Here is a 288,358-nt window from a genome sequence, read left to right as displayed (position 1 = left end):
CTACCTCTCCTCTCTTCATCTACTCTGTCTCATCTCTCTCCTGGACTGTGCTCTCTCTCTCTTTCTCCCTCTCTCTCTACTTCTTATCCCCCTCTCTTTCTGACTGTACTCCCTCTCTCTCTTCCTCTCTCATTCCCTCCCTCTCTCTGTCCTTGTCAGTAATGAGTGCTTGCACAGTGGGCTGTACCGAGGAGCTTGCCCTCCCTTCATGAAAATGAGATTTCTTTACTGTTTCTATTGCTTTATCACAGTGGGGCGTAGACAAGCTGGCTATTGGGGTTATTTCCATAAAAGTAGGCTACAGTAGATTTTCATTGACCTTTCTGCATGTTGATTTTCAATTCTGAGACCTGTACTTGGTGTGCAGGCTTTTGTTGCAGCCGAGAATTAACTCCAGCTGATATCCCCAATAAAGGGTTTGGTGATGATCTATTATCAGCTTCTCTAGTTGTGTTAGTGGGCTATGAACAATGTGCATATCATAGGTCTCCAGAAGGTTCGGGCAGGAAGAGAAAGATGTGGGAGGAGCAGAGAAAAATAAGTAGTAAGAGAGATATAGAGAGAGAGAAACAAAAACACAAGAATAACTCTATGGAACAGACAAGGTCTCTGTGTCGCTTCCTCCACCACAGTAGATCAGGGTTAGTAATCACCTCTGGGCGAGTGGTGAGGAGCACACACACACATATAAATCCACTAGTGGGCCTGGCTGTTGGCTGATTAAACGAGTCTGAGATTAATGGGTTTTACCCATGCAGCCGACTGTCCTCCCTATAGCTGTGACTGTGAGTTACAGTTGTGTTTGTTCGCTTATATGGAGCTGTAAACATTCTGTCTGTGTGGTAGGTAGCTGTTACCATTCTGTCTGTGTGGTAGGTAGCTGTTACCATTCTGTCTGTGTGGTAGGTAGCTGTTACCATTCTGTCTGTGTGGTAGGTAGCTGTTACCATTCTGTCTGTGTGGTAGGTAGCTGTTACCATTCTGTCTGTGTGGTAGGTAGCTGTTACCATTCTGTATGTGTGGTAGGTAGCTGTTACCATTCTGTCTGTGTGGTAGGTAGCTGTTACCATTCTGTCTGTGTGGTAGGTAGCTGTTACCATTCTGTCTGTGTGGTAGGTAGCTGTTACCATTCTGTCTGTGTGGTAGGTAGCTGTTACCATTCTGTCTGTGTGGTAGGTAGCTGTTACCATTCTGTCTGTGTGGTAGGTAGCTGTTACCATTCTGTCTGTGTGGTAGGTAGCTGTTACCATTATGTCTGTGTGGTAGGTAGCTGTTACCATTCTGCCTGTGTGGTAGGTAGCTGTTACCATTCTGTCTGTGTGGTAGGTAGCTGTTACCATTCTGTCTGTGTGGTAGGTAGCTGTTACCATTCTGTCAGTGTGGTAGAGTGTCTCTTTAGCTGCTGTGCTGGGAAAGTGGATTAATTAAGCGGAACAACTGACAAAACATTATGAGTCACTTTTAATTTGTTTCATTCCAATCTATCTCCTAAATGGTCAGGATTAAAATACAAATTGCTTTAAATCTATTGTCTTCAGTGAATCTGTCTGAAAGTGATTTGGTTTTGTGGTCAGTCGTTGGTGTTGGAGTTTGACTTGTACAGTACAACAGGGTACTCAATCAGTTTAGACTATCCTCAGGAAACATATACAACATCATTCAGTGATGTCGTTCCAGTCACCAGACATCCTCTGATGACCTATCACAACATGCAACAGGGTTGTTCATCAGCAGCTGACCTGTGGTAACACTACGATGTGTTGTTTAAATCAGTCACCAGCAGCTGACCTGTGGTAACACTACGATGTGTTGTTTAAATCAGTCACCAGCAGCTGACCTGTGGTAACACTACATTGTGTTGTCTAAATCAGTCACCAGCAGCTGACCTGTGGTAACACTACATTGTGTTGTTTAAATCATCAGTCATCAGCAGCTGACCTGTAGTAACACTACGTTGTGTTGTTTAAATCAGTCAGCAGCAGCTGACCTGTGGTAACACTACATTGTGTTGTTTAAATCAGTCATCAGCAGCTGACCTGTAGTAACACTACGTTGTGTTGCTTAAATCATCAGTCATCAGCAGCTGACCTGTGGTAACACTACATTGTGTTGTTTAAATCAGTCATCAGCAGCTGACCTGAGGTAACACTACGTTGTGTTGTTTAAATCATCAGTCATCAGCAGCTGACCTGTGGTAACACTACATTGTGTTGTTTAAATCAGTCATCAGCAGCTGACCTGTAGTAACACTACGTTGTGTTGTTTAAATGATCAGTCACCAGCAGCTGACCTGTGGTAACACTACATTGTGTTGTCTAAATCAGTCACCAGCAGCTGACCTGTGGTAACACTACATTGTGTTGTTTAAATCATCAGTAATCAGCAGCTGACCTGAGGTAACACTACGTTGTGTTGCTTAAATCATCAGTCATCAGCAGCTGACCTGAGGTAACACTACGTTGTGTTGTTTAAATCATCAGTCATCAGCAGCTGACCTGTGGTAACACTACATTGTGTTGTCTAAATCAGTCACCAGCAGCTGACCTGTGGTAACACTACATTGTGTTGTTTAAATCATCAGTAATCAGCAGCTGACCTGAGGTAACACTATGTTGTGTTGCTTAAATCATCAGTCATCAGCAGCTGACCTGAGGTAACACTACGTTGTGTTGTTTAAATCATCAGTCATCAGCAGCTGACCTGTGGTAACACTACATTGTGTTGTCTAAATCAGTCACCAGCAGCTGACCTGTGGTAAAACTACATTGTGTTGTTTAAATCATCAGTAATCAGCAGCTGACCTGAGGTAACACTACGTTGTGTTGCTTAAATCATCAGTCATCAGCAGCTGACCTGTGGTAACACTACGTTGTGTTGTTTAAATCATCAGTCATCAGCAGCTGACCTGTAGTAACACTACATTGTGTTGTCTAAATCAGTCACCAGCAGCTGACCTGTGGTAACACTACGTTGTGTTGTTTAAATCATCAGTAATCAGCAGCTGACCTGTGGTAACACTACATTGTGTTGTTTAAATCAGTCATCAGCAGCTGACCTGAGGTAACACTACGTTGTGTTGTTTAAATCATCAGTCATCAGCAGCTGACCTGTGGTAACACTACATTGTGTTGTCTAAATCATCAGTAATCAGCAGCTGACCTGAGGTAACACTACGTTGTGTTGCTTAAATCATCAGTCATCAGCAGCTGACCTGAGGTAACACTACGTTGTGTTGCTTAAATCATCAATAATCAGCAGCTGACCTGAGGTAACACTACGTTGTGTTGCTTAAATCATCAGTCATCAGCAGCTGACCTGTGGTAACACTACATTGTGTTGTTTAAATCAGTCATCAGCAGCTGACATGTGGTAACACTACATTGTGTTGTCTAAATCAGTCACCAGCAGGTGACCTGTGGTAACACTACATTGTGTTGTTTAAATCAGTCATCAGCAGCTGACCTGTGGTAACACTACATTGTGTTGTTTAAATCATCAGTAATCAGCAGCTGACCTGAGGTAACACTATGTTGTGTTGTTTAAATCATCAGTAATCAGCAGCTGACCTGTGGTATCACTACATTGTGTTGTCTAAATCAGTCACCAGCAGCTGACCTGTGGTAACACTACATTGTGTTGTTTAAATCATCAGTAATCAGCAGCTGACCTGAGGTAACACTACGTTGTGTTGTTTAAATCATCAGTAATCAGCAGCTGACCTGAGGTAACACTATGTTGTGTTGCTTAAATCATCAGTCATCAGCAGCTGACCTGAGGTAACACTACGTTGTGTTGTTTAAATCATCAGTCATCAGCAGCTGACCTGTGGTAACACTACATTGTGTTGTCTAAATCAGTCACCAGCAGCTGACCTGTGGTAACACTACATTGTGTTGTTTAAATCATCAGTAATCAGCAGCTGACCTGAGGTAACACTATGTTGTGTTGCTTAAATCATCAGTCATCAGCAGCTGACCTGAGGTAACACTACGTTGTGTTGTTTAAATCATCAGTCATCAGCAGCTGACCTGTGGTAACACTACATTGTGTTGTCTAAATCAGTCACCAGCAGCTGACCTGTGGTAAAACTACATTGTGTTGTTTAAATCATCAGTAATCAGCAGCTGACCTGAGGTAACACTACGTTGTGTTGCTTAAATCATCAGTCATCAGCAGCTGACCTGTGGTAACACTACGTTGTGTTGTTTAAATCATCAGTCATCAGCAGCTGACCTGTAGTAACACTACATTGTGTTGTCTAAATCAGTCACCAGCAGCTGACCTGTGGTAACACTACGTTGTGTTGTTTAAATCATCAGTAATCAGCAGCTGACCTGTGGTAACACTACATTGTGTTGTTTAAATCAGTCATCAGCAGCTGACCTGTGGTAACACTATGTTGTGTTGTTTAAATCATCAGTCATCAGCAGCTGACCTGAGGTAACACTACGTTGTGTTGTTTAAATCATCAGTCATCAGCAGCTGACCTGTGGTAACACTACATTGTGTTGTCTAAATCATCAGTAATCAGCAGCTGACCTGAGGTAACACTACGTTGTGTTGCTTAAATCATCAGTCATCAGCAGCTGACCTGAGGTAACACTACGTTGTGTTGCTTAAATCATCAATAATCAGCAGCTGACCTGAGGTAACACTACGTTGTGTTGCTTAAATCATCAGTCATCAGCAGCTGACCTGTGGTAACACTACATTGTGTTGTTTAAATCAGTCATCAGCAGCTGACCTGTGGTAACACTACATTGTGTTGTCTAAATCAGTCACCAGCAGGTGACCTGTGGTAACACTACATTGTGTTGTTTAAATCAGTCATCAGCAGCTGACCTGTGGTAACACTACATTGTGTTGTTTAAATCATCAGTAATCAGCAGCTGACCTGAGGTAACACTATGTTGTGTTGTTTAAATCATCAGTAATCAGCAGCTGACCTGTGGTATCACTACATTGTGTTGTCTAAATCAGTCACCAGCAGCTGACCTGTGGTAACACTACATTGTGTTGTTTAAATCATCAGTAATCAGCAGCTGACCTGAGGTAACACTACGTTGTGTTGCTTAAATCATCAGTCATCAGCAGCTGACCTGTGGTAACACTACGTTGTGTTGTTTAAATCATCAGTCATCAGCAGCTGACCTGTAGTAACACTACATTGTGTTGTCTAAATCAGTCACCAGCAGCTGACCTGTGGTAACACTACATTGTGTTGTTTAAATCATCAGTAATCAGCAGCTGACCTGAGGTAACACTATGTTGTGTTGCTTAAATCATCAGTCATCAGCAGCTGACCTGAGGTAATACTACGTTGTGTTGTTTAAATCATCAGTCATCAGCAGCTGACCTGTGTCAACACTACATTGTGTTGTTTAAATCAGTCATCAGCAGCTGACCTGTGGTAACACTACATTGTGTTGTTTAAATCATCAGTAATCAGCAGCTGACCTGAGGTAACACTACGTTGTGTTGCTTAAATCATCAGTCATCAGCAGCTGACCTGTGGTAACACTACGTTGTGTTGTTTAAATCATCAGTCATCAGCAGCTGACCTGTAGTAACACTACATTGTGTTGTCTAAATCAGTCACCAGCAGCTGACCTGTGGTAACACTACGTTGTGTTGTTTAAATCATCAGTCATCAGCAGCTGACCTGTGGTAACACTACATTGTGTTGTTTAAATCAGTCATCAGCAGCTGACCTGTGGTAACACTACATTGTGTTGTCTAAATCATCAGTAATCAGCAGCTGACCTGAGGTAACACTACGTTGTGTTGCTTAAATCATCAGTAATCAGCAGTTGACCTGTGGTATCACTACATTGTGTTGTCTAAATCAGTCACCAGCAGCTGACCTGTGGTAACACTACATTGTGTTGTCTAAATCAGTCACCAGCAGCTGACCTGTGGTAACACTACATTGTGTTGTTTAAATCATCAGTAATCAGCAGCTGACCTGAGGTAACACTACGTTGTGTTGCTTAAATCATCAGTCATCAGCAGCTGACCTGTGGTAACACTACGTTGTGTTGTTTAAATCATCAGTCATCAGCAGCTGACCTGTAGTAACACTACATTGTGTTGTCTAAATCAGTCACCAGCAGCTGACCTGTGGTAACACTACGTTGTGTTGTTTAAATCATCAGTAATCAGCAGCTGACCTGTGGTAACACTATGTTGTGTTGTTTAAATCATCAGTAATTAGCAGCTGACCTGTGGTATCACTACATTGTGTTGTCTAAATCAGTCACCAGCAGCTGACCTGTGGTAACACTACATTGTGTTGTTTAAATCATCAGTAATCAGCAGCTGACCTGAGGTAACACTATGTTGTGTTGCTTAAATCATCAGTCATCAGCAGCTGACCTGAGGTAACACTACGTTGTGTTGTTTAAATCATCAGTCATCAGCAGCTGACCTGTGGTAACACTACATTGTGTTGTTTAAATCAGTCATCAGCAGCTGACCTGTGGTAACACTACATTGTGTTGTTTAAATCATCAGTAATCAGCAGCTGACCTGAGGTAACACTACGTTGTGTTGCTTAAATCATCAGTCATCAGCAGCTGGCCTGAGGTAACACTACGTTGTGTTGTTTAAATCATCAGTCATCAGCAGCAGACCTGTGGTAACACTACATTGTGTTGTTTAAATCATCAGTAATCAGCAGCTGACCTGAGGTAACACTATGTTGTGTTGTTTAAATCATCAGTAATCAGCAGCTGACCTGTGGTATCACTACATTGTCTTGTCTAAATCAGTCACCAGCAGCTGACCTGTGGTAACACTACATTGTGTTGTTTAAATCATCAGTAATCAGCAGCTGACCTGAGGTAACACTACGTTGTGTTGCTTAAATCATCAGTAATCAGCAGCTGACCTGTGGTATCACTACATTGTGTTGTCTAAATCAGTCACCAGCAGCTGACCTGTGGTATCACTACATTGTGTTGTCTAAATCAGTCACCAGCAGCTGACCTGTGGTAACACTACATTGTGTTGTTTAAATCATCAGTAATCAGCAGCTGACCTGAGGTAACACTATGTTGTGTTGCTTAAATCATCAGTCATCAGCAGCTGACCTGAGGTAACACTACGTTGTGTTTTTTAAATCATCAGTCATCAGCAGCTGACCTGTAGTAACACTACATTGTGTTGTCTAAATCAGTCACCAGCAGCTGACCTGTGGTAACACTACATTGTGTTGTTTAAATCATCAGTAATCAGCAGCTGACCTGAGGTAACACTATGTTGTGTTGCTTAAATCATCAGTCATCAGCAGCTGACCTGAGGTAACACTACGTTGTGTTGTTTAAATCATCAGTCATCAGCAGCTGACCTGTAGTAACACTACATTGTGTTGTCTAAATCAGTCACCAGCAGCTGACCTGTGGTAACACTACATTGTGTTGTTTAAATCATCAGTAATCAGCAGCTGACCTGAGGTAACACTATGTTGTGTTGCTTAAATCATCAGTCATCAGCAGCTGACCTGAGGTAACACTACGTTGTGTTGTTTAAATCATCAGTCATCAGCAGCTGACCTGTGGTAACACTACATTGTGTTGTTTAAATCAGTCATCAGCAGCTGACCTGTGGTAACACTACATTGTGTTGTTTAAATCATCAGTAATCAGCAGCTGACCTGAGGTAACACTACGTTGTGTTGCTTAAATCATCAGTCATCAGCAGCTGACCTGTGGTAACACTACGTTGTGTTGTTTAAATCATCAGTCATCAGCAGCTGACCTGTAGTAACACTACATTGTGTTGTCTAAATCAGTCACCAGCAGCTGACCTGTGGTAACACTACGTTGTGTTGTTTAAATCATCAGTCATCAGCAGCTGACCTGTGGTAACACTACATTGTGTTGTTTAAATCAGTCATCAGCAGCTGACCTGTGGTAACACTATGTTGTGTTGTTTAAATCATCAGTCATCAGCAGCTGACCTGAGGTAACACTACGTTGTGTTGTTTAAATCATCAGTCATCAGCAGCTGACCTGTGGTGACACTACATTGTGTTGTCTAAATCATCAGTAATCAGCAGCTGACCTGAGGTAACACTACGTTGTGTTGCTTAAATCATCAGTAATCAGCAGCTGACCTGTGGTATCACTACATTGTGTTGTCTAAATCAGTCACCAGCAGCTGACCTGTGGTATCACTACATTGTGTTGTCTAAATCAGTCACCAGCAGCTGACCTGTGGTAACACTACATTGTGTTGTTTAAATCATCAGTAATCAGCAGCTGACCTGAGGTAACACTATGTTGTGTTGCTTAAATCATCAGTCATCAGCAGCTGACCTGAGGTAACACTACGTTGTGTTGTTTAAATCATCAGTCATCAGCAGCTGACCTGTGGTAACACTACATTGTGTTGTTTAAATCAGTCATCAGCAGCTGACCTGTGGTAACACTACATTGTGTTGTTTAAATCATCAGTAATCAGCAGCTGACCTGAGGTAACACTACGTTGTGTTGCTTAAATCATCAGTCATCAGCAGCTGGCCTGAGGTAACACTACGTTGTGTTGTTTAAATCATCAGTCATCAGCAGCTGACCTGTGGTAACACTACATTGTGTTGTTTAAATCATCAGTAATCAGCAGCTGACCTGAGGTAACACTATGTTGTGTTGTTTAAATCATCAGTAATCAGCAGCTGACCTGTGGTATCACTACATTGTCTTGTCTAAATCAGTCACCAGCAGCTGACCTGTGGTAACACTACATTGTGTTGTTTAAATCATCAGTAATCAGCAGCTGACCTGAGGTAACACTACGTTGTGTTGCTTAAATCATCAGTAATCAGCAGCTGACCTGTGGTATCACTACATTGTGTTGTCTAAATCAGTCACCAGCAGCTGACCTGTGGTATCACTACATTGTGTTGTCTAAATCAGTCACCAGCAGCTGACCTGTGGTAACACTACATTGTGTTGTTTAAATCATCAGTAATCAGCAGCTGACCTGAGGTAACACTATGTTGTGTTGCTTAAATCATCAGTCATCAGCAGCTGACCTGAGGTAACACTACGTTGTGTTGTTTAAATCATCAGTCATCAGCAGCTGACCTGTAGTAACACTACATTGTGTTGTCTAAATCAGTCACCAGCAGCTGACCTGTGGTAACACTACATTGTGTTGTTTAAATCATCAGTAATCAGCAGCTGACCTGAGGTAACACTATGTTGTGTTGCTTAAATCATCAGTCATCAGCAGCTGACCTGAGGTAACACTACGTTGTGTTGTTTAAATCATCAGTCATCAGCAGCTGACCTGTGGTAACACTACATTGTGTTGTTTAAATCAGTCATCAGCAGCTGACCTGTGGTAACACTACATTGTGTTGTTTAAATCATCAGTAATCAGCAGCTGACCTGAGGTAACACTACGTTGTGTTGCTTAAATCATCAGTCATCAGCAGCTGACCTGTGGTAACACTACGTTGTGTTGTTTAAATCATCAGTCATCAGCAGCTGACCTGTAGTAACACTACATTGTGTTGTCTAAATCAGTCACCAGCAGCTGACCTGTGGTAACACTACGTTGTGTTGTTTAAATCATCAGTCATCAGCAGCTGACCTGTGGTAACACTACATTGTGTTGTTTAAATCAGTCATCAGCAGCTGACCTGTGGTAACACTATGTTGTGTTGTTTAAATCATCAGTCATCAGCAGCTGACCTGAGGTAACACTACGTTGTGTTGTTTAAATCATCAGTCATCAGCAGCTGACCTGTGGTAACACTACATTGTGTTGTCTAAATCATCAGTAATCAGCAGCTGACCTGAGGTAACACTACGTTGTGTTGCTTAAATCATCAGTAATCAGCAGCTGACCTGTGGTATCACTACATTGTGTTGTCTAAATCAGTCACCAGCAGCTGACCTGTGGTATCACTACATTGTGTTGTCTAAATCAGTCACCAGCAGCTGACCTGTGGTAACACTACATTGTGTTGTTTAAATCATCAGTAATCAGCAGCTGACCTGAGGTAACACTATGTTGTGTTGCTTAAATCATCAGTCATCAGCAGCTGACCTGAGGTAACACTACGTTGTGTTTTTTAAATCATCAGTCATCAGCAGCTGACCTGTGGTAACACTACATTGTGTTGTTTAAATCAGTCATCAGCAGCTGACCTGTGGTAACACTACATTGTGTTGTTTAAATCATCAGTAATCAGCAGCTGACCTGAGGTAACACTACGTTGTGTTGCTTAAATCATCAGTCATCAGCAGCTGACCTGTGGTAACACTACGTTGTGTTGTTTAAATCATCAGTCATCAGCAGCTGACCTGTAGTAACACTACATTGTGTTGTCTAAATCAGTCACCAGCAGCTGACCTGTGGTAACACTACGTTGTGTTGTTTAAATCATCAGTAATCAGCAGCTGACCTGTAGTAACACTACATTGTGTTGTCTAAATCAGTCACCAGCAGCTGACCTGTGGTAACACTACATTGTGTTGTTTAAATCATCAGTAATCAGCAGCTGACCTGAGGTAACACTATGTTGTGTTGCTTAAATCATCAGTCATCAGCAGCTGACCTGAGGTAACACTACGTTGTGTTGTTTAAATCATCAGTCATCAGCAGCTGACCTGTGGTAACACTACATTGTGTTGTTTAAATCAGTCATCAGCAGCTGACCTGTGGTAACACTACATTGTGTTGTTTAAATCATCAGTAATCAGCAGCTGACCTGAGGTAACACTACGTTGTGTTGCTTAAATCATCAGTCATCAGCAGCTGACCTGTGGTAACACTACGTTGTGTTGTTTAAATCATCAGTCATCAGCAGCTGACCTGTAGTAACACTACATTGTGTTGTCTAAATCAGTCACCAGCAGCTGACCTGCGGTAACACTACGTTGTGTTGTTTAAATCATCAGTAATCAGCAGCTGACCTGTAGTAACACTACATTGTGTTGTCTAAATCAGTCACCAGCAGCTGACCTGTGGTAACACTACGTTGTGTTGTTTAAATCATCAGTCATCAGCAGCTGACCTGAGGTAACACTACGTTGTGTTGTTTAAATCATCAGTCATCAGCAGCTGACCTGTGGTAACACTACATTGTGTTGTTTAAATCAGTCATCAGCAGCTGACCTGTGGTAACACTACATTGTGTTGTTTAAATCATCAGTAATCAGCAGCTGACCTGAGGTAACACTACGTTGTGTTGCTTAAATCATCAGTCATCAGCAGCTGACCTGTGGTAACACTACATTGTGTTGTTTAAATCATCAGTAATCAGCAGCTGACCTGAGGTAACACTACGTTGTGTTGCTTAAATCATCAGTCATCAGCAGCTGACCTGTGGTAACACTACGTTGTGTTGTTTAAATCATCAGTCATCAGCAGCTGACCTGTAGTAACACTACATTGTGTTGTCTAAATCAGTCACCAGCAGCTGACCTGTGGTAACACTACGTTGTGTTGTTTAAATCATCAGTAATCAGCAGCTGACCTGTAGTAACACTACATTGTGTTGTCTAAATCAGTCACCAGCAGCTGACCTGTGGTAACACTACGTTGTGTTGTTTAAATCATCAGTCATCAGCAGCTGACCTGTGGTAACACTACATTGTGTTGTTTAAATCAGTCATCAGCAGCTGACCTGTGGTAACACTATGTTCAAATCAAATCAAATCAAATCAAATTTATTTATATAGCCCTTCGTACATCAGCTGATATCTCAAAGTGCTGTACAGAAACCCAGCCTAAAACCCCAAACAGCAAACAATGCAGGTGTAAAAGCACGGTGGCTAGGAAAAACTCCCTAGAAAGGCCAAAACCTAGGAAGAAACCTAGAGAGGAACCAGGCTATGTGGGGTGGCCAGTCCCCTTCTGGCTGTGCCGGGTAGAGATTATAACAGAACATGACCAAGATGTTCAAATGTTCATAAATGACCAGCATGGTCGAATAATAATAAGGCAGAACAGTTGAAACTGGAGCAGCAGCACAGTCAGGTGGACTGGGGACAGCAAGGAGTCATCATGTCAGGTAGTCCTGGGGCACGGTCCTAGGGCTCAGGTCCTCCGAGAGAGAGAGAAAGAAAGAGAGAATTAGAGAGAGCATATGTGGGGTGGCCAGTCCTCTTCTGGCTGTGCCGGGTGGAGATTATAACAGAACGTGGCCAAGATGTTCAAATGTTCATAAATGACCAGCATGGTTGAATAATATGTTGTGTTGTTTAAATCATCAGTCATCAGCAGCTGACCTGAGGTAACACTACGTTGTGTTGTTTAAATCATCAGTCATCAGCAGCTGACCTGTGGTAACACTACATTGTGTTGTCTAAATCATCAGTAATCAGCAGCTGACCTGAGGTAACACTACGTTGTGTTGCTTAAATCATCAGTAATCAGCTGCTGACCTGTGGTATCACTACATTGTGTTGTCTAAATCAGTCACCAGCAGCTGACCTGTGGTAACACTACATTGTGTTGTCTAAATCAGTCACCAGCAGCTGACCTGTGGTAACACTACATTGTGTTGTTTAAATCATCAGTAATCAGCAGCTGACCTGAGGTAACACTACGTTGTGTTGCTTAAATCATCAGTCATCAGCAGCTGACCTGTGGTAACACTACGCTGTGTTGTTTAAATCATCAGTCATCAGCAGCTGACCTGTAGTAACACTACATTGTGTTGTCTAAATCAGTCACCAGCAGCTGACCTGTGGTAACACTACGTTGTGTTGTTTAAATCATCAGTAATCAGCAGCTGACCTGTGGTAACACTATGTTGTGTTGTTTAAATCATCAGTAATTAGCAGCTGACCTGTGGTATCACTACATTGTGTTGTCTAAATCAGTCACCAGCAGCTGACCTGTGGTAACACTACATTGTGTTGTTTAAATCATCAGTAATCAGCAGCTGACCTGAGGTAACACTACGTTGTGTTGCTTAAATCATCAGTCATCAGCAGCTGACCTGTGGTAACACTACGTTGTGTTGTCTAAATCAGTCACCAGCAGCTGACCTGTGGTAACACTACATTGTGTTGTTTAAATCATCAGTAATCAGCAGCTGACCTGAGGTAACACTATGTTGTGTTGCTTAAATCATCAGTCATCAGCAGCTGACCTGAGGTAACACTACGTTGTGTTGTTTAAATCCTCAGTCATCAGCAGCTGACCTGTGGTAACACTACATTGTGTTGTTTAAATCAGTCATCAGCAGCTGACCTGTGGTAACACTACATTGTGTTGTTTAAATCATCAGTAATCAGCAGCTGACCTGAGGTAACACTACGTTGTGTTGCTTAAATCATCAGTCATCAGCAGCTGACCTGTGGTAACACTACGTTGTGTTGTTTAAATCATCAGTCATCAGCAGCTGACCTGTAGTAACACTACATTGTGTTGTCTAAATCAGTCACCAGCAGCTGACCTGTGGTAACACTACGTTGTGTTGTTTAAATCATCAGTAATCAGCAGCTGACCTGTGGTAACACTACATTGTGTTGTTTAAATCAGTCATCAGCAGCTGACCTGTGGTAACACTATGTTGTGTTGTTTAAATCATCAGTCATCAGCAGCTGACCTGAGTTAACACTACGTTGTGTTGTTTAAATCATCAGTCATCAGCAGCTGACCTGTGGTAACACTACATTGTGTTGTCTAAATCATCAGTAATCAGCAGCTGACCTGAGGTAACACTACGTTGTGTTGCTTAAATCATCAGTAATCAGCAGCTGACCTGTGGTATCACTACATTGTGTTGTCTAAATCAGTCACCAGCAGCTGACCTGTGGTAACACTACATTGTGTTGTCTAAATCAGTCACCAGCAGCTGACCTGTGGTAACACTACATTGTGTTGTTTAAATCATCAGTAATCAGCAGCTGACCTGAGGTAACACTACGTTGTGTTGCTTAAATCATCAGTCATCAGCAGCTGACCTGTGGTAACACTACGTTGTGTTGTTTAAATCATCAGTCATCAGCAGCTGACCTGTAGTAACACTACATTGTGTTGTCTAAATCAGTCACCAGCAGCTGACCTGTGGTAACACTACGTTGTGTTGTTTAAATCATCAGTAATCAGCAGCTGACCTGTGGTAACACTACATTGTGTTGTTTAAATCAGTCATCAGCAGCTGACCTGTGGTAACACTATGTTGTGTTGTTTAAATCATCAGTCATCAGCAGCTGACCTGAGGTAACACTACGTTGTGTTGTTTAAATCATCAGTCATCAGCAGCTGACCTGTGGTAACACTACATTGTGTTGTCTAAATCATCAGTAATCAGCAGCTGACCTGAGGTAACACTACGTTGTGTTGCTTAAATCATCAGTCATCAGCAGCTGACCTGTGGTAACACTACATTGTGTTGTTTAAATCAGTCATCAGCAGCTGGCCTGTGGTAACACTATGTTGTGTTGTTTAAATCATCAGTCATCAGCAGCTGACCTGAGGTAACACTACGTTGTGTTGTTTAAATCATCAGTCATCAGCAGCTGACCTGTGGTAACACTACATTGTGTTGTCTAAATCATCAGTCATCAGCAGCTGACCTGTGGTAACACTACATTGTGTTGTTTAAATCATCAGTAATCAGCAGCTGACCTGAGGTAACACTACGTTGTGTTGCTTAAATCATCAGTCATCAGCAGCTGACCTGTGGTAACACTACGTTGTGTTGTTTAAATCATCAGTCATAAGCAGCTGACCTGTAGTAACACTACATTGTGTTGTCTAAATCAGTCACCAGCAGCTGACCTGTGGTAACACTACGTTGTGTTGTTTAAATCATCAGTAATCAGCAGCTGACCTGTAGTAACACTACATTGTGTTGTCTAAATCAGTCACCAGCAGCTGACCTGTGGTAACACTACGTTGTGTTGTTTAAATCATCAGTCATCAGCAGCTGACCTGTGGTAACACTACATTGTGTTGTTTAAATCAGTCATCAGCAGCTGACCTGTGGTAACACTATGTTGTGTTGTCTAAATCAGTCACCAGCAGCTGACCTGTGGTAACACTACATTGTGTTGTTTAAATCATCAGTAATCAGCAGCTGACCTGAGGTAACACTACGTTGTGTTGCTTAAATCATCAGTCATCAGCAGCTGACCTGTGGTAACACTACGTTGTGTTGTTTAAATCATCAGTCATCAGCAGCTGACCTGTAGTAACACTACATTGTGTTGTCTAAATCAGTCACCAGCAGCTGACCTGTGGTAACACTACGTTGTGTTGTTTAAATCATCAGTAATCAGCAGCTGACCTGTGGTAACACTACATTGTGTTGTTTAAATCAGTCATCAGCAGCTGACCTGTGGTAACACTATGTTGTGTTGTTTAAATCATCAGTCATCAGCAGCTGACCTGAGGTAACACTACGTTGTGTTGTTTAAATCATCAGTCATCAGCAGCTGACCTGTGGTAACACTACATTGTGTTGTCTAAATCATCAGTAATCAGCAGCTGACCTGAGGTAACACTACGTTGTGTTGCTTAAATCATCAGTCATCAGCAGCTGACCTGTGGTAACACTACATTGTGTTGTTTAAATCAGTCATCAGCAGCTGGCCTGTGGTAACACTATGTTGTGTTGTTTAAATCATCAGTCATCAGCAGCTGACCTGAGGTAACACTACGTTGTGTTGTTTAAATCATCAGTCATCAGCAGCTGACCTGTGGTAACACTACATTGTGTTGTCTAAATCATCAGTCATCAGCAGCTGACCTGTGGTAACACTACATTGTGTTGTTTAAATCATCAGTAATCAGCAGCTGACCTGAGGTTACACTACGTTGTGTTGCTTAAATCATCAGTCATCAGCAGCTGACCTGTGGTAACACTACGTTGTGTTGTTTAAATCATCAGTCATCAGCAGCTGACCTGTAGTAACACTACATTGTGTTGTCTAAATCAGTCACCAGCAGCTGACCTGTGGTAACACTACGTTGTGTTGTTTAAATCATCAGTAATCAGCAGCTGACCTGTAGTAACACTACATTGTGTTGTCTAAATCAGTCACCAGCAGCTGACCTGTGGTAACACTACGTTGTGTTGTTTAAATCATCAGTCATCAGCAGCTGACCTGTGGTAACACTACATTGTGTTGTTTAAATCAGTCATCAGCAGCTGACCTGTGGTAACACTATGTTGTGTTGTTTAAATCATCAGTCATCAGCAGCTGACCTGAGGTAACACTACGTTGTGTTGTTTAAATCATCAGTCATCAGCAGCTGACCTGTGGTAACACTACATTGTGTTGTCTAAATCATCAGTAATCAGCAGCTGACCTGAGGTAACACTACGTTGTGTTGCTTAAATCATCAGTAATCAGCAGCTGACCTGTGGTATCACTACATTGTGTTGTCTAAATCAGTCACCAGCAGCTGACCTGTGGTAACACTACATTGTGTTGTCTAAATCAGTCACCAGCAGCTGACCTGTGGTAACACTACATTGTGTTGTTTAAATCATCAGTAATCAGCAGCTGACCTGAGGTAACACTACGTTGTGTTGCTTAAATCATCAGTCATCAGCAGCTGACCTGTGGTAACACTACGCTGTGTTGTTTAAATCATCAGTCATCAGCAGCTGACCTGTAGTAACACTACATTGTGTTGTCTAAATCAGTCACCAGCAGCTGACCTGTGGTAACACTACGTTGTGTTGTTTAAATCATCAGTAATCAGCAGCTGACCTGTGGTAACACTATGTTGTGTTGTTTAAATCATCAGTAATTAGCAGCTGACCTGTGGTATCACTACATTGTGTTGTCTAAATCAGTCACCAGCAGCTGACCTGTGGTAACACTACATTGTGTTGTTTAAATCATCAGTAATCAGCAGCTGACCTGAGGTAACACTACGTTGTGTTGCTTAAATCATCAGTCATCAGCAGCTGACCTGTGGTATCACTACATTGTGTTGTCTAAATCAGTCACCAGCAGCTGACCTGTGGTAACACTACATTGTGTTGTCTAAATCAGTCACCAGCAGCTGACCTGTGGTAACACTACATTGTGTTGTTTAAATCATCAGTAATCAGCAGCTGACCTGAGGTAACACTACGTTGTGTTGCTTAAATCATCAGTCATCAGCAGCTGACCTGTGGTAACACTACGCTGTGTTGTTTAAATCATCAGTCATCAGCAGCTGACCTGTAGTAACACTACATTGTGTTGTCTAAATCAGTCACCAGCAGCTGACCTGTGGTAACACTACGTTGTGTTGTTTAAATCATCAGTAATCAGCAGCTGACCTGTGGTAACACTATGTTGTGTTGTTTAAATCATCAGTAATTAGCAGCTGACCTGTGGTATCACTACATTGTGTTGTCTAAATCAGTCACCAGCAGCTGACCTGTGGTAACACTACATTGTGTTGTTTAAATCATCAGTAATCAGCAGCTGACCTGAGGTAACACTACGTTGTGTTGCTTAAATCATCAGTCATCAGCAGCTGACCTGTGGTAACACTACGTTGTGTTGTCTAAATCAGTCACCAGCAGCTGACCTGTGGTAACACTACATTGTGTTGTTTAAATCATCAGTAATCAGCAGCTGACCTGAGGTAACACTACGTTGTGTTGCTTAAATCATCAGTCATCAGCAGCTGACCTGTGGTAACACTACGCTGTGTTGTTTAAATCATCAGTCATCAGCAGCTGACCTGTGGTAACACTATGTTGTGTTGTTTAAATCATCAGTAATTAGCAGCTGACCTGTGGTATCACTACATTGTGTTGTCTAAATCAGTCACCAGCAGCTGACCTGTGGTAACACTACATTGTGTTGTTTAAATCATCAGTAATCAGCAGCTGACCTGAGGTAACACTACGTTGTGTTGCTTAAATCATCAGTCATCAGCAGCTGACCTGTGGTAACACTACGTTGTGTTGTCTAAATCAGTCACCAGCAGCTGACCTGTGGTAACACTACATTGTGTTGTTTAAATCATCAGTAATCAGCAGCTGACCTGAGGTAACACTATGTTGTGTTGCTTAAATCATCAGTCATCAGCAGCTGACCTGAGGTAACACTACGTTGTGTTGTTTAAATCATCAGTCATCAGCAGCTGACCTGTGGTAACACTACATTGTGTTGTTTAAATCAGTCATCAGCAGCTGACCTGTGGTAACACTACATTGTGTTGTTTAAATCATCAGTAATCAGCAGCTGACCTGAGGTAACACTACGTTGTGTTGCTTAAATCATCAGTCATCAGCAGCTGACCTGTGGTAACACTACGTTGTGTTGTTTAAATCATCAGTCATCAGCAGCTGACCTGTAGTAACACTACATTGTGTTGTCTAAATCAGTCACCAGCAGCTGACCTGTGGTAACACTACGTTGTGTTGTTTAAATCATCAGTAATCAGCAGCTGACCTGTGGTAACACTACATTGTGTTGTTTAAATCAGTCATCAGCAGCTGACCTGTGGTAACACTATGTTGTGTTGTTTAAATCATCAGTCATCAGCAGCTGACCTGAGGTAACACTACGTTGTGTTGTTTAAATCATCAGTCATCAGCAGCTGACCTGTGGTAACACTACATTGTGTTGTCTAAATCATCAGTAATCAGCAGCTGACCTGAGGTAACACTACGTTGTGTTGCTTAAATCATCAGTAATCAGCAGCTGACCTGTGGTATCACTACATTGTGTTGTCAAAATCAGTCACCAGCAGCTGACCTGTGGTAACACTACATTGTGTTGTCTAAATCAGTCACCAGCAGCTGACCTGTGGTAACACTACATTGTGTTGTTTAAATCATCAGTAATCAGCAGCTGACCTGAGGTAACACTATGTTGTGTTGTTTAAATCATCAGTAATCAGCAGCTGACCTGTGGTATCACTACATTGTGTTGTCTAAATCAGTCACCAGCAGCTGACCTGTGGTAACACTACATTGTGTTGTTTAAATCATCAGTAATCAGCAGCTGACCTGAGGTAACACTACGTTGTGTTGCTTAAATCATCAGTCATCAGCAGCTGACCTGTGGTAACACTACGTTGTGTTGTTTAAATCATCAGTCATCAGCAGCTGACCTGTAGTAACACTACATTGTGTTGTCTAAATCAGTCACCAGCAGCTGACCTGTGGTAACACTACATTGTGTTTTTTAAATCATCAGTAATCAGCAGCTGACCTGAGGTAACACTACGTTGTGTTGCTTAAATCATCAGTCATCAGCAGCTGACCTGTGGTAACACTACGTTGTGTTGTTTAAATCATCAGTCATCAGCAGCTGACCTGTAGTAACACTACATTGTGTTGTCTAAATCAGTCACCAGCAGCTGACCTGTGGTAACACTACGTTGGGTTGTTTAAATCATCAGTAATCAGCAGCTGACCTGTGGTAACACTAAATTGTGTTGTTTAAATCAGTCATCAGCAGCTGACCTGTGGTAACACTATGTTGTGTTGTTTAAATCATCAGTCATCAGCAGCTGACCTGAGGTAACACTACGTTGTGTTGTTTAAATCATCAGTCATCAGCAGCTGACCTGTGGTAACACTACATTGTGTTGTCTAAATCATCAGTAATCAGCAGCTGACCTGAGGTAACACTACGTTGTGTTGCTTAAATCATCAGTCATCAGCAGCTGACCTGTGGTAACACTACATTGTGTTGTTTAAATCAGTCATCAGTAGCTGGCCTGTGGTAACACTATGTTGTGTTGTTTAAATCATCAGTCATCAGCAGCTGACCTGTGGTAACACTACGCTGTGTTGTTTAAATCATCAGTCATCAGCAGCTGACCTGTAGTAACACTACATTGTGTTGTCTAAATCAGTCACCAGCAGCTGACCTGTGGTAACACTACGTTGTGTTGTTTAAATCATCAGTAGTCAGCAGCTGACCTGTGGTAACACTATGTTGTGTTGTTTAAATCATCAGTAATTAGCAGCTGACCTGTGGTATCACTACATTGTGTTGTCTAAATCAGTCACCAGCAGCTGACCTGTGGTAACACTACATTGTGTTGTTTAAATCATCAGTAATCAGCAGCTGACCTGAGGTAACACTACGTTGTGTTGCTTAAATCATCAGTCATCAGCAGCTGACCTGTGGTAACACTACGTTGTGTTGTCTAAATCAGTCACCAGCAGCTGACCTGTGGTAACACTACATTGTGTTGTTTAAATCATCAGTAATCAGCAGCTGACCTGAGGTAACACTATGTTGTGTTGCTTAAATCATCAGTCATCAGCAGCTGACCTGAGGTAACACTACGTTGTGTTGTTTAAATCATCAGTCATCAGCAGCTGACCTGTGGTAACACTACATTGTGTTGTTTAAATCAGTCATCAGCAGCTGACCTGTGGTAACACTACATTGTGTTGTTTAAATCATCAGTAATCAGCAGCTGACCTGAGGTAACACTACGTTGTGTTGCTTAAATCATCAGTCATCAGCAGCTGACCTGTGGTAACACTACGTTGTGTTGTTTAAATCATCAGTCATCAGCAGCTGACCTGTAGTAACACTACATTGTGTTGTCTAAATCAGTCACCAGCAGCTGACCTGTGGTAACACTACGTTGTGTTGTTTAAATCATCAGTAATCAGCAGCTGACCTGTGGTAACACTACATTGTGTTGTTTAAATCAGTCATCAGCAGCTGACCTGTGGTAACACTATGTTGTGTTGTTTAAATCATCAGTCATCAGCAGCTGACCTGAGGTAACACTACGTTGTGTTGTTTAAATCATCAGTCATCAGCAGCTGACCTGTGGTAACACTACATTGTGTTGTCTAAATCATCAGTAATCAGCAGCTGACCTGAGGTAACACTACGTTGTGTTGCTTAAATCATCAGTAATCAGCAGCTGACCTGTGGTATCACTACATTGTGTTGTCTAAATCAGTCACCAGCAGCTGACCTGTGGTAACACTACATTGTGTTGTCTAAATCAGTCACCAGCAGCTGACCTGTGGTAACACTACATTGTGTTGTTTAAATCATCAGTAATCAGCAGCTGACCTGAGGTAACACTACGTTGTGTTGCTTAAATCATCAGTCATCAGCAGCTGACCTGTGGTAACACTACGTTGTGTTGTTTAAATCATCAGTCATCAGCAGCTGACCTGTAGTAACACTACATTGTGTTGTCTAAATCAGTCACCAGCAGCTGACCTGTGGTAACACTACGTTGTGTTGTTTAAATCATCAGTAATCAGCAGCTGACCTGTGGTAACACTACATTGTGTTGTTTAAATCAGTCATCAGCAGCTGACCTGTGGTAACACTATGTTGTGTTGTTTAAATCATCAGTCATCAGCAGCTGACCTGTGGTAACACTACGTTGTGTTGTTTAAATCATCAGTAATCAGCAGCTGACCTGTGGTATCACTACATTGTGTTGTCTAAATCAGTCACCAGCAGCTGACCTGTGGTAACACTACATTGTGTTGTCTAAATCAGTCACCAGCAGCTGACCTGTGGTAACACTACATTGTGTTGTTTAAATCATCAGTAATCAGCAGCTGACCTGAGGTAACACTACGTTGTGTTGCTTAAATCATCAGTCATCAGCAGCTGACCTGTGGTAACACTACGTTGTGTTGTTTAAATCATCAGTCATCAGCAGCTGACCTGTAGTAACACTACATTGTGTTGTCTAAATCAGTCACCAGCAGCTGACCTGTGGTAACACTACGTTGTGTTGTTTAAATCATCAGTAATCAGCAGCTGACCTGTGGTAACACTAAATTGTGTTGTTTAAATCAGTCATCAGCAGCTGACCTGTGGTAACACTATGTTGTGTTGTTTAAATCATCAGTCATCAGCAGCTGACCTGAGGTAACACTACGTTGTGTTGTTTAAATCATCAGTCATCAGCAGCTGACCTGTGGTAACACTACATTGTGTTGTCTAAATCATCAGTAATCAGCAGCTGACCTGAGGTAACACTACGTTGTGTTGCTTAAATCATCAGTCATCAGCAGCTGACCTGTGGTAACACTACATTGTGTTGTTTAAATCAGTCATCAGCAGCTGGCCTGTGGTAACACTATGTTGTGTTGTTTAAATCATCAGTCATCAGCAGCTGACCTGAGGTAACACTACGTTGTGTTGTTTAAATCATCAGTCATCAGCAGCTGACCTGTGGTAACACTACATTGTGTTGTCTAAATCATCAGTAATCAGCAGCTGACCTGAGGTAACACTACGTTGTGTTGCTTAAATCATCAGTAATCAGCAGCTGACCTGTGGTATCACTACATTGTGTTGTCTAAATCAGTCACCAGCAGCTGACCTGTGGTAACACTACATTGTGTTGTCTAAATCAGTCACCAGCAGCTGACCTGTGGTAACACTACATTGTGTTGTTTAAATCATCAGTAATCAGCAGCTGACCTGAGGTAACACTACGTTGTGTTGCTTAAATCATCAGTCATCAGCAGCTGACCTGTGGTAACACTACGTTGTGTTGTTTAAATCATCAGTCATCAGCAGCTGACCTGTAGTAACACTACATTGTGTTGTCTAAATCAGTCACCAGCAGCTGACCTGTGGTAACACTACGTTGTGTTGTTTAAATCATCAGTAATCAGCAGCTGACCTGTGGTAACACTACATTGTGTTGTTTAAATCAGTCATCAGCAGCTGACCTGTGGTAACACTATGTTGTGTTGTTTAAATCATCAGTCATCAGCAGCTGACCTGTGGTAACACTACGTTGTGTTGTTTAAATCATCAGTAATCAGCAGCTGACCTGTGGTATCACTACATTGTGTTGTCTAAATCAGTCACCAGCAGCTGACCTGTGGTAACACTACATTGTGTTGTCTAAATCAGTCACCAGCAGCTGACCTGTGGTAACACTACATTGTGTTGTTTAAATCATCAGTAATCAGCAGCTGACCTGAGGTAACACTACGTTGTGTTGCTTAAATCATCAGTCATCAGCAGCTGACCTGTGGTAACACTACGTTGTGTTGTTTAAATCATCAGTCATCAGCAGCTGACCTGTAGTAACACTACATTGTGTTGTCTAAATCAGTCACCAGCAGCTGACCTGTGGTAACACTACGTTGTGTTGTTTAAATCATCAGTAATCAGCAGCTGACCTGTGGTAACACTAAATTGTGTTGTTTAAATCAGTCATCAGCAGCTGACCTGTGGTAACACTATGTTGTGTTGTTTAAATCATCAGTCATCAGCAGCTGACCTGAGGTAACACTACGTTGTGTTGTTTAAATCATCAGTCATCAGCAGCTGACCTGTGGTAACACTACATTGTGTTGTCTAAATCATCAGTAATCAGCAGCTGACCTGAGGTAACACTACGTTGTGTTGCTTAAATCATCAGTCATCAGCAGCTGACCTGTGGTAACACTACATTGTGTTGTTTAAATCAGTCATCAGCAGCTGGCCTGTGGTAACACTATGTTGTGTTGTTTAAATCATCAGTCATCAGCAGCTGACCTGAGGTAACACTACGTTGTGTTGTTTAAATCATCAGTCATCAGCAGCTGACCTGTGGTAACACTACATTGTGTTGTCTAAATCATCAGTAATCAGCAGCTGACCTGAGGTAACACTACGTTGTGTTGCTTAAATCATCAGTCATCAGCAGCTGACCTGTGGTAACACTACATTGTGTTGTTTAAATCAGTCATCAGCAGCTGACCTGTGGTAACACTACATTGTGTTGTCTAAATCAGTCACCAGCAGGTCACCTGTGGTAACACTACATTGTGTTGTTTAAATCATCAGTAATCAGCAGCTGACCTGAGGTAACACTACGTTGTGTTGCTTAAATCATCAGTCATCAGCAGCTGACCTGAGGTAACACTACGTTGTGTTGTTTAAATCATCAGTCATCAGCAGCTGACCTGTGGTAACACTACATTGTGTTGTTTAAATCATCAGTAATCAGCAGCTGACCTGAGGTAACACTATGTTGTGTTGTTTAAATCATCAGTAATCAGCAGCTGACCTGTGGTATCACTACATTGTGTTGTCTAAATCAGTCACCAGCAGCTGACCTGTGGTAACACTACATTGTGTTGTTTAAATCATCAGTAATCAGCAGCTGACCTGAGGTAACACTACGTTGTGTTGCTTAAATCATCAGTCATCAGCAGCTGACCTGTGGTAACACTACGTTGTGTTGTTTAAATCATCAGTCATCAGCAGCTGACCTGTAGTAACACTACATTGTGTTGTCTAAATCAGTCACCAGCAGCTGACCTGTGGTAACACTACATTGTGTTGTTTAAATCATCAGTAATCAGCAGCTGACCTGAGGTAACACTACGTTGTGTTGCTTAAATCATCAGTCATCAGCAGCTGACCTGTGGTAACACTACGTTGTGTTGTTTAAATCATCAGTCATCAGCAGCTGACCTGTAGTAACACTACATTGTGTTGTCTAAATCAGTCATCAGCAGCTGACCTGTGGTAACACTACGTTGTGTTGTTTAAATCATCAGTAATCAGCAGCTGACCTGTGGTAACACTACATTGTGTTGTTTAAATCAGTCATCAGCAGCTGACCTGTGGTAACACTATGTTGTGTTGTTTAAATCATCAGTCATCAGCAGCTGACCTGAGGTAACACTACGTTGTGTTGTTTAAATCATCAGTCATCAGCAGCTGACCTGTGGTAACACTACATTGTGTTGTCTAAATCATCAGTAATCAGCAGCTGACCTGAGGTAACACTACGTTGTGTTGCTTAAATCATCAGTCATCAGCAGCTGTCCTGTGGTAACACTACATTGTGTTGTTTAAATCAGTCATCAGCAGCTGGCCTGTGGTAACACTATGTTGTGTTGTTTAAATCATCAGTAATCAGCAGCTGACCTGTGGTATCACTACATTGTGTTGTCTAAATCAGTAATCAGCAGCTGACCTGAGGTAACACTACGTTGTGTTGCTTAAATCATCAGTCATCAGCAGCTGACCTGAGGTAACACTACGTTGTGTTGTTTAAATCATCAGTCATCAGCAGCTGACCTGTGGTAACACTACATTGTGTTGTTTAAATCATCAGTAATCAGCAGCTGACCTGAGGTAACACTACGTTGTGTTGCTTAAATCATCAGTCATCAGCAGCTGACCTGTGGTAACACTACGTTGTGTTGTTTAAATCATCAGTCATCAGCAGCTGACCTGAGGTAACACTACATTGTGTTGTCTAAATCAGTCACCAGCAGCTGACCTGTGGTAACACTACATTGTGTTGTTTAAATCATCAGTAATCAGCAGCTGACCTGAGGTAACACTACGTTGTGTTGTTTAAATCATCAGTCATCAGCAGCTGACCTGTAGTAACACTACATTGTGTTGTCTAAATCAGTCACCAGCAGCTGACCTGTGGTAACACTACGTTGTGTTGTTTAAATCATCAGTAATCAGCAGCTGACCTGTGGTATCACTACATTGTGTTGTCTAAATCAGTCACCAGCAGCTGAACTGTGGTAACACTACATTGTGTTGTTTAAATCATCAGTCATCAGCAGCTGACCTGTGGTAACACTACATTGTGTTGTCTAAATCATCAGTAATCAGCAGCTGACCTGAGGTAACACTACGTTGTGTTGCTTAAATCATCAGTCATCAGCAGCTGACCTGTGGTAACACTACGTTGTGTTGTTTAAATCATCAGTCATCAGCAGCTGACCTGTGGTAACACTACATTGTGTTGTTTAAATCAGTCATCAGCAGCTGACCTGTGGTAACACTACATTGTGTTGTTTAAATCATCAGTAATCAGCAGCTGACCTGAGGTAACACTACGTTGTGTTGCTTAAATCATCAGTCATCAGCAGCTGACCTGTGGTAACACTACATTGTGTTGTTTAAATCAGTCATCAGCAGCTGGCCTGTGGTAACACTATGTTGTGTTGTTTAAATCATCAGTCATCAGCAGCTGACCTGAGGTAACACTACGTTGTGTTGTTTAAATCATCAGTCATCAGCAGCTGACCTGTGGTAACACTACATTGTGTTGTCTAAATCATCAGTAATCAGCAGCTGACCTGAGGTAACACTACGTTGTGTTGCTTAAATCATCAGTCATCAGCAGCTGACCTGTGGTAACACTACATTGTGTTGTTTAAATCAGTCATCAGCAGCTGACCTGTGGTATCACTACATTGTGTTGTCTAAATCAGTCACCAGCAGCTGACCTGTGGTAACACTACATTGTGTTGTTTAAATCATCAGTAATCAGCAGCTGACCTGAGGTAACACTACGTTGTGTTGCTTAAATCATCAGTCATCAGCAGCTGACCTGTGGTAACACTACGTTGTGTTGTTTAAATCATCAGTCATCAGCAGCTGACCTGTGGTAACACTACATTGTGTTGTCTAAATCAGTCACCAGCAGCTGACCTGTGGTAACACTACATTGTCTTGTTTAAATCATCAGTAATCAGCAGCTGACCTGAGGTAACACTACGTTGTGTTGCTTAAATCATCAGTCATCAGCAGCTGACCTGTGGTAACACTACGTTGTGTTGTTTAAATCATCAGTCATCAGCAGCTGACCTGTAGTAACACTACATTGTGTTGTCTAAATCAGTCACCAGCAGCTGACCTGTGGTAACACTACGTTGTGTTGTTTAAATCATCAGTAATCAGCAGCTGACCTGTGGTAACACTACATTGTGTTGTTTAAATCAGTCATCAGCAGCTGACCTGTGGTAACACTATGTTGTGTTGTTTAAATCATCAGTCATCAGCAGCTGACCTGAGGTAACACTACGTTGTGTTGTTTAAATCATCAGTCATCAGCAGCTGACCTGTGGTAACACTACATTGTGTTGTCTAAATCATCAGTAATCAGCAGCTGACCTGAGGTAACACTACGTTGTGTTGCTTAAATCATCAGTCATCAGCAGCTGACCTGTGGTAACACTACATTGTGTTGTTTAAACCAGTCATCAGCAGCTGGCCTGTGGTAACACTATGTTGTGTTGTTTAAATCATCAGTCATCAGCAGCTGACCTGAGGTAACACTACGTTGTGTTGTTTAAATCATCAGTCATCAGCAGCTGACCTGTGGTAACACTACATTGTGTTGTCTAAATCATCAGTAATCAGCAGCTGACCTGAGGTAACACTACGTTGTGTTGTTTAAATCATCAGTCATCAGCAGCTGACCTGTGGTAACACTACATTGTGTTGTTTAAATCATCAGTAATCAGCAGCTGACCTGAGGTAACACTACGTTGTGTTGCTTAAATCATCAGTCATCAGCAGCTGACCTGTGGTAACACTACGTTGTGTTGTTTAAATCATCAGTCATCAGCAGCTGACCTGAGGTAACACTACATTGTGTTGTCTAAATCAGTCACCAGCAGCTGACCTGTGGTAACACTACATTGTGTTGTTTAAATCATCAGTAATCAGCAGCTGACCTGAGGTAACACTACGTTGTGTTGTTTAAATCATCAGTCATCAGCAGCTGACCTGTAGTAACACTACATTGTGTTGTCTAAATCAGTCACCAGCAGCTGACCTGTGGTAACACTACGTTGTGTTGTTTAAATCATCAGTAATCAGCAGCTGACCTGTGGTATCACTACATTGTGTTGTCTAAATCAGTCACCAGCAGCTGAACTGTGGTAACACTACATTGTGTTGTTTAAATCATCAGTCATCAGCAGCTGACCTGTGGTAACACTACATTGTGTTGTCTAAATCATCAGTAATCAGCAGCTGACCTGAGGTAACACTACGTTGTGTTGCTTAAATCATCAGTCATCAGCAGCTGACCTGTGGTAACACTACGTTGTGTTGTTTAAATCATCAGTCATCAGCAGCTGACCTGTGGTAACACTACATTGTGTTGTTTAAATCAGTCATCAGCAGCTGACCTGTGGTAACACTACATTGTGTTGTTTAAATCATCAGTAATCAGCAGCTGACCTGAGGTAACACTACGTTGTGTTGCTTAAATCATCAGTCATCAGCAGCTGACCTGTGGTAACACTACATTGTGTTGTTTAAATCAGTCATCAGCAGCTGGCCTGTGGTAACACTATGTTGTGTTGTTTAAATCATCAGTCATCAGCAGCTGACCTGAGGTAACACTACGTTGTGTTGTTTAAATCATCAGTCATCAGCAGCTGACCTGTGGTAACACTACATTGTGTTGTCTAAATCATCAGTAATCAGCAGCTGACCTGAGGTAACACTACGTTGTGTTGCTTAAATCATCAGTCATCAGCAGCTGACCTGTGGTAACACTACATTGTGTTGTTTAAATCAGTCATCAGCAGCTGACCTGTGGTATCACTACATTGTGTTGTCTAAATCAGTCACCAGCAGCTGACCTGTGGTAACACTACATTGTGTTGTTTAAATCATCAGTAATCAGCAGCTGACCTGAGGTAACACTACGTTGTGTTGCTTAAATCATCAGTCATCAGCAGCTGACCTGTGGTAACACTACGTTGTGTTGTTTAAATCATCAGTCATCAGCAGCTGACCTGTAGTAACACTACATTGTGTTGTCTAAATCAGTCACCAGCAGCTGACCTGTGGTAACACTACATTGTGTTGTTTAAATCATCAGTAATCAGCAGCTGACCTGAGGTAACACTACGTTGTGTTGCTTAAATCATCAGTCATCAGCAGCTGACCTGTGGTAACACTACGTTGTGTTGTTTAAATCATCAGTCATCAGCAGCTGACCTGTAGTAACACTACATTGTGTTGTCTAAATCAGTCACCAGCAGCTGACCTGTGGTAACACTACGTTGTGTTGTTTAAATCATCAGTAATCAGCAGCTGACCTGTGGTAACACTACATTGTGTTGTTTAAATCAGTCATCAGCAGCTGACCTGTGGTAACACTATGTTGTGTTGTTTAAATCATCAGTCATCAGCAGCTGACCTGAGGTAACACTACGTTGTGTTGTTTAAATCATCAGTCATCAGCAGCTGACCTGTGGTAACACTACATTGTGTTGTCTAAATCATCAGTAATCAGCAGCTGACCTGAGGTAACACTACGTTGTGTTGCTTAAATCATCAGTCATCAGCAGCTGACCTGTGGTAACACTACATTGTGTTGTTTAAACCAGTCATCAGCAGCTGGCCTGTGGTAACACTATGTTGTGTTGTTTAAATCATCAGTAATCAGCAGCTGACCTGTGGTATCACTACATTGTGTTGTCTAAATCAGTCACCAGCAGCTGAACTGTGGTAACACTACATTGTGTTGTTTAAATCATCAGTCATCAGCAGCTGACCTGTGGTAACACTACATTGTGTTGTTTAAATCAGTCATCAGCAGCTGACCTGTGGTAACACTACATTGTGTTGTCTAAATCAGTCACCAGCAGGTCACCTGTGGTAACACTACATTGTGTTGTTTAAATCATCAGTAATCAGCAGCTGACCTGAGGTAACACTACGTTGTGTTGCTTAAATCATCAGTCATCAGCAGCTGACCTGAGGTAACACTACGTTGTGTTGTTTAAATCATCAGTCATCAGCAGCTGACCTGTGGTAACACTACATTGTGTTGTTTAAATCATCAGTAATCAGCAGCTGACCTGAGGTAACACTATGTTGTGTTGTTTAAATCATCAGTAATCAGCAGCTGACCTGTGGTATCACTACATTGTGTTGTCTAAATCAGTCACCAGCAGCTGACCTGTGGTAACACTACATTGTGTTGTTTAAATCATCAGTCATCAGCAGCTGACCTGTGGTAACACTACATTGTGTTGTTTAAATCAGTCATCAGCAGCTGACCTGTGGTAACACTACATTGTGTTGTCTAAATCAGTCACCAGCAGGTCACCTGTGGTAACACTACATTGTGTTGTTTAAATCATCAGTAATCAGCAGCTGACCTGAGGTAACACTACGTTGTGTTGCTTAAATCATCAGTCATCAGCAGCTGACCTGAGGTAACACTACGTTGTGTTGTTTAAATCATCAGTCATCAGCAGCTGACCTGTGGTAACACTATGTTGTGTTGTTTAAATCATCAGTAATCAGCAGCTGACCTGTGGTATCACTACATTGTGTTGTCTAAATCAGTCACCAGCAGCTGACCTGTGGTAACACTACATTGTGTTGTTTAAATCATCAGTAATCAGCAGCTGACCTGAGGTAACACTACGTTGTGTTGCTTAAATCATCAGTCATCAGCAGCTGACCTGTGGTAACACTACGTTGTGTTGTTTAAATCATCAGTCATCAGCAGCTGACCTGAGGTAACACTACATTGTGTTGTCTAAATCAGTCACCAGCAGCTGACCTGTGGTAACACTACATTGTGTTGTTTAAATCATCAGTAATCAGCAGCTGACCTGAGGTAACACTACGTTGTGTTGTTTAAATCATCAGTCATCAGCAGCTGACCTGTAGTAACACTACATTGTGTTGTCTAAATCAGTCACCAGCAGCTGACCTGTGGTAGCACTACGTTGTGTTGTTTAAATCATCAGTAATCAGCAGCTGACCTGTGGTAACACTACATTGTGTTGTTTAAATCAGTCATCAGCAGCTGACCTGTGGTAACACTATGTTGTGTTGTTTAAATCATCGGTCATCAGCAGCTGACCTGAGGTAACACTACGTTGTGTTGTTTAAATCATCAGTCATCAGCAGCTGACCTGTGGTAACACTAAATTGTGTTGTCTAAATCATCAGTAATCAGCAGCTGACCTGAGGTAACACTACGTTGTGTTGCTTAAATCATCAGTCATCAGCAGCTGACCTGTGGTAACACTACATTGTGTTGTTTAAATCAGTCATCAGCAGCTGGCCTGTGGTAACACTATGTTGTGTTGTTTAAATCATCAGTAATCAGCAGCTGACCTGTGGTATCACTACGTTGTATTGTCTAAATCAGTCACCAGCAGCTGAACTGTGGTAACACTACATTGTGTTGTTTAAATCATCAGTCATCAGCAGCTGACCTGTGGTAACACTACATTGTGTTGTCTAAATCATCAGTAATCAGCAGCTGACCTGAGGTAACACTACGTTGTGTTGCTTAAATCATCAGTCATCAGCAGCTGACCTGTGGTAACACAACGTTGTGTTGTTTAAATCATCAGTCATCAGCAGCTGACCTGTGGTAACACTACATTGTGTTGTTTAAATCAGTCATCAGCAGCTGACCTGTGGTAACACTACATTGTGTTGTTTAAATCATCAGTAATCAGCAGCTGACCTGAGGTAACACTACGTTGTGTTGCTTAAATCATCAGTCATCAGCAGCTGACCTGTGGTAACACTACGTTGTGTTGTTTAAATCATCAGTCATCAGCAGCTGACCTGTAGTAACACTACATTGTGTTGTTTAAATCATCAGTAATCAGCAGCTGACCTGTGGTAACACTACAATGTGTTGTTTAAATCACTCATCAGCAGCTGACCTGTGGTAACACTATGTTGTGTTGTTTAAATCATCAGTCATCAGCAGCTGACCTGAGGTAACACTACGTTGTGTTGTTTAAATCATCAGTCATCAGCAGCTGACCTGTGGTGACACTACATTGTGTTGTCTAAATCATCAGTAATCAGCAGCTGACCTGAGGTAACACTACGTTGTGTTGCTTAAATCATCAGTCATCAGCAGCTGACCTGTGGTAACACTACATTGTGTTGTTTAAATCAGTCATCAGCAGCTGACCTGTGGTAACACTATGTTGTGTTGTTTAAATCATCAGTAATCAGCAGCTGACCTGTGGTATCACTACATTGTGTTGTCTAAATCAGTCACCAGCAGCTGACCTGTGGTAACACTACATTGTGTTGTCTAAATCAGTCACCAGCAGCTGAACTGTGGTAACACTACATTGTGTTGTTTAAATCATCAGTCATCAGCAGCTGACCTGTGGTAACACTACATTGTGTTGTCTAAATCATCAGTCATCAGCAGCTGACCTGAGGTAACACTACGTTGTGTTGCTTAAATCATCAGTCATCAGCAGCTGACCTGTGGTAACACTACATTGTGTTGTTTAAATCAGTCATCAGCAGATGACCTGTGGTAACACTATGTTGTGTTGTTTAAATCATCAGTAATCAGCAGCTGACCTGAGGTAACACTACGTTGTGTTGCTTAAATCATCAGTCATCAGCAGCTGACCTGAGGTAACACTACGTTGTGTTGTTTAAATCATCAGTCATCAGCAGCTGACCTGTGGTAACACTACATTGTGTTGTTTAAATCATCAGTAATCAGCAGCTGACCTGAGGTAACACTATGTTGTGTTGTTTAAATCATCAGTAATCAGCAGCTGACCTGTGGTATCACTACATTGTGTTGTCTAAATCAGTCACCAGCAGCTGACCTGTGGTAACACTACATTGTGTTGTTTAAATCATCAGTAATCAGCAGCTGACCTGAGGTAACACTACGTTGTGTTGCTTAAATCATCAGTCATCAGCAGCTGACCTGTGGTAACACTACGTTGTGTTGTTTAAATCATCAGTCATCAGCAGCTGACCTGAGGTAACACTACATTGTGTTGTCTAAATCAGTCACCAGCAGCTGACCTGTGGTAACACTACATTGTGTTGTTTAAATCATCAGTAATCAGCAGCTGACCTGAGGTAACACTACGTTGTGTTGTTTAAATCATCAGTCATCAGCAGCTGACCTGTAGTAACACTACATTGTGTTGTCTAAATCAGTCACCAGCAGCTGACCTGTGGTAGCACTACGTTGTGTTGTTTAAATCATCAGTAATCAGCAGCTGACCTGTGGTAACACTACATTGTGTTGTTTAAATCAGTCATCAGCAGCTGACCTGTGGTAACACTATGTTGTGTTGTTTAAATCATCGGTCATCAGCAGCTGACCTGAGGTAACACTACGTTGTGTTGTTTAAATCATCAGTCATCAGCAGCTGACCTGTGGTAACACTAAATTGTGTTGTCTAAATCATCAGTAATCAGCAGCTGACCTGAGGTAACACTACGTTGTGTTGCTTAAATCATCAGTCATCAGCAGCTGACCTGTGGTAACACTACATTGTGTTGTTTAAATCAGTCATCAGCAGCTGGCCTGTGGTAACACTATGTTGTGTTGTTTAAATCATCAGTAATCAGCAGCTGACCTGTGGTATCACTACGTTGTATTGTCTAAATCAGTCACCAGCAGCTGAACTGTGGTAACACTACATTGTGTTGTTTAAATCATCAGTCATCAGCAGCTGACCTGTGGTAACACTACATTGTGTTGTCTAAATCATCAGTAATCAGCAGCTGACCTGAGGTAACACTACGTTGTGTTGCTTAAATCATCAGTCATCAGCAGCTGACCTGTGGTAACACAACGTTGTGTTGTTTAAATCATCAGTCATCAGCAGCTGACCTGTGGTAACACTACATTGTGTTGTTTAAATCAGTCATCAGCAGCTGACCTGTGGTAACACTACATTGTGTTGTTTAAATCATCAGTAATCAGCAGCTGACCTGAGGTAACACTACGTTGTGTTGCTTAAATCATCAGTCATCAGCAGCTGACCTGTGGTAACACTACGTTGTGTTGTTTAAATCATCAGTCATCAGCAGCTGACCTGTAGTAACACTACATTGTGTTGTTTAAATCATCAGTAATCAGCAGCTGACCTGTGGTAACACTACATTGTGTTGTTTAAATCACTCATCAGCAGCTGACCTGTGGTAACACTATGTTGTGTTGTTTAAATCATCAGTCATCAGCAGCTGACCTGAGGTAACACTACGTTGTGTTGTTTAAATCATCAGTCATCAGCAGCTGACCTGTGGTGACACTACATTGTGTTGTCTAAATCATCAGTAATCAGCAGCTGACCTGAGGTAACACTACGTTGTGTTGCTTAAATCATCAGTCATCAGCAGCTGACCTGTGGTAACACTACATTGTGTTGTTTAAATCAGTCATCAGCAGCTGACCTGTGGTAACACTATGTTGTGTTGTTTAAATCATCAGTAATCAGCAGCTGACCTGTGGTATCACTACATTGTGTTGTCTAAATCAGTCACCAGCAGCTGACCTGTGGTAACACTACATTGTGTTGTCTAAATCAGTCACCAGCAGCTGAACTGTGGTAACACTACATTGTGTTGTTTAAATCATCAGTCATCAGCAGCTGACCTGTGGTAACACTACATTGTGTTGTCTAAATCATCAGTCATCAGCAGCTGACCTGAGGTAACACTACGTTGTGTTGCTTAAATCATCAGTCATCAGCAGCTGACCTGTGGTAACACTACATTGTGTTGTTTAAATCAGTCATCAGCAGATGACCTGTGGTAACACTATGTTGTGTTGTTTAAATCATCAGTAATCAGCAGCTGACCTGAGGTAACACTACGTTGTGTTGCTTAAATCATCAGTCATCAGCAGCTGACCTGAGGTAACACTACGTTGTGTTGTTTAAATCATCAGTCATCAGCAGCTGACCTGTGGTAACACTACATTGTGTTGTTTAAATCATCAGTAATCAGCAGCTGACCTGAGGTAACACTATGTTGTGTTGTTTAAATCATCAGTAATCAGCAGCTGACCTGTGGTATCACTACATTGTGTTGTCTAAATCAGTCACCAGCAGCTGACCTGTGGTAACACTACATTGTGTTGTTTAAATCATCAGTAATCAGCAGCTGACCTGAGGTAACACTACGTTGTGTTGCTTAAATCATCAGTCATCAGCAGCTGACCTGTGGTAACACTACGTTGTGTTGTTTAAATCATCAGTCATCAGCAGCTGACCTGAGGTAACACTACATTGTGTTGTCTAAATCAGTCACCAGCAGCTGACCTGTGGTAACACTACATTGTGTTGTTTAAATCATCAGTAATCAGCAGCTGACCTGAGGTAACACTACGTTGTGTTGTTTAAATCATCAGTCATCAGCAGCTGACCTGTAGTAACACTACATTGTGTTGTCTAAATCAGTCACCAGCAGCTGACCTGTGGTAGCACTACGTTGTGTTGTTTAAATCATCAGTAATCAGCAGCTGACCTGTGGTAACACTACATTGTGTTGTTTAAATCAGTCATCAGCAGCTGACCTGTGGTAACACTATGTTGTGTTGTTTAAATCATCGGTCATCAGCAGCTGACCTGAGGTAACACTACGTTGTGTTGTTTAAATCATCAGTCATCAGCAGCTGACCTGTGGTAACACTAAATTGTGTTGTCTAAATCATCAGTAATCAGCAGCTGACCTGAGGTAACACTACGTTGTGTTGCTTAAATCATCAGTCATCAGCAGCTGACCTGTGGTAACACTACATTGTGTTGTTTAAATCAGTCATCAGCAGCTGGCCTGTGGTAACACTATGTTGTGTTGTTTAAATCATCAGTAATCAGCAGCTGACCTGTGGTATCACTACGTTGTATTGTCTAAATCAGTCACCAGCAGCTGAACTGTGGTAACACTACATTGTGTTGTTTAAATCATCAGTCATCAGCAGCTGACCTGTGGTAACACTACATTGTGTTGTCTAGATCATCAGTAATCAGCAGCTGACCTGAGGTAACACTACGTTGTGTTGCTTAAATCATCAGTCATCAGCAGCTGACCTGTGGTAACACAACGTTGTGTTGTTTAAATCATCAGCAGCTGACCTGTGGTAACACTACATTGTGTTGTTTAAATCAGTCATCAGCAGCTGACCTGTGGTAACACTACATTGTGTTGTTTAAATCATCAGTAATCAGCAGCTGACCTGAGGTAACACTACGTTGTGTTGCTTAAATCATCAGTCATCAGCAGCTGACCTGTGGTAACACTACGTTGTGTTGTTTAAATCATCAGTCATCAGCAGCTGACCTGTAGTAACACTACATTGTGTTGTTTAAATCATCAGTAATCAGCAGCTGACCTGTGGTAACACTACATTGTGTTGTTTAAATCACTCATCAGCAGCTGACCTGTGGTAACACTATGTTGTGTTGTTTAAATCATCAGTCATCAGCAGCTGACCTGAGGTAACACTACGTTGTGTTGTTTAAATCATCAGTCATCAGCAGCTGACCTGTGGTGACACTACATTGTGTTGTCTAAATCATCAGTAATCAGCAGCTGACCTGAGGTAACACTACGTTGTGTTGCTTAAATCATCAGTCATCAGCAGCTGACCTGTGGTAACACTACATTGTGTTGTTTAAATCAGTCATCAGCAGCTGACCTGTGGTAACACTATGTTGTGTTGTTTAAATCATCAGTAATCAGCAGCTGACCTGTGGTATCACTACATTGTGTTGTCTAAATCAGTCACCAGCAGCTGACCTGTGGTAACACTACATTGTGTTGTCTAAATCAGTCACCAGCAGCTGAACTGTGGTAACACTACATTGTGTTGTTTAAATCATCAGTCATCAGCAGCTGACCTGTGGTAACACTACATTGTGTTGTCTAAATCATCAGTCATCAGCAGCTGACCTGAGGTAACACTACGTTGTGTTGCTTAAATCATCAGTCATCAGCAGCTGACCTGTGGTAACACTACATTGTGTTGTTTAAATCAGTCATCAGCAGATGACCTGTGGTAACACTATGTTGTGTTGTTTAAATCATCAGTAATCAGCAGCTGACCTGAGGTAACACTACGTTGTGTTGCTTAAATCATCAGTCATCAGCAGCTGACCTGAGGTAACACTACGTTGTGTTGTTTAAATCATCAGTCATCAGCAGCTGACCTGTGGTAACACTACATTGTGTTGTTTAAATCATCAGTAATCAGCAGCTGACCTGAGGTAACACTATGTTGTGTTGTTTAAATCATCAGTAATCAGCAGCTGACCTGTGGTAACACTACATTGTGTTGTCTAAATCATCAGTAATCAGCAGCTGACCTGATGTAACACTACGTTGTGTTGCTTAAATCATCAGTCATCAGCAGCTGACCTGTGGTAACACTACATTGTGTTGTTTAAATCAGTCATCAGCAGCTGACCTGTGGTAACACTATGTTGTGTTGTTTAAATCATCAGTAATCAGCAGCTGACCTGTGGTATCACTACATTGTGTTGTCTAAATCAGTCACCAGCAGCTGACCTGTGGTAACACTACATTGTGTTGTCTAAATCAGTCACCAGCAGCTGAACTGTGGTAACACTACATTGTGTTGTTTAAATCATCAGTCATCAGCAGCTGACCTGTGGTAACACTACATTGTGTTGTCTAAATCATCAGTAATCAGCAGCTGACCTGAGTTAACACTACGTTGTGTTGCTTAAATCATCAGTCATCAGCAGCTGACCTGTGGTAACACTACATTGTGTTGTCTAAATCATCAGTAATCAGCAGCTGACCTGATGTAACACTACGTTGTGTTGCTTAAATCATCAGTCATCAGCAGCTGACCTTTGGTAACACTACATTGTGTTGTTTAAATCAGTCATCAGCAGCTGACCTGTGGTAACACTATGTTGTGTTGTTTAAATCATCAGTAATCAGCAGCTGACCTGTGGTATCACTACATTGTGTTGTTTAAATCAGTCATCAGCAGATGACCTGTGGTAACACTATGTTGTGTTGTTTAAATCATCAGTAATCAGCAGCTGACCTGTGGTGTCACTACATTGTGTTGTCTAAATCAGTCACCAGCAGCTGACCTGTGGTAACACTACATTGTGTTGTCTAAATCAGTCACCAGCAGCTGACCTGTGGTAACACTACATTGTGTTGTTTAAATCATCAGTAATCAGCAGCTGACCTGAGGTAACACTACGTTGTGTTGCTTAAATCATCAGTCATCAGCAGCTGACCTGTGGTAACACTATGTTGTGTTGTTTAAATCATCAGTAATCAGCAGCTGACCTGTGGTATCACTACATTGTGTTGTCTAAATCAGTCACCAGCAGCTGACCTGTGGTAACACTACATTGTGTTGTCTAAATCAGTCACCAGCAGCTGACCTGTGGTAACACTACATTGTGTTGTTTAAATCATCAGTAATCAGCAGCTGACCTGAGGTAACACTACGTTGTGTTGTCTAAATCAGTCACCAGCAGCTGACCTGTGGTAACACTACATTGTGTTGTCTAAATCAGTCACCAGCAGCTGACCTGTGGTAACACTACGTTGTGTTGCTTAAATCATCAGTCATCAGCAGCTGACCTGAGGTAACACTATGTTGTGTTGTTTAAATCATCAGTAATCAGCAGCTGACCTGTGGTAACACTACATTGTGTTGCTTAAATCATCAGTCATCAGCAGCTGACCTGAGGTAACACTACGTTGTGTTGTTTAAATCATCAGTCATCAGCAGCTGACCTGTGGTAACACTACATTGTGTTGTCTAAATCAGTCACCAGCAGCTGACCTGTGGTAACACTACATTGTGTTGTTTAAATCATCAGTAATCAGCAGCTGACCTGAGGTAACACTACATTGTGTTGTTTAAATCAGTCATCAGCAGATGACCTGTGGTAACACTATGTTGTGTTGTTTAAATCATCAGTAATCAGCAGCTGACCTGTGGTATCACTACATTGTGTTGTCTAAATCAGTCACCAGCAGCTGACCTGTGGTAACACTACATTGTGTTGTCTAAATCAGTCACCAGCAGCTGACCTGTGGTAACACTACATTGTGTTGTCTAAATCAGTCACCAGCAGCTGACCTGTGGTAACACTACATTGTGTTGTTTAAATCATCAGTAATCAGCAGCTGACCTGAGGTAACACTACGTTGTGTTGCTTAAATCATCAGTCATCAGCAGCTGACCTGAGGTAACACTACGTTGTGTTGTTTAAATCATCAGTCATCAGCAGCTGACCTGTGGTAACACTACATTGTGTTGTTTAAATCATCAGTAATCAGCAGCTGACCTGAGGTAACACTATGTTGTGTTGTTTAAATCATCAGTAATCAGCAGCTGACCTGTGGTATCACTACATTGTGTTGTCTAAATCAGTCACCAGCAGCTGACCTGTGGTAACACTACATTGTGTTGTTTAAATCATCAGTCATCAGCAGCTGACCTGTGGTAACACTACATTGTGTTGTTTAAATCAGTCATCAGCAGCTGACCTGTGGTAACACTACATTGTGTTGTCTAAATCAGTCACCAGCAGGTCACCTGTGGTAACACTACATTGTGTTGTTTAAATCATCAGTAATCAGCAGCTGACCTGAGGTAACACTACGTTGTGTTGCTTAAATCATCAGTCATCAGCAGCTGACCTGAGGTAACACTACGTTGTGTTGTTTAAATCATCAGTCATCAGCAGCTGACCTGTGGTAACACTACATTGTGTTGTTTAAATCATCAGTAATCAGCAGCTGACCTGAGGTAACACTATGTTGTGTTGTTTAAATCATCAGTAATCAGCAGCTGACCTGTGGTATCACTACATTGTGTTGTCTAAATCAGTCACCAGCAGCTGACCTGTGGTAACACTACATTGTGTTGTTTAAATCATCAGTAATCAGCAGCTGACCTGAGGTAACACTACGTTGTGTTGCTTAAATCATCAGTCATCAGCAGCTGACCTGTGGTAACACTATGTTGTGTTGTTTAAATCATCAGTAATCAGCAGCTGACCTGTGGTATCACTACATTGTGTTGTCTAAATCAGTCACCAGCAGCTGTCCTGTGGTAACACTACATTGTGTTGTCTAAATCAGTCACCAGCAGCTGACCTGTGGTAACACTACATTGTGTTGTTTAAATCATCAGTAATCAGCAGCTGACCTGAGGTAACACTACGTTGTGTTGTCTAAATCAGTCACCAGCAGCTGACCTGTGGTAACACTACATTGTGTTGTCTAAATCAGTCACCAGCAGCTGACCTGTGGTAACACTACGTTGTGTTGCTTAAATCATCAGTCATCAGCAGCTGACCTGAGGTAACACTATGTTGTGTTGTTTAAATCATCAGTAATCAGCAGCTGACCTGTGGTAACACTACATTGTGTTGTTTAAATCATCAGTAATCAGCAGCTGACCTGAGGTAACACTATGTTGTGTTGCTTAAATCATCAGTCATCAGCAGCTGACCTGAGGTAACACTACGTTGTGTTGTTTAAATCATCAGTCATCAGCAGCTGACCTGTGGTAACACTACATTGTGTTGTCTAAATCAGTCACCAGCAGCTGACCTGTGGTAACACTACATTGTGTTGTTTAAATCATCAGTAATCAGCAGCTGACCTGAGGTAACACTACATTGTGTTGTTTAAATCAGTCATCAGCAGATGACCTGTGGTAACACTATGTTGTGTTGTTTAAATCATCAGTAATCAGCAGCTGACCTGTGGTATCACTACATTGTGTTGTCTAAATCAGTCACCAGCAGCTGACCTGTGGTAACACTACATTGTGTTGTCTAAATCAGTCACCAGCAGCTGACCTGTGGTAACACTACATTGTGTTGTCTAAATCAGTCACCAGCAGCTGACCTGTGGTAACACTACATTGTGTTGTTTAAATCATCAGTAATCAGCAGCTGACCTGAGGTAACACTACGTTGTGTTGCTTAAATCATCAGTCATCAGCAGCTGACCTGAGGTAACACTACGTTGTGTTGTTTAAATCATCAGTCATCAGCAGCTGACCTGTGGTAACACTACATTGTGTTGTTTAAATCATCAGTAATCAGCAGCTGACCTGAGGTAACACTATGTTGTGTTGTTTAAATCATCAGTAATCAGCAGCTGACCTGTGGTATCACTACATTGTGTTGTCTAAATCAGTCACCAGCAGCTGACCTGTGGTAACACTACATTGTGTTGTTTAAATCATCAGTCATCAGCAGCTGACCTGTGGTAACACTACATTGTGTTGTTTAAATCAGTCATCAGCAGCTGACCTGTGGTAACACTACATTGTGTTGTCTAAATCAGTCACCAGCAGGTCACCTGTGGTAACACTACATTGTGTTGTTTAAATCATCAGTAATCAGCAGCTGACCTGAGGTAACACTACGTTGTGTTGCTTAAATCATCAGTCATCAGCAGCTGACCTGAGGTAACACTACGTTGTGTTGTTTAAATCATCAGTCATCAGCAGCTGACCTGTGGTAACACTACATTGTGTTGTTTATATCATCAGTAATCAGCAGCTGACCTGAGGTAACACTATGTTGTGTTGTTTAAATCATCAGTAATCAGCAGCTGACCTGTGGTATCACTACATTGTGTTGTCTAAATCAGTCACCAGCAGCTGACCTGTGGTAACACTACATTGTGTTGTTTAAATCATCAGTAATCAGCAGCTGACCTGAGGTAACACTACGTTGTGTTGCTTAAATCATCAGTCATCAGCAGCTGACCTGTGGTAACACTACGTTGTGTTGTTTAAATCATCAGTCATCAGCAGCTGACCTGAGGTAACACTACATTGTGTTGTCTAAATCAGTCACCAGCAGCTGACCTGTGGTAACACTACATTGTGTTGTTTAAATCATCAGTAATCAGCAGCTGACCTGAGGTAACACTACGTTGTGTTGTTTAAATCATCAGTCATCAGCAGCTGACCTGTAGTAACACTACATTGTGTTGTCTAAATCAGTCACCAGCAGCTGACCTGTGGTAGCACTACGTTGTGTTGTTTAAATCATCAGTAATCAGCAGCTGACCTGTGGTAACACTACATTGTGTTGTTTAAATCAGTCATCAGCAGCTGACCTGTGGTAACACTATGTTGTGTTGTTTAAATCATCGGTCATCAGCAGCTGACCTGAGGTAACACTACGTTGTGTTGTTTAAATCATCAGTCATCAGCAGCTGACCTGTGGTAACACTAAATTGTGTTGTCTAAATCATCAGTAATCAGCAGCTGACCTGAGGTAACACTACGTTGTGTTGCTTAAATCATCAGTCATCAGCAGCTGACCTGTGGTAACACTACATTGTGTTGTCTAAATCAGTCACCAGCAGGTCACCTGTGGTAACACTACATTGTGTTGTTTAAATCATCAGTAATCAGCAGCTGACCTGAGGTAACACTACGTTGTGTTGCTTAAATCATCAGTCATCAGCAGCTGACCTGAGGTAACACTAAATTGTGTTGTCTAAATCATCAGTAATCAGCAGCTGACCTGAGGTAACACTACGTTGTGTTGCTTAAATCATCAGTCATCAGCAGCTGACCTGTGGTAACACTACATTGTGTTGTCTAAATCAGTCACCAGCAGGTCACCTGTGGTAACACTACATTGTGTTGTTTAAATCATCAGTAATCAGCAGCTGACCTGAGGTAACACTACGTTGTGTTGCTTAAATCATCAGTCATCAGCAGCTGACCTGAGGTAACACTACGTTGTGTTGTTTAAATCATCAGTCATCAGCAGCTGACCTGTGGTAACACTACATTGTGTTGTTTAAATCATCAGTAATCAGCAGCTGACCTGAGGTAACACTATGTTGTGTTGTTTAAATCATCAGTAATCAGCAGCTGACCTGTGGTATCACTACATTGTGTTGTCTAAATCAGTCACCAGCAGCTGACCTGTGGTAACACTACATTGTGTTGTTTAAATCATCAGTAATCAGCAGCTGACCTGAGGTAACACTACGTTGTGTTGCTTAAATCATCAGTCATCAGCAGCTGACCTGTGGTAACACTACATTGTGTTGTTTAAATCATCAGTCATCAACAGCTGACCTGAGGTAACACTACATTGTGTTGTCTAAATCAGTCACCAGCAGCTGACCTGTGGTAACACTACATTGTGTTGTTTAAATCATCAGTAATCAGCAGCTGACCTGAGGTAACACTACGTTGTGTTGTTTAAATCATCAGTCATCAGCAGCTGACCTGTAGTAACACTACATTGTGTTGTCTAAATCAGTCACCAGCAGCTGACCTGTGGTAGCACTACGTTGTGTTGTTTAAATCATCAGTAATCAGCAGCTGACCTGTGGTAACACTACATTGTGTTGTTTAAATCAGTCATCAGCAGCTGACCTGTGGTAACACTATGTTGTGTTGTTTAAATCATCGGTCATCAGCAGCTGACCTGAGGTAACACTACGTTGTGTTGTTTAAATCATCAGTCATCAGCAGCTGACCTGTGGTAACACTAAATTGTGTTGTCTAAATCATCAGTAATCAGCAGCTGACCTGAGGTAACACTACGTTGTGTTGCTTAAATCATCAGTCATCAGCAGCTGACCTGTGGTAACACTACATTGTGTTGTTTAAATCAGTCATCAGCAGCTGGCCTGTGGTAACACTATGTTGTGTTGTTTAAATCATCAGTAATCAGCAGCTGACCTGTGGTATCACTACGTTGTATTGTCTAAATCAGTCACCAGCAGCTGAACTGTGGTAACACTACATTGTGTTGTTTAAATCATCAGTCATCAGCAGCTGACCTGTGGTAACACTACATTGTGTTGTCTAAATCATCAGTAATCAGCAGCTGACCTGAGGTAACACTACGTTGTGTTGCTTAAATCATCAGTCATCAGCAGCTGACCTGTGGTAACACAACGTTGTGTTGTTTAAATCATCAGTCATCAGCAGCTGACCTGTGGAAACACTACATTGTGTTGTTTAAATCAGTCATCAGCAGCTGACCTGTGGTAACACTACATTGTGTTGTTTAAATCATCAGTAATCAGCAGCTGACCTGAGGTAACACTACGTTGTGTTGCTTAAATCATCAGTCATCAGCAGCTGACCTGTGGTAACACTACGTTGTGTTGTTTAAATCATCAGTCATCAGCAGCTGACCTGTAGTAACACTACATTGTGTTGTCTAAATCAGTCACCAGCAGCTGACCTGTGGTAACACTACGTTGTGTTGTTTAAATCATCAGTAATCAGCAGCTGACCTGTGGTAACACTACATTGTGTTGTTTAAATCACTCATCAGCAGCTGACCTGTGGTAACACTATGTTGTGTTGTTTAAATCATCAGTCATCAGCAGCTGACCTGAGGTAACACTACGTTGTGTTGTTTAAATCATCAGTCATCAGCAGCTGACCTGTGGTGACACTACATTGTGTTGTCTAAATCAGTCACCAGCAGCTGACCTGTGGTAACACTACGTTGTGTTGCTTAAATCATCAGTCATCAGCAGCTGACCTGAGGTAACACTATGTTGTGTTGTTTAAATCATCAGTAATCAGCAGCTGACCTGTGGTAACACTACATTGTGTTGTTTAAATCAACAGTAATCAGCAGCTGACCTGAGGTAACACTATGTTGTGTTGCTTAAATCATCAGTCATCAGCAGCTGACCTAAGGTAACACTACGTTGTGTTGTTTAAATCATCAGTCATCAGCAGCTGACCTGTGGTAACACTACATTGTGTTGTCTAAATCAGTCACCAGCAGCTGACCTGTGGTAACACTACATTGTGTTGTTTAAATCATCAGTAATCAGCAGCTGACCTGAGGTAACACTACATTGTGTTGTTTAAATCAGTCATCAGCAGATGACCTGTGGTAACACTATGTTGTGTTGTTTAAATCATCAGTAATCAGCAGCTGACCTGTGGTATCACTACATTGTGTTGTCTAAATCAGTCACCAGCAGCTGACCTGTGGTAACACTACATTGTGTTGTGTAAATCAGTCACCAGCAGCTGACCTGTGGTAACACTACATTGTGTTGTTTAAATCATCAGTAATCAGCAGCTGACCTGAGGTAACACTACGTTGTGTTGTTTAAATCATCAGTCATCAGCAGCTGACCTGAGGTAACACTACGTTGTGTTGTTTAAATCATCAGTCATCAGCAGCTGACCTGTGGTAACACTACATTGTGTTGTCTAAATCAGTCACCAGCAGCTGACCTGTGGTAACACTACGTTGTGTTGCTTAAATCATCAGTGATCAGCAGCTGACCTGTGATAACACTACATTGTGTTGTTTAAATACTCAGTAATCAGCAGCTGACCTGAGGTAACACTACGTTGTGTTGCTTAAATCATCAGTCATCAGCAGCTGACCTGAGGTAACACTACGTTGTGTTGTTTAAATCATCAGTCATCAGCAGCTGACCTGTGGTAACACTACATTGTGTTGTTTAAATCAGTCATCAGCAGCTGACCTGTGGTAACACTATGTTGTGTTGTTTAAATCATCAGTAATCAGCAGCTGACCTGTGGTATCACTACATTGTGTTGTCTAAATCAGTCACCAGCAGCTGACCTGTGGTAACACTACGTTGTGTTGTTTAAATCATCAGTGATCAGCAGCTGACCTGAGGTTACTGTACGTTGTGTTGGTTAAATCATCAGTGATCAGCAGCTGACCTGAGGTAACACTACGTTGTGTTGTCTAAATCATTCACCAGCAGCTGACCTGTGGTAACACTACGTTGTGTTGCTTAAATCATCAGTGATCAGCAGCTGACCTGTGGTAACACTACATTGTGTTGTTTAAATCATCAGTAATCAGCAGCTGACCTGAGGTAACACTACGTTGTGTTGCTTAAATCATCAGTCATCAGCAGCTGACCTGAGGTAACACTACGTTGTGTTGTCTAAATCAGTCACCAGCAGCTGACCTGTGGTAACATTACATTGTGATGTTTAAATCATCAGTCATCAGCAGCTGACCTGTGGTAACACTACATTGTGTTGTCTAAATCATCAGTAATCAGCAGCTGACCTGAGGTAACACTACGTTGTGTTGTTTAAATCATCAGTCATCAGCAGCTGACCTGTGGTAACACTACATTGTGTTGTCTAAATCAGTCACCAGCAGCTGACCTGTGGTAACACTACATTGTGTTGTTTAAATCATCAGTAATCAGCAGCTGACCTGTGGAAACACTACATTGTGTTGTTTAAATCAGTCATCAGCAGCTGACCTGTGGTAACACTACATTGTGTTGTTTAAATCATCAGTAATCAGCAGCTGACCTGAGGTAACACTACGTTGTGTTGCTTAAATCATCAGTCATCAGCAGCTGACCTGTGGTAACACTACGTTGTGTTGTTTAAATCATCAGTCATCAGCAGCTGACCTGTAGTAACACTACATTGTGTTGTCTAAATCAGTCACCAGCAGCTGACCTGTGGTAACACTACGTTGTGTTGTTTAAATCATCAGTAATCAGCAGCTGACCTGTGGTAACACTACATTGTGTTGTTTAAATCACTCATCAGCAGCTGACCTGTGGTAACACTATGTTGTGTTGTTTAAATCATCAGTCATCAGCAGCTGACCTGAGGTAACACTACGTTGTGTTGTTTAAATCATCAGTCATCAGCAGCTGACCTGTGGTGACACTACATTGTGTTGTCTAAATCAGTCACCAGCAGCTGACCTGTGGTAACACTACGTTGTGTTGCTTAAATCATCAGTCATCAGCAGCTGACCTGAGGTAACACTATGTTGTGTTGTTTAAATCATCAGTAATCAGCAGCTGACCTGTGGTAACACTACATTGTGTTGTTTAAATCAACAGTAATCAGCAGCTGACCTGAGGTAACACTATGTTGTGTTGCTTAAATCATCAGTCATCAGCAGCTGACCTAAGGTAACACTACGTTGTGTTGTTTAAATCATCAGTCATCAGCAGCTGACCTGTGGTAACACTACATTGTGTTGTCTAAATCAGTCACCAGCAGCTGACCTGTGGTAACACTACATTGTGTTGTTTAAATCATCAGTAATCAGCAGCTGACCTGAGGTAACACTACATTGTGTTGTTTAAATCAGTCATCAGCAGATGACCTGTGGTAACACTATGTTGTGTTGTTTAAATCATCAGTAATCAGCAGCTGACCTGTGGTATCACTACATTGTGTTGTCTAAATCAGTCACCAGCAGCTGACCTGTGGTAACACTACATTGTGTTGTGTAAATCAGTCACCAGCAGCTGACCTGTGGTAACACTACATTGTGTTGTTTAAATCATCAGTAATCAGCAGCTGACCTGAGGTAACACTACGTTGTGTTGTTTAAATCATCAGTCATCAGCAGCTGACCTGAGGTAACACTACGTTGTGTTGTTTAAATCATCAGTCATCAGCAGCTGACCTGTGGTAACACTACATTGTGTTGTCTAAATCAGTCACCAGCAGCTGACCTGTGGTAACACTACGTTGTGTTGCTTAAATCATCAGTGATCAGCAGCTGACCTGTGATAACACTACATTGTGTTGTTTAAATACTCAGTAATCAGCAGCTGACCTGAGGTAACACTACGTTGTGTTGCTTAAATCATCAGTCATCAGCAGCTGACCTGAGGTAACACTACGTTGTGTTGTTTAAATCATCAGTCATCAGCAGCTGACCTGTGGTAACACTACATTGTGTTGTTTAAATCAGTCATCAGCAGCTGACCTGTGGTAACACTATGTTGTGTTGTTTAAATCATCAGTAATCAGCAGCTGACCTGTGGTATCACTACATTGTGTTGTCTAAATCAGTCACCAGCAGCTGACCTGTGGTAACACTACGTTGTGTTGTTTAAATCATCAGTGATCAGCAGCTGACCTGAGGTTACTGTACGTTGTGTTGGTTAAATCATCAGTGATCAGCAGCTGACCTGAGGTAACACTACGTTGTGTTGTCTAAATCATTCACCAGCAGCTGACCTGTGGTAACACTACGTTGTGTTGCTTAAATCATCAGTGATCAGCAGCTGACCTGTGGTAACACTACATTGTGTTGTTTAAATCATCAGTAATCAGCAGCTGACCTGAGGTAACACTACGTTGTGTTGCTTAAATCATCAGTCATCAGCAGCTGACCTGAGGTAACACTACGTTGTGTTGTCTAAATCAGTCACCAGCAGCTGACCTGTGGTAACATTACATTGTGATGTTTAAATCATCAGTCATCAGCAGCTGACCTGTGGTAACACTACATTGTGTTGTCTAAATCATCAGTAATCAGCAGCTGACCTGAGGTAACACTACGTTGTGTTGTTTAAATCATCAGTCATCAGCAGCTGACCTGTGGTAACACTACATTGTGTTGTCTAAATCAGTCACCAGCAGCTGACCTGTGGTAACACTACGTTGTGTTGCTTAAATCATCAGTGATCAGCAGCTGACCTGTGGTAACACTACATTGTGTTGTTTAAATCATCAGTAATCAGCAGCTGACCTGAGGTAACACTACGTTGTGTTGCTTAAATCATCAGTCATTAGCAGCTGACCTGAGGTAACACTACGTTGTGTTGTCTAAATCAGTCACCAGCAGCTGACCTGTGGTAACACTACATTGTGATGTTTAAATCATCAGTCATCAGCAGCTGACCTGTGGTAACACTACATTATGTTGTCTAAATCATCAGTAATCAGCAGCTGACCTGAGGTAACACTACGTTGTGTTGCTTAAATCATCAGTCATCAGCAGCTGACCTGTGGTAACACTATGTTGTGTTGTTTAAATCATCAGTAATCAGCAGCTGACCTGTGGTATCAATACATTGTGTTGTCTAAATCTGTCACCAGCAGCTGACCTGTGGTAACACTACATTGTGTTGTTTAAATCATCAGTAATCAGCAGCTGACCTGAGGTAACACTACGTTGTGTTGCTTAAATCATCAGTCATCAGCAGCTGACCTGAGGTAACACTACATTGTGTTGTCTAAATCAGTCACCAGCAGCTGACCTGTGGTAACACTACATCGTGTTGTCTAAATCAGTCACCAGCAGCTGACCTGTGGTAACACTACGTTGTGTTGCTTAAATCATCAGTGATCAGCAGCTGACCTGAGGTAACACTACGTTGTGTTGTTTAAATCATCAGTCATCAGCAGCTGACCTGAGGTAACACTACGTTGTGTTGTTTAAATCATCAGTCATCAGCAGCTGACCTGTGGTAACACTACATTGTGTTGTCTAAATCAGTCACCAGCAGCTGACCTGTGGTAACACTACGTTGTGTTGCTTAAATCATCAGTGATCAGCAGCTGACCTGTGATAACACTACATTGTGTTGTTTAAATACTCAGTAATCAGCAGCTGACCTGAGGTAACACTACGTTGTGTTGCTTAAATCATCAGTCATCAGCAGCTGACCTGAGGTAACACTACGTTGTGTTGTTTAAATCATCAGTCATCAGCAGCTGACCTGTGGTAACACTACATTGTGTTGTTTAAATCAGTCATCAGCAGCTGACCTGTGGTAACACTATGTTGTGTTGTTTAAATCATCAGTAATCAGCAGCTGACCTGTGGTATCACTACATTGTGTTGTCTAAATCAGTCACCAGCAGCTGACCTGTGGTAACACTACGTTGTGTTGTTTAAATCATCAGTGATCAGCAGCTGACCTGAGGTTACTGTACGTTGTGTTGGTTAAATCATCAGTGATCAGCAGCTGACCTGAGGTAACACTACGTTGTGTTGTCTAAATCATTCACCAGCAGCTGACCTGTGGTAACACTACGTTGTGTTGCTTAAATCATCAGTGATCAGCAGCTGACCTGTGGTAACACTACATTGTGTTGTTTAAATCATCAGTAATCAGCAGCTGACCTGAGGTAACACTACGTTGTGTTGCTTAAATCATCAGTCATCAGCAGCTGACCTGAGGTAACACTACGTTGTGTTGTCTAAATCAGTCACCAGCAGCTGACCTGTGGTAACATTACATTGTGATGTTTAAATCATCAGTCATCAGCAGCTGACCTGTGGTAACACTACATTGTGTTGTCTAAATCATCAGTAATCAGCAGCTGACCTGAGGTAACACTACGTTGTGTTGTTTAAATCATCAGTCATCAGCAGCTGACCTGTGGTAACACTACATTGTGTTGTCTAAATCAGTCACCAGCAGCTGACCTGTGGTAACACTACGTTGTGTTGCTTAAATCATCAGTGATCAGCAGCTGACCTGTGGTAACACTACATTGTGTTGTTTAAATCATCAGTAATCAGCAGCTGACCTGAGGTAACACTACGTTGTGTTGCTTAAATCATCAGTCATTAGCAGCTGACCTGAGGTAACACTACGTTGTGTTGTCTAAATCAGTCACCAGCAGCTGACCTGTGGTAACACTACATTGTGATGTTTAAATCATCAGTCATCAGCAGCTGACCTGTGGTAACACTACATTATGTTGTCTAAATCATCAGTAATCAGCAGCTGACCTGAGGTAACACTACGTTGTGTTGCTTAAATCATCAGTCATCAGCAGCTGACCTGTGGTAACACTATGTTGTGTTGTTTAAATCATCAGTAATCAGCAGCTGACCTGTGGTATCAATACATTGTGTTGTCTAAATCTGTCACCAGCAGCTGACCTGTGGTAACACTACATTGTGTTGTTTAAATCATCAGTAATCAGCAGCTGACCTGAGGTAACACTACGTTGTGTTGCTTAAATCATCAGTCATCAGCAGCTGACCTGAGGTAACACTACATTGTGTTGTCTAAATCAGTCACCAGCAGCTGACCTGTGGTAACACTACATCGTGTTGTCTAAATCAGTCACCAGCAGCTGACCTGTGGTAACACTACGTTGTGTTGCTTAAATCATCAGTGATCAGCAGCTGACCTGTGGTAACAATACATTGTGTTGTTTAAATCATCAGTAATCAGCAGCTGACCTGAGGTAACACTACGTTGTGTTGCTTAAATCATCAGTCATCAGCAGCTGACCTGAGGTAACACTACGTTGTGTTGTTTAAATCATCAGTCATCAGCAGCTGACATGTGGTAACACTACATTGTGTTGTCTAAATCAGTCACCAGCAGCTGACCTGTGGTAACACTACGTTGTGTTGTTTAAATCATCAGTCATCAGCAGCTGACCTGTGGTAACACTACATTGTGTTGTTTAAATCAGTCACCAGCAGCTGACCTGTGGTAACACTACATTGTGTTGTCTAAATCAGTCACCAGCAGCTGACCTGTGGTAACACTACATTGTGATGTTTAAATCATCAGTCATCAGCAGCTGACCTGTGGTAACACTACATTGTGTTGTCTAAATCATCAGTCATCAGCAGCTGACCTGAGGTAACACTACGTTGTGTTGTCTAAATCAGTCACCAGCAGCTGACCTGTGGTAACATTACATTGTGATGTTTAAATCATCAGTCATCAGCAGCTGACCTGTGGTAACACTACATTGTGTTGTCTAAATCATCAGTAATCAGCAGCTGAACTGAGGTAACACTACGTTGTGTTGTTTAAATCATCAGTCATCAGCAGCTGACCTGTGGTAACACTACATTGTGTTGTCTAAATCAGTCACCAGCAGCTGACCTGTGGTAACACTACGTTGTGTTGCTTAAATCATCAGTGATCAGCAGCTGACCTGTGGTAACACTACATTGTGTTGTTTAAATCATCAGTAATCAGCAGCTGACCTGAGGTAACACTACGTTGTGTTGCTTAAATCATCAGTCATTAGCAGCTGACCTGAGGTAACACTACGTTGTGTTGTCTAAATCAGTCACCAGCAGCTGACCTGTGGTAACACTACATTGTGATGTTTAAATCATCAGTCATCAGCAGCTGACCTGTGGTAACACTACATTATGTTGTCTAAATCATCAGTAATCAGCAGCTGACCTGAGGTAACACTACGTTGTGTTGCTTAAATCATCAGTCATCAGCAGCTGACCTGTGGTAACACTATGTTGTGTTGTTTAAATCATCAGTAATCAGCAGCTGACCTGTGGTATCAATACATTGTGTTGTCTAAATCTGTCACCAGCAGCTGACCTGTGGTAACACTACATTGTGTTGTTTAAATCATCAGTAATCAGCAGCTGACCTGAGGTAACACTACGTTGTGTTGCTTAAATCATCAGTCATCAGCAGCTGACCTGAGGTAACACTACATTGTGTTGTCTAAATCAGTCACCAGCAGCTGACCTGTGGTAACACTACATCGTGTTGTCTAAATCAGTCACCAGCAGCTGACCTGTGGTAACACTACGTTGTGTTGCTTAAATCATCAGTGATCAGCAGCTGACCTGTGGTAACACTACATTGTGTTGTTTAAATCATCAGTAATCAGCAGCTGACCTGAGGTAACACTACGTTGTGTTGCTTAAATCATCAGTCATCAGCAGCTGACCTGAGGTAACACTACGTTGTGTTGTTTAAATCATCAGTCATCAGCAGCTGACCTGTGGTAACACTACATTGTGTTGTCTAAATCAGTCACCAGCAGCTGACCTGTGGTAACACTACATTGTGTTGCTTAAATCATCAGTGATCAGCAGCTGACCTGTGGTAACACTACGTTGTGTTGTTTAAATCATCAGTCATCAGCAGCTGACCTGAGGTAACACTACGTTGTGTTGTTTAAATCATCAGTGATCAGCAGCTGACCTGAGGTTACACTATGTTGTGTTGCTTAAATCATCAGTGATCAGCAGCTGACCTGTGGTAACACTACGTTGTGTTGTTTAAATCATCAGTCATCAGCAGCTGACCTGAGGTAACACTACATTGTGTTGTCTAAATCATCAGTGATCAGCAGCTGACCTGAGGTAACACTACGTTGTGTTGCTTAAATCATCAGTCATCAGCAGCTGACCTGTGGTAACACTACATTGTGTTGTCTAAATCAGTCACCAGCAGCTGACCTGTGGTAACACTACATTGTGTTGTCTAAATCAGTCACCAGCAGCTGACCTGTGGTTAAACTACGTTGTGTTGTTTAAATCATCAGTGATCAGCAGCTGACCTGAGGTTACACTACGTTGTGTTGCTTAAATCATCAGTGATCAGCAGCTGACCTGTGGTAACACTACGTTGTGTTGTTTAAATCATCAGTCATCAGCAGCTGACCTGAGGTAACACTACGTTGTGTTGTTTAAATCATCAGTCATCAGCAGCTGACCTGTAGTAACACTACGTTGTGTTGTTTAAATCATCAGTAATCAGCAGCTGATCTGTCGCAACACTACATTGTGTTGTTTAAATCATCAGTCATCAGCAGCTGAGCTGTGGTAACACCACATTGTGTTGTTTAAATCAGTCATCAGCAGCTGACCTGAGGTAACACTACGTTGTGTTGTTTAAATCATCAGTGATCAGCAGCTGACCTGTGGTAACACTATGTTGTGTTGTTTAAATCATCAGTCATCAGCAGCTGACCTGTGGTAACACTACGTTGTGTTGTTTAAATCATCAGTCATCAGCAGCTGACCTGTGGTAACACTACGTTGTGTTGTTTAAATCATCAGTAATCAGCAGCTGACCTGTGGTAACACTACATTGTGTTGTCTAAATCATTCACCAGCAGCTGACCTGAGGTAACACTACGTTGTGTTGCTTAAATCATCAGTCATCAGCAGCTGACCTGTGGTAACACTATATTGTGTTGTTTACATCAGTCATCAGCAGCTGACCTGTGGTAACACTATGTTGTGTTGTTTAAATCATCAGTAATCAGCAGCTGACCTGTGGTATCACTACATTGTGTTGTTTAAATCAGTCACCAGGAGCTGACCTGTGGTAACACTACATTGTGTTGTCTAAATCAGTCACCAGCAGCTGACCTGTGGTAACACTACATTGTGATGTTTAAATCATCAGTCATCAGCAGCTGACCTGTGGTAACACTACATTGTGTTGTCTAAATCATCAGTAATCAGCAGCTGACCTGAGGTAACACTATGTTGTGTTGCTTAAATCATCAGTCATCAGCAGCTGACCTGTGGTAACACTACATTGTGTTGTTTAAATCAGTCATCAGCAGCTGACCTGTCGTAACACTATGTTGTGTTGTTTAAATCATCAGTAATCAGCAGCTGACCTGTGGTATCACTACATTGTGTTGTCTAAATCAGTCACCAGCAGCTGACCTGTGGTAACACTACATCGTGTTGTCTAAATCAGTCACCAGCAGCTGACCTGTGGTAACACTACATTGTGTTGTTTAAATCATCAGTAATCAGCAGCTGACCTGAGGTAACACTACGTTGTGTTGCTTAAATCATCAGTCATCAGCAGCTGACCTGAGGTAACACTACGTTGTGTTGTTTAAATCATCAGTCATCAGCAGCTGACCTGTGGTAACACTACATTGTGTTGTCTAAATCAGTCACCAGCAGCTGACCTGTGGTAACACTACGTTGTGTTGCTTAAATCATCAGTGATCAGCAGCTGACCTGTGATAACACTACATTGTGTTGTTTAAATCATCAGTAATCAGCAGCTGACCTGAGGTAACACTACGTTGTGTTGCTTAAATCATCAGTCATCAGCAGCTGACCTGAGGTAACACTACGTTGTGTTGTTTAAATCATCAGTCATCAGCAGCTGACCTGTGGTAACACTACATTGTGTTGTTTAAATCAGTCATCAGCAGCTGACCTGTGGTAACACTATGTTGTGTTGTTTAAATCATCAGTAATCAGCAGCTGACCTGTGGTATCACTACATTGTGTTGTCTAAATCAGTCACCAGCAGCTGACCTGTGGTAACACTACGTTGTGTTGTTTAAATCATCAGTCATCAGCAGCTGACCTGTGGTAACACTACGTTGTGTTGCTTAAATCATCAGTCATCAGCAGCTGACCTGTGGTAACACTACATTGTGTTGTTTAAATCATCAGTGATCAGCAGCTGACCTGAGGTTACTGTACGTTGTGTTGGTTAAATCATCAGTGATCAGCAGCTGACCTGAGGTAACACTACGTTGTGTTGTTTAAATCATCAGTCATCAGCAGCTGACCTGTGGTAACACTACATTGTGTTGTCTAAATCAGTCACCAGCAGCTGACCTGTGGTAACACTATGTTGTGTTGCTTAAATCATCAGTGATCAGCAGCTGACCTGTGGTAACACTACATTGTGTTGTTTAAATCATCAGTAATCAGCAGCTGACCTGAGTTAACACTACGTTGTGTTGCTTAAATCATCAGTCATCAGCAGCTGACCTGAGGTAACACTACGTTGTGTTGTCTAAATCAGTCACCAGCAGCTGACCTGTGGTAACACTACATTGTGATGTTTAAATCATCAGTCATCAGCAGCTGACCTGTGGTAACACTACATTGTGTTGTCTAAATCATCAGTAATCAGCAGCTGACCTGAGGTAACACTACGTTGTGTTGCTTAAATCATCAGTCACCAGCAGCTGACCTGTGGTAACACTACATTGTGTTGTTTAAATCATCAGTAATCAGCAGCTGACCTGAGGTAACACTACGTTGTGTTGCTTAAATCATCAGTCATCAGCAGCTGACCTGAGGTAACACTACATTGTGTTGTCTAAATCAGTCACCAGCAGCTGACCTGTGGTAACACTACATCGTGTTGTCTAAATCAGTCACCAGCAGCTGACCTGTGGTAACACTACGTTGTGTTGCTTAAATCATCAGTGATCAGCAGCTGACCTGTGGTAACACTACATTGTGTTGTTTAAATCATCAGTAATCAGCAGCTGACCTGAGGTAACACTACGTTGTGTTGCTTAAATCATCAGTCATCAGCAGCTGACCTGAGGTAACACTACGTTGTGTTGTTTAAATCATCAGTCATCAGCAGCTGACCTGTGGTAACACTACATTGTGTTGTTTAAATCAGTCATCAGCAGCTGACCTGTGGTAACACTATGTTGTGTTGTTTAAATCATCAGTAATCAGCTGCTGACTTGTGGTAACACTACATTGTGTTGTCTAAATCAGTCACCAGCAGCTGACCTGTGGTAACACTACATTGTGTTGTCTAAATCAGTCACCAGCAGCTGACCTGTGGTTAAACTACGTTGTGTTGTTTAAATCATCAGTGATCAGCAGCTGACCTGAGGTTACACTACGTTGTGTTGCTTAAATCATCAGTGATCAGCAGCTGACCTGTGGTAACACTACGTTGTGTTGTTTAAATCATCAGTCATCAGCAGCTGACCTGAGGTAACACTACGTTGTGTTGTTTAAATCATCAGTCATCAGCAGCTGACCTGTAGTAACACTATGTTGTGTTGTTTAAATCATCAGTAATCAGCAGCTGATCTGTCGCAACACTACATTGTGTTGTTTAAATCATCAGTCATCAGCAGCTGACCTGTGGTAACACCACATTGTGTTGTTTAAATCAGTCATCAGCAGCTGACCTGTGGTAACACTACATTGTGTTGTTTAAATCAGTCATCAGCAGCTGACCTGAGGTAACACTACGTTGTGTTGTTTAAATCATCAGTGATCAGCAGCTGACCTGTGGTAACACTATGTTGTGTTGTTTAAATCATCAGTCATCAGCAGCTGACCTGTGGTAACACTACGTTGTGTTGTTTAAATCATCAGTGATCAGCAGCTGACCTGAGGTTACTGTACGTTGTGTTGGTTAAATCATCAGTGATCAGCAGCTGACCTGTGGTAACACTACGTTGTGTTGTTTAAATCATCAGTCATCAGCAGCTGACCTGTGGTAACACTACGTTGTGTTGTTTAAATCATCAGTAATCAGCAGCTGACCTGTGGTAACACTACATTGTGTTGTCTAAATCATTCACCAGCAGCTGACCTGAGGTAACACTACGTTGTGTTGCTTAAATCATCAGTCATCAGCAGCTGACCTGTGGTAACACTATATTGTGTTGTTTACATCAGTCATCAGCAGCTGACCTGTGGTAACACTATGTTGTGTTGTTTAAATCATCAGTAATCAGCAGCTGACCTGTGGTATCACTACATTGTGTTGTTTAAATCAGTCATCAGCAGCTGACCTGTGGTAACACCACATTGTGTTGTTTAAATCAGTCATCAGCAGCTGACCTGTGGTAACACTACATTGTGTTGTTTAAATCAGTCATCAGCAGCTGACCTGAGGTAACACTACGTTGTGTTGTTTAAATCATCAGTGATCAGCAGCTGACCTGTGGTAACACTATGTTGTGTTGTTTAAATCATCAGTCATCAGCAGCTGACCTGTGGTAACACTACGTTGTGTTGTTTAAATCATCAGTAATCAGCAGCTGACCTGTGGTAACACTACATTGTGTTGTCTAAATCATTCACCAGCAGCTGACCTGAGGTAACACTACGTTGTGTTGCTTAAATCATCAGTCATCAGCAGCTGACCTGTGGTAACACTATATTGTGTTGTTTACATCAGTCATCAGCAGCTGACCTGTGGTAACACTATGTTGTGTTGTTTAAATCATCAGTAATCAGCAGCTGACCTGTGGTATCACTACATTGTGTTGTTTAAATCAGTCACCAGCAGCTGACCTGTGGTAACACTACATTGTGTTGTCTAAATCAGTCACCAGCAGCTGACCTGTGGTAACACTACATTGTGATGTTTAAATCATCAGTCATCAGCAGCTGACCTGTGGTAACACTACATTGTGTTGTCTAAATCATCAGTAATCAGCAGCTGACCTGAGGTAACACTATGTTGTGTTGCTTAAATCATCAGTCATCAGCAGCTGACCTGTGGTAACACTACATTGTGTTGTTTAAATCAGTCATCAGCAGCTGACCTGTCGTAACACTATGTTGTGTTGTTTAAATCATCAGTAATCAGCAGCTGACCTGTGGTATCACTACATTGTGTTGTCTAAATCAGTCACCAGCAGCTGACCTGTGGTAACACTACATCGTGTTGTCTAAATCAGTCACCAGCAGCTGACCTGTGGTAACACTACATTGTGTTGTTTAAATCATCAGTAATCAGCAGCTGACCTGAGGTAACACTACGTTGTGTTGCTTAAATCATCAGTCACCAGCAGCTGACCTGAGGTAACACTACGTTGTGTTGTTTAAATCATCAGTCATCAGCAGCTGACCTGTGGTAACACTACATTGTGTTGTCTAAATCAGTCACCAGCAGCTGACCTGTGGTAACACTACATTGTGTTGCTTAAATCATCAGTGATCAGCAGCTGACCTGTGGTAACACTACGTTGTGTTGTTTAAATCATCAGTCATCAGCAGCTGACCTGAGGTAACACTACGTTGTGTTGTTTAAATCATCAGTGATCAGCAGCTGACCTGAGGTTACACTATGTTGTGTTGCTTAAATCATCAGTGATCAGCAGCTGACCTGTGGTAACACTACGTTGTGTTGTTTAAATCATCAGTCATCAGCAGCTGACCTGAGGTAACACTACATTGTGTTGTCTAAATCATCAGTGATCAGCAGCTGACCTGAGGTAACACTACGTTGTGTTGCTTAAATCATCAGTCATCAGCAGCTGACCTGTGGTAACACTACATTGTGTTGTCTAAATCAGTCACCAGCAGCTGACCTGTGGTAACACTACATTGTGTTGTCTAAATCAGTCACCAGCAGCTGACCTGTGGTTAAACTACGTTGTGTTGTTTAAATCATCAGTGATCAGCGGCTAACCTGTGGTAACACTACGTTGTGTTGTTTAAATCATCAGTCATCAGCAGCTGACCTGAGGTAACACTACGTTGTGTTGTTTAAATCATCAGTCATCAGCAGCTGACCTGTAGTAACACTACGTTGTGTTGTTTAAATCATCAGTAATCAGCAGCTGACCTGAGGTAACACTACGTTGTGTTGCTTAAATCATCAGTCACCAGCAGCTGACCTGAGGTAACACTACGTTGTGTTGTTTAAATCATCAGTCATCAGCAGCTGACCTGTGGTAACACTACATTGTGTTGTCTAAATCAGTCACCAGCAGCTGACCTGTGGTAACACTACATTGTGTTGCTTAAATCATCAGTGATCAGCAGCTGACCTGTGGTAACACTACGTTGTGTTGTTTAAATCATCAGTCATCAGCAGCTGACCTGAGGTAACACTACGTTGTGTTGTTTAAATCATCAGTGATCAGCAGCTGACCTGAGGTTACACTATGTTGTGTTGCTTAAATCATCAGTGATCAGCAGCTGACCTGTGGTAACACTACGTTGTGTTGTTTAAATCATCAGTCATCAGCAGCTGACCTGAGGTAACACTACATTGTGTTGTCTAAATCATCAGTGATCAGCAGCTGACCTGAGGTAACACTACGTTGTGTTGCTTAAATCATCAGTCATCAGCAGCTGACCTGTGGTAACACTACATTGTGTTGTCTAAATCAGTCACCAGCAGCTGACCTGTGGTAACACTACATTGTGTTGTCTAAATCAGTCACCAGCAGCTGACCTGTGGTTAAACTACGTTGTGTTGTTTAAATCATCAGTGATCAGCGGCTGACCTGTGGTAACACTACGTTGTGTTGTTTAAATCATCAGTCATCAGCAGCTGACCTGAGGTAACACTACGTTGTGTTGTTTAAATCATCAGTCATCAGCAGCTGACCTGTAGTAACACTACGTTGTGTTGTTTAAATCATCAGTAATCAGCAGCTGATCTGTCGCAACACTACATTGTGTTGTTTAAATCATCAGTCATCAGCAGCTGACCTGTGGTAACACCACATTGTGTTGTTTAAATCAGTCATCAGCAGCTGACCTGTGGTAACACTACATTGTGTTGTTTAAATCAGTTATCAGCAGCTGACCTGAGGTAACACTACGTTGTGTTGTTTAAATCATCAGTGATCAGCAGCTGACCTGTGGTAACACTATGTTGTGTTGTTTAAATCATCAGTCATCAGCAGCTGACCTGTGGTAACACTACGTTGTGTTGTTTAAATCATCAGTGATCAGCAGCTGACCTGAGGTTACTGTACGTTGTGTTGGTTAAATCATCAGTGATCAGCAGCTGACCTGTGGTAACACTACGTTGTGTTGTTTAAATCATCAGTCATCAGCAGCTGACCTGTGGTAACACTACGTTGTGTTGTTTAAATCATCAGTAATCAGCAGCTGACCTGTGGTAACACTACATTGTGTTGTCTAAATCATTCACCAGCAGCTGACCTGAGGTAACACTACGTTGTGTTGCTTAAATCATCAGTCATCAGCAGCTGACCTGTGGTAACACTATATTGTGTTGTTTACATCAGTCATCAGCAGCTGACCTGTGGTAACACTATGTTGTGTTGTTTAAATCATCAGTAATCAGCAGCTGACCTGTGGTATCACTACATTGTGTTGTTTAAATCAGTCACCAGCAGCTGACCTGTGGTAACACTACATTGTGTTGTCTAAATCAGTCACCAGCAGCTGACCTGTGGTAACACTACATTGTGATGTTTAAATCATCAGTCATCAGCAGCTGACCTGTGGTAACACTACATTGTGTTGTCTAAATCATCAGTAATCAGCAGCTGACCTGAGGTAACACTATGTTGTGTTGCTTAAATCATCAGTCATCAGCAGCTGACCTGTGGTAACACTACATTGTGTTGTTAAAATCAGTCATCAGCAGCTGACCTGTCGTAACACTATGTTGTGTTGTTTAAATCATCAGTAATCAGCAGCTGACCTGTGGTATCACTACATTGTGTTGTCTAAATCAGTCACCAGCAGCTGACCTGTGGTAACACTACATCGTGTTGTCTAAATCAGTCACCAGCAGCTGACCTGTGGTAACACTACATTGTGTTGTTTAAATCATCAGTAATCAGCAGCTGACCTGTAGTAACACTACGTTGTGTTGTTTAAATCATCAGTAATCAGCAGCTGATCTGTCGCAACACTACATTGTGTTGCTTAAATCATCAGTCATCAGCAGCTGACCTGAGGTAACACTACGTTGTGTTGTTTAAATCATCAGTCATCAGCAGCTGACCTGTGGTAACACTACATTGTGTTGTTTAAATCAGTCATCAGCAGCTGACCTGTGGTAACACTATGTTGTGTTGTTTAAATCATCAGTAATCAGCAGCTGACCTGTGGTATCACTACATTGTGTTGTCTAAATCAGTCACCAGCAGCTGACCTGTGGTTACACTACGTTGTGTTGTTTAAATCATCAGTCATCAGCAGCTGACCTGTGGTAACACTACGTTGTGTTGCTTAAATCATCAGTCATCAGCAGCTGACCTGTGGTAACACTACATTGTGTTGTTTAAATCATCAGTGATCAGCAGCTGACCTGAGGTTACTGTACGTTGTGTTGGTTAAATCATCAGTGATCAGCAGCTGACCTGAGGTAACACTACGTTGTGTTGTTTAAATCATCAGTCATCAGCAGCTGACCTGTGGTAACACTACATTGTGTTGTCTAAATCAGTCACCAGCAGCTGACCTGTGGTAACACTACGTTGTGTTGCTTAAATCATCAGTGATCAGCAGCTGACCTGTGGTAACACTACATTGTGTTGTTTAAATCATCAGTAATCAGCAGCTGACCTGAGTTAACACTACGCTGTGTTGCTTAAATCATCAGTCATCAGCAGCTGACCTGAGGTAACACTACGTTGTGTTGTCTAAATCAGTCACCAGCAGCTGACCTGTGGTAACACTACATTGTGATGTTTAAATCATCAGTCATCAGCAGCTGACCTGTGGTAACACTACATTGTGTTGTCTAAATCATCAGTAATCAGCAGCTGACCTGAGGTAACACTACGTTGTGTTGCTTAAATCATCAGTCATCAGCAGCTGACCTGTGGTAACACTATGTTGTGTTGTTTAAATCATCAGTAATCAGCAGCTGACCTGTGGTATCAATACATTGTGTTGTCTAAATCAGTCACCAGCAGCTGACCTGTGGTAACACTACATTGTGTTGTTTAAATCAGTCATCAGCAGCTGACCTGTGGTAACACTATGTTGTGTTGTTTAAATCATCAGTAATCAGCAGCTGACTTGTGGTATCACTACATTGTGTTGTCTAAATCAGTCACCAGCAGCTGACCTGTGGTAACACTACGTTGTGTTGTTTAAATCATCAGTCATCAGCAGCTGACCTGTGGTAACACTACGTTGTGTTGTTTAAATCATCAGTCATCAGCAGCTGACCTGAGGTTACACTATGTTGTGTTGCTTAAATCATCAGTGATCAGCAGCTGACCTGTGGTAACACTACGTTGTGTTGTTTAAATCATCAGTCATCAGCAGCTGACCTGAGGTAACACTACATTGTGTTGTCTAAATCATCAGTGATCAGCAGCTGACCTGAGGTAACACTACGTTGTGTTGCTTAAATCATCAGTCATCAGCAGCTGACCTGTGGTATCACTACATTGTGTTGTCTAAATCAGTCACCAGCAGCTGACCTGTGGTAACACTACATTGTGTTGTCTAAATCAGTCACCAGCAGCTGACCTGTGGTAAAACTACGTTGTGTTGTTTAAATCATCAGTGATCAGCAGCTGACCTGAGGTTACACTACGTTGTGTTGCTTAAATCATCAGTGATCAGCAGCTGACCTGTGGTAACACTACGTTGTGTTGTTTAAATCATCAGTAATCAGCAGCTGACCTGAGGTAACACTACGTTGTGTTGTTTAAATCATCAGTCATCAGCAGCTGACCTGTAGTAACACTACGTTGTGTTGTTTAAATCATCAGTAATCAGCAGCTGATCTGTCGCAACACTACATTGTGTTGTTTAAATCATCAGTCATCAGCAGCTGACCTGTGGTAACACCACATTGTGTTGTTTAAATCAGTCATCAGCAGCTGACCTGTGGTAACACTACATTGTGTTGTTTAAATCAGTCATCAGCAGCTGACCTGTGGTAACACTACATTGTGTTGTTTAAATCAGTCATCAGCAGCTGACCTGTGGTAACACTACATTGTGTTGTTTAAATCAGTCATCAGCAGCTGACCTGTGGTAACACTACATTGTGTTGTTTAAATCAGTCATCAGCAGCTGACCTGTGGTAACACTACATTGTGTTGTTTAAATCAGTCATCAGCAGCTGACCTGTGGTAACACTACATTGTGTTGTTTAAATCAGTCATCAGCAGCTGACCTGTGGTAACACTACATTGTGTTGTTTAAATCAGTCATCAGCAGCTGACCTGTGGTAACACTACATTGTGTTGTTTAAATCAGTCATCAGCAGGTCACCTGTGGTAACACTACATTGTGTTGTTTAAATCAGTCATCAGCAGCTGACCTGAGGTAACACTACGTTGTGTTGTTTAAATCATCAGTGATCAGCAGCTGACCTGTGGTAACACTATGTTGTGTTGTTTAAATCATCAGTCATCAGCAGCTGACCTGTGGTAACACTACATTGTGTTGTCTAAATCATCAGTGATCAGGAGCTGACCTGAGGTAACACTACGTTGTGTTGCTTAAATCATCAGTCATCAGCAGCTGACCTGTGGTATCACTACATTGTGTTGTCTAAATCAGTCACCAGCAGCTGACCTGTGGTAACACTACATTGTGTTGTCTAAATCAGTCACCAGCAGCTGACCTGTGGTAAAACTACGTTGTGTTGTTTAAATCATCAGTGATCAGCAGCTGACCTGAGGTTACACTACGTTGTGTTGCTTAAATCATCAGTGATCAGCAGCTGACCTGTGGTAACACTACGTTGTGTTGTTTAAATCATCAGTAATCAGCAGCTGACCTGAGGTAACACTACGTTGTGTTGTTTAAATCATCAGTCATCAGCAGCTGACCTGTAGTAACACTACGTTGTGTTGTTTAAATCATCAGTAATCAGCAGCTGATCTGTCGCAACACTACATTGTGTTGTTTAAATCATCAGTCATCAGCAGCTGACCTGTGGTAACACCACATTGTGTTGTTTAAATCAGTCATCAGCAGCTGACCTGTGGTAACACTACATTGTGTTGTTTAAATCAGTCATCAGCAGCTGACCTGTGGTAACACTACATTGTGTTGTTTAAATCAGTCATCAGCAGCTGACCTGTGGTAACACTACATTGTGTTGTTTAAATCAGTCATCAGCAGCTGACCTGTGGTAACACTACATTGTGTTGTTTAAATCAGTCATCAGCAGCTGACCTGTGGTAACACTACATTGTGTTGTTTAAATCAGTCATCAGCAGCTGACCTGTGGTAACACTACATTGTGTTGTTTAAATCAGTCATCAGCAGCTGACCTGTGGTAACACTACATTGTGTTGTTTAAATCAGTCATCAGCAGCTGACCTGTGGTAACACTACATTGTGTTGTTTAAATCAGTCATCAGCAGGTCACCTGTGGTAACACTACATTGTGTTGTTTAAATCAGTCATCAGCAGCTGACCTGAGGTAACACTACGTTGTGTTGTTTAAATCATCAGTGATCAGCAGCTGACCTGTGGTAACACTATGTTGTGTTGTTTAAATCATCAGTCATCAGCAGCTGACCTGTGGTAACACTACGTTGTGTTGTTTAAATCATCAGTGATCAGCAGCTGACCTGAGGTTACTGTACGTTGTGTTGGTTAAATCATCAGTGATCAGCAGCTGACCTGTGGTAACACTACGTTGTGTTGTTTAAATCATCAGTCATCAGCAGCTGACCTGTGGTAACACTACGTTGTGTTGTTTAAATCATCAGTAATCAGCAGCTGACCTGTGGTAACACTACATTGTGTTGTCTAAATCAGTCACCAGCAGCTGACCTGTGGTAACACTACATTGTGTTGCTTAAATCATCAGTCATCAGCAGCTGACCTGAGGTAACACTACGTTGTGTTGTTTAAATCATCAGTCATCAGCAGCTGACCTGTGGTAACACTACATTGTGTTGTCTAAATCATCAGTAATCAGCAGCTGACCTGAGGTAACACTACGTTGTGTTGCTTAAATCATCAGTCATCAGCAGCTGACCTGTGGTAACACTATATTGTGTTGTTTACATCAGTCATCAGCAGCTGACCTGTGGTAACACTATGTTGTGTTGTTTAAATCATCAGTAATCAGCAGCTGACCTGTGGTATCACTACATTTTGTTGTCTAAATCAGTCACCAGCAGCTGACCTGTGGTAACACTACATCGTGTTGTCTAAATCAGCCACCAGCAGCTGACCTGTGGTAACACTACGTTGTGTTGTTTAAATCATCAGTCATCAGCAGCTGACCTGTGGTAACACTACGTTGTGTTGCTTAAATCATCAGTCATCAGCAGCTGACCTGTGGTAACACTACATTGTGTTGTTTAAATCAGTCATCAGCAGCTGACCTGTGGTAACACTATGGTGTGTTGTTTAAATCATCAGTAATCAGCAGCTGACTTGTGGTATCACTACATTGTGTTGTCTAAATCAGTCACCAGCAGCTGACCTGTGGTAACACTACGTTGTGTTGTTTAAATCATCAGTCATCAGCAGCTGACCTGTGGTAACACTACGTTGTGTTGTTTAAATCATCAGTCATCAGCAGCTGACCTGTGGTAACACTACGTTGTGTTGTTTAAATCATCAGTGATCAGCAGCTGACCTGAGGTTACACTATGTTGTGTTGCTTAAATCATCAGTGATCAGCAGCTGACCTGTGGTAACACTACGTTGTGTTGTTTAAATCATCAGTCATCAGCAGCTGACCTGAGGTAACACTACATTGTGTTGTCTAAATCATCAGTGATCAGCAGCTGACCTGAGGTAACACTACGTTGTGTTGCTTAAATCATCAGTCATCAGCAGCTGACCTGTGGTATCACTACATTGTGTTGTCTAAATCAGTCACCAGCAGCTGACCTGTGGTAAAACTACGTTGTGTTGTTTAAATCATCAGTGATCAGCAGCTGACCTGAGGTTACACTACGTTGTGTTGCTTAAATCATCAGTGATCAGCAGCTGACCTGTGGTAACACTACGTTGTGTTGTTTAAATCATCAGTCATCAGCAGCTGACCTGAGGTAACACTACGTTGTGTTGTTTAAATCATCAGTCATCAGCAGCTGACCTGTAGTAACACTACGTTGTGTTGTTTAAATCATCAGTAATCAGCAGCTGATCTGTCGCAACACTACATTGTGTTGTTTAAATCATCAGTCATCAGCAGCTGACCTGTGGTAACACCACATTGTGTTGTTTAAATCAGTCATCAGCAGCTGACCTGTGGTAACACTACATTGTGTTGTTTAAATCAGTCATCAGCAGCTGACCTGTGGTAACACTACATTGTGTTGTTTAAATCAGTCATCAGCAGCTGACCTGTGGTAACACTACATTGTTTTGTTTAAATCAGTCATCAGCAGCTGACCTGTGGTAACACTACATTGTGTTGTTTAAATCAGTCATCAGCAGGTCACCTGTGGTAACACTACATTGTGTTGTTTAAATCAGTCATCAGCAGCTGACCTGAGGTAACACTACGTTGTGTTGTTTAAATCATCAGTGATCAGCAGCTGACCTGTGGTAACACTATGTTGTGTTGTTTAAATCATCAGTCATCAGCAGCTGACCTGTGGTAACACTACGTTGTGTTGTTTAAATCATCAGTGATCAGCAGCTGACCTGAGGTTACTGTACGTTGTGTTGGTTAAATCATCAGTGATCAGCAGCTGACCTGTGGTAACACTACGTTGTGTTGTTTAAATCATCAGTCATCAGCAGCTGACCTGTGGTAACACTACGTTGTGTTGTTTAAATCATCAGTAATCAGCAGCTGACCTGTGGTAACACTACATTGTGTTGTCTAAATCATTCAGCAGCAGCTGACCTGTGGTAACACTACATTGTGTTGTTTAAATCATCAGTAATCAGCAGCTGACCTGAGGTAACTCTACGTTGTGTTGCTTAAATCATCAGTCATCAGCAGCTGACCTGTGGTAACACTACATTGTGTTGTCTAAATCAGTCACCAGCAGCTGACCTGTGGTAACAGTACATTGTGTTGCTTAAATCATCAGTCATCAGCAGCTGACCTGAGGTAACACTACGTTGTGTTGTTTAAATCATCAGTCATCAGCAGCTGACCTGTGGTAACACTACATTGTGTTGTCTAAATCATCAGTAATCAGCAGCTGACCTGAGGTAACACTACGTTGTGTTGCTTAAATCATCAGTCATCAGCAGCTGACCTGTGGTAACACTATATTGTGTTGTTTACATCAGTCATCAGCAGCTGACCTGTGGTAACACTATGTTGTGTTGTTTAAATCATCAGTAATCAGCAGCTGACCTGTGGTATCACTACATTTTGTTGTCTAAATCAGTCACCAGCAGCTGACCTGTGGTAACACTACATCGTGTTGTCTAAATCAGCCACCAGCAGCTGACCTGTGGTAACACTACGTTGTGTTGTTTAAATCATCAGTCATCAGCAGCTGACCTGTGGTAACACTACGTTGTGTTGCTTAAATCATCAGTCATCAGCAGCTGACCTGTGGTAACACTACATTGTGTTGTTTAAATCAGTCATCAGCAGCTGACCTGTGGTAACACTATGGTGTGTTGTTTAAATCATCAGTAATCAGCAGCTGACCTGTGGTATCACTACATTGTGTTGTCTAAATCAGTCACCAGCAGCTGACCTGTGGTAACACTACATTGTGTTGTCTAAATCAGTCACCAGCAGCTGACCTGTGGTAACACTACATTGTGATGTTTAAATCATCAGTCATCAGCAGCTGACCTGTGGTAACACTAGATTGTGTTGCTTAAATCATCAGTCATCAGCAGCTGACCTGAGGTAACACTACGTTGTGTTGTTTAAATCATCAGTCATCAGCAGCTGACCTGTGGTAACACTACATTGTGTTGTCTAAATCAGTCACCAGCAGCTGACCTGTGGTAACTCTACATTGTGTTGCTTAAATCATCAGTGATCAGCAGCTGACCTGTGGTAACACTACGTTGTGTTGTTTAAATCATCAGTCATCAGCAGCTGACCTGAGGTAACACAACGTTGTGTTGTTTAAATCATCAGTGATCAGCAGCTGACCTGAGGTTACACTATGTTGTGTTGCTTAAATCATCAGTGATCAGCAGCTGACCTGAGGTAACACTACGTTGTGTTGCTTAAATCATCAGTCATCAGCAGCTGACCTGTGGTAACACTACATTGTGTTGTTTAAATCAGCCATCAGCAGCTGACCTGTGGTAACACTATGTTGTGTTGTTTAAATCATCAGTAATCAGCAGCTGACCTGTGGTATCACTACATTGTGTTGTCTAAATCAGTCACCAGCAGCTGACCTGTGGTAACACTACATTGTGTTGTCTAAATCAGTCACCAGCAGCTGACCTGTGGTAAAACTACGTTGTGTTGTTTAAATCATCAGTGATCAGCAGCTGACCTGAGGTTACACTACGTTGTGTTGCTTAAATCATCAGTGATCAGCAGCTGACCTGTGGTAACACTACGTTGTGTTGTTTAAATCATCAGTAATCAGCAGCTGACCTGAGGTAACACTACGTTGTGTTGTTTAAATCATCAGTCATCAGCAGCTGACCTGTAGTAACACTACGTTGTGTTGTTTAAATCAGCAGTAATAGGCAGCTGATCTGTCGCAACACTACATTGTGTTGTTTAAATCATCAGTCATCAGCAGCTGACCTGTGGTAACACCACATTGTGTTGTTTAAATCAGTCATCAGCAGCTGACCTGTGGTAACACTACATTGTGTTGTTTAAATCAGTCATCAGCAGCTGACCTGAGGTAACACTACGTTGTGTTGTTTAAATCATCAGTGATCAGCAGCTGACCTGTGGTAACACTATGTTGTGTTGTTTAAATCATCAGTCATCAGCAGCTGACCTGTGGTAACACTACGTTGTGTTGTTTAAATCATCAGTGATCAGCAGCTGACCTGAGGTTACTGTACGTTGTGTTGGTTAAATCATCAGTGATCAGCAGCTGACCTGTGGTAACACTACGTTGTGTTGTTTAAATCATCAGTCATCAGCAGCTGACCTGTGGTAACACTACGTTGTGTTGTTTAAATCATCAGTAATCAGCAGCTGACCTGTGGTAACACTACATTGTGTTGTCTAAATCATTCACCAGCAGCTGACCTGTGGTAACACTACATTGTGTTGTTTAAATCATCAGTAATCAGCAGCTGACCTGAGGTAACTCTACGTTGTGTTGCTTAAATCATCAGTCATCAGCAGCTGACCTGTGGTAACACTACATTGTGTTGTCTAAATCAGTCACCAGCAGCTGACCTGTGGTAACACTACATTGTGTTGCTTAAATCATCAGTCATCAGCAGCTGACCTGAGGTAACACTACGTTGTGTTGTTTAAATCATCAGTCATCAGCAGCTGACCTGTGGTAACACTACATTGTGTTGTCTAAATCATCAGTAATCAGCAGCTGACCTGAGGTAACACTACGTTGTGTTGCTTAAATCATCAGTCATCAGCAGCTGACCTGTGGTAACACTATATTGTGTTGTTTACATCAGTCATCAGCAGCTGACCTGTGGTAACACTATGTTGTGTTGTTTAAATCATCAGTAATCAGCAGCTGACCTGTGGTATCACTACATTTTGTTGTCTAAATCAGTCACCAGCAGCTGGCCTGTGGTAACACTACATCGTGTTGTCTAAATCAGTCACCAGCAGCTGACCTGTGGTAACACTACGTTGTGTTGTTTAAATCATCAGTCATCAGCAGCTGACCTGTGGTAACACTACGTTGTGTTGCTTAAATCATCAGTCATCAGCAGCTGACCTGTGGTAACACTAGATTGTGTTGCTTAAATCATCAGTCATCAGCAGCTGACCTGAGGTAACACTACGTTGTGTTGTTTAAATCATCAGTCATCAGCAGCTGACCTGTGGTAACACTACATTGTGTTGTCTAAATCAGTCACCAGCAGCTGACCTGTGGTAACACAACATTGTGTTGTTTAAATCATCAGTGATCAGCAGCTGACCTGAGGTAACACTACGTTGTGTTGTTTAAATCATCAGTCATCAGCAGCTGACCTGTGGTAACACTACGTTGTGTTGCTTAAATCATCAGTGATCAGCAGCTGACCTGTGGTAACACTACGTTGTGTTGTTTAAATTATCAGTGATCAGCAGCTGACCTGAGGTAACACTACGTTGTGTTGTTTAAATCATCAGTGATCAGCAGCTGACCTGTGGTAACACTATGTTGTGTTGTTTAAATCATCAGTCATCAGCAGCTGACCTGTGGTAACACCACATTGTGTTGTTTAAATCAGTCATCAGCAGCTGACCTGTGGTAACACTACATTGTGTTGTTTAAATCAGTCATCAGCAGCTGACCTGAGGTAACACTACGTTGTGTTGTTTAAATCATCAGTGATCAGCAGCTGACCTGTGGTAACACTATGTTGTGTTGTTTAAATCATCAGTCATCAGCAGCTGACCTGTGGTAACACTACGTTGTGTTGTTTAAATCATCAGTGATCAGCAGCTGACCTGAGGTTACTGTACGTTGTGTTGGTTAAATCATCAGTGATCAGCAGCTGACCTGTGGTAACACTACGTTGTGTTGTTTAAATCATCAGTCATCAGCAGCTGACCTGTGGTAACACTACGTTGTGTTGTTTAAATCATCAGTAATCAGCAGCTGACCTGTGGTAACACTACATTGTGTTGTCTAAATCATTCACCAGCAGCTGACCTGTGGTAACACTACATTGTGTTGTTTAAATCATCAGTAATCAGCAGCTGACCTGAGGTAACTCTACGTTGTGTTGCTTAAATCATCAGTCATCAGCAGCTGACCTGTGGTAACACTACATTGTGTTGTCTAAATCAGTCACCAGCAGCTGACCTGTGGTAACACTACATTGTGTTGCTTAAATCATCAGTCATCAGCAGCTGACCTGAGGTAACACTACGTTGTGTTGTTTAAATCATCAGTCATCAGCAGCTGACCTGTGGTAACACTACATTGTGTTGTCTAAATCATCAGTAATCAGCAGCTGACCTGAGGTAACACTACGTTGTGTTGCTTAAATCATCAGTCATCAGCAGCTGACCTGTGGTAACACTATATTGTGTTGTTTACATCAGTCATCAGCAGCTGACCTGTGGTAACACTATGTTGTGTTGTTTAAATCATCAGTAATCAGCAGCTGACCTGTGGTATCACTACATTTTGTTGTCTAAATCAGTCACCAGCAGCTGGCCTGTGGTAACACTACATCGTGTTGTCTAAATCAGTCACCAGCAGCTGACCTGTGGTAACACTACGTTGTGTTGTTTAAATCATCAGTCATCAGCAGCTGACCTGTGGTAACACTACGTTGTGTTGCTTAAATCATCAGTCATCAGCAGCTGACCTGTGGTAACACTAGATTGTGTTGCTTAAATCATCAGTCATCAGCAGCTGACCTGAGGTAACACTACGTTGTGTTGTTTAAATCATCAGTCATCAGCAGCTGACCTGTGGTAACACTACATTGTGTTGTCTAAATCAGTCACCAGCAGCTGACCTGTGGTAACACAACATTGTGTTGTTTAAATCATCAGTGATCAGCAGCTGACCTGAGGTAACACTACGTTGTGTTGTTTAAATCATCAGTCATCAGCAGCTGACCTGTGGTAACACTACGTTGTGTTGCTTAAATCATCAGTGATCAGCAGCTGACCTGTGGTAACACTACGTTGTGTTGTTTAAATTATCAGTGATCAGCAGCTGACCTGAGGTAACACTACGTTGTGTTGTTTAAATCATCAGTGATCAGCAGCTGACCTGTGGTAACACTATGTTGTGTTGTTTAAATCATCAGTCATCAGCAGCTGACCTGTGGTAACACCACATTGTGTTGTTTAAATCAGTCATCAGCAGCTGACCTGTGGTAACACTACATTGTGTTGTTTAAATCAGTCATCAGCAGCTGACCTGAGGTAACACTACGTTGTGTTGTTTAAATCATCAGTGATCAGCAGCTGACCTGTGGTAACACTATGTTGTGTTGTTTAAATCATCAGTCATCAGCAGCTGACCTGTGGTAACACTACGTTGTGTTGTTTAAATCATCAGTGATCAGCAGCTGACCTGAGGTTACTGTACGTTGTGTTGGTTAAATCATCAGTGATCAGCAGCTGACCTGTGGTAACACTACGTTGTGTTGTTTAAATCATCAGTCATCAGCAGCTGACCTGTGGTAACACTACGTTGTGTTGTTTAAATCATCAGTAATCAGCAGCTGACCTGTGGTAACACTACATTGTGTTGTCTAAATCATTCACCAGCAGCTGACCTGTGGTAACACTACATTGTGTTGTTTAAATCATCAGTAATCAGCAGCTGACCTGAGGTAACTCTACGTTGTGTTGCTTAAATCATCAGTCATCAGCAGCTGACCTGTGGTAACACTACATTGTGTTGTCTAAATCAGTCACCAGCAGCTGACCTGTGGTAACACTACATTGTGTTGCTTAAATCATCAGTCATCAGCAGCTGACCTGAGGTAACACTACGTTGTGTTGTTTAAATCATCAGTCATCAGCAGCTGACCTGTGGTAACACTACATTGTGTTGTCTAAATCATCAGTAATCAGCAGCTGACCTGAGGTAACACTACGTTGTGTTGCTTAAATCATCAGTCATCAGCAGCTGACCTGTGGTAACACTATATTGTGTTGTTTACATCAGTCATCAGCAGCTGACCTGTGGTAACACTATGTTGTGTTGTTTAAATCATCAGTAATCAGCAGCTGACCTGTGGTATCACTACATTTTGTTGTCTAAATCAGTCACCAGCAGCTGGCCTGTGGTAACACTACATCGTGTTGTCTAAATCAGTCACCAGCAGCTGACCTGTGGTAACACTACGTTGTGTTGTTTAAATCATCAGTCATCAGCAGCTGACCTGTGGTAACACTACGTTGTGTTGCTTAAATCATCAGTCATCAGCAGCTGACCTGTGGTAACACTAGATTGTGTTGCTTAAATCATCAGTCATCAGCAGCTGACCTGAGGTAACACTACGTTGTGTTGTTTAAATCATCAGTCATCAGCAGCTGACCTGTGGTAACACTACATTGTGTTGTCTAAATCAGTCACCAGCAGCTGACCTGTGGTAACACAACATTGTGTTGTTTAAATCATCAGTGATCAGCAGCTGACCTGAGGTAACACTACGTTGTGTTGTTTAAATCATCAGTCATCAGCAGCTGACCTGTGGTAACACTACGTTGTGTTGCTTAAATCATCAGTGATCAGCAGCTGACCTGTGGTAACACTACGTTGTGTTGTTTAAATTATCAGTGATCAGCAGCTGACCTGAGGTAACACTACGTTGTGTTGTTTAAATCATCAGTCATCAGCAGCTGACCTGTGGTAACACTACGTTGTGTTGTTTAAATCATCAGTCATCAGCAGCTGACCTGTAGTAACACTACGTTGTGTTGTTTAAATCAGTCATCAGCAGCTGACCTGTGGTAACACTACATTGTGTTGTTTAAATCAGTCATCAGCAGCTGACCTGAGGTAACACTACGTTGTGTTGTTTAAATCATCAGTGATCAGCAGCTGACCTGTGGTAACACTATGTTGTGTTGTTTAAATCATCAGTGATCAGCAGCTGACCTGAGGTTACTGTACGTTGTGTTGGTTAAATCATCAGTGATCAGCAGCTGACCTGTGGTAACACTACGTTGTGTTGTTTAAATCATCAGTCATCAGCAGCTGACCTGTGGTAACACTACGTTGTGTTGTTTAAATCATCAGTAATCAGCAGCTGACCTGTGGTAACACTACATTGTGTTGTCTAAATCATTCACCAGCAGCTGACCTGTGGTAACACTACATTGTGTTGTTTAAATCATCAGTGATCAGCAGCTGACCTGTGGTAACACTACATTGTGTTGTTTAAATCATCAGTGATCAGCAGCTGACCTGTGGTAACACTACATTGTGTTGTTTAAATCAGTCATCAGCAGCTGACCTGTGGTAACACTACATAGTGTTGTTTAAATCATCAGTAATTAGCAGCTGACCTGAGGTAACACTACATTGTGTTGTCTAAATCAGTCATCAGCAGCTGACCTGTAGTAAGACTACGTTGTGTTGTTTAAATCATCACTGATCCCTGGCTTACCTATTAGCAGCGACTCTAATGAGACTTAATCATGCTTAGATCTATAGGAGACTAGGAGACACTTTAGCTCTCCTCTTCCTTCACCCCCAATGAACCAGCACATTCATCACACATTACAACACTTCCACCCAATTTATGGCAGTCTCATTCAATTACGCTCGGAATAAACAGGAAATAATACATTTTTCCCCATTAATTAAAACCTCCATTTATGAAAATGAGATGCGATCCTGAGTTTTACTGGTCTTTAATGCTTACCAGATGGATATGATACACGCTCACACACACACACACCAGAGGGTGCACACACACACACACACACACACACACACACACACACACACACACACACACACACACACAGAGACACACACACATGGTTTTCACACTCTAGCTCAACACCTGGTGAATGAGACAAGGGAGACAACGGCCAACACATATCCTGTGTTGGTATGAGGCAAAACAGAGACATACACACATAATATACACAATACATGTTCAAACACACACACAAAAGCTGCAGAACATAGGCACATCCTGCTACTTTTTGCAGGTGCTGGAGATGTAGGTGAAATCATGAACAATAAAAATAGGTAATTGTTTTATAACAATGTTTTGACAATGTTTCCTCCCTTAGGTCTTCATCATGCATCCATATCCCAGATGGGGTTTAGGCCCAGGTTCCAGTGAATAGAAATCTTAACGCTACAGCATACAATGAGATTCTAGACAATTCTGTTCTTCCAACTTTGTGGCAACAGTTTGGGGAAGGCTCTTTCCTGTTTCACTATGACAATGCCCCCGTGCACAAAGCCAGGTCCATACGGAAATGGTTTGTCGAGAGAAGTGTGGAAGAACTTGACTGACCTGCATACAGCCCTGAACTTAACCCCATTGAAAACCTTTGGTATGAATTGGAACACTGACCGCGAGCCAGGCCTAATAATCGCCCAACATCAGTGCGCGACCTCACCAATGCTCTTCTGGCTTAATTCATGGAAGCAAGTCCCCGCAGCAATCTTCAAACATCTAGCGGAAAGCCTTCACAATTGACTATTGTGTGAATATATATATATATATATATATATATATATATATTGAAGTCGGAAGTTTACATGCAATTGAGTTGGAGTCATTATAACTCATTTTTCAACCACTCCACAAATTTCTTGTTAACAAACTATAGTTTTGGCAAATCGGTTAGGACATCTACTTTTTGCATGACACAAGTAATTTTTCCAACAGTTGTTTACAGACAGCTACCCAGCATGTGCACAGTCCATATCTACCCAGCATGTGCACAGTCCATATCTATCCAGCATGTGCACAGTCCTTATCTATCCAGCATGTGCACAGTCCATATCTACCCAGCATGTGCACAGTCCATATCTACCCAGCATGTGCACAGTCCATATCTACCCAGCATGTGCACAGTCCTTATCTATCCAGCATGTGCACAGTCCATATCTACCCAGCATGTGCACAGTCCATATCTACCCAGCATGTGCACAGTCCATATCTACCCAGCATGTGCACAGTCCATATCTACCCAGCATGTGCACAGTCCATATCTACCCAGCATGTGCACAGTCCATATCTACCCAGCATGTGCACAGTCCATATCTACCCAGCATGTGCACAGTCCATAACTACCCAGCATGTGCACAGTCCATATCTACCCAGCATGTGCACAGTCCATATCTACCCAGCATGTGCACAGTCCATATCTACCCATTATGTGCACAGTCCATATCTACCCAGCATGTGCACAGTCCATATCTACCCAGGATGTGCACAGTCCATATCTACCCAGCATGTGCACAGTCCATATCTACCCAGCATGTGCACAGTCCATATCTACCCAGGATGTGCACAGTCCATATCTACCCAGCATGTGCACAGTCCATATCTACCCAGCATGTGCACAGTCCATATCTACCCAGCATGTGCACTGCATTAAAAGGTAGGATTTCTCCTCTGCAGCTCAGGCTAGCCCTATCTCTCTCAGCTCAGCCCTATCTCTCTCAGCCCAGCACTATCTCTCTCAGCTCAGCCCTACCTCTCTCAGGCTCTGTGTAGCACTGACAGCCTTCATATCTCCCCGTGAGAGATAGATAGCAGGACTTGTTTCCTGATGTGAATAAACTCAGTCAGCGTTGTGCATTATCACGACTGACTCCACAGCATTAGTATGTTACCGTTAACATAGCCTAGCGTCCTGCCTGCTGAACAGTACTGTTAGCTTAGCCAAGCTTAGAGTCCTGCCATCTGCCCAGTAGGCGACTGTTAGCTTAGTTTAGCCTAGCATCCTGGCTGCTGCCCAGTACTGATAGCGCTGTGGGGGTTTTAATAGGACCAAGCAGTGGTGTGTAGCTGCTGAGGAATGTTAGGTTTACCCTGAAGGTTTCAGTGCGGTGGCAGGGAGTCTTAAGCTAGAGGTCTACTCAGTCCATCCAGACCTCCCTGGGAGCCTGGGGCCCTGGCCAAAATATACTTTTGCTGGCCAGAGATAGATTAGCTAAACACACACACACACACACACACACACACACACATACACACACACACACACACACACACTGCAGTACCAGTTGGAGGAGTAAAGTGGTAATGAATGTGCCACGCTGGTCGCCCCCTGTTGATGATATGGCTTTATCAGAGGTGTGAGGAGCTCGTCCCTGACAGACACCCATGACCATAAATCCCCACTGACTGGCCCACAGCCAACACACCACAGCCCAGCTCACAGCCCAACCTGGCCATCAGAGGCTGCCAGAAAGAGAGAGTGAGAGAGGTGTGGGTGGAGAGATATAGGAAAGGGGCGGAAAGAGATTTTGTTGGAAGGGGAGAATATAGAGTAGGGGTAGTGAAAGGAGCGATAGGGAGGGGAAGGGAAAGAGAGAAGGACAGGGAAGAGAGAGATTAGCAATTTGAGAAAGGGCAGCTAGAGATAGGGAGAGACACACAGAGAGAGAGAGAGAGAGAGAGAGAGAGAGAGAGAGAGAGAGAGAGAGAGAGAGAGAGAGAGAGAGAGAGAGAGAGAGAGAGAGAGAGAGAGAGAGAGAGAGAGAGAGGGTGGGGGTGGGGAGATGGAGGGAGTGTTGGAGAGAGAAGTGACACAGGGAGAAGGACGACAGAAAGGGGGGGAGAGAGAGAGACAGTGACAGCAGTATTGAGAGAAAGGTAGGGAGAAAGACAGAGAGACAGGGACAGGGGTATTGAGAGAAAGGGAAGGAGAAAGACAGAGAGACAGGGACAGGGGCAGCAATAATTAGGGAGGGAGATAGACAGAGACAGGAACAGCAGTATTGAGAGAAAGGGAGGAGAGACACAGAGAGACAGGGACAGCAGTATTGAGAGAAAGGGAGGGAGAGAGACAGAGAGACAGGGACAGCAGTATTGAGAGAAAGGGAGGGAGAGAGACAGAGACAAGGGCAGCAGTATTGAGAGAAAGAGAGGGGGAGAGACAGAGACAGCAGTATTGAGAGAAAGAGAGGGAGAGAGACAAGGACAGCAGTATTGAGAGAAAGAGAGGGAGAGAGACAGAGACAGCAGTATTGAGAGAAAGAGAGGGAGAGAGACACGGACAGCAGTATTGAGAGAAAGAGAGGGAGAGAGACAAGGACAGCAGTATTGAGAGAAAGAGAGGGAGAGAGACAAGGACAGCAGTATTGAGAGAAAGAGAGGGAGAGAGACAGAGACAGCAGTATTGAGAGAAAGAGAGGGAGAGAAACAGAGAGACAAGGACAGCAGTATTGAGAGAAAGCGATGGAGAGAGACAGAGAGACAAGGACAGCAGTATTGAGAGAAAGAGTGTGAGAGAGACAGAGACATCAGTATTGAGAGAAAGAGAGGGAGAGAGACAAGGACAGCAGTATTGAGAGAAAGAGAGGGAGAGAGGGAGAGAGACAAGGACAGCAGTATTGAGAGAAAGAGAGGGAGAGAGAGACAGCAGTATTGAGAGAAAGAGAGGGGAGAGACAGAGACAGCATTGAGAGAAAGAGAGGAGAGAGACAAGGACAGCAGTATTGAGAGAAAGAGAGGGAGAGAGACAGAGACAGCAGTATTGAGAGAAAGAGAGGGAGAGAGACAGAGACAGCAGTATTGAGAGAAAGAGAGGGAGAGAGACAAGGACAGCAGTATTGAGAGAAAGAGAGGGAGAGAGACAAGGACAGCAGTATTGAGAGAAAGAGAGGGAGAGAGACAAGGACAGCAGTATTGAGAGAAAGAGAGGGAGAGAGACAGAGACAGCAGTATTGAGAGAAAGAGAGGGAGAGAGACAGAGACAGCAGTATTGAGAGAAAGAGAGGGAGAGAGACAAGGACAGCAGTATTGAGAGAAAGAGAGGGAGAGAGACAGAGAGACAAGGACAGCAGTATTGAGAGAAAGAGAGGGAGAGAGACAGAGACAGCAGTATTGAGAGAAAGAGAGGGAGAGAGACAAGGACAGCAGTATTGAGAGAAAGAGAGGGGAGAGAGACAGAGACAGCAGTATTGAGAGAAAGAGAGGGAGAGAGACAGAGACAGCAGTATTGAGAGAAAGAGAGGGAGAGAGACAGAGAGACAGCAGTATTGAGAGAAAGAGAGGACAGCAGTATTGAGAGAGAGAGAGAGAGACAGCAGTATTGAGAGAAAGAGAGGGAGAGAGACAGAGACAGCAGTATTGAGAGAAAGAGAGGGAGAGAGACAGAGACAGCAGTATTGAGAGAAAGAGAGGGAGAGAGACAGAGAGACAGGGACAGCAGTATTGAGAGAAAGAGAGGGAGAGAGACAGAGACAGCAGTATTGAGAGAAAGAGAGGGAGAGAGACAGAGACAGCAGTATTGAGAGAAAGAGAGGGAGAGAGACAGAGACAGCAGTATTGAGAGAAAGAGAGGGAGAGAGACAGAGACAGCAGTATTGAGAGAAAGAGAGGGAGAGAGAGAGAGAGAAGAGACAGCAGTATTGAGAGAAAGAGAGGGAGAGAGACAGAGACAGCAGTATTGAGAGAAAGAGAGGGAGAGAGACAGAGACAGCAGTATTGAGAGAAAGAGAGGGAGAGAGACAAGGACAGCAGTATTGAGAGAAAGAGAGGGAGAGAGACAGGACAGCAGTATTGAGAGAAAGAGAGGGGCAGAGACAGAGACAGCAGTATTGAGAGAAAGAGAGGGAGAGAGACAAGGACAGCAGTATTGAGAGAAAGAGAGGGAGAGAGACAGAGACAGCAGTATTGAGAGAAAGAGAGAGGGAGAGACAGAGACAGCAGTATTGAGAGAAAGAGAGGGAGAGAGACAGAGACAGCAGTATTGAGAGAAAGAGAGGGAGAGAGACAGAGAGACAAGACAGCAGTATTGAGAGAAAGAGAGGAGAGACAGAGACAGAGTATTGAGAGAAAGAGAGGGAGAGAGGGACAGCAGTATTGAGAGAAAGAGAGGGGGAGAGAGACAGAGACAGCAGTATTGAGAGAAAGAGAGGAGAGAGACAGAGACAGCAGTATTGAGAGAAAGAGAGGAGAGAGAGGGAGAGAGACAAGGACAGCAGTATTGAGAGAAAGAGAGGGAGAGAGACAGAGACAGCAGTATTGAGAGAAAGAGAGGGAGAGAGACAGAGACAGCAGTATTGAGAGAAAGAGAGGGAGAGAGACAAGGACAGCAGTATTGAGAGAAAGAGAGGGAGAGAGACAGAGACAGCAGTATTGAGAGAAAGAGAGGGAGAGAGACAAGGACAGCAGTATTGAGAGAAAGAGAGGAGAGAGACAGAGACAGCAGTATTGAGAGAGAGAGGAGAGAGACAGAGACAGCAGTATTGAGAGAAAGAGAGGGAGAGACAGAGACAGCAGTATTGAGAGAAAGAGAGGGAGAGAGACAGAGACAGCAGTATTGAGAGAAAGAGAGGGAGAGAGACAGAGACAGCAGTATTGAGAGAAAGAGAGGGAGAGAGACAGAGACAGCAGTATTGAGAGAAAGAGAGGGAGAGAGACAGAGACAGCAGTATTGAGAGAAAGAGAGGAGAGAGACAGAGACAGCAGTATTGAGAGAAAGAGAGGGAGAGAGAGACAGAGGCAGCAGTATTGAGAGAAAGAGAGGGAGAGAGAGAGAACAGTATTGAGAGAAAGAGAGAAAGAGAGACAGAGACAGCAGTATTGAGAGAAAGAGAGGAAGAGAGACAGAGACAGCAGTATTGACAAAAAGAGAGAGACAGAGACAGCAGTATTGAGAGAAAGAGAGGGAGAGAGACAGAGACAGCAGTATTGAGAGAAAGAGAGGGAGAGAGACAGAGACAGCAGTATTGAGAGAAAGAGAGGGAGAGAGACAGAGACAGCAGTATTGAGAGAAAGAGAGGGAGAGAGACAGAGACAGCAGTATTGAGAGAAAGAGAGGGAGAGAGACAGAGACAGCAGTATTGAGAGAAAGAGAGGGGCAGAGACAGAGACAGCAGTATTGAGAGAAAGAGAGGGAGAGAGACAAGGACAGCAGTATTGAGAGAAAGAGAGGAGAGAGACAGAGACAGCAGTATTGAGAGAAAGAGAGGGAGAGAGACAAGGACAGCAGTATTGAGAGAAAGAAGAGAGAGGAAAAGAGAGAGACAAGGACAGCAGTATTGAGAGAAAGAGAGGAGAGAGACAGACAGCAGTATTGAGAGAAAGAGAGGGAGAGACAAGACAGCAGTATTGAGAGAAAGGAGGAGAGAGAGACAAGGACAGCAGTATTGAGAGAAAGAGAGGGAGAGAGACAGAGACAGCAGTATTGAGAGAAAGAGAGGAGACAGAGAGAGACAGAGTATTGAGAGAAAGAGAGGAGAGAGAGACAGCAGATTGAGAGAAAGAGACAGAGAGACAGGACAGCAGTATTGAGAGAAAGAGAGGGAGAGAGACAGAGACAGCAGTATTGAGAGAAAGAGAGGGAGAGAGACAGACAGAGTATTGAGAGGACAGCAGTATTGAGAGAAAGAGAGGGAGAGAGAGACAGCAGTATTGAGAGAAAGAGAGGGAGAGAGACAGAGACAGCAGTATTGAGAGAAAGAGAGGGAGAGAGACAGAGACAGCAGCAGTATTGAGAGAAAGAGAGGGAGAGAGACAGAGACAGCAGTATTGAGAGAAAGAGAGGGAGAGAGAGAGAGGACAGCAGTATTGAGAGAAAGAGAGGGAGAGACACAGAGACAGCAGTATTGAGAGAAAGAGAGAGAGAGAGACAAGGACAGCAGTATTGAGAGAAAGAGAGGGAGAGAGAAGACAGCAGTATTGAGAGAAAGAGAGGGAGAGAGAGACACCAGTATTGAGAGAAGAGAGAGACAAGGACAGCAGTATTGAGAGAAAGAGAGGAGAGAGACAGAGACAGCAGTATTGAGAGAAAGAGAGGAGAGAGAGACAGAGACAGCAGTATTGAGAGAAAGAGAGGGAGAGAGACAAGGACAGCAGTATTGAGAGAGAAAGAGAGGAGAGAAACAGAGACAGCAGTATTGAGAGAAAGAGAGGGAGAGAGACAGAGGACAGCAGTATTGAGAGAAAGAGAGGAGAGAGACAGAGACAGCAGTATTGAGAGAAAGAGAGGGAGAGAGACAGAGACAGCAGTATTGAGAGAAAGAGAGGGAGAGAGACAAGGACAGCAGTATTGAGAGAAAGAGAGGGAGAGAGACAGAGACAGCAGTATTGAGAGAAAGAGAGGGAGAGAGACAGGACAGCAGTATTGAGAGAAAGAGAGGAGAGAGTATTGAGAGAAAGAGAGAGAGAGAGAGAGACAAGGACAGCAGTATTGAGAGAAAGAGAGGGAGAGAGACAGAGACAGCAGTATTGAGAGAAAGAGAGGAGAGAGAGACAGAGACAGCAGTATTGAGAGAAAGAGGGAGAGAGACAAGGACAGCAGTATTGAGAGAAAGAGAGGGAGAGAGAGAGACAAGGACAGCAGTATTGAGAGAAAGAGAGGGAGAGAGACAAGGACAGCAGTATTGAGAGAAAGAGAGGGAGAGAGACAAGGACAGCAGTATTGAGAGAAAGAGAGGGAGAGAGAAGGACAGCAGTATTGAGAGAAAGAGAGGGAGAGAGACAGAGACAGCAGTATTGAGAGAAAGAGAGGGAGAGAGGGAGAGAGACAAGGACAGCAGTATTGAGAGAAAGAGAGGGAGAGAGACAGAGACAGCAGTATTGAGAGAAAGAGAGGGAGAGAGACAGAGACAGCAGTATTGAGAGAAAGAGAGGGAGAGAGACAAGGACAGCAGTATTGAGAGAAAGAGAGGGGAGAGACAGAGACAGCAGTATTGAGAGAAAGAGAGGGAGAGAGAGACAAGGACAGCAGTATTGAGAGAAAGAGAGGGAGAGAGACAGAGACAGCAGTATTGAGAGAAAGAGAGGGAGAGAGACACGGACAGCAGTATTGAGAGAAAGAGAGGGAGAGAGAGAGAGAGAGAGGACAGCAGTATTGAGAGAAAGAGAGGGAGAGAGACAGAGACAGCAGTATTGAGAGAAAGAGAGGGAGAGAGACAAGGACAGCAGTATTGAGAGAGAAAGAGAGGGAGAGAGACAGAGACAGCAGTATTGAGAGAAAGAGAGGGAGAGAGACAGAGACAGCAGTATTGAGAGAAAGAGAGGGAGAGAGACAGAGACAGCAGTATTGAGAGAAAGAGAGGGAGAGAGACAGAGACAGGACAGTATTGAGAGAAAGAGAGGGGAGAGACAGAGACAGCAGTATTGAGAGAAAGAGAGGGAGAGAGACAGAGACAGCAGTATTGAGAGAAAGAGAGAGAGAGAGAGACAGGACAGCAGTATTGAGAGAAAGAGAGGGAGAGAGACAGAGACAGCAGTATTGAGAGAAAGAGAGGGAGAGAGACAGAGACAGCAGTATTGAGAGAAAGAGAGGGAGAGAGACAGGACAGCAGTATTGAGAGAAAGAGAGGGAGAGAGACAGAGACAGCAGTATTGAGAGAAAGAGAGGGAGAGAGACAGAGACAGCAGTATTGAGAGAAAGAGAGGGAGAGAGACAGAGACAGCAGTATTGAGAGAAAGAGAGGAGAGAGACAGAGACAAGGACAGCAGTATTGAGAGAAAGAGGAGGAGAGAGAGACAGAGGACAGAAGGACAGCAGTATTGAGAGAAAGAGAGGGAGAGAGACAGAGACAGCAGTATTGAGAGAAAGAGAGGGAGAGAGAGAGAGACAGACAGCACAGAGAAAGAGAGGGGAGAGACAGAGACAGCAGTATTGAGAGAAAGAGAGGAGAGAGAGGGACAGCAGTATTGAGAGACAAGGACAGCAGTATTGAGAGAAAGAGAGGGAGAGAGACAGAGACAGCAGTATTGAGAGAAAGAGAGGGAGAGAGACAGAGACAGCAGTATTGAGAGAAAGAGAGGGAGAGACAGAGGACAGCAGTATTGAGAGAAAGAGAGGGAGAGAGACAGGACAGCAGTATTGAGAGAAAGAGAGGAGAGAGACAGAGACAGCAGTATTGAGAGAAAGAGAGGGAGAGAGACAGAGACAGCAGTATTGAGAGAAAGAGAGGGAGAGAGAAAGCTAGAGAGAGACAAGGACAGCAGTATTGAGAGAAAGAGAGGGAGAGAGACAGAGACAGCAGTATTGAGAGAAAGAGAGGGAGAGAGACAAGGACAGCAGTATTGAGAGAAAGAGAGGGAGAGAGAGAGAGAGACAAGGACAGCAGTATTGAGAGAAAGAGAGGGGGAGAGACAGAGACAGCAGTATTGAGAGAAAGAGAGGGAGAGAGACAAGACAGCAGTATTGAGAGAAAGAGAGGAGAGAGACAGAGAAGCAGTATTGAGAGAAAGAAGAGAGAGAGAGACAGAGACAGCAGTATTGAGAGAAAGAGAGGGAGAGAGACAGAGACAGCAGTATTGAGAGAAAGAGAGGGAGAGAGACAGAGACAGACAGCAGTATTGAGAGAAAGAGAGGGGAGAGAGACAGAGACAGCAGTATTGAGAGAAAGAGAGGGAGAGAGACAGAGACAGCAGTATTGAGAGAAAGAGAGGGAGAGAGACAGAGACAGCAGTATTGAGAGAAAGAGAGGGAGAGAGACAAGGACAGCAGTATTGAGAGAAAGAGAGGGGAGAGAGACAGAGACAGCAGTATTGAGAGAAAGAGAGGGAGAGAGACAAGGACAGCAGTATTGAGAGAAAGAGAGGAGAGAGACAGAGACAGCAGTATTGAGAGAAAGAGAGAGGAAAGAGAGGGAGAGAGACAGAGACAGCAGTATTGAGAGAAAGAGAGGGAGAGAGACAGAGACAGCAGTATTGAGAGAAAGAGAGGGAGAGAGACAGAGACAGCAGTATTGAGAGAAAGAGAGGGAGAGAGACAGAGACAGCAGTATTGAGAGAAAGAGAGGGAGAGAGAGAGAGACAGGACAGCAGTATTGAGAGAAAGAGAGGGAGAGAGACAGAGACAGCAGTATTGAGAGAAAGAGAGAGAGAGAGACAAGGACAGCAGTATTGAGAGAAAGAGAGGGAGAGAGACAAGGACAGCAGTATTGAGAGAAAGAGAGGGAGAGAGACAGAGACAGCAGTATTGAGAGAAAGAGAGGGAGAGAGACAAGGACAGCAGTATTGAGAGAAAGAGAGGGAGAGAGACAGAGACAGGACAGCAGTATTGAGAGAAAAGAGAGGGAGAGAGACAGAGACAGCAGTATTGAGAGAAAGAGAGGGAGAGAGACAGAGACAGCAGTATTGAGAGAAAGAGAGGGACAGAGAGAAAGACAGAGACAGCAGTATTGAGAGAAAGAGAGGGAGAGAGAGACAGAGACAGCAGTATTGAGAGAAAGAGAGGGAGAGAGACAGAGACAGCAGTATTGAGAGAAAGAGAGGACAGAGACAGAGAGACAGAGACAGCAGTATTGAGAAAGAAAGAGAGAGAGAGAGAGAGACAGGGACAGCAGTATTGAGAGAAAGAGAGGAGAGAGAGACAGAGACAGCAGTATTGAGAGAAAGAGAGGGAGAGAGACAGAGACAGCAGTATTGAGAGAAAGAGAGGGAGAGAGACAGAGACAGCAGTATTGAGAGAAAGAGAGGAGAGAGAGAGAGAGAGAAAGGGACAGCAGTATTGAGAGAAAGAGAGGAGAGAGACAGAGACAGCAGTATTGAGAGAAAGAGAGGGAGAGAGACAGAGAGCAGTATTGAGAGAAAGAGAGGGAGAGAGACAGCAGCAGTATTGAGAGAAAGAGAGGGAGAGAGACAGAGACAGCAGTATTGAGAGAAAGAGAGGGAGAGAGACAGAGACAGCAGTATTGAGAGAAAGAGAGGGAGAGAGACAGAGACAGCAGTATTGAGAGAAAGAGAGGAAGAGAGACAGAGAGACAGGGACAGCAGTATTGAGAGAAAGAGAGGGAGAGAGACAGAGACAGCAGTATTGAGAGAAAGAGAGGGAGAGAGACAGAGACAGCAGTATTGAGAGAAAGAGAGGGGAGAGAGACAGAGACAGCAGTATTGAGAGAAAGAGAGGGACAAGACAGCAGTAGAGACAGAGGGAGAGAGACAGAGACAGCAGTATTGAGAGAAAGAGAGGAGAGAGACAGAGACAGCAGTATTGAGAGAAAGAGAGGGAGAGAGACAGAGACAGCAGTATTGAGAGAAAGAGAGGGAGAGAGACAGAGACAGCAGTATTGAGAGAAAGAGAGGAGAGACAGAGACAGAGACAGCAGTATTGAGAGAAAGAGAGGGAGAGAGAGAGAGACAGAGAGACAAGGACAGCAGTATTGAGAGAAAGAGAGGGAGAGAGACAGAGACAGCAGTATTGAGAGAAAGAGAGGGAGAGAGACAGAGACAGCAGCAGTATTGAGAGAAAGAGAGGGAGAGAGACAGAGACAGCAGTATTGAGAGAAAGAGAGGGAGAGAGACAAGACAGCAGTATTGAGAGAAAGAGAGGGAGAGAGACAGAGACAGCAGTATTGAGAGAAAGAGAGGAGACAGAGAGACAGGACAGCAGTATTGAGAGAAAGAGAGGGAGAGAGACAGAGACAGCAGTATTGAGAGAAAGAGAGGAGAGAGACAGAGACAGCAGTATTGAGAGAAAGAGAGGGAGAGAGACAGAGACAGCAGTATTGAGAGAAAGAGAGGGAGAGAGAGAGACAGGACAGCAGTATTGAGAGAAAGAGAGGGAGAGAGACAGAGACAGCAGTATTGAGAGAAAGAGAGGAGAGAGACAGAGACAGCAGTATTGAGAGAAAGAGAGGGAGAGAGAGAGACAAGGACAGCAGTATTGAGAGAAAGAAGGGAGAGACAGAGACAGAGAGACAGAGAAAGAGAGGAGAGAAAGAGAGGGAGAGAGAGAGAGAGAGAGAGACAGCAGTATTGAGAGAAAGAGAGGGAGAGAGACAGAGAGGGAGAAGAGACAGCAGTATTGAGAGAAAGAGAGAGAGAGACAGAGACAGGACAGCAGTATTGAGAGAAAGAGAGGGAGAGAGACAGAGACAGCAGTATTGAGAGAAAGAGAGGGAGAGAGACAGAGACAGCAGTATTGAGAGAAAGAGAGGGAGAGAGAGAGAGAGACAAGGACAGCAGTATTGAGAGAAAGAGAGGGAGAGACAAGGACAGCAGTATTGAGAGAAAGAGAGGGAGAGAGACAGAGACAGCAGTATTGAGAGAAAGAGAGGGAGAGAGACAGAGACAGCAGTATTGAGAGAAAGAGAGGGGGAGAGACAGAGACAGCAGTATTGAGAGAAAGAGAGGGAGAGAGAGACAGAGACAGCAGTATTGAGAGAAAGAGAGGGAGAGAGACAGAGACAGCAGTATTGAGAGAAAAGAGAGAGGAGAGAGACAGAGAGACAGGACAGCAGTATTGAGAGAAAGAGAGGGAGAGAGACAGAGACAGCAGTATTGAGAGAAAGAGAGGGAGAGAGACAGAGACAGCAGTATTGAGAGAAAGAGAGGGAGAGAGAAGGGACAGCAGTATTGAGAGAAAGAGAGGGAGAGAGACAGAGACAGCAGTATTGAGAGAAAGAGAGGGAGAGAGAGAGACAAGGACAGCAGTATTGAGAGAAAGAGAGGGAGAGAGACAGAAAGAGACAGCAGTATTGAGAGAAAGAGAGGGAGAGAGACAGAGACAGCAGTATTGAGAGAAAGAGAGGGAGAGAGACAGAGACAGCAGTATTGAGAGAAAGAGAGAGAGAGACAGAGACAGCAGTAGAGAGAGAAAGAGAGGGAGAGAAAGAGAGGGAGAGAGACAGAGACAGCAGTATTGAGAGAAAGAGAGGGCAGTAGAGAGAAAGAGAGAGACAGCAGTATTGAGAGAAAGAGAGGGAGAGAGACAGAGACAGCAGTATTGAGAGAAAGAGAGAGAGAGAGACAGAGGACAGCAGTATTGAGAGAAAGAGAGGAGAGAGACAGAGACAGCAGTATTGAGAGAAAGAGAGGGAGAGAGACAGAGACAGCAGTATTGAGAGAAAGAGAGGGAGAGACAGAGACAGAGACAGCAGTATTGAGAGAAAGAGAGGGAGAGAGAGAACAGCAGTATTGAGAGAAAGAGAGAGAGACAGGGACAGCAGTATTGAGAGAAAGAGAGGGAGAGAGACAGAGACAGCAGTATTGAGAGAAAGAGAGGGAGAGAGACAGAGACAGCAGTATTGAGAGAAAGAGAGGGAGAGAGAGACAGAGACAGCAGTATTGAGAGAAAGAGAGGGAGAGAGACAGAGACAGCAGTATTGAGAGAAAGAGAGGGAGAGAGACAGAGACAGCAGTATTGAGAGAAAGAGAGGGGAGAGAGACAAGGACAGCAGTATTGAGAGAAAGAGAGGGAGAGAGACAGAGGACAGCAGTATTGAGAGAAAGAGAGGGAGAGAGACAGAGACAGCAGTATTGAGAGAAAGAGAGGGAGAGAGACAGAGACAGCAGTATTGAGAGAAAGAGAGGGAGAGAGAGAGAGACAAGGACAGCAGTATTGAGAGAAAGAGAGGGAGAGAGACAGAGACAGCAGTATTGAGAGAAAGAGAGGGAGAGAGACAGAGACAGCAGTATTGAGAGAGAAAGAGAGGGAGAGAGACAGGACAGCAGTATTGAGAGAAAGAGAGGGAGAGAGACAGAGACAGCAGTATTGAGAGAAAGAGAGGAGAGAGACAGGACACAGTATTGAGAGAAAGAGAGGGAGAGAGACAGGACAGTATTGAGAGAAAGAGAGGGAGAGAGACAGAGACAGCAGTATTGAGAGAAAGAGAGAGAGAGAGAAAGAGAGGGAGAGAGACAGAGACAGCAGTATTGAGAGAAAGAGAGGGAGAGAGACAGAGACAGCAGTATTGAGAGAAAGAGAGGGAGAGAGACAGAGACAGCAGTATTGAGAGAAAGAGAGGGAGAGAGACAGAGACAGCAGTATTGAGAGAAGGGAGAGAGACAGCAGATTGAGAGAAAGAGAGGGAGAGAGACAGGACAGCAGTATTGAGAGAAAGAGAGGGAGAGAGACAGAGACAGCAGCAGTATTGAGAGAAAGAGAGGGAGAGAGAAGGACAGCAGTATTGAGAGAAAGAGAGGGAGAGAGACAGAGACAGCAGTATTGAGAGAAAGAGAGGGAGAGAGACAGAGACAGCAGTATTGAGAGAAAGAGAGGGAGAGAGACAGAGAGACAAGGACAGCAGTATTGAGAGAAAGAGAGAGAGAGAGAGACAGAGACAGCAGTATTGAGAGAAAGAGAGGGGCAGAGACAGAGACAGCAGTATTGAGAGAAAGAGAGGAGAGAGAGACAAGGACAGCAGTATTGAGAGAAAGAGAGGGAGAGAGACAGAGACAGCAGTATTGAGAGAAAGAGAGGGAGAGAGACAGAGACAGCAGTATTGAGAGAAAGAGAGGGAGAGAGACAGAGAGACAGAGACAGCAGTATTGAGAGAAAGAGAGGGAGAGAGACAGAGACAGCAGTATTGAGAGAAAGAGAGGGAGAGAGACAGAGACAGCAGTATTGAGAGAAAGAGAGGGAGAGAGACAGAGACAGCAGTATTGAGAGAAAGAGAGGGAGGGAGAGGGAAAGAGGGAGAGAGACAGAGGACAGCAGTATTGAGAGAAAGAGAGGGAGAGAGACAGAGACAGCAGTATTGAGAGAAAGAGAGGGAGAGAGACAGAGACAGCAGTATTGAGAGAAAGAGAGGGAGAGAGACAGAGAGCAGTATTGAGAGAAAGAGAGGGAGAGAGACAGACAACAGTATTGAGAGAAAGAGAGGGAGAGAGACAAGGACAGCAGTATTGAGAGAAAGAGAGGGAGAGAGACAGAGACAGCAGTATTGAGAGAAAGAGAGGGAGAGAGACAGAGACAGCAGTATTGAGAGAAAGAGAGGGAGAGACAACAGCAGAGACAAGGACAGCAGTATTGAGAGAAAGAGAGGAGAGAGAGACAGAGGACAGCAGTATTGAGAGAAAGAGAGGGAGAGAGACAGAGACAGCAGTATTGAGAGAAAGAGAGGGAGAGAGACAGAGACAGCAGTATTGAGAGAAAGAGAGGGAGAGAGACAGAGACAGAGACAGCAGTATTGAGAGAAAGAGAGGGAGAGAGACAGAGACAGCAGTATTGAGAGAAAGAGAGGGAGAGAGACAGAGACAGCAGTATTGAGAGAAAGAGAGGGAGAGAGACAGAGACAGCAGTATTGAGAGAAAGAGAGGAGAGAGAGAGAGACAAGGACAGCAGTATTGAGAGAAAGAGAGGGAGAGAGACAGAGACAGCAGTATTGAGAGAAAGAGAGGGAGACAGAGACAGCAGTATTGAGAGAAAGAGAGGGAGAGAGACAGAGACAGCAGTATTGAGAGAAAGAGAGGGAGAGAGACAGAGACAGCAGTATTGAGAGAAAGAGAGGGGCAGAGACAGAGACAGCAGTATTGAGAGAAAGAGAGGAGAGAGAGAGACAAGGACAGCAGTATTGAGAGAAAGAGAGGAGAGAGACAGAGACAGCAGTATTGAGAGAAAGAGAGGGAGAGAGACAGAGACAGCAGTATTGAGAGAAAGAGAGGGAGAGAGACAAGGACAGCAGTATTGAGAGAAAGAGAGGGAGAGAGACAAGGACAGCAGTATTGAGAGAAAGAGAGGGAGAGAGACAGAGACAGCAGTATTGAGAGAAAGAGAGGGAGAGAGACAGAGAGACAGCAGTATTGAGAGAAAGAGAGGGAGAGAGACAGAGACAGCAGTATTGAGAGAAAGAGAGAGACAGAGACAGCAGTATTGAGAGAAAGAGAGGGAGAGAGACAGAGAAAGCAGTATTGAGAGAAAGAGAGGGAGAGAGACAGAGACAGCAGTATTGAGAGAAAGAGAGGAGAGAGAGAGAGGGACAGAGACAGAGACAGCAGTATTGAGAGAAAGAGAGGGAGAGAGACAGAGACAGCAGTATTGAGAGAAAGAGAGGGAGAGAGACAAGGACAGCAGTATTGAGAGAAAGGAGAGAGGGAGAGAGACAGAGACAGCAGACAAAGCAGCATTGAGAGAAAGAGAGGGAGAGAGAGAGGGACAGCAGTATTGAGAGAAAGAGAGGGAGAGAGACAGAGACAGCAGTATTGAGAGAAAGAGAGGGAGAGAGACAGAGACAGCAGTATTGAGAGAAAGAGAGGGAGAGAGACAAGGACAGCAGTATTGAGAGAAAGAGAGAGAGAGACAGAGAGACAAGGACAGCAGTATTGAGAGAAAGAGAGGGAGAGAGACAGAGACAGCAGTATTGAGAGAAAGAGAGGAGAGAGACAGAGACAGCAGTATTGAGAGAAAGAGAGAGAGAAGAGAGGAGAGAGAAAGAGGACAGCAGTATTGAGAGAAAGAGAGGGAGAGAGAAGGACAGCAGTATTGAGAGAAAGAGAGGGAGAGAGACAGAGACAGCAGTATTGAGAGAAAGAGAGGGAGAGAAACAGAGAGACAAGGACAGCAGTATTGAGAGAAAGAGAGGGAGAGAGACAGAGAGACAAGGACAGCAGTATTGAGAGAAAGAGTGTGAGAGAGACAGAGACATCAGTATTGAGAGAAAGAGAGGGAGAGAGACAAGGACAGCAGTATTGAGAGAAAGAGAGGGGAGAGGGAGAGAGACAAGGACAGCAGTATTGAGAGAAAGAGAGGGAGAGAGACAGAGACAGCAGTATTGAGAGAAAGAGAGGGAGAGAGACAGAGACAGCAGTATTGAGAGAAAGAGAGGGAGAGAGACAGAGACAGCAGTATTGAGAGAAAGAGAGGGAGAGAGACAGAGAGACAGAGACAGCAGTATTGAGAGAAAGAGAGGGAGAGAGACAGAGAAAGCAGTATTGAGAGAAAGAGAGGAAGAGAGACAGAGACAGCAGTATTGAGAGAAAGAGAGGGAGAGAGACAGAGAGACAGCAGTATTGAGAGAAAGAGAGGGAGAGACAAGGACAGCAGTATTGAGAGAAAGAGAGGGAGAGAGACAGAGACAGCAGTATTGAGAGAAAGAGAGGGAGAGAGACAGAGACAGCAGTATTGAGAGAAAGAGAGGGAGAGAGGGAAAGAGGGAGAGAGAAAAGGACAGCAGTATTGAGAGAAAGAGAGGGAGAGAGACAGAGACAGCAGTATTGAGAGAAAGAGAGGGAGAGAGACAGAGACAGCAGTATTGAGAGAAAGAGAGGGAGAGAGACAGAGACAGCAGTATTGAGAGAAAGAGAGGGAGAGAGACAGAGACAGCAGTATTGAGAGAAAGAGAGGGAGAGAGACAGAGACAGCAGTATTGAGAGAAAGAGAGGAGAGAGAGAAAGAGGACAGCAGTATTGAGAGAAAGAGAGGGAGAGAGACAGAGACAGCAGTATTGAGAGAAAGAGAGGGAGAGAGACAGAGACAGCAGTATTGAGAGAAAGAGAGGAGAGAGAGACAGAGACAGCAGTATTGAGAGAAAGAGAGGGAGAGAGACAGAGACAGCAGTATTGAGAGAAAGAGAGGGAGAGAGACAGAGAGACAGGGACAGCAGTATTGAGAGAAAGAGAGGGAGAGAGACAGAGAAAGCAGTATTGAGAGAGAGACAGAGAGACATCAGTATTGAGAGAAAGACAGGGAGAGACAGCAGTATTGAGAGAAAGAGAGGGAGAGAGGGAGAGAGAAAAGGACAGCAGTATTGAGAGAAAGAGAGGGGGAGAGACAGAGACAGCAGTATTGAGAGAAAGAGAGGGAGAGAGACAGAGACAGCAGTATTGAGAGAAAGAGAGGGAGAGAGACAGAGACAGCAGTATTGAGAGAAAGAGAGGGAGAGAGACAGAGAGACAGAGACAGCAGTATTGAGAGAAAGAGAGGGAGAGAGACAGAGAAAGCAGTATTGAGAGAAAGAGAGGAAGAGAGACAGAGACAGCAGTATTGAGAGAAAGAGAGGGAGAGAGACAGAGACAGGGGCAGCAGTATTGAGAGAAAGAGAGGGAGAGAGACAGACACAGCAGTATTGAGAGAAAGAGAGGGAGAGAGACAGAGACAGCAGTATTGAGAGAAAGAGAGGGAGAGAGACAGAGACAGCAGTATTGAGAGAAAGAGAGGGAGAGAGACAGAGACAGCAGTATTGAGAGAAAGAAAGAGAGCAGTATTGAGAGAGAGGGGGAGACAAGGACAGCAGTATTGAGAGAAAGAGACAGAGAGACAGAGACAGCAGTATTGAGAGAAAGAGAGGGAGAGAGAGAGAGAAAGAGAGAGAAGGACAGCAGTATTGAGAGAAAGAGAGGGAGAGAGACAAGACAGCAGTATTGAGAGAAAGAGAGGGAGAGAGACAGAGACAGCAGTATTGAGAGAAAGAGAGGGAGAGAGAGAGAGACAGGACAGCAGAGAATTGAGAGAAAGAGCAGTAGAGAGAGAGAGACAGAGGACAGCAGTATTGAGAGAAAGAGAGGGAGAGAGACAGGACAGCAGTATTGAGAGAAAGAGAGGGAGAGAGACAGAGACAAGGACAGCAGTATTGAGAGAAAGAGAGAGAGAGAGACAGAGGACAGCAGTATTGAGAGAAAGAGAGGGAGAGACAGAGACAGAGTATTGAGAGAAAGAGAGGGCAAGGACAGCAGTATTGAGAGAAAGAGAGGGAGAGACAGAGAGACAAGGACAGCAGTATTGAGAGAAAGAGAGGGGGAGAGACAGAGACAGCAGTATTGAGAGAAAGAGAGGGAGAGAGACAGAGGACAGCAGTATTGAGAGAAAGAGAGGGAGAGAGACAGAGACAGCAGTATTGAGAGAAAGAGAGGGAGAGAGAGACAGAGACAGCAGTATTGAGAGAAAGAGAGGGAGAGACAGAGAGACAGGACAGCAGTATTGAGAGAAAGAGAGGAGAGAGACAGAGACAGCAGTATTGAGAGAAAGAGAGGGAGAGAGACAGAGACAGGGGCAGCAGTATTGAGAGAAAGAGAGGAGAGAGACAGAGAGAGCAGTATTGAGAGAAGGGACAGCAGTATTGGGAGAGAAAGAGACAGGACAGGGGCAGCAGTATTGAGAGAAAGAGAGGGGCAGAGAGACAGAGACAGCAGTATTGAGAGAAAGAGAGGGAGAGGAGAGAGAGACAGAGACAGCAGTATTGAGAGAAAGAGAGGGAGAGAGACAGAGACAGCAGTATTGAGAGAAAGAGAGAAAGAGAGGGACAGAGAGAGAGAGACAGCAGTACAGCAGTTGAGAGAAAGAGAGGGAGAGAGAGCAGACAGAGAAAGAGAGGGAGAGAGACAGTATTGAGAGAAAGAGAGGGAGAGAGACAGAGACAGCAGTATTGAGAGAAAGAGAGGGAGAGAGACAAGGACAGCAGTATTGAGAGAAAGAGAGGGAGAGAGACAGAGACAGCAGTATTGAGAGAAAGAGAGGGAGAGAAACAGAGAGACAAGGACAGCAGTATTGAGAGAAAGCTATGGAGAGAGACAGAGAGACAAGGACAGCAGTATTGAGAGAAAGAGTGTGAGAGAGACAGAGACATCAGTATTGAGAGAAAGAGAGGGAGAGAGACAAGGACAGCAGTATTGAGAGAAAGAGAGGGAGAGAGGGAGAGAGAAAAGGACAGCAGTATTGAGAGAAAGAGAGGGGGAGAGACAGAGACAGCAGTATTGAGAGAAAGAGAGGGAGAGAGACAGAGACAGCAGTATTGAGAGAAAGAGAGGGAGAGAGACAGAGACAGCAGTATTGAGAGAAAGAGAGACAGAGAGACAGAGACAGCAGTATTGAGAGAAAGAGAGGGAGAGAGACAGAGAAAGCAGTATTGAGAGAAAGAGAGGAAGAGAGACAGAGACAGCAGTATTGAGAGAAAGAGAGGGAGAGAGACAGAGACAGCAGTATTGAGAGAAAGAGAGGGAGAGAGACAGAGAGACAGGGGCAGCAGTATTGAGAGAAAGAGAGGGAGAGAGACAGAGACAGCAGTATTGAGAGAAAGAGAGGGAGAGAGACAGAGACAGCAGTATTGAGAGAAAGAGAGGGAGAGAGACAGAGACAGCAGTATTGAGAGAAAGAGAGGGGCAGAGACAGAGACAGCAGTATTGAGAGAAAGAGAGGGAGAGAGAGAGAGACAAGGACAGCAGTATTGAGAGAAAGAGAGGGAGAGAGACAGAGACAGCAGTATTGAGAGAAAGAGAGGAAGAGAGACAGAGACAGCAGTATTGAGAGAAAGAGAGGGAGAGACAGAGACAGCAGTATTGAGAGAAAGAGAGGGAGAGAGACAAGGACAGCAGTATTGAGAGAAAGAGAGGGAGAGAGACAAGGACAGCAGTATTGAGAGAAAGAGAGGGAGAGAGACAAGGACAGCAGTATTGAGAGAAAGAGAGGGAGAGAGACAAGGACAGCAGTATTGAGAGAAAGAGAGGGAGAGAGACAAGGACAGCAGTATTGAGAGAAAGAGAGGGAGAGAGACAAGGACAGCAGTATTGAGAGAAAGCTATGGAGAGAGACAGAGAGACAAGGACAGCAGTATTGAGAGAAAGAGAGGGAGAGAGACAAGAGAGCAGTATTGAGAGAAAGAGAGGGGGAGAGACAGAGACAGCAGTATTGAGAGAAAGAGAGGGAGAGAGACAAGGACAGCAGTATTGAGAGAAAGAGAGGGAGAGAGACAAGGACAGCAGTATTGAGAGAAAGAGAGGGAGAGAGACAAGGACAGCAGTATTGAGAGAAAGAGAGGGAGAGAGAGAGAGACAAGGACAGCAGTATTGAGAGAGAGACAGAGAGACAGGGACAGCAGTATTGAGAGAAAGAGAGGGAGAGAGACAGAGACAGCAGTATTGAGAGAAAGAGAGGGAGAGAGACAGAGACAGCAGTATTGAGAGAAAGAGAGGCGCAGAGACAGAGACAGCAGTATTGAGAGAAAGAGAGGGAGAGAGAGAGAGACAAGGACAGCAGTATTGAGAGAAAGAGAGGGAGAGAGACAGAGACAGCAGTATTGAGAGAAAGAGAGGAAGAGAGACAGAGTCAGCAGTATTGAGAGAAAGAGAGGGAGAGAGACAGAGACGGCAGTATTGAGAGAAAGAGAGGGAGAGAGACAAGGACAGCAGTATTGAGAGAAAGAGAGGGAGAGAGACAAGGACAGCAGTATTGAGAGAAAGAGAGGGAGAGAGACAAGGAGAGCAGTATTGAGAGAAAGAGAGGGGGAGAGACAGAGACAGCAGTATTGAGAGAAAGAGAGGGAGAGAGACAAGGACAGCAGTATTGAGAGAAAGAGAGGGAGAGAGACAGAGACAGCAGTATTGAGAGAAAGAGAGGGAGAGAGACAGAGACAGCAGTATTGAGAGAAAGAGAGGGAGAGAGACAGAGAGACATAGACAGCAGTATGGAGAGAAAGAGAGGGAGAGAGACAGAGACAGCAGTATTGAGAGAAAGAGAGGGAGAGAGACAGAGACAGCAGTATTGAGAGAAAGAGAGGGAGAGAGACAGAGAGACAAGGACAGTAGTATTGAGAGAAAGAGAGGGAGAGAGACAGAGAGACAGAGACAGCAGTATTGAGAGAAAGAGAGGGAGAGAGACAGAGAGACAGAGACAGCAGTATTGAGAGAAAGAGAGGGAGAGAGACAGAGACAGCAGTATTGAGAGAAAGAGAGGGAGAGAGACAGAGAGACAATGATAGCAGTATTGAGAGAAAGAGAGGGAGAGAGACAGAGAGACAGAGACAGCAGTATTGAGATAAAGAGAGGGAGAGAGACAGAGACAGCAGTATTGAGAGAAAGGGGGGAGAGAGGGAGAAACAGCAGTATTGAGAGAAAGAGAGGGAGAGAGACAGAGACAGCAGTATTGAGAGAAAGAGAGGGAGAGAGAGAGAGACAAGGACAGCAGTATTGAGAGAAAGAGAGGGAGAGAGACAGAGAGACAGAGATAGCAGTATTAAGAGAAAGAGAGGGAGAGAGACAGAGAGACAATGACAGCAGGATTGAGAGAAAGAGGGAGAGAGACAGAGAGACAGAGACAGCAGTATTGAGAGAAAGAGAGGGAGAGAGACAGAGACAGCAGTATTGAGAGAAAGAGAGGGAGAGAGACAGAGAGACAAGGACAGTAGTATTGAGAGAAAGAGAGGGAGAGAGACAGAGAGACAGAAGTATTGAGAGGAAGGGAGGTAGAGAGACAGAGAGACAGAGACAGCAGTATTGAGAGAAAGAGAGGGAGAGAGACAGAGAGACAATGACAGCAGGATTGAGAGAAAGAGGGAGAGAGACAGAGAGACAGGGACAGCAGTATTGAGAGAAAGGGAGGGAGAGAGACAGAGAGACAGGGACAGCAGTATTGAGAGGAAGGGAGGTAGAGAGACAGAGAGACAGAGACAGCAGTATTGAGAGAAAGAGAGGGAGAGAGACAGAGAGACAATGACAGCAGGATTGAGAGAAAGAGGGAGAGAGACAGAGAGACAGAGACAGCAGTATTGAGAGAAAGAGAGGGAGAGAGACAGAGACAGCAGTATTGAGAGAAAGAGAGGGAGAGAGACAGAGAGACAAGGACAGTAGTATTGAGAGAAAGAGAGGGAGAGAGACAGAGAGACAGAAGTATTGAGAGAAAGAGAGGGAGAGAGACAGAGAGACAGAGACAGCAGTATTGAGAGAAAGAGAGGGAGAGAGACAGAGAGACAGAGACAGCAGTATTGAGAGAAAGAGAGGGAGAGAGACAGAGACAGCAGTATTGAGAGAAAGAGAGGGAGAGAGACAGAGACAGCAGTATTGAGAGAAAGAGAGGGAGAGAGACAGAGAGACAATGATAGCAGTATTGAGAGAAAGAGAGGGAGAGAGACAGAGAGACAGAGACAGCAGTATTGAGATAAAGAGAGGGAGAGAGACAGAGACAGTAGTATTGAGAGAAAGGGGGGGAGAGAGGGAGAGACAGCAGTATTGAGAGAAAGAGAGGGAGAGAGACAGAGACAGCAGTATTGAGAGAAAGAGAGGGAGAGAGACAGAGAGACAAGGACAGCAGTATTGAGAGAAAGAGAGGGAGAGAGACAGAGAGACAGGGAGACAGAGATAGCAGTATTGAGAGAAAGAGAGGTAGAGAGAGAGAGAGACAGGGACAGCAGTATTGAGAGAAAGGGAGGGAGAGAGACAGAGAGACAGGGACAGCAGTATTGAGAGGAAGGGAGGTAGAGAGACAGAGAGACAGGGATAGCAGTATTGAGAGAAAGAGAGGGAGAGAGACAGAGAGACAAGGACAGCAGTATTGAGAGAAAGAGAGGGAGAGAGACAGAGAGACAGAGACAGCAGTATTGAGAGAAAGAGAGGTAGAGAGAGAGAGAGACAGGGACAGCAGTATTGAGAGAAAGGGAGGGAGAGAGAGAGAGACAGGGACAGCAGTATTGAGAGGAAGGGAGGTAGAGAGACAGAGAGACAGGGATAGCAGTATTGAGAGAAAGAGAGGGAGAGAGACAGAGAGACAAGGACAGCAGTATTGAGAGAGAGAGAGAGAGAGAGAAAGAGAGAGAGAGACAGAGACAGCAGTATTGAGAGAAAGAGAGGGAGAGAGACAGCGAGACAGGGACAGCAGTATTGAGAGAAAGGGAGGTAGAGATACAGAGAGACAGGGGCAGCAGTATTGAGAGAAAGGGAGGGAGAGAGACAGAGGAGGAAAGATACAGTGTCAGCAGAAGACAGGGAGAGGGGAGAGGGGAGAGGGGCATTGGTGAATTAATAATAATGAAATAGATGCCAGGAAAAACAGTAGCTAGTGTTGTGCTCCTGAAATGTGTGTATACAGTACCACTAGAGAACATTATGAAACAAACTATAAAACAGAAAGTGTTGACAACAGTCCACGGGAAAACATTCCATTATCAAGTTACAGTCAACACACATACACATATTACATTTGTATAATATTTCCTTGATTTGAAAACAGCTTTCTGATCAGGGAAGTAAACTCTTCTTCCCTACTGACTTACAAGTATATACAGACAATGGATATGAGTGAAAACATTGCTAGGCCATTCCTGGGAACGAAGCAACACACGCACCTGCAGGCAAAACAAATTACCATAGAACAACTTTTAATTAGAAAACGTTTTGTTGTTGCTATCAAACTCACTCTTGCACCTTCAAATGTACCCACCTCTGCTATCCCACTTCCTCCATTTTCACGCAACGAACCAAAGTTAATGACTTTGTGGCCCATTAAGACACAAGGGTACTCCAAGAAAGCAGGAAAGCTCCAAAGTGAGGTGTCACGAAGCCAGAGAAACAAAAGCAGCCCTATTAGTAATGCCTCCTCGTCTGATCTGCTGCAAGGGTCCTAGGAGCCGGAGGTTGTTGCGTCTCTCAAGTGCCTGCACACAAACACTGTTCCTGATCCTGCAGGGATTTGTGTCAGACGTGTCCCTGGTCTTTTATTTAATTTAATAAATAAAAAATGGAAATGGGTCTCCCTGAAGAGTGGAGAGAGAGAGATGGAGAGTGAGGGAGAGAGAGAGAGGGGAAGAGAGAGACATTTTATTTTCCCTTGTGTACTTTAACCATTTGTACATTGTTACAACACTGTATATAATATATATATAATATGACATTTGTAATATCTTTATTGTTTTGAAACCTCTGTATGTGTAATGTTTACTGTTATTTTTTATTGTTAATTTCACTTTTGTATATTATCTACCTCACTTGCTTTGGCAATGTTAACACATGTTTCCCATGCCAATAAAGCCCCTTGAATTGAATTGAATTGAAAGAGATACTGTATAAAGAGACAGCGGGAAAGAGAGAGAGAGGGAACGAAAGGGAGAGGGAGAAGGAGAGGGAGAGTGAGAGAGAGAGAGAGAGAGGGAACGAAAGGGAGAGGGAGAAGGAGAGGGAGAGTGAGGGAGAGAGAGAGAGAGGGAACGAAAGGGAGAGGGAGAAGGAGAGGGAGAGTGAGGGAGAGAGAGAGAGAGGGAACGAAAGGGAGAGGGAGAAGGAGAGGGAGAGTGAGGGAGAGAGAGAGAGGGAACGAAAGGGAGAGGGAGAAGGAGAGGGAGAGTGAGGGAGAGAGAGAGAGAGGGAACGAAAGGGAGAGGGAGAAGGAGAGGGAGAGTGAGGGAGAGAGAGAGCATATGAAAGAGAAAGGGATTTGAAAGTGTAGTGCGTTCACGGCTTTGAGTCCTTTTGAATGATTGAATTACAGTACATGGTAAAAGCACGGTCCCAAATTAGAATGGAGAAAGAGTTCGTAATGAGCAATCTTCACTAAAATGGATGAGGAGTAAGTTGTTGAGCTTCTAAATCGCGTTAAAAGTCATTTGAATTTGGTCTCTGACATTGGTTTAAGGATGAAGAATGTTGTTCTAGTATAAGCTAGATGAGTGTACCTAAAATGGCTGGACTTGTGATTAACAGTGACTTTCAATGAGAGGAGCAAATCTCAGGGTTACTTAAGCACTTTTTGGTGTGTTACTGAGGCAGCTGTGAGAGTTTAGTTGCTGCAGCTGTGAGGTCAGACAAGCAGCCATCATGTTCTAGCGCTTCAGGCAACTTTCATACACCTCAAAGTTAGGGTGAGAACACAGACGGTGTGTTCGTGTGCGTTTGTGTGAGCGCGGGTGCATGTGTGAGTGTGCGTCGGATGGAGTGAGAGCTTATTTGAGACACCTCTGGGTTTATTCTGTTACTGAGACTGCTCTCACCTTCTGCTTGTTGCACTCTGTTTCTCTCTCTCTCTCTCTCGCTCTCTCTCTCTCACACACGCGCACGCACACGCGCACACGCACACGCACACACACACACACACACACACACACGCAACACACGCAACACAGCAAAACACCCAAAACACCCTCCATCCCCACACTCACTACTACTCTGCTCCTGTAATGTCTTACTGTTCTATAAGCAGTAATACAGTTTAATGTGATGCTGTTTAGATGCTGTCAAAGCCTTGGTTGGTCTTTGTGTTTGGTTGAGTTTACTAGGGTCCCTGTTAGCTACCGCACATGCAGCAGCTACTCTTCCTGGGTTCCACATAAAATGTCAAATACATGATGACAAGTTCAGAACAGTTATAGTGAGTTAGAATTTTACATACACTAAGTTGACTGTGCCTTTAAACAGCTTGGACAAATCCAGAAAATGATGTCATGGCTTTAGAGGCTTCTGATAGGATAATTTACATAATTTGAGTCAATTGGAGGTGTACCTATTGATGTATTTCAAGGCCTACCTTCAAATTCAGTGCCTCTTTGCTTGACATGATGGGAAAATCAAAAGAAATGAGCCAAGACCTCAGAAATTAAATTGTAGACCTCCACAAGTCTGGTACTACCTTGTGAGCAATTTCCACGTTCATCTGTACAAACAATAGTACACAAGTATAAACACCATGGGACCACGCAGCCGTCATACCACTCAGGAAGATACGTTCTGTCTCTCCTAGAGATTAACTTACTTTGGTGCAAAAAGTGCAAATCAATCCCAGAACAACAGCAAAGGACCTTGTGAAGATGCTGGAGGAAACAGGTACAAAAGTGTCTACAGTATATCCAGGGTAAAACGAGCCACTGCTCTAAAACCACCATAAAAAGCCAGACTACGGTTTGCAAATGCACATGGGGACAAGGATAGTACTTTTTGGAGAAATGTCCTCTGGTCTGAAGAAACAAGTAGAACTGTTTGGCCATAATGACCATTGTTATGTTTGGAGGAAAAATGGGGAGGCTTGCAAGTCGAGAACACCATCCCAACCGTGAAGCACGGGGGTGGCAGCATCATGTTGTGGGGGTGCTTTGCTGCAGGAGTGGCTGATGCACTTCACAATGGCATCATAGATGGCATCATGAGGAGGGGAAATTATGTGGATATATTGAAGCAACTACTCAAGACATCAGTCAGGAAGTTAAAGCTTGGTTGCAAATTGGTCTTCTGAATGGACATTGACCCCAAGCATACTTCCAAAGTTGTGGCAAAATGACTTAAGGACAACAAAGTCAAGGTATTGGAGTGTCCATCACAAAGCCCAGACCTCCATCCTATTGAACATTTGTGGGCAGAACTGAAAAAGCATGTGCGAGCAAGGAGGCCTACAAACCTGACTCAGTTGCACCAGCTCTGTTTGGAGGAATGGGCCAAAATTCACCCAACTGATTGTGGGAAGCTTGTGGAAAGCTACCCAAAATGTTTGACCCAAGTTAAACAATTTAAAGATAATGCTACCAAGTACTAATTGAGTGTATGTAAACTTCTGACCCACTGGGAATGTGATGAAATAAATAAAAACTGAAATAAATCATTCTCTCTACTATTATTCTGACATTTCACATTCTTAAAATAAAGTGGTGATCCTAACTGACCTAAGACAGGGAATTCTGACTAGGATTAAATGTCAGGAATTGTGAAAAACTGAGTTTAAATGTATTTGGCTAAGATCTGGTACATATTCATGTACAGTTCAACTAGATGTTAAGAAAGAGGAGAGCCGCTGTGCTACCAGATCTTTTTCATCTGTTTTCTAAAGCTTAACTTGCTTTTTATCCTTCATGTCTCAGAGATAGCAGACAGACAGGCAGTGAGGCAGGTAGCACACAGCATTATCTTTACGTAGGCATCCCTTCATGTCTCAGAGATAGCAGACAGACAGGCAGTGAGGCAGGTAGCACACAGCATTATCTTTACGTAGGCATCCCTTCATGTCTCAGAGATAGCAGACAGACAGGCAGTGAGGCAGGTAGCACACAGCATTATCTTTACGTAGTCATCCCTTCATGTCTCAGAGATAGCAGACAGACAGGCAGTGAGGCAGGTAGCACACAGCATTATCTTTACGTAGTCATCCCTTCATGTCTCAGAGATAGCAGACAGACAGGCAGTGAGGCAGGTAGCACACAGCATTATCTTTACGTAGGCATCCCTTCATGTCTCAGAGATAGCAGACAGACAGGCAGTGAGGCAGGTAGCACACCACAGCATTATCTTTACGTAGTCATCCCATCAGAATGATTCCAGCCTGTTAAATTAAGCATTATCGGAGTATCAAATGTATGGGCAGTACAGGATGTAGGGCTCTTCTTCTCGGTTACTATGGCAACGCCTCTGTCCTCAATGAAACACGCCCCCTTTCAGCCATATTGGAAGCTTCCACTTCAGTCACACACACACACACACACACACACACACACACACACACCATGTGACTGGACTAACGACAATTTCCCCAACACACACATCACAAGAATATCATAACCAGTCCAATACATCTTACGCTAAAGCTGCCTACACAAGCAAGAGGTGTAGTATGCAGTACATCCACTCCCAGGACTGTATAGGCTGTAGTAGCCACAGAGGTAACCAGGCATGAATTGTATTCCTGAGTCCTGCGCTGCTGCTGCATAAAGGACATTTGTTTCTGTCAGAGACATAAACACACTGAGCCCTATGCTCATTCTGAGCATGCCTATGGGCTCTCTAACAGGGAGATAGGGGACATGTATTGTATATGCGAGTTTGAGAGTAGCTATGTATGTGTATTTGTGTGTATCCAGTGGTGTAAAGTACTAAAGTAACTAACTTTAAAGTACTACTTAACTAGTTTTTTTTGAGTATCTGTACTTTACTTTACTATTTATATTTTTGGCAACTTTTACTTTTACTTTTCTGCATTCCTAAAGAAAATTATGTACTTTTAACTTCATTTACCCAAAAGTATTCGTTACATTTCGAATGCTGAGCAGCACAGGAAAATGGTCCAATTCAAAAACGTATCAACATCCCTGGTCATCCCTGCTGCCTCTGATCTGGCGGACTCACTAAACTTCTTCTTTCCGAGTCCCCTACCTACCCTTAACGCAATTATAATATCCATGGCTGTTTCATCTGTCTCCCTATTCATCATTATTAAAGTCCTTTCACTGTTTTTATTATATCTGAGGGTGCTTAATATCGGAAAATACTCATTATTCCATGGTTGCACATTAAGCAATTACAAATTCAATGTGTTCACGCCTTCCCCCCAACACTGCCAACACCTCCATTACCTTTTATTGGATTGCAAGGGCTATTTTTTTAATTAGAAACACACTCAATAGAGCGTTGTCTCCCTAGGCTAGCAACGTCCTCACACACACACACACACACACACACACACACACACACACACACACACACACACACACACACACACACACACACACACACACACACACACACACACACACACACACACATACACACTCACACACACTCACACACACACACACACACAGTCGCATGCACACACAGTCACAGACGCACACACGCACACTTGAACACACGCACAGGTAAGTAATGACCATCCAAACGTACACACACACACACAGTGTGAACTCTGGATTTCTATTGGATTGGTTTTAGCTGGGTGTGGTGAGTGGGATATTATAGACTACCAGTCACAAACATGCAGGAAAGCAGGTAGGCAGGCGGACAGACACACACACATGCACACGCACACACACACACACACACACACACACACACACACACACACACACACACACACACACACACACACACACACACACACACACGAAATGTTCCGGGAAGCCTCAGAGAATAACATTGATTTATACGCTGATTCAGTGAGTGAGTTTATAAGGAACTTCAGTTTGCATACCGCCCCAACAGGTCCACAGACAATGCAATCACCATCACACTGTGCACAGCCCTATCCCGTCTGGACAAGAGGAATATCTATTTAAGAATGCTGTTCATTGACTACAGCTCAGCATTCAACACCATAGTAAACATTACTCAAAATTATCCATTCAACTGGATTGTGTTTCAGGTATTTTTTTGTTTGTTTGCCAGACCATTTGCTGTATAGCTTGGAAATAAGAATCTTTGGTGGTAGGAATCCTTCCCGGTAATTTTGTACAAAATCAGGTTCTAGGTATGGAGTATTGATTTGGAATGAAAGTTATGTTATGGAGGGTCATATCCTGTATATGTCCTTGCCAAAAAGAATCCAAGTTTGTCAAACTCTAAATCTATCTTTTTGTAAAAAGATGCTGAAAAATGCGGGAGCTGAACTGCTCATCTCTCTCTCTCCTCTTTCGTTCTTTCTTTCTTTCTTTCTTTCTTTCATTCTTTCATTCTTTCATTCTTTCTTTCTTTCTCCCTCTCTCCCTCTCTCTCTCTCTCTCTCTCTCTCTCTCTCATCCCTCATCTGCCTTTATTTTCTCTCCTATTCATCATCATAATTCTCTCTAATTTTCCATTCCTCCTCTTCCTCTCTCTGCATCACTATCTGCTCCCCCCCAACATTTCACTCTGTACTCTCCCTCCCTTTCCCTCTTTCTCTCTGCAGTGCTGCTTCATAAATGATGCGGTTTGATCAGCCAGTTGCGGTGCCGTTTCAGAGTGGCCACTGCTTCTATCTGCAGCTTTGGCCTGCCTGCCTGCCTCACTGCCTGTCTGTCTGTCTGTCTGTCTGCTGACTGTCTGTGTCTCTGTCTGCCTGCCTACCTCTCTGTCTGCCTGCCACATTGCCTGCCTCACTGCCTGCCTACCTGCCTGGCTGCCTGCCTGCCTCACTGCCTGCCTACCTTCCTGGCTGCCACCCCACCTGCCTGTCTCACTGCCTGTCTGAGAGGAGAGAGGAGATGAGTATGAGATGCTCAGCTAGACACTCTCTCTCCCTCTCTCGCTCTCTCTGTGTATCACTCTCTCTCTCTCTCTCTCTCTCTCTCTCTCTCTCTCTCTCTCTCTCTCTCTGTATATATATACACATACATACATACATCTCTCTCTCTCTCTCTCTCTCTCTCTCTCTCTCTCTCTCTCTCTCTCTCTCTGTATATTGTTGATGATGGGATATGTAGATAGGGCGAGTCGGTCAAGGATCGATTCGGACAAGGTGGTCAATTATATGACAAGCGACAGTTTATTCAGAGTAAAGATATCTGGTACAACGTATACGGGCTCATTCATTTGGCCTCACTAAAGAACCATCAGAAAGAGCCCCGATAACAGATTGTAAGCACGTTATGTACAGTACAAAAAGTGGGTTGAGTCTGAAAGTCCCTGGCTTTTGATTGGCCACAGTTGAGGTGTTGTCTTCTTGGATTGGTCCTGTTGAGCCGTCCGTCGTTCCTCCGGGTCTCGTCGTGTCGTTCTCAGTCACACAATGTTCGGCTAGGAAGGAGATTTTGTGTGTGCGCTGGTTTCTGTCTCACACTGTTCAGCTAAAAGGGAGGTTTTTGGTGTGTGTGTAAAAGGGAGGATTTTGGTGTGTGTGCTGGTTCGTTCCTGTTACTCAAGGTCGGGAGTGTCAGTGCAGCTGGTGTTTGTCACAAGATACTGTTATCAGTGCTCAGTAGTAAGCCAGAGAGTTACAACAGCTTCATTATTAATAAGGCTAATATATTGCCAGGCATGCATCAAGCTAGAATTTCATATTATCCTTACAATATATATACACATACATACATACATCTCTCTCTCTCTCTCTCTCTCTCTCTCTCTCTCTCTCTCTCTCTCTCTCAAGCTTCCCATCGTTAATGTTCTGTGTTAACTTAAAGTTAAACAGCACTATTGCCCCCCCCCCTCTCTCTCTCTCTCTCTCTCTCTCTCTCACACACACATGTAGGCACGCAAAGATTTGATCTAGTAGCAGCAGCTGTAGTTTATATATTCTTGCCCACAGATTGAAAGTGACAATCAGGGTGTTGTTGGGACAGGAGAACACATCCCAAGGAGCTTGTAAATTCTTTACTGTTGTATCGAATTAAAATTCAGGACAACCTGAACAACTTTGAACCTGTTTTTACACCCATTCGAAGGAAGCAGACAAATGCATTTATTATTCATTATTATTCATGCTGATTGATGATTGGAATAATTGATACCCTGCGGTCATTAGAGAGTGGCTGGCTAACTGACGATAATGCTCTGTGTCTGTCTGTCTGTCTGTCTGTCTGTCTGTCTGTCTGTCTGTCTGTCTGTCTGTCTGTCTGTCTGTCTGTCTGTCTGTCTGTCTGTCTGTCTGTCTGTCTGTCTGTCTGTCTGTCTGTCTGTCTGTCTGTCTGTCTGTCTGTCTGTCTGTCTGTCTGTCTGTCTGTCTGTCTGTCTGTGTGGTTTCTCTGTTTGAAAACACTTTTGTTCATGTGTGTTTGCCCTATTTAAGAATTCCACGGTGCATCTACCTTTCCTTTTTCACTGAACATTAAGCACAACGACATTTGAGCATCTTACCAATGACCTTTACAGCGTGGAAAATGACAAACAATTACTGAGAACTCATCCAGTCCCATTAAAGCTAGAATGCTTTGGACTTTTAAATTAATGACATATACCCCTTCATTCTTGAAGAATATAATTCATAAATGCCTCATCAGCTTAGTTCAACTGTCGTGCTTAATCAAAACCCAAAATATATGTTTGCTATACTCCAATGTTTGTAAACAATGTAAATTTAACCTGTCTAGGACCGCTACCAGAACCCCTCGCCAACAGCCAATGAAATTGCAGGTCGCCAAATACAAAACAACAGAAATCTCATAAATCAAATTTCTCAAACATACATACAAGTATTAGGCACCATTTTAAAGATAAAATTCTCGTTAATCCAGCCACAGTGTCTGATTTCAAAAATGCTTTACAGCGAAAGCTCCACAAATGATTATGTTTGGCCACCACCAACTCACAGAAAAACGCAGCCATTTTTCCAGCCAAAGAGAGGAGTCACAAAAAGCAAAAATAGAGATAATGAATTAATTACTAACCTTTGCTGATCTTCATCAGATGACACTAATAGGACTTCATGTTACACAATAATACATGTATGTTTTGTTCGTTAAAGTTCATATTTATATCCAAAAATCTTATTTTACATTGGCGTGTTATGTTCAGTAGTTCCAAAACATGCAGTGATATTGCAGAGAACCACATGAATTCCCAGAAATACTCATTATATATTTAGATGAAAATTAAAGTGTTATGCATGGAACTTTGGATACACTTCTCCTTAATGCAACCGCTGTGTCAGATTTCAAAAAAACTTTACGGAAAAAGCATAATCTGAGAACGGCGCTCAGAGCCCAAACCAGCCAAAAGAAATATCCGCCATGATGCGCAGTCAAGATTAGTCATAAATAGCATTATAAATATTCTCTATATTCACAATATAAAAGTAAAACTATATTCATCAGAACGCACTCCCAGGAATCGCAGTTCCACAATAAATGTTTGTTTTGTTCGATAATGTCCATAATTTATGTCCATGTATGTCCAAATAGCTTCATTTGTTAGGGCGTTTGGTAAACAAATCCAAAAGCGTGTTCTGGTCCAGCCGGACGAAAAGTTCAAATAGTTATATTACAGGTCGAAAAAACTTGTCAAACTAAGTATAGAATCAATCTTTAGGATGTTTTTATCATAAATGTTCAATAATGTTCCAACCGGAGAATTCCATTGTCTGTAAAAAAGCAATGGAACGAGAGCTACCTCTCATGTGAAATGTGCGTGACTGCTGGCAGACCCCTTAGTCAAACAGCTCTCATCCGGCCCCCCTTCACTGGAGCAGCCTGAAACAACGTTATACAGATGGTTGACATCTAGTGGAAGCCTTAGGAAGTGCAAAATAACCCATATCCCACTGTGTATTCAATAGGGGTGAGTTCAAAAACTACAAACCTAAGATTTCCCACTTCCTGTTTGGATTTTTTCTCAGGTTTTTGCCTGCCATATGAGTTCTGTTATACTCACAGACATCATTCAAACAGTTTTAGAAACTTCAGAGTGTTTGGCGCCCTGTAGTTTTTCAACTCATTGTCTATCGAATATACAGTGTCTATGGGGTCATATTGCACTTCCTAAGGCATCCACTAGATGTCACTGGTCTTTAGAACTTTGTTTCAGGCTTCTACTGTGAAGTAGGGGGGAATGAGAGCTGATTGAGTCAGGGGTCTGCCAGAGTGGCATGAGCTGATCACACACTCTCCCGTGAGAGCAACCTGCATTCCATTGAATTTCCAAAGACAAAGGAATTCTCCGGTTGAAACTTTTATGAAGATTTATGATAAAAACATCCTAAATATTGATTCTATACATCGTTTGATATGTTTCTACGAACTGTAATGGAATTGTTTGACTTTTCGTCTGACCTGCGCGTGAATTTGTATTTGTGAACTCAAGGCGCGAACAAAAAGGAGGTATTTGGACATCAATTATGGACTTCATCGAACAAAACAAACATTTATTGTGGAAATGTGATTCCTGGGAGTGTATTCTGATGAAAATCATCAAAGGTAAGTGAATATTTACAACGCTATTTCTGACTTTTATTGACTCCACAACATGGCGGATATCTGTATGGCTTGTTTTTGTGTCTGAGTGCCGTACTCAGATTATTGCATGGTGTGCTTTTTCGGTAAAGCTTTTTTGAAATCTGACACAGCAGTTGCATTAGGGAGAAGTTTATCTAAAGTTCCATGCATAAAACTTGTATTTTCATCAACATATATGATGAGTATTTCTGTAAAATTGATGTGGCTCTCTGCAAAATCACCGGATGTTTTGGAAGCAAAACATTACGGAACGTAATGCGCCAATGTAAACAGAGATTTTTGGATATAAATATGCACTTTATCGAACAAAACATACATGTATTGTGTAACATGAAGTCCTATGAGTGTCATCTGATGATGATCATCAAAGGTTAGTGATTAACTTCTTCGATATAGGGGGCGCTCTTTTAATTTTGGGATAAAAAAATGTTCCCATTTTAAACAAGATATTTTGTCACGAAAAGATGCTCGACTATGCATATAATTGACAGCTTTGGAAAGAAAACACTCTGACGTTTCCAAAATTGCAAAGATATTATCTGTGAGTGCCACAGAACTGATGCTACAGGCGAAACCAAGATGAAATTTCAAACAGGAAATGTCCCAGATTTTGAAGGCGCTGTGTTCCAATGTCTCCTTATATGGCTGTGAATGCGCCAGGGAATAAGCTTACACTTTCTGTCGTTTCCTCAAGGTGTCTGCAGCATTGTGACGTATTTGTAGGCATATCATTGGAAGATTGACCATTTTACACTACATCTACCAGGTGCTCGCTTGGTGTCCTCCGTCGCAATTATTGCGCAATCTCCAGCTGCGTGTATTTTTCCATTTGCTTCAGAGGAGAAACCCAACTGCCACGAATGATTTATCATCGAATAGATATGTGAAAACACCTTGAGGATTGATTCTAAACAACGTTTGCCATGTTTCTGTCGATATTATGGAGTTAATTTGGAAAAAAGTTTGGCGTTGTAATGACTGAATTTTCGGGGGGTTTTCTTAGCCAAACGTGATGAACAAAACGGAGCGATTTCTCCTACACAAATAATCTTTTTGGAAAAACTGAACATTTGCTATCTAATTGAGAGTCTCCTCATTGAAAACATCCGAAGTTCTTCAAAGGTAAATGATTTTATTTGAATGCTTTTCTTGTTTTTGTGAAAATGTTGCCTGCTGAATGCTAGGCTTAATGCTATTCTAGCTATCAATACTCTTACACAAATGCTTGTGTAGCTATGGTTGAAAAGCATATTTTGAAAATCTGAGATGACAGTGTTGTTAACAAAAGGCTAAGCTTGTGAGTGAATATATTTATTTAATTTCATTTGCGATTTTCATGAATAGTTATGGTAATGAGCTTGAGGCTATGATTACGCTCCCGGATACGGGATTGCTCGACGCTAGAGGTTAATATTATCTATATTTCTGCTTTTTGTGATTCTTCTCTTTGGCTGGAAAAATTGCTATATTTTTCTGTGACTAGGTACTGACCTAATATAATTGTTTGGCGTGCTTTTGCTGTAAAGCCTTTTTGAAATTGGACACTGTGGCGGGATTAACAACAAGTTTATCTTTAAAATGGTGTAAAATAATTGTATGTTTGAGGAATTTTAATTATGAGATTTCTTTTTTTTTTATTTGGCGCCCTGCACTTTCACTGGCTGTTGTCATATCGATCCCGGTAGCAGGATCTAAGCCATAAGAAGTTTTAAACAAACACTGTATAGCCTCAAAATATGTTTATAAACAATGCTTTTGATATCATCGATTGTCAGGCCTTGCATCCAAACGTCGGTCTATGAATTTGAGAGTGGCTACATTTTCACACATCAGAGAAATGCTATCAATTTATTTCATCATTAGACGCACATATACTGCATATACTGCATATACCGTCAACCTTGCCCAGATTTGGCTACATGCCTTGAACTGTTATAAAACCATTTTATGAAGGAGGCATGAAGGGTATAAATGGCATGTAACTTATATATCACTCTGTGTGGTGTTGTCATGAATAGAGAGCCATATCTTAGCACGCTGTGCCAGACATTGAATTGAGCTCATGTTGTACCCAGGTCAGACCCAGACCCATGTGACCCTTCAAGGCCATGGTCTAGGACAGGACAACAATAATGATCACCCCTTCTTCACCTTAAACCTTACTCTCTTTTAAAGACCCTTCTCTTTTATTTATCTTTGCCAGAAGCACCACCAGGCCTTTAAAGAGTTGTCCGCGTTTGTACTGCTAGTATCCTAGCAGCAAAATGTGCTCTTGTCCAGCTGTACAAATCCACAATTTATTGGTATATCTGGTACTGATGTTCAAAACAATGTACATTGACATACTAATATTAGCCCCAGCCAGAGCTCAACAGGGCTGTTAGCTAAGGAAGGAAGCTATGACTAGCTCCACAGAAATCAGATACAAGTTAGCTCAGAACAAAAGTTCACCATGCAAAAAGTGATGTTTGATAGAAAAGATAGAATGAATCAGAGAAACAGAAATACTACTTGCACATTGTTACAACACTGTACAACACTGTGAGTGTAATGTTCACTGTTAATTTTTGATTGTTTATTTAACTTTTGTTAATTATCTATTTCACTTGCTTTGGCAATATGAACATGTGTTTCCCGTGCAAATAAATTCAGTGAGCAAAATGGCAGTAGCGTAGGTTAGCATCATGTCTCTTCATTTGTGAGGGCAGATGGTTTAGCAGGAACAGGAGTTCCACACTCCTAAAACATCCTGGCATAAGGGACCGACTGCTAGCTAGCTGGCTGGGTAACTGGCTGGCTGGCTCGCTGGCAGCTCACAACAAGCTGCTACTCTAATGCAATGAGCTGGGTACTCGACTAAAGACATCTACATCACCCATCACTGCCTGCAATCAACACTATAGACGCCCCACAGCCAAATGTCTGCGCCCCACTAGGGATATCACTTTGGGCTTAGGCAATCATGGTCTATGCAGCGCAGTGAAGATTCAGAACTCATAGCAAAGTAATTCATTAAATATGCATGTTTAATATTTCAAAGGACAGAACGCCCATAAAGTTAATGCAATGCATTTAAGACCACTTATTGCCAATGATTTCCTGTAAACAGTATCGAAAGCTTTTCTCAGCCAATTATACCCTTTTATATTGTTCTGACAATGTCTCCAAGCCAATCAGAGACTGTGTTCTGAATCAGACACTATTTCCCAGCCGGCTGCCTGTCCACAGACTCAGAGAAATCTGACTGAGTTAGAGTATTTATAGAATATGTATATATATATATATATATATATATCTGCCCAAAATCCTCGTGCCAACCGTAAAGTTTGGCGGAGGAGGAATAATGATCTGGCCTGCATACAGCCCTAAACTTAACCCTGTTGAAAACCTTTGGTATGAATTGGAACACTGACCGCGAGCCAGGCCTCACCAATATTCTTCTGGCTTAATTAATGGAAGCAAATCCCCGCAGCAATCTTCCAAAATCTAATGGAAAGCCTTCACAATTAAATATTGTGTAAATATATATATAGATATACAGTGGGGAGAACAAGTATTTGATACACTGCCGATTTTGCAGGTTTTCCTACTTACAAAGCATGTAGAGATCTGTAATTTTTTAGGAACACTTCAACTGTGAGAGACGGAATCTAAAACAAAAATACAGAAAATCACATGGTATAATTTTTTATTAATTTGCATTTTATTGCATGACATAAGTATTTCATACATCAGAAAAGCAGAACTTAATATTTGGTACAGAAACCTTTGAAATTACAGAGATCATACGTTTCCTGTAGTTCTTGACCATGTTTGCACACACACGCAGGGATTTTGGCCCACTCCTCCATACAGACCTTCTCCAGATCCTTCAGGTTTCGGGGCTGTCGCTGGGCAATACGGACTTTCAGCTCACTCCAAAGATGTTCTATTGGGTTCAGGTCTGGAGACTGGCTAGGCCACTCCAGGACCTTGATATGCTTCTTACACTCCTTAGTTGCCCTGGCTGTGTGTTTCGGGTCGTTGTCATGCTGGATGACCCAGCCACGACCCATCTTCAATGCTCTTACTGAGGGAAGGAGGTTGTTGGGCAAGATCTCGCAATACATGGCCCCATCCATCCTCCCCTCATTACTGTGCAGTCGTCCTGTCCCCTTTGCAGAAAAGCATCCCCAAAGAATGATGTTTCCACCTCCATGCTTCACGGTTGGGATGGTGTTCTTGGGGTTGTACTCCTCCTTCTTCTTCCTCCAAACACGGTGAGTGGAGTTTAGACCAAAAAGCTCTATTTCTGTCTCATCAGACCACATGACCTTCTCCCATTCCTCCTCTGGATCATCCAGATGGTCATTGGCAGATGGGCCTGGACATGCGCTGGCTTGAGCAGGGGGACCTTGTGTGCGCTGCAGGATTTAAATCCATGATGGTGTAGTGTGTTAATGGTTTTCTTTTTTGACTGTGGTCCCAGCTCTCTTCAGGTCATTGACCAGGTCCTGCCGTGTAGTTCTGTGCTGATCCCTCACCTTCCTCATGATCATTGATGCCACACCAGGTAAGATCTTGCATGGAGCCCCAGACCGAGGGTGATTGACCGTCATCTTGAACTTCTTCCATTTTCTAATAATTGCGCCAACAGTTGTTGCCTTCTCACCAAGCTGCTTGCTTATTGTCCTGTAGCCCATCCCAGCCTTGTGCAGGTCTACAATTTTATCCCTGATGTCCTTACACGGCTCCCTGGTCTTGGCCATTGTGGAGAGGTTGGAGTCTGTTTGATTGAGTGTCTAGACAGGGGTCTTTTATATAGGTAACGAGTTCAAACAGGTGCAGTTAATACAGGTAATGAGTCGAAGCCCTTCTTAAAGAAAAACTAACAGGTCTGTGAGAGCCGGAATTCTTACTGGTTGGTAGGTGATCACATACTTATGTCATGCAATAAAATGCAAAACAATTAACTTAAAAATCATACAATGTGATTTTCTGGATTTTTGTTTTAGATTCTGTCTCTCACAGTTGAAGTGTACCTATGATAAAAATTACAGACCTCTACATGCTTTGTAAGTAGGAAAACCTGCAAAATCGGCAGTGTATCAAATACTTGTTCTCCCCACTGTACAGTATATACAGTTGAAGTCGGAGGTTTACATACACTTAGGTAGGAGTCATTAAAACTCATTTTTCAACCCCCACAAATTACTTGTTAACTTGTTAACAAACTATAGTTTTGGCAAGTCAATTAGGACATCTACTTTGTGCATGACACAAGTCATTTTTCCAACAATTGTTTACAGACAGATTATTTCACTTATAATTCACTGTATCACAATTCCAGTTGGTCAGATGTTTACATACACTTGACTGTGCCTTTAAACAGGTTGGAATATTCCAGAAAATTATGTCATGGCTTCAGAAGTTTCTGATATGTTAATTGACATAATTTGAGTCATTTGGAGGTGTAAAAAATTGTAGACCTCCACATGTCTGGTTCATCCTTGGGAGCAATTTCCAAATGCCTGAAGGTACCACGTTCATCTGTACAAACAATTGTACGCAAGTATAAACACCATGGGACCACGCAGCTGTCATACTGCTCAGCAAGGAGACGCGTTCTGTCTCCTAGAGATGAACGTACTTTGTTGCGAAAAGTGCAAATGAATCCCAGAACAACAGCAAAGGACCTTGTTAAGATGCTGGAGGAAACGTGTACAAAAGTATCCATATCCACAGTAAAACAAGTCCTATATCAACATAACCTGAAATGCTGCTCAGCAAGGAAGAAGCCACTTCTCCAAAACCGCCGTAAAAAAAACCTGACTACAGTTTGCAACTGCACATGGGGACAAAGATCGTACATTTTGAAGAAATGTCATCTGGTCTGATGAAACAAAAATAAAACTGCTTGGCAATAATGACCATCATTATGTTTGGAGGAAAAGGGGGGAGGCTTGCAAGCCGAAGAACACCATCCCAACCGTGAAGCACGGGAGTGGCAGCATCACGTTGCAGAGGTGCTTTGCTGCAGGAGGGACTAGTGCACTTCAAAATATGAGGGGCGGCAGGTAGCCTAGTTGTTAAAGTGTTGGACTAGTAACCGAAAGGGTGCAAGATCGAATCCCCGTGCCGACAAGGTAAAAATCTGTTGTTCTACCCCTCAACAAGGCAGTTAACCCACTGTTCCTAGGCCATCATTGAAAATAATGGCATCATGACGAAGGAATATTGTGTGGTTATATTGAAGCAACATCTAAAGACAGCTTGGTTGCAAACGGGTCTTCCAAATGGACATTGACCCCAAGCATACTTCCAAAGTTGTGACAAAATGGATTAAGGACAGCAAAGTCAAGGTATTGGAGTGGCCATCACAAAGCCCTGACCTCAATCCTGTAGAAAATGTGTGGGCGAACTGAAAAAGTGTGTGCAAGCAAGGAGGCTTACAAACCTGATTCAGTTACACCAGCTCTGTCAGGAGGAATGGGCCAAAATTCACCCAACTTGTTGTGGGAAGCATGTGGAAGGCCACCCGAAACGTTTGACCCAAGTTAAACAATTTCAAGGCAATGCTATCAAATACTCATTGACTGTATGTACATTTCTGACCCACTGGGAATGTGATGAAAGAAATAAAAGCTGAAATAAATCAACCTCTCTACTATTATTCTGACATTTCACATTCTTAAAGTAAAGTGGTGATCCTAACTGACCTAAGACAGGGGATTTTTACTCGAATTAATGGCAGGAACTTCAACTATGTATATATATATATATATATATATATATATATATATACATACACACACACACACACACACACACACACACACACACACACACACACACACACACACACACACACACACACACACACGAGAGAGAGAACCGAACCCATCAAGACAGGAACCCTTAACCTTAACTCTTAACCCTAAACCTAATTCTAATTCTAATCCTAACCTTAAACCTTCAACAGCTTTTTTCATTGTGGGGACTTTTTTCATTGTGGGGACTGGCGAAAATGATTTTTCCTAGTTTTACTATCCTTGTGAAGATTTTTGGTCCCCACATGGATATTAAAACCAATAACACACACACACACACACACACACACACACACACACACACACACACACACACACACACACACACACACACACACACACACACACACACACACACACACACACACACACACACACACACACACACACACACACACACACACACACACACACACACACACACACACACACAGTAGTCCATCTCCTTGACAGGTGGTGCTACTGTGGTGCTTCTGTGGTGCTACCATGGTACAGATGAAAATATGTCAGTGTGAGATGAATCCCCTGTGCCCTTGTGGGTAGGGAGGTAGGAACAGAGGACAGGTCCACAAGGAGAGGAGACAGAAGCAAAAACTCCTTTAAATCATTTTCACTATCCTTCTGTCAGGGAAGAGTCCAGATAAAAACACACAAAGGCTTAGACACAGAGAACCGTCTCTCTGATAAAAAAATGTCACGATAAAAACCTGTTAAAGGAAAACTTTTAAAGATTTGATACATTGTGGCAGAGTAGAGAAAAACTAGGAGAGTTAAAATGAAGCATTTGTTGGAGTTTTTGACAATCTGAGGGTATTGCACGTTTTTCTTTGAGGGTTGATATTCAGCCCAGCTGTTGTGTTGTAATGTTTGTGTAACGTCTGCTTCCAACTCACACCCTCAAACACGTACATCCCCTGAACGCAGCTCACTTTCCAGATGCCAATCACCTGAATTCTAATCACCTGTTCACACACCTGTATGTCATTATCACACCCTATTTAGTTCAGTTCTTTGCACCCCATCACTGTGAGGTATTGTTTGTTTTGTGACATATGGCTTTCAAAGCGCTGGTCCCACCGCCTCACTAATGACGCATATTCCCTTCCTGTACTTTATCGGTTATCTATCTATTGCCTGAACTTCCAGACGACGCCACTATCCTTTTCCCTCCCTGTACTGTTGCCCTTTTGTACGACCTTGTATGACGTGTATGACCTTCAGCCTGCCCCTGGACCCAGCTACCTGCCTCCTCCTGTGTATGACCTTCAGCCTGCCCCTGGACCCAGCTACCTGCCTCCTCCTGTGTATGACCTTCAGCCTGCCCCTGGACCCAGCTACCTTCCTCCTCCTGTGTATGTCCTTCAGCCTGCTCCTGGACCCAGCTACCTGCCTCCTCCTGTGTATGACCTTCAGCCTGCCCCTGGACCCAGATACCTGCTTCCTCCTGTGTATGACCTTCAGCCTGCCCCTGGACCCAGATACCTGCCTCCCCCTGTGTATGACCTTCAGCCTGCCCCTGGACCCAGATACCTGCTTCCCCCTGTGTATGACCTTCAGCCTGCCCCTGGACCCAGCTACCTGCCTCCTCCTGTGTATGACCTTCAGCCTGCCCCTGGACCCAGATACCTGTCTCCCCCTGTGTATGACCTTCAGCCTGCCCCTGGACCCAGATACCTGCTTCCTCCTGTGTATGACCTTCAGCCTGCCCCTGGACCCAGATACCTGCCTCCCCTTGTGATCCTTTGCAACAAACACCTGCTGCTCCCTGCGCTTGAAACCAGCTCTCTGTCTCCCATCGTTTTCATTACAGTTTGGCTGATTTGAGAAACAGTGCCCAGGTTGTGTGTTCACAACACCAGCTCTCGCTCGAGTGTGAGCTGAATTACATTCAACCGCATGCAGCCGCAGACAAGTATACACACAAGCACACACACACACTCGTGCAGCCCAGAGGAACAAGACTAATACAGCAGCCCTCACACACACACAAGACCAAACAGACTGCGTCTTCTATACTGTCAACTAGCTCAATCCTCCATGCTGCACAGACAGAGCAGGCAGCTAGTCTCTTATAAAACCAACACCAATCTCTCTGCAGTACAATAGGCTGAGATACCAGCACATCGTAGTAGTCTCATATTCTGTTTCCTAACCTATATGGAGAACTGCATGTAGACCTCTAGCTGTATGAGACACTTCTGCATTGCAGAGATAGGTACCAAGAGAGGGGTTAGTGGCCTCGGTGAGCTGGCTATTGGGATGCCAATAGGGATGCATATAGGCTGGCTTGCTACATGGCTGCCTAAAGGGATGGCTATAAGGCTGGCTATAAGGCTGGCTATAAGGCTGGCTATAGTGCTGGCTAATCTGAGTGCAGTTGAATACGATTCAGCTCACACCCAAGTGAGAGCTGGTGTTGCGAACACACAACCTGGGCACTGTTCCTCAAATCAGCCAAACATTACAACACAACACCTGGGCTGAAGATCACCCCTCAAAGAAAACCTCCCAACGTGCACTACAGGGCTGGCTACAGGGCTGGCTACAAGGCTGGCTACAGGGCTGGCTACAAGGCTGGCTACAGGGCTGGCTACAGGGCTGGCTATAGGGCTGGTTACAGGGCTGGCTATAGGGCTGGCTACTAGGCTGGCTATAGGGCTGGCTACAGGGCTGGCTATAGGGCTGGCTACAGGGCTGGCTACAGGGCTGGCTACTAGGCTGGCTATAGGGCTGGCTATAGGGCTGGCTACAGGGCTGGCTACAGGGCTGGCTATAGGGCTGGCTACTAGGCTGGCTATAGGGCTGGCTATAGTTTGACTCACATGTGGTCTTGTGTCTTTTCCATGCTATTTAATACATGATCTATGTGGAGACAGGACCAATATTTAAAAGGGGAAAGAGATGCCAGCCAAGGACATCACATCTCTTATCCACAGTGTAAATACAAAAAACACGATGACCGAAACCCCCACATTTGCAGCTGAAGTCAAGACGTGTCACAGCAGTTTCTCGAAAGTGTTAAAACGCGGGTGTTGCTACACGCCTCACGGGCGGTAAAATGGTTCCCCTTCCCAGCTTTAGAAAATGAGGCTGGAATACACACACACACTCTTTAAGGACACCACATCAAATGTTATCGCGGGGGAAGTGGCATGCTGCATACAGTCAGGAGAAATCCAAGAAGAGATGACACCATTCTAAACCTGATTGGCCTTCATACAGATTTAATCATAGCACCTCATAAAGTAGAGAATAAGACTGGCTCTCACGGCTTTGTAATGTGAAATCACTGAGGCAAGACATTTCAGATTGTGTAGTGACAGACACACACATGCTGTAGAAGAAAATGTGTCAATATATCAACACTTGATCGGTGCTATCCGAGAAACAATGGCCAGACACACAGAGAGGGTGAGGACCATCTGGTACCCTATTGGGCCCTTGTGAACATTCACAAAGCCCTATAACCTGTCAGATGGGTTCAGTATCAGCTCAACACAGAATATATTGCACTTCTGAATGATGGTACAGAATACATCGCTGACATTTTGGGTTCTTCCAGAGGACCCTTGGGACTGCTGGAGCTCTGTGATTCATGTCTCTTCAAAAATGAGTGTGTTTGAGTGTGTCTGAGAGTACCTGAGAGAGAGAAAAGGAATGATAAAGAGACAGACAGAAGGATAGTGAAGAAGGAGTGGAGTGGCTTGAAATGATAGATAGAAAGATAGAGAAAATATTGAAAAAGAGAGATTGAAAAGAAAGGGATGAGTGTGTTTCGCTGCTTACTGATCGAGGAAGGGGAGCGAGTGGTGACACTGCTTGACATCAACCAGAAGGACTCTGAGTGAATACATTAGCATATTAGCATATTCTCTCTCGCTCTCCCTCTCTCTCTCTCTCTCTCTCTCTCTCTCTCTCTTTCGACAGCCAATCATCTCACCCCATCGCTCTCCAACTTCTATCCCACGATGCCTCAGCAGGCCACTCCGTCAAACGTTCCCTCCAAAGATGATGGCTCCCAAAGAGCAAAGACAGCCAACCGATTCCCGGTCCCCCTAAAATAAACTACATCACGGTGCTCAGCATGAATCTGAGCCATGCACGGATACCCATGTGAAATATGACTAACAGCAGCCAAATATATGTATGCCACTGTGTACAGAAAGAGAGATGGAAAGAGAGAAGTGTCAGAAAGGTAGAGTTTGATAGCATGGGGAGGGTGAATCTGAATACAAACTGAAGGTGACAGTACAGTTTCAAACCCTGTATTAGAGTTGCAAGTGTGATATGTTTGCCTTTGCCTGACACAGAATGGAGTCAAGGCAGGTTTATCTGATTTGTTTTCCTGGTATTGACAAATAAATTACTTCCCATTTCCTCCTATTACAGCACATATCCCTGTGACACTCATGATGTCAGCGAGTGATATTCTATAACTGCCAAGATTTACAGACTTACGCTCTAATCCAGAGCGACTTACAAATTGGTGCGTTCACCTTATGACATCCAGTGGAACAGCCACTTTACAATAGTGCATCTAAATCTTTTAAGGGGGGGGGGGGGTTTGAAGAAATCAACTGTGGGAGCAATTATTAGGAAATGGAAGACATACAAGATCACTGATAATCTCCCTCGATCTGGGGCTCCACGCAAGATCTCACCCCGTGGGGTCAAAATGATCACAAGAACGGTTAGCAAAAATCCCAGAACCACACGGGGGACCTAGTGAATGACCTGCAGAGAGCTGGGACCAAAGTAACAAAGCCTACCATCAGTAACACACTACGCCGCCAGGGACTCAAATCCTGCAGTGGCAGACGTGTCCCCCTGCTTAAGCCAGTACATGTCCAGGCCCATCTGAAGTTTGCTAGAGAGCATTTGGATGACTTCAGACATATGATAAGAAATATTATGTATAATGTGTGTTTATATGTGTATATATATATATATACAGTGGGGCAAAAAAAGTATTTAGTCAGCCACCAATTGTGCAAGTTCTCCCACTTAAAAAGATGAGAGAGGCCTGTAATTTTCATCATAGGTACACTTCAACAGACAAAATTAGAAAAAAAATCCAGAAAATCACATTGTAGGATTTTTAATTAATTTATTTGCAAATTATGGTGGAAAATAAGTATTTGGTCAATAACAAAAGTTTATCTCAATACTTTGTTATATACACTTTGTTGGCAATGACAGAGGTCAAACGTTTTCTGTAAGTCTTCACAAGGTTTTCACACACTGTTGCTGGTATTTTGGCCCATTCCTCCTTCTGTAGATCTCCTCTAGAGCGGTGATGTTTTGGGGCTGTTGCTGGGCAACACGGACTTTCAACTCCCTCCAACGATTTTCTATGGGGTTGAGATCTGGAGACTGGCTAGTCCACTCCAGGACCTTGAAATGCTTCTTACGAAGTCACTCCTTCGGGCGGTGTGTTTGGGATCATTGTCATGCTGAAAGACAAAGCCACGTTTCATCTTCAATGCCCTTGCTGATGGAAGGAGGTTTTCACTCAAAATCTCACGATACATGGCCCCATTCATTCTTTCCTTTACACGGATCAGTCGTCCTGGTACCTTTGCAGAAAAACAGCCCCAAAGCATGATGTTTCCACCCCCATGCTTCACAGTAGGTATGGTGTTCTTTGGATGCAACTCAGAATTCTTTGTCCTCCAAACACAACGAGTTGAGTTTTTACCAAAAAGTTATATTTTGGTTTCATCTGACCATATGACATTCTCCCAATCTTCTTCTGGGTCATCCAAATGCTCTCTAGCAAACTTCAGATGGGCCTGGACATGTACTGGCTTAAGCAGGGGGACACGTCTGCCACTGCAGGATTTGAGTCCCTGGCGGCGTAGTGTGTTACTGATGGTAGGCTTTGTTACTTTGGTCCCAGCTCTCTGCAGGTCATTCACTAGGTCCCCCCGTGTGGTTCTGGGATTTTTGCTAACAGTTCTTGTGATCATTTTGACCCCACGGGGTGAGATCTTGCGTGGAGCCCCAGATCGAGGGAGATTATCAGTGATCTTGTATGTCTTCCATTTCCTAATAATTGCTCCCACAGTTGATTTCTTCAAACCAAGCTGCTTACCTATTGCAGATTCTGTCTTCCCAGCCTGGTGCAGGTCTACAATTTTGTTTCTGGTGTCCTTTGACAGCTCTTTGGTCTTGGCCATAGTGGAGTTTGGAGTGTGACTGTTTGAGGTTGTGGACAGGTGTCTTTTATACTGATAACAAGTTCAAACAGGTGCCATTACAGTTTTTTCCAACTGCTTACACAAGTTTTCAAAACTGTCTCCAATTCCCAAAACTGCACACACAAAATGCAAAATGCCTCATATCTCCTTCAAAATGTAACACTGCATTCAAAATGACATAAACAATGTCAGAATGAAGCATTTGCATCAAATGGCAAACACTGCTTTCATAATAGTACATTTTTGGATATACCATGTAAACACTGTTGTTCTAAATCTAAAGGTCTTTGGTCTTTCATAGGTTTATATCTACATTTCAATACAATGTTCTACAGTGAAAGTAATCTGCTGATAGGGGTAACAAGTACACTGTTAACACCAATGCAATGTAGAAACAGAAAATATTTATTAGGCCAAACATTACTGTTGTATACAGTAGCATACAACAAAACCATAAACATATGCAAACCAAACGTATATTCTTTAGAATACAGTAAAGAACACAATTTGTGTGTGTGGGGTCCCGGGGGGGTCAGTCCAGGAATTGGTAGGGGGGGGCAGTCACCAGTGCTAAGCTACGCTTCATCTCTTCTCCGGCCTGGGTCTGGCCACAATACTTCGTCCACATCACAGGATACGTTTTCTCTTGCCAAACATCGAGGGAAGTATCTCCTACCATGGCGTATCCAACCTTGGACAGAGGCACCCTCTATGTCCCCGCATAGACCATATTTAGAATTGCAGTCTCTTGTACATCTGTAAACAAGCATCCTCGTCCTCCATGATGTCTTTGCGTTTCCACTCTGTACAGAATTCAAACACAGTACGTCTTCAGCATAGGAACTGTAAACAATGTACAAAAAATGTAGTACAGCATGATAACCAACCTCATTCATTCAATGCAGTGCAGTAAATGGATGGCTTAGAGTTACAAATGTTTATGCAATACTATGCAGTCGTACGTATTTTGGAGTACATTGCTGTAATGCTAAAATAGTCATTAGATAGATGCATACCTGTTCTCATTTCTGAAGGTTTGAATTATGGACGCCACTGTAAATCGACTCAAGTTGGGCTGGACTCTCAGTCCAGCCTCTCTCATGGTCAAACCGTGGTTGATCACATGATCAACAAGTTTTGCCCTAATCTCATCAGAGATGGCTCTCCTTCCTTCTCTTCTTTGCCCTCGTCCTCTTCTTCCTCTCCCTCCTAGTCCTCTTGCTCTCTGTCCATTGTTGGCATCCATTGTTCAAAACAGGTAATCTGACCTTTGACCTATTTATAGGCCTATACTACAGTAAAGCAGTGATTGGTTAGTGATCAGTTAAGCTATTAGTGTTTGCACATGTGAGGAGTGTGTGTGTGACCTGGTGAATAAGTGTAGCATTTTGATTGGTTGTGTTTGGAAAAGGAAAGCAAGTCACTTCCTGTTCGATTTTTGTGTTTTAGGTAGATAATCGTGTGTAGTGTTTTGAAAAAAGTGTTTTATGCAATTGACAACTGAGTCAAACACTGAGAAATAGCTTATATTTTTGGATATTTGGTGTGTAGTTTTGCACTTTGAGTGAGAGGTTTCAAAAATCGTGTGACATGGAAAGATTTTGTGTGTAAGCAGTTGGAAAAAACTGCAATACAGGTAACGAGTGCAGGACAGAGGAGCCTCTTAAAGAAGGTCTGTGAGAGCCAGAAATCTTGCTTGTTTGTAGGTGACCAAATACTTATTTTCCACCATAATTTGCAAATAAATTCATTAAAAATCCTACAATGTCATTTTCTCATTTTGTCTGTCATAGTTGAAGTGTACCTATGATGAAAATTACAGGCCTCTCTCATCTTTTTAAGTGGGAGAACTTGCACAATTGGTGGCTGACTAAATACTTTTTTGCCCCACTGTGTGTATATATATATATATGGAAATATGCATGATGATGAAGGGAAATAGATTAATAATACTCACATATGCTCAAGTCAGATGCTATGCATCTCAACCCTCTACAAGTCTACTTCAGAGACACACCATATCCTTTAAACTAATTGAGTCTCTCTAGTGGGTAGCAGGTGGACACTGCGCTCATAATGCACACTGAGAGTTTACTCAAGGGTGGAAATGGAAACAATAGCTTTGACCTTGAAGAATAAATTAAGGAGAAGTGTGTGTGTGTGTGTGTGCGTGTGTGTGTGTGTATGTGTGTGTGTGTGTGTGTGTGTGTGTGTGTGTGTGTGTGTGTGTGTGTGTGTGTGTGTGTGTGTGTGTGTGTGTGTGTGTGTGTGTGTGTGTGTGTACAAAAGAGGTTAATGACAGGCCTCGGTTAATGAGAGTCTGTGTGTGATTGTCAGAAAACGACAGCTTTATTCTCTATTGCAAAAAGGTACTGAAGAGAAAGCACAACTCTTTCATTACCTCACCCTCTCCTCCCTCTCTCTCACTCCCTCTCCTCACCTCCTCTGTGCTGTGCTTAATGACTGCCTCTCCAAAAGGGCTGTTTATGCTAATGTTGTCATTCATCTGTAAGGGAAAGGGCAGAGAGTGGTTGAGACAATAACCTGGCTGACATTGAGCTCTCTCTCTCTCTCTCTATGCTAAGGGCTGAAGGATATTCATAAAGGCCGACACAAAAGAGTTGCGTCGCGGGCGTCTCCTCAACACAGTATTATGACTGGAACACCTATTAGGAGCACAAAGACACTAATGTAAGTCACATATCAGTCCTCTGACGGGCTGCTGGAGGAGAGGAGAGGAGAGGAGAGGAGAGGAGAGGAGAGGAGAGGAGAGGAGAGGAGAGGAGAGGAGAGGAGAGGAGAGGAGAAGAGAGGAGAGGAGAGGAGAGGAGAGGAGAGGAGAGGAGAGGAGAGGAAGTTCCTTGTGTACAAACTCCTTGTGTATGCAAACACACTGAGTGCTGAGATTACAAAATAGATTAGAGATGCTCAAACATGACATTTGAACACTGAAGAGCCAATAAGGCTTCTATCTATTACAGGCAATGTAAACACAAATTATCAATTTATCAGCGCGTCGGGCTGCCCTCCATAATTTCACATCTAAGTGCCTTTCATCAGAATGACACACTGTGCCCAGTCAGGCTCCAGATACATAGCACAATTTGTTTTTCTTCAAAATGGCCTCCGTTTTCTTTCCAATGCTATAATCAGTGAAGTGAAACCATCCATTTCTTCCCCCCCATTTCTTCCAGATAGCAGCCGTCTACAAACGACAACAGTGGATTTTGATCAGATAAATATCGTTGGTTAGTAGCGTGGATCACAAACTTGAGCAGACAGGTTTTTTATAAGTATGGACAGTTACGAGTTGTCAAACTCGGATATTTAAGAGCTTGACAGTGGTTTGTCTGATTCTGTGTAGCCTACCCTCACTACCCCAATACTTTGTGCATGAATACAAAACCCATCTGCTTACTCCTGCTTTGTGAGTGTTGGGTTGATCAAGGTTTGGATGGGTTGTTCAACAATTTTGTGTGTTGCGCTGACAAATGGCAGGTTTGGCCAGCATAAAAAAATAATTATATCCTGAGTGGAAAGACAAAATGAATCAAAAGCCTTTTTGTTTTGTGTGGAATAATTCCAGTTACAGAACGATAGTAAGCGGGTGTTGTGTCGACATCACTGTTGTTTGTTGGCTTGATCTGAGAGATTTCTCTTGTGTATCCGTCAACTCATTTTGACTTTCAACATTAGTTCTCACGGTAACTGTTGATGAGTTACCAAATCTTTTTTTCCCACTACTTTGAAGATCATAGATTTGTACATCCCAAATACCCCAGCTGCCTTCCCTTTCAACCAGACCAGTATCTCTCCATTGTGATGTAGCTGGGAAGCTGTGGAACAGAAGGTGGTCTGGTGAGAAGACTGTTTGGACCAGCTTCCTGGTTTGGGTTTACTTCTACTCGAATAAGCCATCAAAGTCTTCCAGTACCGTTTGCTGTCAGTTATGTTAATTTGCACCACTAATTTCTCCATGGAATTATTCAGAAGGACACAATGTTACAGAACATTCAAATAGAAACTTATTCTGAAGAACAGAGATGATTCACTAGAATAGCACATGGGGATGTGTGAAATTTAATTTCTATTCAGTGGTTTAGGTTACAACATTTACATTTCCCAAAAGTTTTCCATCGCACCCATTCACTCACATGCCCAACTTTCACTGGGGACATTCTGAAATTGCATTTTTGTCGTCCCCCCAATTTTATTATTGGAATGTGAGACAAAAAGGGTCAACAGTGTGCTTTAGGACCATGAGGATGCTTCCGAGCGGTCGGATAGACAGTTTAAAGTGTTTAGCAGGCTGGATTTAGGACCATTAGGACACCACGGAGCGGGCTGACTAGCTGGCTGGACCAGCAGGGGAGAGTTGAGAATAGTTTAGTGTGCAGGTGTTGCGCTCTTTCACCTAGTTGTAAAATGAAGCAGAGCAGAAACTGGCTGCTCTTTAGTTGGCAAGGTAAGTTCTCGTGTTTATTTTCAGTGCTGAGCTAGTATTGTAACTGACATGTAATGTTAGGTAATGTTTTATCTCCTCTCGACTGAGGTGAATAAGCTACGCTAGCTAGTAGCTACCACAGCCAGGTCAGCTCTAGCCTCGGCTCTAGTTATCTGTCAGATAGCGATATGAGCTGGCTATTATTACTATCTAACAGCTGTTGTTTGTATGGAAATGTTTTATAGCCTTTGTTTTGTCCTGTTTCAGAAGTAAATCAACTTGGCTAGCTTTCGCCAGTCGATGCACCATTAGAGAGAGACCGGGCCAAAAGTTGGCTAACATTAGCCATTCTTTTTGCCTCAATCAAACTAGACCTGAATCAAACAATGAAACCATCTGCCAAACAATTGAAAATTGATATTCTGATGTTTTTTCGGTGCAATGTGTGTTTTTCTGGTCAGTATGGCAATGGACTGTTTTTCAGTGCAAAGTGAGTTTTATTAGTCAGTATGGCAATGTAACATTGTGGATCTGTCCGTTTCCCTGCTATTTCCCTACTTTTCACACTGACACAGTAATAAACAGCTCTAACATTACAGGCTTCACTGTCATGGTGCCCAGTAAAGGTGTGCGGGACCTGTTTTTTTCAATCACTCCAGCCCCACCTGCTGGATTTTTCCCGCCCGCTACTGCAAAAACTGGTCCCAAACCCAACCGCAGTCCCGCAATGTTATTTTAGGCGGATGTGACGCAGCCCACTTGCCAGACACGGTCCCAGCAATTTTGCACCCTATAGGCAATATCAAATGCACAATGACCAACATGCACCTGATCTCGTCGGTATGGTTACTGACCTGGAAGCAGCAAGAATGATGACAGTGAGACTTGCTATGTGTTGCATATGATATAGCCTATCTATTAGGAGGACAATTTGCAGGCAGAGACAAATAGCCTAACCTGTGTGTGTTGTCTTTTCCTTTTCAACCATGATTACATTTTTGGATTGCACTTCCACTCGCGTTGGTTGAGCGTCCTCTACTTTCCATTATCAATATTTATTTACAGATACTGTTGTAAATTACAGTCTAATTTAAGTTAATTTCATATTCAAGCTAACTGCCACGTGATTGTTCGTTTTTTTTAACCTGGATAACACTCGCCAGTCCAGCTTCCCTGCCCCATCCACCGCTGCCCCCTGGACACTGATCTCTTGGCCACATAGCTGATGCACGCTGGACTGTCCATTAATCACGGTACTCCATTCTGCTTGTTTGTTTTATCTGTTGGCCCCGTTGCCTAGTCAACGCCATTTTACCTGCTCTTGTCGTGCCAGCTGATTAGCTGTTGTTGTTTAACCTACTGTTTTAGCTAGCTTTCCCAATTCAACACCTGTGATGACTGTATGCCTCGCTGTATGTCTCTCTCAAATGTCAATATGCCTTGTATACTGTTGTTCAGGTTAGTTATCATTGTTTTAGTTCACAATGGACCCCCTAGTTCCACTCCTCATACCCCTGATAACTCCTTTGTCCCACCTCCCACACATGCGGTGACCTCACCCATTACAACCAGCATGTCCAGAGATACAACCTCTCTCATCATCACCCGGGGCCTGGGCTTACCTCCGCTGCACCCGCACCCCACCATACCCCTGTCTGCGCATTATGCCCTGAATATATTCTACCATGCCCAGAAACCTGCTCCTCTTATTCTCTGTCCCCAACGCTCTAGGCGACCAGTTTTGATAGCCTTTAGCCGCACCCTCATACTACTCCTTCTCTGTTCCGCGGGTGATGTGGAGGTAAACCCAGGCCCTGCATGTCCCCAGGCACCCTCATTTGTTGACTTCTGTGATCGAAAAAGCCTTGGTTTCATGCATGTCAACATCAGAAGCCTCCTCCCTAAGTTTGTTTTACTCACTGCTTTAGCACACTCTGCTAACCCTGATGTCCTTGCTGTGTCTGAATCCTGGCTCAGGAAGGCCACCAAAAATTCAGAGATTTCCATACCCAACTATAACATCTTCCGTCAAGATAGAACTGCCAAAGGGGGAGGAGTTGCAGTCTACTGCAGAGATAGCCTGCAAAGTAATGTCATACTTTCCAGGTCCATACCCAAACATTTCGAACTACTAATTTTGAAAATTACTCTCTCCAGAAATAAGTCTCTCACTGTTGCCGCCTGCTACCGACCCCCCTCAGCTCCCAGCTGTGCCCTGGACACCATTTGTGAATTGATCGCCCCCCCATCTAGCTTCAGAGTTTGTTCTGTTAGGTGACCTAAACTGGGATATGCTTAACACCCCGGCAGTCCTACAATCTAAGCTAGATGCCCTCAATCTCACACAAATCATCAAGGAACCCACCAGATACAACCCTAATTCTGTAAACAAGGGCACCCTCATAGACGTCATCCTGACCAACTGGCCCTCCAAATACACCTCCGCTGTCTTCAACCAGGATCTCAACGATCACTGCCTCATTGCCTGTATCCGCTACAAAGCCGCAGTCAAACGACCACCCCTCATCACTGTCAAACGCTCCCTAAAACACTTCTCTGAGCAGGCCTTCCTAATCGACCTGGCCCGGGTATCCTGGAAGGACATTGACCTCATCCCGTCAGTTGAGGATGCCTGGTCATTCTTTAAAAGCAACTTCCTCTCCATTTTAGATAAGCATGCTCCGTTCCAAAAATGCAGAACCAAGAACAGATACAGCCCTTGGTTCACTCCAGACCTGACTGCCCTCGACCAGCACAAAAACATCCTGTGGCGGACTGCAATAGCATCGAAGAGTCCCCGTGATATGCAACTGTTCAGGGAAGTCAGGAACCAATACACGCAGTCATTCAGGAAAGCTAAGGCCAGCTTCTTCAGGCAGAAGTTTGCATCCTGTAGCTCCAACTCCAAAAAGTTCTGGGACACTGTGAAGGCCATGGAGAACAAGAGCACCTCCTCCCAGCTGCCCACTGCACTGAGGCTAGGTAACACGGTCACCACCGATAAATCCATGATTATCGAAAACTTCAATAAGCATTTCTCAACGGCTGGCCATGCCTTCCGCCTGGCTTCTCCAACCTCGGCCAACAGCTCCGCCCCGCAGCTCCTCGCCCAAGCCTCTCCAGGTTCTCCTTTACCCAAATCCAGATAGCAGATGTTCTGAAAGAGCTCCAAAACCTGGACCCGTACAAATCAGCTGGGCTTGACAATCTGGACCCTATTTCTGAAACTATCCGCCGCCATTGTCGCAACCCCTATTACCAGCCTGTTCAACCTCTCTTTCATGTCGTCCGAGATCCCCAATGATTGAAAGCTGCCGCAGTCATCCCCCTCTTCAAAGGGGAGACACCCTGGACCCAAACTGTTACAGACCTATATCCATCCTGCCCTGCCTATCTAAGGTCTTCAAAGCCAAGTCAACAAACAGGTCACTGACCATCTCGAATCCCACCGTACCTTCTCCGCTGTGCAATCTAGTTTCCGAGCCGGTCACGGGTGCACCTCAGCCACACTCAAGGTACTAAACGATATCATAACCGCCATCGATAAAAGACAGTACTGTGCAGCCGTCTTCATCGACCTTGCCAAGGCCTTCGACTCTGTCAATCACCATATTCTTATCGGCAGACTCAGTAGCCTCGGTTTTTCTGATGACTGCCTTGCCTGGTTCACCAATTACTTTGCAGACAGAGTTCAGTGTGTCAAATCGGAGGGCATGCTGTCCGGTCCTCTGGCAGTCTCTATGGGGGTGCCACAGGGTTCAATTCTCGGGCCGACTCTTTTCTCTGTATATATCAATGATGTTGCTCTTGCTGCGGGCGATTCCCTGATCCACCTCTACGCAGACGACACCATTCTATATACTTTCGGCCCGTCATTGGACACTGTGCTATCTAACCTCCAAACGAGCTTCAATGCCATACAACACTCCTTCCGTGGCCTCCAACTGCTCTTAAACGCTAGTAAAACCAAATGCATGCTTTTCAAACGATCGCTGCCTGCACCCGCATGCCCGACTAGCATCACCACCCTGGATGGTTCCGACCTTGAATATGTGGACATCTATAAGTACCTAGGTGTCTGGCTAGACTGCAAACTCTCCTTCCAGACTCATATCAAACATCTCCAATCGAAAATCAAATCAAGAGTCGGCTTTCTATTCCGCAACAAAGCCTCCTTCACTCGCGCCGCCAAGCTTACCCTAGTAAAACTGACTATCCTACCGATCCTCGACTTCGGCGATGTCATCTACAAAATGGCTTCCAACACTCTACTCAGCAAACTGGATGCAGTCTATCACAGTGCCATCCGTTTTGTCACTAAAGCACCTCATACCACCCACCACTGCGACTTGTATGCTCTAGTCGGCTGGCCCTCGCTACATATTCGTCGCCAGACCCACTGGCTCCAGGTCATCTACAAGTCCATGCTAGGTAAAGCTCCGCCTTATCTTAGTTCACTGGTCACGATGGCAACACCCATCCGTAGCACGCGCTCCAGCAGGTGTATCTCATTGATCATCCCTAAAGCCAACACCTCATTCGGCCGCCTTTCGTTCCAGTACTCTGCTGCCTGTGACTGGAACGAATTGCAAAAATCGCTGAAGTTGGAGACTTTTATCTCCCTCACCAACTTCAAACATCAGCTATCTGAGCAGCTAACCGATCGCTGCAGCTGTACATAGTCTATTGGTAAATAGCCCACCCATTTTCACCTACCTCATCCCCATACTGTTTTATTTATTTACTTTTCTGCTCTTTTGCACACCAATATCTCTACCTGTACATGACCATCTGATAATTTATCACTCCAGTGTTAATCTGCAAAATTGTAATTATTCGCCTACCTCATGCCTTTTGCACACATTGTATATAGACTCCACCCTTTTTTTTCTACTGTGTTATTGACTTGTTAATTGTTTACTCCATGTGTAACTCTGTGTTGTCTGTTCACACTGCTATGCTTTATCTTGGCCAGGTCGCAGTTGCAAATGAGAACTTGTTCTCAACTAGCCTACCTGGTTAAATAAAGGTGAAATAAAACAATTCTCCGTCCATGTAGGCAGCCTACTCTATTTCAATGGGACCACACATACTAGGTGCACTTGAACTCGCATGCTCAACTAGGAAAGGTAGGCCACTGACGTTGAAGCTACGAATTCTGAGTGTGGATAAAAGCACATATTTTTCGCATTAACGGTGACAGGGTCCCAGCAGGGTCAGACAGCCAGGGAAGACCAATCTACAGAGCTCAGGTGAATTTTACAGTATATTAACCATATAAGCAAACTATGTAAAGTTCCATCTTGAATTGATGGGTAGATCTACAGTAGCTACAGGACAGTAGATTAAAGCTACAGTCAGGGATCTGGGAATAATTGTCATTTCAATTAATGAACTATTGATTCTATTCTTGGATAATATAATGTATACATTTACACCAAGGCAATTCTTTGTCATACCTCATTTTAGGAGGTTCAGATGGTGACAGGACTCTCAGCAGGTTCATGTAGCCAGGGAGGACCAGTCTGTAACAGAGGTGAGGTGAATTTTTACAGATAACACTTTATTCTCTCTGTAGAGCAAACACTGGATAAGCCAGATGCCATTTTAAGGCAGTCTGACAAACCTCCAAAGTTGATTTCCAAACTCTTTCAAGGGTTGATTGAGGCTTTTCCTGACAACACAAAAATGTGAGGAAGACCTGGTAGAAGCTATTGATGATGGTGAATGGATACAGATGTGTTTCAAATCAAATGTTATTTGTCACATGCGCCGAATTTCACCTTACAGTGAAATGTTTACTTACAAGCCCTAAACCAACAATGACATTTTAAGAAAAATATGCGTTAAGAAAAACATTGTTAAGTAAAAAATAAGAAATAAAAGTAACAAATGATTAAAGAGCAGCAGTAAAATAACAATAGCGAGGCTATATACAGGTGTGTGGGATGCCCAGTCATATTCATATAATTTCATACGTAAATTACTGCAGTTTAAGGCCATCCATAGAACGTACTACATGCCAGTGAAACTGAATCACATGAACACAGAAATGTCATTCCTCTGCTGGAGCTGTAAAACACAAAAGGCGAAATGTTTGCAGATTGTCTATTCTCCCTGTTTTCGTTTGCCTGGAAATGTTGATCCTGGAGACTGTTATCAGAAGAAACTGTGTAACCAAGCATTTATAGCGGCTAAGAAATACATTGCCATTAATTGGAAATGTGGTTATCCACCCACAGTGTCAAGTTATGTATCACTAGATTAGTTTTATTACAAGATTAAGGGTATAGTTTTCATAAGGCCTGGATGCCTTATATGGAATACAATATGACTAAAGGTCTGTATTGAAAACGTGCCCACATCAGGGGAGATACCTATTTAGGTCATCCCTAGCTGCTAGGCTGCTCAGTCCTGGTCCTGGGTGTCTGGCGTCATGTGGGTTGTCACTCTGGCCTAACACACCCCGGAACCAATAATGAATGTTTGACTGAGATCCTAAAGCTGAGTGGGGTGTGTTAGGTTGGGGAGCTGTAGGGTGATGGACACCTAGGGGCAGGACGGGTTGACCCCTAGGGGCAGGATGGGTTGATCCCTAGTGGCAGGACGGGTTGACCCCTAGTGGCAGGATGGGTTGACCCCTAGGGGCAGGACGGGTTGACCCCTAGTGGCAGGACGGGTTGACCCCTAGGGGCAGGACGGGTTGACCCCTAGGGGCAGGACGGGTTGACCCCTAGGGGCAGGACGGGTTGACCCCTAGGGGCAGGACGGGTTGACCCCTAGGGGCAGGATGGGTTGACCCCTAGTGGCAGGATGGGTTGACCCCTAGGGGCAGGATGGGTTGACCCCTAGTGGCAGGATGGGGTGACCCAAGTAAAAATAACTATACGGTACTATTAGTCCTTTGAGATTAGTTATATGGAGGATTTGCTGTTTTATGTGTTAATGTACATGTATATTTGAGGATTTGTGTGTTTTTATGTTGTTTCCAAACCTTTAAAAAATGTAAGATGTGAACTGGGAATAAAATTGTGTAGGGAGAGAGTTTAGTTATTGACTAGACTGGTGTGGGTTGGGCGTGCATGCGGCTTAGGCTGGCTGGTTGGTCTGGCTGGTTGGGCGTGCATGCGGCTTAGGCTGGCTGGTTGGTCTGGCTGAAATTTGATATAGAGGATGTCTTAATAAAGACAATGATAAGTTTTTGTATTTTTTCAAGAGTTATTCATTTGTTAGGCTATTAGTTAAAGGTACAGCACAATATGTATAATATAATTACCTTTGATCTAGATCAGTCTTACTAATCACTTAATTTTTTTATATAATGATCTCTTACCTAGCTTGAGGACTCTGTCAATCACAACATTCTTATTCGCAGACTCGACAGCCTTGGTTTCTCAAATGATTGCCTCGCCTGGTTTACCAACTACTTCTCTGATAGAGTTCAGTGTGTCAAATCGGAGGGCCTGTTGTCTGGACCTCTGACAGTCTCTATGGGTGTGCCACAGGGTTCAATTCTCAGGCCGACTCTCTTTTCTGTATACATCAATGATGTTTCTCTTGCTGCTGGTGATTCTATGATCCACCTCTACGCAGACGACACCATTCTGTATACTTCTGGCCCCTCTTTGGACACTGTGTTAACTAACCTCCAGACGAGCTTCAATGCCATACAACTCTCCTTCCATGGCCTCCAACTGCTCTTACACACAAGCTAAACTAAATGCATGCTATTCAATCGATCACTGCCCGCACCTGCTCGCCCGTCCAGCATCACTACTCTGGACGACTCTGACTTAGAATACGTGGACAACTAAAAATACCTGGGTGTCTGGTTAGACTGTAAACTCTCCTTCCAGACTCACATTAAGCATCTCCTATCCAAAATTAAATCTAGAATCGGCTTCCTATATCGCAACAAAGCATCCTTCACTCATGCTGCCAAACATACCCTCGTAAAACTGACCATCCTACTGATCCTCGACTTCGGTGATGTCACCTATGAAATAGCCTCCAACACTCTACTCAACAAACTGGATGCAGTCTATCACAGTGCCGTCCGTTTTGTCACCAAAGCCCCATACACTACCCACCATTGCGACCTGTACGCTCTCGTTGGTTGGTCCTCGCTTCATACTCGTCGCCAAACCCACTGGCTACAGGTTATCTACAAGTCTCTGCTCTGTAAAGCCCCGCCTTATCTCAGCTCACTGGTCACCATAGCAGCACCCACCCGTAGCACGTGCTCCAGCAGGTATATCTCACTGGTCACCATAGCAGCACCCACCCGTAGCACGTGCTCCAGCAGGTATATCTCACTGGTCACCATAGCAGCACCCACTCGTAGCATGCGCTCCAGCAGGTATATCTCACTGGTCACCCCAAAGCCAATTCCTCCTTTGGTTGTTTTTCCTTCCAGTTCTCTGCTGCCCATGACTGAAACGAATTGCAAAAATCACTGAAGCTGGAGACTCATATCTCCCTCACTAGCTTTAAGGCAGTTTGCACCAGGGCGAGTTATGAGGCTGTTGAAGTACAAGAATGATCTACATTTGGAGAATTTAGACAATTGTTGGACTTTCCCTTGGATCTTCCATTTTATTGTCATACAAATGTTAAAGCAGCTGCTACATACAAGGTTTTAGGAACGTTCCCTGAAAATCATTCCTATAGACCCTTCCTGGTGGGTAACCAAGCCTAGACCCTCAACAGATATACAGTACTGCATGTGTTCACAGGGGGTTGCCATGGCGAAGGTCACCAGCAGGGGCTGATACTAAGTGCCGTCATTTGTTTCGACTAATTGTTACAGAATGATCTCCCAGGGGAATTAGCAACAGGATCTAAGTGCTTTCCTTAATTAGCCAGACAGAAAACACATTTGATAGGACCCGTGTTTGCTTGTTCGTTAGCATAGAAGACCATCTGTCCATCTGCTTGATGGTGGCAGTCTAGGATTCCATGTGGTGGTGCTGGTATTCTAACACCACCACTGACAATTCATAACAAATGTTTCCAATAAGACTCCACAATGTAGCCAGGCAGGGCTGAGTTGATTTCAGTTAAAATGATTTCAAACGTTTGGGGGGAACCTGTGTCCTGAGGCTGGTTGGCTACTGTGTGTAATGAACAAATGAACAGTGACTGGAATGGCCCAGAGCCAAGGGAAAGGAACAGTAGTGGAGATAATTGAGGAGAAAATGGCAGTGTAACAATTAATTGGGAGGCTGGAGGGTGAGAATGTAAGAACAGTGTCCTTTAGCTAATTGGACTGTTTCAGACTGTTTCCTGTATTTGGTTGGCTGTTTGGGAGAGCTGCAGAGCTGGAGTAAATACCCTGATTTAAATGCCAAGTGTTTAATGTAAATTTGAAGCCTTGAAGAAGAAGAAAATAACAGCATTGAAAAGGTTTTGTCATTGTGTGGAGGTAGAAGTCTAGCTAAAGTAACGAGGAATAGCTTGTTGAACATAAGTGAAAAGTGGGGCATCCAATCTTCGGTTGAGTGGCATCATGTTCAAAAGGACTTTAATAAGGAAACTGACACAAGGTTTGGTCGTACTGACACTGGCATTTCATTACTGAAGGAAATGTTCAGAGATAAGTCCTAATTCTATTCTAATTCTATACGGATATTAGGTGTAACAGAAAAGGTAGTGAGATAGTCTGACAGTAGAGGTGTAAGGGCTGCTTCTCATTAAGGGCTGCTTCTCATTGTGTCATGGATGAAACTTTACCAGGACGGACAAGAGTCTGTCTATTTGAAGTATAATTGAGACAATGAGCTTGACTGAATACACTGGTTCAACATGACAAGATAATTAGAGGTATGAAATCCTATGATCATAAGGTGCCATAATTATAATTAATTAGGCTATACCATTTATCTGATCATTTCCATAAGACATCCTATCATCATAAGGTTCCATAATTATAATATATTAGGCTATACCATTTATCTGATCATTTCCATAAGACATCCTATCATCATAAGGTTCCATAATTATAATATATTAGGCTATACCATTTATCTGATCATTTCCATAAGACATCCTATCATCATAAGGTTCCATAATTATAATATATTAGGCTATACCATTTATCTGATCATTTCCATAAGACATCCTATCATCATAAGGTTCCATAATTATAATATATTAGGCTATACCATTTATCTGATCATTTCCATAAGACATCCTATGATCATAAGTTTCCATAATTATAATATATTAGGCTATACCATTTATCTGATCATTTCCATAAGAAATCCTATCATCTTAAGGTGCCATAATTATAATTAATTAATTAGGCTATACCGTATGTATCTGATTAAAAGACTGAATTTGGCACAAAATGAAACAAGATGCATGTTTCTCACAGTATGAGACATCATTTTATTTGTTAATTTTCATGAACCACTGGCATACATTATAAATGCTCTTTCACACTATCAGTGCATGACTCACTTTATGTTTCTTCCTTTCGGGATCTCTCTCTCTCTCTCTCTCTCCCCTTACTACTCTCTCTTTCTATGAATTGGTTCTATCCTCTTTCATTATGTCTTGGTGAGTCTCTGCCTCTCCATGGCCCTGTGCTACCTATCCATCTGTGGAGTGTCATGCCTGCCGTTGCTCCTCCTCTCTGGATATCAAAGACCTTTTGACTTTGATTAAACTGTCTAGTTAAACATGACACTTTCACCTTCCACGTCCTGCATGCCTCAACAGCAACAAGGGCATCTATCTCTTTCCCTCTCTTCTCCCCTCTGTCAACCACTATCTATGTAATTCACGCCCTTATCTCTCTCTTCCTGTCTCCCTTCCCTTTTTTTTTCTCCTATTTCTCCTATTCAAATTGGCTGGTATTCCTGTGTGGCCGTTTGGTGGTGCCTGGAGTGTGTTATCAGAGGGCCACAGCGGTGCTGGCTGATATTAGCTTGGCAGTTCAAAGCGGCTGTGGGCACCATGGGGACCGTTCCCACCTGCCAGGCCAAAGCATGTAGCATATCTAATCAGACACACTAGGACCATTAGCACAGCGGAACAGGCGGACCGACAGGGCCAGAGCTCAGTTCTCACTCACATGCACACACACACACACACACACATACATACACACACACCTCTCTCTCTCTCTCTCTCTCCATCTCTACATACACTTTATATACAAAAGTATGGGGACACCTCTTCAAATTAGTGGATTCAGCTATTTTAGCTACAGTTGTTGTTGACAGGTACAGTTGAAGTCGGAAGTTTACATACACCTTAGCCAAATCCATTTAAACTCGTTTTTCACAATTCCTGACATTACATCCTAGCAAAAAATCCCTGTTTTAGGTCAGTTAAGATCACCACTTTATTTTAAGAATGTGAAATGTCAGAATAATAGTAGAGAGAGTGATTTATTTCTTTCATCACATTCCCAGTGGGTCAGAAGTTTACATACACTCAATTAGTATTTGGTAGCATTGCCTTTAAATAGTTTAACTTGGGTCAAACGTTTCAGGTAGCCTTCCACAAGCTTCCCACAAAAAGTTGGGTGAATTTTGCCCATTTCCTCCTGACAGAGCTAGTGTAACTGAGTCGGGTTTGTAGGTCTCCTTGCTCGCACATGCATTTTCAGTTCTGCCCACACATGTTCTATAGGATGGAGGTCAGGGCTTTGTGATGGCTACTCCAATACCTTGACTTTGCTGTCCTTAAGCCATTTTGCTACAACTTTGGAAGTATGCTTGGGGTTGTTGTCCATTTGGAATACCCATTTGCGACCAAGCTTTAACTTCCTGACTGATGGCTTAAGATGTTGCTTCAATACATCCACATCATTTTCCTCCTCATGATGGCATCTATGGTTGGGATGGTGTTCTTCGGCTTGCACGCCTCCCACTTTTTCCTCCAAACATAACGATGGTCATTATGGCCAAACAGTTCTATTTTTGTTTCATCAGACCAGAGGACATTTCTCCAAAAAGTATGATCTTTGTCCCCATGTGCAGTTGCAAACCGCAAACCTTTTTTATGGTGGTTTTGGAGCAGTGGCTACTTCCTTGCTGAGCGGCCTTTCAGGTTATGTCGATATAGGAACCGTTTTACTGTGGCTATAGATACTTTTGTACCTGTTTCCTCCAGCATCTTCACAAGGTCCTTTGCTATTGTTCTGGGATTTATTTGCTCTTTTCGCACCAAAGTACGTTCATCTCTAGGAGACAGAACGCGTCTCCTACCTGAGCGGTATGATTGCTGTGTACAGATGAATGTGGTTCCTTCAGGCGTTTGGAAATCGCTCCCAAGGGTGAACCAGACTTGTGGAGATCTACAATTTTGTTTCTGAAATCTTGGCTCATTTATTTTGATTTACCATGATGTCACTGATTTTAAAGCTAGGCCTTGAAATACATCCACAGATACACCTCCAATTGACTCAAATTATGTCAATTAGCCTATCAGAAGCTTCTAAAGCCATGACATAATTTTCTGGAATTTTCCAAGCTGTTTAAAGGCACAGTCAACTTAGTGTATGTCAACTTCTGACCCACTGAAATTGTGATACAGTGAATTATAAGTGAAATAATCTGTCTGTAAACAATTGTTTAAAAAATGACTTGTGTCATACGCAAAGTAGATGTCTTAACCGACTTTCCAAAACTCTATTTAGTTAACATGAAAATTGTGGTTGAAGGTTGAAAAACGAGTTTTAATGACTCCAACCTAAGTGTATGTAAACTTCCTACTTCACAGTTGATTAAAACTCGTTTACACACACACAATATTCAATTGTGAAGGCTTTCCGCTAGATGTTTGAAGATTGCTGCGGGGACTTGCTTCCAATAATTACGCCAGAAGAGCATTGGTGAGGTCGCGCACTGATGTTGGGCGATTATTAGGCCTGGCTTGTGGTCAGCGTTCCAATTCATACCAAAGGTTTTCAATGGGGTTAAGTTCAGGGCTGTATGCAGGCCAGTCAAGTTCTGACTTGCCAAAACTATAGTTTGTTAACAAGACATTTGGGGAATGGTTGAAAAACAAGTTTTAATGACTCCAACCTAAGTGTATGTAAACTTCCTACTTCACAGTTGATTAAAACTCGTTTACACACACACAATATTCAATTGTGAAGGCTTTCCGCTAGATGTTTGAAGATTGCTGCTGGGACTTGCTTCCAATAATTACGCCAGAAGAGCATTGGTGAGGTCGCGCACTGATGTTGGGCGATTATTAGGCCTGGCTTGTGGTCAGTGTTCCAATTCATACCAAAGGTTTTCAATGGGGTTAAGTTCAGGGCTGTATGCAGGCCAGTCAAGTTCTGACTTGCCAAAACTATAGTTTGTTAACAAGACATTTGGGGAATGGTTGAAAAACAAGTTTTAATGACTCCAACCTAAGTGTATGTAAACTTCCGACTTCAACTTTATATAAAATCAAGCACACAGCCATGAAATCTCCATATACAAACATTGGCAGTAGAATGGCCGTACTGAAGAGCTCAGTGACATTCAACATGGAAACGTCATAGTATGCCATATTTCCAACAAGCTTGTTAGTCAAATTTCTGCCCTGCTAGAGCTTCCCCCGTCAACTGTACGTGCTGTTATTGTGAAGTGGAAACGTTGAGGAGCAACAACTGCTCAGCCACGAAGTCGTAGGTCACACAAGCTCACAGAATGGGACCGCTGAGTGCTGAAGTGCTAACTACCGAGTTCCAAACTGCCTCTGGATGCAACGTCACCACAATAACTATTCGTCGGGAACTTCATGAAATGGCCGAGCAGTCGCACATAAGCCTAATATCACCATGCACAATGCCAAGCGTCGGCTTGAGGGATGTAAAGCTTGCCGCCATTGGACAGTAGAAACACTTTCTTTGGAGTGATGAATCAAGCTTCACTGTCTGGGTTTGGCAGATGCCAGGAGAATGCTTCCTTCCCGAATGCATTGTGCCAACTGTAAAGTTTGGTGGAGGAGGATTAATAGTCTGGGGCTGTTTTTCATTGTTCAGGCTCCTTAGTTCCAGTGAAGGGGAATATTAATGCTACAGCATACAATGACATTCTAGATGATTCTGTGTTTCCAACTTTGTGGCAAGAGTTTGGGGAAGGCCCTTTCCTGTTTCAGCATGGCGATGCCCCTGTGCACAAAGTGAGGCCCATACAGATATGATTTGTCGAGAACGGTGTGGGAGAACTTGACTGGCCTGCACAGACCTTTGGGATGAATTGGAACTCTGACTGCAAGCCAGGCCTAATAATCGCCCAACTTCATTGGCCAAGCTCACCAATGCTCTTGTGGCTGAATGGAAGCAATTCCCCACAGCAATGTTCCAACAACTCGTGGAAAGCCTTCCCAGAAGAGTGGAGGCTGTTATAGCAGCAAAGGGGGGACCAACTACATATTAATGCCCATGTTTTTTGAGTGAGATGTTCGACGAGCAGGTGATCACATACTTTTGGTCATGTAGTTTATGTCTCGCTCTCCCAATATAGACCCTCTCCATCATGCTCTCTCTCTCTCTCTCTCTTTGTATTACGCACAAGGAGACAGGAGGAAACCTGTCCATCCAGACCTGACTTGGTTCAACATCATATTATCTCTGATGTGCTCCTGTTTGCCTTGGCTCAAACCACAGGACTACAAGCTTTGCACAACACTCACACATGCTGGGTAAATGCTGTCTCTTCCCAGTGCCACTGTGTCTCTGACAACTCATCATGGGTGGAGAGCCATGAGACTGGTAAGCAAAACTGGCTACTTGGTGTCTCTTTTTCGTTTGCTGAAGAAAACTTGGAACTCTTGACATGCAGCCAATTATTGTGCGACTAGAAAAACCTGCAAGCTATCTGCTTCATGAAGTATTGTGGGATGGTTTTCTTCACTGTTTGATGTTGATGACAATAGTCAACCATCAGGTGGTATGGGATTTGTGTTGTCTATGCCAACTCCCAATGACTGATGTTTGTATCTGGGATCTGGGATCTGAGACAGAAGAAAACATTCTCAAATGCTGATAATTGAATTATTTGTTTCAATAGAATAGTATCTCTGCACTCGGCAGTGCTCTGAAAGGTGGGCCTGGTATCTCCGCACTCCGCAGTGCTCTGAAAGGTGGACCTGGTATCTCCGCACTCGGCAGTGCTCTGAAAGGTGGGCCTGGTATTTCCGTACCCCGCAGTGCTCTGAAAGGTGGGCCTGGTATCTCCACACTCGGCAGTGCTCTGAAAGGTGGGCCTGGTATCTCCGTACTCCGCAGTGCTCTGAAAGGTGGGCCTAGTATCTCCACACTCGGCAGTGCTCCAAAGACTCCCCCTCTCTTCACATAGCCTCTCCTCCCCCTGAAACTTCAGACTTGATTAGATTGGAGATCCTCAGCATTTTGAAAATCGCCAGCTTTCCTGGGGCCTAGTTAGCCATTACCGCTGACTGTTGTCACCTGACCTACTCCAGTCATTCTAAATTAAAATCCCCTGCGTCACGCCACAAGCAGAAACCCCCTGGATCCAACAAACGGACGAGCGGCGACTTCCACAAACAAGCCTGACGAAACGGAAGGGGCTGAGATCGCCTGATAACGTTTTTAGGAGCGGTGAGGAAATGCAGATGTAGAACAATATACCTCCCGGACGATAATGAATTGTGATGAAGTGGAGAGAGTTGGGGTATTGTGCTTGTCAGTAAGCCTTTGTGTTGACAACAGGAAATATGAAACAACCGCAGATCAAGTGTGGCCCTAGTACTCCTCTCTAACACTTTGTTTCTCCATCAGTAACGGAAGCTCAAAGTGAAAGTAGAGACCTCACAGCTAACCAACAAGAGAGCTGTATGTAAGCACTGTATTCACAGTCACACCCTAATCATCAGTAACTGCAGTAGCATACTTTACTCTGAAAGCAAAGAACTACTTGTTGCAGCACTTACACTATGAGCCAATTAACTACCATTTCAACCCTTTCTGCAAACACAGCATGAGTTAAATAAACTTGTGTCTGTACACTAGAGATAGGTGTTCTGTGCACTCTGCATACCCAACCTATTTTAATGCTGTCACGCATGACCTAAGGAAGTCACCCATAATTAACACAGTAGAGTCAGACAGAACCTGACACAGTCATACACCCTGACTCAACACTTCCTGATTTCACTCATACTGTACGTGAGCTCAAAGAAACTCAAATACTGCTGCGTCCAGTGTCCTACTTTTGTAGTCTACTATGCTGTCCCAATGACACACAGGCAGAGGTCATTCCATAAATGGAGAGAGTAACAGCTGAGGGGATTTTTCAGTGGGTGCAATATTAACATTGCCTTTACAAAAAAAGGATTACAGTTTTAAAACTGCAGTAAAAGTGCAGTAACTGAAATCTAACAGTGGTATTTTGGACTTGGTAATTGCAGAATAACTGCAGTGTACTGCATTTGAACTGCAATTATACTGCACTCCAACTGCAATTACACTGCAAAATTACTGCAGTTAAAAAAACGATGTTATTTTGGACACAGCATACTGCAGTTATTCTGCACTCTGACTGCAATCTTTTTTCACAGGGTGAAAATGTATAGAGTTGTTGTGATTGCTTATGCTACATGCTAGTAAAGGACATCACGCTGCTTGCTTAGCAAGTACCACTTCCTCCCAATACCTGGCGTGAAAGTGATACAATTAAATGTGCCTTAATACTAAGTCAATAATAACACAGAATCATAATGTGTACCAGTAAGTAATATGCTATTAATTTATCTGAACGTTGATAGTACGAGATCTGTGTGCTCCGTTGACGTCTGATCTGAGTTTGATTAGTTATACCTAGGAATTCCTACAGGGGCGCATGGGTCTAACCAGCTCATTCGTATCAAGTGACTTGAACCCGAAGCTATATCTCTGTGTGATTTATTATCTCCCCCATTTCAGGTATGAATGCGATTTAGAATGTATTTGTTCATGTCAGAATGTTACAGATGTTACTGTGTGTTAGTCAGTAGCAAATATGTTTTAAAACAATATAAATGTGTTATTTGCAGGTTTACATACCTTGGAAATTAGCAATTGGCCGTGTGTGCGTGTGTGCGTGTGCGTGTGCGTGTGTGTGCGTGTGTGTGTGTGTGTGTGTGTGTGTGTGTGTGTGTGTGTGTGTGTGTGTGTGTGTGTGTGTGTGTGTGTGTGTGTGTGTGTGTGTGCAAAAGAGGTTAATGACAGGCCTCGGTTAATGAGTCTGTGTGTGATTGTCGGGGGCACCACTTTGGTTTTAGAAGTGGGGGGTACATAACCTGGCAGAGTGTATGAACATTTTGTTGGGCATCTAAAGGTAATTTCCTGAATTTTTGCACCATACAATATGCCATTTCCATTTTGAACAAAAAGTAAGCAACATTTTTAATTTTTTTTATTTCACCTTTATTTAACCAGGTACGCTAGTTGAGAACAAGTTCTCATTTGCAACTGTGACCTGGCCAAGATAAAGCGTAGCAATTCGACACACAACAACACAGAGTTACACATGGAATAAACAAAATATGCAGTCAATAATACAGTAGAACAAAAGAAAACAAAAAGTCTATATACAGTGAGTGCAAATGAGGTAAGTTAAGGAAATAAATAGGCCATGGTGGCGAAGTAATTACAATATAGCAATTAAACACTGGAATGGTAGATCAACAGAAGATGAATGTGCGAGTAGAGATACTGGGGTGCAAAGGAGCTAAATAAATAAATAAATACCAGTATGGGGATGAGGTAGGTAGATAGATGGGCTGTTTACAGACGGGCTATGTACAGGTGCAGTGATCTGTGAGCTGCTCTGACAGTTGGTGCTTAAATGGATTCATGCTACAGATATACATAACTGGCAGGTCTCCATTCCACTCCCCTCATAGTTTCATTTATCATAACAACATGTACAGTGTACAAAACATTTCCAACACATTTCTAATATTGAGTTGTGTTCACCAGGGATGCTGGCCCATGTTGACTCCAATGCTTCCCACAGTTGTGTCAAGTTGGCTGGATGTCCTTTGGGTGGTGGACCATTCTTTAATCACACTGGAAACTGTTGAGCTTGAAAAAAACCAGCAGCATTGCAGTTCTTGCCACACTCAAACCGGTGCGCCTGGCACCTACTGCCATACCCCGTTCAAAGGCACTTAAATCTGAATGACACACATACACAATCCATGTCTCAATTGTCTCAAAGCTTACAAATCCTTCTTTAACCCGTCTCCTCCCCTTCAGCTACACTGATTGAAGTGGATTGTAATAGAAAGACCACGTGTTCATAATGTTTTGTACACTCTGTGTATGTGGAGTAATATATTCATATCAGACCCAACCTGCAGGTAGAAACAAACTTTCATCAGTTTAAAAAAGCCTCACTCACCGTGACCGTACAGAGTAGTGGATTATATTATATTAATATAAAGAATTGTTTGACTTATCAGCACTGAAGGATGGACTGAACGTTTTAGTTTTAGTCTCTAAAATTGGGCTTATGAAGCATTTCTGTGAGTAGCTTTGCAATTACCATTCTGTGGTGCATTCCTCGTTATGGCTGAGTATTCCACACACACACACACGTATATATGCACACAGATGCGTGCACACACACACAAAATACTTAGACACACACAAAGTCTGTCTGTCAGTGTGTCATGCCCTGGTCTTAGTATTTTGTGTTTTCTTTATTATTTTGGTCAGGCCAGGGTGTGACATGGGTTATTTATGTGGTGTGTTTTGTCTTGGGGTTTTTGTAGGTTATGGGATTGTGGTATAGTATAGTAGTCTAGAAAAGTATATGGTTGCCTGGAGTGGTTCTCAATCAGAGGCAGGTGTTTATCGTTGTCTCTGATTGGGAACCATATTTATTGCAGCCATATTCTCTGAGTGTTTCGTGGGTGATTGTTCCTGTCTCAGTGTTTGTTTGCACCAGATAAGGCTGTTTAGGGTTTCACGTTACATTTTTTGTTTTGTATTGTTCGTGTTTATCTTTTATTAAACATGTATCGAAATAACCATACTGCATTTTGGTCCGCCTCTCATTCACCGGAAGAAAACCACAGTGTAGCTAAATTCCCAACTCTCAACCTGGCCACACACTCCCACACAAACGCACTCTCTTTTTTTCCGTTGCCATGGTGGTAATGCTCTCTCCACTGGCTTCCAGTTGAAGCTCGCATCCGCTACAAGACCATGGTGCTTGCCTACGGAGCTGTGAGGGGAACAGCACCTCAGTACCTCCAGGCTCTGATCAGGCCCTACACCCAAACAAGGGCACTGCGTTCATCCACCTCTGGCCTGCTCGCCTCCCTACCACTGAGGAAGTACAGTTCCCGCTCAGCCCAGTCAAAACTGTTCGCTGCTCTGGCCCCCCAATGGTGGAACAAACTCCCTCACGACGCCAGGACAGCGGAGTCAATCACCACCTTCCGGAGACACCTGAAACCCCACCTCTTTAAGGAATACCTAGGATAGGATAAAGTAATCCTTTGACACACACACATGCATCTTCATTGACTCACACACACACCTTCATTGACTCACACACAGACGCATCCTCATTGACTCACACACACATGCATCCTCATTGACTCACACACACAGGCATCCTCATTGACTCACACACACATGCATCCTGATTGACTCACACACACGCATCCTCATTGGCCCACACACACACGCATCCTCATTGACTCACACACACACACACACACACGCATGCTTACTGACTAACACCTCCCTCCCAAAACCAGCCTCACAAACATCTACCTCCCTCCCTCTCTACCCCCAAACCTTTCACACACCTCCCTCCCTCTCTACCCCCAAGCATTGCACACACTGCCCTCCCTCTATACCCCCCAACCTCACACACAACTTCTAATTTTCCATTTCATATCCCAGTGCTGTCACTGACTAGTGAATATGAGGATCAAGTAGGAAATTATGGAGAAACTCACTCAAAGTGCCTCCAACATTCACCATCCTGCAGGGAGCCAGAACGGCAGAGAGAGGGAGAGAGAGCACGAGAGAGGAACAGATAGATAAATGAGAGAAGAGAGAGTTGGAGAAGAGAGAGAGAATGAGACAAAGAAGACAAAGCATAACAAAGGAGGTCAGAAGGGCCAGGCAGAAAGAGATATCATTGGTGGAATCCAATAATCAGCGTGCTCCCTGGGGTTCTGTGTCTCTGTGTTTGAGAGGCCCATGTCACAATAAGTGGAAACATTTATTTTGATCAAATACCCACATGTATGTATGTGTGCGTATGTCTGTGTACTGTATATGCCTGGGTTTGTTGGCTTGTGTGTTTCAGCATGTGTGCCTGCGTGTTAGTGCCGCAGATTTTTAGTGCGAGGGGTAAATGAGTAGCGAGTCATGATTATCCAAATGCTATTCTCATGACTATGCCTACGACTGGGTTGGCATGTTCTGTAGATGCATAAGTGGTAGTGTGTGGCTTTGATAATCTACAGATGATTATCACAACACTTTATCCACCTACAGATGATTATCACAACATATCTACCTACAGATGATTATCACAACACTATCTACCTACAGATGATTATCACAACACTATCTACCTACAGATGATTATCACAACACTATCTACCTACAGATGATTATCACAACACTATCTACCTACAGATGATTATCACAACACTATCTACCTACAGATGATTATCACAACACTATCTACCTACAGATGATTATCACAACACTATCTACCTACAGATGATTATCACAACACTATCTACCTACAGATGATTATCACAACACTATCTACCTACAGATGATTATCACAACACTATCTACCTACAGATGATTATCACAACACTATCTACCTACAGATGATTATCACAACACTATCTACCTACAGATGATTATCACAACATATCTACCTACAGATGATTATCACAGCACTTTATCTACCTACAGATTATTATCACAACACATATTATATGCTCTGATGAATGGAGCTATGAGATGTTTGGGCACAGATGTTTGGTCATGAGATGTTTGGGCACCAGGATGTTGGGCCCAGCGGTAGAACTGACTACACCAGAACGTTGGGCCCCGGGGTAGCACTGACTACACCAGGATGTTGGGCCCAGCGGTAGAACTGACTACACCAGGACGTTGGGCCCAGCGGCAGCACTGACTACACCAGGATGTTGAGCCAAACGGCATCACTGACTACACCAGGACGTTGGGCCCAGCGGAAGCACTGACTACACCAGGACGTTGGGCCCAGCGGCAGCACTGACTACACCAGGACGTTGGGCCCAGCGGAAGCACTGTCTACGCCAGGACGTTGGGCCCAGCGGCAGCACTGACTACACCAGGACGTTGGGCCCAGCGGAAGCACTGACTTCAGCGGTGATGGATTTCAGACATCAGACACAAAGAGAAGAGAGGTAGAGAGAAAAATGTGACAGACCACTCAGTACTAAGAAACTATAATCTTTCACAGAAACCATTAATGCTCTTACACACAACACCCAGAGAATTGTAACTCTCAGGTGGTATAGAAAAGCATTAAATGCCCAACGTATGAAGAAATCAACCCATTTACTGCCAACCCATAATGTACCTAACAACATGAGAACCAGTAGCACCATCCTTGTCATTGAGGAATAAACAACCCCCTACTTGCACCAATCTATTAGAAAACTATACACTCCCCGAGGGTGTCTCAGGGAGAATGGGATATGCAAAAAAACGAATTTCTAGTTCACACAAGCGTATTAATACACACTTGTATGTGTGAAATAGGGCAAATATAACCACCCACCAACACCAACACGAACTCAGAACCCTATACTCATTACAGCATTACGATGAGATGCGGCTTGTGGGTGATGGGGTTTTGACAGCATCAAAGCGAAAAACAAGACAAAGAAATCAATATTATTGATCAGGCATCCCTCACAGCCATTGTTTAAAGATGCAAGAGCCATTTCCTGGTTGCTACAATTTAAATAGTTCCTGTAATTTCTGTTCATGTAACAAAACAAGCAAGTATAGTGTAGAGAATCATTGTACCATCTAAACCACTGTGAAATGTATATTCCAAACCCCAAAATATGGTATTTTTAGCTGTTTGAAGCTGCTGTACAAAACCCAAAACTAAAAGACACAAAAAATCATAAGAACGGAAAGCATAGAAATAGCACACATAGAACAGATCTACCGCTTCTGACTTTCTTTCCAAGGGATTGACAGATCTATTCATCCCCCTTGGCGTTTTTCCTATTCTGTTGCATAACAACCTGTAATTTAAATACATTTTTATTTGGATTTCCTGTAATGGACATACACAAAATAGTCAAAATTGGTGAAATGAAAAAAGGAACTTATTTTAAAAAATGAAACCAGGAAAGCGGCACCATGAAGACCAAAGAGCTCTCCAAACAGGTCAGGTACAAAGTTGTGGAGAAGGACAGATCAGGGTTGGAATATAAAAACATATCAGAAACTTTGAACATCCCACGGAGCACCATTATTAAAAATGGAAAGAATATAGCACCACAACAAACCTGTCAAGAGAGGGCCGCCCACCAAAACTCACAGGCCAGGCACGGAGGGCATTACAGTTTACAGTGTCAAATCTACACACAGTTTCCAAAACTGCACACACAAAATGCAAAATGCCTCATATCTCCTTCAAAATGTAACACTGCATTCAAAATGACATAAACAATGTCAGAATGAAGCATTTGCATCAAATGGCAAACACTGCTTTCATAATAGTACATTTTTGGATATACCATGTAAACACTGTTCTAAATCTAAAGGTCTTTGGTCTTTCATAGGCTTATATCTACATTTCAATACAATTTTCTACAGTGAAAGTAATCTGCTGAGAGGGGTAACAAGTACACTGTTAACACCAATGCAATGTAGAAACAGAAAATATTTATTAGGCCAAACATTACTGTTGTATACAGTAGCATACAACAAAACCATAAACATATGTAAACCAAAAGTATATTATTTAGAATACAGTGAAGAACACAATTGTGTGTGTGGGGTCCCGGGGGGGGGGGGGCAGTCCAGGAATTGGTAGGGGGGGCAGTCACCAGTGCTAAGCTACGCTTCATCTCTTCTCCGGCCTGGGTCTGGCCACAATACTTCGTCCACATCACAGGATATGTTTTCTCTTGCCAAACATCAAGGGAAGTATCTCCTACCATGGCGTATCCAACCTTGGACAGAGGCAACCTCTATGTCTCCACAAGCGTCCTCCATTGCCTGGAGAAGCGGCATGCGGGCATAGGGTTGGCGATCATACACTTTCCAGCGCCTGGCTGAGAAGAATTCATCTATGGGATTTACAAAAGGTGAATATGGGGGTAGGTACAAAACTACAAATTGTGGAATGGTGGCAAACCAGTTTTGGACCAGAACAGCCCGGTGAAAACTAACATTATCCCATAAAACCACAGGGGCAAGCATTGTGTAAATTGTATCCAGAAAAGTGAGCATATGGCCGGTGTTGTACGGACCCAGTGTGGCATTGTGATGGAGCCCGTTTTGAGTGATGGCAGCACATATTGTTATATTACCTCCACTCTGTCCAGGGACATTGGTAATTGCCCACTGTCCTATTACATTTCTTCCGCGGTGCCTGGTTTTGGTGAGGTTGAAGCCAACCTCATCCACATAAATAAATTTATGGCAAATTACATGGGCATCCAGCTCCAATACTCTCTGTAACAGACAAAAGGATATACAGATGAGTAAATATGGTATGTCTGAAGTACTGGAAGTAGTGTTGCATACATACCTCTACAAAGTCATGTCGCATATTCTTGACTCTGTCAGAGTTTCTCTTAAATGGCACTTTGTAAAGTTGTTTCATCGTCACTCGGTGGCGTTGGAGGATGCGTTGTATGGTCGACAGGCTTACAGCATTGATGTTGTTAAATATGGTGTCATTATTCAAGATATGCTCTCTTATCTCTCGAATCCTAATTGCATTGTTGGCCAAAACCATATTTATAATTGCAGTCTCTTGTACATCTGTAAACAAGTGTCCTCGTCCTCCATGATGACTTTGCCTTTCCACTCTGTACAGAATTCAAACACAGTACGTCTTCAGCATAGGAACTGTAAACAATGTACAAAAAAATGTAGTACAGCATGATAACCAACCTCATTCATTCAATGCAGTGCAGTAAATGGATGGCTTAGAGTTACAAATGTTTTTGCAATACTATGCAGTCACAAGTATTTTACAGTACATTACTGTAATGCTAAAATAGTCATTAGATAGTTGCATTGCTGTTCTCATTTATGAAGGTTTGAATTATGGACGCCACTGTAAATCGACTCAAGTTGGGCTGGACTCTCAGTCCAGTTGATCACATGATCAACAAGTGTTGCCCTAATCTCATCAGAGATGGCTCTCCTTCCTTGTCTTCTTTGCCCTAGTCCTCTTCTTCCTCTTCCTCTCCCTCTTCCTCCTCTTGCTCTCTGTCCATTGTTGGCATCCATTGTTCAAAACAGGTCATCTGACCTTTGACCTATTTATAGGCCTATACTACAGTAAAGCAGTGATTGGTTAGTGATCAGTTAAGCTATTCGTGTTTGCACATGTGAGGAGTGTGTGTGTGACCTGGTGAATAAGTGTAGCATTTTGATTGGTTGTGTTTGGAAAAGGAAAGCAAGTCACTTCCTGTTAGATTTTTGTGTTTTAGTTAGAGAATTGTGTGTCGTGTTTTGAAAAAGTGTTTTATGCAATTGACAACTGAGTCAAAGGCTGAGAAATAGCTTATGGATTTGGATATTTGGCGTGTAGTTTTGCACTTTGAGCGAGAGGTTTCAAAAATCGTGTGACATGAAAAGATTTTGTGTGTAAGCAGTTGGAAAAAACTGTAATCAGAGAGGCAACAAAGAGACCAAAGCTCCATAGCAGAGATTGGAGTATCTGTCCATAGGACCATTTTAAGCCATACACTCCACAAAGCTGAGCTTTACGGAAGAGTGGCTAGAAAAAAAGCCATTGCTTAAAGAAAAAAATAAGCAAACACTTTTGGTGTTCGCCAAAAGGCATGTGGGAGACTCCCCAAACATATGGAGGAAGGTTCTCTGGTCAGATTAGACTAAAATTGAGCTTTTTGGCCAACAAGTAAAATGCTATGTCTGGTGCAAACCCAACACCTCTCATCACCCCGAGAACACCATCCCTGTAGGGATGTTTTTCATCGGCAGGGACTGGGAAACTGGTCAGAATTGTAGGAATGATGGATGGTGCTCAATACAGGGAAATTATTGAGGGAAACCTGTTTCAGTCTTCCAGAGATTTGAGACTGGGACGGAGATTCACCTTCCAGCAGCACAATGACCCTAACTATACTGCTAAAGCAACACTTGAGTTGTTTAAGGGGAAACATTTAAGTATCTTGGAATGGCCTAGACAAAGCCCAGATTTCAATCCAATTGAGAATCTGTGGTATGACTTAAAGATTGCTGTACACCAGCAGAACCCATCCAACCTGAAGGAGATGGAGCAGGTTTGCCTTGAAGACTGGGCAAAAATCCTATTGGCTAGATGTGCCAAGCTTATAGAGACATACCCCAAGAGACTTGCAGCTGTAATCGCTGCAAAAGGTGGCTCTACAAAGTACTACAAAGTATTGACTTTGCGGGGGTGAATATGCACGTTACGCACGTTCAAGTTTTCTTTTTTTTTGCCTTATTTCTTGTTTGTTTCACAGTACAGTTTTTCTCAGTCGCTTTGGTGCAGTCCTTAGATCAAAAGTGCAATTCTTGATACTACTTCTACAAATTCCAAATCATCTAGTCACTTGTGCACATCATTAAAGCCATTTCTTATTCCTTTGAACAAATTGCAATTGATAATGTGCAAGTGTCAGCGTTTTTCCATATGATCAATTTCTCATGTCATATTGATCAAAATATAGTAGATGGTTCTCTGTTGAATAGTCTTACCCCTCAAAACATCTAGGCATTAATTCCTTGCATAAGCCATTACATGCAAAATTGTTGAACTATTTGTCATAAACTGTAAAGCATAATTTTACACATTTTTATTAGACCTTTTGTACAAAAACGTGAATTGATGAATCGTGCAGGTGAAATTGACCCTCACTCATGAAGGAATGTAAAGTTTTAGTTCAACCAACAATCAACCAGTTGTCTAAATTGCTCAAAAGTGCATCTCATGAAGAATCAATTGGCAAGCATATATAGACAGACCACAACAAAGAGTTGCAATTTTCCAATAATGGATGGACCAGGAAACGAACAGGGTCATCAGCCAAGAGGAGGAAGAAGAGGAGCAAGGATGCGTGGTGGAAGGCAAAACAGAGGAAGAGACATAAGGGCATATCTGATGACATAAGGGCCACTATTGTCGACCATGTTGTCAATCATGGCCTTACAATGGCTGAGGCGGGTCGAAGGGTGCAGCCGAATATTGGGAGATCAACCGTGTCCTAAATAGTTAAAACGTTTCGAAGAGAGAACAGGTATGTCCACCAATGTACAGTGCAGTGTTACTGTATATAAGCAATATACTGTATACTTCCTACAATGCTTTATATTACGACTCATTGCGAGCTCACAGAACAGGGCTCCGGGCAGCCGAGCGGAAATGGAGGAAAACTCGCCTCCCTGCGGACCTGGCATCCTTTCACTCCCTCCTCTCTACATTTTCCTCCTCTGTCTCTGCTGCTAAAGCCACTTTCTACCACTCTAAATTACAAGCATCTGCCTCTAACCCTAGGAAGCTCTTTGCCACCTTCTCCTCCCTCTTGAATCCTCCTCCCCTCCCCCTCAACCCTCTCTGCAGATGACTTCGTCAACCATTTTGAAAAAGAAGGTCGACGACATCCGATCCTCGTTTGCTAAGTCAAACGACACCGCTGGTTCTGCTCACACTGCCCTACCCTGTGCTCTGACCTCTTTCTCCCTCTCTCTCCAGATGACATCTCGCGTCTTGTGACGGCCGGCCGCCCAACAACCTGCCCGCTTGACCCTATCCCTCCTCTCTTCTCCAGACCATCTCCGGTGACCTTCTCCCTTACCTCACCTCGCTCATCAACTCATCCCTGACCGCTGGCTACGTCCCTCCTGTCTTCAAGAGAGCGAGAGTTGCACCCCTTCTGAAAAAACCTACACTCGATCCCTCCGATGTCAACAACTACAGACCAGTATCCCTTCTTTCTTTTCTCTCCAAAACTCTCGAACGTGCCATCCTTGGCCAGCTCTCCCGCTATCTCTCTCAGAATGACCTTCTTGATCCAAATCAGTCAGGTTTCAAGACTAGTCATTCAACTGAGACTGCTCTTCTCTGTATCACGGAGGCGCTCCGCACTGCTAAAGCTAACTCTCTCTCCTCTGCTCTCATCCTTCTAGACCTATCGGCTGCCTTCGATACTGTGAACCATCAGATCCTCCTCTCCACCCTCTCCGAGTTGGGCATCTCCCGGCGCGGCCCACGCTTGGATTGCGTCCTACCTGACAGGTTGCTCGTACCAGGTGGCGTGGCGAGAATCCGTCTCCTCACCACGTGCTCTCACCACTGGTGTCCCCCAGGGCTCTGTTCTAGGCCCTCTCCTATTCTCGCTATACACCAAGTCACTTGGCTCTGTCATAACCTCACATGGTCTCTCCTATTATTGCTATGCAGACGACACACAATTAATCTTCTCCTTTCCCCCTTCTGACGACCAGGTGGCGAATCGCATCTCTGCATGTCTGGCAGACATATCAGTGTGGATGACGGATCATCACCTCAAGCTGAACCTCGGCAAGACGGAGCTGCTCTTCCTCCCGGGGAAGGACTGCCCGTTCCATGATCTCGCCATCACGGTTGACAACTCCATTGTGTCCTCGTCCCAGAGCGCTAAGAACCTTGGCGTGATCCTGGACAACACCCTGTCGTTCTCAAATAACATCAAGGCGGTGGCCCGTTCCTGTAGGTTCATGCTCTACAACATCCGCAGAGTACGACCCTGCCTCACACAGGAAGATGGTGCTCAATACAGGGAAATTATTGAGGGAAACCTGTTTCAGTCTTCCAGAGATTTGAGACTGGGACGGAGATTCACCTTCCAGCAGCACAATGACCCTAACTATACTGCTAAAGCAACACTTGAGTTGTTTAAGGGGAAACATTTAAGTATCTTGGAATGGCCTAGACAAAGCCCAGATTTCAATCCAATTGAGAATCTGTGGTATGACTTAAAGATTGCTGTACACCAGCAGAACCCATCCAACCTGAAGGAGATGGAGCAGGTTTGCCTTGAAGACTGGGCAAAAATCCTATTGGCTAGATGTGCCAAGCTTATAGAGACATACCCCAAGAGACTTGCAGCTGTAATCGCTGCAAAAGGTGGCTCTACAAAGTACTACAAAGTATTGACTTTGCGGGGGTGAATATGCACGTTACGCACGTTCAAGTTTTCTTTTTTTTTGCCTTATTTCTTGTTTGTTTCACAGTACAGTTTTTCTCAGTCGCTTTGGTGCAGTCCTTAGATCAAAAGTGCAATTCTTGATACTACTTCTACAAATTCCAAATCATCTAGTCACTTGTGCACATCATTAAAGCAATTTCTTATTCCTTTGAACAAATTGCAATTGATAATGTGCAAGTGTCAGCGTTTTTCCACATGATCAATTTCTCATGTCATATTGATCAAAATATAGTAGATGGTTCTCTGTTGAATAGTCTTACCCCTCAAAACATCTAGGCATTAATTCCTTGCATAAGCCATTACATGCAAAATTGTTGAACTATTTGTCATAAACTGTAAAGCATAATTTTACACATTTTTATTAGACCTTTTGTACAAAAACGTGAATTGATGAATCGTGCAGGTGAAATTGACCCTCACTCATGAAGGAATGTAAAGTTTTAGTTCAACCAACAATCAACCAGTTGTCTAAATTGCTCAAAAGTGCATCTCATGAAGAATCAATTGGCAAGCATATATAGACAGACCACAACAAAGAGTTGCAATTTTCCAATAATGGATGGACCAGGAAACGAACAGGGTCATCAGCCAAGAGGAGGAAGAAGAGGAGCAAGGATGCGTGGTGGAAGGCAAAACAGAGGAAGAGACATAAGGGCATATCTGATGACATAAGGGCCACTATTGTCGACCATGTTGTCAATCATGGCCTTACAATGGCTGAGGCGGGTCGAAGGGTGCAGCCGAATATTGGGAGATCAACCGTGTCCTAAATAGTTAAAACGTTTCGAAGAGAGAACAGGTATGTCCACCAATGTACAGTGCAGTGTTACTGTATATAAGCAATATACTGTATACTTCCTACAATGCTTTATATTACGACTCATTGCGAGCTCACAGAACAGGGCTCCGGGCAGCCGAGCGGAAATGGAGGAAAACTCGCCTCCCTGCGGACCTGGCATCCTTTCACTCCCTCCTCTCTACATTTTCCTCCTCTGTCTCTGCTGCTAAAGCCACTTTCTACCACTCTAAATTACAAGCATCTGCCTCTAACCCTAGGAAGCTCTTTGCCACCTTCTCCTCCCTCTTGAATCCTCCTCCCCCTCCCCCCCTCAACCCTCTCTGCAGATGACTTCGTCAACCATTTTGAAAAGAAGGTCGACGACATCCGATCCTCGTTTGCTAAGTCAAACGACACCGCTGGTTCTGCTCACACTGCCCTACCCTGTGCTCTGACCTCTTTCTCCCCTCTCTCTCCAGATGACATCTCGCGTCTTGTGACGGCCGGCCGCCCAACAACCTGCCCGCTTGACCCTATCCCCTCCTCTCTTCTCCAGACCATCTCCGGTGACCTTCTCCCTTACCTCACCTCGCTCATCAACTCATCCCTGACCGCTGGCTACGTCCCTCCTGTCTTCAAGAGAGCGAGAGTTGCACCCCTTCTGAAAAAACCTACACTCGATCCCTCCGATGTCAACAACTACAGACCAGTATCCCTTCTTTCTTTTCTCTCCAAAACTCTCGAACGTGCCGTCCTTGGCCAGCTCTCCCGCTATCTCTCTCAGAATGACCTTCTTGATCCAAATCAGTCAGGTTTCAAGACTAGTCATTCAACTGAGACTGCTCTTCTCTGTATCACGGAGGCGCTCCGCACTGCTAAAGCTAACTCTCTCTCCTCTGCTCTCATCCTTCTAGACCTATCGGCTGCCTTCGATACTGTGAACCATCAGATCCTCCTCTCCACCCTCTCCGAGTTGGGCATCTCCGGCGCGGCCCACGCTTGGATTGCGTCCTACCTGACAGGTTGCTCGTACCAGGTGGCGTGGCGAGAATCCGTCTCCTCACCACGTGCTCTCACCACTGGTGTCCCCCAGGGCTCTGTTCTAGGCCCTCTCCTATTCTCGCTATACACCAAGTCACTTGGCTCTGTCATAACCTCACATGGTCTCTCCTATTATTGCTATGCAGACGACACACAATTAATCTTCTCCTTTCCCCCTTCTGACGACCAGGTGGCGAATCGCATCTCTGCATGTCTGGCAGACATATCAGTGTGGATGACGGATCATCACCTCAAGCTGAACCTCGGCAAGACGGAGCTGCTCTTCCTCCCGGGGAAGGACTGCCCGTTCCATGATCTCGCCATCACGGTTGACAACTCCATTGTGTCCTCGTCCCAGAGCGCTAAGAACCTTGGCGTGATCCTGGACAACACCCTGTCGTTCTCAAATAACATCAAGGCGGTGGCCCGTTCCTGTAGGTTCATGCTCTACAACATCCGCAGAGTACGACCCTGCCTCACACAGGAAGCGGCGCAGGTCCTAATCCAGGCACTTGTCATCTCCCGTCTGGATTACTGCAACTCGCTGTTGGCTGGGCTCCTGCCTGTGCCATTAAACCCTACAACTCATCCAGAACGCCGCAGCCCGTCTGGTGTTCAACCTTCCCAAGTTCTCTCACGTCACCCCGCTCCTCCGCTCTCTCCACTGGCTTCCAGTTGAAGCTCGCATCCGCTACAAGACCATGGTGCTTGCCTACGGAGCTGTGAGGGGAACGGCACCTCAGTACCTCCAGGCTCTGATCAGGCCCTACACCCAAACAAGGGCACTGCGTTCATCCACCTCTGGCCTGCTCGCCTCCCTACCACTGAGGAAGTACAGTTCCCGCTCAGCCCAGTCAAAACTGTTCGCTGCTCTGGCCCCCAATGGTGGAACAAACTCCCTCACGACGCCAGGACAGCGGAGTCAATCACCACCTTCCGGAGACACCTGAAACCCCACCTCTTTAAGGAATACCTAGGATAGGATAAAGTAATCCTTCTCCCCCCTCCCCCCTTAAAAGACCTAGATGCACTATTGTAAAGTGGCTGTTCCACTGGATGTCATAAGGTGAAAGCACCAATTTGTAAGTCGCTCTGGATAAGAGCGTCTGCTAAATGACTTAAATGTAAATGTAATATTACAGTAGTCCACTTGTATTTCACAGCATACATAAATATACTCTATACAGATACATACTGCACCTTACATGCACCCACCTGTATGTTTTACAGTAAAATGTGTGTTCGCATAGACAAAAACTATGTGAAAGTGTGCGATGCATCACTGCATTTTTCCCCACATAGGACTGCAAGATTACCTCAAACCAGTGGCAGAGGACGCCTTTTCAAACCTCAACAGGAGGAGGCTATTTGCACCATGGTTCCGAGCAAACAATGCCATGAGACTCATAGAAGACAACGATGTCATTGAAAACATCCATACGGTTAGCATCTCAACCATCGACAGGGTGCTGCATAGAAACCAGATGAGTATGAAACAGCTACCGTACCAGTATGTACAGGTAAAACATATATCTATGTAACTACTTTACAGCAACATTTTATAGTGATACATAGTACAGTAAGCATAAACTGCGCACATTTCCATTGCTGTGGAAGGAACATGCAATATACATTTTATGTCACTCTTCCTTTCCAAAACAAATTCAACTGTGTGTTCTGGGATATAGCGTATAATGGAGTTGGAATCAAGTGAACCCTCTCACAACTTTGTATACGTGGATGAGGCTGGCTTCAACCTGACCAAATGCAGAAGGCGGGGTCGGAATATCATCGGTCACAGAGCTACTGTGGATTTGCCAGGCCAACGGGGAGGAAATATCACCATGTGTGCTGCTATTTCGGAGCATGGTGTCCTAACCCATATCCCCCTTATAGGGCCATACAACACCCAGCATCTACTCAACTTTTTAGAGACTCTCTACAAGGCTCTCATCCCTGATGATGAGAGGGGTCTGTTTAGAGAGGATTTGCCAAAGTATGTTGTCATTTGTGATAATGTGAGTTTCCATCAATCAAACATCATAAGGCAATGGTTTGTGACCCACCCGAGGATGCTCATAGAATTCCTCCCACCTTATTCACCATTCCTTAACCCAATTGAGGAGTTATTTTCAGCATGGAGGTGGAAGGTGTACGATCATCAGCCACACACACAGATGACCCTGCTGGCTGCAATGGATGCAGCATGGATAAGACATTCCAAAAGAGATTCTTTCTACGTTGCATTGGAAGAGAAAATATCCGGTGTGATGTGGATGAGAATATGTGGGCCGACAGACAGGAACGTCTGGATGTGTAGAGACAGCACAACAGTTCTGCGGGCAAAGTTGTGCCTTAGGGGTGGTTTCCTGTGTTTCTTTCTAATTTTGTTTATTTTTCCTTTGTGCCCCTTGGGTTGTCCAGTCTCTTTCAATCAATAACCCACATACAGTAATATGTAAATAGTACTGTTGAAATTGATTTATGCCATAGAAGTGCAGCCTTGTGCATTTTCAATACAGTAACTGTCATCCAAACTGTAGCCTAAGTTTAGGTAATACTGTCAAAGTACACAGTTACATTGACAACATGCCTAAACATTTTGACGACCTTGTTCGTGAACAATGACTCAATGACTTATCATTCTGATGACACTGACATGATCATTGGCATGAATATTTACTTTTGAGAGATGTACTAAGGATTTTTAGTGACTGACTAGCTTTAGAAACATATCTATTGTATATTGCAGTTTGTACAAATTGTTCTGAGAAATGCACTTATTATTTTGCACATGTTAGGGATGATGTGAAAAATGCAAGTGGTAGGCATGATACAAACCCCCCCAAAATCTGTTTTAATTCCAGGTTGTAAGGCAACAAAATATGAAAAAAGCCAGGGGGGGTGAATACTTTCGCAAGCCACTGTAAGCCGGATGAATTGTGTGGTTAATGGATGAATCGTGTGGCTGAAGGATGAATCGTGTGGCTAAAGGATGAATCGTGTGGCTAAAGGATGAATCGTGTGGCTAAAGCATGAATCGTGTGGTTAAAGGATGAATCGTGTGGCTAAAGGATGAATCATGTGGTTAAAGGCAAGAAGGAGAAGAGTTTGTCGGTTCTTGTGTTTTTTATGTGGAGTCCCTCCTGACCCGAGTGCTGCTGAGACGTGTATTATCCTGTCAGAACCTGTATATCCAGGACTTTGCTATGAAAGCAATGTTTGGACATGTAGAATGTGTCTGCAGACGGAAGGAGCAGAGATGTGGGACGTGTGGGGAAAACCACTTTGATGCAGACTGTATAGCAGAAGGGAATTGCAATGGACTGAAGTGTTGGGGGCTCCTGTGGTGAAGGACATGAGGTGACATCCTTGGAACGACCAAATAAGGTGAAAGATATGGAGGTGGCCAAAATCCAAGCAGTTCAGTCCGTCTCTATGCGGAGGCGGTGAAAACGATAAACAGAGTAGAAGTTCCGATGTTGTTGGGTAGGCCTCCAACCAGCAGGATACAGATATACTGCATGTAAAGAAGCTAGTTTTGTTAACTAACGTTAGCACAATGACTACTAGCATGCTAGAGTTACCATAGACTTCCAGCCATTGTGCTAACGCTAGTTATAAATTGCACTAACACTAGTTAGCAACTTCATTTGACTCTAGGGTAGTAGGTATTGCAAAGTATCCCTTTAAGAAGTATCCTTTAAAATGGGGTCTGTATGAATAAACTAAAATGAACAGCTTTGTACACGTTAAACAAATACATGGCATGACAGCTCCATCCTGGTGGTGCAGTGGACTAAATCCATAGATAGAGAATAGAAGACTATAGGTTTGAGTCTCACTGATGCCATGATATCTCACTGATAAAAACATTGTGTGTTTGCATGATTATTGCCTAAGGAAATTCAATAATAATAATTTGGGGTTAATAAAGTTAACCCAAAATAAACTAGCAGTGTCTTATTGAAAAAATCTGTAAAAGTGAGTTATTCAAAGTTCAAAACCTCAAAATAACCTTCAATTTATGTTCTCAAGGCGTTAAGAAAAACCTCCCAGGAAAACTTCACTGCTGTTCTTCGGATGTTTTTTTAAATGTGGTTTTACCGGTCAGGACATGTTTGGCTTCTTTCCCACAACTAATGTGAAACCAAAAACATAGTTTCCCACAACTTCTAAGGAACCAAATGTGTTTACTGGGTTGGGTGCATGAATGATCCGTGGTCTCACTGTTTGTCAGGCTATGGCATGCGGTCACATAATTGCTTGTTATGTTTCATGTGTCCATGTCTGCTAAGGTTTCTTGGTCTTTCAAGTAGAACAGTTGAGGGATTACATTATTATAATGTATCTTTCATTTTCTAAATTCAGAAAATTCTCTTTTTGATGTGTGTTGGTTTCAGTGTTTCTTGGTTTCAGCGTCCATCCCTCTTGTTTAAAAATACTGTCACAGGACCACAGAATGCCACAGAGAAAGACAATCCACCATTAAATAAACTGTGGTGTGGAGCCTCTAGTTACCCTGCAATGCCAGATAGTCTACAACACCTGACCAGAGTCATCAGGTTACCCATGTTTACATCACTTCCCCTTTCCTCTGTCTGTGTGTCGCTCTTTATTTATTTGATTTAACCTTCATTTAACTAGGCAAGTCAGTTAATTAAGAACAAATTATTATTTACAATGACAGTCTACCCCGGCCAAACCCTCCTCTAACCTGGACGACGCTGGGCCAATTGTACGCCGTCCTATGGGACTCCCGATCACAACCAGTTATGATACAGCTGGAGATCGAATCCGGGTCTGTAGTGACACCTTTAGAACTGCGATGCAGTGCCTTAGACCGCTGCACCCCTCAAGATCCCTAAAAGAACTCTCTGGTACTTCTGCAGCCTGCGACCCCACTCACCCCTCTATCTGTCTCTGCCCTCCTCCCCTTTCATCTCTTCCTCCTTCACCCCTCCTCACCCATTCTTCACCCCTCCTCACCTCTCTTCACATCTCACACTCTCCATCTCTATCCTCTCGTCACCTCTGATCTCTCACTCCATCTTCATTCTCTACAATTTCCCCTCCTCTCTTCTACCTCACCCCTTTTCTCTTTACCCCCTCACCCCTCTTTTTTCTCCCCTATCGCCTCATTCCATTACTCCCTGTTACCCCTCCCCTCATCTCTCTCCCATCTCCTCTCCTGACCTCTCCTTTCCTCTCTCAACCCTCCAAAACGCTCATCTTTCTCTGCCTCCATTCCCCTCCTCTTTTCTCTATTACGCCAAGCAGCAGGAGAAGAGGCTCATATCAGCTCCATATTGATTTTCCACACAGACGCTCTCTTCAACACAGAGTCAAAATAAACCCAGGAGGAGACTAGTTGGTAAGATAGACATTTATTTCACCTTTATTTATACAGGTACAGTTGAAGTCGGAAGTTTACATACACCTTAGCCAAATACATATACACTCAGTTTTCACAATTCCTGACATTTAATTCTAGTAACAAATCCCTAAATTATGTTAGTGAAGTTGTCGGAAGGCTGAATAAGGCTTTCTAGGTATTAAAGTTTCTTAGAGACTGGAGAGTAGGTCGAGACTAGAGGAAGGCTTTTTGCCCTGGTTTTGAAATGCATTCCAGCGTCAGCAAAGAAGACTGAATTATGAAGAGAGGGAGAGTAGCTTTCACTGCTTTTTCTATGTCAGGAGGAGGGATTTGTGTAAGACGGAGAGAGAGCAAACAACTAGAGAAGGAAGTAAAAGAGAAAAAGAGACAATAAAATCAGTAAGAGCCATACTATGTCTACTTCATATACAGGCAAGTCTGCTACATACAGTTTAAGTCGGAAGTTTACATACACCTTAGCCAAATACATTTAAACTCAGTTTTTCAAAATACTTGACATTTAATCCCAGTAAAAATGTCCTGCCTTTTCCGTTTTGCGGCCGGAGTCCGCACCTTTGGGGAGGGTACGGTCACGTTCTGACCTTTATTTCCTTTGTTTTGTCTTTATTTAGTGTGGTCAGGGCGTGAGTTGGGGTGGGCAGTCTATGTGTGTTTTTCTATGTTGGGATTTTGAGTTCAGCCTAGTATGGTTCTCATTCAGAGGCAGGTGTCGTTAGTTGTTTCTGATTAAGAATCAGACTTAGGTAGCCTGGATTTCACTTTTGGTTTGTGGGTGTTTGTTTCCGCGTGAGTGTTTGTTGCCACACGGTACAGTTTCAGTTTTCGTTCATGTTCACGTTTATTGTTTTGTATTTCATAGTGTTCAGTTTGTCTTAAAATAAACGTTATGGACACTTACCACGCAGCGCATTGGTCCTCCGATCCTTCTCGCTACTCCTCAGAAGAAGAGGAGGAGGAATGCCGTTACATTCGTTCTGTTAGGTGACCTAAACTGGGATATGCTTAACATCCTGGCAGTCCTACAATCTAAGCTAGATGCCCTCAATCTCACACAAATCATCAAGGAACCCACCAGGTAAAACCCTAAATCCGTAAACATGGGCACCCTCATAGACATTATCCTGACCAACTTGCCCTCCAAATACACCTCCGCTGTTTTCAATCAGGATCTCAGCGATCTCTGCCTCATTGCCTGTATCCGCTATGGGTCCGCGGTCAAATGACCACCCCTCATCACTGTCAAACTCACAAAACACTTCTGTGAATAGGCCTTTCTAATCGACCTGGCCTGGGTATCCTGGAAGGATATTGACCTCATCCCATCAGTCGAGGATGCCTGGTCATTCTTTAAAAGTAATTTCCTCACCATCTTAGATAAGCATGCCCAGTTCACAAATTCAGAACTAAGAGCAGATATAGACCTTGGTTCACTCCAGACCTGACTGCCCTTGACCAGCACAAAAACATCCTGTGGCGGACTGCCATAGCATCGAATAGTCCCCACGATATGCAACTGTTCAGGGAAGTCAGGAACCAATACACGCAGTCAGTCAGGAAAGCAAAGGCTAGCTTTTTCAAGTAGAAATTTGCATCCTGTAGCTCTAACTCCAAAAAGGTTTGGGACACTGTAAAGTCCATGGAGAACAAGATCACTCCTCCCAGCTGCCCACTGCACTGAGGCTAGGTAACACGGTCACCACTGATAAATCCATGATAATCGAACATTTCAATAAGCATTTCTCAACGGCTGGCCATGCCTTCCTCCTGGCTACTCCAACCCCGTCCAACAGCTCTGTCCCCTCCCGCAGGTACTCGCCCAAGCCTCCCCAGCTTCTCCTTCACCCATGTCCAGACAGCAGATGTTCTGAAAGAGCTGCAAAACCTGGACCAGTACAAATCAGCTGGGCTAGACAATCTGGACCCTCTCTTTCTAAAACTATCCGCCGCCATTGTTGCAACCGCTATTACCAGCCTGTTCAACCTCTCTTTTGTATCGTCCGAGATCCCTAAAGATTGGAAAGCTGATGCGGTCATCCCCCTCTTCAAAGGGGGTGACACCCTATACCCAAACTGTTACAGAACTACATCCATCCTGCCCTGTCTATCTAAAGTCTCCGAAAGCCAAGAAAATAAACAGATCACTGAACATTTCGAATCACACCGCTGTGCAATCCGGCTTCCGAGCCGGTCACGGGTGCACCTCAGCCACGCTCAAGGTACTAAACGACATCATAAACGCCATTGATAAAATACAGTACTGTGCAGCCGTCTTCATCAACCTGACCAAGGCTTTCGACTCTGTCAATCACCATATTCTTATCGGCAGACTCAATAGCCTTGGTTTTTCTGACGACTGCCTCGCCTGGTTCACCAACTACTTTGCAGACAGAGTTCAGTGTGTCAAATCGGAGGGCATATTGTCCGGACCTCTGGCAGTCTCTATGGGGGTACCACAGGGTTCAATTCTCGGGCCGACTCTTTTCTCTGTATATATCAATGATGTCGCACTTGCTGCGGGCGATTCCCTGATCCACCTCTACGCAGACAACACAATTCTGTATTCTTCTGGCCCTTTCATGGACACTGTGCTAACTAACCTCCAACTGCTCTTAAACGCTAGTAAAACCAAATGCATGCTTATCAACAGTTCGCCTCCCGCACCTGCCCGTCCGATTAGCATAACCACCCTGGACGGTTCCGACCTAGAATATGTGGACAACTATAAATACCTAGGTGTCTGGCTAGACTGTAAACTCTCCTTCCAGACCCATATTAAACATCTCCAATCCAAAATCAAATCTAGAATCGGCTTTCTATTTCGCAACAAAGCCTCCTTCACTCACGCCGCCAAACCTACCCTAATAAAACTGACTATCCTACCAATCCTCGACTTCGGCGATGTCATCTACAAAATAGCTCTACTCAGCAAACTGGATGCGGTCTATCACAATGCCATCCGTTTTGTTATCAAATCACCTTATACCACCCACAACTGAGACCTGTGTGCTCTAGTCGGCTGGCCCTCGCTACATATTCGTCGCCAGACCCACTGGCACCAGGTCATCTATAAAATAATGCTAGGTAAAGCTCCGCCTTATCTCAGTTCACTGGTCAGGATAACAACACCCACCCGTAGCACACGTTCCAGCAGGTATATCTCACTGATCATCCCCAAAGCCAACATCTCATTTGGCCGCCTTTCCTTCCAGTTCTCTGCTGCCAGTGACTGGAACGAATTGCAAAAATCCCTCAACAACTTTAAACATCAACTATCTGAGCAGCTAACCGATCACTGCAGCTGTACGTAGTCCATCTGTAAAAAAAAAAAAAACACCCTACCTACCTAATCCCCGTACTGTTTTTATTTTATTTACTTTTCTGCTCTTTTGCACACCTCTATCTCTACTTGCACATCATCTGCTCATTTATCACTCCAGTGTTAATCTGCTAAATTGTAATTATTCGCTCATGCCTTTTGCACACACTGAATAAAGACTATTTTTTCTACTGTGTCATTGACTTGTTTGTGTTATTGGCTTGTTTATTGTTTACACCATGTGTAACTCTGTGTTGTTGTCTGTGTGACACTGCTTTGCTTTATCTTGGCCAGGTCGCAGTTGCTAATGAGAACTTGTTCTACACTAGCCTACCTGGTTAAATAAAGGTGAAATAAAAACAAATAAATAAAAGCCTTCCACAAGCTTCCCACAAAAAGTTGGGTGAATTTTGGCCTATTCCTCCTGATTGAGCTGGTGTAACTGAGTCAGGTTTGTAGGCCTCCTTGCTCGCACATGCTTTAACAGTTCTGCCCACAAATTCTCTACAGATTAAGGGCTTTGTGATGGCCACTCCAATACCTTGACTTTATTGTCCTTAAGCCATTTTGCCACAACTTTGGAAGCATGCTTGGGGTCATTGTCCATTTGGAAGACCAATTTGGGACCAAGTTTCAACTTCCCAACTGGTGTCTTGAGATGTTGCTTCAATATATCCACGTAATTTTCCTCCTCATGATGCCATGTATTTTGTGAAGTGCACCAGTCCCTCCTGCAGCAAAGCACCCCCACAACATGATGCTGCCACCCCCGTGCTTCACGGTTGGGATGGGGTTCTACGGGTTGCAAGCCTCACCCTTTTTACTCCAAACACAACTGTGGTCATTATATCCAAACAGTTAAATTTTTGTTTCATCAGACCAGAGGACATTTCTCCAAAAAGTATGATTTTTATGGCGTTTTTGGAGCAGTGGCTTCTTCCTTGCTGAGCGTCCTTCAGGTTATGTCCATATACGACTCGTTTTACTGTGGATATAGATACTTTTGTACCTGTTTCCTCCAGCATCATCACAAGGTCCTTTGCTATTGTTCTGGGATTGATTTGCTCTTTTCGCACCAAAGTACGTTAATCTCTGGAGACAGAACGCGTCTCCTTCCTGAGCGGTATGACGGCTGCGTGGTCCCATGGTGTTTATACTTGCGTGCTATTGTTTTTACAGATGAACGTGGTACCTTCAGGCGTTTGGAAATTGCTCCCAAGCATGAACCACACTTTTTTTCTGAGGTCTTTGCTGAAGTCTTTTGATTTTTCCTATGATGTCAAGCAAATAGGCACTTAATTTAAATACATCACAGGTTGTGGATCCAATTGACTCAATTGATGTCAATTAGCCTATCAGAAGATTCTAAAGCCATGACATCATTTTCTGGAATTTTCCAAGTTGTTTAAACTTAATGCATGTAAACTTCTGACCCATTGGAATTGTCATACAGTGAATTATAAGTGAAATAATCTGTCTGTAAACAACTGTTGAAAAAATTACTTGTGTCATGCACAAAGTAGATGTCCTAACTGACTTGCCGAAGCTATAGTTTGTTAACAAGACATTTGGGGAGTAGTTGAAAAACGAGTTTTAATGACTCCAACCTAAGTGTATGTAAACTTCCGACTTCAACTGAAAGTAAATTAAGGACACATTCTTATGTCCAATGACGACCTGACAAACATATCATTAAACAACAATTACATTATACATATCTACAGTGTGTCGTGTCTTTGGCTATGCCGGATTAAGTGATATGACATGCTATTCTATAAAACAATTTCTCCGTAATTAATATTACTTGAGCTAATCATGTAAATGTAATTAACTAGAGAGTCGGGCACCACGAAATAATATTTATAGAGCTGTTATCTTCCGAATAAACTCTTAAAGATCTAGTAATATTTTACATCAATAGCAGTCAATATTAATCGTCATCTTAATTCAGTCTCATCTGAAAGTTGTAAATTCTTGGTTATCTGCACGAACCCTTGCTAACAAGTTGAACCAGCAATACAAAATTGGGTTTAATTATTTATTTACTAAATACCTAACTAATCACACAGAATTACACATACACATAATTAATCATAACTTGATTACAAATTACATCATAAAGGAAAACGTCCCTAGCGGGCGGAACAGACCTGTTAGTCTGGCATTTGTACAGTCCAGCAAAGTCCCCACAGCCTCATATGTGAAGTCACCCTTATGGACAAGTTAGCAGTGCCTGCCAGGTCTCCCTCTCTCTCTCCCTCTGTGTGTGTGTGTGTGTGTGTGTGTGTGTGTGTGTGTGTGTGTGTGTGTGTGTGTGTGTGTGTGTGTGTGTGTGTGTGTGTGTGTGTGTGTGTGTGTGTGCTGTCTAAACAGATTTAATTATGCTATATTGCTGCTCTCATTAGCATATATCTCTGAGTTGCTTTACCCCTGACTCTGCAAGTTTAGATGTTGAAACTCTCCTCTTTTTCAGTTTAGTCTACAGAGAGATATGTCTTCATATTTACCTCTCTGTCAATCTCTCCATTCCACTCATCTTTCCAATCTCTCTTCATTCTTGTCTTTTTAACCCATGCCTTTCGGGTGAGTTTGTGATGTGAGAATGTTTTATTGAGCAAAAAGATGTTCAACCCCTGGAAGCCATGTAAACGGTTGTCTGGCGCTCTGGCAGATTAACTTAAATAAGAGCCTTGTTTTGAATCGATTCTTCATGAGTTTTACTGCGCTCTGTCCTTGAGAAAGACTATTTGTGTGCTTGGGGAGATATCTAGCTGGAGATATGGTAGGGTGATAGAGATGCAAAATGAATGTGCTTAGAAAGCACATCATAAATAAACAATGTGAAATAGATAATATGGTTGAATTTCTAGAAAATTAAGATCCTCATGATGTTAATGGAACATTTCCCGTAGAGATCATATGGATAAGAGAAATACCTAAAATAGTTAGATTTGATTCATGTACACAAATTATATAGTTTTGTTATATTTACAGCAGTGGCCACCAACCCTTTTTGAGTCGAGATGCAAACTGAAAAAATAAAAATAGAAACTTTGCCTGCTCTACAGACAGCTACATTGGTCCAGTAACACGGTCCAGTAATACGGCCCAGTAACACGGTCCAGTAATACGGCCCAGTAACACAGTCCAGTAATATGGCCCAGTAACACAGCCCAGTAATACGGTCCAGTAATACAGTCCAGTAATACGGCCCAGTAACACAGTCCAGTAATACGGCCCAGTAATACGGCCCAGTAACACAGTCCAGTAATACAGTCCTGTAATACGGTCCAGTAATACGGCCCAGTAACACGGCCCAGTAACACGGCCCAGTAACACAGTCCAGTAATACGGCCCAGTAACACAGTCCAGTAATACGGTCCAGTAATACGGTCCAGTAACACGGCCCAGTAACACAGTCCAGTAACACAGTCCAGTAATACGTTCCAGTAACACGGCCCAGTAACACGGTCCAGTAATACGGCCCAGTAATACGGCCCAGTAACACAGTCCAGTAATACGGTCCTGTAATACGGTCCAGTAATACGGCCCAGTAATACGGCCCAGTAACACGGCCCAGTAACACGGCCCAGTAACACGGTCCAGTAACACGGCCCAGTAACACGGTCCAGTAACACGGTCCAGTAATACGGCCCAGTAATACGGCCCAGTAACACGGCCCAGTAACACAGTCCAGTAATACGGCCCAGTAACACGGTCCAGTAATACGGTCCAGTAACACGGCCCAGTAATACATTCCAGTAACACAGTCCAGTAATACGTTCCAGTAACACGGTCTAGTAATACGGCCCAGTAATACGGCCCAGTTACACAACCCAGTAACACAGTCCAGTAATACGGTCCAGTAACACAGTCCAGTAATACAGTCCAGTAATACAGTCCAGTAATACGGTCCAGTAACACAGTCCAGTAATACGGTCCAGTAATACAGTCCAGTAATACAGTCCAGTAATACGGCCCAGTAACACGGTCCAGTAATACGGTCCAGTAATACAGTCCAGTAATACGGCCCAGTAACACAGTCCAGTAATATGGCCCAGTGACACGGTCCAGTAACACAGTCCAGTAATACAGTCCAGTAATACGGTCCAGTAACACAGTCCAGTAACACAGTCCAGTAACACAGTCCAGTAATACGGTCCAGTAATACGGTCCAGTAACACGGCCCAGTAATACACTCCAGTAATACGGTCCAGTAACACGGCCCAGTAATACAGTCCAGTAACACAGTCCAGTAATACGTTCCAGTAACACGGTCCAGTAACACGTTCCAGTAACACGGTCCAGTAACACGGCCCAGTAATACGGTCCAGTAACACAGTCCAGTAATACAGTCCAGTAATACAGTCCAGTAATACGGTCCAGTAACACGGTCCAGTAATACGGTCCAGTAATACGGTCCAGTAATACGGTCCAGTAACACGGTCCAGTAACACAGTCCAGTAACACGGTCCAGTAATACGGTCCAGTAATACAGTCCAGTAATACAGTCCAGTAATACGGCCCAGTAACACGGTCCAGTAATACGGTCCAGTAATACAGTCCAGTAATACGGCCCAGTAACACAGTCCAGTAATATGGCCCAGTGACACGGTCCAGTAACACAGTCCAGTAATACAGTCCAGTAATACGGTCCAGTAACACAGTCCAGTAACACAGTCCAGTAATACAGTCCAGTAACACAGTCCAGTAATACAGTCCAGTAATACGGCCCAGTAACACGGCCCAGTAATACGGCCCAGTAACACAGTCCAGTAATACGGTCCAGTAATACGGTCCAGTAACACAGTCCAGTAATACGGCCCAGTGACACGGTCCAGTAACACAGTCCAATAATACAGCCCAGTAACACAGTCCAGTAACACAGTCCAGTAATACGGCCCAGTAACACAGTCCAGTAACACGGTCCAGTAACACGGTCCAGTAATACAGCCCAGTAATACGGCCCAGTAACACAGTCCAGTAATACAGTCCAGTAATACGGTCCAGTAACACAGTCCAGTAAGTCGGTCCAGTAATACAGCCCAGTAACACGGTCCAGTAATACGGCCCAGTAACACGGTCCAGTAATACGGCCCAGTAACACAGTCCAGTAAGAAGGTCCAGTAATACGGCCCAGTAACACAGTCCAGTAACACAGTCCAGTAATACGGTCCAGTAACACAGTCCAGTAATACGGCCCAGTAACACAGTCCAGTAATACGGCCCAGTAATACGGCCCAGTAATACGGCCCAGTAACACAGTCCAGTAATACAGTCCAGTAATACGGTCCAGTAATACGGCCCAGTAATACAGTCCAGTAATACGGCCCAGTAACACAGTCCAGTAAGACGGTCCAGTAATACGGCCCAGTAATACAGCCCAGTAACACAGCCCAGTAATATAGTCCAGTAATACGGCCCAGTAACACAGTCCAGTAATACAGTCCAGTAACACAGCCCAGTAATACGGCCCAGTTACACAGCCCAGTAATACGGTCCAGTTATACGGCCCAGTAATACGGTCCAGTAATACGGCCCAGTAATACGGTCCAGTAATACAGGGACTAGTAAAGGCACAGTGCACTACTTTCGTGAAATTAAAATGTTGTGTGTTTTTTTATCAATATTCATTTTCTTTATTCTGACTTTTCAGGGGGTGCTGCAGCACCCTCAGCACCCCTACTTCCTGCGGCTATGCCTTTAGACTTATGAAATGATTCAAAATGGGAACAATTTGCCGACCCAGCACACAGGGCAGCTGAATCAGGTTAACCTACCGCCAACAGCATGAGACAAATAAAACTCATTGGAACACAAGGGTTTTTACAGAAATACTTTGACGATCGACTAGGAATGCCTTGGAGATGGACCATCGCTATTGACTGGATGGTGGCCACTGATTTACAGTGTAAGTGTGATGCCTTCTGTGGTATAAAGATAGCTAAGAGATTGTCTAAGACTAGTTGAAGCAGACCGTGGCCGTATTTGAGTGAGTCTGATGAAGGTTCTTAACCTTAAGAAGGAGCTTTTTGCAGTAAACACCAGATTGCAAGGTTATAGTGAAATATGGGCTACAGACTCTGAATACTGAGGCAGATTGAAAATGATAATGCATTTCTTATTTGGCTATCATACTGTAGTTTTGTTTATTCTATATTTTACTGCATTGCAATAAATGTCAAAAGTTGTCGCATGTGGAATGAGACAAAGTAGCATGCGGATGTGAGTACTTTTTCCTGAGGAGTAATGAGTGTTGACCTCTGTCAGCATCACCCCTGAAGGTCATGTTTTATGACTGTGTGAGTCTTCCCTCAATCTTTATCACATAAACATTACACAGATCCAACAATAACAATCATTACCCTGCTCCATATACACACTGTCAAAAGTAGCTGCCTAACTCATTAATGCAACTGAGTAGTGGTTGTAGAACTCAAATAATATAAGGGGTTAGAGATGTTTTTTACAAGTTGTACTTATTTAATATTTAAAAGTCAATCTAACATTTATTAAATACAGTGTTCCTTACTTGATTATTATGTTTTACATCTTTACTTAAAATAACAAAGTAGTCGTCAGACTACTGATATTTGAGTAAATTGATATTTGAGTAAAAAAACATTTTATCTGTGTTTTCTCTCTCACTTTGTCTTTCTCCTTAATGTTCCTTCATACTATCTCTCCCTCTCCTCTCTCTTTATCTGTCTCTCTTTCTCTTTCGCCACCATCTTTGCCTCTCCCCTCGATCTCTCTCTGTCTCGCGCCCTCTCTCTCTCTTGCTCCACCCCTCTCCCTCTCTCCATCCCCCTCTCTCTCTCTCTCAATTCAATTCAATTCAAGGGGCTTTATTGGCATGGGAAACACATGTTAACATTGCCAAAGCAAGTGAAGTACATAATATACTAAAGTGAAATAAACAGAAAATTAACAGTAAACATTACACTCTCAGAAGTTCCAAAAGAATAAACACATTACAAATGTCATATTATGTATATATACAGTGTTGTAACGATGTACAAATGGTTAAAGTACAAAAGGGAAAATAAATATGGATCTCTATCTCCCTCCTCTCTCTCTCTCTCCATCTGTCAAAAAAACAGTGACCTCTAAGCCTCCTGGCTCAAGCCTGTCTTTCTGTATCTCTCCAAGTTCTGTCAGGAGAGCCACTGACCAGCCTGTTAGTCTGGCATTTCTACAGTCCAGCAAAGTCCCCACAGCCTCAAACTAAGGGCAACCATGGCATCCATGACAGAGGGAGAAGCCTTCCTCCATGTATATATGGGTAAGAGTCTAGCTACATTTTCAGATATTATACATTTCTAATTTTCTCAAAAAGTTATTTTCATTGCAAGTTAAAGTGTAATGTTAGCTGGCTCACTAGCCCACGTTACCTGTATGGTCTGTTTAGAAGCTCTAGAAAAATATAGGCCAAGGACTAGATACAGTGTATTGTTACTACTACTTTCACCACTTTTATTCTTGAAATCTTTGGTTATTTACTACACTGTGAATCCTTAAAGAAATGGGTGGGGCTAAGGTTTAAGAAGATGTGAACCATGTTGAATGGGCGGGGCTAAGGTTTAAGAAGATGTGAACCATGTTGAATGGGCGGGGCTAAGGTTTAAGAAGATGTGAACCATGTTGAATGGGCGGGGCTAAGGTTTAAGAAGATGTGAACCATGTTGAATGGGAGGGGCTAAGGTTTAAGAAGATGTGAACGATGTTGAATAACTGTAGACAAAGAAGAGCTCTCCAGTAGGTGTACCAAAACATTCACGATTTTCTCAAAAGTGAGGTAACAACTTTCAAAGCAGAATTACTTTCTCATTGTTCCTCAACTGCAGTCTATGATATACAGTTTTCTAGTTTGGAGTCTTTACTTTTATCCAATGTAGAAAACACCATTTCAAATTTTGCTACATAGGACCAAATCCAGGCAGTGAGTCACACATGTGAATGAGGGTTTTTCTCTGTGTTTAGAATCTATGGTGGCCTGGCTTCACTACTGTAAAACATTTCCCAACTGCTCCCTTTCTCTCTCACTCTCTCTCCCTCACTTTCTCTTTCTCTCCCTTCCTCCTTCTCGCCCCCTCTATTCTCTCTCTGCTCCAGCCACATTAGTATGCAGTACAGTGAAACAGATGAAGTTCTCCATTTAGCCCCCAGCTCAATGTAAGTCAAAGCTTGCTGGAAATGTTGAATATTTGCTGACCCACCTCCCCTCTTTCTTCTCTCACTCCTTCTGTGGCCCTCACACATTCCCTCCTTCTAACGCTTGCTGTGACGGTCTCATTACACCATCTCTCTCAATTCAATTCAAGGGGCTTTATTGACACGGGAAACATGTGTTAACATTGCCAAAGCAAGTGAGGTAGATAATATACCAAAGTGAAATATACAATAAAAATGAACAGTAAACATTTTTTAAATTTAATTTTACCTTTATTTTGCTAGGCAAGTCAGTTAAGAACAAATTCTTATCTTCAATGACGGCCTAGGAACAGTGGGTTAAATGCCTGTTCAGGGGCAGAACGACAGATTTGTACCTTGTCAGCTCAGGGATTCGAACTTGCAACCTTTCGGTTACTAGTCCAACGCTCTAACCACTAGGCTACCCTGCCGCCCCTTTACACATTACACATTACACATTACACTCACAGAAGTTCCAAAAGAATAAAGACATTACAAATGTGATTATGTATCTCGCTCTCTCTCTCTCCACATTAGGGGAGCGAGGGGTGTATGGTAGTGTGTTGGTGGGGATCGTCTGTCCAGGGGTTTTCTTCAAACCTTTAGACAGGGTTGGTAATGATGGAAAAATTGACTCCACAGACGATCTTAAAGAAATAATCAGTGGTCACTGAGGGCCAAATTCTTACGTGCGATACAAAACTTGTCAACTCAAAACTCAATGTTATGTCTACAAAATGTTATGACTATTTAATAAATAACATCCCTTCACCAGGCGGTACATTTGAAATGATTTGTTATTGATATAAAAAGGTCTGAATTGTTAATTCTACAGTGACTATTACATCACTGATGAGAGCCTTGTTACACCCTTAACTACACAATTCAATTAAACCCCACATTAACTCACTGCAGTAAAAAACTATTCTTAGTTCTCTTTGAATGGGCTAGACATAACTGTGTTGGGTTTTTACTTCCAGGCTCCTCCACACGGACCACCCTGCGAGGCCTGCCAGCTACCTGACGACAACAAGACCCCAGACATCTTTAAGACGTCTGAAACATGGTGTGAAACATTCCCTGAAACATGATCTGTGGCGTGTCGGTAAGTCTTAAATCTAGCTAAACTATGGCTTTCGAATGTCTTAACTACCGCCTGTATCATGTGCGGGGTGTTATCTGTCTTACAGCTCGTAAAACAGACAGCTAGTTGGCCGCGTAGCGGTGTAGAAGGATTGTTGGAAGCCCCACGCAGATGGGTGTCTGTTTCATTGCCTGTGTTAAAAGAAGACATGCATTGATAAGGAATAACAGGGGCCTTTATGGTTGGTACCTGCCGTTGCTAATGACAGGCCCACGTGTTACTGTGGGTTTCAAAGAGGAGGAAGACAGAGGGGAAGGAAAAAGGAAGTAGATAAAGAACAGGAGGAAGTCCATGCAGCCCTTCTCATATTCCTCCTCTCCTCACACAGCTTCTCTCTCAATTCAATTCAAGAGGCTTTATTGGCATGGGAAACATGTGTTAACATTACCAAAGCAAGTGAAGTAGATAATATACAAAAGTTAAATAAACAATAAAAATGAACAGTAAACATTACACATACAAAAATGTCAAAACAGTAAAGACATTACAAATGTCATATTATACATATATATATATATACAGTGTTGTAACAATGTACAAATGGTTAAACAACACAAGGGAAAATAAATAAGCATAAATATGGGTTGTATTTACAATGGTGTTTGTTCTTCACTGGTTGCCCTTTTCTTGTGGCAACAGGTCACAAATCTTGCTGCTGTGATGGCTCACTGTGGAATTTCCCCCAGTAGATATGGGAGTTTATCAAAATTGGGTTTGTTTTAAAATTCTTTGTGGGTCTGTGTCATCTGAGGGAAATATGTATCTCTAATATGGTCATACATTTTGCAGGAGGTTAGGAAGTGCTGCTCAGTTTCCACCTCATTTTGTGGGCAGTGTGCACATAGCCTGTCTTCTCTTGAGAGCCATGTATGCCTACGGCGACCTTTCTCAATAGCAAGGCTATGCTCACTGAGTCTGTACATATTTACATTTACATTTAAGTAATTTAGCAGACGCTCTTATCCAGAGCGACTTACAAATTGGTGCATTCACCTTATGACATCCAGTGGAGCAGCCACTTTACAATAGTGCATCTAAATCTTTTAAGGGGGGTGAGAAGGATTACTTTATCCTATCCTAGGTATTCCTTAAAGAGGTGGGGTTTCAGGTGTCTCCGGAAGGTGGTGATTGACTCCGCTCTCCTGGCGTCGTGAGGGAGTTTGTTCCACCATTGGGGGGCCAGAGCAGCGAACAGTTTTGACTGGGCTGAGCGGGAACTGTACTTCCTCAGTGGTAGGGAGGCGAGCAGGCCAGAGGTGGATGAACGCAGTGCCCTTGTTTGGGTGTAGGGCCTGATCAGAGCCTGGAGGTACTGAGGTGCCGTTCCCCTCACAGCTCCGTAGGCAAGCACCATGGTCTTGTAGCGGATGCGAGCTTCAACTGGAAGCCAGTGGAGAGAGCGGAGGAGCGGGGTGACGTGAGAGAACTTGGGAAGGTTGAACACCAGACGGGCTGCGGCGTTCTGGATGAGTTGTAGGGGTTTAATGGCACAGGCAGGGAGCCCAGCCAACAGCGAGTTGCAGTAATCCAGACGGGAGATGACAAGTGCCTGGATTAGGACCTGCGCCGCTTCCTGTGTGAGGCAGGGTCGTACTCTGCGGATGTTGTAGAGCATGAACCTACAGGAACGGGCCACCGCCTTGATGTTAGTTGAGAACGACAGGGTGTTGTCCAGGATCACGCCAAGGTTCTTAGCGCTCTGGGAGGAGGACACAGTGGAGTGGTCAACCGTGATTGCGAGATCATGGAACGGGCAGTCCTTCCCCGGGAGGAAGAGCAGCTCCGTCTTGCCGAGGTTCAGCTTGAGGTGGTGATCCGTCATCCACACTGATATGTCTGCCAGACATGCAGAGATGCGATTCGCCACCTGGTCATCAGAAGGGGGAAAGGAGAAGATTAATTGTGTGTCGTCTGCATAGCAATGATAGGAGAGACCATGTGAGGTTATGACAGAGCCAAGTGACTTGGTGTATAGCGAGAATAGGAGAGGGCCTAGAACAGAGCCCTGGGGGACACCAGTGGTGAGAGCACGTGGTGAGGAGACGGATTCTCGCCACGCCACCTGGTACGAGCAACCTGTCAGGTAGGACGCAATCCAAGCGTGGGCCGCGCCGGAGATGCCCAACTCGGAGAGGGTGGAGAGGAGGATCTGATGGTTCACAGTATCGAAGGCAGCCGATAGGTCTAGAAGGATGAGAGCAGAGGAGAGAGAGTTAGCTTTAGCAGTGCGGAGCGCCTCCGTGATACAGAGAAGAGCAGTCTCAGTTGAATGACTAGTCTTGAAACCTGACTGATTTGGATCAAGAAGGTCATTCTGAGAGAGATAGGGGGAGAGCTGGCCAAGGACGGCACGTTCAAGGGTTTTGGAGAGAAAAGAAAGAAGGGATACTGGTCTGTAGTTGTTGACATCGGAGGGATCGAGTGTAGGTTTTTTCAGAAGGGGTGCAACTCTCGCTCTCTTGAAGACGGAAGGGACGTAGCCAGCGGTCAGGGATGAGTTGATGAGCGAGGTGAGGTAAGGGAGAAGGTCTCCGGAAATGGTCTGGAGAAGAGAGGAGGGATAGGGTCAAGCGGGCAGGTTGTTGGGCGGCCGGCCGTCACAAGACGCGAGATTTCATCTGGAGAGAGAGGGGAGAAAGAGGTCAGAGCACAGGGTAGGGCAGTGTGAGCAGAACCAGCGGTGTCGTTTGACTTAGCAAACGAGGATCGGATGTCGTCGACCTTCTTTTCAAAATGGTTGACGAAGTCATCTGCAGAGAGGGAGGGGGGGGGGGGGGGAGGGGGATTCAGGAGGGTGAGAAGGTGGCAAAGAGCTTCCTAGGGTTAGAGGCAGATGCTTGGAATTTAGAGTGGTAGAAAGTGGCTTTAGCAGCAGCGACAGAAGAGGAAAATGTAGAGAGGAGGGAGTGAAAGGATGCCAGGTCTGCAGGGAGGCGAGTTTTCCTCCATTTCCGCTCGGCTGCCCGGAGCCCTGTTCTGTGAGCTTGCAATGAGTCGTCGAGCCACGGAGCGGGAGGGGAGGACCGAGCCGGCCTGGAGGATAGGGGACATAGAGAGTCAAAGGATGCAGAAAGGGAGGAGAGGAGGGTTGAGGAGGCAGAATCAGGAGATAGGTTGGAGAAGGTTTGAGCAGAGGGAAGAGATGATAGGATGGAAGAGGAGAGAGTAGCGGGGGAGAGAGAGCGAAGGTTGGGACGGCGCGATACCATCCGAGTAGGGGCAGTGTGGGAAGTGTTGGATGAGAGCGAGAGGGAAAAGGATACAAGGTAGTGGTCGGAGACTTGGAGGGGAGTTGCAATGAGGTTAGTGGAAGAACAGCATCTAGTAAAGATGAGGTCGAGCGTATTGCCTGCCTTGTGAGTAGGGGGGGAAGGTGAGAGGGAGAGGTCAAAAGAGGAGAGGAGTGGAAAGAAGGAGGCAGAGAGGAATGAGTCAAAGGTAGACGTGGGGAGGTTAAAGTCGCCCAGAACTGTGAGAGGTGAGCCGTCCTCAGGAAAGGCGCTTATCAAGGCATCAAGCTCATTGATGAACTCTCCGAGGGAACCTGGAGGGCGATAAATGATAAGGATGTTAAGCTTGAAAGGGCTGGTAACTGTGACAGCATGGAATTCAAAGGAGGCGATAGACAGATGGGTAAGGGGAGAAAGAGAGAATGACCACTTGGGAGAGATGAGGATCCCGGTGCCACCACCCATTTACATTTTACATTTAAGTCATTTAGCAGACGCTCTTATCCAGAGCGACTTACAAATTGGTGCATTCACCTTATGACCTCCAGTGGAATAGTAGTGCATCTAAATCTTTTCAGGGGGAGGGGGGGTGAGAGGGATTACTTTATCCTATCCTAGGTATTCCTTAAAGAGGTGGGGTTTCAGGTGTCTCCGGAAGGTGGTGATTGACTCCGCTGTCCTGGCGTCGTGAGGGAGTTTGTTCCACCATTGGGGGGCCAGAGCAGCGAACAGTTTTGACTGGGCTGAGCGGGAACTGTACTTCCTCAGTGGTAGGGAGGCGAGCAGGCCAGAGGTGGATGAACGCAGTGCCCTTGTTTGGGTGTAGGGCCTGATCAGAGCCTGGAGGTACTGAGGTGCCGTTCCCCTCACAGCTCCGTAGGCAAGCACCATGGTCTTGTAGCGGATGCGAGCTTCAACTGGAAGCCAGTGGAGGGAGCGGAGGAGCGGGGTGACGTGAGAGAACTTGGGAAGGTTGAACACCAGACGGGCTGCGGCGTTCTGGATGAGTTGTAGGGGTTAATGGCACAGGCAGGGAGCCCAGCCAACAGCGAGTTGCAGTAATCCAGACGGGAGATGACAAGTGCCTGGATTAGGACCTGCGCCGCTTCCTGTGTGAGGCAGGGTCGTACTCTGCGGATGTTGTAGAGCATGAACCTACAGGAACGGGCCACCGCCTTGATGTTAGTTGAGAACGACAGGGTGTTGTCCAGGATCACGCCAAGGTTCTTAGCGCTCTGGGAGGAGGACACAATGGAGTTGTCAACCGTGATGGCGAGATCATGGAACGGGCAGTCCTTCCCGGGAGGAAGAGCAGCTCCGTCTTGCCGAGGTTCAGCTTGAGGTGGTGATCCGTCATCCACACGGATATGTCTGCCAGACATGCAGAGATGCGATTCGCCACCTGGTCATCAGAAGGGGGAAAGGAGAAGATTAATTGTGTGTCGTCTGCATAGCAATGATAGGAGAGACCATGTGAGGTTATGACAGAGCCAAGTGACTTGGTGTATAGCGAGAATAGGAGAGGGCCTAGAACAGAGCCCTGGGGGACACCAGTGGTGAGAGCACGTGGTGGAGACGGATTCTCGCCACGCCACCTGGTAGGAGCGACCTGTCAGGTAGGACGCAATCCAAGCGTGGGCCGCGCCGGAGATGCCCAACTCGGAGAGGGTGGAGAGGAGGATCTGATGGTTCACAGTATCGAAGGCAGCCGATAGGTCTAGAAGGATGAGAGCAGAGGAGAGAGAGTTAGCTTTAGCAGTGCGGAGCGCCTCCGTGATACAGAGAAGAGCAGTCTCAGTTGAATGACTAGTCTTGAAACCTGACTGATTTGGATCAAGAAGGTCATTCTGAGAGAGATAGCGGGAGAGCTGGCCAAGGACGGCACGTTCAAGAGTTTTGGAGAGAAAAGAAAGAAGGGATACTGGTCTGTAGTTGTTGACATCGGAGGGATCGAGTGTAGGTTTTTTCAGAAGGGGTGCAACTCTCGCTCTCTTGAAGACGGAAGGGACGTAGCCAGCGGTCAGGGATGAGTTGATGAGCGAGGTGAGGTAAGGGAGAAGGTCTCCGGAAATGGTCTGGAGAAGAGAGGAGGGGATAGGGTCAAACGGGCAGGTTGTTGGGCGGCCGGCCGTCACAAGACGCGAGATGTCATCTGGAGAGAGAGGGGAGAAAGAGGTCAGAGCACAGGGTAGGGCAGTGTGAGCAGAACCAGCGGTGTCGTTTGACTTAGCAAACGAGGATCGGATGTCGTCGACCTTCTTTTCAAAATGGTTGACGAAGTCATCTGCAGAGAGGGAGGAGGGGGGGGGAGGGGGAGGAGGATTCAAGAGGGAGGAGAAGGTGGCAAAGAGCTTCCTAGGGTTAGAGGCAGATGCTTGGAATTTAGAGTGGTAGAAAGTGGCTTTAGCAGCAGAGAGAGAAGAGGAAAATGTAGAGAGGAGGGAGTGAAAGGATGTCAGGTCCGCAGGGAGGCGAGTTTTCCTCCATTTCCGCTCGGCTGCCCGGAGCCCTGTTCTGTGAGCTCGCAATGAGTCGTCGAGCCACGGAGCGGGAGGGGAGGACCGAGCCGGCCTGGAGGATAGGGGACATAGAGAGTCAAAGGATGCAGAAAGGGAGGAGAGGAGGGTTGAGGAGGCAGAATCAGGAGATAGGTTGGAGAAGGTTTGAGCAGAGGGAAGAGATGATAGGATGGAAGAGGAGAGAGTAGCGGGGGAGAGAGAGCGAAGGTTGGGACGGCGCGATACCATCCGAGTAGGGGCAGTGTGGGAAGTGTTGGATGAGAGCGAGAGGGAAAAGGATACAAGGTAGTGGTCGGAGACTTGGAGGGGAGTTGCAACGAGGTTAGTGGAAGAACAGCATCTAGTAAAGATGAGGTCGAGCGTATTTCCTGCCTTGTGAGTAGGGGGAAGGTGAGAGGGTGAGGTCAAAAGAGGAGAGGAGTGGAAAGAAGGAGGCAGAGAGGAATGAGTCAAAGGTAGGCGTGGGGAGGTTAAAGTCGCCCAGAACTGTGAGAGGTGAGCCGTCCTCAGGAAAGGAGCTTATCAAGGCATCAAGCTCATTGATGAACTCTCCGAGGGAACCTGGAGGGCGATAAATGATAAGGATGTTAAGCTTGAAAGGGCTGGTAACTGTGACAGCATGGAATTCAAAGGAGGCGATAGACAGATGGGTAAGGGAGAAAGAGAGAATGACCACTTGGGAGAGATGAGGATCCCGGTGCCACCACCCCGCTGACCAGAAGCTCTCGGGGTGTGCGAGAACACGTGGGCAGACGAAGAGAGAGCAGTAGGAGTAGCAGTGTTGTCTGTGGTGATCCATGTTTCCGTCAGTGCCAAGAAGTCGAGGGACTGGAGGGAGACATAGGCGGAGATGAACTCTGCCTTGTTGGCCGCAGATCGGCAGTTCCAGAGGCTACCGGAGACCTGGAACTCCACGTGGGTCGTGCGCGCTGGGACCACCAGATTAGGGTGGCCGCGGCCACGCGGTGTGGAGCGTTTGTATGGTCTGTGCAGAGAGGAGAGAACAGGGATAGACAGACACATAGTTGACAGGCTACACAAGAGGCTACGCTAATGCAAAGGAGATTGGAATGACAAGTGGACTACACGTCACGAGTGTTCAGAAAGTTAAGCTTACGTAGCAAGAATCTTATTGACTAAAATGATTAAAAATGATACAGTACTGCTGAAGTAGGCTAGGTGGCAGTGGCTGCGTTGTTGACTTTGTAGACTAGCTGGCAGTGGCTGCGTTGTTGATTACGTTACGTTGCGTTAAAAGAACGACAATAGCTGGCTAGGTAACCTAGAAAATCGCTCTAGACTACACAATTATCTTTGATACAGAGACGGCTATGTAGCTAGCTATGTAGCTAGCTACGATCAAACAAATCAAACCGTTGTACTGTAATGAAATGAAATGAAAATGTGATACTACCTGTGGAGCGAGGCGGAATGCGACCGGGTGGTTGAGTTCTAATCGGTAGACGTTGGCTAGCTGTTAGCTAGCTAGCAGTGTCTCCTACATTAAGGACGACAAATAGCTGGCTGTGTTGTTGATTCAGGGGCTAGCTGGCTAGCTAGCTAGCAGTGTTGATTACGTTACGTTGCGTTAAAAGAACGACAATAGCTGGCTAGGTAACCTAGAAAATCGCTCTAGACTACACAATTATCTACACAATTATCTTTGATACAGAGACGGCTATGTAGCTAGCTATGTAGACGGTGGGCGTTAGCTAGCTGGATAGCTGCTGGGCAGATACGTTAGGACGACGAAATACGATAATTACGCAATTATCTTTGATACAAAGACGGCTATGTAGCTAGCTAAGAAGAAATTGCTAAGATTAGACAAATCAAACCGTTGTACTATAATGAAATGTAATGAAAAGTTATACTACCTGCAGACCGAAGTGCAGACCGAAGTGCGGATGCGACTGCTCGCTCCAACCCCGAAGTAGACATAGTCAAAGCTTTCCTTAAGTTTGGGTCAGTCACAGTGGACAGGTTTTCTGCCACTGTATACTCTCTGTTTAGGGCCAAATAGCATTCTAGTTTGCTCAGTTTTTTTGTTAATTCTTTCCAATGTGTCAAGTAATTATCTTTTTGTTTTCTCATGATTTGGTTGGGTCTAATTGTGCTGCTGTTCTGGGGCTCTGTGGGGTGTGTTTGTGAACAGAGCCCCAGGACCAGCTTGCTTAGGGGACTCTTCTCCAGGTTCATCTCTCTGTAGGTGATGGCTTTGTTATGGAAGGTTTGGGAATCGCTTCCTTTTAGGTGGTTGTAGAATTTAACAGCTCTTTTCTGGATTTTGATAATTAGCGGGTATCGGCCTAATTCTGCTCTGCATGCATTATTTGGTGTTCTACGTTGTACACAGAGGATATTTTTGCAGAAATCTGTATGCAGAGTCTCAATTTGGTGTTTATCCCATTTTGTGAAGTCTTGGTTGGTGAGCGGACCCCAGACCTCACAACCGTAAAGGGCAATGGGCTCTATGACTGATTCAAGTATTTTTTGCCAGATTCTAATTGGTATGTGGAATTTTTTACCTTTTGATGACATAGAATGCCCTTCTTGCCCTCTCTCTCTCTCTCTCTCTCTCTCTCTCTCTCTCTCTCTCTCTCTCTTTCTCTCTCTCTACTAAAAATGAACAGTAAACATTGCACTTACAAAGGTTTCAAAAAGTTAAATACATTTCAAGTGTTATATTGACAGCTATGTACAGTGTTGAAACAATGTGTAAATAGTTGTAGTATGGGAAGATTTTAAAAAACAGAGAAATATAGATGGTATTTAAAATGTTGTTTGTATTGCACTTGTTGTCCTTTTGTCATGGCAACAGACCTTTGCTGCTGTGATTGAGCCTAACAGATATGGGAGTTGATCAATGTTTGATTTGTTTTCCAAATATTTGTGGGTCTGTGTTGTCTGAGGGAAATATGTGTCTCTTATATGGTCATACTTTTGGCAGGAGGTTAGGAAGTGCAGCTCAGTTTCCACCTAATTTTGCGGGCAGTGTGTACATAGGCAGACCTGGCTCTCAAGAGAAGACAGGCTATGGCAGCCTCTCTCAATAGCAACGCTATGCTCACTGAGTCTGTACATAATCAATTCATTTTTTACATTCTGTGTCAGTCACAGTGCTCAGGTATTCTGGGCCATCATTCCAATTTGCTTTGCTTTTTAGTTTGTTCTTTCCAGTATGTCAAATACTTCTCTTTTTACTGTCTCATAATTTGGTTTGGTCTATTTGTGTTGCTGTCCTGGAGCTGGAGCTCTGTAGTTTCTGTTTGTGTTTGTTAACAGGGTCCCAGTGCCAGCTGGCTGAGGGGATTCTTCTCTCTGTAGGTGAGGGCATCGCTTCCTTTTAGGTGGTTGTAGAATTGAACAGGTCTTAGATAACTAGAGGGTATAGTCCTGATTCTGCTCAGTATGCGTTGTTTGGTGTTTGGTGTTGCACACGAAGTATGATTTTGCAGAATTCTGCATGTAGTCTCAATTGGGTGTGTGTCCCTTTTTGTGAATTATTGGTCGATTGGACCCCAAACCTCACAGCCATAGAGGTCAATGAGTTCTATAACTGATTGAAGTATCTTTAGCCAGATCCAAATTGGGATGTCAAGTTTTATGTTCCTTTTACTGGCGTAGAAGGCTCTTCCTGCCCTGTCTTTAACCTGACAGCTTGAGAGGATCTGCGGAGAAGAATGGGAGAAACCCCCCAAATACAGGTGTGCCAAGCTTGTAGCGTCATACCCAAGAAGACTCAATGCTATAATTGCTGGCAAAGGTGCTTCAACAAAGTACTGAGTAAAGGGTCTGAATGCTTAAGTAAATGTCGGGGTTGGTTTGTGGGGTTGTCAACAGGTTGGGCTGGTAGTGCTGTGGTCTGGGTGCAGGTCCTCTGGGTGCAGGTCCTCTGGGTGCAGGTCCTCTGGGTGCAGGTCCTCTGGGTGCAGGTCCTCTGGGTGCAGGTCCTCTGGGTGCAGGTCCTCTGGGTGCTGGTCCTCTGGGTGCAGGTCCTCTGGGTGCAGGTCCTCTGGGTGCAGGTCCTCTGGGTGCAGGTCCTCTGGGGAGTCTCACAGGTCTGGGCGAGGTGCTCATCACTCTGTTGCTCCTGTGTGAGGTGCTGGGGCTTGAGGGCAATGTCTTTCAGGGTTCTGGCAAAGGTGGGAACCGTGGCCTTGTAGAGGTGGTCGTAAAGGCTTGTCCAAATCAAGGGTGCGTTGTTGGGCCAGGTTTTCGAGGCACAGTCACAGGAAAGTCACCACTGTAGGGTGGCATGATGAACGTGGTAGGAGGGTGGAGATGACCAGTTTTGTGTTAGGGAAAGTGAAAAAAGCTTTTTCAATCACTCCCTTGAGTGCTGTGGCTACCCTCTGTATCGCTCTCTCTCTTTCTTTCTCATTCCCTCTCTCTTTCTCTCTTTCTCTCTCTCTCTCTTTCTCTCTTTCTCTCTCTCTTTCTCTCTCTCTTTCTCTCTCTCTTTCCCTCTCTCGTTCCCTCTCTTTCTCTCTCTCTTTCTCTCTCTCTTTCTCTCTCTATCTCTTCCTCTTGCTCTCTCTCGCTCACTCGCTCTCTTTTTCCATGTCTCCCCCACTCTCTCTCTCACCCGCTCTCTTTTTCCATGTCTCCCCCACTCTCTCTCTCGCTCACTTGCTCTCTTTTTCCATGTCTCCCCCACTCTCTCTCTCTCTCACTCGCTCTCTTTTTCCATGTCTCCCCCACTCTATCTGATGAAAGTCACGGTGACTTTGTCAGCCAGGGCCTTGGAGACCATCCTAATTTAATTTATTTGATTTATTACCGTAATAAGCTTGACCAAGCATTGAACTCAGTCTGTTCATCAGGGAGGAAATGTGTTTGTCCATATCGTGTGTGTGTGTGTGTGTGTGTGTGTGTGTGTGTGTGTGTGTGTGTGTGTGTGTGTGTGTGTGTGTGTGTGTGTGTGTGTGTGTGTGTGTGTGCCTCCTGTATGTGTGTGTATCCCTCCTCTCAGCACAACAGTCCCTCCCCACTGTATGACAGAGATCTGTTTAATCAAAAGCTCATCTGGCTCGGTACTGAACCCAGTGCAGCGTAAACACACACACACACACACACCGCTGATTTGCTTTGAACTGAAGCAGACAGCCATTTCACGATTAACAACAATGGCTATGGAGGGCCGCTTCCTGCATGCTCTCAGGCCGGGTGATTGTGAGAGTGAGTACGTACGGACGTCTAAAACTCTCCGTTCATAGTGTCAGACCTTATCATACTGACCTTATCATACTGACCCTATCATACTGACCTTATCATACTGACTTTATCATACTGACCTTATCATACTGACCTTATCATACTGACCTTATCATACTGACTTTATCATACTGACTTTATCATACTGACCTTATCATACTGACCTTATCATACTGACCTTATCATACTGACCCTATCATACTGACCCTATCATACTGACTTTATCATACTGGCCTTATCATACTGACCTTATCATACTGACTTTATCATACTGACCTTATCATACTGACCTTATCATACTGACCTTATCATACTGGCTTTATCATACTGACCTTATCATACTGACCTTATCATACTGACTTTATCATACTGACCTTATCATACTGACTTTATCATACTGACTTTATCATACTGACTTTATCATACTGACCTTATCATACTGACTTTATCATACGGACTTTATCATACTGACTTGATCATACTGGCCTTATCGTACTGACTTTATCATACTGACCTGATCATACTGGCCTTATCGTACTGGCCTTATCGTACTGACTTTATCATACTGACTTTATCATACTGACATGATCATACTGGCCGTATCATACTGACTTTATCATACTGACCATATCATACTGACCTTATCATACTGACTTTATCATACTGACTTTATCATACTGACTTTATCATACTGACCTTATCATACTGACTTTATCATACTGACTTTATCATACTGACTTTATCATACGGACTTTATCATACTGACTTGATCATACTGGCCTTATCGTACTGACTTTATCGTACTGACTTTATCATACTGAACTGATCGTACTGGCCTTATCGTACTGGCCGTATCATACTGACCTTATCATAATGACTTTATCATACTGACCTTATCATACTGACTTGATCATACTGGCCGTATCATACTGACTTTAACATACTGACTTTATAATACTGACTTTATCATACTGACCTTATCATACTGACCTTATCATACTGACTTTATCATACTGACTTTATCATACTGACTTTATAATACTGACTTTATCATACTGACCTTATCATACTGACCTTATCATACTGACTTTATCATACTGACTTGATCCTACTGGCCTTATCGTACTGACTTTATCATACTGACCTGATCGTACTGGCCTTATCGTACTGGCCGTATCATACTGACCTTATCATACTGACCTTATCATACTGACTTTATAATACTGACTTTATCATACTGACCTTATCATACTGACCTTATCATACTGACTTTATCATACTGACTTTATCATACTGACTTTATCATACTGACTTGATCATACTGGCCTTATCGTACTGACTTTATCGTACTGACCTCATCATACTGACCTGATCATACTGGCCTTATCGTACTGGCCGTATCATACTGACTTTATCATACTGACCCTATCATACTGACTTTATCATACTGGCCTTATCATACTGACCTTATCATACTGACTTTATCATACTGACCTTATCATACTGACCTTATCATACTGACCTTATCATACTGGCTTTATCATACTGACCTTATCATACTGACCTTATCATACTGACTTTATCATACTGACCTTATCATACTGACTTTATCATACTGACTTTATCATACTGACTTTATCATACTGACCTTATCATACTGACTTTATCATACGGACTTTATCATACTGACTTGATCATACTGGCCTTATCGTACTGACTTTATCGTACTGACCTCATCATACTGACCTGATCATACTGGCCTTATCGTACTGGCCGTATCATACTGACTTTATCATACTGACCCTATCATACTGACTTTATCATACTGGCCTTATCATACTGACCTTATCATACTGACTTTATCATACTGACCTTATCATACTGACCTTATCATACTGACCTTATCATACTGGCTTTATCATACTGACCTTATCATACTGACCTTATCATACTGACTTTATCATACTGACCTTATCATACTGACTTTATCATACTGACTTTATCATACTGACTTTATCATACTGACCTTATCATACTGACTTTATCATACGGACTTTATCATACTGACTTGATCATACTGGCCTTATCGTACTGACTTTATCATACTGACCTGATCATACTGGCCTTATCGTACTGGCCTTATCGTACTGACTTTATCATACTGGCCTTATCATACTGACCTTATCATACTGACTTTATCATACTGACCTTATCATACTGACCTTATCATACTGACCTTATCATACTGGCTTTATCATACTGACCTTATCATACTGACCTTATCATACTGACTTTATCATACTGACCTTATCATACTGACTTTATCATACTGACTTTATCATACTGACTTTATCATACTGACCTTATCATACTGACTTTATCATACGGACTTTATCATACTGACTTGATCATACTGGCCTTATCGTACTGACTTTATCATACTGACCTGATCATACTGGCCTTATCGTACTGGCCTTATCGTACTGACTTTATCATACTGACTTTATCATACTGACATGATCATACTGGCCGTATCATACTGACTTTATCATACTGACCATATCATACTGACCTTATCATACTGACTTTATCATACTGACTTTATCATACTGACTTTATCATACTGACCTTATCATACTGACTTTATCATACTGACTTTATCATACTGACTTTATCATACGGACTTTATCATACTGACTTGATCATACTGGCCTTATCGTACTGACTTTATCGTACTGACTTTATCATACTGAACTGATCGTACTGGCCTTATCGTACTGGCCGTATCATACTGACCTTATCATACTGACTTTATCATACTGACCTTATCATACTGACTTGATCATACTGGCCGTATCATACTGACTTTAACATACTGACTTTATAATACTGACTTTATCATACTGACCTTATCATACTGACCTTATCATACTGACTTTATCATACTGACTTTATCATACTGACTTTATAATACTGACTTTATCATACTGACCTTATCATACTGACCTTATCATACTGACTTTATCATACTGACTTGATCCTACTGGCCTTATCGTACTGACTTTATCATACTGACCTGATCGTACTGGCCTTATCGTACTGGCCGTATCATACTGACCTTATCATACTGACCTTATCATACTGACTTTATAATACTGACTTTATCATACTGACCTTATCATACTGACCTTATCATACTGACTTTATCATACTGACTTTATCATACTGACTTTATCATACTGACTTGATCATACTGGCCTTATCGTACTGACTTTATCGTACTGACCTCATCATACTGACCTGATCATACTGGCCTTATCGTACTGGCCGTATCATACTGACTTTATCATACTGACCCTATCATACTGACTTTATCATACTGGCCTTATCATACTGACCTTATCATACTGACTTTATCATACTGACCTTATCATACTGACCTTATCATACTGACCTTATCATACTGGCTTTATCATACTGACCTTATCATACTGACCTTATCATACTGACTTTATCATACTGACCTTATCATACTGACTTTATCATACTGACTTTATCATACTGACTTTATCATACTGACCTTATCATACTGACTTTATCATACGGACTTTATCATACTGACTTGATCATACTGGCCTTATCGTACTGACTTTATCGTACTGACCTCATCATACTGACCTGATCATACTGGCCTTATCGTACTGGCCGTATCATACTGACTTTATCATACTGACCCTATCATACTGACTTTATCATACTGGCCTTATCATACTGACCTTATCATACTGACTTTATCATACTGACCTTATCATACTGACCTTATCATACTGACCTTATCATACTGGCTTTATCATACTGACCTTATCATACTGACCTTATCATACTGACTTTATCATACTGACCTTATCATACTGACTTTATCATACTGACTTTATCATACTGACTTTATCATACTGACCTTATCATACTGACTTTATCATACGGACTTTATCATACTGACTTGATCATACTGGCCTTATCGTACTGACTTTATCATACTGACCTGATCATACTGGCCTTATCGTACTGGCCTTATCGTACTGACTTTATCATACTGACTTTATCATACTGACATGATCATACTGGCCGTATCATACTGACTTTATCATACTGACCATATCATACTGACCTTATCATACTGACTTTATCATACTGACTTTATCATACTGACTTTATCATACTGACCTTATCATACTGACTTTATCATACTGACTTTATCATACTGACTTTATCATACGGACTTTATCATACTGACTTGATCATACTGGCCTTATCGTACTGACTTTATCGTACTGACTTTATCATACTGAACTGATCGTACTGGCCTTATCGTACTGGCCGTATCATACTGACCTTATCATACTGACTTTATCATACTGACCTTATCATACTGACTTGATCATACTGGCCGTATCATACTGACTTTATCATACTGACTTTATCATACTGACTTTATCATACTGACTTGATCATACTGGCCTTATCGTACTGACTTTATCGTACTGACCTCATCATACTGACCTGATCATACTGGCCTTATCGTACTGGCCGTATCATACTGACTTTATCATACTGACCCTATCATACTGACTTTATCATACTGACTTTATCATACTGACTTTATCATACTGACTTGATCATACTGGCCTTATCGTACTGACTTTATCGTACTGACCTCATCATACTGACCTGATCATACTGGCCTTATCGTACTGGCCGTATCATACTGACTTTATCATACTGACCCTATCATACTGACTTTATCATACTGGCCTTATCATACTGACCTTATCATACTGACTTTATCATACTGACCTTATCATACTGACCTTATCATACTGGCTTTATCATACTGACCTTATCATACTGACCTTATCATACTGACTTTATCATACTGACCTTATCATACTGACTTTATCATACTGACTTTATCATACTGACTTTATCATACTGACCTTATCATATTGACTTTATCATACGGACTTTATCATACTGACTTGATCATACTGGCCTTATCGTACTGACTTTATCATACTGACCTGATCATACTGGCCTTATCGTACTGGCCTTATCGTACTGACTTTATCATACTGACTTTATCATACTGACATGATCATACTGGCCGTATCATACTGACTTTATCATACTGACCATATCATACTGACCTTATCATACTGACTTTATCATACTGACTTTATCATACTGACTTTATCATACTGACCTTATCATACTGACTTTATCATACTGACTTTATCATACTGACTTTATCATACGGACTTTATCATACTGACTTGATCATACTGGCCTTATCGTACTGACTTTATCGTACTGACTTTATCATACTGAACTGATCGTACTGGCCTTATCGTACTGGCCGTATCATACTGACCTTATCATACTGACTTTATCATACTGACCTTATCATACTGACTTGATCATACTGGCCGTATCATACTGACTTTATCATACTGACTTTATAATACTGACTTTATCATACTGACCTTATCATACTGACCTTATCATACTGACTTTATCATACTGACTTTATCATACTGACTTTATAATACTGACTTTATCATACTGACCTTATCATACTGACCTTATCATACTGACTTTATCATACTGACTTGATCCTACTGGCCTTATCGTACTGACTTTATCATACTGACCTGATCGTACTGGCCTTATCGTACTGGCCGTATCATACTGACCTTATCATACTGACCTTATTATACTGACTTTATAATACTGACTTTATCATACTGACCTTATCATACTGACCTTATCATACTGACTTTATCATACTGACTTTATCATACTGACTTTATCATACTGGCCTTATCGTACTGACTTTATCGTACTGACCTCATCATACTGACCTGATCATACTGGCCTTATCGTACTGGCCGTATCATACTGACTTTATCATACTGACCTTATCATACTGACCTTATCATACTGACTTTATCATACTGACTTTATCATACTGACCTTATCATACTGACCTTATCATACTGACTTTATCATACTGACCTTATCATACTGACCTTATTTTACTGACTTTATCATACTGACTTTATCATACTGACTTTATCATACTGACTTGATCATACTGGCCTTATCGTACTGACTTTATCGTACTGACCTCATCATACTGACCTGATCATACTGGCCTTATCGTACTGGCCGTATCATACTGACTTTATCATACTGACCTTATCATACTGACCTTATCATACTGACTTTATCATACTGACTTTATCATACTGACCTTATCATACTGACCTTATCATACTGACTTTATCATACTGACCTTATCATACTGACCTTATTTTACTGACCTGATCATACTGACCTTTTCATACTGACCTTATCGTACTGACTTTATCGTACTGACCTTATCGTACTGGCCGTATCGTACTGGCCGTATCGCACTGCCCTTATTGTACTGGCCTTATCGTACTGGCCTTTTCGTACTGACCTTTTCGTACTGACCGAATCATACGGACTTTAGCATACGGACCTTATCATACTGACCTTATCATACTGACTTTATCATACTGACCTTATCATACTGACCTTATTTTACTGACCTGATCATACTGACCTTTTCATACTGACCTTATCGTACTGACTTTATCGTACTGACCTTATCGTACTGGCCGTATCGTACTGGCCGTATCGCACTGCCCTTATTGTACTGGCCTTATCGTACTGGCCTTTTCGTACTGACCTTTTCGTACTGACCGAATCATACGGACTTTAGCATACGGACCTTATCATACGGACTTTATCATACTGACCTTATCATACTGACCTTATCATTCTGACCTTATCATTCTGACCTTATCATACTGACTTTATTATACTGACCTTATCATACTGACCTTATCATACTGACCTTATCATACTGACCTGATCATACTGACTTTATCATACTGGCTTTATCATACTGACCTGATCATACTGACCTTATCATACTGACCTTATCATACTGACTATATGGCACAAACCCTGTCTGGATCTAGCTACAGCCCTATCCACTATCTTCTTTTAACACGCACACATGCGCACACACACACACACACACACACACACACACACACACACACACACACACACACACACACACACACACACACACACACACTGATTAACTCTCACACACACACTGATAATAAGGGTGAGGAATCTGATCAAAGATTAAACATGAAACTCACCCTGTCTACTAGAAGTTCTGCCTCATGCAAAAGAGTAAAACGTTATTTCTATCAAACCTTCTATCGTCCACCTTTCTTCAATGGTTTGATCCCAAGTCTTTCCACTGTGGCACTGGGTAATATTACTTTGGACAATATTTTGATTACACATGCTTTGGTCCGTTGCTTTCATGTTCACTTAAAAATCTAATGAAGGCAGCTTAATTACTTTATAACTACATAATAATGACCTATTTGTCTTCGCAATTAAAACAACCCACTGGGCACACACTGGTTGACTCAACATTGTTTCCATGTCATTTCAATGTGATTGTGAACCAACGTGGAATAGATGTTGAATTGACGTCTGTGCCCAGTGGGAAGTAGCAATAAGTGACATTTGGTACAATGTAGTTACTAATTGAATAGTTTAAATAAAATACCTTTTAGGCCCCTTCAAAAGGCAGTAGTAATACAGAACCGGAGAATGGCAATACTTCCACTTTTAGTAAAGGAACATCTAAAATAGGCCTATGGTAAAGTGGTAGAAGATTCCTTGCTATAGCCAGAACAGGAAGGTGCTGCTCAGATCACTAAAGCACAAGGATTGACTGAAGTCCTGACCTATAAATCACTAGCAGAGTCCTTTATGTGACACCAGGCATATAGATCAGGCACCAGGCGATGACTGGACACCGTGGGGGAACTGCAATGGGATTTCTTCTTCCTCTCGCTCCATTTTCGCCTCTATTTCACTCCTTTGTTTCTCTTTCTTCTTCTCTTTCTTCTGCTATTTCCAGGCTGCTGATTTTGTCTTCCCGATGAGATCATAGGGAATAGACTCTCAAGGGCACAGTAACGGAAGGAGAGAGAGAGGGAGGCAGGAGGAGGGGGGGGAGTAAGGTAAGGAAAGGAGAATGAGGGGAGAGATAGCGGGGAGGAAAGGGGAGGGGTCATGGAGAGGGAGAAAGAAAGGTGGAGGACAGAGAGGTATAAAGAGAGGAGGAAAAGGGTAATACAGATATAGAAAGAGAGTGAGGGAGGGAGGGAGGGAGGGAGGGAGAGAAGAAGAGGGACTTTACAGGGAGGAGAGGGGTGAAGGGAGGAGGGGAGAGGGAGAGGATTCTCTCACTGTTATAGCATATTGAGTTCCCATCCAAGTGTGAAATTACCAGATAGAAATCAGTGGCCCTGACATACATCAAAATATGTTTTAAGATGATCCCATCCCCCTTCTACTCTTACACACACACACACACACACACACACACACACACACACACACACACACACACACACACACACACACACACACACACACACACACACACACACACACAATGGAGTCAATGGAATGGTATCAATCATACGGAAACCACGTGTTTGATACAATTCCATTTGCACCATTCCAGCCATTATTATGAGCCATCCTCCCCTCAGCAGCCTCCACTGACACACATGCACACGTGTACACACCTACACACACTCTCACACGCTATGCCCCCTCCACACTCACATGCACACCCCCACCGGCGCCGCCCACCTAAACTCATCTACAGCCTCACGGGAGGGACACAGGAAGGTGTAACTATTCTTTCCCCATGTTCTCCTTCAGACTGCAATAACCTTTGTTGTCCAATTTGTCAGTTGTGATATACAAAAGGCCTGTCTCAATCTAATAAGTGGCTTGGCTGGGTGCTGATTGAGGATTACATTTTCTCCCTGGGTGAAAAATAACCCCCTATTAAATATGAATCGTTTCTCCACTTGGACTTGGTGAAGCAGCTTTCAGTCTTCTGATCCTGGAGCCGAGGCTGAGGCGGGCTGTGATTTATGAGTCGCCCCAGCGGCAGAAAGACAGAGAAACTTGTATTATTTCTCTAGGTCAGGGATAGTGAGGGTCCACACACACACACACATCTGAAGGGGCTCTCGTGGCTAGGATCAGACACAGAGATGAGATTTATATGCCTACACGTGTGCCTGGAGTCACACACACCATCAGCTCAGAATAGACACACTCGTAACTCATAAAAACATTATTAGACACGCACAAACTATTGTCTGGAATTGATTTGATTTAAACTGATCACTTAGCCAGACTGACCTTCACATGGCCCAGTGTCAATATAAAACCATCAGAATTGCCATCTCTACACCGTAAGAGAACTGACCAAACTCTTAACCAATAACAGAGTAACAGAACTGACCAACTCTTAACCAATTACAGAGTAACAGAACTGACCACACTCTTAACCAATAACAGAGTAACAGAACTGACCAACTCTTAACCATAGCAGAGTAACAGAACTGACCAAAATCTCATCAGTGTAACAAAACTGACTGAAATCTCATCAGTGTAACAAAACTGACTGAAATCTCATCGCCGTAACAGAACTGACCAAAATCTCATCATCATGACAGTGTAACAGAACTGACCAAAAACAAATCACCATAACAGAACAAAGCAACAGAATGACCTGTGTTTGCTCCAATTGAGCGAAGAGCGTTTGTCAGCCTGCTGGTCCTCATTAGAACCCTGACCCTTCATTATAAACACACCAAGGCAACAACAAGCACTGACACTATCACAAACAGTCCAAGAATGTACTCCAAGCACTGACACTATCACAAACAGTCCAAGAATGTACTCCAAGCACTGACACTATCACAAACAGTCCAAGAATGTACTCCAAGCACTGACACTATCACAAACAGTCCAAGAATGTACTCCAAGCACTGACACTATCACAAACAGTCCAAGAATGTACTCCAAGCACTGACACTATCACAAACAGTCCAAGAATGTACTCCAAGCACTGACACTATCACAAACAGTCCAAGAATGTACTCCAAGCACTGACACTATCACAAACAGTCCAAGAATGTACTCCAAGCACTGACACTATCACAAACAGTCCAAGAATGTATTCCAAGCATGGCTTATCTAAACCAGCTGACGTAGAAATTAACCTCTGATGACAGATGGTAAACAACAGAGAAGAAAAGTGAGGCTTTTGTCTGAAGAAGTGCCCGTGTCTCTCTGTTACTCTTTACTCAAAGTCAGCTCCTCCCCTCCTCCTCCTCTCCTCTTCTTCTCTCATCTCCTCTGCTTCCCTGGTTCTCCCTCTCTAACCACCCAACTGTGTCAGTATAGACCGGGATGAAATGAGGAAAAGAGCTGTGGTGAGGAAAGAGAGGAGAGCAGAGGAGTGATCCTTTACTTTTACCGTCATAAATATACCTGACACCATTGATAGGTAATCTGTCACTGCTTCTCCTCCCCCCCTCCCTTCCTCTGCTCCTCCCCTCCTCCCTTCCTCCCTTCCTCCGTTCCTCCCCTCCTCCCTTCCTCCGTTCCTCCCCTCCTCCCTTCCTCCGTTCCTCTGCTCCTTCCCACCTCCCTTCCTCTGCTCCTCCCCTCCTCCCTTCCTCCCTTCCTCCATTCCTCCCCTCCTCCCTTCCTCTGCTCCTTCCCACCTCCCTTCCTCTGCTCCTCCCCTCCTCCCTTCCTCCGTTCCTCCCCTCTGCTCCTTCCCTCCTCCGTTCCTCCCCTCCTCCCTTCCTCAGCTCCTTCCCTCCTCCCTTCCTCCATTCCTCCCCTCCTCCCTTCCTCCGTTCCTCCCTTCCTCCGTTCCTCCTCTCCTCCCTTCCTCCCTTCCTCTGCTCCTCCCCTCCTCCCTTCCTCTGTTCCTCCCCTTCTCCCTTCCTCTGCTCCTCTCCTCCTCACCTTCACCGTTCCTCCCCTCTGCTCCTTTCCTCCTCCCTTCCTCCATTCCTCCCCTCTGCTCCTTCCCTCCTCTCCTCCTCACCTTCTCCGTTCCTCCCCTCTGCTCCTTCCCTCCTTCCCTCCTCCCTTCCTCCCCTCTGCTCCTTCCCTCCTCTCCTCCTCACCTTCTCCGTTCCTCCCCTCCTCCCTTCCTCTGCTCCTTCTCTCCTCCCTTCCTCCGTTCCTCCCCTCTGCTCCTTCCCTCCTCTCCTCCTCCCTTCCTCCGTTCCTCCCCCTGCTCCTTCCCTCCTCTCCTCCTCACCTTCTCTGTTCCTCCCCTCTGCTCCTTCCCTCCTCCCTTCCTCCGTTCCTCCCCTCCTCCCTTCCTCTGCTCCTCTCCTCCTCACCTTCTCTGTTCCTCCCCTCTGCTCCTTCCCTCCCTTCCTCTGCTCCTCCCCTCCTCCCTTCCTCCCTTCCTCCATTCCTCCCCTCCTCCCTTCCTCTGCTCCTTCCCACCTCCCTTCCTCTGCTCCTCCCCTCCTCCCTTCCTCCGTTCCTCCCCTCTGCTCCTTCCCTCCTCCGTTCCTCCCCTCCTCCCTTCCTCAGCTCCTTCCCTCCTCCCTTCCTCCATTCCTCCCCTCCTCCCTTCCTCCGTTCCTCCCTTCCTCCGTTCCTCCTCTCCTCCCTTCCTCCCTTCCTCTGCTCCTCCCCTCCTCCCTTCCTCTGTTCCTCCCCTTCTCCCTTCCTCTGCTCCTCTCCTCCTCACCTTCACCGTTCCTCCCCTCTGCTCCTTTCCTCCTCCCTTCCTCCATTCCTCCCCTCTGCTCCTTCCCTCCTCTCCTCCTCACCTTCTCCGTTCCTCCCCTCTGCTCCTTCCCTCCTTCCCTCCTCCCTTCCTCCCCTCTGCTCCTTCCCTCCTCTCCTCCTCACCTTCTCCGTTCCTCCCCTCCTCCCTTCCTCTGCTCCTTCTCTCCTCCCTTCCTCCGTTCCTCCCCTCTGCTCCTTCCCTCCTCTCCTCCTCCCTTCCTCCGTTCCTCCCCCCTGCTCCTTCCCTCCTCTCCTCCTCACCTTCTCTGTTCCTCCCCTCTGCTCCTTCCCTCCTCCCTTCCTCCGTTCCTCCCCTCCTCCCTTCCTCTGCTCCTCTCCTCCTCACCTTCTCTGTTCCTCCCCTCTGCTCCTTCCCTCCCTTCCTCTGCTCCTCCCCTCCTCCCTTCCTCCCTTCCTCCATTCCTCCCCTCCTCCCTTCCTCTGCTCCTTCCCACCTCCCTTCCTCTGCTCCTCCCCTCCTCCCTTCCTCCGTTCCTCCCCTCTGCTCCTTCCCTCCTCCGTTCCTCCCCTCCTCCCTTCCTCAGCTCCTTCCCTCCTCCCTTCCTCCATTCCTCCCCTCCTCCCTTCCTCCGTTCCTCCCTTCCTCCGTTCCTCCTCTCTCTCCCTTCCTCCCTTCCTCTGCTCCTCCCCTCCTCCCTTCCTCTGTTCCTCCCCTTCTCCCTTCCTCTGCTCCTCTCCTCCTCACCTTCACCGTTCCTCCCCTCTGCTCCTTTCCTCCTCCCTTCCTCCATTCCTCCCCTCTGCTCCTTCCCTCCTCTCCTCCTCACCTTCTCCGTTCCTCCCCTCTGCTCCTTCCCTCCTTCCCTCCTCCCTTCCTCCCCTCTGCTCCTTCCCTCCTCTCCTCCTCACCTTCTCCGTTCCTCCCCTCCTCCCTTCCTCTGCTCCTTCTCTCCTCCCTTCCTCCGTTCCTCCCCTCTGCTCCTTCCCTCCTCTCCTCCTCCCTTCCTCCGTTCCTCCCCCTGCTCCTTCCCTCCTCTCCTCCTCACCTTCTCTGTTCCTCCCCTCTGCTCCTTCCCTCCTCCCTTCCTCCGTTCCTCCCCTCTGCTCCTTCCCTCCTCTCCTCCTCACCTTCTCCGTTCCTCCCCTCCTCCCTTCCTCCTCCCTTCCCCCCGTCCCTCCCCTCCTCCCTTCCTCTGCTCCTCTCCTCCTCACCTTCTCTGTTCCTCCCCTCTGCTCCTTCCCTCCTCCCTTCCTCCGTACCTCCCCTCTGCTCCTTCCCTCCTCTCCTCCTCACCTTCTCTGTTCCTCCCCTCTGCTCCTTCCCTCCTCCCTTCCTCCGTTCCTCCCCTCTGCTCCTTCCCTCCTCTCCTCCTCACCTTCTCTGTTCCTCCCTAGCACACAGGCTCACAACACTCTCGTTCCTCCCAGCCCCTCCCCAGTGGTTTTAAAACCCATTCCTCTGACAACACCAAGCAGTCCCAGAGAGGGTGTGTGTGTGTGTGTGTGTGTGTGTGTGTGTGTGTGTGTGTGGTGGGATGGAGAGAATGTATACCTTCATTGTTGATTAATGTATAGCCATTATGAAAAGGTTGAGACATTTCAAGTTAATTCATATAAATGTAACAGCAGTGATTCCATACATAGGATGCTGTCTGATAAGATAGGACTTCATCACATTTCAGAGGACAATGACATCATTGCCGCTCTACTGTATGCTGCCAAGTCTCAATTCACTTCCATTCATAGCCTCTCTATCTACTGTAAACACACACACACACTCCCTTCACACACCCACACATTCCGTTCACACACACACAAACAGTCCCCCCCCCCCCCCCCCACACACACACACACGCAAATACACACACTCCGTTCACACACACAAATATCACACACACTGCCTCACTACTGAGGTTTCCATCTTGCCCGTTGGGGAAACCAAATGAAATCTCCCCATCAATCCCCATTGCTGACTTAATAACCTGTGCTGTGTGTGTGCTGCTGTGGTGTCTGGCCCTCTTGTTCCATGTCAACCCCACTTTGTGTTTATAGCAGTAACGCAAAAAAACGTCCCCAACCTCCCAGCCTCTGGCCCCCTGTCCTGTCTATACCGTGATGGAGAGGGCTGTTTTTGGCTGGGGTGACAACCCTTCCCAAGGTCGCCTGGGAGTGCCATCCATCATTCCCTCTATCCCTCCATCCCTCTCTCTATCATCCCTCTCGCTATCATCCCTCTCGCTATCATCCCTCTCGCTATCATCCCTCTCTCTATCATCCCTCTCTCTATCATCCCTCTCTCTATCATCCCTCTCTCTATCATCCCTCTCGCTATCATCCCTCTCTCTATCATCCCTCTCTCTATCATCCCTCTCTCTATCATCCCTCTCTCTATCATCCCTCTCGCTATCATCCCTCTCTCTATCATCCCTCTCTCTATCATCCCTCTCTCTATCATCCCTCTCTCTATCATCCCTCTCTCTATATGTTTAATTGTAGTGGCGGGTGGTGAACGCTTTGTCAGACTGGTTGACAGGGTGTGAGTAAAGCTCTCGGTCGAGCAACACTCCTCCCCGGCTTGGCCGACACGCTTCCCCATCAAGGTGATTGATTCTCTCCATGCGCCGCAGCACTAACTCCTAACGCTGGCTGGACCCAACCGGACCCTGAATCATTTAGAGAGGCAGGAAAAGATCCAACACCCTTCTATGGGAGGTTAGCTCTGGGGGGGGGGGTGTTGTGGGAGATTGTGTGGTCGTCCGTTGTTGTTACCAAAATGTGATTTCTTTGCGATTGCAGGGGCAGAAGCCCCCCCTCTGGATGGAAAAAAAGACAAACCAGATAGAATTGATATTACTGTTAACCTGTGGGACAGAAATGAAATGGTGACATTCAGATGTGTTTATTGTCATTTTGACACTGTGGGGGTGGCGTCATATTATTCCCAGAATGAAGAGATGATAGACTCCATTGCTTGGGAGACATTCTTAACTGCAGGGAATTATATAATGAACACCAACTGAAACTCCACTAGCTGCCGTTACCTTGGGAACTAGGAGAGTCACAGAGCTTGTCCCCAAGCATTTGACTCCATATCGAATCAAGAACTTCTGCATTTGTCTGAAATTGGATGGCAGTACAGCGATGTCATTCAATACACCCCACAAACTATCAACAAAGATACAAACTAAAGCAAAACTGCTCTGTTTTTTGCCAGTGTCCTCAAAAACGACAATTTTTATGAACCCAGAACCACCAACAAACATCAACCAAAACTAAAATCTCTAAACAATTCTCTATGTGAAATAGAGAATTGTCCTGAGAAGAATGAGGACCAAGCAAACACAGAAAGACATGGTGAAAATGTACAATGCTTATCTGAGGATCAGGCCCTGCTCTCGCTAACTGTCATTGATTACTATTCCTTTGTAACCATGGCTGCCATCAGTACGTAGCGGGGGAGGTTTCCTGGTCTGCTCCCCTGTGGTCAGAGAGCTAATGCTCCAGAAATGGAAAATGATAATGCCTTCAGATTGATTGAATAAGAAATAAGAGAGATAAACCGCCACGTCGCGGAGCGAGGAACTGTACCTGAGATGTGTTGGGAAGGAGAGAGAGGGAAACAAGATGGCCGTGGGCCAGGATGAAGAAAGTTTATTTTGAAACACTATAGTTTTGTTTTTCAACAGCTAACCAACATTTGCCCACTTTTAGAGAATGCAGACTATACAAGCTTTTGTCCAGGCCCAATTAGCCCTAAAACATTTCATTTGACAGACAGAAGATCAGGACAGGGAGAGAGCAGAGCAGAGCAGAGCATTGCACTGTTGTCTCATACTGCGCTGTCAGAGAAGTTTGCTTATATCAGAGTTCATGCTGTAGTCTTACCCAGTAGAAGCATCTTTCTGCATTCTCTTTGGTCCCCTGCAGTTAAACTAGGACTTGTCAAAGTTATCCACTGCCACTTGTGGTTGTTTGTTGTATTGACAGTGTTACCCCCAGGGTGCTGGTAGTGACTGCAGGACATGGTGACTGTGGTGTGATTTAGCCTGGACAGATAGTTAGGCCTGTGTTAGATATTGACACCATGTGTTTTGTTAGGTGTATTTGTGTGATTTTGCCCCAGGTCAAAGTCTCTAGATGTTGTTTGACACATCAAATGAATTCCCATCTATGTAACATTCATTCCACCTATCTCTCTCTCTCTTTATCTCTAATACCCTCTGCCTCCTCTTTTCATGCTCCAAGCACCACTCCTCTCTCCCCTGACCCTCTCTTCCTCTCTACTGTTTCCTTTACACTCTCTCCCTTTCTCTCTCTCTCTCCCTTACATCCTCTCTCCCTTTCTCCCTCTCTCTCTCTATCTCGTCTTGTCCACTTTTTGGCTCCTCTCGCTGCCTATTCCCCCAGCCAAATGCTGCCTATTCCCCCAGCCAGATGCTGCATATTCCCCCAGCCAGATGTTGCATATTCCCCCAGCCAGATGTTGCATATTCCCCCAGCCAGATGCTGCCTATTCCCCCAGCCAGATGATGCCTATTCCCCCAGCCAGATGCTGCATATTCCCCCAGCCAGATGTTGCATATTCCCCCAGCCAGATGCTGCCTATTCCCCAGCCAGATGCTGCCTATTCCCCCAGCCAGATGCTGCCTATTCCCCAGCCAGATGCTGCATATTCCCCAGCCAGATGTTGCATATTCCCCCAGCCAGATGTTGCATATTCCCCCAGCCAGATGTTGCATATTCCCCCAGCCAGATGTTGCATATTCCCCCAGCCAGATGCTGCCTATTCCCCCAGCCAGATGTTGCATATTCCCCAGCCAGATGTTGCATATTCCCCAGCCAGATGCTGCCTATTCCCCCAGCCAGATGCTGCCTATTCCCCCAGCCAGATGCTGCCTATTCCCCCAGCCAGATGCTGCCTATTCCCCAGCCAGATGCTGCCTATTCCCCCAGCCAGATGTTGCATATTCCCCCAGCCAGATGTTGCATATTCCCCCAGCCAGATGTTGCATATTCCCCCAGCCAAATGCTGCCTATTCCCCCAGCCAGATGCTGCCTATTCCCCCAGCCAGATGCTGCCTATTCCCCCAGCCAGATGCTGCCTATTCCCCCAGCCAGATGTTGCATATTCCCCCAGCCAGATGTTGCATATTCCCCAGCCAGATGCTGCCTATTTCCCCAGCCAGATGTTGCATATTCCCCCAGCCAAATGCTGCCTATTCCCCCAGCCAGATGCTGCCTATTCCCCAGCCAAATGCTGCCTATTCCCCCAGCCAGATGCTACCTATTCCCCCAGCCAGATGCTGCCTATTCCCCCAGCCAGATGCTGCCTATTCCCCAGCCAGATTCTGCCTATTCCCCAGCCAGATGCTGCCTATTCCCCCAGCCAGATGCTGCCTATTCCCCCAGCCAGATGCTGCCTATTCCCCCAGCCAGATGTTGCCTATTCCCCCAGCCAGATGTTGCATATTCCCCAGCCAGATGCTGCCTATTCCCCCAGCCAGATGTTGCCTATTCCCCCAGCCAGATGCTGCCTATTCCCCCAGCCAGATGCTGCCTATTCCCCCAGCCAGATGCTGCCAGAACACAAATACCTCTCTCTCGCTCTCTCGCGCTCTCGCTCGCTCTCGCTCACTCTCTCTCGCTCTCTCTCGCTCTCGCAAAAATCACAGAACCACACGGGGGGACCTAGTGAATGACCTGCAGAGAGCTGGGACCAAAGTAACAAAGCCTACCATCAGCAAGGGCATTGAAAATGAAACATGGCTGGGTCTTTCAGCATGACAATGATCCCAAACACACCGCCGGGCAACGAAGGAGTGGCTTCGTAAGAAGTATTTCAAGGTCCTGGAGTGGCCTAACCAGTCTCCAGATTTCAACCCTATAGAAAATCTTTGGAGGGAGTTGAAAGTCTGTGTTGCCCAGCATCAGCCCCAAAACATCACTGCTCTAGAGGCGATCTGCATGGAGGAATGGGCCAAAATACCAGCAACAGTGTGTGAAAACCTTGTGAAGACTTACAGACATTTACATTTACATTTAAGTCATTTAGCAGACGCTCTTATCCAGAGCGACTTACAAATTGGTGCATTCACCTTATGACATCCAGTGGAACAGCCACTTTACAATAGTGCATCTAAATCTTTTAAGGGGGGTGAGAAGGATTACTTTATCCTATCCTAGGTATTCCTTAAAGAGGTGGGGTTTCAGGTGTCTCCGGAAGGTGGTGATTGACTCCGCTGTCCTGGCGTCGTGAGGGAGTTTGTTCCACCATTGGGGGGCCAGAGCAGCGAACAGTTTTGACTGGGCTGAGCGGGAACTGTACTTCCTCAGTGGTAGGGAGGCGAGCAGGCCAGCGGTGGATGAACGCAGTGCCCTTGTTTGGGTGTAGGGCCTGATCAGAGCCTGGAGGTACTGAGGTGCCGTTCCCCTCACAGCTCCGTAGGCAAGCACCATGGTCTTGTAGCGGATGCGAGCTTCAACTGGAAGCCAGTGGAGAGAGCGGAGGAGCGGGGTGACGTGAGAGAACTTGGGAAGGTTGAACACCAGACGGGCTGCGGCGTTCTGGATGAGTTGTAGGGGTTTAATGGCACAGGCAGGGAGCCCAGCCAACAGCGAGTTGCAGTAATCCAGACGGGAGATGACAAGTGCCTGGATTAGGACCTGCGCCGCTTCCTGTGTGAGGCAGGGTCGTACTCTGCGGATGTTGTAGAGCATGAACCTACAGGAACGGGCCACCGCCTTGATGTTAGTTGAGAACGGCAGGGTGTTGTCCAGGATCACGCCAAGGTTCTTAGCGCTCTGGGAGGAGGACACAATGGAGTTGTCAACCGTGATGGCGAGATCATGGAACGGGCAGTCCTTCCCCGGGAGGAAGAGCAGCTCCGTCTTACCGAGGTTCAGCTTGAGGTGGTGATCCGTCATCCACACTGATATGTCTGCCAGACATGCAGAGATGCGATTCGCCACCTGGTCATCAGAAGGGGGAAAGGAGAAGATTAATTGTGTGTCGTCTGCATAGCAATGATAGGAGAGACCATGTGAGGTTATGACAGAGCCAAGTGACAGAGCCAGTTTTACCTCTGTCATTGCCAACAAAGGGTATATAACAAAGTATTGAGATACACTTTTGTTATTGACCAAATACTTATTTTCCACCATAATTTGCAAATACATTTTCTGGATTTCTTTTTCTCATTTTGTCTGTCATAGTTGAAGTGTACCTATGATGAAAATTACAGGCCTCTGATCTTTTTAAGTGGAAGAACTTGCACAATTGGTGGCTGACTAAATACTTTTCAGCCCCACTGTATATATAAAGTTTTCTTCAAAGTAGCCACCCTTTGCCTTGATGACAGCTTTGCACACGCTTGGCATTCTCTCAACCAGTTTTGAAGGTTTTCCCACATATGCTGAACAGTTTTTGGCTACTCCTTCCCTCTGCGGTCCAACTCATCCCAAGCCATCTCAATTGGGATGAGGTTGGGTGATTGTGGAGGCCAGGTCATCTGATGCAGCACTCCATCACTCTCCTTGGTCAAATATCCCTTACACAGCCTGGAGGTGTGTTGTGTCATTGTCCTGTTGAAAACCAAATGATAGTCCTGCTGAGCGCAAACCAGATGGGATGGCGTATCACTGCAGAATACTGTGGTATCCATGCTGGCTAAGTGTGCCTTGAATTCTAAATACATCACAGATAGTGTCACCAGCAAAGCACCCCCACAACATCACACTTCCTCCCACATGATTCATGGTAGGAACCACACATACGGATATCATCCGTTCACCTACTCTGCGTCTCACAAAGACACGGCGGTTGGAACCAAAAATCTTACATGTGGACAGATTTCCACCAGTCTAATGTCCATTGCTCATGTTTCTTGGCCCAAGCAAGTGTCTTCTTCTTATTGATGTCTTTTAGTAGTGGTTTCTTCACAGCAATTCGACCATGAAGGCCTGATTCACACATTCTCCTCTGAACAGTTGATGTTGAGACGTGTCTGTTACTTGAACTCTGTGATACATTTATCTGTGCTGCAATTACTGAGGCTGGTAACGCTAATGAACTTATCGTCTACAGCAGAGGTAGCTCTGGGTCTTCCTTTCCTGTGGCGGTCCTCATGAGAGTCAGATTCATCATAGCGCTTGATGGTTTTTGCGACTGCACTTGAAATTGCACTTGAAATTCTCCGGATTGACTGAACATGTCTTACATTAATGATGGACTGGCGTTTCTCTTTGCTTATTGAGCTGTTCTTGCCATAATATGAACTTGGTCTTTTACCAAGTAGGCCTATCTTCTGTATACCACCTCTACCTTGTCACAACACATCTGATTGACTCAAATACATTAATAATCAATCATTCAATTACCAGCTACTAAATCAACACTCATGAATAAATAAATTGATAGTCATAATGTGTAAATTTGCATGCATTTAGATGCAGGCATCTGCTGGTTGTGTTTGCTTTGTGCGTGGGAGGGGAGCACCTCGAAAAATGAGTTGAGAGTTCTAAAAGTAGTTTGTATTATTTCTCTGCTGTTTTTTTACTGCCTTTGAGCTAATGTCTTTGAACACTAGGAAAGTATATTTACTACAGCTGTGGAGAGAAGGAGAGGGAGAGAGAGAGACGGGGAGAGGCAGAGAGAAGGAGAGGGAGAGAGAGTGAGAGAGGGAGAGAGATGAAGGAAGAGGGAGCGGGGGAGGGAGAAAGGGAGAGCGAGAGGGAGAGAGAGAGGGAGACGGGGAGAGGCAGAGAGAGAGAGAGAGGGAGAGAGAGAGAGATGGGGAGAGGCAGAGAGAAGGAGAGGGAGAGAGATGGAGGAAGAGGGAGCGAGGGAGGGAGAAAGGGAGAGAGGGAGAGCGGGAGGGAGAGCGAGAGGGAGATGGGGAGAGGTAGAGAGAGAGAGGGAGACGGGGAGAGGCAGAGAGAGAGAGGGAGAGAGGGAGAGAGAGAGAGAGGGAGAGAGAGAGAGGGAGACGGGGAGAGGTAGAGAGAGAGAGGGAGACGGGGAGAGGCAGAGAGAGAGAGGGAGAGAGAGAGAGGGAGACGGGGAGAGGCAGAGAGAGAGAGGGAGACGGGGAGAGGCAGAGAGAGAGAGGGAGAGAGGGAGAGGGAGAGAGAGAGAGAGGGAGACGGGGAGAGGTAGAGAGAGAGAGGGAGACGGGGAGAGGCAGAGAGAGAGAGGGAGAGAGAGAGAGGGAGACGGGGAGAGGCAGAGAGAGAGAGGGAGAGAGGTAGAGAGAGAGAGGGAGACGGGGAGAGGTAGAGAGAGAGAGGGAGACGGGGAGAGGTAGAGAGAGAGAGGGAGACGGGGAGAGGCAGAGAGAGAGAGGGAGAGAGGTAGAGAGAGAGGGAGACGGGGAGAGGTAGAGAAAGGGAGACGGGGAGAGGCAGAGAGAGAGGGAGAGAGAGAGAGGGATACGGGGAGAGGCAGAGAGAGAGAGGGAGTGAGGGAGAGAGAGAGAGGGAGACGGGGAGAGGTAGAGAGAGAGAGAGAGAGGGAGACGGGGAGAGGCAGAGAGAGAGAGGGAGAGAGAGAATGGGATACGGGGAGAGGCAGAGGGAGAGAGGGAGAGAGGGAGAGAGAGAGAGGGAGACGGGGAGAGGCAGAGAGAGAGAGGGAGACGGGGAGAGGCAGAGAGAGAGATGGATACGGGAGAGGCAGAGAGAGAGAGGGAGAGAGGGAGAGAGAGAGAGGGAGACGGGGAGAGGCAGAGAGAGAGAGGGAGACGGGGAGAGGCAGAGAGAGAGAGGGAGACGGGGAGAGGCAGAGAGGGAGACGGGGAGAGGCAGAGAGAGAGCGGGAGAGAGAGAGAGGGAGACGGGGAGAGGCAAAGAGAGAGAGGGAGAGAGGGAGAGAGAGAGAGGGAGAGAGAGAGAGGCAGAGAGAGAGAGGGGAGAGAGAGAGAGGGAGACGGGGAGAGGTAGAGAGAGAGAGGGAGACGGGGAGAGGCAGAGAGAGAGAGGGAGAGAGAGAGAGGGAGACGGGGAGAGGCAAAGAGAGAGAGGGAGAGAGGGAGAGAGAGAGGGAGAGAGAGAGAGGCAGAGAGAGAGAGGGAGACGGGGAGAGGTAGAGAGAGAGAGGGAGACGGGGAGAGGCAGAGAGAGAGGGAGAGAGAGAGAGGGAGACGGGGAGAGGCAAAGAGAGAGAGGGAGAGAGGGAGAGAGAGAGGGAGAGAGAGAGAGGCAGAGAGAGAGAGGGAGAGAGGGCGGCAGAGATGTTTTTTTAAGAGGTAGAGAGGCAGAGGGTACAGGGATGGAAATAAAATCCTAGATCCATTTTACTTGGGTTTTTCTCTGAAGTATTTCAGCTGTTTTTGCAGTGAGGAACTCTAAGCTCGAGACCTCTACAACTTCACTCAGTCTCAGTCCTCAAAATGAGAGAGAGAGAGAGATATAGAGAGCAAAATAGTTATTTGTCAAAGGGACTAAAATATGGAGGAAGATGGAGAGCTAAGAAAGAGTATGAGAGAGATGGAGGAGGGGGAGGGAGGAGGGGGAGGGTGAAAGCCTCGAGCAATAAGAATATGAACAAACATACTGTATTGCTTTATTATAGTAATTCTTCATATTCATGGTCATTGTTATAGTCATCATTCATTTTGGCAATGGCCATATAATTGGATTGAACTGTGACGGATAGATAAATCTATATATAAACTTGGTGGTTCGAGCCCTGAATGCTGATTGGCTGGCAGCCGAGGTATATCAGACCGTATACCACGGGTATGACAAAACATGTATTTTTACTGCTCTAATTACGTTGGTAACCAGTTTATGATAGTAATAAGGCACCTCGGGCGTTTGTGGTATATGGCCAATATAGCATGGCTAAGGGCTGTGTCCAGGCACTCCACGTTGTGTCGTGTGTAAGAACAGCCCTTAGCCGTGGTATATTAGCCATTTGTGGCTATATACCACAAACACCTGAGGTGCCTTATTGCTATTATAAACTGGTTACCAACGTAATTAGAGCAGTAAAAATACATGTTTTGTCATACCCATGGTATACGGTCTGATATACCAAGGAACCTTATTGCTTAAATATATATACAGCACGAGTCAAAAGTTTGGACACACCTACTCGTTCCAGGGTTTTTCTTTATTTTCAGTTTTTTATACATTGTAGAATAATATTGAAGACTTCAAAACTATGAAATAACACATTTGGAATCATGTAGTAACCAAAAAAAACGTGTTAAACAAATCAAAATATATGTAATATTTGAGATTCTTCAAAGTTAGCCACACTTTGCCTTGATGACAGCTTTGCACACTCTAGGAATTCTCTCAACCAGCTTCATGAGGTAGTCACCTGAAATGCATTTCAATTAACAGGTGTGCCTTGTTAACTTTTAACTTTTAGAATTTCTTCCCTTCTTAAGACTCCCATCATTCTCCCCAGTCAAATGAAATTGGATACATTTCTAATCCTCCTCTTCTGTCACGGATTCCCCCGGTACTGCTGCTCATTCCGTACACCAATTCCGGAGGTCTACGTCACCAGCTTACTAGGCGACACAGAACAGGATTCATTACCACCAACCCCAGAATGTCTTGTCTCATTACGCACACCGTGTTCCCATTCCCCCTGATTATTATGTTACATATGTGCCCTCTGTTCCCCATTGTTCTTGTCTGACATTGTTCCCATGTCCGTTGGTCTTGTGAGTACCTGTGCTTTGTTGTTTTGGCTTTCGTGCTGCATGTATTGTGCACTCGTCCTGTGTAGTGTTATGACGGGTCTCGTTCAGTGTAATATTTAGAGGTTTAACCTCTTCAACCTATGGGGGCGCTATGTCATTATTGGATTAAAAAAACGTGCCCGTTTTAAGCGCAATATTTTGTCACGAAAGATGCTCGACTATGCATATAATTGTCAGCTTTGGAAAGAAAACACTCTGACGTTTTCAAAACTGCAAAGATATTATCTGTGAGTGCCCCAGAAATTATGCTACAGGCGAAACCAAGATGTAACCTCAAACAGGAAATGAGCTGAATTTTTGAAGCTCTGTTTTACTATCGTCTCCTTATATGGCTATGAATGTGCTGTGAACGAGCTTATGCTCTCCGCCGTTCGTCCAAGATGTCTGCAGCATTGTGACGTAGTTGTAGGCATATCATTGGAAGATTGGCCATAAGAGACTACATTTGCCAGGGGCCCGTCCGGTGTCCTTTGTCTAAGTTGGTGCGTAATTCTCAGTGGCAATAATTTTACCATGCGATACAGACGGAGAAGCACACTTCCAGGAACGATACATCATTGAAGAGATATGTAGAAAAACACCTTGAGGATTGATTCTAAACAACGTTTGCCATGTTTCAGTCGATATTATGGAGTTATTATGGAAAAAGTTTGGCGTTTTTATAACTGAATTTTCGGGGTTTTTTGGTAGCCAAACATGACGCAGAAAACGGACCGATTTCTCCTGCACAAATAATCTTTCAGGAAAACTGAACATTTGCTATCTAACTGAGAGTCTCCTCATTGAAAACATCCGAAGTTCTTCAAAGGTAAATGATTTATTGAATGTTTTTGCTGGTTTTTGTGAAAATGTTGCCTGGTGATGCTAACGCTAAATGCTAATGCTAAATGCTAGTTTTGCTATGGTAGAGAAGCATATTTTTGAAAATCTGAGATGACAGTGTTGTTAACAAAAGGCTAAGCATGAGAGCTAGCATATTGATTTCATTTCATTTGCGATTTTCATAAATAGTTAACGTTGCGTTATGGTAATGGACTTGAGGCTGTAGTCATGATCCCGGATCCGGGTTGGCTCGACGCAAGAAGTTAAACCTCGCTCTGTTTGGGTTACATCCCTGTGTATTTTATATATGTGTTTGTTTTGGGTTTCGTCCCCATGCTTTTTTCATGACGTGGTATTTTGGATGGAGTAATAAAAAACCCTATTCCGATCTAGGAACTAGTAGGAGTAGGAGCAGTTTTCCACAGCGAACTACAGTAGGAAGTACAGACAGAGTTAGCCTGCAGTGATGACAGCCTGTCACTCATCCAGCTCATCAGCATGGCGATTCGGTTGGACAACCTCCTGCGGTCCCGACGAAGACATGCAGGGAATCCGGAGATCATAGCTACACATGCTCCATGGCCAGAGCCGATGAAGGTGGGCTCTGCACGTTTGAAGGAGTAATCTGAGAGGAATCTGGGCCTTTGCTCCTTTTGTGGAGAAAGGGGTTAATTTTTCCCCGCCTTGCCCTCTATACACTAATAGGCGAGGAGGTGACAAGCCAGGGAATTCCCCTGGGTTGTCTCGCGTCAACACCACCATGGTGGAAAGTCCGGACCACGCCCCTCAAATGGATTTATCAGAGGAATTCCAGGATCTGCACCGGGTTTTCTCTAAGACCCAGGCTACACGCCTGCCTCCTCATCTCCCCTGGGACTGTGCCATTGACCTGCTGCCTGATGCAGCCCTCCCAAGAGGACATGTCTATCCCCTCCTATGCGGAGACCGAGGCCATGGATATGGAGGAGCAAGGCGTCAGCGCAGTCAGGTCATCGCCCATCCCCAAAGTAGTCCAGCAATTCCTGGGGTTAGCCAACTATTTCAGGGGGTTCATCCGGGCCTTCAGCCTCTTACCTCCCTGCTGAGAGGAGGTCCCCAGCGGCTTCGTTGGATGGCGGAGGCAGATATAGCATTCGAGACACTGAAGGCACGATTCACCACTGCGCCCATGCTGGCACATCCCGACCCATCACTCCCCTTCATCGTCGAAGAGGATGCTTCTGAAGTAGGAGTTGGGGCATTACTGTTCCAGCACACCGGAAGCCCTCCAAAACTGTGGCCCTGCGCCTTCAACTCCAAGCAGCTGGGAACTGCCCAGAGGAACTACGACGTAGGAGACCAGGAACTCTTGGCAGTCAAGAAGGCTTTGAAGGCGTGGAGGCACTGGCTGGAGAGGTCCAAACACCCTTTCCTGGTGTGGACAGACCACCACAATCTGGAGTATGTCAGGGCAGCGAAGAGGCTAAACCAGAGACAGGCCAGGTGGGCTCTATTCTTTGCCAGGTTCAAATTCACCCTTTCCTATAGGCCAGGCATGAAGAACGTGAAGGCGTGTGTCTTTCTCGCCTCTATGACGCAGGGGAGAGGCAGGGAGAGGAGACCTCCATCATCCCTCCGTTCCGTATCATCGCGCCAGTGGTGTGGGATGTGGACTCCGACATACAGCAGGACCTGCACACGGAACCTGCACCTGCACATTGCCCGGACACCCATGCCCACGGATGTGCGGGACCACCTCCTTACCTGGGCGCACACAGTGCCTGTGTCGGGTCATCCTGGGAAAGGCCGTACCATCACCTGCCTGTCTGAGGAGTACTGGTGGCCCACCTTAGCTACGGACGCCCTGATTTACGTCTCTTCCTGCTCCATCTGTGCTCAGTCAAAGACACCCAGACACCTCCCTTATGGAAAGTTCCTTCCCCTGCCGGTTCTACAATGACCCTGGTCTCACCTCTCAGTGGACTTTGTCACTGACCTTCCCCCCTCCCAGGGAACACTACCGTTCTCGTTGTTGTGGACCCGTTTTCCAAAGCTTGTCACCTTCCTCTGCCTGGGAATCCGTTGGCCATGCAAACCGTGGAGACTCTTTTTACACACATCTTCCGGCACTACGGGATCCCATAGATCGTGGTCCTCAGTTCACCTCACGCATATGGAAAGTGTTCATGGAACGCCTGAGGGGTCATGGTCAGTCTCACCTCCAGGTACCGTCCTCAAGCTAATGGGCAGGTGCAGAGGGTCAGTCAGGAAGTGGACAGGTTCCTGAGGTGTTACTCTCAGGACTGGCCGGTGGGAATGGCTGAATTTTCTACGCGCAGAATTCGTTCCGCCACCCCTCACTAACTTCACTCCTTTCCAGTGTGTGTTGGGGTATCATCCTGCCCTGGCACCTTGGCATTCTAGCCAGACCAAGGCCCCTGCGGTAGATGAGTGGTTTTGGCACGCTGAGGAGACCTGGACGCTGCACACACTCGTCTCCAGCGGGTCGTGCATCGGCACAAGAAACAGGCCGACCGCCACCGCAGTGAGGTGACTTTTCTCTCCAGTTGTCACGTTCTGACCTTAGTTACTTTGTTTGGCTTTGTTTTAGTATGGTCAGGGCGTGAGTTAGGGTGGGCAGTCTATGTTTGTTTTTCTATGTTGGTTTCTGTGTTCGGCCTAGTATGGTTCTCAATCCGAGGCAGGTGTCGTTAATTGTCTCTGATTGAGAATCATACTTAGGTAGCCTTTTTCCACCTGTGTTTCGTGGGTGTTTATTTTCTGTTTCTTTATTCACATTTATTGTTTTGTTCCAGTGTTCTGTTGTGTTTGATTAAACATTATGGACACTTACCACACTGCGCATTGGTCCTCCGATCCTTCTCGCTACTCCTCCTCAGAAGAGGAGTACGAGATCCATTACAGAAACACCCACCACCAAAGGACCAAGCAGCGCCTCGTATCGGCCGGGCTAGAGTGGGCATCGAGCCAGGTGCCATGAAGCCGGCTCAGCGCATCTGGTCTCCATTGCGTCTCCTCAGGCCGGTGTACATGGCACCAGTCTTACACATGGTGTCCCCAGTTCGCCAGCATAGCGCAGTGCGGGCTATTCCACCTCGCCGCACTGGCCTGGCTACGGGGAGCATTCAACCAGGTAAGGTTGGGCAGGCTCGGTGCTCAAGAGCTCCAGTGCGCCTTCACGGTCCGGTCTATCTGGTGCCACCTCCACGCACCAGCCCTCCGTTGGCAGCCCCCGCACCTGGCTGTCTCTGTCTCCTCCCTACAGGTGCTCCCGCCTGTCCAGCACTGCCAGAGCCTTCCTCCTGCCCAGGGCTGCCGGAGTCTCCCGCCTGTCCGGCGATGCCCGGAGTCTCCCGCCTGTACGGCGCTGCCGGAGTCTCCCGTCCATTCGGGACCCGTGGCTTGGGTCCCCAGTCCGAGGTCGGCGGCGAGGGTTGGCGTTTTTAAGAGGCCACAGAGGCGGATAAAGAGGCGGAGAAAAACTATGTTGAAATGGGGTCCACCACCGCGGACAGACGCACACACAGACCCTCCCCTATAGGTTCAGGTTTTGCGGCCGAAGTCCGCACCTTTGGGGGGGGGGGGGGGGGGGGTACTGTCACGGTCTGACCTTAGTTCCTTTGTTTTGTCTTTGTTTTAGTACGGTCAGGGCATGAGTTTGGGTGGACAGTCTATGTTTGTTTTTCTATGTTGGTGTCTGTGTTCGGCCTAGTATGGTTCTCAATCAGAGGCAGGTGTCGTTAGTTGACTCTGATTGAGAATCATACTTAGGTAGCCTTTATCCACCTGTGTTTCGTGGGTGTTTATTTTAACCAGACATTAACCAAACTTCATGTGTCTCTCCTCAGGCCAGTGGTGCCTGATCCCCTCGCTGAGGCTGGACACCATAACGTCCCGCCTCCTCTTCTGGATATCGAGGGAAGTTCTGGATTCGAGGCGTCGGGCGGGTCGTCTACAGTACCTCATTCAACTGGGAGGGGTGCAGCCCAGAGGAGCAGTGCTGGATTCCTGTGGTGGACGTCCTGGATGCTTTGCTGACCAGGGACTTTCCCCATCGGCATCATGACCAACCCGCGCCGCACCCCTTGGTCCTCCCAGAGGCCGGTGTCATCCCGCTGCTGGTGCAGCGTGTCGTGGGGAGGTTCTGTCACTGATTCCCCCGGTACTGCTGCTCATTCCATGCAACAGATCCGGAGGTCTACGTCACCAGCTTACTAGGCGACACTGAACTGGATTCATTACCACCAACCCCAGAATGTTTTGTCTCATTACGCACACCGTGTTCCCATTCCCCCTGATTATTATGTTACATACGTGCCCTCTGTTCCCCATTGTCCTTCTCGGTCATTTTTCCCATGTCCGTTGGTCTTATGTGAACCTGTGCTTTGATTGGGCTTTCGTGCTGCATGTATTGTGCACTTGTTATTTCGGGTCCCGTGTATTGTTATGACGGGTCTCATCCTGTGTAATATTTAGCGGTTTAAACCTCGCTCTTTGTTTGGGTTACATCCCTGTGTATTTTATATATGTGTTTTGTTTTGGGCTTCATCCCTGTGCTTTTTTCATGAGTGTTATTTTGGGTGGAGTAATAAAAAAAACGATTACGTATTCCTGCACCTGTCTCCAATCCTTATACAACGTGACATCCTCCTTCCTGTTATTCAGACCTTACGGAGTTACTCCATTCCGTCTGTATTTTTCTTTCTTTCCATTTCTTCTTTCTCCGACACAATCTATTTTCTCATTCTCTCTGCCAAAGTTTTGTCTTCACCCTCTCTTTCTGTTGCTGTTTCTCATGTTCTCTCTCTCTCTCTCTCTCTCTCTCCTCCTCTCATTGCTTTTATAAAATATTGACAAAAATAAAGTCTGCGGTATTGATTTTCTTATGTGCCATCTGTGGAAGCAGTCAGACACTGTATCCCGTGAGTCGTGCTGCAGCCCTAGTCGCAGTAAGAGGAAGCTGTTGAATATGAGTCCATAACATCAGTGTAGCTCTGTATATACTGGTACGTTCCCCTGCAGAGTTAGGGTTGAAGCTGAGGTCACTCACTCTATATATACAGGCACACTACACAGTATATACAGAGATATTCAAATTAGTGGATTGGGCTATTTAAGCTACACGCGTTGCTGATAGATGTTTAAAATCGAGCACACAGCCATGCGATCTTCATAGACAAACATTGGCAACAGAATGACCTTACTGAGGAGCTCAGTGACTGTCAACGCTGCACCGTCATTTTTCCCACAAGTTCTTTAGTCAAATGTCTGCCCTGCTAGAGCTGCCCTTGTCAACTGTATGTGCTGTTATTGTGAAGTGGAAACGTCTAGGAGCAATAACGGTTCAGCAGCAAAGTGGTAGGCCACACAAGCTCACAGAACGGGACTGCAGAACACGTATAGATAGTATGTCCTCAGTTGCAATACTCACTACAGAGTTCCAAACTGCCTCTGGAAGCAACGTCAGCACTAGAACTGTTCAACAGGAGCTTCATGAAATGGGTTTCCATGGCCGCACAAAAGCCTAAGATCACCATGTGCAATGCTGGAGTGGTGTAAAGTTTGCCGCCATTGGCCATTCGAGCAGTGGAAACGAGTTCTCTGGAGTGATTTAGGGTTGCAGCTGAGGTCACTAACTCTATATATACAGTGGGGCAAAAAAGTATTTAGTCAGCCACCAATTGTGCAAGTTCTCCCACTTAAAAAGATGAGAGAGGCCTGTAATTTTCATCATAGGTACACTTCAACTATGCCAGACAAAATGAGAAAATCACATTGTAGCATTTTTTATGAATTTATTTTCAAATTATGGTGGAATATTAGTATTTGGTCACCTACAAACAAGCAAGATTTCTGGCTCTCACAGACCTGTAACTTCTTTAAGAGGCTCCTCTGTCCTGCACTCGTTACCTGTATTAATGGCACCTGTTTGAACTTGTTATCAGTATAAAAGACACCCGTCCACAACCTTAAACAGTCACACTCCAAACTCCACTATGGCAAAGACCAAAGAGCTGTCAAAGGACACCAGAAATAAAATTGTAGACCTGCACCAAGCTGGGAAGACTGAATCTGCAATAGGTAAGCAGCTTGGTTTGAAGAAATCAACTGTGGGAGCAATTATTAGGAAATGAAAGACGTACAAGACCACTGGTAATCTCCCTCGATCTGGGGCTCCACGCAAGATCTCACCCCGTGGGGTAAAAATGATCACAAGAACGGTGAGCCAAAATCCCAGAACCACACGGGGGGACCTAGTGAATGACCTGCAGAGAGCTGGGACCAAATTATCAAAGCCTACCAGCAAGTAACACACTACGCCACCAGGGACTCAAATCCTGCAGTGCCAGACGTGTCCCCCTGCTTAAGCCAGTACATGTCCAGGCCTGTCTGAAGTTTGCTAGAGAGCATTTGGATGACCCAGAAGAAGATTGGGAGAATGTCATATGGTCAGATGAAACCAAAATATAACTTTTTGGTAAAAACTCACCTCGTCGTGTTTGGAGGACAAAGAATGCTGAGTTGCAGCCAAAGAACACCATACCTACTGTGAAGCATGGGGGCGGAAACATCATGCTTTGGGGCTGTTTTTCTGCAAAGGGACCAGGACGACTGATCCATGTAAAGGAAAGAATGATTGGAGGCATGTATCGTGAGATTTTGAGTGAAAACCTCCTTCCATCAGCAAGGGCATTGAAGATGAAACGTGGCTGGGTCTTTCAGCATGACAATGATCCCAAACACACCGCTCGGGCAACGAAGGAGTGGCTTCGTAAGAAGCATTTCAAGGACCTGGAGTGGCCTAGCCAGTCTCCAGATCTCAACCCCATAGAACATCTTTGGAGGGAGTTGAAAGTCTGTGTTGCCCAGCAACAGCCCCAAAACATCACTGCTCTAGAGGAGATCGGCATGGAGGAATGGGTCAAAATACCAGCAACAGTGTGTGAAAACCTTGTGAAGACAGAAAACGTTTGACCTCTGTCATTGCCAACAAAGGGTATATAACAAAGTATTGAGATAAACTTTTGTTATTGACCAAATACTTATTTTCCACCATAATTTGCAAATAAATTCATTAAAAATCCTACAAAATCCTACAATGTGATTTTTTTCCCTCATTTTGTCGGTCATAGTTGAAGTGTACCTATGATGAAAATTACAGGCCTCTCATCTTTGTAAGTATGAGAACTTGCACAATTGGTGGCAGACTAAATACTTTTTTGCCCCACTGTAGATACTTTTGTACTTGTTTCCTCCAGTGTCTTCACAAGGTCCTTTGCTGTTGTTGGTGTTTATAACTGCATACTGTTGTTTGTACAGATGAACGTGGTACCTTCAGGTGTTTGGAAATTGTTCCCAAGTATGAACCAGGCTTGTGAAGGTCCACAATTTTTTTTCTGAGGACTTCGCTGATTTCTTATGATTTTCCCATGATGTCAAGCAAAGAGGCACTGATTTTAACATAGGCCTTGAGATACATCCACAGGTACACCTCCAATGGAAAAGCTTATAAAGCCATGACATCATTTTCTGGAATTTTCAAAGCTGTTTAAAGGCACAGTCATCTTCGTGTATGTAAACTTCTGACCCACTGGAATTGTGATACAGTGAATTATAAATTACATAATCTGTAATCAATTGTTGGAAAAATTGTCATGCACAAGGTAGATGTCCTAACCGACTTGCCAAACTATAGTTTGTTAGCAAGAAATATGTGGAGTGGTTGAAAAATGAGCTTTAATGACTCCAACCTAAGTGTATGTAAACTTCCAACTTCAACAGTTTGTGTGTGCGTGTCTGGATGTGTGTTGTGATGATGATTAGATGGTGTTATAGTGCTAACTCCAATCTGTTATTAAACGGACCATAGACTGCAAACAGACATATACAGCTAAAAGGTTCTTTAGGACAGCCTGTAGGAAGATAAAGGGATGCTGTGTCTATTTAGACAGAGCCAGATGTGATAGAAAGACAGATTAGTCTACATTAAGACAAAGGGCCAATGTACACGATGACACCTCACGTCTTATACTTACTGATGTTATTGTCCCAGTGGGGAAATGTTGTTGCAGTATTTCAAGTGGCGTTTAAATACACTAGACAACAAATTGACAATAGAACATTCACAACAGGTACATAACAAAAAAAGAGACTAGCCTGCTTGCCTTAATGGGTCGAAAGGAGCATTAGCCCGAGCTGTTTAGGAGGGATACCACTCCTGGCACAAATGATTGTCTAGTTCTGTTATTTCTGCCGGGGGGGCTTGGGTCTTTGCATGCCCTGTACATGCATCCAGTGGGGAGTAGTTCAAAGTCTGGGTACAGGGGGTGGCTTGGGTCTTTAATAATTTGGTGAGCCTTTCTGAGGACACTAACCTTAAAGATCTTATCCAAGCCTGTCTGTTTGACTCCAAGTACTTACTTACTGTGGTTATAATCCTTCTCAGCATATTTCTTTCTGGCTGACAAGGGCATTGCCAAAGCAAAACAATGCAATAATGTTAAATACTCTCAATGAAAGATTTGCAAGACAGAGCCAGTATAGTCCAGTAAACATGAAAAGAGCCCAGCTTTCTGAGAAAGTACAGTCTCTGTTGACTCTTTTTGTAGATCACGTCTGTATATTTACTCCACTGAAGCTTATTGTCCAAGAGGACACCCAGATATTTGTCTTCCTCTACAATCTCTATGTTCTGACCTCTGATAGATGTTACAGAGGTAGGTGTGGTTCGCTCCCTGAATTCTCTTTGGTCTTGTTGGTATTGAGGACCAAGTGTGATTCGTCACACCACTCTACAAAGTGCTTTAGGACCGAGCCATGGTGTTCCTCGTCATCATGCAACAGGCTGATCAAGGCTGTGTCATCAGTGTAACATACTCAATGGTATCTCTCTCTCTCTCTCTCTCTCTCTCTCTCTCTCTCTCTCTCTGTCTGCAATATCTCTCTCTTCCTCTGCCAACCTCTCTGCTTCTCTATCTCGTTTCACTCGCACTTCGTCCTCAGCCGGCCAATCGATGATGATGATGAAGGGCTTGATAGAAGGACTGAGCTCTCTCTCACCACTCACAGATGCCAGCTCACTTCCTTCAATGCTTTTAAAGAAAGGATGTCTGTCTGAACCTGTGTCTCAGGTTAATCCCTTTCAGAAATGAGGACTATCAGGTTATCCTATTGCGCAAGATGTTGTCTCGTCTTCCTGTGGTCTATACTGTAGATATGCTGTCTCGTCTTCCTGTGGTTTATACTGTAGATATGCTGTCTCTTCTTCCTGTGGTTTATACTGTAGATATGCTGTCTCGTCTTCCAGTGGTCTATACTGTAGATATGCTGTCTCTTCTTCCAGTGGTCTATACTGTAGATATGCTGTCTCTTCTTCCTGTGGTCTATACTGTAGATATGCTGTCTCGTCTTCCAGTGGTCTATACTGTAGATATGCTGTCTCTTCTTCCAGTGGTCTATACTGTAGATATGCTGTCTCGTCTTCCTGTGGTTTATACTGTAGATATGCTGTCTCTTCTTCCTGTGGTTTATACTGTAGATATGCTGTCTCGTCTTCCAGTGGTCTATACTGTAGATATGCTGTCTCGTCTTCCAGTGGTCTATACTGTAGATATGCTGTCTCGTCTTCCAGTGGTCTATACTGTAGATATGCTGTCTCGTCTTCCAGTGGTCTATACTGTAGATATGCTGTCTTGTCTTCCAGTGGTCTATACTGTAGATTTGCTGTCTCGTCTTCCTGTGGTCTATACTGTAGATATGCTGTCTCGTCTTCCAGTGGTCTATACTGTAGATATGCTGTCTCGTCTTCCTGTGGTCTATACTGTAGATATGCTGTCTCGTCTTCCAGTGGTCTATACTGTAGATATGCTGTCTCGTCTTCCTGTGGTCTGTACTGTAGATATGCTGTCTCGTCTTCCTGTGGTTTATACTGTAGATATGCTGTCTCGTCTTCCTGTGGTCTATACTGTAGATTTGCTGTCTCGTCTTCCTGTGGTCTATACTGTAGATATGCTGTCTCGTCTTCCTGTGGTTTATACTGTAGATATGCTGTCTCGTCTTCCTGTGGTCTATACTGTAGATATGCTGTCTCTTCTTCCTGTGGTCTGTACTGTAGATATGCTGTCTCGTCTTCCTGTGGGCTATACTGTAGATATGCTGTCTCGTCTTCCTGTGGTTTATACTGTAGATATGCTGTCTCTTCTTCCTGTGGTCTGTACTGTAGATATGCTGTCTCGTCTTCCTGTGGTTTATACTGTAGATATGCTGTCTCGTCTTCCTGTGGTTTATACTGTAGATATGCTGTCTCGTCTTCCTGTGGTTTATACTGTAGATATGCTGTCTCTTCTTCCTGTGGTCTGTACTGTAGATATGCTGTCTCGTCTTCCTGTGGTTTATACTGTAGATATGCTGTCTCGTCTTCCTGTGGTTTATACTGTAGATATGCTGTCTCGTCTTCCTGTGGTTTATACTGTAGATATGCTGTCTCTTCTTCCTGTGGTCTGTACTGTAGATATGCTGTCTCGTCTTCCTGTGGTTTATACTGGTCAGCTATAGAGGCCCCATCAAATCACAACTTAAGGACAGTTTGAGGTTACAGAGGATAAATCTTATATAGTGTAATTAGATATGTGTATGTTTAAAAAAAAAAAAAAATTGTGTGTGTGTGAGTGTGTGTGTGTGTGTGTGTGTGTGTGTGTGTGTGTGTGTGTGTGTGTGTGTGTGTGTGTATGCATGTCAATGCACTGGCATGCAGCAGTACAGATGGAGCTGTCCCAGTCGTCTGAGTTCATCCATCATAAATGAGAGTTAAACTAAGTGCAGGCAACATGCAGTCTGCTGTCTGATGACATGTTAGAGAACTGTAAACCTGAGGGGGATCAATATAACAAACTATTATCAATCAATACCATACCAATAAAAAGTTAAGCCACTTAGTCATACCCTCCATAATCCAACCTGGCCTCAGAGCCATACGAAACAAAATATATGAATTTCTGAGCACCTCCAACGTACTGTACAGTATGATGTGTGCTAATGGTGTAGGTTTTTTTGGCTGGGGAGGATGGATGGGCGTAATAATGACCGTCTAGCAATCCAAAGGTTGCATGTTCGAGTAATAATACCATAAATAAATGATCAAGTAACTTAACATATCATACTAAATGGAGTGTCACAGATTTTAAGTACAGAATAACACACATGCGACAATCGCCCTCACTGGCAAATGGCAGCCATGTCAATAAACTCATAACGGCATCGCTTGCCCTCCAATCACTTTCCAATAATGACCTCTCTTCAACCCCCCGCCCCCCGCCACAACACGCACACACACACCCTTCCCATTAGTGACCCCCCTCTCCACACAAGGTTCCACTGCGACCTACAATCAGCGTATGGAATCAATAATGCAATTTTTTCGCGTTTACAGTGCATTGCAGTATTTTATGGAGACTGGGGATAGATCGGTTATTTTGGTTATTTCAGAATATTTACGAGAGTTGTTTGACTACATCACCAATCCTGCATTGTCAGTTACCCCCAGGACATTCATTTCAGAGTCTATTGCGAAAGAACAAGATGTCTGCAAAATATTTAGCTCCCCTTTAAAAACCTTTTGGGTTGATGTCATCTCCCTTTTACAAATCCACCTAACACGAGGAATAGGAATAGCCCATTGTCTGCCATAACATGTCACAGAGGCCTGTGATGGCTAGCACATTTTCTTACCGGTGCAGAAGAGTGTGAAAACACATATTGTAACTATTTACTAATATAGATCCTCTGTCTAGCACCTCACTGGGTTGTATGTGTATACGATTCACTCCTCACAGCATTATCTATCATTAATGTTATGACTGAAACACAGGCAGTGCAGGGAGGAATAGTTCACCTGTTATAAACATCAGGAGATGTCATGCAGCTTTATGTAATCTGTGACTAAAGGGAACAGGAACTGGGAAGAGGACACAGGAAACAGGAAAGCGTAGAGAACATGTCTAAAAATCCACATGTAAATCTAAGCAGGCCTATAGGTTCTGTGTTTGATCTCACATGTAAACCTAAGCAGGCCTATAGGTTCTGTGTTTGATTTCACATGTAAACCTAAGCAGGCCTATAGGTTCTGTGTTTGATCTCACATGTAAACCTAAGCAGGCCTATAGGTTCTGTGTTTGATCTCACATGTAAACCTAAGCAGGCCTATAGGTTCTGTGTTTGATCTCACATGTAAACCTAAGCAGGCCTATAGGTTCTGTGTTTGATCTCACATGTAAACCTAAGCAGGCCTATAGGTTCTGTGTTTGATCTCACATGTAAACCTAAGCAGGCCTATAGGTTCTGTGTTTGATCTCACATGTAAATCTAAGCAGGCCTATAGGTTCTGTGTTTGATCTCACATGTAAATCTAAGCAGGCCTATAGGTTCTGTGTTTGATCTCACATGTAAACGGACTGCAGCTCCAGTGAAGTAGAATCTCCTCTAACAGAAATGGAGTCTTGATTGTCTCATCAATAGTTCAGATATACATGAGTGGCTCTGCAGTCAGTCAGTCGATGCAGCTCCTGAATCAGGCCGGCATTAAATCAACCAATACTCCACTTTTCCATCTCCATCGAGCCCCACCTCACTTTTCGTCCTACATGAGAAAGAATCAACAGTGAATAGAATAGAAATTGACAGAGCCACAATCAAGAAAAAGACAAATCCCACCGTTCCAACTAATTGCGAGACCACGAATGAGAATAGAAGACATTCACCTCATTGTGGAATGAATGATAGCAGTCACTATGCAGCAATTTACATGTCTGTTTTTTCAGAAAGCGAGACAGGCACAAGAAATAGAAAGGTATTTTTGCTGTTTTTATTTGGGAACTTCTATGATTGTATTGATTGGAATAGATTCAGGCTTTATGATGAGATTGAATTATAGAAGGGCATTTAGCTCCCACAGCCTCTCCCTTTTTCACCTCACATAGAGAGGAGCCTCCTGTCTCTCTCTCTCTCTCTCTCTCTCTCTCTCTCTCTCTCTCTCTCTCTCTCTTGCAGTGCATGCTGGGAGTTTTTTGGAGTTTTTCTATGGTGGAGGGTTAATGCAATATTTGTTTTAGCGGTATCCACAGTTTTTTCAAAGTTAGGGTGGAAGAGGACAGAGTAACTTTCCTAGAGTTTGGAAGGTGTGGTCTGCGCGATGGCTTCTCAGCCTAGCACGGAGGAGACACTGTCGATACGGCATGGATTCAGGTGTGTTCCTGAGAATGGAGTTAAGGTGGAGGAGGTTCTGCTCGCGGTCGGTGAACAGGTAGGAGCTGAATTTATACATTCTGCTTCTAGAATGAACAAAGCTGTGGTTGTGTTCATGAAAAGGGCTAATTTGGTTGGTAGGCTAATTGCTAGCGGAATATTTTTAAGGGATGTTTTGGTGTCAATTTCACCTCTCTCTACCCCTTCGACAAGAGTGGTAGTTGCAAATTTGCCTCCGTTTATTACGGATGACCAAATCAGGAAAGATCTGAGTCATTTTGGTAAGTTTGCTAGTGGTTTTTGTGTACTGTCAGCAGGCTTTCAGGCAGATGCCGTTAAGCACGTTGTTTCATTCCGGAGGCAAGTGTTTATGTTTCTGAACAAGAACGAGCAACAACTAAATTTGCATTTTAAAGTGAGACAAGGTGAGGGTACAAGCGCCAGTGGGGGAAATCAAGGTCAAAGTGCAGGAGGTAAGGAGATGCAGACAGCAGAAGCTGGGCCCTAGTCATGCCAGGGAAGGTGGTGTAGATGAGGCTGGGCCTAGTCATGCCAGGGAAGGTGGTGTAGATGAGGCTGGGCCTAGTCAGGCTAGATATGGTGGGGTAGATGAGGCTGGGCCTAGTCAGGTTAGAGATGGTGGGGTAGCTGAGGCTGGGCCTAGTCAGGCTAGAGATGGTGGTGTAGCTGAGGCTGGGTCTAGTCAGGCTATGGATGGTGGTGTAGCTGAGGCTGGGTATAGTCAGGCTAGAGATGGTGGGGTAGCTGAGGCTGGGCCTAGTCAGGCTATGGATGGTGGTGTAGCTGAGGCTGGGTATAGTCAGGCTAGAGATGGTGGGGTAGCTGAGGCTGGGCCTAGTCAGGATATGGATGGTGAGGTAGCGAAGGCTTGGTCTAGTCAGGCTAGAGATGGTGGGGTAGCTGAGGCTGGGCCTAGTCAGGCTATGGATGGTGGTGTAGCTGAGGCTGGGTCTAGTCAGGCTATGGATGGTGGTGTAGATTATTCTGGGCCTAATCATGCTATGGGGGGTGGTGTAGATGATGCTGGGTCTAGTCAGGTTATTCTAGTGGATGAGGAGAGTATAGTGGGGAAGTGTAAGAGACTAGGGTGGTGTAGATGATGCTGGGTCTAGTCAGGTTATACTAGTAGATGAGGAGAGTATAGTGGGGAAGTGTAAGAGACTAGGGTGGTGTAGATGATGCTGGGTCTAGTCAGGTTATACTAGTAGATGAGGAGAGTATAGTGGGGAAGTGTAAGAGACTAGGGTGGTGTAGATGATGCTGGGTCTAGTCAGGTTATTCTAGTGGATGAGGAGAGTATAGTGGGGAAGTGTAAGAGACTAGGGTGGTGTAGATGATGCTGGGTCTAGTCAGGTTATACTAGTAGATGAGGAGAGTATAGTGGGGAAGTGTAAGAGACTAGGGTGGTGTAGATGATGCTGGGTCTAGTCAGGTTATTCTAGTGGATGAGGAGAGTATAGTGGGGAAGTGTAAGAGACTAGGGTGGTGTAGATGATGCTGGGTCTAGTGAGGTTATTCTAGTGGATGAGGAGAGTATAGTGGGGAAGTGTAAGAGACTAGGGTGGTGTAGATGAGGCTGGGTCTAGTCAGGTTATTCTAGTGGATGAGGAGAGTATAGTGGGAAGTGTAAGAGACTAGGGTGGTGTAGATGATGCTGGGTCTAGTCAGGTTATTCTAGTGGATGAGGAGAGTATAGTGGGGAAGTGTAAGAGACTAGGGTGGTGTAGATGATGCTGGGTCTAGTCAGGTTATTCTAGTGGATGAGGAGAGTATAGTGGGGAAGTGTAAGAGACTAGGGTGGTGTAGATGATGCTGGGTCTAGTCAGGTTATTCTAGTGAATGAGGAGAGTATAGTGGGGAAGTGTAAGAGACTAGGATGGTGTAGATGAGGCTGGGTCTAGTCAGGTTATTCTAGTGGATGAGGAGAGTATAGTGGGGAAGTATAAGAGACTAGGGTGGTGTAGATGATGCTGGGTCTAGTCAGGTTATTCTAGTGGATGAGGAGAGTATAGTGGGGAAGTGTAAGAGACTAGGGTGGTGTAGATGATGCTGGGTCTAGTCAGGTTATTCTAGTGGATGAGGAGAGTATAGTGGGGAAGTGTAAGAGATTAGGGTGGTATAGATGATGCTGGGTCTAGTCAGGTTATTCTAGTGGATGAGGAGAGTATAGTGGGGAAGTGTAAGAGACTAGGGTGGTGTAGATGATGCTGGGTATAGTCAGGTTATTCTAGTGGATGAGGAGAGTATAGTGGGGAAGTGTAAGAGATTAGGGTGCTATAGATGATGCTGGGTCTAGTCAGGTTATTCTAGTGGATGAGGAGAGTATAGTGGGGAAGTGTAAGAGACTAGGGTGGTGTAGATGATGCTGGGTCTAGTCAGGTTATTCTAGTGGATGAGGAGAGTATAGTGGGGAAGTGTAAGAGATTAGGGGGGGAGGAGGAGGGTGTCAAGCGGAAAAGGAAAAAGGATGTGGACAAAGGCACCATGGAAATGTTACCTGTTGCTGTGGGTGATGCCCTGACCAGAGAGAAAGGGCAGGTGGTCAGGGTGGGAGATAGAGATGAGGAGAAAAGTGAGTCTGAGGAAGAGGATGAGGAGTTATTCTGGAAAGGGGCAAGTGTGTTGAGCCATGGGACAAATCTTAGTGCAGGGGTGGCAGTCCTTTTTGCACCGGGGCTGTCTGTGTGTTGAGCCATGGGACAGATCTTAGTGCAGGGGTGGCACTCCTTTTTGCACCGGGGCTGTCTGTGTGTTGAGCCATGGGACAGTCCTTTAGCACTGGGTCTGTCTGTAAAACTTTGCTCCTCAAAGGTGGTGTGTAAAGGCAGGCTGCTTGTTGTAAAAGCAAAAATTAACAACATGGGTTTTGTCTTTATAAATGTGTATGAGCCTAACACAGAGAGAGAAAGAGGGGTTCTATTTGGGAGTCTTAGACAGGAACTCTCACAGGTAGCGCCTGAGGAGACGCTGGTGGTCCGAGGGGACTGGAACTGTACAATGGATTTGACCAAAGACAGAAATGGGGAAGAGCCTCACTCAGTGTCAGTGGGAGTGCACCAGTGGATGTTTGGAGAACTACACATCCAAACACAAGACAGTATACATGGGTGAAGGTTTTTGGGGCTAGGGTGAGTGCAGCCTGACTTGATCGGTTTTACATGTCTAGGAATCGGAGCAATAGGCTGCTGGGCGCTACTATTCTCCAGGTGGGGTTTTCGGATCATCACATAACCATGGCTCGGCTGTCTATTTCACCAGGGCCCCGGAAGGCATCTTATTGGAAATTCAATGTAAAGCTCTTACAAGATGCTACTTTTTGCTCAGGTTTCCAGACCTTTTGAGAAAGGTGGGGGCAGCGAAGAGAGGAGTATGAGTCTCTGAGTCAATGGTGGGATGTGGGGAAAGTTCGGCTTTTCTGTCAACAGTACACAGCTCTCGCATCCTCAGAGGCTAGGAGAGTATTGGGGGAAATAGAGCATTGTATTAGTGAGATAGAGGTAGAGATGGTGGGGCAAGGCAATATAGGCTTCCAGGCTAATTTAGCCGAATTACGTACGGACCTGGGTAGTTTTTTCCAGGTTTAACCTCTTGATTCTAGCCATCCCGGATCCGGGATCGTGAATACAGCCTCAAGCTCATTACCATAACGCAATGTTAACTATTCATGAAAATCGCAAATGAAATGAAATAAATATATTAGCTCTCAAGCTTAGCCTTTTGTTAACAACACTGTCATCTCAGATTTTCAAAATATGCTTTTGAACCATAGCTAAACAAGCATTTGTGTAACAGTATTGATAGCCTAGCATAGCATTAAGCCTGGCATTCAGCATGCAACATTTTCACAAAAACAAGAAAAGCATTCAAATAAAATAATTTACCTTTGAAGAACTTCAGATGTTTTCAATGAGGAGACTCTCAGTTAGATAGCAAATGTTCAGTTTTTCCAAAAATATTATTTGTGTAGGACAAATCGCTCCGTTTTGTTCATCACGTTTTGCTACGAAAAAAACCTGTGTCCAGGAGTGTAATTCTCTCCGCAAGCTCATTAGCATAACGCAACGTTAACTATTCATGAAAATCGCAAATTAAATGAAATAAATATATTAGCTCTCAAGCTTAGCCTTTTGTTAACAACACTGTCATCTCAGATTTTCAAAATATGCTTTTGAACCATAGCTAAACAAGCATTTGTGTAAGAGTATTGATAGCCTAGCATAACATTAAGCCTCGGCATTCAGCATGCAACATTTTCACAAAAACAAGAAAAGCATTCAAATAAAATAATTTACCTTTGAAGAACTTCAGATGTTTTCAATGAGGAGACTCTCAGTTAGATAGCAAATGTTCAGTTTTTCCAAAAATATTATTTGTGTAGACAATTCGCTCCGTTTTCTTCATCACGTTTGGGTAAGAAAAAACCCGGAAATTAAGTCATTACAACGCAAACTTTTTTCCAAATTAACTCCATAATATCGACAGAAACATGGCAAACGTTGTTTAGAATCAATCCTCAAGGTGTTTTTCACATATCTATCGATGGTAAATCATTCGTGGCAGTTTAGTTTCTCCTCTGAAGAAATGGAACGCGCATGGACCTAGAGATTACGCAATAATTTCGACGCAGGACACCGGGTGGACACCTGGTAAATGTAGTCTCTTATGGTCAATCTTCCAATGATATGCCTACAAATACGTCACAATGCTGCAGACACCTTGGGGAAACGGCAGAAAGTGCAGGCTCATTCCTGGCGCATTCACAGTCATATAAGGAGACATTGGAACACAGCGCCTTCAGAATCTGGGGCATTTCCTGTATGAAATGTAATCTTGGTTTCGCCTGTAGCATTAGTTCTGGGGCACTCACAGATAATATCTTTGTAGTTTTGGAAACGTCAGAGTTTTTTTCTTTCCAAAGCTTTTATTACATACATAGTGGAGCATCTTTTTGTGACAAAATATCTTGTTTAAAACGGGAACGTTTTTTATCCAAAAATTAAAAGAGCGCCCCCTATCTCGAAGAAGTTAAACAAAGGGAGCACTTGTAAGAGCTAAATTATCTATGCTCAATGAGATGGATGATCTCAGCTCCTTCTTCTTTGGTTTGAAAAGACAGAGCGGTGAAGCCAAGGGTATGCATGGTCTACGACTGTCTGAGGGCGGGTGACCTCTGTGGTGGGTGAGATACGGGAGCGGACTGGGAGTTTTATACTGAATTGTATATGGCAGTGTGTGATCCTATGTGTGCTCAAGTCTTGTTCGCAGGACTCCCTAAGCTCTCTCTGGCACAGAGGGATGAAATGGACATTCCTCTGTTGTCCCATGAACTGGCAGAGGCCGTAACCCAGATGTCCCCCGATCGTGCACCGGGGGTCGATGGACTCCCAGCGGAGTTTTATAAAAAATTCTGGGGAATAATTGGACAGGACTTCTTTTGCGTGTTGCGTGAATGCGTCGGGTAGGAGAGTTGCCGATGAGCTGCCGTCGGGCGGCTCTGACTCTCCTGCCCAAAAAATTGGACTTGTGTGAACTTAAGAACTGGATTTCTGTGGCATTACTCTGTGCGGACTACAAGATATTTGCCAAAGTCCTCTCTAACAGACTGAAGTCCTATTTGGACTCGATAGTACATAAGGACCAAACATATTGTGTACCCGGACGCTCAATCATGGACAACTTGTTCTTAATTAGGGACATGTTGGACTTGTCGAGAGGTTCTAATGTGAACTTTGGACTGGTCTCTTTAGCTCAAGAGAAGGCTTTTGATAGAGTGGACCATGAGTATCTGTTTATTGTGATGTTTGGGTTTGGGGAAAGGTTTTTGACCTGTGTGAAGCTGTTGTATGCTGGGGCGTCATGTATGGTCAAGGTGGGAGGGGGGCTCAGTAGGCCAGTCTGGATGAGACGTGGCATTAGACAAGGATGCCCTCTACCTGGGCAGTTATACACAGTAGCCATTGAGCCTGTTTTAGGACTGCTACGCAGCAGACTGCAGGGAGTGTGCTGGACAGGAATGGATGTGGTGACAGGCATAGCAGTGTCGGCATATGCAGATGATGTTTCTGTGATGGTCAGGGATGATCAGGATATGCAGACACTACAGCCCAGTCTGAAGGTGTACGAGGGAGCTTCATCAGCGAAGGTAAACTGGGGCAAGAACAAAACTCTGTTATGTGGGGCATGGGGGGATAGGGCTCCTCCTCTGCTTCCAGGGGGTTTGCAGTGGGGTTGTGAAGGGCTTAAAGTGTTGGGGATGTACCTGGGCTCGGAGAAGTGGGTAAGGAAGAACTGGGAGGGGCTGTCACAGGCAGTGGTGTCGAGACTGGCCAGGTGGAGGTGGCTCCTGTCCCAAGTGTCATATAGAGGGAGGGTGCTGATAATTATCAACCCGGTGGCATCTTCCCTATTGCATAAACTGGCTGTCCTCAATCCCCCCGCCGGTCTGCAAACAGACCTGCAACACAATCTGGTGGACTTCTTCTGGTCGGGCCAACACTGGCTGAAGGCAGCAGTGTTGTACATGACCATTCACGAAGGAGGACAGGGCCTGGTGGAACTGGAGAGCAGGATGGCTGATTTCAGGCTAAAAGGCTGTGCAGAGACTGCTGTACCATACTGATGTTGGCTGGAGGGGGCCAGCATGTGCGCTGCTGAGCAGAGCTGGCGGATTAGGGTTGGGGCAGCAGCTGTTCCTCATGAGGCTGGAGAGGCTGAGTACAGCAGGTCTCTCAGATTTTTACTCTGCAATGCTGAGGGCCTGGCAGCTGCTAAGGCCCATACGAGAAGGGGGTGTGGAGCCTTGGCTATGGGTGTGGGAGGAGCCTATCTTCCACATCCCAGCCATTCCTTTGAGATCGGTTCAGTTGGCCACCCTGCAGAAGTGATGGCAGGGGGTTTACAAAGGCTGGGTGACCTGAGACTGCTGGGAGAGGAGGTGTGGAACAACAAACAGGAATAATGTCTCTTAGGCTGCTGGAGAGATTCCTGGATGAGGTCCAGGAGGCACTGTCTGAGCCGGTAAGGGGGATGTTTGAGCGGCAAAGGGAGAGGGGCCACCAATGTTTCCGTCACTGCAGGTGACGAAAGAGACTAGAGACTGGCAAGGGGGTCTGGAGGACTTGTTAGATTTTAACACTCCGAGCCTGGGGGAGTTTGAGGATGTGGGAGGTAAAGCCCTCTACAACCTCTGCGTTAAGGTAAGTAACATTAGAAGCCTAACAAGAGTGAAGGTACATCAGTGGCAGAGGGTATGTGGGGCAGAGAGTATAGTGGGTTTTAGGTGGAAGGGGCTCTACAAACCCCCAGTACCAAAGAGGTCAGGGGACCTCCAGTGGAGGGTTCTTCATGGATGGGTTCTTCATGGGTTCTTCCTGGCTACTAGCTGGTTGGCATGGGTTGAACCGAGAATCGGGCAGGGGTGTCTTTTCTGTAGAATGAAAGAAACTTTGATTCATATGTTTTCTGTGTGTATCAGGTTAATGCCTTTAATATCTTTGTTGGAATGTCTGTGTGAGAGGTTGTGGTTTTTACTGTTGGGATGTTTATAATGGGATACAGGTATTCGAGTAAGGAGAAAGCCAAATGTGTTTTGTTGAATTTTCTGTTTGCTCAGGCAAAGTTAGCTACAGTGGGGAGAACAAGTATTTGATACACTTCTGATTTTGCAGGTTGTCCTACTTACAAAGCATGTAGAGGTCTGTAATGTTTTTATCATAGGTACACTTCAACTGTGAGAGACGGAATCCAGAAAAATCCAGAAAATCACATTGTATGATTTTTAAGTAATTAATTAGCATTTTATTGCATGACATAAGTATTAAGTATAAGTATACATCAGAAAAGCAGAACTTAATATTTGGTACAGAAACCTTTGTTTGCAATTACAGAGATCATACGTTTCCTGTAGTTCTTGACCAGGTTTGCACACACTGCAGCAGGGATTTTCAGACCTTCTCCAGATCCTTCAGGTTTCGGGGCTGTCGCTGGGCAATATGGACTTTCAGCTCCCTCCAAAGATTTTCTATTGGGTTCAGGTCTGGAGTCTGGCTAGGCCACTCCAGGACCCTGAGATACTTCTTACGGAGCCACTCCTTAGTTGCCCTGGCTGTGTGTTTCGGGTCATTGTCAAGCTGGAAGACCCAGCCACGACCCATCTTCAATGCTCTTACTGAGGGAAGGAGGTTGTTGGCAGAGATCTCGCGATACATGGCCCCATCCATCCTCCCCTCAATACGGTGCAGTCGTCCTGTCCCCTTTGCAGAAAAGCATCCTCAAAGAATGACGTTTCCACCTCCATGCTTCACGGTTGGGATGGTGTTCTTGGGGTTGTACTCATCCTTCTTCTTCCTCCAAACACGGCAAGTGGAGTTTAGACCAAAAAGCTATTTTTGTCTCATCAGACCACATGACCTTCTCTCATTCCTCCTCTGGATCATCCAGATGGTCATTGGCAAACTTCAAACGGGCCTGGACATGTGCTGGCTTGAGCAGGGGGACCTTGTGTGCGCTGCAGAATTTTAATCCATGACGACGTAGTGTGTTACTAATGGTTTTCTTTGAGACTGTGGTCCCAGCTCTCTTCGGGTCATTGACCAGGTACTGCCGTGTAGTTCTGGGCTGATCCCTCAGCTTCCTCATGATCATTGATGCCCCACGAGGTGAGATCTTGCATGGAGCCCCAGACCGAGGGTGATTGACCGTCATCTTGAATTTCTTCAATTTTCTAATAATTGCTCCAACAGTTCTTGCCTTCTCACCAAGCTGCTTGCCTATTGTCATGTAGCCCATCCCAGCCTTGTGCAGGTCTACAATTTTATCCCTGATGTCCTTACACAGCTCTCAGGTCTTGGCCATGGTGGAGAGGTTGGAGTCTGTTTGATTGAGTGTGTGGACAGGTGTCTTTTATACAGGTAACGAGTTCAAACAGGTGCAGTTAATACAGGTAATGAGTCGAGAACAGGAGGGCTTCTTAAAGAAAAACTAACAGGTCTGTGAGAGCCGGAATTCTTACTGGTTGGTAGGTGATCAAATACTTATGTCATGCAATAAAATGCAAATTATTTACTTAAAAATCATACAATGTGATTTTCTGGATTTCTGTTTCAGATTCCGTCTCACAGTTGAAGTGTACCTATGATAAAATTACAGACCTCTACATGCTTTGTAAGTAGGGAAAACTGCAAAATCGGCAGTGTATCAAATAATTGTTCTCCCCACTGTATTTGGCTAACAAGGAGGAACAGGGTCAAAGGTGGGTGGATAACAGACTCTTTACTATTGTTTAATGGGATGGTCTCTGCGCGCCTTAGGGTTGAGTTTGAGTTCTATAAAATTATCAAATGTGTAGAGATGTTTGAGGAGATATGAGGTTTTGGGGGGGCTGCCTGTATAGCTGGGGAATATGTTTTGGATATATACTGTTGTAGGAGTGGGTATTGTGATGTTGGTTTGTATCATGTGGTAGATAGAAAAGTGAGTATGGTAAATGTATGCAGTACAGGATATATTTTTGTGTTTTTATTTTTAAGGGGGGGGGGGGGGTGAGTTTTAAATTAAATTAGATTGTTTAAATAAAGAAAGACAAAAAGTCAGGTCTCTCTCTCTCTCTCTCTCTCTCACTCACTCTCACTCTCACTCTCTTTCGCTCCCTCCTAATGATGGCTATCTGCTTTCCAAAGTGTAAATATTATTTGTTTAAATGTATTTTTAATTACACCTGTCCCACAACATAACACAGAGATAGACAGGTAATAATACCTGTCCCACAACATAACACAGAGATAGACAGGTAATAACACATGTCACACAACATAACACAGAGATAGACAGGTAATAACACCTGACACACCATAACACAGAGATAGACAGGTAATAACACCTGACACAACATAACACAGAGATAGACAGGTAATAACACCTGACACACCATAACACAGAGATAGACAGGTAGCTACACATGTCACACAACATAACACAGAGATAGACAGGTAATAACACCCCCCCCACACACACACACACACACACTCATACACTCATACACACACACTCATACATCCACTCACATGTTGCTAATGGTTTTGCCTGTGAGTCCTCTTCTCCTGTCCTTCATGTGTATCAGTGTGTCAGTGGTGGAGCTGGCTCAGGACCAAACTGGGAGGGACACTAATTATACATAGCCACTAATTAAGAGGCACACACATACACCACTATGCACATATCACAAACACATGTGAATACACCTAATGTACGTACACACACACACACACACACATACCTACACACACACACACACACATACCTACAAACACTCACATACCTACACACACACACAGATACCGACACACACACTGACACACACACATACACCACTATGCACATATCACAAACACATGTGAATACACCTAATGTACGTACACACACACATTCTTACACACACACACACACATACCTACACACACACACACACACACACATACCTACAAACACTCACATACCTACACACACACACAGATACCGACACACACACTGACACACACACATACACCACTATGCACATATCACAAACACATGTGAATACACCTAATGTACGTACACACACACATTCCTACACACACACACATACCTACACACACACACACACACACACATACCTACAAACACTCACATACCTACACACACACACAGATACCGACACACACACTGACACACACACATACACACAGACCTACATACACACACACACCTACACAAGCCTACACACACACATACCTACACACACACACACACACACACACATACCTACCTACCTACACACACACACACGCATACCTACACACACACATACCTACATACACACACAGAGACTCTTATCCGACCATAATATTAGCATCAGAAGCACATGAATAGACATTAGTGTTAATGAGAAAGGCGAGAGGTCATTTGTGATGATGGAGAGATGGAAATCTACTCTCATTTCCCTAATGACACGCTAAAGAACCCACTGTCTTCACACAGTCACTGTCACCGTTATAGCCCTGTGTGTGTGTGTGTGTGTGTGTGTGTGTGTGTGTGTGTGTGTGTGTGTGTGTGTGTGTGTGTGTGTGTGTGTGTGTGTGTGTGTGTGTGTGTGTCCCATACATTAAATCAGCCTGCTTCCAGACGTCCTTGTGCCATACCAATATCCCTGACACAATCATAAAGGAGAAAAATTGTATGACCTATCCTCCCCCTCTACACCCCTCCCCCCATCTCTACTGTCATCACACACACTAGTGATGGACTGGGATGGGAGGGGAGGATGGGAGAGAGTGAGGATGGGAGAGAGGGAGGAGTGAGGATGGGAGAGAGGGAGGAGTGAGGATGGGAGAGAGGGAGGAGTGAGGATGTGAGGAGTGAGGATGGGAGAGAGTGAGGAGTGAGGATGGGAGAGAGGGCGGAGTGAGGATGGGAGGGGAGGATGGGAGGAGTGAGGATGGGAGAGAGGGAGGAGTGAGGATGGGAGAGAGGGAGGAGTGAGGATGGGAGAGAGGGAGGAGTGAGGATGGGAGAGAGGGAGGAGTGACGATGGGAGAGAGTGAGGAGTGAGGATGTGAGGATGGGAGGAGTGAGGGTAGGAAGAGTGAGGGTGGGAGGAGTGAGGATGGGAGAGAGGGAGGAGTGAGGATGGGAGGAGTGAGGATGGGAGGAGTGAGGGTAGGAAGAGTGAGGGAGGGAAGGAGTGAGGATGGGAGAGAGTGAGGAGTGAGCATGGGAGGGGAGGAGGGAGGATGTGAGGAGTGAGGATGGGAGAGAGAGAGGGAGGAGTGAGGATGGGAGAGAGTGAGGAGTGAGGATGGGAGAGAGAGAGGGAGGAGTGAGGATGGGAGGAGTGAGGGTAGGAAGAGTGAGGGTGGGAGGAGTGAGGATAGGAGAGTGGGAGGTGAGAGGGAGGAGTGAGGATAGGAGAGAGTGAGGAGGGAGGATGGGAGGGGATGAGTGAGGATAGGAGAGAGTGAGGAGGGAGGATGGGAGGGGAGGAGGGAGGATGGGAGAGAGTGAGGAGTGAGGATGGGAGAGCAGGAGGAGTGAGGATGGGAGGAGTGAGGGTAGGAAGAGTGAGGGTGGGAGGAGTGAGGATGGGAGAGTGGGAGCAATGAGGATGGGAGAGTGGGGGTGAGAGGGAGGAGTGAGGATAGGAGAGAGAGAGAGAGGGAGCAGTGATGATGGGAGAGAGGGAGGAGTGAGGATGGTAGAGAGGGAGAATTTAGGATGGGAGAGAGGGAGAGGAAAGGCTTAGGAATAGAAAAGAGGGCTTGGGACAGGAGGGTTTGGGTCAGGAATGTTTGGCACTGGAGTGTTTGGGACAGGAAGATTAGGGATAGAGATGAGAGATGTAGGTAAGTTAACACAGGTTGGGATAGGACGATAAAGAAAGAAAATCAATTGTGTTGGAGTTTGGGATAGAAAATATTTAGAGAGGAAGAGAGGAGAAGAAGAGGAAAGTGATATGCAGATCAGATCATGTTGAATGGATATGGCCGTATGTCCCCCAGCCTCCCTCGTCCCCATGGCCATTGATTCTCCTGCATCGACTCATATCAATCATATATGGACAACATCGGGACCTGGGGGGCCCAGGGTGAGCGTGACAGAGCATGTGTGTAGAGTGGGGTCTGATCCCCAGTGGGGGGTTCCTGGACCAGTATGTGGGGAGAGGGGTAGCATTTTGCCACCTGTGTGGGAGAATTGGGGAGTGCGTATGTGTGTGTGTCTTTGTCTGCACGTGTGTTGGAGAGGGGGTTGAGTTGAGGTCTTCTATCTTAGTGGTGAGTCTATGTTACAAGTTTGAAATCAATGACAGTCAGAATACACATTTATTCTTTATTCCTATTTCCACCCCCTCCCTTCCTCAGTCTCCCTCCTTCAAAGAGAAGGAAAATGAAAAGAAAAGCGGTACCATGTAGCAGTAAGTTGCAGTAAGATTAAGATGCAGGGTGTCGCCATGGCAATGATTGATACTCTTTTCTTGCCGCAGACGGAGAGGTGAAAAACAATCATTTTGTTCTAGTACAAGCGTAGGGGGGGTCTATTTTGGTGTGACTGTGTGTTTGTGTGTGACTCACCAATTTAATGCCTGGGTCTCACCTGTGTACAACAGCAATGAAAGGTAAAAGAAGAGAAAAGATGGACAGAGCTCGAAAAGAGAAACAGACAGAACAGAACATGGACGAGGTGAATAGGTGAACGCGATGAAGAGGTGGAGAGTCGAGGTTCTCTTCGAACACACACAAAAATAGAAAGATAAATCCATGTTTCCATAAGGACCAGTCGACAGTTTAATGTATAACAGATTGAACTTATAGAGATCTCAATCTCTGTCATCCTACTACTCCCCCATTTCTCCACCTCTGACCACAGCTACACTAGATCCATCGTTCATGCTTTAACTAACCGGAGAAAGAGAGAGAGGAAGAGGGAGGGAGAGGAAGAGAGAGACAGAATAGAAATATAGAGAGAAACGAAAGGAGGAGTATAGACATGGAAAGATAAAGAGAAGGAGAAAATGGGGACAAAGAGAAGGAGAAGATGGAAGAGATGTAGAAAGGGGGAGGAAGGGTTAAGTCAAGTATATTGGCAACATTAATGAAGCTCCAAGTTTCCCGGAGTGGCTTTGACAGTAACAGCCAGCATGAGACTTATAAAAATACCTTTATTTCCAAACTCTTCCTTTTTTAAAATTGCCCTCAGGTGCTTATAATGCACTCTGAATAGACGGTATGTCACCTGGAATAGAACTCTGATCATTCATTCTGGGAGAACTGTTATGTCCCTCACACTACCTTCAGCCTATACCTCTCTCTCTCTCTCTCTCTCTCTTTGTCTCTGTTTCTGTCTCTCTCCCTCTCTCTCTCTCTCTCTGTCTACTTGTCATTCTGTCTGCCTCTCTTCCCCCTCTATCTATTCATCTCCCATGCTCTGTCTATGCTTCTCCTGTGCTGTTTCTCTCTCTCTCTCGCCCTCGCTATCTCTCTCTCTCTCCCTCTCGCTCTCCCTCTCTCTCTCTCTCTCTCTCTCTCTCTCTCTCTCTCTCTCTCTTTCTCTCTCTCTCTCTCTCTCTCTCTCTCTCTCTCTCTCTCTCTCTCTCTTTCTCCTTTCTTTCTCCCGCTTGCTCTCTCTGTTTGTCATTCTCTACCTCTACCTTCTGCACTCTTTCTCTCTCATTTTCTTTCTCCCCTCCCTTCCTCCCATCTTCTTTCTATGTATTAGTGCTGTTACTGCGGTCCTGAGTCATGACGGCAGTCAAATTCCACCTGACTGTTCAGTCACGTAATTAGGCTTCTCCAAGCTCTGATGCTGCTGATGGTCATTAGTAGTCTACCAAACTTGCTAACTGCTTGGTAGTCAGCACTTTTTTGTTCCTCTAATCACTCTGATATCAATGCAAATCTAATCAAAAATGTAATCAAACACTTCATGAGAGCCCATGAGCTCATGTTGAGCAACATTTCTATAGGCTGTGCAATTGCGTGAGAAAACAGAGTGATGGCCTCTATTAAAAAGAGGAGGATCCCATCAGCTTTCTATAGGCTAGGCCTACTATATTTATTTCTCAACTTTCCTAATATTAAGCACATTGCTTATCTTTACAACAGGAGTATAGCCTTCCTGGCTGGCATGAAAATCACCACTGGAAAAGCATCCTCCATTTGCAATTTAAGTGCAGAGATGACAAATAGTTTTTCCCCCTGCCCCTGTTTCGAGACAGGGGCACGATAATGGTTCATTCCAAATCAAAACAAATTTCACACATATACGTATGTAAAGACAAGGTTTAATCAAGACTACTCTGATGGGTGACATTAGCTTATCACTTGTGAATGATATATTATGACTTGTGAATGATGCCCAGCTTAAAGCAAGAAACAGTGCTTGCCTTTTTTTGCCATTTTTTTCCAGTCACAGTCACACAAGTCATATACCCTAGCCCATAGGACTATATGTTTTGATAAGGTTTGTATCACAACTAAAGTGGCCAACTAACAATGGGTGTAGAGCCTAACTGGCAGACATGAGCAGCACATGAGTTTCAAGTTTGGGTAAGATCCTTTTCACCATAAAATGCACCTTTATAATAAAAGCATTACATGCATAATTGCGTTTGCGGTCACTTTGATAACGGTGTTTGCCTGTTAATGGAACATTTGCGCTTTTAGCCTACTGCCTCGCTTATAATGTGAAGAAATAGCCTAATACCTTATCAATATTTTACGCTAAACATTCTGAACTGTTGCGTCAGTTTCATTGCAATTTTTTTTTAATGCCAGTGGTTGTATTCATTTGGGATCTATCGCATCCCACAACTGTCCCAGACTATGTTTGGAAAGTTTGCATTTTACTATAAGGGATAGTAGGTTGACATAGGCTAGTGCTTTTGCTGCTTGTTAGGCCTATTCATATTGTTGGCTGACGAAAAGTAAATGTGGACAGTTCTTCCACTATATTCAATATGCGCCTCGGCTAAGGACTTAAGCAGTTGCATCCCTGATGTGTCTGTCTGATGTATCTGTCTTCACTTGTAGCCTATGAGAAAGTCCTGATCACGTGACAGAGAGCCATGTGAGTGAGAGGTGCTTCAGAGCAGGAAGCCAGGAGAGGGGAATTATAATTATTAAATTCAGCTCAAGGGCACAACAGCCACCGGCCACAAAAGGCATGGATTGTTTTAGGGCCATTACAGCCACACGAAGGGGATGCCGCCGGGAAGTTTGAAGCATTATCAAGTGCTTTTCAAATTGTGAATGAGAGACTGATGAAATGTGTGCAGCCTGCACAAAAACCACATCAGAGTTCTTCCCTTAATGTGACTCTTTTCTAATCATCATTAGAGTCGCATCATGCAGCCTTACAATGTATTAAACATAAAAACATGTAGCCCCACGTTTGTAGAACAACTACAGTTACATAACTAACTCTAAATGGAGCATATAGGAGTACCTGTTTATTTGTTAACCACTCAACACAGAATAGCCGCATGTGTGCACTCCCTCAAATTGTTTGGAGAAAATATCATTTCTATTTTCTTCAGCTTTGTTCAATTGTATTCTTCATAATATAAAATAATATAAAAGAATGCCATGGAATTCTAAGCAAATCTTGTCTGCTAAATGAACTAGTGTAGCCCACAGCCATATGGCATAGACAGATCACGACCTAACATAGGGACAACTAAATGAACTAGTGTAGCCCACAGCCATATGGCATAGACAGATCAGGACCTAACATAGGGACAACTAAATGAACTAGTGTAGCCCACAGCCATATGGCATAGACAGATCAGGACCTAACATAGGGACAACTAAATGAACTAGTGTAGCCCACAGCCATATGGCATAGACAGATCAGGACCTAACATAGGGACAACTAAATGAACTAGTGTAGCCCACAGCCATATGGCATAGACAGATCAGGACCTAACATAGGGACAACTAAATGAACTAGTGTAGCCCACAGCCATATGGCATAGACAGATCAGGGCTAAATATAAGGACATGTCAGAGTGTGTTATTCTGTTCTACTGAAATATCATGTTTCTTTAAACCTCTCTAAAATAAATAATGGATTTATTGTGATGGTGTAGGCTATATTACATGGATTTATTAGACTTTTTAAAAATGTAGATGCTCCAAAGGTCTGCATCAGTGGCTTGTAGCCTATGTTAATTAACGGTCAATTACCGTGAGACCAGTTATTTGCTTGAAAATCACATGCTGTCACAATTTCATGAACGTCGCAGCCCTATTCTGTATCATGTCATGTTAGGCTTGTGGAGAGTGTGTCCCACTGTGAGGGAGTGTTCAGACACCTGGACAGAGAGGAAGCAGAGACAACTACAGGAGGTGTAATCTCTGGTTCCTGGAGGGAGCCAATGCAAATAATCAGACTGCTCCTCTGGACGAGTGAGGAGGATGAAGAGGGATGAGAAGGGCATCTCCTGGGGCCAGAGCAAAAGGTATGTGGAAGAGGAACCATACAGAGTTGATATACATACATATATAGACACACACACGTTCATGGTTATTTGCACAAATGTTTTATTTATTTTATTTTTATTTCACCTTTATTTAACCAGGTAGGCTAGTTGAGAACAAGTTCTCATTTGCAACTGCGACCTGGCCAAGATAAAGCATAGCAGTGTGAACAGACAACAACGCAGAGTTACACATGGAGTAAACAATAAACAAGTCAATAACATAGTATAAAAAAGAATCTATATACATTGTGTGCAAAGGCATGAGGAGGTAGGCAATAAATAGGACATAGGAGTGAATCATTACAATTTAGCAGATTAACACTGGAGTGATAAATGATCAGATGAACATGTGCAGGTAGAGATACTGGTGTGCAAAAGAGCAGAAAAGTAAATAAAATAAAAACAGTATGGGGATGAGGTAGGTAAATTGGGTGGGCTATATACTGATGGACTATGTACAGCTGCAGTGATCGGTTAGCTGCTCAGATAGCAAATGTTTAAAGTTGGTGAGGGAGATAAAAGTCTCCAACTTCAGAGATTTTTGCAATTCGTTCCAGTCGCAGGCAGCAGAGAACTGGAAGGAAAGGCGGCCAAATGAGGTGTTGGCTTTAGGGATGATCAGTGAGATATACCTGCTGGAGCGCGTGCTACGGGTGGGTGTTGCCATCGTGACCAGTGAACTGAGATAAGGCGGAGCTTTACCTAGCATAGACTTGTAGATGACCTGGAGCTAGTGGGTCTGTCGACGAACATGTAGCGAGGGCCAGCCGACTAGAGCATACAGGTCGCAGTGGTGGGTGGTATAAGGTGCTTTAGTAACAAAACGGATGGCACTGTGATAAACTGCATCCAGTTTGCTGAGTAGAGTGTTGGAAGCTATTTTGTAGATGACATCGCCAAAGTCGAGGATCGGTAGGATAGTCAGTTTTACTAGGGTAAGTTTTACGGCGTGAGTGAAGGAGGCTTTGTTGCGAAATACAAAAGCCGACTCTAGATTTGATTTTGGAATGGAGATGCTTGATATGAGTCTGGAAGGAGAGTTTGCAGTCTAGCCAGACACCTAGGTACTTATAGATGTCTACATATTCTAGGTCGGAACCATCCAGGGTGGTGATGCTAGTCGGGAGTGCGGGTGCAGGCAGCGAACGGTTGAAAAGCATGCATTTGGTTTTACTAGCGTTTAAGAGCAGTTGGAGGCCACGGAAGGAGTGTTGTATGACATTGAAGCTCGTTTGGAGGTTAGATAGCACAGTGTCCAAGGAAGGGCCAGAAGTATACAGAATTGTGTCGTCTGCGTAGAGGTGGATCAGGGAATCACCCGCAGCAAGAGCAACATCATTGATATATACAGAGAATTGAACCCTGTGGTACCCCTGTGGTACCCCCATAGAGACTGCCAGAGGACCGGACAACATGCCCTCCGATTTGACACACTGAACTCTGTCTGCAAAGTAGTTGGTGAACCAGGCAAGGCAGTCATTAGAAAAACCGAGTATGCATACACATACAGAGAGCATGGGATACAATCCCTGTGAGAAATGAGAGAGGAGGTTGAGCTCCTCTGTGAGTCGAAGATTGGGGAAGTAGTGTGTCTTGTATAGAGAGGGAGGGACGTTAATCTCAGCTTTTGTCCTTGAGAAGGTGAAGCATCCCAGTCCTTCTGGTGTCCATTACCCCTGCCAAAAGCAGCAGCATCCCCTATCTCATTTACCAAGCCTGCTGTGAGCCCCCCACCATCATCCCAATCAACCCATACCATCCCCCTCTACCCGACCCTCAATCACTCCAGTAAGGAGCCTTCCTATGACACCCTCCTCTCCACTCATTGCCCTCCCTGCTGCCAACCACCACTGTGCCATGATAAACCACTTCTTAATCTTCCAGCCCGTAATGACTAACCGTCCATTTATCAATCTGGACCATTAGTAACTGGATCACCTCTCCAGACCTGTCCCCCGTCTTCCTCTCTCACAAGTGGCCAACCTGCCTTCCTCCCTCCCTGTCTGGTCTGCCTGGCCTTGGCAGCCATTGTTGCTCTGGCCAGACAGATCATCTCATTGTTGGTGTTGAACACTGGGTGATCATGAGTCACATTAGGTTGATTACGCCCTGCGTTCTATACATATTTCTACATGAGCGAGCAGTTCATTTGCTTTGCTCTGTGTGTGTGTGTGTGTGTGTGTGTGTGTGTGTGTGTGTATTACCTGCAGACTCCGAGGATGACACACACTCTGTACCCATAGCAACTCCAGGTGAATGATGGTGTGTGCGTGCTGGTAGGTGTTTGTGCGCCTGTGTGTTGTTTAACTTTAGCTCCCCTCTCCCAATCCACCATGGGGAGAACAAAATCATTGATTACCCTTCAAGTGTTGAATAAATCTCAGGGCAAGGACTGTAGACCCCCCCACCCCCTCCCTCTCTCCTACTGGCTGTTCTCTCTGCCTCAACCTCCCTGCTTCCACCGCCTTTCCCCTTCTCTCCTCCTGTCCTCTGTCCTGTCCTCCACATGGTCCTGTTAACAGCAGACTAACTGGCAGAGCAGTATTGTGTTCAGTGATTGTACTTATCAACCATGGCCCTCTCACCCATTAAACATCTCCAATAATTAGCTCAGAACAGGGGCTGAGGTCCATGGGCCCGACCTGCCCGACCTGCCTGGCTCAGCTTACCCCCAGAGTGGAAGCAGGTGGAAACTATTCAGTACCGGAATGGCTGACTATACGTTAGAGCGTCATATCCTGGCTCCTTCAGTGTGACAGTTGCATACGTCAAGGGACATGTAAACTGGAGCTCCTTGACAAGTGCTCTGGCTAACGTGAAACATGATAATGGTCGTACGGAAAGCGAAACACACAAACACACACTCAAAGGTGCACAAACACATACGCACACACACACCTAAATGACAAACGTAGTACACAGACAGACAGAAACAAACACACACTCAAAGGCGCACACAACATATGCACACACACAAACCTAAATGACTACTGTAGTACACACAGAGACACAGGCACTTCTACAAAACAATAATGCACAATAGTCATTTCACAAATGTCTTCAAATTCCAGTCTCCCATTGATTTCATAGACAATAGCTGTGGTGCAAGATAATACCCCTCCACTGGCAGAGCTTTCCTCTCCCATGTCCGTGCCAGTGTCCGTGTCTGTGCCAGTGTCCGTGTCCATGCCCGTGCCCGTGCTGTACTGTACTGCGGTCTCTCTCCAGCAGGCAGTCTGATAGTCCTTGGTAGACAGAGGAGACTGTATTGACCTTTCTGCTCTTAATCCATGCTGACAAAGCCTGCAGGCTACAGCACACATTCTTTTTTTTTTTTCCAGTAACAGACGCACACACACACACACACACACACACACACACACACACACACACACACACACACACACACACACACACACACAACTCTACTGTATCTACATGTATACAACTGCCTTCAACAAGCACTAGGGACACTAAAGAATATAAACTACCCACTGGCCAAAGACATCAATTCAACATCTAGTTTTGATTTACATTTGATTGAGTTGTCACATAAAATGTCACCATGTCATTGGATTTAGGTTAAAAGTTGGGTGAAAAAAATCCAATCAGTTTCCACATTGATTCCATGTCATCACATTGATTTTTTTGCGGTTGAAATGACGTGGAAAGAACATTCATTCAACCAGTTTTTGCCCAGTGAGTAGGCTCTTCGACTTCCTTTGTAAGTGTTTGTGAGTAAGTGTTTGTGAAAAGATATCTGAAATAACTGGTGTGTTTTTGAAGGTGGAATTGTGTGTAATTCAATTGTATTATATAGAAGATATACAAGCCGCACATGAAATAGAATAGCAGAAAGCTTGGCTTTGAAGGACAGCTGTAGTGTTTTCCAACATAATGCCGTAACAGTCTATGACAGGCAGCTCTTCTAAGCTGTCATAGCTGTTTGAGGATTAGGGGGGAGAAATACGGTTATGAAATATAGTGAATAAAACATGAGTCTGATGCGTGAGAGAAGAAGGGCTGATGCGTGAGTGATGTGTTTGAGCTGTTGAACTGGCCTGTCTCTATGACTGAGGGAAAATCCTGGCTCTGCACTTTCAGCTTGAGATGGGTACAGACTCTTATTCAGTCAAATGTTAAAGTATTCCGCTATCTTTGATATCAAAAATGAATGATTGAAATGACTAGAAACTCCCTCTCTAATTTCAGACCCATCAGATCATCTGTAGTTTTCAATTATCATTAATAAGTGATAATTTGAATCGGGGCAATGGATAGTTTTTTGATTAGATTCTCATTAATTAATATGAGGTTTTGAGAGGGCTATTTTCAGGGATCTTCGTGTGTGTGTGTGTGTGTGTGTGTGTGTGTGTGTGTGTGTGTGCGTGTGTGTGTGTGTGTGTGTAAGAGGGAGATGAAAGAGAATGATTGAGTGAAATCTGCTCCATTTAAACATCACACACAGCACACTACTTCCCCCTCAATTCCACATCCTTATCCCCCCTCTCTCGCCTCCTTTCCCTCCTTATCCCCCCTCTCTCGCCTCCTTTCCCTCCTTATCCCCCTCTCTCGCCTCCTTTCCCTCCTTATCCCCCTCTCTCGCCTCCTTTCCCTCCTTATCCCCCCTCTTTCGCCTCCTTTCCCTCCTTATCCCCCCTCTCTCGCCTCCTTTCCCTCCTTCTCATCCTCTCTCTTCCCTATTCATCCCCCTCTGCCCACCTCTTTCTCTATCAGCGTTGAAAGGCACATGATCAAATAACACCTCATTCATTATGAAATGTGTTTTGTTACCCAACCTCAGGCTGTTTTCATATGTGTGTATGCGTACGTGCGTGCGTGCGTGCGTGTTTGTGTGTGTGCGTATGTGCGTGCGTGTTTATGTGTGTGTGTATGTGCGTGTTTGTGTGTGTGCGTATGTGCGTGCGTGTTTGTGTGTGTGCGTATGTGCGTGCGTGTTTGTGTGTGTGCGTATGTGCGTGCGTGTTTGTTTGTGAGTGCCGTATTATTAGTGCTTATTGCAGCAGTCGGACAGCTCAGGGAGATTGCCTATCACTGGTGACCTAATGTGTTTTAAAGAAACACGACTCACTGTGAGAAGATGTGTCCCTCACAGGCACAAAGGAGTGGGTGGAAATAAACAAGTGAAAATGGCCTGTATTGTTGGTAATGAGGTTCTGTGATGATTGTGCTTCCCTGTCAGACTGAGAAACAGCTACAAGGAAATTAGATGAAAACACAGCCACAGACACAGACACATAGAGAGAGCCAGAACCAGACCTCTTAGTCGGGACCTCTTAGTGACAACATCATCTGCTTTCACTGTTTACTTCAAGACTCATAGGCCGTCAGAGTACTACCATTACATTGAATACTATTATCTACGCTAAGGTTAGCACCCAAGCACAGGAGGCTGCTGAGGGGAGAACGGCTCATAATAATGGCCAGAACGGAGCAAATGGTTTGGCATCAAACACCTGAAAACCTTGTGTTTGATATATTTGATATCATTCCACTGATTCCGCTCCAGTCATTAACATGAGCCCGTCCTCCCCAATTAAGGTGTCATCAAGCTAGCTATGGAGCGTGTCAACATTCCCAACACTGCTTTAGCAACTGGAAGCCCACTCCCATCCATATCTGAATCTCCAGCTCTGAGAATGGTGTGAATAACACATCGCGTTGACTGGGTCTCTGTTTGGGGCTAGCTAGCCAGGCTAATGAGAGGGTTTGGGTGAGCTGTGGTCAGGATGTTCCTGTGATCATCATCCATCAGTCCATCCATCAGTCCATCCATCAGTCTCTTCAGGTGGGCTTCCCTGATGGAGAAGGCGTATAGAGTTCATTATACAACGGCATGATTTATTCCTCATCCTACTTAGTTCAATAGAGAGCTTTTCCATTTTGATATTGAGAGGCCAAGTGCTTTGGGAATCTGTGACATTGAGATGGGTGGGGGAGAAGAGGGGGAGGGTGGTAAGGGAGAGGGGGGAGCATTAACGGAAGTGAGTTGGGATTACTCAAATGGAACTACACCTGTGTCCTCACTCTGACCAATTGGAGCGTTGAGTAAAAATGGACACTTGGGACCACAGACGGCAGATTGAAAACCAAATAGTTAACCCATCTGGACAGGTCTTGATGACATGGGTCATACTGTGCCGATCCAAGCCAATCCCAATGAAAGGCAGTGAATGGGGGAGTTCTACAATTTCTAGCATATAAACAAAGCAGACGTTCTGCTGTTATGGTGTGGAAGGCATTTATTGTCTCTTCAGAGTTTTATTGAACATTTTATTTTATGACTTATATTATATAGTCAACCTCTTGTTCTAGCTACCTCTGTGTAGGTACTGGCTTCATTTCTAGTAACCAGTCCCCCAGTCAATATCAGAAGCCAGTGATGAGAGCACCAGACGTTTACATTTTGTTCATTTAGCAGGTACTCTTATCCAGAGTGACTTACAGTCAGTGGAGTGCTATTCCATTTTCAGTCACCTCATTTACCTCACTCTCGGGTGACTCACTGTTATAACAGGAAGGTGAACCAACACAGAGCTATTTACAAGTTAATGACATCACAGTCACACCAGAACACGTACACACCCTCACACACTTTTACACTCATCATATGCTGCTGCTACTACCCTTCTTTATTTTACTCTTATTATTATCTATCCTGATGCCTAGTCACTTTACCCTTCCTTCATGTACACTACCATTCATACATTTGGGGTCACTTAGAAATGTCCTTGTTTTTGAAAGAAAAGCATGTTTTTTTTGTCCTTTAAAATAACATCAAATTGATCCGAAATACAGTGTAGAGATTGTTAATGTTGTAAATGTCTATTGTAGCTGGAAACGGCTGATTTTGAATGGAATAGGCATACAGAAGCTCATTATCAGCAACCATCACTCCTGTGTTCGTTGTGTTAGCTAATCCAAGTTTATAATTTTAAAAGGCTAATTGATCGTTAGAAAACCCTTTTGCAATTGTGTTAGCACAGCTGAAAACTGTTGTTCTGATTAAAGAAGCAATAAAACAGGCCTTTAGACTAGCTGAGTATCTGGAGCATCAGCATTTGTGGGTTCGATTACAAGCTCAAAATGGCTAGAAACAAAGAAGTTTCTTCTGAAACTCATCAGTCTATTCTTGTTCTGAGAAATGAAGGCTATTCCATATGAGAAATTGCCAAGAAACTCAAGATCTGGTACAATGCTGTGTACTACTCCATTCACAGAACAGCGCAAACTGGCTCTACCCAGAATATAACGAGTGTGAGGCCCCACTCTTTAATTACAATTACAAGCAAATTAACACTGGAGTGATAGATGTGCAGATGATGATGTGCAAGTAGAAATATTGATGTGCAAAAAAGTAAATAAAAACAATATGGGGATGAGGTGGGTAGATTGGATGGGCTATTTACAGATGGGCTGTGTACACCTGCAGTGATCGTTAGTGTACAGCTGCAGTGACCGTGCTACGGGTGAGTGTTATTATCATGACCAGTGAGCTGAGATAAGGCAGAGCTTTACCTAGCAAAGACTTATAGATGACCTGGAGCCAGTGGGTTTGGCGACGAATATGTGTCGGGCCAGCCGACGAGAGCATACAGATCGCAGTGGTGGGTGGTATATGAGGCTTTGGTGACAAAATGGATGGCACTGTGATAGACTGCATCCAATTTGCTGAGTAGAGTGTTGGAGGCTATTTTGTAAATGACATCGCCGAAGTCGAGGATCGGTAGGATAGTTTTACGAGGGTATGTTTGGCGGCGTGAGTAAAGGAGGCTTTGTTGCGAGATAGGAAGCCGATTCTAGATTTAATTTTGGATTGGAGATGTTTGATATGAGTCTGGAAGGAGAGTTTGCAGTCTAGCCAGACACCTAGGTACTTATAGATGTCCACATATTCTAAATCAGAACCATCCAGAGTAGTGTTGCTAGACGTGGGGACAGGAGGGCACCGATCGGTTGAAGAGCATGCATTTAGTTTTACTAGCATTTAAGAGCAGTTGGAGGCCACGGAAGGAGTGTTGTATGGCATTGAAGCTTGTTTGGAGGTTTGATAACACAGTGTCCAAAGAAGAGCCGGATATATACAGAATGGTGTTGTCTGCATAGAGGTGGATCAGGGAATCACCTGCAGCAAGAGCGAAATCGTTGATATATATATCGTTGATATATACAGTGAAAAGATTCGGCCCGAGAATTGAACCCTGTGGTACCCCCATAGAGATGCTCCAGATGCTCAACTAGTCTAAAGAAGGCCCAACAGTATTCAGCTGTTCTAACATAATTGCAAAAGGGTTTTCTAATGATCAATTAGCCTTTTAAAATTATAAACATGGATTGGCTAACACAATGTGCCATTGGAACACAGGAGTTATGGTTTCTGATAATGGGCTTCTGTACGCCAATGTAGACATTTAATTAAAAATCTGCCGTTTCCAGCCACAATAATCATTTACAACATTAACAATCTCTACACTGTATTTCTGATCAATTTGATGTGATTTTAATGGACAAAAAAAGTAGCTTTTCTTTCAAAAACAAGGACATTTCTAAGTGACCCCAAACTTTTGAACGGTAGTGTACATATCTACGTCAAATATCTCATACCCAGCACATTGATCTGGTACTGGTACTCTATGAATGTACAGTTGAAGTCGGAAGTTTACATACACTTAGGTTGGAGTCATTAAAACTTGTTTTTCAACCAGTCCACAAATTTCTTGTTAACAAACTATAGTTCTAGCAAGTCGGTTAGGACATCTACTTTGTGCATGACACAAATAATTTTTCCAACAATTGTTAACAGACTTATAATTCACTGTATCACAATTCCAGTGGGTCAGAAGTTTATATGCACTAAGTTGTGCCTTCAAACAGCTTGGAAAATTCCAGAAAATTATGTCATGGCTGTAGAAGGACCTGATAGAATAATTTACATAATTTGAGTCAATTGGAGGTGTACCAGTGGATGTATTTCAAGGCTTAACTTCAAATCCAGTGCCTCTTTGTTTGACATCATGGGAAAATAAAAAGCAGCTAAGACCTCAGAAAGAAATTGTGGACCTCCACAGGTCTGGTTCATCCTTGGGAGCAATTTCCAAAGGCCTGAAGGTACCACGTTCATCTGTACAAACAATAGAACGCAAGTATAAACACCATGTGCCACGCAGCCGTCATTCCACTCAGGAAGGAGACGCGTTCTGTCTCCTAGAGATGAACCTACTTTGGTGCGAAAAGTGCAAATCGATAACAGAACAGCAGCAAAGGACCTTGTGAAGATCCTGGAGGAAACAGGTACAAAAGTATCTATAGCCACAGTAAAACGAGTCCTATATCGACATAACCTGAAAGGCCGCTCGGCAAGGAAGAAGCCATTGCTCCAAAACTGTCATAAAAAAAGCCAGACTATGGTTTGCAACTGCACATGGGGACAAAGATTGTGCTTTTTGGAGAAATGTCCTCTGGTCTGATGAAACAAAAATAGATCTGCTTGGCCATAATGTTTGGAGGAAAAAGGGGGAGGCTTGCAAGCCGAAGAACACCATCCCAACCGTGAAGCATGGGGGTGGCAGCATCATGTTGGATGGGTGCTTTGCTACAGGAGGGACTGGTGCACTTCACAAAATAGATGGCTTCATGAGGACGGAAAATTATGTGGATATATTGAAGCAACATCTCAAGACAACAATCAGGAAGTTAAAGCTTGGTCGCAAATGGGTCTTCCAAATGGACAATGACCCCAAGCAGACTTCCAACGTTGTGGCAAAATGGCTTAAGGACAACAAAGTCAAGGTATTGGAGTGGCCATCACAAAGCCCTGACCTCAATCCAATAGACAATTTGTGGGCAGAACTGAAAAAGCATGTGCGAGCAAGGAGGCCTACAAACCTGCCTCAGTTACACCAGCTCTGTCAGGAGGAATGGGCCAAAATTCACCCAAATGATTGTGGGAATCTTGTGGAAGGCTACCTGGAATGTTTGACCCAAGTTAAACAATTTCAAGGCAATGCTACCAAATACTAATTGAGTTCATGTAAACTTCTGACCCACTGGGAATGTGATGAAAGAAATAAAAGCTGAAATAAATAATTCTCTCTACTATTATTCTGATATTTCCCATTCTTAAAATAAAGTGGTGATCTTAGCTGCCCTAAAACAGGGAGTTGTTACTAAGATTAAATGTCAGGAATTGTGAAAAACTGAGTTTAAATGTATGTATGTAAACTTCCGACTTCAACTGTCGCTACATTTTTGTGTATTTAATCTTATTCCTCTTGTGTTAGTTACAATTATTTTTGTCTTATTTTTTCACTGAATCATTTGGGAATCGTTTGAACAAGCATTTCACTGTGAAGTCTGCACCAGTTGTTTTCAGCACGTGATGAACACAATTTAATTTGTTTTGATTTAAACTACACTGAGTGGGAATTGACATGGCGATGACATCACAGTCACCTACAGTAAGAACAAACACACACACAAACACACGTACACATACACGCGTACACACACCATAAATCACAGACACAGATTGTGTCTTTACATAACAAGGAAGTCATGCAAGAAAATGTGTATCTCTTCTCCAAGCTGCCACTGGCCCTAGTAGAAAATATGACTATTGATTAGGATGACAGATGACACCCTCATTATCTCTGATCAAGCACTTCTCCTTCACTTTACATGAAGACAGAATCATATTAATGTCAGAGAGGGGATGAAGACGTAGAGTACAGAGCAAAGACCAAGAGGGAGGGAGGGACGGAGGGACGGAGGGAGGGAGGGAGGGAGAAAAGGACGGGAGGGAGGGAGGGAGGAAAGGACGGGAGGGAGGGAGGGAGGGAGGGAGGAAAGGACGGGAGGGAGGGAGGGAGGGAGGGAGGGAGGGAGGGAGGGAGGGATGAAGGAAAGGACGGGAGGGAGGGAGGTTTGGGAGGGAGGGAGGGAGGGAGGGAGGGAGGGAGGGAGGGAGGGAGGGAGGGAGGGAGGGAGGAGGGGGAGGGAGGGAGGAAGGAAAGGACGGGAGGGAGGGAGGGAGGGAGGGAGGGAGGGAGGGAGGGAGGGAGGGAGAAAAGGACGGGAGGGAGAAAAGGACGGGAGGGAGGGAGGGAGGAAAGGACGGGAGGGAGGGAGGGAGGGAGGGAGGGAGGAAAGGACGGGAGGGAGGGAGGGAGGGGGAGGGAGGGAGGGAGGGGGAGGACGGGAGGGAGGGAGGGAGGGAGGAAAGGACGGGAGGAAAGGACAGGAGGGAGGGGAGGGAGGGAGGGAGGGAGGGGCGGGCGGGCGGGAGGGAGGGAGGAGGCGAATAGAGGGAGGGAGGGGATCATGTGGGAGTGAGAAAGAAGGTCTGTTCATATGGTTTGTGATATGTGGATTGAGGACTATGGTGTATTGTTGTCTGCGGTGGCGGTGTGAAACACCCAGACAGAGGGGGGAGAGGTGGGGTGTGTTAGAGTGAGAGAATGGTAAGTGGGTAGACAGTGCCTTGCAAAAATATTCACCCCCTGTAACGGTTTTCGTCCTCCTCTTCTGAGGAGAAGGAAGGATCGGACCAATGCGCAGCGTGGTAAGTGTTCATAATATGATTGTAATGAAATATAACTGAACACAGAAAACAAAGGAATAAGAGAATAAATGGAAACCGACACAGTCCCGTATGGAGCAAACACAGACAGGGAAAATAATCACCCACAACCAACATGGGGGAAACAGGCTACTTAAGTATGATTCTCAATCAGAAACAACGATCGACAGCTGCCTCTGATTGAGAACCATACCAGGCCAAACACAGACAGGGAAAATAATCACTCAAAACCAACATGGGGAAAACAGGCTACCTAAGTATGATTCTCAATCAGAGACAACGATCGACAGCTGCCTCTGATTGAGAACCATACCAGGCCAAACACAGAAATACAACATAGAAAAAAGAACATAGACTACCAACCCCAACTCACGCCCTGACCAAACTAAAACAAAGACATAAAAAAGGAACTAAGGTCAGAACGTGACACCCCCTTGGTGTTCTTCCTATTTTGTTGCATTACAACCTGTCATATAAATGGATTTTTATTTGGATGTCATGTAATGGACACACACAAAATAGTCCAAATTGGTGAAGTGAAATGAAAACAATTCATTAAAAAAAATACAAAAGAATTATAACGTAAAAGAAGTGCGTGCATGTGTATTCACCCCCTTTGCTCTGAATCCCCTAAATAAGATCTGGTGCAACCAATTACCTTCAGAAGTCACATAATTACTTAGATTGCACACAGGTGGACTTAATTTAAGTGTCACATGATGTCAGTATACAGTCGAGGCCAGAAGTTTTGAGAATTACACAGATATTCATTTTCACAAAGTCTGCTGCCTCAGTTTGTATGATGGCAATTTGCATATACTCCAGAATGTTATGAAGAGTGATCAGATGAATTGCAATTAATTGCAAAGTCCCTATTTGCCATGCAAATTAGCTGAATAGCAAAAAAACATTTACACTGCATTTCAGCCCTGCCACAAAATGACCAGCTGACATCATGTCAGTGATTCTCTTGTTAACACAGTTGTGAGTGTTGACGAGGACAAGGCTGGAGATCACTCTGTCATGCTGATTGAGTTCGAATAACAGACTGGACGCTTCAAAAGGAGGGTGGTGCGTGGAATCACTGTTTTTCCTCTGTCAATCATGGTTAACTGCAAGGAAACACGTGCCGTCATCATTGCTTTGCACAAAAAGGGCTTCACAGGCAAGGATATTACTGCCAGTAAGATTGCACCTAAATCAACCATTTATTGGATCATCAAGAACGTCAAGGAGAGCGGTTCAATTGTTGTGAAGAAGGCTTCAGGGCACCCAAAAAAGTCCAGCAAGTGCCAGGACCGTCTCCGAAAGTTGATTCAGCTACGGGATCGGGGCACCACCAGTACAGAGCTTGCTCAGGAATGGCAGCAGGCAGGTGTGAGTGCATCTGCACGCACAGTGAGGCGAAAACTTTTGGAGGATTGCCTGGTGTCAAGAAGGGCAGCAAAGGAGCCACTTCTCTCCAGGAAAAACATCAGGGACAGACTGATATTCTGCAAAAGGTATAGGGATTGGCCTGCTGAGGACTGGGGTAAAGTCATTTTCTCTGATGAATCCCCTTTCCGATTGTTTGGGGCATCTGGAAAAAAGCTTGTCCGGAGAAGACAAGGTGGGCGCTACCATCAGTCCTGTGTCATGCCAACAGTTAAGCATCATGAGACCATTCATGTGTAGGGTTGCTTCTCAGCCAAGGGAGTGGGCTCACTCACAATTTTGCCTAAGAACACAGCCATGAATAAAGAATGGTACCAACACATCCTCTGAGAGCAACTTCTCCCAACCATCCAGGAACAGTTTGATGATGCACAATGCCTTTTCCAGCATGATGGAGCACCTTGCCATAAGGCAAACGTGATAACTAAGTGGCTCGGGGAACAGAACTTAGATATTTTGGGTCCATGGCCAGGAAACTCCCCAGACTTTAATTCCATTGAGAACTGATGGTCAATCCTCAAGAGGCGGGTGGACAAACAAAAACCCACATATTCTGGCAAACTTCAAGCATTGATTAAGCAAGAATGGGCTGCCATCAGTCAGAATTCTGCCCAGAAGTTAATTGACAGCATGCCAGGGCAGTTTGCAGAGGTTTTGAAAAAGAATTGGCCAACACTGCAAATATTGACTATTTGCATCAATTTCATGTAATTGTCAATAAAAGCCTTTGACACGTATGAAATGCTTGTAATTATACTTCAGTATTCCATAGAAACATCTGACAAAAATATCTAAAGACACTGAAGCAGCAAACTTGGAAATGTGGAAATTAATATTTGTGTCAATCTCAAAACTTTTGGCCAGGACTGTATCAGAAAAGCCCTAGAGTCTGCAACCCTACTAAACAAAGGGCACCACCAAGGAGCTCTCCAAACAGGTCAGGGTCAAAGTTGTGGAGAAGTAAAGATCAAGGTTGGGTTATAAAAAAATATCTGAAACATTGAACATCCCACGGAGCACCATTAAATCCATTATTACATTTCTTAAAGAATATGTCACCACAACAAATCTGCCAAGAGTGAGCCGCCCACCAAAACCCACGGACCAGGCAAGGAGCGCATTGATCAGAGAGGCAACAAAGAGACCAAAGATAACTCTGAAGGAGCTGCAAAGCTCCACCGTAGAGATTGGAGTATCTGTCCATATGACCACTTTAAGCCGTACACTCCACAGAGCTGGGCTTTACAGAAGAGTGGTCAGATAAAAAGCCATTGATTTAAGAAAAAAATAAGCAAACAAGTTTGGTGTTCGCCAAAATGCATGTGGGAGACTCCCCAAACCATATGAAGAAGGTATTCTGGTCAGATGAGACTAAAATTGAGCTTTTTGACCATCAAGGAAAATACTATGTCAGGCGCAAACCCAACACCTCTCATCACCCCGAGAACGCCATCACAGTGAAGCGTGGTGGTGGCAGCATCATGCTGTGGGGATGTTTTTCATCGGCAGGGACTGGGAAACTGGTCAGAATTGAAGGAATGATGGATGGCGCTAAATACAGGGAAATTCTTGAGGGAAATCTGTTTCATTCTTCCAGAGATTTGAGACTGGGACGGAGGTTCACCTTCCAGCAGGACATTGACCCTAAGCATACTGCTAATGCAACACTTGAGTGGTTTAGGGGGAACATTTAAATGACTTGGAATGGCCTAGTCAAAGCCCAGACCCCAATACAATTGAGAATCTGTGGTATGACTTAAAGATTGCTGTTCACCAGCAGAACCCATCCAACTTGAAGGAGCTGGAGTAGTTTTGCCTTGAAGAATGGGCAAAAATCCCAGTGGCTAGATGTGCCAAGCATATAGAGACATACCCCTAGAGACTTGCAGCTGTAATCACTGCAAAAGGTGGCTCTACAAAGTCCTACAAAGTATTGACTTTGGGGGGTGAAATGTTATGCACGCTCAAGTCTTCTGTTTTTTTGTTTCACAATAAAAAAATATTTTGCATCATCAAAGTGGTAGGCATGTTGTGTAAATCAAATGATACAAACACCCCAAAAATACATTTTAATTCCAGGTTGTAAGGCAACAAATAGGAAAAATGCCAAGGGGGTGATCACTTTCGCAAGCCGCTGTATAGAATGTAGAATAGTGTATGCGAAGATGTGGGGAAGGGGTGATGGGGGTGGAGGTGTGAATGGGATTGTGTTTGTAGGGGATGCATGTGAAGGGTTTGATTGCAAGTGTGCGTGCGCGTGTGCGTACATGCATGTGGAGGACATGGTCACTACGCTGTGAGTCTTTCTGTGTGTGTGGTTGGTGTTGAGGCTGCCAGCTCTCTGCATGCTTAATTTCCCGTAGCGAACCACTTTTTTCTCTGCTCAGACAACAAAATGCTGATGTACTGTAGCTAGAAGAGTTGTAGCTGGCTGTCACCTTAGGGTTGACACAGCAGACTATGGGAGAGCCTGGTCACGGGCTGTTAACCTTGGGGTTGACACAGCAGGCTATGGGAGAGCCTGGTCACTGGCTGTTACCTTGGGGTTGACACAGCAGGCTATGGGAGAGCCTGGTCACTGGCTGTTACCTTGGGGTTGACACAGCAGGCTATGGGAGAGCCTGGTCACTGGCTGTTACCTTGGGGTTGACACAGCAGGCTATGGGAGAGCCTGGTCACTGGCTGTTACCTTGGGGTTGACACAGCAGGCTATGGGAGAGCCTGGTCACTGGCTGTTACCTTGGGGTTGACACAGCAGGCTATGGGAGAGCCTGGTTACTGCCTGTCACCTGACAGAGGCATCAACAAGAGGCCAGTTCCCACTCTGCCCTCTTTTATCAACATGAACGACAGGATTGGAAGAGTGTGGAAAGGGTGATGCTGAGCAACAGAGAGAAAGTAGAGAAAGAGAGAGAGTCCTGCATTATTTCCAATGAACAAGAGATATGAAGGAGGGACAGAGGAGGCGGAAGCTAGGCCGGCGAGAGAGTTCTGAATTCATTCAAGTGTACAAGAACCCAACAGATTACGAAGGTGGAAGCCTTTAGCTGAGCAATGGAGACATAAACCAGGAAATAAAGAAAGCGAGTGAAAGATAGGGAGAGAGAGTGTCCAGCTCCATGCTGGTCTTTAATGAGGAGCAGGGAATCCTATTAGGAAGATAAGATGGAGGCCCCTTTCATAAAACAGCCATTCACATCCCTCCCTGAAGATCTCTTTATGAGCCCGCTCATATTTTTAACAAGAGCCAGAGAGGGAGCCTCGGAGCCCTGCAGGCAGGACAGCACATCCACAACACAGCCACACGCCTGGTGAACTCTGGGGAGAGGACTGAGATTCATGGCTCCCATTGGTAGGCTTTTAGGGTACATCTACCAACTTCTCTCTTTTCTGCTCTCTATCCTCATTATTCTTCTGCTTGTTGCTCTATGGACTGCCATTGTGTTGGTACCTCATCCCGCCTCATCTCTCTCGCTCTCTCTATCTCTCTCTCTCCTTTCTCTCTCCATCTATCTCCCCCTCACTCTTTTGGCCTCTCTCTAGTTTCCTTTTTCCATTGTGTCTATTCCCAATAGTTGTTAGTGTGAGGATTTTCCACCCCACGTAAGGGTGAGGAAATTACCTATCGAAACATTTTCTTAAGCTGCGCTGAACCTCAGTGACAACCATTTCTGGGGAGATTTTTTCCTCCAATGCTGGGGAACAGAACAGAAGACACTTTATTTCCCATGACAGCAAATAAAACAGAGAAACTATATGTAATAAACCAGCCAGTTTGTTGTTATGAAGGCTAAGGGAAACTCTCTCTCTCTCTCTCTCTCTCTCTCTCTCTCTCTCTTTGTTGTCCCTGACTTGAGTAGCTCTAAAATGAGGGCATCTGGCAAGTCTACACGTTTGAGTTGGACACCAGAATTGATGTTTGGTTGGGCCTGCAGAAAGGCAATGTTGGATAAAACTCCAGTCTGGGTGAAATTGTCCTCTGAGACTTTGGGATTAGGAAGAAAACACTACTGGCTGTGTGGAGATAGAGGGTTTTAAACACTCCTGGCTGTGTGCAGATGGAGCGTTTTAAACACTACTGGCTGTGTGTAGATGGAGCAATTTAAACACGACTGGCTGTGTGCAGATGGAGAATTTTAAACACTACTGGCTGTGTGCAGATGGAGCATTTTAAACACTACTGGCTGTGTGCAGATGGAGAATTTTAATCCAACACACACTCTACCCTGCAGACGCTGCCTTGGACGGCACTGCCGAAACAGAGCAGGGTGACGAGAAGTGGAGGAACGGAGGGAGAGAGAGACAGAGAGACAGAGACAGAGAGAGACAGAGGGAGAGAGACAGAGAGACAGAGAGACAGAGAGAGAGATACAGAGGGAGAGAGAGAGAATCATTTTTGCGAGTAAAAGATCAGCACTGTTCAGCAAATCATCTCATCTCAAAGCAGAACAAAGGATAGACACCTGGAGAGAGAAGAAAGGCAGAGAGCTGAAAGAGGCGTTAACGAAACAGGAGGACAAATTCCCTTTTGATCGATAGTTCAGTGTCTCTGCCTCAGGCCATTCCCTGGCCATTTTCTCTGCAGGATTCCCGGAGGCTGGGCTAGGCGCTCGGAATGACAGGATGAACCGGTGGAACGTTAGAAAGCCCGCTGGGTACTGGTTTCCTCTGCTCAGGACAACCTGCACTCTGCTACGCCTCATTGAGCCCAGACTGGAGCTCCCACTGTGTTGAAACATATCATCATCATTCACTAGTGATACGGACACAGGGATAATGGTAATATGAGCTGTTTACACGCACTATGGGAGCGTTCACAGATTCAGAATGTTCTCAGCAGCGGCCTTCCATGAAATGTGATGTTAGCGATGGGCTTTGTTGTTGTTGTCGTTTATATGCTGCTCGAAGGTCAGGTTTGACCTGAAATAGACCTGCCACTTTGAAGGTTAAAATTGTATCTTCATTTTCAAAGCACATAAATAATATGAGAGAGAGGGAGATTAAAGGACAGAGACAGATAGAGTGGTATACAATAAATGGAGAATATTTTTTTTTAAGCAATATGGCCCGAGGGGGTGTTGCGTATGGCCAATATACCATGGCTAAGGGTTGTTTATTTGCACGACGCAACGTGGAGTGCCTGGATACAGCCCTTAGACGTGGTATATTGGCCATATACCACTAACCCCCGGGGTGCCTTATTGATTTTATAAACCGGTTGCCAACACAGTAAGGTAAGAAACTTATTATAAATACATTTCGCCAGAAGAAGCAGTCCGGACAAAAGTCTCATTGCTAGACTGGTTGCTATGCAACAACCACAGGCTAGCTAGCAAGCTTACAATAAATGTATGCAAGAACCAAGCATTAGCGCCACTTCTAGAGTGACTAATACTCAACAATTATTTATTCATGTTGATCTGTATGTTGCAATTTTTTGTGAAAAAATTGTCCCATGTTATCGTTTGTTGTTGGCTTGCCCATGTTGTCGTTTGTTGTTGGCTTGCCCATGTTATCGTTTGTTGTTGGCTTGCCCATGTTATCGTTTGTTGTTGGCTTGCCCATGTTATCGTTTGTTGTTGGCTTGCCCATGTTGTCGTTTGTTGTTGGCTTGCCCATGTTATCGTTTGTTGTTGGCTTGCCCATGTTATCGTTTGTTGTTGGCTTGCCCATGTTGTCGTTTGTTGTTGGCTTGCCCATGTTGTCGTTTGTTGTTGGCTTGCCCATGTTATCGTTTGTTGTTGGCTTGCCCATGTTGTCGTTGTTGTTGGCTTGCCCATGTTGTCGTTTGTTGTTGGCTTGCCCATGTTATCGTTTGTTGTTGGCTTGCCCATGTTATCGTTTGTTGTTGGCTTGCCCATGTTATCGTTTGTTGTTGGCTTGCCCATGTTGTCGTTTGTTGTTGGCTTGCCCATGTTATCGTTTGTTGTTGGCTTGCCCATGTTATCGTTTGTTGTTGGCTTGCCCATGTTATCGTTTGTTGTTGGCTTGCCCATGTTATCGTTTGTTGTTGGCTTGCCCATGTTGTCGTTTGTTGTTGGCTTGCCCATGTTGTCGTTTGTTGTTGGCTTGCCCATGTTATCGTTTGTTGTTGGCTTGCCCATGTTGTCGTTTGTTGTTGGCTTGCCCATGTTGTCGTTTGTTGTTGGCTTGCCCATGTTATCGTTTGTTGTTGGCTTGCCCATGTTGTCGTTTGTTGTTGGCTTGCCCATGTTGTCGTTTGTTGTTGGCTTGCCCATGTTATCGTTTGTTGTTGGCTTGCCCATGTTGTCGTTTGTTGTTGGCTTGCCCATGTTGTCGTTTGTTGTTGGCTTGCCCATGTTATCGTTTGTTGTTGGCTTGCCCATGTTATCGTTTGTTGTTGGCTTGCCCATGTTGTCGTTTGTTGTTGGCTTGCCCATGTTGTCGTTTGTTGTTGGCTTGCCCATGTTGTCGTTTGTTGTTGGCTTGCCCATGTTGTCGTTTGTTGTTGGCTTGCCCATGTTATCGTTTGTTGTTGGCTTGCCCATGTTATCGTTTGTTGTTGGCTTGCCCATGTTATCGTTTGTTGTTGGCTTGCCCATGTTGTCGTTTGTTGTTGGCTTGCCCATGTTGTCGTTTGTTGTTGGCTTGCCCATGTTATCGTTTGTTGTTGGCTTGCCCATGTTGTCGTTTGTTGTTGGCTTGCCCATGTTATCGTTTGTTGTTGGCTTGCCCATGTTATCGTTTGTTGTTGGCTTGCCCATGTTGTCATTTGTTGTTGGCTTGACCATGTTGTCGTTTGATGTTGGCTTGCCCATGTTATCATTTGTTGTTGGTTTGCCCATGTTATCGTTTGTTGTTGGCTTGCCCATGTTATCGTTTGTTGTTGGCTTGCCCATGTTATCGTTTGTTGTTGGCTTGCCCATGTTATCGTTTGTTGTTGGCTTGCCCATGTTGTCGTTTGTTGTTGGCTTGCCCATGTTGTCGTTTGTTGTTGGCTTGCCCATGTTATCGTTTGTTGTTGGCTTGCCCATGTTGTCGTTTGTTGTTGGCTTGCCCATGTTGTCGTTTGTTGTTGGCTTGCCCATGTTATCGTTTGTTGTTGGCTTGCCCATGTTATCGTTTGTTGTTGGCTTGCCCATGTTATCGTTTGTTGTTGGCTTGCCCATGTTGTCGTTTGTTGTTGGCTTGCCCATGTTATCGTTTGTTGTTGGCTTGCCCATGTTATCGTTTGTTGTTGGCTTGCCCATGTTATCGTTTGTTGTTGGCTTGCCCATGTTATCGTTTGTTGTTGGCTTGCCCATGTTGTCATTTGTTGGCTCCACGCTGCTGGAAACTGGGGGAGCTGTTGCTGTGTTGTCAGAGAGAACCGCTTCCAGATTTGGCCTCCAGTACCTTTGAAGAGAGGTTTCGAATCTGTGTCCTCTGACAGACAGTATTTTTCGTATCTCTATTTCTCATGCCTCTGTCATCCGACAGTTTCTGGATCATGGTGGTTGGAAGGCAGTGGTTTGTGTAATTCTTTGGCAGCATTTTTGCGAGGGTGTTCCTGTGTACCTGTAACATAAGACAAAATAACATTAGCTAATAGTTAGGCCTACATAGCTACTGGTTATATTGTCAGGGAACATTAGAATGATTTAGCTAGCTAACAGTTAAATACCATATGTAGCCGTTCACTGGTGTGCAGATTTATTGCGCCCGTCTTCCCACAACTTTTTAATTACACCGACAAACACGTTGTTGCTGGTTGTGAATTCGGTGTCCTTCTGTATACTCCATGCCAGACTGAGAGGTGGGTCGTTGATGGTTCAATCCAGCTCTAAATCCAGTGTAGCAGTTCATCCCATATTCTTCGGCATTCATGTTTCTCACTGAACCATGCAAGTTCCATATAATGATGTTCAGCTCCGTTTTTGTTGTATTCACAAATTCACAATGTATCCCTTGTTCTGCCCACCAGTTAGTGAAGCAGGTAAGTACCCACTTTGTTTGTTTCACAACGTTCTTTTCGTTTCGGTATTTTATACATCGACATCTCAAACTATTGTTGATGTAGCCATTTTATCAAGGTGAAAAGGCTCAACGACATAAAGGTGAAAAGGCTCAACGTCATAGTCATGGTATACGATCTCACACAAGGCTCAATGCTGTTTTAGCCAAACAGTATCCAGTATCCAAAGTACCTGGTCTATAACTGTGGTTCACAAGTCCAGATACTTTTGGGGGGAATTTATTAGCTCATACAAGACATGCCTAGGTTGTACTTCAGTATCACCTCCCTCTCACTGGGTACCCCCCACCGATAAACTGAAAACCATCTTCCAAAAAGAGAAACCCTTCGGCTGAAATGTCTGGCTGGTTGACGCTTAAAAGTTCAGAGTCTTCAGCTATTATTTTGTACTTCTACTCCCTGCAAAGTCAAGCTGCCTTTACTCATCTCCTGGTGGAGGTTGCAGGGCACTCTGGGCGCATGCAAAATAAAGCAGCTGGAGGTGGAGGAGGTGGAGAAACATAAAATATCACGGAGGGGGGGGGGGCAGTAATTAACCGAACCTATCCGAGTTGAGCAGAGTCGGAAATAAGGGAAGGGAAACTCATGGAGGAGGCAGTGTTCTCCCCTCTCTAGAGTTACGCAAGCGAGTCCACAACAATACAGTATCAGTGCAAGGGTGGATTAGCGACATGCTGTTTTTGTGAAGGGAGCTAATCTATGTGCTAATTAAAACTGTTACTCCACAGTGCATCAGTCATTAAAGCCCAGCTCACTCATTACACCCGTTTATTTAAAGCCACTCTGTGATTAGTACAAGCGAGAAAGTGTCTCTAAAGCTTTGGATGTAACCCTCTCCACAAGAAGTGCTCTGATGAAGATGATGAAGAAGGGGGGGTCAAAAAGAGAGAGGGAGAGAGGAAAACAGGATGTTCCCCTCCACAAGTAGATTCTGATTATAGTGAAAAAGAGAGTAGAGAGAAACAGACAGAGGTAGGGTAGACAGTGTCATATTTCCCCAAAAGACTGAATCTGTTATGGAAGGCATATGAAGGAAAGAGGGATTTATATTCCACAAGAGGCTGAGGGATGAGGGGGAGAGGCTGAGGATAAGGAAGAGAATATGTCCCCAGAGGGATATATGGGGGGGGGGGTAAGTGCACTTCTGAGAGTGTCATATTGTCAATGATGGAGGCTGAGAAGGAAGGAAGGACTAAGGGTTGTTAGAGAGAGCGAGAAAGAGACTAGGGGCTCAATTCAATCTGTATCGCCTAAGTTCAGCAACATAACGCTTTAAATGTTATGGTAATTTCCGATTGAGCCAACATATGCAATGTTGACCGTGAATGCAGTCTCCGCAAAAGTGGGAACATTGCATATAGCGCTGAACTTCGGCATTACGGATTGATTCGAACTCCCCATCTCATCATCCAATAAGTTATGGAGAAGACCAAATGAGTCAAATATATCCAGAGTGGAATATACCCATCCCATCTGAGATATGAGGGCTTGGCTCTAGCTAAAGTAGCTTGGTTTCTCATTTAAAGAGAAGAAAGGATAGTCTGGTGTCGGTTTGAAGGAGTTTTAAGTAATCGGTGGGAAGAGTGAACACAGGGGATGGGAGGCTTCTGCCCTCAGAGCAGTGGGATGGAGAGTCAGGGAAGCAATGGAGAATGAGAGGGAGAGCAGGGGAGGCAGACAGAGAAGGAAAGAAATCAAAGAAAGTGGAGGTAGAAGAACTAGAGTGTAAAAAAAAGACACACACACACACACACAAGGGAAGCCCAAAGAAATCTCCTGCAGGTGCTTTATATCCTCAGGAGTCCAGAGGCTCAGGAAAACAGTGCAACAACAATCCAGCCCACCTCATTAGTGAGGTGTGTGTGTGTGTGTGTGTGTGTGTGTGTGTGTGTGTGTGTGTGTGTGTGTGTGTGTGTGTGTGTGTGTGTGTGTGTGTGTGTGTGTGTGTGTGTCAAATCAAATCAAATTGTATTTGTCACATGCTTCGTAAACAACAGGTGTAGACTAACAGTGAAATGCTTACTGATGGTCCCTTCCCAACAATGCAGTGAGTATCAGAATATAAATAGTAGAAAATAAAGACGAAGAAAAATAATAACACAAGGAATAAATACACAATGAGTAACGATAACTTGGCTAAATACATGGGGTACCAGTACCGAGTCAATGTTTTTGGCTCTGTACTGCAGCACTTTGGATTTAAAATTATACAATGACTATGAAATTAAAGTGTAGACTGTATGGGGGTATTTTGGGGGTATGGGGGTATTTTCATCCATATCGGGTGAAATGTTTAGACATTCAGTAGGTCACCAAAAGCATTAGGACAAATTCACTTCTATGTAGTAAAAAGTTAAGTATTTGGTCGCATATTCATAAAATGCAATGACTACATCAAGCTTGTGACTCTACAGACACACAAATTTCATACCCCCAGAACATGCTAAACTCTCACCATTACAATAACAAGGGAGGTTCGCTTTTTGGGGGGGGTGTGATGTTAGTGCTTCTGTAACTTTCTAAGCGGTTCACCTGATATGGATGAAAATAGCACCTTCAAATTAAAGCTGACAGTCTGCACTGTAACCTCATAGTCATTTGATCATTTCTATTCCAAAGTGCTGGAGCCAAAACAACAGAGCCACAGAGCCAAAAACAATATGTATATATATGTATATACACTGTCCCAATACTTTTGAAGCTCAGTGCATTCAGAAAGTATTCAGACCCCTTGACTTTTTCAACAATTTTTTCCGTTACAGCCTTATTCTGAAATGGATTACATCGTTTTCCCCCTCATCAATCTACACACAATACCCCATAATGACACAGCAAAAACACGTTTTTAGAAATGTTTGCAAATGTATAAAAAAAAATGAATTATCACGTTTACTTTAGTATTCAGACCCTTTACTCAGTACTTTGTTGAAGCAATTTTTTCACCAAAGAGCTTGATGCTGTCGATCTGTTCCACATCAGCCCCGTCGATGTGGATGAGGGTGTGCTCGACCCTCAGTTTCCTCCTTTGTCTTGTTGACGTTGAGGGAGAGGTTGTTGTCCTGGCACCACACTGCCAGATCTCTGACCACTTCCCTGTAGGTTGTCTCATCGTCGTCAGTGTTCAGGTCTACCATCATCGTGTCATCTGCAAACTTGATAATGGTGTTGGGGTCATGTGCGGACCACGCAGGTAGGGTGAACTGTGAGTACAGGAGGGGACTAAGCACACACCCCCGTGGGGGGGCCCTATGTTGAGGGTCACCGTAGTAGATTAATTATTGAATACCCTCACCACCTGGGGGGCGGCCCGTCAGGAAGTGTAGGATCCAGTTGCAGAGGGGGAGGTGTTTAATCCCAAAGTCCTTAGTTTAGTGATGAGCTTTGTGTGTGTGTGTGTGTGTGTATGTGTGTGTGTGTGCGTGTGTGTGTGTGTGTGTGTGTGTGTGTGTGTGTGTGTGTGTGTGTGTGTGTGCGCGCGGGTGTGCGCGTGTTTGTGTTCATGCTGTGGGTGTATATCAACTGGATCTAATGGAGATGTATCCATTGCAGTAACCCTAACTCTAGATGTTATTATGGTTGTGTGGACAGAGGTCCAGCTGCCCGGACAAAGCCGAGAGGAGTTTGTCTTTCACCACCTTGTCTCAGAACACAAAGTCCTGACTTCATTAAACAAACCTCAGACTCCCGATTCCCAACTCCTGTGTGTGTGTGTGTGTGTGTGTGTGTGTGTGTGTGTGTGTGTGTGTGTGTGTGTGTGTGTGTGTGTGTACCACAAAGTGTGGGTGTATGATGGTGGTCTAACAGAGGGATCAGAGGCAAACACACACACATTTGCTCCTACATGCTCTCTCTACTGCCTCTTCTAATAACACACAAACACACACTCACACACAAACTCACACACACAAGCACACACAAACACTCACACACACACAAAGACACTCACACACAAACACACTAACACACACACTCACTCACAAACAAACACATTCACACACACACACAAACACACACACACGAACACATGAACACACTTACACACCAGTTCAGCAGTTAGCCCTGTCTCTGAAAAGAGCTAAGAAGCAAATGTGTCATCTCACCCACACCCACACAATCACTCAACTGCCTGATAACCATGTGCGTACACACAAACCATGCATTGCTAGGGCACACACATACACAATACAGTTTTTTCCAGTCACTGTGGCACTAATTTCAGAACCTTGTGGTCATTTTTCTAAACACAACTCAAAACGGTCATCACTTGTAGCACAGGCTGTCCAATGTTCAAAACATTGCATTGTGCATTCATATCTTTAAAGAAACCTTGCACTTGCAGAATCATTGGTTCAAGTAACTCACTTATCATGAAATACCATAGTAACATTCACTTAGATCATCCACACACAAGATACCGATAGTTTTACTGTGTAGTACAATCATTAAATATTGTAGTACAAAATATGTGATACATGTTTAATTATGGTACTACATGTAAATACATCACTGTAAAAGGACTAGTAGACAGAATACTACAGACACAGTGGAATCATTGAACAAAATCTGAAATGTATTGATGAAATACAATAAAATCACAACATAGGTTTCTTTGAAACAAAGCAAAAATAATTAGATACAAAAAAGAAAAAATTACAGTAAAACGTCAACTGCAGTGTTCCTCACCTGGCTTACTGTATAAAGCAAAACAAAAGATTGATTACTGTACTTCTATATTTCCATCAACCCTGTCTTGTGGATTTGGCCACAGGTTCTCATCCTCATCACAATGGATGTTTTCATTAGCCAAACATCTTGGGAAGAATCTTCAGGTGAATCCAGGCCTGACACTGGTTTGCAGTGATGTCATTGCATGCGTCATCCATGGCCTGGAGAAGGGTCACCTGTACGTGAGGGCACCAATCATATACAGTACCTTCCACCTCCATGTGCAGAAAAATGTCTCAATCGGGTTAAGGAATGGAGAGTATGGGGGTAAGTACAGGGTGGTAAATTGTGGATGGGCCTGAAACCACGCTTGCACCATTTGAGCATGGTGAAACCTGACATTATCCCACATAATGACATAGGTCACGCCATCAGCTCTCCAGACCTGATTTAGCTCATCAATGAAGGTTACAAGGAGAGCTGCACTATATGATCCAATACTAGGTCTGCATCCAACCACAACATCTTCCGATATAGCCGCACACATGGAGATGTTTGCCCCACGTTGTCCAGGTACTTGGATGGTTTCCCGCTGGCCAATGAAATTCTGACCTCTCCTCCTTGTCTTGGCCAGGTTGAAGCCTGCCTCATCCAAAAATAGGAATTTGTGATGGTTTTCGTCAGCATCCAGCTCCATCACCATCTAAAAATACATTTTTGAAAGAGAATTACTGATTAATTTTGGGGGGATTTTTCACAACAGGCACCTTGAAACTGAACATACCTGAACATACTCAGTCCTCAGTTGCTTCACTCTGTCTGAATTTATTTCAAAATGCACACGGTATAGCTGTTTTAGAGACACCTGGTGCCTTTTCAGGATGCGTGCAATAGTCTGCAAATTTATGGCTTCCACATTGTTGAACATATTGTCCAAGATGTGCTGCTGAATTTCTATTAGGCGAATATCATTTCTGGCACGAACCAAATTGACCACAGCCTGCTCTTGTTGGTCAGTCAGAATTTTGCCTCTACCTCCCCTATTTGGCCTAGTCTCAATTCTGCAGGGAAAATTACAATAAGAATGCATTGTCACATCACCTACTCTGTGGTACACATTGGCATGCAGTATATAGTCATTTGACAATTGAGAGTAGCCTAATGTTTAGTGCTTGCTGAAGACTTACCGGTTCTCATTGAGGAAAGTTCTGATGATTGAGGCCACGGTTGATCTTCTGAGGTTTGGTTTAACAACACTGTCATCTCAGATTTTCAAAATATGCTTTTCAACCAAAGCTACACAAGCATTTGTGTAAGAGTATTGATAGCCTAGCATAACATTAAGCCTAGCATTCAGCAGGCAACATTTTCACAAAAACAAGAAAAGCATTCAAATAAAATCGTTTACCTTTGAAGAACTTCGGATGTTTTCAATGACGAGACTCTTAGTTAGATAGCAAATGTTCATTTTTTCCAAAAATATTATTTGTGTAGACGAAATAGCTCCGTTTTGTTCATCACGTTTGGCTAAGAAAAAGACCGGAAAATGCAGTCACTTACAACGCCTAACTTTTTTCCAAATTAGCTCCATAATATCGACAGAAACATGGCAAACGTTGTTTAGAATCAATCCTCAAGGTGTTTTTCACATATCTATTCGATAATCTATCAGTGGTGGCAGTTGTCTTCTCATCAGAAGCAAACGGAAAAAATACTGCAGCTGGAGATTACGCAATAATTGCGACGGAGGACACCAAGCGACCACCTGGTAGATGTAGTCTCTTATGGTCAATCTTCTTTGATATGCCTACAAATACGTCACAAGGCTGTCGACACCTTGGGGAAGCGACAGAAAGCCTAAGCCCATTCACAGCCATATAAGGAGTCATTGGCATGAGGCGGTTTCAAAAAATGCGTCACTTCCTGATTGGATTTTTATCTGGGTTTTTTCTGTAACATCAGTTCTGTGGCACTCACAGACACGATCTTTGCAGTTTTGGAAACGTTTTCTTTCCAAAGCTGTCAATTATATGCATAGTCGAGCATCTTTTCGTGACAAAATATCTTCTTTAAAACGGGAACGTTTTTCATCCAAAAATTAAAATAGCGCCCCCTATATCCAAGAAGTTAACCTCTCTAGGGTAGGTGAGACTCTAACGTCCCACCAGGCCAACATCTGGTGAAACTGCAGAGAACTAACATTGTAAATACACCATTCATTATATTAAACATTCTTGTAAATACATGTATCTTACATCATTTAAAAGATGAACGTCTTATTAATCCAGCCGCTGTGTCAAATTTCAAAAAGCCTTTACTGCGAAAGCAAACGTGTGATTTTCTGAGGACGGCGTCCCGCACACACAAGTATTACTAGCATTTTCCAACCACGAAAGTCACGAAAGTCAGAAATAACAATAAAATAAATTGCTTACCATTGAAGATCTTCCTCTGGTGGCAATTCCAAGTGTCCTAACTAACTGAATGTTCATTTTGTTTGATAAAAATCAATTTTATAGCCTAACACGAAACATTTGTAAACCGCTTGCGTCGTGATTTCCGTCTCATTCAACTTTGGACAAAGCGTTTGTGGTAATTACACACACTAAACAAACGTTTATCCGGTCATGGTTGGTTTCATTGCAATCCTCTGGTTGTTACTAACACAACCGTACTTGATGGTTCTTTTCCTGAGACATATTGACCGAAACAAACCGATTTGAAGACACCAATCAATGACCTCAATGGGCACCAATGGTAGGACCGGTCTATCGTTGATTGACTTTATTTTGGCTCAATGACCACTAATCATCTTGAAACCTAGCTTGGAAGATAGCCAATGAGCTGAGGTAAACGGAAATATGTAATGGTTATATGTTGGAAGCCCAGCCTTTGTCGTAAACTCTGGCGTAAAAGAGGTTCATTCGCCATTGCAAATCTTACTTGACGGAGCCACGAGGGTTACGCATAGCAGTACATATTCAATAGCATTTTCAACAAAATGAATAAATAAATCAGGAAATGCTCAATTTAACCCAAATTATAGAGGAAATAGATAGAGGCAGCGAGACCGAGTTGCTTCAGGAAGATGAATCTTTCAGCGAAGCTAGTTTTGACTCCCAGGCGGAAGACATGTTTCTGCATGGCGAGGATGCCTTGCTGAATTGGTAAGTTCTAATGGTAATGTCGTTGTTTGAAATGAATAATATCAAATATTATTCATTTTAGATTTTTTTAAAGATTTTCTTATTTTATTTGCAATATATAAAAATATCATCTGTAATGAAATGTGTAAAGTACACATTGGCTATACTGTGTGTGTGTGTGTGTGCGTGTGCGTGATATATTTTCTACATTATTTTTACATAAACATGGAATGGAATGGAACAGCACTTCACCACAGTGATTATGTTCCATGTACTCTATATATATATCTGTTTATTTTCTGTTTGATACAGGGCTCATACGTGAAAGTATTGTTACTGATATTTTAAATCTTTCACAGTGGCAGTGATTCTGATTATGAGCCGCCAATGTCTAGGTGTCCATCTCCCTCTGAAGCTGGTTCATCCAGCCGGACCCCTGCTGTCTCCGGCTCCACACCTACCCGGCCATCTAGAGACAAAGAAGAGGAGGTGGGGAAGAGAGAAACCTTCAGACAGAGGGCCAGAGGGTCGTTGGCACTCTGTGTTAGAAGATGATGTGGAACCAAATCCACCAGTTTTTAGGCCCAAAAGGAAGCCAGGACCTCAACTAGATATGATTGCAAAGTACAGCCCCTTTCAACTTTTTCAACTGTTTTTCACCTCGTCTGTTGTTGATTCCCTGGTGTCGAACACCAATAAGTACGGGGCTAAGAAGCAGGAAAGAAAGGAAGAGGCATGGAAGACCATTTCCATGTCAGACCTTTTCTGTTACTTTTCAATGGTCATTTACATGGGGCTGGTGAAGTTGAAAACTCTAAGGGACTACTGGAAAACATCAGCTCTCTATCAACTGCCTTTCCCCATGACTGTCATGTCTTGTAAAAGGTTTCTGACTATCTCACGGGCGCTTCACATCAGTGACCCAGAAGTTGATGGGGAGAATGACAAGAAGAGAGGCACACCAAGGTTTGATAGGCTGTGCAAAATCAAACCTCTCTACCCCAACATCGTTGAGGCCTGCAAGACCTATTTTCAGCCCGCCCAGAACCTGTCTATCGATGAGAGGATGGTAGCCTCAAAGGCCAGAATCAGCCTCAAACAATAGATGCGTAACAAACCAACCAAATGGGGTTACAAACTGTTTGTTTTGGCTGATTCTGTGTGTGCCTACACTTGTAATTGTTTTGTTTATGAGGGGGAAAACAGTTTTGCAACCGGTAATGGACTGAGTTATGATTCCGTTATGGAGTTATTGGATTTTCAACTGCTGGGGAAGGGCTACAAACTGTTTGTGGATAACTTCTACACAAGCCCTACCCTGTTTACAGAGCTGAGGAAGCGGGAGGTGTGGGCTTGTGGTACCATTCGGACCAACAGTGTGGGCTTTCCAAAGACAAAGGTGAACGACATGCCTAAGCGGGCTGAGCGGGGTACCATGCAATGGATCCGTGAAGATGGCCTGATCTTTGTGAAGTGGATGGATACCAGAGAGGTGGTCATGTGCTCCAGTATCCATAAGTCCTTCAGTGGAGATCACGTTGTCAGGCGTGTGAAGGACGGTGCCGGGGCATGGACCACAAAAAATGTCCCCATTCCAGATGCTGTGAAGGGCTACAACAAGGGCATGGGAGGTGTGGACCTGTCAGATGCTCTGATAGGTTACTACAATGTTCTCCACAAGACCATGAAATGGTTGAAGACATTTTTCTATCATTTCATTGACATTGCTGTGGTGAATTCCTTCATCCTCCAGAAGGAAATGGCCAAGAGCTGTGGACAGCCCCCCATCTCACAGCTAGCCTACAGGGAGCTGCTCATCCAGGAGCTTACTAGCTACAGCAAGTCCACTGCAGCACCTTCTGTCCCCTCTACCTCTGTCCCTTCTCCTCCAACCAGTGGTGTTCACCTGCCCAGATTCATCTCTGCAGGCATGAATGTGCCTCAGGACAAAAAGGGCACATTAGGGAGACGTCGTTGTGCCCTTTGTCACAGGAAATGCCCCATCACCTGCACCACCTGTTCAGTAAGCCTTTGCTTTACAGCAGAAAGAGACTGCTATGGGCAATGGCACCAGCAGCAAAATATTCTAATCTAAGCAACTTTGACCGTTGGTGCCACACATGGTGGTTCCAGCATCTCAGAAACAGCTGCCTTCCTGGGATTTTTACACACTACAGTCTCTAGAGTTTACAGAGGGGGGGGGTCCTACCCAGTACTAGATAGGTGTACCTAATAAAGTGTAATGTCAAATCTGGAAACATGGTCTGGAGAAGTGGTACATGGGACCATGTACCAGTGTCTGATAAAGAATGATGATGAAATATTACATCCATAGATAATGTAGTCCAATTGGTTCATGTTCCACGGTAAGTGGTGTCAATGGATCTCATTATCTTGAAACTTTCATGATCTAAACATGGAATATTGTTCGTCAGTTTCCATAAAACTATGCATTAAGTGTAATGCAACAGCTACTTTTCATGTTGAGGAGTTGTATCAATTGATAGTTAGATCATTGTAAAGAAATAAATAGATAGTCATCTCAGATGTGATGTGTGAATTGCATTTTGAAATGGTTGTACTTTGATGTTCAGTTGTGTCATTTTGAACAGGTGATTTAGTTCAATGAACAAATTATCTTAGTGTTATGTGTACTGTATCCAAGCAATTGGAAAAAGTGTGCATTTTCATCATCGGTTGTGAGTTTTGTGTCTAGCGTTTGAAAAATGACATCAAGGTTCTGAAATTAGTGCCAAAGTGTTCGTACATTTTTTTAAGCTGTTGTAGTCCTTTGAAGCACATAGAGGTGTGTGAGTCTCTTCACCATGTTAGCTGTGTAGCTGGCGGAATGTTTCCTCCCAGCCAAACACAACACAGAGCTGTCGTTCACAGGGCCAGGGCCAGGGCCAGGGCCAGAGCCAGGGCCAGAGCCAGGGCCAGGGCCAGGGCCAGGGCCAGGGCCAGGGCCAGAGCCAGGGCCAGAGCCAGAGCCAGGGCCAGGGCCAGGGCCAGGGCCAGGGCCAGGGCCAGAGCCAGAGCCAGAGCCAGAGCCAGAGCCAGAGCCAGAGCCAGAGCCAGAGCCAGAGCCAGAGCCAGAGCCAGGGCCAGGGCCAGGGCCAGCCACTCTGTTGTGTCAGACACTGTCACCTGTCAGACACACAGTGCTGAGCTGGCTGGCGCTGCTTGCCAATGTGTGTGTGGCAGGTGAGGTGGTGCGTGTGAGACACGCAGATTTGCTTGTGTCTGTTGATGTGACAAACTGCTGAGTTGTGTGGGTGTGTCTGTCAGTGGGAGATACGTGTGTGTGTGTGTGTGTGTGTGTGCGTGCGTGCTTGCATGCCTGCGTGGGTGAGTGCGTGCATGCGTGGGCGTGTGTGGAACACTGCTGTGTGCTGTTGTTATGTGTTGATCTCCATCTGGAGTTGGGCGGCAGGTGTTAGTGATCAGCGCAGAGCAGGCAGCCGTCTACAGGGGCACTCACGTAAATAAAATCGAATTAGTGGCAAAACTCATTCTGCAGGCGGAGAACAACCACACTGAGTATGGGGAATACTCAGCCCCACAGATGTGTTTTTAAAATGAAATCTCAGAGAAATTCTTCCCTCCTCTCTCTCTGACATGCTCTCTCTTTAACTTCTCTCACCTTTATCTTTCTCCCTGCTTTACTCGCTCTCTCTTGCTCTTTCTTTCTTTCTTTCTCTCTCTCTCTCTCTCTCTCTCTCTCTCTCTATCACTCTCCCTACTGCATGACCTGATATCATCAACCCCCTCAGAAAAAAAGGATTCTCTCTCCCTCTCTCTCTCCCTCTCCTCCATTCACGAGTGTCTCAGATGATAGCCTATCAATAGGTACTAACTGCAGTATACAGAGCCACTCCCCCCTCACTCTAACAGCCCTCAGACATTTGGATCGGAAGAGACGGCTTCTATCTATTCCATTAAGGCCACAACGACGTAGCTTAACAGCCATGCTCTTCATGTGTGATGCACTATCTCCGGTTACTTATCGTCCTCCCTCCCTATGCGACTTCCTGCTGTCTCCGTGTCGCACTAAACTAATTGTCTGATTTATGTACACTGTATCTCTATAGTTTTCCATAAAGGTTCTCTCCCAGCTCTTAGCTCTTAAACCCACTAGCTCTTATACCCCTCATATGCCCCTCTCCCCTCCCCTCCCTTGAGGTGTGTTGGAAATGGATTTATTGGTGCGTTCTAATTAAAGATTCCTGGTTTTTAATCAGAGATTAATATTTGGAAGCTCTGGTGGAATAATTAGGCTGATTTGCATGTGTGTAATCAGGGAAGCAGGAGGCAGTCAACCAATCTCCTCCAGCTAATGTCTGTCAGGCCCCACTCATAAACCCTTATATCAGCGGAACCCTACAACCCATTTCTCTGTGTGTGTGTGTGTGCGCATGTGTGTGTGTGTCTGAAGAAAACATCTACACTAGCATAAATATACATATTTTGGGGTATGTGTACAGTATCAGTCAAAAGTTTGGACACACCTACTCATTCATCCTACTAATTTTCTAAATTGTAGAATAATAGTGAAGACATCATAACAATGAAATAACACGGAATGGAATCATGTAGTAACCAAAAAAGGGTTAAACAAATCCAAATATATAGTTCAAAGTGACAGAATTCAGAACGTGGGCCATTCTTACAGTGTTCTCCCTGTACACCAAGTCAGAACCATAGGATAAATAAAGGGGGCATGTAAGCAGACAATGAAACCTCTTGCAATATTCGATGATTACATTTCTCTAAAACAGGTTATAGGCTACATGTCCACCACTAAGTCAGAACAGTAGGCAAAATGAAGAGGGGTAAGTAGATTAGGGTGAGGCACATGGGTTACTAACATCTTACTATACAACATACACTTAGTATTACTTTCTTAGCTACAGTATACATATGTCATTTATGCAGCGGCATACAATACATTTTTGCACTCATCTTGTTGTGCTGTGCTCACTTGAACAGAAAGGTTACGCATCGGTCCTTCGTGGGCAAATTTTGTCATCAAAGTCTGGCATTCTCTGGATTTATGGTGCTTTCAAAACAACTGGGAACTCTGAAAAAACAAAGTTGAATCATAATGACGTCATTGATCTTCAGGTCGTAGCTCTAGAAATAGGCCAGATTTACAATTCCGAGTTGGATGACCGTTCAAAACGTATTTTCCCAGTCGGAGCTAATTTATTCCCGACTTCCCAGCTGTCTTGAACTCACTGAAGTCAAGTTTTCGCAGTTCCGAGATAACAGTTGTTTTGAGGGCGGCACAAATCATGCTTAATTGACAGCATGGCCGATGTTGAATGTTTATCACTTCAAACATGGAAAAGCCCCTTAATCCCAGATTTGACACCACACAGCCACTCCACTCAATAGCAGGCTAGTAACTGCTTTGCAATGCTTGCAGTTAACATTAGCCACTGTCACTGATTCCTTCAAAACCACTCATTGTTGAATTTGCATTTCCAATTTGTTGTGTAATGTTTATGTCCAATGGACGATGACCGCTGATACGTTCTATCTATAATTTCTCTTCATTATTTCTCTTCCTATGACAAGGATTAAAAAAGATTTGCCAGCAGATTGTTGACTTGATTCATAATGATGACTGCTAGCTAAGATTTTATGATGTTGATGTTGACATGATGTTGACATGATCAGTCCAATCAAAGCTACTCTACATATAACGTGATTTGACGTCATTTTATATGTGGCCAATGACCTTGAGCCTTCTTGGTTGGGCACTTCTAAAATAACTCTATGGCAGCACCCAAGGGGCTACAATTTTGTAGCTCTCCCTTCAGACTTGGCGGTGACATAGTGTTCCCGTTAGTGACAGAACAGTGCTTCATATTTTCACATCCTCAAGTACCTTGTACCTCTGCACATTGGTCTAGTACTGGTACTTGCTGTATATAGCTCCATTCTTGTGTATTTTATTCCTCTTCTTGTGTTACTATTTTTTAACTCTCTATCATTGGAAGAGCTCATTAAGCAATTTCACAGTTAAGTCTACACCAGTTGTATTCTGCGCATGTGACAAATATAATGTGATTTGACACACACACACACACACACACACACACACACACACACACACACACACACACACACACACACACACACACACACACACACACACACACACACACATACACACACACACACACCACGTGTGGAACCCATTGATTACTTCTCCATTATGAGCATTGCAGTGTGTTTGACATACAGTCGACCAGATACATATGGCTTAGTTTATTTCTAAGTGGCCTTGTTGAGTGACCTGACCCCTGAACTATTAACTGGTTCTACATACACTGCCCTGGAGACAAGACATGGTGAGAGATGGATGGATAGGAACTGTATGGGAAGTAGTCAGAAGTCCACAGTGTTTTTCTACTGGTACTGAACGTCATCCTCTGTCCACTGTGTACTCTTGTAAACAGTATGTGGTCCTGAACTTCCCACTAGCGTTAAGAAGTTTACCTTCCACATTCCCTGTGGGTTTATAGCCTAATTGCTTTAGCAGAGAGGAGGAAGAGTGTGTGTGTGCGCGTGTGCGTGCGCACCCATGTGTGTGAGGTCAGAGAGGGATCGAATCCACACCACGTGATGTCATAACAGCATCTCATTGTGTCATTTGTTTTGTTTGTTCCTGGCGTTTCAGTAAAGCATCACTCAACACAAACGGTTATGCTATGTGGAGATTTGGGTCGGGTCAACAGGGTAATGGTCGAGCGGAGAAACTTCCATGTCTTTCATCTTTGACAGTTATACACATAGTTTTTTTTTATCTCAATCAGAATACAGGCCCAGTTTGTTTGCAGAACTGTGAAATGTTTGCAATTATTCTGAGAAATGAAGGACAATTTTCAGGGGTTCTAGAGAGGAGCTGTGTTGGACGATGGTAATTACTAGATAATGCTCATCTCATCGTTTTCCACTCCTCCCACTCTCTCCCCTCCATCTCTGTGTTTGTGTGTGTCTGTGTGTGTGTAGGTGAGTGTGAGGCATAGGTCCTATGTCGGATTGATTAGAAAGGTTGTGTTTGTATGTGAGGGTCTTCTGAGTGTGAAAAGCCTTTAGATGCCACTGTGACAGTTCAGGGTTGAGGTTGTGTGTGTGTGTGTGTGTGTGTGTGTGTGTGTGTGTGTGTGTGTGTGTGTGTGTGTGTGTGTGTGTGTGTGTGTGTGTGTGTGTGTGTGTGTGCGAGCGTGTGGGTGTGTGTGTGTGTGCGAGCGTGTGGGTTTGTGTGTGTGTGTGCACAGTGTGTGTGTGTGCGTGTGTGTGTGAGCGAGCGAGCGTGTGTGTGTGAGCGAGCGTGTGCGTGTGAGCGAGCGAGCGTGTGCGTGTGGGTTTGTGTGTGTGTACACAGTGTGTGTCTGTATGGAGGTTGTTTTGTTTTTCTCTAAAAAGATTCAAGTACCTTACGCTTGTAAGTGTGTGTATCCTGCACACACCCTGTAGAAAGCCTCCTCATCCTTCCAGGACAGAGCCAGTGACAGGAGGCCATTCACACCGTCTCTACTCCCCGAGGGCCCTACGTCTTCAACAAACACTTCACCATGGCAACTGAAAGGTCACTCACTGGTCCGGGGGACAGATAACATTGTCAGGGCAGGACCGGTGTCACCGACTAGGAAGGAAGCCTTTCAGAGATAGACCTCAGACACAGCATAAGAACAGGGAGATAGAAGCAGAGATAGAAGCAGATAGAAGCAGGGAGACAGGCTTACATCACTATCAGTCAGTATTTGCATACAGAGCCCAGGAGGAAAGTGGGTGGACAGCTCATATCTTCATGTGGTCATCCTCCTCCTTCCATCCTCCTCCCTCAATTTTCTTATTCTCTCTTTGTCTAAGACAAATCTGATACTGGGTTTTGAGTAGCACCCAGAATAGCACAGCAAGAGGATTGTCACGTCTACTCCTGCTCCTCCCCTCCGGCGCCGGAATACCAACCACTGGTCCTGGAATTCATCATTACGCACACCTGACATCCTTCATTATGAGCACCTGCAGATCCTCATGATTCACACCTGGACTCCATTACGTTCCTCATTACCTCCCCTTTATATGTCCCTCCCTTATGTTCTCTCCTCAGTCAGTATTGTTTCCTGTTTTCATGCTATCTCGCCAGTGTTACGCTGTCTTGTTTCATGTTTGTTGTTTAATTAAACATTTCACCTGCACCTGCTTCTTGACTCACAGCGTCAATGTTACAGAATACCTACTCATGGAAGCAGCAGGAAATTTGAATCTCTCTCAGACAGTAATCTTTTACATTAACATCATGACCAGCTGGCACACCTCTGATCGGCTATGGAGGAGGTTCTTCGCAGTGTGCAATGTCTCAAACACACCCGGGATGTGTTGCCACCATGTGTTGCCACCAGTGAGCCAGTACATCAGCCCATTCGTCAACCCGCTAAAGTCAGCGATGCCCATTTATCCCTACAAGATAAATATGATGGTACACCATCCAAATGCCGTGGCTGTCAACTTCAGTGCTCCCTCTATTTTTCGCATCAGAGGGGAGCTCCCACCACCGAGAGGTCTGGCCTTTCAAGACGACAACCTCACCTTGGGCACACTCATTGCGATGGCCATCCGTCTGGATAATCTACTTTGGGACTGTCAGTACTCTCATAATTTATCTCCCTCCCTCAGTGAACACTCGGGATCAGAGCCTGAACCCATGGAGTTAGGGGTCACTCATCTCCCCGCGGCGGAGCGCTGCAGACAGATACAGCTGGGGCTCTGTCTGTACTGTGGAGAAGGAGGGCATGAACTCCGGAGGTGTCCGGCATGTCCAAATCCGGGATCCACAGGAGCAAAGGGACGATCACGTGAGACTCCAGCGCCTAGGGCAGGAGTGAGTATTCCATCTCCATCACTGTCTACTAGGCCATCTATTATACTAGCTGACTATCCCTCATGTTCTGTGTCAACAGAGTTAGTGGATTCCGGTGCCACTGGGAACTTTATTGACCAGACCCTTTGTTAGAGCCGATTTGGACATATTTGTATAAAAGACTGAACATATGGAGCTCCATGTATATTTGTGTAAATATATTAAATATGAATGTAAATGATGAAATATTAGGTACGTACCTTTATGATTTATATTTACCTGATTGAGATATATTCATTTGTTGTTAGTGTAACTTAATTTTTGGCCCCCCCTCTTGCCTATTCATTGTATTGTGGTAAGTGTGTTAGGATAAAGGCAGGAAGTTGGGCCTTCGGGAGAGGGAGAGTCCTTGCTAGATGCGGGAGCGGTATAGTTTTTTGACCATACAGACATACAGACAGGTCATAATATGTATTTTCCATATAAAGTATTCTATGCTTCAAGTTGATTGAAGAATCATTTATTTGTTAGATATAAGAAGAATAAACATTTTTGTTGCACCATATCCCTGGATGTCAATGCCTGGATGCTTGGCCGTTTGAAAACCTTGAGTGTGGACTGTATGCGTACCAAACAACCCCGCTTCAGGCTTGGGCAGTGGTTATGGTAAAGACGAAAGGAAGCCACTACACCCTTGTCTCCTCTCTTAACATCAACTCATTCCCGCTCTCCTCTCCTTTGCCGATTCAAGCCCTGGATAGTCGGCCTCTAGGATCCGGAACTGTCACCCACATCACTCAACCACTCACCCTCACCATGGAGTCCACTCATCAGGAAAATATCCCCTTCTTCATCACCAGTGCACCAGTTCACAAGATCATCCTCGGCCTCCCTTGGCTTCAACGCCATAACCCTATCGTTTCATGGTCGAGAATGAGCCGACGAGGCCTTTCGTCACCTTAAGGGACGATTCACCTACGTCATATTGCTTAAACACCCAGATCCTACATTATCCTTTGTGGTTGAGGTGAACGCGTCAGAGGTGGGCGTGGGGGCAGATTTGTCTCAACAACAGGGTAACCCATTGAAATTGTATCTGTGTGCATTCTTCTCTAAGAAACTGTCCCCCGCAGAGAGGAATTACATCTTCAGCTCCTGGCAGTGAAGTTGGAATTAGAGGAGTGGAGACACTGGCTGTAGGGCGCCAAGGAACCTTTCATCTTCACCGACCATCGGAACCTGGAGTACATACGGACAGCGAGGAGACTGAATCCGCGCCAAGCCAGGTGGGCACTTTTCTTCACCAGGTTCGATTTCACGCTGACCTAGTTTCTAAGAACATCAAGGCCGATACGTCCTGTCCCGTATCTACAATTTGGGAGAGGGTCCTGTCCAGAGTGCACCTATAATCCCCTCCTACCAAGTCGTAGGTCCAGTGGCCTGGGACGTAGATGTGGACATCCGCCAGGCTTCAGAGAGGGAGCCCGCACCCCTGAACTGTCCTCCTGAGTGCATCTACATTCCCACAGAGTTAAGGGATCGGCTGCTGACCTGGGCACACACAGCTGTTGTTGCTGGACAGCCATGTATTTCTTGCACCATCCACTCCATCGCTGAGAAGTACTGGTGGCCCACCTTGGCACATGATGTAACTCGTTATGTCAACTCCTGTTCCGTATGTGCCCAAACCAAATTCCCCCAGGATGTACCAGCAGGGAAGCGCCTGCCGCTTCCCGTGCCTCAGCGACCCTGTTCTCCTCTCTCCATTGACTTTGTAACCGATCTCCCCTCCTCTGACGGTTTCACCACCATTCTGGTGGTAGTGGATAGGTTTTCTAAGTCATGTCATTTAATCCCTGTTCCTGGTCTCCCAACTGCTCTCCAGGTCGATGAGGCACTCTTCCAGCAGGTCTTCAGGCATTATGGCCTTCCGGAGGACATGGTCTCCGACCGTGGCCCCCAATTCACATCACGAGTATGGAGGGCCTTCATAGAGAAGCTCGGGTCACGGTCAGCCTCACTTCCGGGTACCGGCCTCAGTCAAACAGGCATGTGGAGAGGATGAACCAGGAGCTGGGGAGGTTCCTGAAGAGTCACTGTCAGGACCGGCAGGTTGAGTGGGCACAATTCCTTCCATGGGCAGAGTACGCCCAGAACACGCTGTGTCACTGCTCCACTGGGTTGACCCCCTTCCAGTGTGTTCTGGGTTTTTAGCAGGCCCTGGCCCCGGGGTCCGAAGCTCCTGCGGTTGATGAGTGGTTGCAGCTTGCAGAAGAAGTTTGGAATGACGCGCATGTGAGACTCCAGCGCGCTATCCGTCATAAAAAGGAACAGGCAGACCGCCACCGCAGTGATACCCCTGTGTTCCAACCTGGGAATCGCATCTGGCTCTCTACCAGGAACCTCCCACTCTGCCTGCCCTGATAGAAAGTGAGCCCCTTGTTTGTGGGGCCGTTCAAGGTTCTCCGGAGGGTCAACGAGGTAACGTATAGGTTACAATTGCCCAGTCACTATCTAATTTCACCCTTGTTTCATGTCTCCCTTCTCAGGCCGGTGGTTCCTGGTCCCATAGCTGATGCTGTCCCCCATGACACCCCACCACCTCCCCTGGACTTCGAGGGGAGTCCGGCGTATGCCGTCAGGTCCCTTCTGGACTCCCGGTGTTGTGGGGGTCAACTCCAGTATCTGGTGGATTGGGAGGGGCATGGCCCAGAGGAGCATTGTTGGGTTCCGGTGGAGGACATTCTGGATCCCAACATCATCCATGATTTCCACCTTCGCCGCCCGGACCTAATCGCTCCTCGTCCTCGGGGTTGCCCCCCTGGTTGGCACCGTCTTGCGGCAGGCAGGATCCGGAATACTAACCTCCGGTCCTGGGATTCATCATTATGCAGAACTGGCATCCTTCATTGGGCACATACGGAACAGGAGTTGACATAACGAGTTACATCATGTGCCAAGGTGGGCCACCATTCCTCAGTCGGTATTGTTTCCTGTTTTGATGCTGTCTCACCACTGTTACGCTGTCTTGTTTCATGTTTGTTGTTTAATTAAACATTTCACCTGCACCTGCTTCTTGACTCACAGTGTCATCGTTACAAGGATGATGTGGGTTTGGTTACAGGAAGCATTGATTGTGTGAATAATCGGTAGGCAACGACCCCGCAAGAACCTCAATGTGGTAAAATGGGAAACAGGGGGTTGGCGCGTTCGACTTAACAATAACAATGACTGTTTTTGTTCTGTTGATGAATTCATTTTTTCTCCTTTCCAGTATTTGAGAAAACAGATGGAGAGCATGAAAGAACCACATGCTGTTTGAAATAACAAGGGAGAGAAATATATGGTATGTGCTGAACTTGTGTATGGACGTATCTCATCATAAAAACCAAGGCACCAAAATAATGATTTCCTTTAATTTCCCTACAGACACTTCAAAACAGAAGAACAGACATTCAAATCATATTTGACAGAAAATAACGAGTGTCAATCCAAAATAAAAAAGGACAGTATGTCAGTGCTCTTTGCTCGGCTGAGAGGATACTGGAGGAATAAATACATGTTGGCCTACTAAAGAGTCACATCGTTATGTCTGTTTTCTCACCCTGAAGGTGTCAGCGTCTGTCTCTACCTTAACGCTGTGTTCTGCTGAGATGTGAGAGGTCGAGTTGACCCCACCATTAAGAGGCCCATGAGGAGGAACACCAGGTAATAATATTATGAGCAAATGGCCCATCTGAGAGTGCCTGCTACCTGCAGATGCCTGAGATGAGAGGTACTGAGAGAGGAGAGAGTGGGTGGGTGGGGGGAGATAGAGTAAGAGACATGTTCCAAGCATGTTAGATCAATCATGTCACACCAGTGACTCCAGTAATCTTACAAGGAGAGATGCATTTAATTTCAGAAAATGCTTGGAATAGTTTACCTAACAACATGCTCTGTACACATGCTCAGGTACAGTCCTACTACACACATCCCTGTGGATATTCCGTGTCAGGGAATGGCAGCATTGAGATAAAGTAAGCAGGAAAGAACCTGCTTGGATTGACATGAAGAAGAGAATATATCAAAGGAAAAGACCCGGAGCGCTGGGAACAGAATAGGAATCTCTGGCCTCCAAGGGAAGGACTCATCCACCCATCCCCCATATTGGATTTACATAAATTCCACAAAATCACCAGGAGATACAATCTTGTGTGGTTTTCTGTTACGGGGTCACTGCATTTGAATGGAGATCTACTTGAGAGTTAGAGTAGCAGAAGAAAAAAAACGCTTTCCATTTTCCAGTTGTCATGCAATACGTAGCTTAAGTGGGTTGGCACCGCAAAGTCAGTCATGACAGGAAAATGCCAGGCTTTCTGCACAATTTATTGAAAATAAGGATAGTGGCAACGAAAATACGATTTAGAGGTCACTTCCCCATAGTAGCGAGCTGGGATAATGGTCATAGAGAACAATCATGTCACTTCTCTCCTTTTGTAATTGAGGGAGCTGTAGAACGCTGTCCACTCAATCTAGCAGTAGTGCTGCCACATCTGGCCCACATGTATTATCCCTGGAGACCAGGGTTCAATCCCCCAGTCTCAATTCAATCATCTAGTCCACTAAGGGCAGTTTAAAGTCCACACAGAATGCTAACTAATGCAAGCTGCCACATAAACACTCTCAAGGTCAAATTCTCTGTACAAACTTCTACTGATTAAGTACTTAATAATGATCCGCCCCTTAATATTATTTTTTTTGCCTAAAATGACATACCCAAACGAACTGCCTGTAGCTCAGGCCCTGAAGCAAGGATATGCATATTCTTGGTACCATTTGAAAGGGAACGTTTTGAAGTTTGTGGAAATGTGAAAGGATCTAGGAGAATATAACACAATAGATCCTTTTCTTTTTCTTTCTATTTTCTTTGTACCATCTTTGAAATTCAAGAGAAAGGCCATAATGTATTATTCCAGCCCAGGTCCCATTTAGATTCTGGCCACTAGATGGCAGCAGTGTATGTGCAACGTTTTAGACTGATCCAATCAACCATCGCATTTCTGTTCAAAATGATGTATCAAGACTGCCCAAATGTGCCTAATTTGTTTATTAATACCTTTTCGTGTTCAAAATTGTGCACCCTCCTCAAACAATAGCATGCTATTCTTTCACTGTAATAGCTGCTCTAATTGGACAGTGCAGTTAGATTAACAATCATTTTAAGCTTTCTGACAATATCAGATATGTCTATGTCCTTGGAAATGTTCTTGTTAGTTACAACCTCATGCTAATTGCATTAGCCTATGTTAGCTCAACCGTCCTGTGGAAGGGACACCGATCCCGAAGAAGTTTTAAATCTTAGGTGTGGAAAGACTGTGGAAACTATTTAGGCCATTATCTCTCCTTGAACCTCATGGGCTGACCAACAGTGTTTTAAATAGTGATTCAAAGACAGTGTCAAGCACAGCAGCAATCTCTTGTCTGACAGGGCTTTAGATAAAGATGTAATTACGGAGTTGGTCCTCTTACAGGTCCATAGCATCAGATAATTAGACCAATAAAAAATGTACTATCTATTTAAACATATTTGATTCTATTTAAGGTCAATAGCTATTAGTCTGTAATGGACGTCTGAAATATTATACAGTACTTTGAACTTTTTTGAACCTGGCTCTTGGAATGAGTGTTTTTAAATAAAATGCTTTGTTGCTAAATAATTGCTTGCCACAAGGTTGTATTTAAGAAACTGGTCCTAGCATGGGAGCCCATCTCCATTCTGTCCAGTTCATTAACAGTGATTCCCGTGGCAGCTTACAACAGATTCACATGAACTAACAGGAGAGAGCATATTTAGCTCACCTCATCACATGAAAAATGCCCATATTTGCAATTTTAATAGCGAGAATACAGGCCAGCCTCTTCTAAACGTAACATGCAGAGACGTGAATAGGCCATTTCTGTCAGTGTATTTTGGCAGCTGCGTGTACCATCAACTTATTGCTTCATTCAGCGAGTTCATCGACAGTGAATGAAGCTTCGGAAAGAGAGATGTGACTTTATTGGTTAGCTCTATAAGCCAACAGTATCAGTTTTCATGGGGACGGCACATAACGTTTTCTGTGTTGAAGTACATTCATTCATGTGGCCATAATGTTAACAGCTCTTATAAAATAAGCGTTAGTGAGATCTTGAAAGGATGCTTACGCAATCCTGCGTCCAAATAGGCCCCATCTAAACTTCTACTCCTCACATGCACCTACCATATCTAACCCATCTCTGTTCCCCCAAGTCTCATCATCACTCGGCTATGGGAAGCCTGGAAACAGATATCTTTCTCACTACTGTCTGCGAGTAGACTTAGGCCTAGGTTCAATCAGGTTGAGCGTTAACCAGCGGTAAACAGCGTAGGTCGACATCCGCATAGCAGATGTTTTGGCGGTGTTGGAGTTGTAACTGTGGTATGAGCTGACATATCGGTGAGCGGCTGCTGCTGTGTCACAAACCACTCCCTTCAATATTATCCCTACCATGTTAGAAGTTCAAAAGAGAGAGTCTACACTTTTCTTATCAATTTACATTAGAAATAAGGAGTCTCAAATGTAATGTTTTCATGTTCATTTGGATGGGTGATTTATGGCTTATCAGTCTAAATTGAGTGTTTGAACTTGTAACACAGCTACAGACTTGTTGGACTATAGTTGGGTGTGGTTTCGTTGCATCCAATGGTAGTGTCTGCAATAAGGTAACACAACGATCTGCTTGTGGATTTGATAGTTTTAAAGCAGTTCCACCTCCGACACTGCCAAAACAACCCCCCACCCTCTCTCTCTACCCCCTCCCTGTAGATAGACCCAGGTAAAGGGATTATGGTCAGCTACACAGGTGGGTTATTCACTCAGCCTTGTACTGTAAAAGTGAAATGAATGGCTTCTTTCCGTATCTCCTCTCATCACAGATAGGTGAGAGGATAGGATAGGTTAGGTAGTAGGAGGAGGATTGATATTTTAGATCACTGGTCAGTGTGATCATGAAGGAAAGGAGGCATGTCAATATTGGGACTAGGCTTTAGATGAGCCTTCATAAAGCCTTAATAACTCCAACATAAATGATTTAGAAATCATTTACAAACACATGCCATGCTATAGGCTATAAGGGATAGGTCTACATGTTGCTATGCAAAATATAGCATATGAAACCCTTTATATAGCCTAGTCTTTGTATATCATTCACATGTTTATTTTGCTTCTCTAGTTTAAAGTAGACCAAATGCCTTTTCCAGTGAAATATAAATAGTAAATCAATGTCCCGTCCTTACAGATGCGTTCAGAAAACTGTGACTACTGTGGGCGGGTGCGGTGGGCACCGGTCCTATCGTGTCGTACAGTGATTTATTTATTTTCTGCTTGTACTCCGGTAGGCTGCGCTGTGCCCCCATCCAGAAGCACTGCACGATAGTAGATATTAAGCACATTGCCGAGTTGAGGCTAGTGGAACGCGGGCTACTGCTACTGGACTGATCCCGGTGCGTTCCTTTACAACTTCTATGGATACTTCAAAGTAGCTAAGAGTTTCGCCAAAACGGATTTACCACAGAATGGAAGGGTAAGTTTTATTCGTTTCAAATAAATGAATGAAGCATTTTGCTGCAGAAATCGAGAGTGAAAGTCGGTTGCAGTAACCTAGTCATTCATTAGGTAGCAGCCGAGCTAGTTCTATTCATTGAACCCGATGCTGAGTGAGTGAATGTGGTGCGGGAGCTTGCTTGGAATGCGGTCAACGGATTTGGAGGGTTGCATTTGCAGGTTTTTAAACAGCACAGTATGAGTTTGATGGGAGGGCAGGGAGAGTATAGATCCACTAAATATTAACCACTACAACAGTGGCTTTTCATCAATACTTGCCCTCTAGCCCCCTCGCATTTGGTTCCGTTGATCGCTGATTTAAATTTATATGACAGGCGGGTCGATATTATGCAGCCTGGAGGGTATATAGACACTCTTTGCAGGTTGCGACACTAGATTGGTTTCTCCAGGCGACACGAAAGAGAAAGTTGTTGGGATGTTTTTTTTCAACGTATTTGTAAATAAGGTTAGCTGGAGGAAATTGATTTTCAAATGCTCATGACAGTGTACCAGCCATGAAGAAAATTGCAAGCTTGGGTGAGAACTCAAATCGGCGGCGGCGCAAACCCGGAGCAATACATATGACATCGTCAGCATCGTGTAGGAGCGGAATCAAGTTTAACGATGCATCTACGGGGATAGAAATCTGTACCGAACATAACCCCTAAATGAAACATCAGATAGGGTAAATGATAAATGTTTCTACGTATGTCATATGATGCATTTATACATAACCTATGTCATAACAAGAAAGGATGGGGTGCATGTGCATCTGCCCCATATTCATACTCAATTAGAATAAGGACAAATGACTCGTGTAATGGCATGAAAATAGGGGACAAAGGAAAACAAAGTAGTTTATGTATAGAATACAACCAACATGATTCCCTATTAATAATAGACTGATAGTAGTCTAACCCATGGTTTTGCAAAAGCCCACATAGCGGCTTGTGTAGGAAGACTTGAGTGCGAGCCACTTTTTATCCAGGGACATTGCTCGGGAATTTGAATAAAAAGGTTGAGCTTGAAATGTTTTGCACATACCACGAAGCCCAGTGCCCCAGAAAATAACAATTGGCTTGCACTGCAGCAAAGGATTGTTCAATGAATGGATCAAGTGGTATTATCTTAGCCACGCTAAGCACCACACCACACAGCTTGCCCGAGACTGGAATGTGGGCACCAAAATATTAGATATTTCTTCATCACAACTGGCGCCATATGCCACGAGCTGAAGCATGTCTCTGCGGCCCTAAACGTTCTTCAAACCAAGCTCTCCCAATTCAAAATGCAAAATATGTGTTAGTGACAGCCTGAATCGAATTGATGCAGGTGGGACACATATATGGACAATGCATCTATGACGTTAAGAAGAAGAAAAATATATATCTGCTCTCGAAATTGATAGTTTACAACTCAGCAGCCACAAACGACACGATTTTCAGATTGAGGATGATGGACAAAGTACAATTTAGTTATTGACATGGTGTACGCAAATAGACAGACTGACGCACAGACATCTTCTTCAGTACCCGGTGGGCGTTGAGCATGAAGAACATTAATAACTGTGTGTGTGTGTGTGTGGTTTTTAAAAGAAGGCTGCGTGCGTCCCTGTGAGCGCGCGCATGCGCGGTTTTATGGTGGTTCTAAGGGTTGTTATATTGTGGAACTATTCATTCCAGCCTTGTTTAGCTTATCAGCAGAATTGTGCCGACGGTTTGTGGGGCGGAGTCGCAATTATCCATGAAATATCTATTAATTCAGAGTTTCTCTGGGAAAATGATCCTAGTGCAGCATGGAAATTCGGGATATCTTGTTGAGACTAAGAGGGTTACTGTTTTTCTCTCTCCCACGTGTGTGTGTGTGTGTGTGTGTGTGTGTGTGTGTGTGTGTGTGTGTGTGTGTGTGTGCAACAACTAAGATCTAATATTCTGACTTCGGTATTTTTCAAGGGGGAGATAAACGGTTAAGTTTAAGCATTCATTCAACTTGGTTAAGTTAAGGGTTATGGTTTGAGATGGGTTAAAACAACTCAACGGTCAAATTTAGGCATTCATTCTGAAAGGTTAGGGTAGGTGTCAAGTTAAGGCATCCATTCTGAAAGGTGAAAGTAGGGGTCAAGTTTAGGCATTCATTCTGAAAGGTTAGGGTAGGTGTCAAGTTAAGGCATCCATTCTGAAAGGTTAGGGTAGGTGTCAAGTTAAGGCATCCATTCTGAAAGGTGAAAGTAGGGGTCAAGTTAAGGGATTCATTCTGAAAGGTTAGGGTAGGTGTCAAGTTAAGGCATCCATTCTGAAAGGTGAAAGTAGGGGTCAAATTTAGGCATTCATTCTGAAAGGTTAGGGTAGGTGTCAAGTTAAGGCATCCATTCTGAAAGGTGAAAGTAGGGGTCAAGTTTAGGCATTCATTCTGAAAGGTGAAGGTAGGGGTCAAGTTTAGGCATTAATTCTGAAAGGTTAGGGTAGGGGTCAAGTTAAGGCATTCATTCTGAAAGGTGAAGGTAGGGGTCAAGTTTAGGCATTAATTCTGAAAGGTTAGAGTAGGGGTCAAGTTAAGGCATTCATTCTGAAAGGTGAAGGTAGGGGTCAAGTTTAGGCATTCATTCTGAAAGGTGAAGGTATGGGTCAAGTTTAGGCATTCATTCTGAAAGGTTAGGGTAGGGGTCAAGTTAAGGCATTCATTCTGAAAGGTGAAGGTAGGGGTCAAGTTTAGGCATTCATTCTGAAAGGTTAGGGTAGGGGTCAAGTTAAGGCATTCATTCTGAAAGGTGAAGGTAGGGGTCAAGTTTAGGCATTCATTCTGAAAGGTTAGGGTAGGTGTTAAGGTTTGGAGTAAGGTAAAATAAGACAAAAAAACGATTGCCTAGCAATGGGATTGAACCCACGATCTTACAAAGGCCTAGCAAGCTGCGATCTTACAACGGCCTAGCAAGCCGTGATCTTACAATGGCCTAGCAAGCCGCGGGCTTACAACGGCCTAGCAAGCCGCGATCTTACAATGGCCTAGCAAGCCGCGATCTTACAATGGCCTAGCAAGCCGCGAGCTTACAACGGCTTAGCAAGCCGTGATCTTACAATGGCCTAGCAAGCCGCGATCTTCCAATGGCCTAGCAAGCCGCGGGCTTACTTCATGGTATTAGCGCGCACCGTTGCCCCTAGTGGTCAGTATTGAAGGCCCAACATCCCCTGGATGATCGTTGAATATCAGGTGTGACCTGGCTGGTGTGTGTGTGTGTCTCGCTATATGTGTGTGGTTGTGTGTGCTTTCCTTTTGACTCTCTCTCTGTCCCCATCAGTGTGAGCGTGTGCGTTCTGTGCGTTTTGCTTATTGATTGCCTGATCCGCTCTCCAAGAGAGAGGCAGGGACATGGCGTCTCACCTTTCGGCAGGTGAGTGGCTAGCCAGGCAGGCAGGGCAGGTCGCCAAACAGCTGTCTGTTGCCTTGCTCTGTCGGGTTGCGTTACACTGCACTGCTTCCCCCTCTGGTTCCTCCACCTGTTTCCCCAGACAGACACACAGTAATGTTGGTCTGATTGGAACCCAGCCTGAGCCCGGAGCTCTGAGCCGTGTTATAATCTTCCTGCCTGGTGCTGCAAACTGAAGTCTGATTCAGTGAATGACCTGTCTGCCTCAGGTGTTTCAGTGGTAAGCAGCCTGCCAGTATTGACTGCCAGATGCAGCCTCACAAGGAGAACTCACTCGGCTCCCCTCCTCTTCTCCTCTGCCCTCCCTTTCTCTCCACTCTATAGACTGGGCTAAAATGCTCCCACCCGCCAC

The sequence above is a fragment of the Oncorhynchus nerka genome, linkage group LG11 (genome assembly GCF_034236695.1).
Source record: "Oncorhynchus nerka isolate Pitt River linkage group LG11, Oner_Uvic_2.0, whole genome shotgun sequence".
NCBI classification, from domain to species: Eukaryota; Metazoa; Chordata; class Actinopteri; order Salmoniformes; family Salmonidae; genus Oncorhynchus; species Oncorhynchus nerka.
This window is presented reverse-complemented; position numbering follows the sequence as displayed.